General features: G+C 37.4%; 1 protein-coding gene, 1 long non-coding RNA gene and 1 pseudogene across 8 annotated transcripts; 1 reads left to right on the plus strand and 2 right to left on the minus strand.

Annotated features, from left to right (window-relative positions):
- Positions 1 to 38,718: 38,718 nt before the first annotated feature.
- LOC136792851 (uncharacterized) lies at positions 38,719 to 166,135 on the minus strand. Its single transcript, XR_010837365.1, has 3 exons — positions 165,454 to 166,135; positions 164,067 to 164,254; positions 38,719 to 42,036 (listed from the first exon to the last, which is right to left on the minus strand). It is a non-coding gene; the product is annotated as an uncharacterized lncRNA (long non-coding RNA).
- LOC131744223 (calmodulin-1-like) lies at positions 84,444 to 84,893 on the minus strand (annotated as a pseudogene).
- RIPK2 (receptor interacting serine/threonine kinase 2) lies at positions 165,515 to 205,230 on the plus strand. Of its 7 annotated transcripts, none has more exons than XM_067017046.1 (12): positions 165,515 to 166,407; positions 170,900 to 171,053; positions 173,440 to 173,595; positions 181,680 to 181,837; positions 182,924 to 182,973; positions 183,812 to 183,973; positions 188,306 to 188,391; positions 199,128 to 199,211; positions 200,527 to 200,602; positions 202,198 to 202,353; positions 202,954 to 203,330; positions 203,795 to 205,230. In XM_067017046.1, the coding sequence occupies exons 1-11, from the start codon at positions 166,235 to 166,237 to the stop codon at positions 203,289 to 203,291; spliced, it is 1,593 nt and encodes a 530-aa protein (XP_066873147.1). In that variant the 5' UTR covers positions 165,515 to 166,234; the 3' UTR covers positions 203,292 to 203,330; positions 203,795 to 205,230. The 7 variants fall into 7 exon arrangements, with proteins under 7 accessions (XP_066873147.1, XP_066873146.1, XP_058899566.1 ...); XM_067017045.1 differs by having other exon boundaries at positions 200,527 to 200,620; positions 203,795 to 205,228; XM_059043583.2 differs by lacking the exon at positions 203,795 to 205,230 and having other exon boundaries at positions 200,527 to 200,620; positions 202,954 to 203,769.
- The last annotated feature ends 83,128 nt before the right edge of the window (positions 205,231 to 288,358 follow it).

Consider the following 288,358-nt stretch of genomic DNA (forward strand, 5'->3'; position numbering starts at 1 on the left):
GGAGGCTCTTTTCTTTAGTTCCTCCTACTCGTGATTCTAGGACAGCTAGGGTGTGAGCCCATGGCCTGAATTTGGCCATTTCTCCCAAAGCACTGAGTCTTGATCAAGGTGAGAGTGGATGGGAGTTCATTCTTATCAGCAAAGATTCCTGTGCAGCACTGTTCTGTAATCTCTTGCCACTGACAACTTCTGGGGTTGCTTCTCTTCCATTCCAAGCCTGGTTCTCCATTCTACCCTTCTATACAATGTACTCCCTGACAGCCTTCCAGTAAGTTGTTTTTGTCTTTAAATTCACCAGTTTCTATTCGCATAAACAGAACTCCAACAGATATGCTATGCAAAACAAAATAATATGAATTATAATAAATTCTCAAAAAACATTATAATGAATAAATAATAAATATGTTCATGAATAAATGTCCCTATTTATATGTAAGCATGTAAAATATTAAGTAATAGACTAGGGCTTCCCTCGTGGCGCAGTGGTTAAGACTCTGCCTGCCAATGCAGGGACATGGGTTCGAGCCCTGGTCTGGGAAGATCCCACATGCCGCGGAGCGTCTAGGCCCGGATATCACAACTACTGAGCATGCGTGTCTGGAGCCTGTGCTCCGCAACGGGAGAGGCCACAACAGTGGGAGGCCCGCACACCGCGATGAAGAGGGACCCCCACTCGCTGCAACTGGAGAAAGCCCACGCACAGAAACGAAGATCCAACACAGCCAAAAAATAATAAATAAATTTTTTTAAAAAGTAATAGACTAAACACGACATAAAAATATATCATAGGGCTTCCCTGGTGGTGCAGTGGTTGAGAATCCGCCTGCCGATGCAGGGGACACGGGTTCGTGCCCTGGTCCGGGAAGATCCCACATGCCGCGGAGCGGCTGAGCCCGTGAGCCGTGGCCGCTGAGCCTGCGCATCCGGAGCCTGTGCTCCGCAACGGGAGAGGCCACAACAGTGAGAGGCCCGCGTACCGAAAAAAATATATATATCATAAAAATGGAATGCTGGCTTCCCTGGTGGCGCAGTGGTTGGGAGTCCGCCTGCCGATGCAGGGGACGCGGGCTCGTGCCCCGGTTCCGGAGGATCCCACATGCCGCGGAGTGGCTGGGCCCGTGACCCATGGCCACTGAGCCTGCGCGTCCGGAGCCGGTGCTCCGCAACGGGAGAAGCCACAGCGGTGAGAGGCCCGCGTAATGCAAAAAAAAAAAAAAAAAAAAAAAAAAAAAAAAAAACCAACAAAAATGGAATGCCACAAGATAGTATATGATTAATTGCCAAACTAATAGCTTAGTCTATAAATGCTGTAGGAGCTTAGAGGGGAAAAAAGAACACAGTGAGCTTGCATGATCTGATGACCCTTCATAGTTCAATAAATACTCATTGAATGAAGTCTGAGTATCATTTTCTAAGGTGAACCTGAGGAAACCAATGAATGCAATTCTCCTCTCAGAGACACAAAGTGTGGAGCATTGGAATGACTCAGCACAAAGCCATTCGAACTACTCTTCTTCAGGACTATGCCATTCAACAGAGGCCTGTTACAGAAAGACAGGCTTAAGCCACAGTCGTCTTAACTGCTTTCAGTCAACAAAGCCTATATCAAGGAAAGAGGGTCCCAGCCATCAAGTGAGGTGCTAGAAACTCATAGAGGAGTCAAATTCAGACATCCAAAAGTATACTATCTAAGTGAAGAATAGAGACAAATAGAATGCTATGAAAACAATGCATAATTAATTTCATATAGAGAACTGCCTAGAGATTGAGAAAGCACTCAGATGGAGCACTTTACCCAACTGGGGCCCAGGAAAGACTTTTAGAGGAGAGCTGCCTAGTTAGGTGTTCAAGGCTAGATAGAATTGACAAAGGAAGAGGCAGAAGAGACATCTAAGAAAAGAGATCAATATATGCAAAAATTCAGAGACAAAAAACACCAAGGTGTATACAGGTGGAGTGTGAAGCAGGTGGTGATGAGATTAGATCCAAGTGGAAAGCAGGAGATAGATTATGGAGGGTCTAGTATGAGATAACACTGTAGACACAAGGATATAAAACTTTCATTGACCAGATCTGAGTCTCACGCTTGCCTTTGGAGGCTGGAGAGGAATCAATGTCATTCAAACTACATGAGCTGAAAGTGAAAGGGAATGATATCCTCGAGAATTATCAGGAAGCTATTACCAGAAAAGTAAAGAGATGCGAGGTAGGAAATAGCTGATAATGCCTACTATTATTTCTCCTAAAGAGAAGATTAAAATAGCTTCATCACAATCTGTTAAGCCTAAGAACTCAATATTTACACTTCTTAGTGGTGAATAATCATTTAAATTTCACAATGTGTAGAAATCTGTATAAATCTGCTAGACTGCAAACACCAACAGGGAAGACATTGTCTGTCTTGTAACTATCATGCTTAGTGCATAGTAGGTGCTCAACTAAACGTGCTTAATAAACAAATGAATGAATGCATATATTACCTTATTTCATGTTCACCATCAATTTTACAAGGTGGATATTTTTATTTTCATTTTATAAATAGATAAATTATTTAAGTAAATGGTAAACTTTTTTGTGAGAAAATATGTAATCAGATGATTTATTTTTTTAGACATTGAATATTAACAAGATGGAACTTATACAATTTCTCTAAGAATGTTGTAATGTTTCCTAGAGGAAAAAAAAAAAATTGTCATTCTAAATGTCTGGTTTCTTTTGCTATAGCGACACCTACTGTTATTGCAAATACTTTGTTTTTAGAAAGAAATATTGGGAAAATAATATGTTTGTTATAATTTAAAAGTCTCTTACTATGATTTTTATTTTAATGGTTTATGAATTATAGTATTTAGGAAAGTTAAAAGAAAAGGTATATAATTTATACACCTTTGAAATATGTATGAATGAAATATCAAATACTATTAAGTAATTGACAATAAAATTACCATTACCAGATCTCTCTACATGCATACACATATATATATTCACATTACATATACACATATAAGGCATTTTAAAGAATAATTCCAGTACTTTTAATAGTAAGCTTTAAAAACTTTAGACATTTTTTCAGCTTGATTTCGGACGCACACAGCAGTAAGCGGCAGCTTGCAGCAAGCAGCAGCAAGCAGTAGTTGGAAGCAAGATCTTAGTTCCCAGGCAGGGAGTCCTAACTGCTAGACCACGGAGACAAGCTGTTAGGGCCTGGGTCCCTAGTTCTTGCCTTGTCAGGAATGAATTCAGGCGAGGAGGCAGAGGGTAAAGAGAAAAGTAAAACGTTCATTGGAAAAGCAAAGTACATGCGGAAAGACGTACCGTAGAACTCAGAGAGAGTCGCGCCGTTGGGAAGTTTAAATCCTTTATAAGGGCGGCAGTTTTCCGGGTCTTTGTTTCCCTTCTGGCCAATCATCTTGTTTTGTCCCTCCTGGCTAATTAGTCTCAGGACCCTCCTTATAGGTGCGCACACACCTCTCAGTCAATATGGATAGGGAGGGTGGGAGGGAGGGAGGGACACAGAAGAGGGAAGAGATATGGGAATATATGTATATGTATAACTGATTCACTTTGTTATAAAGCAGAAACTAACACACCATTGTAAAGCAATTATATTCCAATAAAGATGTTAAAAGAAAAAAGATGGATCCCACTAGGAAGGCATCTGGGAGAAGCAAGACTTATTATGATCTGGCGTTGTCCCCTGACTTTTGACACCCAAGGAGCCTTTTTGCACATGTGTATGTGTCTCCGGTGCCCCCAGATGGGGGTGGGGGGGCGGAGATGCCTTGATCCTTTATTCAAACAAAGTTTTGCCCCTCTTTGTTCTTGCCATGACTGTTATCTTAAGACATCCACAAGAGACAAAGCTTGGCTATTTACCCCATCTCTGTCTGCTTCCATTTCAGAGCGCAAACAGGAGGCTGATTTAAATACCTAACCTGAAGCCCACCTCTCTCCTGTCTCAGGAAATGCGAACAGGGGGCTAGTGTCCAGCCTGAAGCCCACTTTTTCCTGCCCCATGAAATATAAACAGAAGGCCCGTTGTAAATGTCTAACCTGGAACCCATCTATCTCCTGCCTCAAGCTTGGTAAGCCTTGTACATTTGAAATGTAGTATTAAAATAGTAGAATGTTTACTCTAAGGTGTTAAAAAAATTATATTAAAATGTATACTTTGAATAGTATTAAAGGTAGCTTATGTAATCATTTATGCTCACTTTAATAAAGTTTTAATTCTAATTTTTTTCTCTTTTTTAAGGACTAGAAAGAACCCTAAAAGAACGCTAGGGCCGTTTCACAGAGTCTAAGAAACTTGTACTTAAATTAGCTTCAGGAATGTAAGTAACTCCTCTATTTCCATAGTGCTCTGGAATGGAAATCTGACATCTTCCTCATATTGTAAATATCAGTATTTTTAAGACTTCTTTGGTTTTCATTTTGGTGAAACAAATACAATAATTTACCTAAAGTTGTCTAGGTTAGGAGTAAGTTAACATTATTAGCTAAAGTTTATTGAATTTTTTCTGTGACCAGGCCATGCTAATTGCTTTACAAAAATTATCTTGCTTAATGCTCACAATTAAAATCCTGAAGTCCTAAACCTCCATGTTGCAAACAAGGAAACATAGGCACAGAGGTATCAAGCTACTTTCCCAAGGTGGAACAGCTAGTAACTGGCAGTTGGAAATATTAATCCCATGACATTCAGACTCCAAAGTCTAGAGCTCAACCTAGGAACATGTACCTATATTTTGACACATGAAAAATAGCATGCAATTTTAAAAGGGAAAAGGTGAAATTTGAGGAAAAGGAAGGTCATGTGTAAGGGAAAAGATCTCTGCACACCTAAGCTCTCCCTCTGCAATCCTTGCCCCAATACTCCCAGTAATATATAAGCAAGTGGGAAAAACTGAGCATAAAATAAATTAACATGATATACCTAACTCCACAGTACAATTTTTACTTAAATGAAAACACGCTTTTTAGAAAACATACATGGTACAATAATCAAATAGTACAGAAGTAAAATATTATATAGAAATCATGAAGCAAAAAACCAATTAATCATGGTGATCATCAGAGCATACCACCAACTATAAATATCTTAATATAGTTTAAAGTAGGCTGTAAATATCAACAAATCCAAGCATATTAGAACTAAAATGGAAAAGAATCACAGGGTTAGAGATCTTTTCTAGCATCTCAAAATGTAGTGTTATCAGTAAAGAGTCAAAGAAAGTTCCTGAAAAGACAGATTTCATAGCTATCAGAATTCTTATTCATTTGAAGTAATTTCTTTTTTAGATATCTATAGAGATATGAATGAATGTATATGATGACATCTGCATAGATATGGATATCTATAACTAAGCTTAGGCCTCCTGCCTGGTCTTCCACATTATCACAAAGATATAATAAAAAGAAAAAAGTCAATATTCATATTTTGAGGATAACACTAGGCAGGCAATAAGAAGGACAGAAAGAAATGCAAGAATGGTGAAAGATGAAGCAAGTTGGCAGAGATATTCTTCAGATACGAAAAACTAATATCAGATAGAAGAGTTTCATATATTAATGAATGGAAGTTGGGAAGAAATGATAACTTCCAACTTGGATTGTTGCAGAGGACTCCAAAATAGATAGGGATTATGAAGTGGATTTTTTAAAAAATTGATTGTCTTACAGATGCAAAGAAAAACAGGGAAACTTTTGGGAGAAAGGGGGAGGAGTAAAGTTTACAAACAAAAGTGTGACGTCAAGACTGTTCAAGATGCATTCAGAGACAGTGCTGGATTAGTTTGCCTAGAGAGCAGAGATCCTAGAGAAGATGCAGGATTAGTGTCCGAAAAGGTAGATTCATAGCCTACTATGAACTATGCTGAATGTGAGGCTAACGAGTTGGTAGTTCACCTATTCAGCAATTCGATTTTGAAAGATTTTGATCACAAGGATGATACTACAAAAGTAGTATTTTAGGAATAATATTGGTAGAAATGTAAATGATAGACAAGGGAGGATAAAGATAGAGGTGATCAGGTGAAAGTTGCTACATTAGTTCAGGTATGAGATTGTAAGAGTCTGAATTAGGTCTATCAGGCTGAAAGTAGTAAGAAAAAAACATGGATGATGCCAAGAGTAAATTTAAAGGATTTGGAAAATAGAAAGGATCCTGGTTGTTAAGCTTTAGTGTGGATGCAGGCTACAAACAGCAAGAAGAAAACAAAATAGAATGATGACTCGGATAGATCGGCTATCCTGCAGCCTCAAGCTTTCAGTATGTCACCCCATCATGTAGGGGGTAAGTACTTCTAGAAGAAGGAAAGAGAGTAACAACAAAATTGTTAAGAACAGAAGACCTGAAAAGTACGCAGAATGTGCAAGGATTGGTAGATGTGTTACATAGAATGAAAGGATGTTATCTAAATAGTAATGACTACACCAACCAAGCCAATTTGTGCAAAATCTAAGCTGTCTGGACCAAGCAACAGAAAAAGAGAGAGAAGAAATAAGAAAATTAAGCAAATGGCAAGCAGCCAAGGAGACAAGCAAAACAAGTGACAGGGGAGAATAGAAGCACTGTGGAAGTAACAAACAGCTGTCACGCTGACAAAAAAGAATTGAGTTAACAAGGGAGATAGAGGTGGTAGTACAGCTCTGAAGTCTAGTATGACTACAAAATTCAATGTTGTTCATTTAATCACCATTACAGTGACTATTTCCAGGAAAAAAAATTAAGAATCCATGTAGTAACCAGTTCAGATTTACTTATAAAGGCAATGGATAGAATGCTAGATATGACACCTAAGAAGGAAGGAAGAAGAGAAATTAAGTGAAAAGAGAATTCAAGCCATATAAATCATCTCCCTAGGCCCCTGCTATCTTATATGAATGTTATTCCTTGGGATCTTCCTAGATCACCCAACTTCCCTTCATTCAGTCCCTGCACAAATGTCACCTCCCCAACCTCACTAGCTAAGTGAACCACTCACTCAGTCAGCTCAGTCACTCTTTAACTCCCTAATATGTTTCTGTTTTCTTTGTAGAACTTACCGCTATCTGAAATTATATTACGCCTTTTTGAGTATTTTATTTTCTGCCTTAGTCTAGAGCAAGCACATCATCTTTCTTGCTCATCACTGCATTATACAGCTTTGAAAAGTGCCTAAATGTTTGTTGACTGAATGGATAACAATATTTTCGCATTGATGGTCTAATTCACACAAACCTAGGTTGAAATTCTGACTCATCTGTCTATAGTTTTGTAGTAGACATGTGCTTTCTTTCTTCCCAGCATATTCTGGAGAAGCTCCCATCCCTAATCACAGTCTAAGTGGCTCAGGAGAATCGCTTCACCTTCCAGCTCCAAGGGTGGCAACAAACACAGGATGGGTCACTCAGAGAACCCAATCACCCTGGCCACAATGATTTGTGCATGGATTGACATGGAGTACAAATTAAGTCAATTCAGACTAATTCCCAAGGCTTTTTCTAGAGCTATCCAGTACATGTACTCTCTGGGATCTCTTACAAGTAAAATCTAAGCTTGGAGCCACCAGCAACCCCTTTTGTTACTGCATGGAAGTGGATGCTGGAAAATAAATCCGACATGGAGGGAAACCTAAAAGATGTGGAAAAACAAAGACAAGTTTCTGATGACAAGATTTGAATCCCTGGATCTAATGATGCTCACAACTTTCCAAGAATGTGAAACAATCAAAACTATTGTTTAAGCTAATTTGAGTTGGATTTCTCTCACTGGCAATAGAAAGAGTCCTGACTAGTGAAAATTGTGAGAATTTGGGAGAGTCTCAATTCAGTTATTTGCAAAGCAGTGATAATAACACCTGTGGGTTGTAGAGAAAAATCAATAATAGTTTAAATTATAAAAAATAAAATGATAACAAAATATCAAACACATAGTAGATACTCAGTAAATGGTAAAAGTGGTTCATGAATTGTTTATAAAAGATATACTAGCAAGAGCAGCAGCAGCAGAGTTAACAGTTTGTGGGACATAATTGCTAGTGTTCAAAATAAGCAATAGAAAAATATTTTAATGTCAGATCTGTCCATAAAGAGAGGGCTGATGTGAGCTAAATTTGGCAATCCAACATGTAGGGAAATCTAACAGATGTGAAAAAAAAGACAAATTTCTGATGACAGGGTTTGAATCCCTGGATCTAATGATACATGAAATCTAAACCAATGGAAGAGAGAAGATAGATCATAGACAGATATGGATGGGAGGAGAAAACAAAAGCGTCAGCAAAAGTCAGCAAATTAGGGACAGGAGTTGATAAGAAGTTATAGAGAAATGAGCTTTGAAATAATAGAGACAAAAAAATACATATGCAGGTGAGTAAGGGACAATTGAGATAATATCACAATCATATGCACTCATCCTGGCACGGAGACCCTGACTTGATTCACTGGACCAATGACATATTTTTGAAATGTCAGAAACTTTACCTAATGTAGTGTATCTTGAATTAATTTACCCAAATAAATAATCAAAGCTAGGTACAGACATCCTCTTGAAATGTGAACTCTTTTCTTTGTCAAGATAAAAGCAAAGCTTTAGACAGTTATCCTCACTCTGCAAGAGAAAATGACTACCTGTACATGACTTGAAAAGAGCTAGCCATGGAACTAGCTAAAGGATCAGCACAGTGTGCAGTCCTCTACATCAAAAGGACAGCTGGTCACAGTATTGTAATTTTTTTAATCAACTAAATACTGTTGAGCATTATTGTATCAAGCAACTATGTGAGCAGTTCTCAGGGAGAAGATGAATGTATTTCCCTATTCTGTTCAAAGTTAATTGAAAATAAATAAAAATGTATATATGAGAGAGACTTTCAAGATGGCAGAGAAGTAGACATGGAGATCACCTTCCCACAAATACATCAGAAATACATCTATATGCGGAACAACTCCTACAGAACACCTACTGAACACTGGCAGAAGACCTCAGACTTCCCAAAAGGCAAGAAACTCCCCACGTACATGGGTAGGGCATAAGAAAAAAGAAAAAACAGTGACAGAAGAACAGCAACAGGACCTGCACCTCTGGGAGAGAGCTTTGAAGGAGGAAAAGTTTCCTCACACTAGGAAGCCCCTTCACTGGCAGAGAAAAGGGTGGCAAGGGGGAAGCCATAGAGCCACAGAGGACAGCTCAGCAACAGGGGTGGGGAGGGCAAAGTAGAGAGATTCCCACACAGAGGATCTGTGCCAACCAACACTCACCAGCCTGAGAGGCTTGTCTACTCACTTGCTGGGGTGGGAGGGGCTGGGAGCTGAGGCTCGGGCTTCGGAGGTCAGATCCCAGGGAGAGGACTGGTGTTGCTTGTGTGAACACAGCCTGAAGGGGACTAGTGTGCCGCAGCTAGCTGAGAGGGAGTCGGGGAAAAAGTCTGGAAGTGCCTAAGAGGCAAGAGACCATTGTTTCAGGGTACACGAGGAGATGGGATTCAGAGCACCAGCTAAATGAGCTCCAGAGATGGGTGCGAGCCATGGCTATCAGTGCAGACATCAGAGATGGGCATGAAATGCTAAGGCTGCTGCTGCAGCCACCAAGAAGCCAGTGTACAAGCACAGGTCGCTCTCCATACCAGCTTCCTAGGAGCCTGTGCAGCCCGCCACTGCCAGGGTTCCATGATCCAGGGACAACTTCCCTGGGAGAGCACACAACATGTCTCAGGCTGTTGCACCGTCACACCAACCTCTGCCACCACAGGCTCGCCCTGCATTCTGTGCACCTCCCTCCCCGCGGCCTGATTGAGCCATATAAATCAACTTAATCAACTGCTACTTTAACCCAGTACTGTCTGAGCGAAGAACAGAAGCCCTCTGGCAACCTACACACAGAGGTGGGGCCACACCAAAGCTGAACCCCAGGAGCTTTGTGAACAAAGAAGAGAAGGGAAATTTCTTCCAGCAGCCTCAGGAGCAATGGATTGAATCTCCACAATGACCTTGATGTACCCTGCATCTGTGGAATATCTGAATAGACAATGAATAATCCCAAAATTGAGGCAGTGGACTATGGGAGCAACTGTAGACTTTGGGTTTTCTGTATGCAACTGATTGGTTTCTGGTTTTACGTTTATCTTAGGTTAGTATTTACAATTAATTATCATTGGTAGGTTTATTTATAGACTTGGTGGCTCTCTTCCTTTTTAAAAAAAAATATATATATATAGTTTTTTTTTCCTTTTTCTCTTTTTGTGACTGTGTATGGGTATGCTCCTTTGTGTGATTTTGTCTGTATAGCTTTGCTTTTACCATTTCTCCTAGGTTTCTGTCTGTCCATCTTTTTCTTTTTTCTTTTCTTTTCTTTTCTTTGTTTTTAGTATAGGTTTTAGCATTTGTTATCATTGGTGGACTTCTTTTTTGGATTGGTTGCTCAATTCTTTCTTTCCTTTCTCTTTTATTTTATTACTTTTTTATTTTTTTATTTTAAATAATTTTTAAATTTTTATTTCAATAACTTTCTTTTAATCTTATTTTTTGTTTCATTCTTTTTTTTCCCTTTTTCTTCTCAGCTGTGTGGCTGAAAGGGTCTTGGTACTTTGGCCGGGTGTCAAGCCAGTGCCTTTGAGTTGGGAGAGCCAAGTTCAGGACATTCGTCCACCAGAGACCTCCCAGCTCCACCAAATATCAAATGGCAAAACCTCTCCCAGAGATCTCCATCTCAATGCTAAGACCCAGCTCCACTCAACAACCAGCAGGCTACAGTGCTGGACACCCTATGCCAAACAATGAACAAGACAGGAACACAACCCCACCCATTAGAAGAGAGGTTACCTAAAATCATAATAAGGTCACACACACCCCAAAACACACCACCGGACACAGTACTGCCCATGAGAAAGACAAGATCCAGCCTCATCCAGAACACAGTCACCAGTCGCCTTTACCAGGAAGCCTACACAACCCAATGAACCAACCGTACCCACTGGGGGCAGACACCAAAAACAACTGGAATTACAAACCTGCAGCCTGCAAAAAGGAGACCCCAAACACAGTAAGTTAAGCAAAATGAGAAGACAAAGAAACACAACAGACGAAGAAGCAAGGTAAAAAGCCACCAGGCCAAATGAAGGAAGAGGAAATATGCAGTCTACCTGAAAAAGAATTCAGAGTAATGATAGTAAAGATGATCCAAAATCTTGGAAACAGAATGGAGAAAATACAAGAAATATTTAATAAGGACTTAGAAGAACTAAACAGCAACCAAACAATGATGAACAACAAAGAAAATGAAATTAAAAATTATGTAGAAGGAATCAATAGCAGAATAACTGAGGCAGAAGAATGGATATATGACCTGGAAGATAAAATAGTGGAAATAACTACTGCAGAGCAGAATAAACAAAAAAAGAATGAAAAGAATTGAGGACATTCGTAGAGACATCTGGGACAACATTAAATGCACCAACATTCAAATTATAGGGGTCCCAGAAAAGAAGAGAAAAAGAAAGCAACTGAGAAAATATTTCAAGAGATTATAGTTGAAAATGTCACTAATATGGGAAAGGAAATTGTCAATCAAGTCCAGGAAGCACAGAGAGTCCCATACAGGATAAATCCAAGGAGAAACACACCAAGAAACATTAATCAAATGATCAAAAATTAAATACAAAGAAACAATATTAAAAGCAGCAAGGGAAAAACAAAAAATAATATAAACAGAATCCTCATAAAGTTAACAGCTGAACTTTAAGCAGAAACTCTGTAAGCCAGAAGGGAGTGGCAAGACATATTTAAAGTGATGAAAGGGAAAAACCTACAACCAAGATGACTCTACCTACCAAGGATCTCATTCAGATTTAACAGAGAAATTAAAACTTTTACAGAAAAGCAAAAGTTAAGAGAATTCAACACCCCCAAACCAGCTTTACAGCATAAGCTAAAGGTACTTCTCTTGGCAGGAAATACAAGAGAAAGAAAAGACCTACAAAAACAAACCCAAAACAATTAAGAAAATGGTAATAGGAACATACATACTGATAATTACCTTAAATGTAAATGGATTAAATGCTCCCACCAAAAGACATAGACTGGCTGTATGGATACAAAAACAAGACCCAGGGCTTCCCTGGTGGCGCAGTGGTTGAGAGTCCGCCTGCCGATGCAGAGGACATGGGTTCGTGCCCCGGTCCGGGAAGATCCCACATGCCGTGGAGCAGCTGAGCCTGTGAGCCATGGCCGCTGAGCCTGCGCGTCCGGAGCCTGTGCTCCACAAAGGGAGAGGCCACAGCAGTGAGAGGCCCACGTACCACAAAAAAAAAAAAAAAAAAAAAAAAAAACAAGACCCATATATATGCCATCTACAAGGGACCCACTTCAGACCTAGGGACACATACAAACTGAAAGTGAGGGGATGGAAAAAGATATTTCATGCATATGGAAATCAAAAGAAAGCTGGAGCAGCAATTCTCACATCAGACAAAATTGACTTTAAAATAAAGAGTATTACAAGAGAAAAAGAAGGGCACTACATAATGATCAAGGGATATATACAAGAAGAAGATATAACAATTGTAAATATTTATGCATCCAGCATAAGCATACCTCAATACATAAGGCAAATGCTAACAGCCATATAAGGGGAAATCGACAGTTACACAATATAGTAGGGAAATTTAACACCACACTTTCACCAATGGACAGACCATCCAAACTGAAAATAAATAAGGAAACACAAGTTTTAAATGATACATTAAACAAGATGGACTTAAATGATATTTATAGGACATTGCATCCAAAAACAACAGAATACACTTTCTTCTCACGTGCTCATGGAACATTCCCCAGGATAGATCATATCTTGGGTTACAAATCAAGTCTTAGTAAATTTAAGAAAATTAAAATCGTATCAAGTATTGTTTCTAACCACAATGCTATGAGACTAGATATCCATCACAGAAAAAATTCTGTAAAAGATAAAAACACATAGAGGCTAAATAATATATTACTTAATAACCAAGAGATCACTGAAGAATTCAAAGAGGAAATCAAAAAATACCTAGAAACAAATGACAATGAAAACATGATGACCAAAACCTATGGGATGCAGCAAAAACAGTACTAAGAGGGAAGTTTATCTCAATACAATCCTACCTCAAGAAATGTGAAACATCTCAAATAAACAACCTAAGCTTACATCTGAAGCAATTAGAGAAAGAAGAACAAAAAAACCCCAAAGTTAACAGAAGGAAAGAAATCATAAGGATCAGATCAGAAATAATTGAAAAAGAAATGAAGAAAATGATAGCAAAGATCAATAAAACTAAAAGCAGTTTCTTTGAGATGATAAACAAAATTGATAAACCATTAGTCAGACACATCAAGAAAAAAAAGGAGAAGACTCAAAGGAATAGAATTAAAAATGGAAAAGGAGAAGTAACAACTGACACCGCAGAAATACAAAGGATCATGAGAGATTAGTACAAGCAACTATATGCCAATAAACCGGAAAACCTGGAAGAAATGGACAAATTCTTAGAAAAGCATAACCTTCCGAGACTGAACAAGGAATAAATCGAAAATATAAACAGACCAATCGCAAGCACTGATATTGAGTCTGTGATTAAAAATCTTCCAACAAACAAAAGCCCAGGACCAGATGGGTCACAGGAGAATTCTACCAAGTATTTAAAGAAGAGCTAACATCTATCCTTCTCAAACTCTTCCGAAATATAGCAGAGAGAGAAACACTCCAAAACTCATTCTACAAGGCCACCATCACCCAGATACCAAAACCAGACAAAGATGTCACAAAATAAGAAAACTACAGGCCAATATCACTGATGAACACAGATGCAAAAATCCTCAACAAAATGCTAGCAATCAGATTCCACCAGCACATTAAAAGGATCATACACCATGATCAAGTGGGGCTTATCCCAGGAATGCAAGAAATCTTCAATATACACACACCAATCAATGTAATAAACCATATTAGAAAATTGAAGGAGAAAAACCATATGATCATCTCAATCAGAAAAACCTTTTGACAAAATTCAACACCCATTTGTGATAAAAAACCCTCCAGAAAGTACGCATAGAGGGAACTTACCTCAACATAATAAAGGGCATATATGACAAACCTACAGCCAACATCATTCTCAATGGTGAAAAACTGAAACCATTTCCACTAAGATCAGGAACAAGACAAGGTTGTCCACTCTCACCACTGTTATTCAACATAGTTTTGGAAATTTTAGCCACCACAATCAGAGAAGAAAAAGAAATCCAAATTGGAAAAGAAGAAATAAAGCTGTCACTCTTTGCAGATGACATGATGCTAGAATAGAATAGTGTAATAGAATATCCTAAAGATGCTATCAGAAAACTCGTAGAGCTAATCAATGAATTGGGTAAAGTAGCAGGATACAAAATTAATGCACAGAAATCTCTTGCATTCCTATAACACTAATGTTGAAAAATCTGAAAGAGAAATTAAGGAAACACTCCCATTTACCATTGCAACAAAATGATTAAAATAACTAGGAATAAACCTACCTAAGAAGACAAAAGACCTGTATGCAGAAAATTATAAGACACTGATGAAAGAAATTAAAGATGATACAAACAGATGGAGAGATATACCATGTTCTTGGATTGGAAAAATCAACATTGTGAAAACGAGTACACTACCCAAAGCAATCTACAAATTAAATGCAATCCCTATCAAACTACCAATGGCATTTTTCACAGAACTACAACAAAAACTTTCACAATTTGTATGGAAACAAAAAGACCCCAAAGCAATAGCCAAAGCAATCTTGAGAAAAAAAGTGGAGCTGGAGGAATCTGGCTCCCTGACTTCAGATACTACTACAAACATACAGTAATCAACACAGTATGGTACTGGCACAGAAACAGAAACATAGATCAATGGAACAGTATAGGAATCCCAGAGATAAATCCATACACATATGGTCACATTATCTTTGATAAAGGAGGCAAGAATGTACAATGGAGAAAAGACAACATCTTCAATAAGTGGTTTTGGGAAAACCGGACAGCTACATGTAAGGGAATGTAATTAGAACACTCCTTAACACCATACACAAAAATAAACTCAAAATGGATTAAACACCTAAATTTAAGGCCAGACTTTATAAAACTTTTAGAGGAAAACATAGGCAGAACACTCTATGACATAAATCACAGCAAGATCCTTTTTGACTCACCTCTTAGAGAAATGGAAATAAAAACAAAAATAAAGAAATGGGACTTAATGAAACTTAAGAGCTTTTGCACAGCAAAGGAAACCATAAACAAGATGAAAAGACAACCCTCAGAATGGGAGAAAATATTTGCAAATGAAGCAAGTGGCAAAGGAATAATCTCCAAAATTTACAAGAAGCTCATGCAGCTCAATATTAAAAAAACAAACAACCCAATCCGAAAATGGGCAGAAGACCTAAATAGACATTTCTCCAAAGAAGATAGACAGATTGCCAACAAACACATGAAAGGATGCTCAACTTCACTAATCATTAGAGAAATGCAAATCAAAACTACAATGAGGTATCACCTCACACCAGTCAGAATGGCCATCATCCAAAAATCTACAAACAGTAAATGCTGGAGAGGTTGTGGAGAAAAGGGAACGCTCTTGCACTGTTAGTGGGAATGTAAATTGATACAGCCACTATGGAGAACAGTGTGGAGGTTCCTTAAAAAACTATACATAGAACTACCGTACAACCCAGCAATCCCACTACCAGGCATATACCCTGAGAAAACCATAATTCAAATTGAGTCATGTACCACAATGTTCATTGCAGTTCTGTTTACAATAGTCAGGACATGGAAGCAACCTAAGTGTCCATCAACAGATGAATGGATAAAGATTATATGGCACAAATATGCAATGGCATATTACTCAGTCATAAAAAGAAATGAAATTGAGTTATTTGTATTGAGGTGGATGGAACTAGAGCTTGTCGTACTGAGTGAAGTAAGTCAGAAAGAGAAAAACAGTACCATATGCTAACACATATATATGGAAACTAAAAAATATATATATATATATTGTTCTGGAGAACCTAGCAGCAGGACAGGAATAAATACACAGACATAGAAAATGGGCTTGAGGACTCGTGGAGAGGGAAAGATAAACTGGGATGAAGTGAGATAGTAGCATGGACATATATATATACTAACAAATGTAAAATATATAGCTAGTGCGAAGCAACTGCATAGCCCAGGGAGATCAGCTCAGTGCTTTGTGACCACCTACAGAGGTGGGATAGCGAGTGTGGGAGGGATACGCAAGAAGGAGAGGATATGGTGATATATGTATATGTATAGCTGATTCACTTTGTTAAAAAGCAGAAACTAACACACCATTGTAAAGCAATTATACTCTAATAAAGATGTTAAAAATAAATAGATTCTTTGCTCATTTAAAAAAAAGTATATAACAGCAAATGCAATTAATTTATTGACAAGTATTTTCTGATGAGTATTTTGAAGTAAGAAACATCAGAGAAGAGTAACACAGCAACTTATGAGATAATTCAGAAAACTTTGAAGCCAAAGAAGTAGAGCCTTTTCTAATGAATCCAGATTGAAGTCAAAACCCCACTAATCCTCTAAAATCTACTCCCAATGCCTGTTAGAGCATTCTTCACTATAAAGTAACTCTTTGTTTACTTTTGTTTCCCCATCCACCTCCATTAACCAAGTCCCCAAATTGTGACCTCCTTAAAAGCACATCCTTGTAAACCTAGAACTTAATAAAAACCCTGGCAGGTGAGCAATAAGTGAATGACAACTAAATGAATGAGTACAGCCAATTTGAGGTGTTTTACATTGCTATTCAAATGAATCTATTTTAGCAAACCTTACTATTATCCTGACAGCTTCCAGTGAATCAAGTCTGATTTTTAAGAGAATAAGAGTGAATTCATTGTTTTAGCATTTCCTAATCTTGAAATTTCTCATAGCTTAGAAAATGCCATCATCTAGGAGCTTACAAAATATTTTCTCCTTATTACTTACACAGTACAAGCTAATTCATGGATGAATGAAAAACATTTTTTGTCTTTATCATCTTTTCATATTTAGTGAAAATTAATTTCAGAACTGTATGCTTAGCTGAAGAAAGCAAAGCTATTCTACTGCTATAACATTGAAGGACTCACCCCAAGGAAGCAGGGTTACTGTCTGTTAATATTTTTATCATTTTCCTTCTCTCCATTGTTACCTCATTAATTCAACTAATGGACCAGAATGTTTTTCAAAATATGAAATGCTATTAAGCAGAGTTCTAAGGAAAGCTGATTCATCTGAAGGAATAACATAAGAGTTCTAACTTCAATACAATATTATAAAGGCAATTTCTGTAATATTGCATATACTTAGAATTCAGAATCAAATGTTATGGAAAACTTAAGGGGAAATTTTGACATGAAGTCAATATGCAGAATTGTTAATATAGAATAATGAGTGGTTAAGAGCACAGACTTGAAGCTGGTGTGTGAGCTTGAATCCACCACTTGTAGGTATAAAATCTGAACAAGTTACTTTATCTCTCTAAACAACTTTGTTATCTGTAAAATGAGAATAACAATAATAATGCCCACCTACAGATTAAATTAGATAGTCCATGTGAAATAGTGTTCAGTACCTTTCTAGTTAATACTATTATTATTATTATTGCCTTATGATTTTGAAGATATTTTAGGCCTCAGGCTTAGTCAAGTCTTTCTAAATCTTCCTAATATACACATTGAAATAAGGGTTATCCCTCCTTCACACTCAACAAACTCCAGGCTAATGAAGTAGATGTATGTTTCCTGAGTCAATAAAGAATGAATTATTTAGAATTGGATAATATTAACAGATGAAAGGACAGCATATATACAGAGGAGGAAAAAAAGAAGTTTTTCGGGCTTCCCTGGTGGCGCAGTGGTTGAGAATCCGCCTGCCGATGCAGAGGTCACGGGTTCGTGCCCTGGTCCGGGAAGATCCCACATGCCGCGGAGCAACTAAGCCCGTGAGCCATGGCCGCTGGGCCTGCGCGTCCGGAGCCTGTGCGCTGCAACGGGAGAGGCCACAGCAGTGAGAGGCCCGCATACCGCAAAAAAAAAAAAAAAAAAAAGAAGTTTTTCTAGAAGGTAAGAGAACCACTTGGTAAAATGTTCTTCAACCGAGAAATGCAGAACACAATGCTGAGTGAGTACTAACTCAAAACGTTGCCCTGAAACTTACTTTCTTGAAAATTAACTAATGGAAGTGTGTGTGTGTGCACGCACTCATGTACATTTAGTAATTTCATGTTTTTCATAATGGAAATACAAAATGCACAGATACAGGACCCCCAGGTAAGGTTGTCAGATTTAGTAAATAATAATACAGCACACCAAGGTGAATTTGAATTTCAGATAAACACTCGATAATTTTAGTAAAAGTGTGTCCCAATCATACCCCTAGGTTGGTATCCTGGAAGGTGGAGGTACTCAGTATCAGATTAATATGGTTAGCCCTGCCCCAGAACCAGTGGAAGAAGAGAGGATGAACTTTGTGAAAACACCCAATTAAATGAGATTTCCCGGAAGAGATCAGAAAAAGTTAGGGACATAATTACCATAACAACCTCAGTAGAAAAGAGGTTGCATAGATATTCTCAAACATTATTTCGAGCTTTGTGAGACCTTCAGACACCACAAAACTTTGATTTAAGTTCTTAGCACATAGTAGGCCTCAATAAATAGATTTTATTCAGTAATTAGAAGCAAAAGTGTCACCAGATTTTATGATTAATTATTTTCTCAAGGTAAACAGCAGCATGCTCTTCTGTTCAATTGGTACTGAAAAATTGGCAGATGTTAAAGAAAAGACCTGTAAATTCACTGCCTGCTTTCATATCTTTGTGTTAAGCTTTTAAAAATAATTCTCCTATCTATATTTAAGCTTAGAACCATTTTCTCCAGTCCTTTAATATTCTAAGTGTTTGTGCAGAAGTCAAACTTATGCATTTGGAATTGAGATTAAATTTCCTGAATGCTTGCGGCATTGCTGAGTGCTGTCATTCTCATCACTCTTCAGCACCAATGCCATTGGATAAAGTAGAAAAAAAGTTAAAATGTTGCAGCAACTGAATGATACGTGGGACACAGAGCTGTAATAGTGACAGAGCTTGAAGCACAGTCTTACTGGATATGACAGAGCATGTCATGCACCTGAAATTGGGACCCATGTAGTGACTAACAGTTTCAATTTTCTGAGTTTTATAGAATTCTGTTTTATGTTTGACAGCTCTGTTTCACACCAATGGCTGGTTCCATAACACTAACAAAGTAAAGTTGAGAAAATGTCACTAAAAAAAAGAGAATGCAAATGGTGTATGCAAGCTTTAAGTCCATAAAATATCATTTCCTATGGGAAATTCCTGGTTTCATATTGTTATGACATTTTTGGAGTATGCAACTGCAAAACTTGGCTCTTCCCCATGCATATATTGAAAAGTTTATTCAAGGGTACAAATTGGGGGTGAGAAGGAGGGAGGCAGGGTGCTGCTGGACCTGTCTGTGATCTTCCCCAGTGCATTTTTCTACTCCTTAGCTTCCTCAACACCCTCCACATCTGCTCTTAAGACTCGGCATTGTAACATTCACTGAAGAGATTTCCCCCGCCCCCCAATGAGGTTAAAACATAAGATTAGGTTCTAACAAGACTGGGACAGGTAACCAATCCCATTGGTCATCCCCTCCATTTCCCCTGGCAACTTCCAAGTGTGGTGAGGAATTGAGTTGTGCTAGAATGTATATAAAAATGAGAATCTCCTGCCCCAGTTAAATTATTCCAGGGATGCTCTCCTGCCATACACAGCTGTGCAGAGAGGTCCAGCCCTCTTATGTCGTTCCAGCAAGAATGTTCCCAAGGACATGTGAAAGGGTAACCGGGAGCAAAATCTTATAGCCTAGTCACACTGTCTCTGCCTTCTCTTCCTTTTCCAACTTTCTTCCTGCTTCAGCCAAATCTACATTGGCATTGTGAGTTCCCCTGTTTTTCTAGCCTCCCAATTCACAGCTGGTTTCCTTTTGTGTATGCAGCCATTTGTCAGAGTGATAATTATCTGGTAGCTGCTCCTCTGACCTGGCCTCAGGGCCCTGTCTGGTGAGCAGCTCCCAAGGGCAGCCCTGGGGAGAGTTTTCTGTCATTTCCTGGGTCTTGTCTTCCTAATTCTGATCCCAGAGGGGTGGAGGTGGACACCTGTTCTCAATTGCATAACAATAATGACTTGTAATTAAAAAACACATCATAATCAGGCAGTGTATCATGATGGACAGAGTTCAGACTTTGACATCAGAAAATCAAGGATTTGAAGTCCTGACTCAGACCCGAATTAGCTATGTGATCTTGGCAAGTTTACTTAACCTTCCCAATCCTCAGTTTCTACATTGAAAAATGGAGGTGCAGTACTGATGCTGTGCCTATAAGGAGAAGAGTGAAATGAAGATTTGTATAGTATATATTGTAACTCTGCCCCCAAAATGAGGTTTTCTGATTACAAAATATATTTCATTTTATACCTTGCTATCTTTCACCTTCTTTCCTGAAAAAATTAGCAGTTAGAAAATTTCTATTATCTATCCACTCATCCTCTATGCTGCTATTTTGTACTCAAATGAACATTTTTTGCAAGATTGTTGAAGTACTCAGTGCAACTCCTTTGGGGAAATCAATTATGTATTATACGACATTGCCCCAATGGGAATATTTGTGCTTATGAAATGCACTGGTCTCCTGGGTTTCCTGTTTTTATTTTATTATTAAATGCAATTGAAATCTACCTACAACAAATGTTATTCATTATTAAAAGACAAAGATATTTTATTTAAAAGAAGCACACTGTTTGCTACCTATGTGTTTGTTTATGGGATCTTCTGAAGTCACTAAATTCAGATGTATTACAGCAGTCTGCTCTCTCATACTGCTGTATGCATCCTCATCTAAAGGGGCACAGAGATAAAGTCATTTGGTAAGCCATGTTTCTACAGAAATCCAGACCAAAAAGTATATCAACCATAGCATACAATAATGATACAGTGATTGCTTATACTGTTAAGCTGTCCTTTAGTCCTTTCAAATGCTTAAGGGAATCCCATGTGTCTGGGTCCTGGGCATTTGTCATCAATAACAAACGATACCCTCAAGAATCAAGACACATACCTACTAGAGCATGGACTTGAGGATATGGGGAGGGGTAGAGGTAGGCTGTGACGAGGTGAGAGAGTGGCATGGACATATATACACTACCAAGCATAAAGTGGATAGCTAGTGGGAAGCAGCCACGTAGCACAGAGAGATCAGCTAGGTGGTTTGTAACCACCTAGAGGGGTGGGATAGGGAGGGTGGGAGGGAGGGAGATGCAGGAGGGAAGAGATATGGGAACATGTGTATATGTATAACTGATTCACGTACCACAAAAAACAAAACAAACAAACAAACAAAAAAACCCAACAAGCCAAAACCTATGGGCCGCAGCAAAAGAAGATTTAAGAGGTAAGTTTTTAGAAATTCAAGCTAACCCCAGGAAAGAAGAAAAATCTCAAATAAACAATCCAACCTCACACTTAAAGCAACTAGAGAAAGAAGAACAAAGAAAACACAAAGTTAGTAAAGGAAAGAAATCATAAAGATCAGAGCCAAAATAAATGAAATAGAAACTAAGAAAAAAATAGCAAAGATCAGTAGCAATAAAAAGTTGGTTCTTTGAGAAGATAAACAAAATTAATAAACCTTTACCCAGACTCATTAAGAAAAAAAGGGAGAGGACTCAAATCAATAAAATTAGAAATGAAAAAGGAGAGATTACAACTGACACCACAGAAATACAAAGGATCATAAGAGACTACTATAAGCAACTGTATGCCAATAAAATTACAACCTGGAAGAAATTGACAAACTGGAAGAAATGGACAAACTCTTGGAAAGGTACAACTTTCCAAGACTGAACCAGGAATAATTAGAAAATATAAACAGACCAATCACAGGTAATGAAATTGAAACTGTAATTAAAACTACTCCAACAAATAAAAGTCCAGGACCAGATGGCTTCACAGGCGAATTCTATCAAACATTTAGAGAAGAGTTAACACCTATCCTTCTCAAACTCTTCCAAAAAATTGCAGAGGGAGAAACATTCCCAAACTCATTCTATGAGACAACCATCACCCTGATACCAAAACCAGACAAAGATATCACAAAAAAGAAAATTACAGACTAATATCACTGATGAACATAGAGGCAAAAATCCTCAACAGAATACTAGCAAATAGGATCTAACATATTAAAAAGATCATACACCATGATCAGTGGGATTTGCACAAGGAATGCAAGGATTCTTCAATATATGCAAAACAATCAATGTGATACACTTTATTAAAAAATTAAAATAAAAATCATATGATCATCTCACTAGATGCAGAAAAATCTTTTGACAAAATTCAACACTGATTTATGATAAAAACTCTCCAGAAAGTGGGCATAGAGGGAACATACCTCAACATAGTAAAGGCCATATGGGAAAAACCCACAGCAAGCATCATTATCAATGGTGAAAAACTGAAATCTTTCCCTCTAAGATCAGGAACAAGACAAGGATGCCCACTCTCACCACTTTTATTCAACATAATATTGGAAGTCCTAGCCATGGCAATCAGAAAAGAAAATGAAATAAAAGGAATACAAGTTGGAAAAGAAGAAGTCAAACTGTCACTGTTTGCAGATGACATGATACTATACATAAAAAATCCTAAATAAGCCACCAGAAAACTACTAGAACTAACCAATGAATTTGGTAAGGTTGCAGGATACAAAATTAATGCACAGAAATCTCTTACATTCCTATACTCTAACAATGAAATATCAGAAGGAGAAATTAAGGAAACACTCAAATTTACCATTGCAACAAAAATAATAAAATACCTAGGAATAAACCTACCTAAAGAGGATAAAGATCTGCACTCAGAAAGCTATAAAACACTGATGAAAGAAATCAAAGAAGACAGAAACAGATGGAGAGATATACCATGCTCCTGGATTAGAAGAATCAATATTTTGAAAATGACTATATTGCCCAAAGCAATCTACAGGTTCAATGCAATCCCTATCAAATTACCAATGGCTATATTCACAGAATTAGAACAAAAATTATACAATTTATATGGAAACACAAAAGACACTGAGTAGTCAAAGCAATCTTGAGAAAGAAAAATGGAGCTGGAGGAATCAGGCGCCCTGATCTCAAACTACACTGCAAAGCTACAGTAAGCAAGACAGTATGGTACTGGTACAAAAACAGAAATACAGATCAGTGGTATAGGATAGAAAGCCCAGAGATAAACCCACACACCTACTGTCACCTAATCTATGGCAAAAGAGGCAAAACTATGCAATGGAGAAAGGACAGCCTCTTCAATAAGTGGTGCTGGCAAAACTAGACAGCTACATGTAAAGGAATGAAATTAGAACACTACCTAACACCATACACAAAAATATACTCCAAATGGATTAAAGACCTAAATGTAAGAATAAACACAACAAAACTCTTAGAGGAAAACATAGGAGAAAAACACTCTTTGACATAAATCACAGCAAGATCTTTTATGGCCCCCCTCCTAGAGTAATGAAAATACAAACAAAAATAAGCAATTGGGACCTAATGAAACTTAAAAGCTTTTCCACAGCAAAGGAAACCGTAAACAAGACAAAAAGACAACCCACAGAATGGGAGAAAATATTTGCAAATGATGCAATAGACAAAGGATTAATCTCCAAAATATACAAACAGCTCATGCAGCTCAATATCAAAAAAACAAACAACTTCATCCAAAAATGGACAGAAGACTTAAATAGACATTTCTCCAAAGAAGATATATGGTAGCCAAGAGGCACATGAAAAAAATACTCAATGTCACTAATTATCAGAGATATGCAAATCAAAACTACAATGAGACATCACTTCACACCGGTCTGGAATGGCCATCATCAGAAAATCTACAAACAATAAATGCTGGAGAGGGTGGGGAGAAAAGGGAATCCTCTTGCACTGTTGGTGGGAATGTAAATTGATACAGCCACTATGGAGAACAGTATAGAGGTTCCTTACAAAACTAAAAATAGAACTACCATATGACCCAGCAATCCCACCACTGGGCATATACCTCAAGAAAACCATAATTCCAAAGAACACATGTATCCCCATGTTCACTGCAGCACTATTTACAAAAGCCAGGACATGGAAACAATCTAAATGACCCTCTATAGGTGAATGGATAAAGAAGATGTGGTACCTATATATAATGGAATATTACTCAGCTATATAAAGAAATGAAATTGGGTCATTTTTAGAGATGTCTATGGATATTGAGTCTGTCATGCAGTGTGAAGTAAGTCAGAAAGAGAAAAATGCCATATGCTAACACATATATATGGAATTAAAAAAAAATTTTTAATGGTCTGAATAACCTAGGGGCAGGACAGGAATAAAGATGCAGATGTAGAGCATGGACATGAGGACACAGGGAGTGGGAAGGGTAAGCTGGGTCGAAGTGAGAGAGTGGCATTGACATATATACACTACCAAATGTAAAATAGAAAGCTACTGAGAAACAGCTGCAAAGCACAGGGAGATCAGCTTGGTGCTTTGTGATCACCTAGAGGGGTGGGATAGGGAGGGTGGGAGGGAGAGAGATGAAAGAGGGAAGGGATTGGGGATATATGTATACGTATAGCTGATTCACTTTGTTATACAGCAGAAACTAACACAACATTGTAAAGCAATTATACTCCAATAAAAATGTTTTTAAAAAAGACACACAAAAAAGAAAGAGTATAACAAATATTATATATTAACACATATATGTGGAATCTAGAAAAATGGTACAGATGAACCTATCTGCAGGACAGAAATAGAAAGGCAGACATAGAGAACAGACGTGTGTACACAGGGAAGGAAAGGGAGGGTGGGATGAATTGGGAGATTAGATTTAACAAAAATATACTACCATGTGTAAAATAGATAGCTAGTGGGAACCTGCTGTATAGCACAGGGAGCTCATCTCAGTGCTGTATGATGGTCTATTTGGGTGGGATGGGGGTTGGGGAGGGATGTCCAAGGGAGAGGGGATGTGTGTATGCATATGGTTGATTCTCTTTGCTGTGCAGCAGAAACACACAACATTACAAAGCAATTATACTACAATTTTTAAAAAGTATAAAGTAGAATGTTATTATGGGAAAATAGATATATGAGAAATAATCTTCAAGGAGAAACTGTCTTTTAAAATTACTAATTTTTTCTAGCCCCCCAAAAAAGAAAGAACAAGAGAGATTTTATAACAAACCCTAATGCAATGAACTAGATTTTTAAAAATTGTTTCTGTCACTGTTTTTTAGAATGGCATATTTGAAAACAATTCTATAAACTTGACTGGCAGTTTAATTAACAACTTGAGGCTAGATGCCAATGGCCAAGATGTAGGTTTTTAAAAGCAAGCATCCCTGCAGAAAGCAGAGCCCTTTCTTCTTTTTTCTGAACAGAAATAATGTTTTATTTTGAATTAAACAAATCAAAGCAAATGAAACAATCTTAGTCTTGAATCCCAGCTCTACCATTTGCAAACTATATGACTGTAGACTGAAACCTTCTGCTCCCCAGGTTCCCTTTTAATAAAATGGAAATGGTGACAATTATACAGTCACATGGACTAATGGAAAAAGCAGAACTCTACAACACAAAGCCTCAAAGTAATCAACCTATAAATTCATATGTGCATTAATTAATGTAATAAATGTTTCTTGAGACCCACTACAGGGCAGACCATATTCTTGGTGCTGAGAATACAACAATGAAAAATTCAGAAAAGGTCCCGTCCTCATGGAATTTGCATTCTAGTGGAGGAGACAGACAATAAATAAGCAAATACATAATATAATTATAGGCAACGATAAAGATTTGAAAAACTAAATCAATGTAAGGGGTAAATAACAGAATGAGAGTAGGGGAAGAAAGCCAGATTCTTTTAGATTGAGTCATGAAGGGAGACTTCTCTGAGGAGGTAACATTTGAGCAGGGGACATGAATTATGTAAAGGAGAGAGCCCCGCAATATCTGAGGGAGAGCATTCCAGACAGAGGGGAGAGCAAATGTAAAGTCTTTGGATTCTGGAATGAAGTTAACAAAAACTAAAAGAAAACCTGTATGGCAGAAGCACAGTAAATGGGGGGGAGAACAAAAGGAAATGAGACTGTTGTAATAGCTACTGGCAAGGCTACCAAAGATCTATGCTAAAGGATCATATTCTAAGAATGATGGGTGTAAGGAGAGGCATGACAAAGTTTGGGTGTCAATGTTCCCTTAATCACAGTTTTATGAATCATTAACCCTAACTACCTTGTGCATGTTTCTGAAACCTGGGAAGGGTGGCCAAAGTTTGGAAGTGGCATTATTTATTGACAACATTGTTCATTAAATCAGTCATTCATAAGTGTGTTATACTTACATATAGTGTCTATGCTAGATGATTCATTAAATCAGATATTTAATTTTTTACTTCAGGCAATATATATAGGCAATACATATTAGCATATAAATTGTACATATACTAATATAATTAGTATAATATAATATAATTAGTATATATATATGATTTTTATATACTAATATATATTGCATATACTGTATGTAAACCATATCTTCCATAAAGTGGAAACAATAGAAACAAAACACAAAAACCTAAAGGAAAACCTTTTAATTTGATACTAAGTAAACATGGTCTTTCTTCCCCTCTTTCAAACTACTACCATTACTCTTCTACCTGCTGAGAATCCATTAAATGACTGATGTGAAAGTATTCAAAAGAAATCTGTAAGACACTAACAAAATACATAAACAATAGATTTCTTTAAAAGCTTTAAAAAATGTATTTGTCCCTCCAAGAATATATCTTTACTACCTGAAGAGAAGCAAAATGAAAGGCAAATAAAATAAAGGAGTCATGTTGCATAATTCTGAATTCTTAAATGTTTAGAGTAATTTACTAATCTTGATATACTTTATTTATTTAACTAAAGAAAGAAAACCATAGGACGTAAATAACATGCATCAATGATTAGGAAACCAACTGCCAATTACTTAATTTGGTGAATTTGAAAGTATGGAAATAAGGGAAGGTTTTAAACAAAAGCTTTCACATTAACAACACAACATCATGCAAGAAAAATATTTTTTAAAGTTGATCCCATTCCCACTCCAGAATGTACCAGAAACAGTTGTCCAAAGTAATACACAGTTTTAAGTGTTGCTAGAATATGCTTCCATCGTTGCTCATCAGAAGGTAGCCCTTCAGTGTCTGAATGGAAATTACAAGCCCTGTTGAAGGCCAGGTGGATAATAGGCAAGGGTCAGAAGGGCTAAAAAATGTGATAGAACTAGATCTGTGGCTGCACACTCATAAGAAGAGACAGTCACTTGGGACAAACTCTTGTGGCAGTATTACATACAAATCCTAGTGGAAGATTCTTGCCCACACAGATCTGGGTAAACTCTTCATGGCTTTATGTGACCCCATTCTCCAACTTTACAGAACAGGGCTATGAATTGAACTAGTCTTGGAATTTACCTAGCTGCAGATATAAATTTTTGCAAACTGATGACAAAGTATGCAAATAACTGTCTTTCAATCATTTGGGGAAATTAAGGATGAAGTTTCTTTCAGACCAGGAACTAAAGATCCTGTTAGCATTCTCAGGTTTATAAGGAGATCAACTCTCTCCATGGCTATTAGGTGGCAACTTTAAGGTTTTGCAATACTATTACAATAATGATAACAGTAATAATAATAACAATGACAAACATTTATTGAATATTCAATTGGTCCCATGCATTGTCCTAAATCCTTTACATGTACTATCTCATTTAATTATCACAATGTCTCTCTGGAAAAGCATTGCACAAAAAAGAACATAGTGGGTTGGATACGTATTAGTGAAAATTTATTATCCTGACATTGTGTTGAATTCCCAGGAAAATCTTAAAACTTATTTGCACACATCTCAACATTCCTTGGAATTAACTTCAGTGCTGACTTAATACCACCTAAAAGCTATACTTTATTGTTTATTCATTCCTAGTAAGAGCTTAGTTTTTAAAAAGTCATGTGTGTGTCATTAGGAATGAAAGACTTTATGCATGGTTCATTAATACACAGTTACACACATGGTGATTAGTCCATTAATCTCAATGAGCTCAGAGCAGAAAAGGGCAAAGATGCTGACCCCAATTATGTTCTTAAGTTACTTCCTTCTTTCATTCAATCAGCAAGTATTATCACAATTGTACTGTTAAAACAAGAGGAGCATATCTGGCATTGCTGTTATTATAAGCTTAGTGGGGAAACATTATTACCCACTGATCAAGCATAACACTTTGAATTGCCTTGAAAGTGCTTAGGGAAAAAGTAATTCTTCTATTAGATAATCAGACAGTATCATAAATTGTAAAACGTAACAGTTATTGGTTAGTAGGCACTTGGTAAAATAACATTTTTCTTGGCTAGTTCTGAGTGTGTAGTATACAAAAGACAAATTAAATTGGTCCTTTTGAATTATATATTTAAACATGTATGATATATGCTGCGGCATTTGAGAACACTTTTCCAAGGGTGCCTTTCAACTCATTTATATATAGCAACTCTATATGAGACCTAACTAAAAATATTTATTCAGTACCACCTCCTGACACCAGCAGTAGGAATAAGGGATGTTTTATTGATCAACAAAGTTGCCCCACATGATATCAGCCTCAAAAGCCACATTTATTCTCTCAGCCTGAATGATTCCTATAACTATTGTGAAAAGTAGCACTTGGTATTATTTGTCCTACAGTGACCTATTTCAAGTTTTAAGATTTGCAAACATCAATATTCTAAAATTTGGTGTGCTTGTTTATATGCAAATCATATGTATTTGGTGTGCCAGTTTGTAACCAATTTGGAGTACAGCCAGTGAGTGTATAAGCAACAATCATTTTTCCCCCAAGTCATCACATTTCATCAGTCCACATGTGGAAATAACCAGCGTTGGTTGATTTGGCTCTTCTCTGAGCATTTCTTGTACCAATACATCTTTTTAAAGTGACAGCTACTCTACCCAAGACCTTCCCAATGCACATAGTTCTAGTTTTTGTTTAAACTAGAGTAATATTCAGAGAACCTTAGGAAGGTTACAGACGGGGGCCTAAATAAATAATGAAGATTATTTACTACTACAGTAGTAAGTGTTACCATCCTGTTATTCTAAAATATTCAAACCACAACAGATCTTTGTAAGAAGCTAACTCCCCACTATATTGTAAAGCCCTGAAAAAAGAACCTATGCATTTTTTAAAATTTTATTTATTTTTGGCTGTGTTGGGTCTTCAGTGCTGCGCATGGGCTTTCTCTAGTTGTGGCAAGTGCAGGTTACTCTTCGTTGAGGTGCATGGGTTTCTCATTGCAGTGGCTTCTCTTGGTGTAGAGCACAGGCTCAAGGCACGCAGGCTTCACTAGTTGCAGCATGTGGGCTCAGTAGTTGTGGCACGTGGGCTCAGTAATTGTGGCTCATGGGCTCTAGAACACAGACTCAGTACTTGTGGCACACAGCCTTAGTTGCTCTGCAGCATGTGAGATCTTCCCAGACCAGGAATCGAACCCATGTCCCCTGCATTGGCATGCAGATTCTTAACCGCTGCACCACCAGGGAAGTCCAGAACCCATGCATTTTTTACCTCAATATATAAAACAGATTCTCAATACATTGTATCAAATTAAACTTGTATTAATTATGTTATTTTGAAACAAGCATAGCATACATTCCACGAAGAATCTAAAATGTTTATTTTAACCTAAAATGTCAACTCCTTGACATTTCACTTGATCTTCAAGACCCCATCCTTTTTCGGATAAAAAATGAAAGATGAATAAAATGTCCAATAGTTAAGGAATGAGAAAGAAAGGAAGTCAACAGGCTGGATAATATATATATTGAATAATCACTGTCTCTCTCTTCCCATCCTTAGCTGGTTATGAAATCATCTACTGATGGCCCATAAAAAAAGTAATATAGATTCCATATATTATGGAATCTATATAATTACCATATATATGTGTTAGCATACGGTATTTGTTTTTCTCTTTCTGACTTACTTCACTCTGTATGACAGTCTCTAGGTCCATCCATCTTGATACAAATAATTTCATTTCTTTTTATGGCTGAGTAATATTCTATTGTATATATGTGCCACATCTTCTTTATCCATTCATCTGTCAATCAGCAGAAACTAACACACTATTGTAAAGCAATTATACTCCAATAAAGATGTTTAAAAAAAGTAATGTAAATGAAGCTATGTCATTGGGGCTGAGCTTATAAAAAAGGAAAGACTCCTTACAAAATGGAAAACACAACTCATTTGATGAAATAATTAAGGAAAACGAATGGAAATTCGGATACAAATGAAAGCCAAGAGATTCTAAAAGTAACATTGGATTAATGAAATCTACTGTGACCTTCTCTCAAAATAAGTCCACACTTCAGACAAGCAATTAAAAGAGCTCACAAAATATAGACTGGAGAGCTAATGCCACAGAATGCAAGTCTGAGGAATTTATAGGGTAATAATAAAAATCTTTAATAAGTTGCTTTACTTAAAACAGCAAAAAGACAATTAATGGGGTTAATCACTAGACAGCAAAGTAAAAAAAAAAAATTGCTAAAATGAAAGCTAATTAAACACATAAAGCTATGGTAAAGACAATCTTGAAAGTACAGGACCTCATATAGAATCTAAATTCATCTGTCTCGCTTCTCCTTTGGAAACTAGGATACAGACCACAAAAAATGCCAGGGTAGTAAGGAGAGCAAGGATGTTCTCAAAAAAGATTTGGTAACTCTGCTGTCAGTGACCCTCCCTTTATCAGCCTGACACTCATGGGCCCTGTTCACCTTTCAATAGTGTAATATGGGGAGTAGAAAATCAAATATTGGTTTATTCACTAGGTGATGAGAGAAGTGATCCTCCAACCCACAAACTTTATTAACAAACCGTTACGAGAATTCATCTTTGCTTTCTACTCAAAAATCTATTCCTTATGTAAATGAGAGAATTTGGCACAGAACTTAAGGTTTGGACTGAATATTTTTGCCTTGATAAATTTTCAAAATATAGCTTTCTACAAAGTTTTACTGTGGGTAAAAATTGATGTTTGTCCTCCGTTGTGGATTCAAATGAAGAATGTCTTCATGTGAATCCTGGCAATCCCCATCTCCTTTGGGGGTTATGATCTCAATGCAATAAAGTTAGGACAAAAAATGTCAGGCTTGGAGGCTCTAATTCCTAGGAGGAATCCTCCTTAGAGTGTAGCAAAGGCCCTAATATATTGATATAATCCCTAATACTCTGTTAAAAACAGGGAGAAGTAGTAAAATCTGATAGAGTTCATGCCTGAAGGCATCAAAGAAAAGTGTGGGCTGAGAAGGCTATTTCTTTTTTCCAAGAATTCAAATTTGTCAGCGTTGAGCAAAATTTGGAGGAAAGATAATAATTTAGCTTAAACCTAAAAGTGAAATGAAAACAAAACTATTGCAACTAAATAAAGCATCCTTTTGAAAAATATAATATCATTTCATTACATTCAGATAACATGCATTCACTTTAGAAACTTAGAAAATATAGCTTAGCAAAAGAAAAAAATGCAAATAATGAATACTAGACTCATCATTCAAAGACAAGCAATAGTAACATGTTGATATATTCCAAGCTTTTTTTTATACATCTGAAAATTTTTTCTTTCTTCCTTTTTTTTTCTGTAAAATGAGATCAGAACATACATACTATTTTATAACCTTTTTTCTCAACTTTGAACACCTTCTCATACCAAGAAATATATAGGTTACATGTCTTTTTAAGGCTACATAGCATGTGGTTTTAAAGGCTACAATTTATGTGTATATATTAATTTGCTTATGTCAACACTTCCCAAATTATCTTATGTGAAACACTAGTTCCACAAGATACACTAGTTTTAGTTTTTTAAGAGGACTATAACATGCTACATCTCTTAAACATGCCATTATGAAACACTTTTTAATAGGTATCTCTTAGGATTAACGTTCCTCAGAACACGTTTTGGGAAACACACTCTAGGGTGTAGTCAAGTACTGATCTGAGTCAATACTAAGAATGTTGTGCCTTTGTGGTTAGGGAAGGAAGTTATCAGTAGAAGTAACAATGAAGTTTGAAAGTCCTTGCCTCAGTATGAATTAGTAGAGGCCATGACCTACTTCTAACCTGGAAAAAGAGCCCCTTCAGGAGTGATAAAAGATAAGAATTTGAGGACAAAGATCTTGACAGTAAGAAAAGGTAATTTTTCCTAATATTTCTTCTAGTCAAATGATCTTCAGAAAATCAAAGGGCTTGTCAGGAGAGGAAAACCCTAACCCTACCTGTCTCTGGAAAAGCAGTTTAAACTAACATCTTCAGGTTTCAGTGCTGCAGAACTGGAAGGACAGGATATGTGACTCAGAGATTCAGGATCCAAATTCTTCTCTCCCTCTTTGGAGATGACTAACATCTGGTATCGATCAATAGAACATAGTGAGAATACGTGCCAGGGAAATGGCATGCTCACAGTGGGATCCTCAAACTGAAACTGCCCTTTTTGAGAGCGAAAATCCCACAAGGACGGCAAAGTCTCCGAATTGGAGAAGATTTTGATCTCTGCCTGTAGTAATCATTTAGAATTAAAAGGAAAACAAATCCATTCTGAAAGCCAGAGATTCAGAACGCTGAAACTAAGAGTGAAGCTTCAGATCTTGTTGGAAACATTTCATGTGGAGCAAGCAGAAATTGGTCTGGGTAATAATCCAGTTCTGGGGTCAGGGCAGGCTGTACTTAGTGTAGGAAGAGTTTGAGTGTAAAGACTTTTGGTGGGCTTTTGGTTTGGTTTATTTCAGGCACTTTTCAGATGTAGAAGTTTCTTACCCTAGCCTTTTTTTTTTTTTTTTTTTTCAGTTTGTTCTCTGCTACAGACAAAGTTGTCAGATAAGCATATGAATTTTAGAGAAAATGGAATCTTAGACAAAGGTGCTAGAAAAAGATACTGATGTCAAAGTAGCATAGATTACCCAAGACCCATGGAAAGCAGAAGGTTTGAAAAGGCAAGGTTCAGAGAAGAGTCCATCACAGAAAGGATTTCTGTGGCCCTTGACCAACAGCCACAGCAAAGAAACAAGAAAGCTTGAGAACCTAAAAGAGTTTTTAAGATACAGATAAAATTCACGATGAGTCATAACCATGAAGTGCTATGCTCATCCAAATAAAAGTTCTAAACTTTAATGAGTCTTCATTGAGTTAAGAATCAAGGTACCAGGAACTTGGGATCAAAGGATGAATGGAAAGCCACATCAAGTAGCTCTACACATCTGATTTAAGCAGAAAAAATAATTACTGATAGTTAACGTGTATTGAGTACTTTTACTATATGCCAGGCACTATTCTAATTGCTTTAAAGTAGGAGCTATTATTATTCCCATTTGCAGGTGAAGAAACTGATGTGCAGAGAGGTTTAGCAATTTGTCCTCCATTTTATCACCAAGTAGCAAGTCAAAGATTCCAGCCCAGGCTGTCTGGCTCCATACCTGAAGAAGAGGGCCTCAGAAAAGACCTGGGAACTGGGGGCACCACCTTTGCATATTTCTTCTTTGCCAGAAGATGTGTTTTGACAGCCTCTTTGAGACAGGAGATAGGCTGCATAGGAAGTATGACATTTCCCACTACCCTCCTCCCATTCTGCAGGTACAGCAATATCTGTAAAGGCCAACTTGTGGTGCCAGCAGGTAACCTTCTCTGAGAGCACAGTGACAATGGCAGAAGCTCTCCCTTCTGCATGAAATGTGCTAATAGAAGATCTGCCCCTCTTCTTGGATCATTTTCTTGTGCTGATTACTCTCAGGGTTACCAATTTGTCCTGGTGTATCTAGGACTGTCCCAGTTTTAGCACTGAAATCCCTGGGCAAACCAAGATGGCAAGTCACCCTAAATCTTATAAAGTCATGATGGCAAGTAACACCTATATTTACCATCTTCCCAAATCAAGATGGGACTCAAGGAGAAGTAAAAATGTCTGGGACAGGATAGGATACCAAACTTATCTCAAATGGTGTCACACCATTTGAGATCCAGTAGCAGTGTATGCTAGCTGGGGCTATAGATTTTGCATACTAGAACCAAGCAGGATAAGTTGAAGATCTTACAGCAGTCCAGTAGATGTGTTGTTAAATGAATATTTTCTTTTTTTCTAAAATTATAATATAGTTAATTTACAATGTTGTGTTAGTTTCTAGTGTACAGCAGTGATTCAGTTACATATGTATATACATATGTATGTATGTATTCTTTTTCATATTCTTTTTTTACAATATTTTATTTATTTATTTATTTACTTACTTACTTATTTTTGGCTGCATCAGGTCTTAGTTGCACCATGTGGGCTTCTCTCTAGTTGTGTTGTGTGGGTTCCAGAGCACTTGGGCCCAGTAGTTGCAGTGTGTGGGCTTAGTTGCCCCATGACATGTGGGATCTTAGTTCCCCGACCAGGGGTTGAACCCACATCCCCTGTATTGGAAGGCAGATTCTTAACCACTGGACAACCAGGGAAGTCATATTCTTTTATTCATATTATAGTTTATTAGATGATATTGAATATACTTCCCTGTGCTATACAGTAGGAACTTGTTTATCGATTTTATATATAATTGTTTGTATCTCATAATCCCAAACTCCTAATTTATCCCTCCCCCACTGCCTGTCCCCTTTGATAACCATAAGTTTGTTTTCTATGTCTATGAGTCTGTTTCTGTTTCATAAATAAGTTCATTTGTGTCATATTTACGATTACACATATAAGTGATACCATATGGTATTTATTTTTCTCTTTTTGACTTACTTCACTTAGTATGATAATCTCTAGGTCCATCCACGTTGCTGCAAGTGACATTATTTCATTCATTTTTATGGCTGAGTAGTATTCCATTGTGTATATATACCACACCTTTATCCGTTCATCTGTTGATGGACACTTAGGTTGATTCCATGTCTTGGCTATTGTAAATAGTGCTGCTATGAACAATGGGATGTATGTATCTTTTTGAATTATATTTTTGTCTGGATATATGCCCAGGAATGGGATTGATGGATCATATGAAAATTCTATTTTTAGTTTTTTGAGGAACATCCATACTGTTTTCCATAGTGGTCACACCAATCTACATTCCCACCAACAGTGTGGGAGGGTTCCCATTTCTCCACACCCTCTCCAGCATTTGTTACTTGTAGACTTTTCAATGATGATCATTCTAACTGGTGTGATGTGGTACCTCATTGTAGTTTTGATTTGCACTGTAATAATTAGAGATGTTTAGCATATTTTCATGTGTCTGTTGGCCACCTGTACATCTTCTTTGGAGAAATGTCTATTTAGGTCTTCTGCCCATTTTTTAAATTGGGTTTTTATTGTTGTTGTTGTTATTGAGTTGTATGAGCTGTTTGTATATTTTGGAAATTAAGCCTTTGTCAGTTACATCATTTGCAAATATCATCTCCCTGTCTGTAGGTTGTCTTTTCATTTTGTTTATGGTTTCCGTTGCTATGCAAAAACTTATAAGTTTGATTAGGTTCCATTTGTTTATTTTTGCTTTTATTTCTATTGCCTAAAAAAAAATGGTATGATTTATGTCATAGAATGTTTTGCCTATGGTCTCTTCTAAGAGTTTTATGGTGCTATGTATTATATTTAAGGCTTTAATCTATTTTGAGCTTATTTTTGTGTATGGTGTGAAGGTGTGTTCTAAATTTATTGATTTACATGTGGCTGTCCAGCTTTCCCAACATCACTTGCTGAAGAGACTCTCTTTTCTTCATTGTGTATTCTTGCCTCCTTTGTGAAAGATTAATTGACTGTAGGTATGGGGGGTTATTTCTGGTCTCTCTATTGTTTCATTGATCCATATGTCTGTTTTTGTGTCAATACCATGCAATTGTGGTTACTGTAACTTTGCAGTATCATCTTAAATCTTGGATGGTTATGCCTCCAGCTATATTATTTTTTCTTAGGATTGCTTTAACAATTCTCAGTCTTTTATGGTTCCATATAAATTTTAGGATTATTTGTTCTAGTTCTGTGAAAAATGTCATGTGTAATTTGATAGGAATTGCATTAAATCTGTAGAATGCTTTGGGTAACATGGCTATTTTAATAATACTTCCAATCCAGGAACATGGGATACCTTTCCATTTCTTTGAATCATCTTCAATTTCCTTTATCAATGTTTTATAGTTCTCAACATATAAGTCTTTCACCTCCTTGGTCAGGTTTACACCTAGGTATCTTTTTATGTGATTTTTTTTTTTTTTTTTTTTTTTTGTGGTACACGGGCCTCTCACTGTTGTGGCCTCTCCCGTTGCGGGGCACAGGCTCCGGACGCGCAGGCTCAGTGGCCATGGCTCACGGGCCCAGCCGCTCCTCGGCATGTGGGATCTTCCCGGACCGGGGCACGAACCCGTATCCCCTGCATCGGCAGGCGGATTCTCAACCACTGCGCCACCAGGGAAGCCCTTTTTATGTGATTTTTAAGGAGATTTTTTTTTTACTTTCCCTTTCTGATATTTCATTGTTATTGTAAAGAAATGCAACAGATTTCTGTATGCTAATCTTGTATCCTATCTTGCTGAATTTCTTTATCAGTTCTAGTAGTTTTTGTGTAGAGTCTTTCGAGTTTTCTACATATAATATTATGTCACCTGCATAGAATGACAATTTTACCTCTTCTCTTCCAATTTGGATACCTTTTATCTCAACATAGATGAATATTTTCTAAACAATGAGACAGTGTTGACAGCTTAGCATGTAAACCTGCCATTCTAATATTTGTCTGAAAAATGTATTTGGCTAGTACACAAACGAATAGAGGGTCCAAGAGCAAGGATAATTCAGGCACCCTGTTTATTGGAACACTGTATTTGTTGGTTTCCAACCTCAGGAGTCCTCTGGTTAAAATCTGAAGCTGACACCTGTATACAGAGAGCAAGGAGAAACTAAAGAAAGAGATAGACCACTCCAGATTGATAGGTGACAGGTCTAATAAACAAGAAAATGCATATATGAGACTTCTTGGGCAGCCACAACAGTGGGGGAGGGTGCAGGGAATGAGGAGAGTCAGATTGCCTTGTCCAGCTTGCAGGTCCTCTCAGTGACCTCCCTCAACATTATCTAAATAAATCCATCACCATTTTAAGAATGAGTAATCAGAAACCAGAGCAAAAATACTTTGGTAAAAATGTTGCAAAACATGGGAAAAGTAACGTTACACTGAGGATTCAGTGTAGGATGCAACCACTCTGTGAACTTATAAAAAGTAATTGAATTGTATATCTTAAATTGGTAAATTATAGGGTATAAATTATATCTCAATAAAACTGTTTTTAAAAATTATCAGGATGAATATAGACTTGGCTTCTAAAAATCAAAGATAACTTTAAAGAGTAAAAAGAGTGAAGTGCAATAAAAATAGGACAAGAAAAAGATGTCAAAAGATATAACAAGAGGGCTTCCCTGGTGGCACAGTGGTTGAGATTCTGCCTGCCGATGCAGGGGACACGAGTTTGTGCCCCGGTCTGGGAGGATCCCACGTGTCGTGGAGCGGCTGGGCCCATGGGCCATGGCCGCTGAGCCTGCGGGTCCGGAGCCTGTGCTCCGCAACGGGAGAGGCCACAGCAGTGAGAGGCCTGCGTACCGCAAAAAAAAAAAAAAAAAAAAAAAAAAAAAGATATAACAAGAGAAAGAAAATTCATAAATGAGGTGTTCATCTCACAAAGTTAGAAAATGAACCATTATAGAATCCTAAGGAAAAGTAGAGAGTGGAAATAATAAAGATCAATGCTGTAATCAATTAACTAGAAAACAGAAGAGTCTATAAATAGGCTTAAGATTCTGATTATTTTTTCATCTCTTATCATATCACACAGAAATGCTAAATCCATGTTCACCAAATTTGGATAGTGGTACATTTAGTATAGTTAGATTTAAAACACAGGTTATGTCACATAGCATAATTTCATTGGGTGTGTGTAGGGTTAGGGAATTACTAAAAAAACACAGGCAGACATTTTCTTTTTAATTTTTGTTTTATATTGTAGTATAGTTGATTTAAAATGTTGTATTAGTTTCAGGTGTACAGCAAAGTGATTCATTTAATCATATACATGTATCAATTATTTTTCAAGTTCTTTTCCAATTTAGGTTATTACAGAATATCATTATTACAGAAGAGAGTTCCCTGTGTTATACAGTGGATCCTTGTTGGTTATCTATTTTAAATACAGCAGTGTGCATGTGTCATCCACAAACTCCCAATCTATCCCTCCCCCCAACCCTTCCCCCTGGTAAACATAACTTCATTCTCTAAGTCTGTGAGTCTGCTTCTGTATTTTTCTTTTAATTTATTTACTTGTTTTTTAAAATTATTAAATTTTAATTTATTTTTTATATAGCAGCTCCTTATTAGTCATCAATTTTATACACATCAGTGTATACATGTCAATCCCAATTGTCCAATTCATCACACCACCCCCCACCCCCCAGCCACTTTCCCCCTTGGTATCCATATGTTTGTTCTCTACATCTGTGTCTCAATTTCTGCCCTGCAAACCAGTTCATCTGTACCATTTTTCTCAGTTCCACATATATGCGTTAATATAGGATATTAGTTTTACTCTTTCTGACTTAATTCACTATGTATGACAGTCTAGATCCATTCACGTCTCAACAAATGACCCAATTTCATTCCTTTTTATAACTGATTAATATTCCATTGTACACATGCATGACAACTTCTTTATCCATTCATCTGTTCATGTTCATTTAGGTTGCTTCCATGACCTGGATATTATAAATGGTGTCGCAATGAACATTGGGGTGCATGCGTCCTTTTGAATTATGGTTTTCTCTGGGTATATGCCCAGTAATGGGATTGCTGGATCATATGGTAATTCTATTTTTAGTTTTTTAAGGAACCTTCATACTGTTCTCGATAGTGGCTGTATCAACTTATATTCCCACCAACAGTGCAAGAGGGTTCCCTTTTCTCTACACCCTCTCCAACATTTATTGTTTGTAGATTTTCTGACGATGCCAATTCTAACTGGTATGAGGCGATAACTCATTGTAGTTTTGATTTGAATTTCTCTAATAATTAATGACGTTGAGCAGGTTTTCATGTGTTTGTTGGCAATCTGTATGTCTTCTTTGGAGAAATGTCTATTTAGGTCTTCTGCCCATTTTTGGATTGGGTTGTTTGTTTCTTTAATATTGAGCTGCATGAGCTGTTTATATATTTTGGAGATTAATCATTTGTCCTTTGATTCACTTGCAAATATTTTCTCCCATTCTGAGGGTTGTCTTTTCCTCTTGTTTATGGTTTCCTTTGCTGTGCAGAAGCTCTTAAGTTTCATTAAGTCCGATTTGTTTATTTTTGTTTTTATTTCCATTACTCTAGGAGGTGGATCAAAAAAGATCTTGCTGTGATTTATGTCAAAGAGTTCCTATGTTTTCCTTTAAGAGTTTTATAGTGTCCGGTCTTGCATTTAGGTCTCGAATCCATTTTGAGTTTATTTTCGTGTATGGTGTTAGGGAGTGTTCTAATTTCATTCTTTCACATGTAGCTGTCCAGTTTTCCCAGCACCACTTATTGAAGAGACTGTCTTTTCTCCATTGTATATCCTTGCCTCCTTTGTTATACATTAGTTGACCATAGGTGCATGGGTTTATCTCTGGGCTTTCTATCTTGTTCCATTGATCTATTTTTCTGTTTTTGTGGCAGTACCATATTGTCTTGATTACTGTAGCTTTGTAGTATAGTCTGAAGTCAGGGGGTCTGATTCCTCCAGCTCCATTTTTTTCCCCTCAAGACTGCTTTTACTATTTGGGATCTTTTGTGTCTAGATACAAATTTTAAGATTTTTTGTTCTAGTTTCATAAAAAATGCCATTGGTAATTTGATAGAGATTGCATTGAATCTGTAGATTGCTTTGGGTAGTATAGTCATTTTCACAATATTGATTTCTCCAATCCAAGAACATGGTATATCTCTCCATCTGTTGGTATCATCTTTAATTTCTTTCATCAGTGTCATAGTTTTCTGCGTACAGGTCTTTTGTTTCCCTAGGTAGGTTTATTCCTAGGTATTTTATTCTTTTTGTTGCAATGGTAAATGGAAGTGTTTCCTTAATTTCTCTTTCAGATTGTTCATCATTAGTGTATAGGAATGTGAGAGATTTCTGTGCATTAATCTTGTATCCTGCAACTTTACCTAATTCATTGATTAGCTCTAGTAGTTTTCTGGTGGCATCTTTAGGATTCTCTATGTATAGTATCATGTCATCTGCAACCAGTGACAGTTTTAATTCTTCTTTTCCGATTTGTATTCCTTTTATTTCTTTTTCTTTTCTGATTGCTGTGGCTAGGACTTCCAAAACTTTGTTGAATAATAGTGGTGAGAGTGGACATCCTTCTCTTGCTCCTGATCTTAGAGGAAATGTTTTCAGTTTTTCACCTTTAAGAATGATGTTTGCTGTGGGTTTATCATACATGGCCTTTATTATGTTGAGGTAGGTTCCCTCTATGCCTACTTTCTGGAGAGTTTTTATCATAAACTGGAGTTGAATTTTGTCAAAAGCTTTTATTGCATCTATTGAGATGATCATACGGTTTTTATTCTTCAATTTGTTAATATGGTGTATCACATTGATTGATTTATGTATATTGAAGAATCCTTGCATCCCTGGGATAAATCCCTCTTGCTCATAGTGCTGTACTGTAATAGGTTTATAATACTTTTCACACAAATAATACATAAAAAAACAAAGAAACACACAAAATAAAGAAAACATTTTTAATCTTACAGTACAGCACCTTGAAAAGTACAAAAATACAGTACAACAGCTGGCATACAGGAGCTGGCATCAAGTGAACAGGCAAGAAGAGTTACTGACTGGAGGAGGGAGAAGTGGGAGATGGTAGAGCTGAAGGATCATCAGCAATAGGAGATGGAAGGCAAGCTGCAATTTCACTCATGCCTTATGTTAATGGTTCACACATTTGCATCTTTGAAAGTCTGCAACTTGAAGGTTCGTACATAAGGGACTTACTGTGATTTTTGTCAATTTGATGACTGTTTGTCTCAGCATGTTCCTCCTTGGGTTTATCCTGCCTGGGACTCTCTGCACTTCCTGGACTTGGGTAACTGCTTCCTTTCCCATGTCAGGGAAGTTTTCAGTTATTATCTCTTCAAATATTTTCTCAGGTCCTTTCTCTCTCTCTTCTCCTTCTGGGACCCCTATAATGTGAATGTTGTTGCATTTAATGTTGTCCCCGATGTCTCTTAGATTGTCCTCATTTCTTTCCATTCCTTCTTCTTTGTTCTCTTGAGCAGCAGTGATTTCCACCATTCTGTCTTCCAGGTCACTTACCCGTTCTTTTGCTTCAGTTATTCTGCTGTTGATTCCTTCTAATGTATTTTTCATTTCAGTTATTGTATTGTTCATCTCTGTTTTTTTGTCCTTTATTTCTTGTAGGTCTTTGTTAAAAATGTCTTGTATCTTCTCGCTCTGTGCCTCCATTCTTTTTCCAAGATCTTGAATCATATTTACTATCATTACTCTGAATTCTTTTTCAGGTTGATGGCTTATCTCCACTTCACTTAGTTGTGCTTGGGTTTTGTCTAGTTTCTTCATCTGGGACTATGGCTTCTTCTTTGTCTTTGGATGTAGGGTATCTTTTTTGGTAGGTTCCAGCATTCTTTTGTCAATGGTTGTTCAGCAATCAGTTGTGATTTTGATGTGATGCTTTTGTAAGAAGAGGTAAGCTCATGTCGTTCTACTCCACCATCTTCTCTTGGAAATCTGCAGCATTGACACTGTTTTCAGGAAAAGTCACAAGAAGACTCAGAAAAGAGAGCAAGGTCCAAAGGTGCCACCCTCTCCCTGGTCTGGTGGATGGAAGATTCTAGACACCACCAACACAACAGTCAGGAGGCTTGGGGTTAAGTCAGCCCCTGGGTAGCCAGAGATGCAGGTCAAACCCTTAAATGGACCCCAGATGAAAGAATAAGAGCTGTTTCTAAATAGCTCACCTGCAAACTAGTGACTGCTCTGATTTACCTCAATCAAAAGCCTCTAGCACACCCCCACCCCCACAGGTAGACATTCTTAACAGCAACAGAAATCAGAAACTATGCTAAGCTAGTGTGACTGTCATTTGAGTTACAACACAATAGACACTAAAAGACAACAATGGTTCCAAAATATATAAATCCAAATTTAAAACAATAAGAGCAGACTCTCCAAAGAGTAAGCAGTGTGTAATTCCTTGTAGCATACTCCAGGATTCATTCACCTGTGCCACAGACATTAGAAATTAAAATGTGACATATAAGAATCTTTTATTAAAAGGTAGAAAATTTACAGATCTGAATTATTACTATATAGACAAATATTTTCACTTCATATTTTAATTAGACTTTACTTAATATTGGTTTTAATAATCTTCACATGTAGCATCAGGTAATAAAATCATCTGATAAATAAATCCAAGGGCTGGTTATTTGAAAAACAAGTAGATTAAACTTTTACAAGCTAATCACAAAAAAATAATAAGAATTAGAAAGAGAATATAACTCAAAGTATGTAAGAAATCATTTTTAAAGCTTAAGGTATGAGTATAAAATTTAATCTAATAATTTTAATTATCTTGAACTTTAAAGGTATCAGAATCACCTACAGAACTTGTTAAAACAAGAGTTTATGACTCAGTATGTCTGGGGTGGTACAAAGAAAAATCTCATTTCTAACAAGTTCCCAGGTGATGAAGATGCTGATCATTTGGAAACTACACTTTGAAAACCACTGATTTACCTATAGTGGAGCTATTTCTGGGAAAATATTAATAACTGAATGATTCAAGAAGAGGTTTAAAAAACAGAAAACTCAAAAAGTTATTGAGGAATTACATTTTTAAATGGTTCCTAAGCTAGAGAATTTGCCTGTTGCGTTTTTAAAACTATTAAGAATCATAATCCCCATGTCAGAGCAACTATTTCTGAGCATAAACAATAGTTAACTATCCAATTCATTGGAAGCTTGCAAAACTCTGAAAGAAAAACCTGAAAAAGCACAAAAAAGAAAAAAAAATATATAAACCTCCAGTTGTTTGACCATTTATACAGCCATGCAACATTGTTCACATGAAATCTTACTTGGGAGGCCAATTCATAAGGCCAATTAAAGCAGAGATGTTCTCTGCAGAGTAACTTCTCAGCCTTAACATAGTGGCTGCATAGTGGTCACTGCTCTAGTCCAAACCCATGTAGGAATATGAATTTCAAAATCCTAAGTAAAATATTGATAAGCTGATAAATAAGAAGAATCAACCAGGTAAGTATTTAATATCCCATAAATTCACGCATGCTTTAATAATAGAAAAATTTATCAATATAAATCAAATCAATTGGTTTAATAAGAAAAAAATTGTTAAAACAACTCTTTCCATTGAAAACTTTTGTAAACCAGAAGTAGAAGGAAACCTATTAAGCATGATTAAGAGTATCAAACTCAAACCAAATCCAACATCCATTATAGGGAAGCCCTGGAATTTTAAGTAGTTTGTCAGGAACTTAAGATTTTCTTAAGACTTCCAAACTTTCTAAGAGGGTTCTAAGGGTCAGTTCCACTAAAGGTATAACGATAAAAATGAATACTGAATGCAGTAGTATCTCTCAAAGACTGTTCCAGACTAGAAGCACTAAGTTTATGTGTGGGGGATCTTGCACTGCAGTTTAGGAAGTTTGGGAGGCCTCCTGTTATGTGAAGTCAAACTTGTTTCTCAGTCTTTAATATGCACTGTGAGGTGCCATGCAGCACATTCCAAACCAGAAGGACCACATAAAATATTCATTTTAAGAAACAAGTTATGGAACGCTTTGGAGAAATTGTATGATAAAGAATCTGATTACTTTTTCTAAAGTAGACATGTGGCAGATGCAATTTCCTCCATTTTATCCCAAGATATATTGTCTAAGAGCTCACTGTTGCAACATTATATTCCAGGAGCCTCTGGCAAAGCTGTTATTAGCAAGAGAGAGCAGTAAAATGTCATGAAGGTTGTGTTTTCATATTATGTCTTGGGATGCTGTAGATGTTGTCATATTTGATATATTTTGGCAGTTTCTTTACATTCCAGATGCTGACTAAAAGCTTTGCAGACTTCTAAGTTCTGTCTCTCTCATTGAAAAGATTTCCAAGTAACACATTGGGACTTGTTTTATAATTTGTGCAGCAGCTGACATTATTTTTAAGTAAATCTGATGTGCATATCATTTCATTCTGGCAGGTCTGAGATTTTGTAAGGTGTACTATGGAAGGACTGAAAATAATTGTACATCTACTAAGAATTCTTTTTCAAGTACTGATTAAGATTAAGCTCTAGTATGCCTCGATCTATATTCAATTTTCACCTTTGTTATGGAAATAATGTTCCTAAATTTCTCCCTAATGCACAGAAACATAAGATGAAAATTGCTTCCCATACACTTTGCCCATCCTCATGACACTTGGCAGGAAATGCTGATGATTCAGGAAATGTGTGTCTACCCAGGGTATTCAGTACACTTTGTGTACTCTTTTCTTAATTTATACATATTGCCTACTCCAATCACTCTTCCTGATAGTCTATTCCCTCTTCTAATTATTCTTGTGGAAAAGAAATGTCTTAATATTAATTTTAAATTTCTTTCTTAGTAAAGTCAGAATACAGCAAATAATTTCTAATTCCCTTTTGGAATCTAAACAGACTTTTCCTACTATGTTTGTTGACCCTTTCAAACACTTTCACACTGTAGTCTAAGCACTTTATCCTTTTGAGGGGGGCGGGGTGTCAGGGTTATATTCAGGCAGATAGTCCAATGTACAAACCATTATTTGAAGGGAAGTTGAAGATTTAAGGAGTAAGTAACATTTAACAATGCAAAATATCATACCCTATTAGTCTAAAATGTTTAGTTTACCTTTTAAGCATGACTTGCTCCCAAGAAGTGTGTTAATCTGTGGAGAAGTCTATTTGATTTATGTGCAAAATCTTTCTCTGTGTGTCTACGGGGGCTTAATATATAAAGGGTCTTCAATGAAAGGGATTGGTGATTTGTTTTTGTTTCAGAACATTTATTCAGGCAAAATTAATTATATCAATTATCTCAATAATCCTAGAATAAAGCAGTTATTCTTTCTTAGTATCTTAGAATAAAGCGCTAATAAACTCAGAAGAAACTTACGAACTAAGCATGTAACACTGTGCTCAGTAATGTGGAAGATACCAATGAAGTAGAAAATATATCACCTGTCCCTAAAAAGCTTGCCATTTTTCTGTAAAGGGACTAATTAGAAGACTTAGAAAGCAGAGACAATATGAGGGGAAAGTTCTGAGACCATAATCCATGTGGTTTTGTCACAGAACAGAATCACATTTTAAGATAAAGCAAAATTAAATAGAAACTTTAATATTTACATTCACTACTCAAAAAATATACTAAGAAATTAGTAGTTTCTACTTTGTAACCATCTTAGAAAGTCAAATTTAGCCCCTAACTGGACTTTCAAGATCTTCCCTTTCTCCAAAACGTAGCATACAACAACTCAGGTGCATTGCACAGCTCCAGAGTGTAGCATTTACACAGAATGTGATGCAAATGGTGCCATCAAGGATCATGCAATGGGACATTGTTGACTCCAGTGTTATACCAGAATTCATGCTCCCCACATCACATGCTTCTCACCTCTAGTTATCTTGAGCAAAATCACAAATTTTTTAAAATTTTGTTTTAAATTTTCTTTGTCTCTTTCTCTTTCTGTCGCCTGTTTTCTATCTTTGCCCTCTGTAACCACTGCACACATATACACACACATACTCACAAATGCTCTTTATTTTATACTGTCAGGTAGCATGCCTCTTCATCACATCTGTCCTTGAATTTCATTATTGTATCACCTTCTTACATTTTAAAATAAATCTTAGTCAGTAGATTATCTCTCTAAGCCAGACTGCACTTTTGTTTATTCATTCATTCATTCAACTAAAATTTATTTCTTGAGTATCTGCTATATATATATATATGTGTGTGTGTGAATGTATGTATAGTTTCATAAATATATGTGTATATATACATACTTCTGTGGCAAACAGTTTGTTGCTTCCCCAAAAGGCACCTTCTCCCCCTCCCCCCTTGCTATCAGAATCAAGATTCTGTTTAAGTGTCAAGGTATAACTTCATCACAGAGAAGGTGGGCCTGACCCTTAGTCTAAAACAGGTAGATAGATAACGGATTCTGGGCAATGAGATATAAGAGAACTTCTGATGGGGGAAAGAAAACCCTCTATGAAATATTTTCCTCCCTCATAAGAGGCAGGCATAGGAGGAGAATTTTGCCTTTGACATGATGCCTGGAGCTGCTCTAGCTATCTTGCCATCATGAAGGGAAAACAAAGTAAATCACAGAGACACAGCTTCAGAGCCAGACATTGTTAAGCCACCAGACCAATGCCAGAAATGGCCCTACTTTCTGATATGTAAGAAAAATAAACTCCTGTTATTTAACACATGATTAGTAAATCAGTTTCTTAAAGTTTAAAGCACTTCAAACTGCTCTAGCTCTTCATGTGAAATTTAATCTCTGTTTGTTAAATAATATCAAATCTCAATGAGAATGAGGAAGAGTATTTTGGAGGGCTGGGAATTTCCCTGGGACTCTGATGTCCTAGTACATAGCAGTTGTCTTTTATGACTTCTCTAAGATCATTTATCTTACTACTGCATCTGCCTGTTCTCAGTATATGTTTAGTGAACCTAGGTTTTAAACAGACCAGCATGGAGCAGAACCCTCAGAATAAGTTTCAAATCTTTGCAAACAAAAATGTGAAAAAGTCAAAATAACAAAACAAATTTCTACAGTGAGTACTGGCTTTGTACTCAAGACCACCAGAGCTGTGCACACAATGTGAAGAGAACCACCAGTTGTACTTAACTCTATTCAGCCTCATCTGAACAGAAACAGCAAATAACAACAAATAGCATCATTCCTAAGCAAAAGAACTCAATGCTCATTCTAATGTCTGTTTAAAAAACATGATGAATGTATATTGGAGAACTCACTAAACATTGGCTTTTAAGCCAAATTATCCACAGTTACTACTAAAGCTGCATTCTAGCTTGCTATTATTTTAAACAAAAATTTAAATGTGGATAAAATATGTCACAGCAAAAGCTGTAATAAATCATTCAGAAAGCACAATTCATAAAAATTTGCCAACATAAGCATTATATCAGTAATTTAGCCATAGATCTTCTTCTTAATAGGTAGACACTATTGAGTGCATAATTCTGAAAAGAAAAATAAAGACCTACTCTGATACTAACCAAGTCTGCTCTGGACTTAACAGAACAACAAGATACTCTAGCAACACAGTTATCACTGTGTGGGACCCAACTACAATGATGCTTTTGTATAGAAATTGACTGAATCATGAGCCATGAAAACAATGGTTCCCATTGAACAGGTTATATTATATCTTAGGACAAAGAGGCAAAAAAAGCTGCATATAAACGGTACAATTTAAATAAGCAAAAATCTAAGATCATGAAGTAAAATTTTTAAAAAGATAAACTCAATACATGGTTCTTCCTCCTACAGTGTTTGTGGGAATATAACTTGGTGCAGCCACTATGGGAAGCAGTATGGAGGTTCTTCAAAAAATAAAAGTAAAGTTGCCATATGATCCTGTAATCCCCCTCCTGGGCACATACCCAGAGAAAACTATGATTTGAGAAGATACACGCACCCCAATGTTCATAGCAGCACAATTTACAATAGCCAAGACATGGAAGCAACCTAAATGTCCATCGACGGATGAATGGATAAAGATGTGAGATATATTTTTATCAACATATATGCACAATGGAATACGACTCAGTCATAAAAATGAATGAAATAATGTCATTTGCAGAAACACGGATGAACCTAGACATTATCATACTAAGTAAGTCAGAGTAAGTCAGAAAGAGAAAGACAAATACTATAACAAATACTATAAGATACCGTTTATATGTGGAATCTAAAATATGACACAGATGAACTTATTTGCCATAGAGAAACAGACTCACAGACATAGAAAATAAACTTATGGTTACTAAAGGGGAAAGGGGGTGGAAGAGGGATAAATTAGGAGCTTGGGATTATCAGATATATAAATTATCAGATATATAAAATTTTATATATAAAATTGATAAACAATAAGGTCCTACTGTATAGCACAGGGAATTATATTCAATAACTTGTAATAAACCATGATGGAAGAGAATATGAAAATATGATTCACTTTGCTATACACCAGAAACTAACACAACATTGTAAATCAATTATACTTCCATTTTTTAAAAAAAGAGCTGGTTCTTCTATGTATTGTTGTATGACATTATGAGAATTGCTTCACTACCTTGAGCTTCCATTTCCTCATCTGTTATCCTCCAACATTTAATCACAATTTGTAATTTGTGCTTTTGTCCACCTCCCTCAGTAGAATATAAACTGCACAAAGATAAGGATCATTCCTGTCTTAGCTCTCTATTGTATCCGCATCACCCATCACTGGGCTTAGCCTATTATAGAGATTCAAAAATATTGAAAAACTAACTTAAACCCTATAAATACAATCTAATCATAAGACTGTTTTAAGAACTAAATGAGACAGTGTACATCCAGCTGTTTCATAAACTGTAACGTATTGTAAAAAGTAATATAGCTATTAACCAGATAAATGTTTCAATCAAGTCTTCCTGAATTTATAAAAACTAAAGCAAAGTCTTACTAGCTCTGAACTATAATTAGCATTGTTGTGTTACTTAATCTTTTTAAGCCACAGCTGGACATCCTAAAATGGAGACAGCCGACTTCATCCTAATATGAGAATAAAATTTAAAAGTGTATGTGTGGTAAACTGAATAATTTCCCCCAATGTCCTAATTTCTACAATCTATGAATTTTACCTTCTATGACAAAAGGGACTTTGCAAATGTGATCAAATTAAGGATCTTGAAATAGGGAAATTATCCTAATTTCCCAGGTGAGCTCACTGTAATCCCCAAAGTCCTTCTAAGAGGGAAGCAGGAGGTCTCACAGTCAGAGGAGAAGGTGATATGATGAAAGCAAAGGTTGGAGTGATATGCTTTAAAGATCAATGAAGGGGTCACAACCTAAGGAATACAGGCAGCCAGTAGAAGGTGAAAAAGGCAAAGAAGGGGATTCTCCTCTCAGAGCCTCCAGAAGGAACCAGTCTTAAAACTTCTTGACTTTAGCCCAGTGAATCTGATTTCAGACTTCTGACTTCTAGAGCTATAAAATAATAAATTTGTGTTAAGTTACCAAGTTTGTGGTAGTTATTTTTATAAACACAGTAAGAAATTAATATAGTATGTCAAGTTGGATTTAGTTGTGATGCAGTACACAAGAATAATATATTAGGTTTTTATGTTTGAGAAAATAGTGTGAATGGATCCTTATGTTCAAAGAAACTGTGCAGCAGACACTGAATGCTATAATTTTTAAAGGATTGACTGCTTAGGCCCTTGATGTTGTTAGAAGATTACTACACTGACAGGACCTCTCTAACAAAGACATTTTGGAATTAAAATTTAGGCCCCTATGTGTTATAGTATATGTTTTTTGTACATTGGCTCATTGTGGTTGATACCATTATCTCCATTTTATGTATAAGAAAACTAGTTCAAAGGGATCAAGTAACTCACCCAAGGTGAAACACATGTGTAAGTGGTAGAGCCATGGCTGGAGACCAGATTTTTTTGGTGGCAATTTGGCTTTGGAATCATGAAAGCCTCTGCAGAGCAAGCTGAGAGTAATAAGCAAAACTCACTTTGTCCTGCTTCCTGCTCTATCATTAGATGCCTGAGTATTTCTCATGAACTCTATCTCTATAGTACCTATACAGAACAAAATGAAATTGGGCTTCTTCCTAGAGCCAAGAGTGTCAAAGATTGCAGATTTCTCTATGGACATTAACTTATAAGATATTGAATTAGAGGGCTCTTTATTCTGTTCCATAGTTAAACTTTAAAAGAAAAATAAAAATTCATAAATCGATTCATCATTCTTTTTGGACTTTGCTAGGGACTTGCTGGGTTGGAAAAATCTCAACATATCAATAAATTTTATCTTTTTCTTAGTCTTTCTCCCTTCATTTTTTTTTTTTATTTTTATTTTTTCTCCTTTATTTTGTATGTGTGTAAAGAGAGTTAATTTGCAGCTGATCTGTGACAGCTCTGTGGTTATCCCCAGGCACTCCTGGAACCATGGATCTGATAAGGGTGGCCAAAATAGTGGTGAAATACACTAGTTGATGATTTGTAACATGCTTTTTAAAGTATCAAAGTCCTTTGGAAGCACACTGTACCAGCTTGTCTGTATTGTTTACAGAAAGTTTACAGACTAAAGTCATGCACTTGTTTCACCTTATTACATAGACTCATTTTGCGCTATATTACCAGTGAGATATAAAAGATCCCTCAGGGACTTCTCTGGTGGTTCAGTGGTTAAAATTTCATGCTTCCAATGCAGGGGGTGTAAGTTTGATCCTTAGTCTGTGAACTAGGATCCCACATGCTGTGCAGCCAAGAAATTTTTTAAATATAATTAAAATTAAAAAATAAATAAAAGATCCCTCAGTAAACTTATGCCTTGGCTTCACACACCTTGGTAGATTGTGGTCCAAGGAGTGTGTGTCCTGTGAAACTGAAAGAGGACCCTGAAAGCTGCACCTGGACATCTCAAATCTTCACGATGTTGCCTGCACTTTCTTCTCTTGCTGTTTTGTGTCCTTTGCCTTTATTAGAGGCTTATGAAAATATACTTTGTGGAATCTTATAAGTCCTTTCAGTTATATGACTATATAATTGCTGCAGTATATATTTTGGTACACTATAACAAAGCCCAGAAAAAACAATGGAGTTTGTTACTTTTAAGAAAGTATGTGTTAATAATGTGTTTCACGTATGCCCACGGCTTGAAACCTGCCACCCAGTTCAAGGATGTCAAAGCCGTTTTCCTTTAATTTATTGGTTCTTTCTCAAGCATTTAGTGAGCATCTACTATGTGTAAATACAATCCAAAGGTACTTTACCTACACCCTTTCTCTACAAATCTCTTTTACACCTTAAACAAAACACAGTATTTGAGCTCCCATATCATTTGACTAACATTAATACTAACATTTGACTCATACTCCAGAGACAAATAGCAGATTATACTTAATCTAGTGAAATTTGTTCTGCACAAGGAAGTAGATTTATTAAATTTAGGGATTTTGAGCCCTCTCTTTTTTGTTCTATGGCTAAAACTTTTTAAAAAAAGATGTATATAATTCAGAAATGAGAGCCAAACCTCCATGATTTCCTAAGAATTATATTTTCTGAAAATTAGTTTTCCTTCCAACTTAATCAAATTTGGCTCAATGAGAGCCAAATTTTTCTCACATCTATGTCTTATCATTCTTTAAAATGTGAATACTACCAATATTGGGTGCACCAAGTAACGGCACATCCTGTCACCAAAGAATGACTTCATTGATTTGGTGGCCTGGTGAAACAAAATATCAGGGTGGTGGATCATAAGTTGCTCTCTGGATACAAGACATTCTATTTGCCAGGGTCTCATAATATGTTAGATCTCTTCTCTCCTTCATGTTAAGAAGCTTCATGACATAATTCATTTTGTGGCTCCAGGTTAGTGAGAGCAAACTGTATTTCCAGTCCTTCACAACATACTTTCTTTTGTTGTCAGGTTATTGTATGTGTTTTTTCTTCTGCCTAAATACTAGTCCTTCCCCATTATTCTTCTTGTCTTCCTTCCAAATTACTCAGCCAACATCTACTTATACTTCAGATCTCAGCTTAAATACATTTCCTTCAGAATGTCTTCCTGACTCCTTAAAGACCTCTGTCTCATATGTTTCAACAGTTCCCTCTACTTCCCCTTTCATAGTATTGTCACTCTTTCTTGCAATTAGCTGTTTAATCTTCTCACTTCACCCTTTAAATCATAGACCCCATCAACTTCACATTGTTGAAGATTAGCACCTAGGATAATGCTGGACATGTGGCCTTAAACGTGTTGACTAAAAATTTATCTAAGCTTTCTTTCTCTTCTGTTCAGTGAAAATAATATACCCTTCTCAGTGTGAGATTATTTTAGTAACAGTGCTATGAAAAATAAGAAACTGTATAAATTTGCATACACATGCATTTATATGCATAGGTGCTACTAGAAAGGCAAACTAAATAACTCTTTTCTTTGACAAGTGATAATGGGTGAGCTGTGCTAAAACTGAAAAGTTTAAACACCTCATTACCACTCTGTAAAGCCTCCTTTTATCAAGCAATATCCCCAAACCATATTCTCATCTTACTCTTCAACTAAGCATTTCCCCTTTATTCAGTGTCCATCACCCCAAACACTGAGAAAGTTTAGCACCACTGTTTCCAACCTTTAAAAAATAAATTATTTATTCATTAGCAGCTCAATTGGTCACTCCTATTTAAACCAATTTGATGATCTTTGTAGATTTTTTTCAAGGGAGCTCACAAAACTACATAGGGTCAAAATCTGATCCATGATGGTAATATTTTGTGGTGACAACTACTTTAAGCCATATAAGTAATAGTTAACTTTAAGTGCTTACTGTATACCAGGTTCAGTGTTAAATATTCTACGTGAATTTTCTCATTGAATTTCCACAACAAATCTATGAGGTAGTTACTATTGTTCTTCTCAATTTAAAGATTAGAAAATTGAGTCTCAAGAAGAATTAAAGGGAGGTGGTATCAAGATGGCAGAGAAGGATCCTGAAATCACCTCAACCATGAGTACACCAAAACTACAACTACATATAGAACAACTCTCATAATGACCTGAAGGTTAGCAGAATGGACAATCTATAATCAAGGATATAAAGAAAGAACCACATGGATTCTGGTAGGAGTGGAGGAGAAGCAGTCTAGTTGGGACCCACACTGGTTGTGGATGATTCAGAAGAGAGAGATATCTCAGGCTTGGGGATCCTCCCTAGGGACCCCCACGTTGGGCACCCCAGCCCTGGGGTCCAGCACTGGGAAGATAAGCCCCACTGGCAGGTTTGAAAACCAGTGGGACTTACTGGAGGTCTATAGGAAACTGAGACTGCTCTTGAAGAGCACATGCCCAGACTAGCTTGCTCCCAGTTCCAGCACAGAAGCAGCAGATTAAAAACTGCCTGGTGCTCTGGCCAGGCTGCCAGGACCACCTTGGCAAGCCACCCAACCCACACCAGGTTCTGCCTCCAGCCAGTCTTGCTCCAGCTCCACTCCACACCAAGGTAGGCAAAGACCATCGCACCAGGGAGAAGCCAAAGTTTACTCTGGGCACCTGCTCCAGCACCTCAGGCCTGGCTTTGCCCCCAGCTATGGCAGTCATTGCCTATTAGCAAAGAAGGAGCTGCTCATTGTTCCAGGCTTCAGCTCCAGCCCCTTGGGCTCCAGCCTAGCCCACTGCCAAGGCAATGACCTCTATTGCACCAGGAATGAAGCCCTGATTCATGTCAGGCTCAAATGCTAGCCACTCCAGTTTCAGCCCTAGGCCCCCACCAAAACAATGACTACCAACACACCCCAGAAGACACAGCCCATGCTCACCCTCCCACAAGAACCACTGGGCACAAACAGACTGCATAGGAATGCTTCCACTAAGGACATACCTTCAGGATCAGGATAGGAAACTGTTTTTCCTAATATCATAGAGACAAACAATGAAAGTCAAAAAAATGAGAAGATAGAAGAATATGTTCCAAAAGAAAGAACAAGATAAAACCCCAGAAAAAAAATCCTAATGAAAGAAAAATAAGTCATAAAAATGTTCACTGAATTTGGGAAAAGAATAGAGGAACACAGTGAGAATTTCAACAAAGAACTAGAAATATTTTTTAAAGCATCAATCAGAGCTGAATAATAACAATAACTGAAATTTAAAAATACACTAGAAAGAATTCACAGAAGATTAGGAGATAAAGAAGAATACATAAGTAATCTGGAAAACAAAACGTGGAAATCACCCAATCAGAACATCAAATAGAAAAAAATTTTTAAATGAGGATAGTTTAAGGGGCCTCTGGGACAACATCAAGCATACTAACATTTGAATTATAGGGCTCCCAGAAGGAGAAGAGAGTGAGAAAGGATCAGAAAACATATTTGATAAACAATGACTAAAATTTTCCTAGTCAGAAGAAGGAAACCAATGTCCATGTCCAGGACACAAAGAGAGTCCCAAACAAGATGAACTGAAGGAGAACCATACCAAGACATATCATAATTGAAATGTCAATGTTAAAGATAGAGAATTTCAAAGGCAGCAAGAGAAAAACAAAGAGTCATACACAAGGGAAGCCCCATAAGGCTATCAGCTGATTTTTCAGAAGAAACATTGGAAGCCATAAGGGAGTGGTGTGATATATTTAAAGTACTGAAATGAAAAATCTACTAACAAGGATACTCTATCAAGCAAGGTTGTCATTCAGGATTGAAGGGAAAATAAAGAGTTTCCCACAGAAGCAAAAACTAAAAAGTTCATCACCACTAAATTGGCCCTACAATAAATATTAAAGTGGCTTCTTTAAGCAAAAAAAGAAAAGGTGATAACAAGAAATAAGATGAAGAAAAAATCTCACTGACAAAGATAAATATACCATAAAAGCAGCGGATTGACCACTTAAATAAGCTAGTACTAAGGTTAAAAGACAAAAATCAAGTATAATGACAATAAACAGTTAAGGGATACACATAAAAATGTATATGTGAAACCAAATCATGAAATGTGGACAGGGAGTATTAGTAAAAAAATGTAGAGCTTTTGGAATGTGTTTGAACATAAATGACTATCAGTTTAAAACAAATAGATATAAATACAGGTCATTATACAGTAAGTCCCCTACATACAAATGAGTTCCTTTCTGAGAGCACGTTCATAAGTCCAATTTGTTTGTAAGTCCAACAAAGTTAGCCTAGGTACCCAACTAACACAATCGGCTATATAATACTGTACTGTAATAGGTTTATAATATTTTTCACACAAATAACAAACACAAAAAAATAAAACATTTTTAATTTGACAGCACAGTATCCTGAAAAGTACAGTAGTACAGTACAACAGCTGGCATACAGGGGCTGACATTGAGTGAACGGGCAAAAAGAGTTACTGACTGGAGGAAGGAGAGGAGATGGGAGATGGTAGAGCTGAAGGATCATCAGCCATAGGAGACAGAGGGCAAGCTGCAATTTCACTCATGCCTGATGTTGATGGCACAGGTTCTGGCTCCTTGCTGGATTCATTTTTATCTACCCTTTTGAAAAAATGACCCAGTGATGTCTGCATAGTATCTTTTTTTTTTTTCTCATCATAGATGACACCATAGCACTGGATTGCATTCTGGCTACTGTGACCTTTATGTACCATACTGTGTTCCAGTCTGGTGCTTCTAAAACTAACAGTGTCTTCTCAGATAAAGAAAATCCCCCTGCCATTTCCTGAGTCGTGAATTTCTTTGGTGTGTCAATTACTTCTTCTTCTTTTTTCTCTCTTTGTCCTTTCTCTGGGCCTCCAATTCCATCAGGTCTTCATTAGTAAGCTCCTCATCTTGCACATCAAGAAGTTCAATAAATTCATCCTGTTGCAGATCTAGCTCCAGCTTCTCACTGAGAGTCACTAAGTTCCTGAAGGCCTCTTTGGACTCTTCATCTACCTTCTCAAATCCACAAAAATTGTGAACAAACTGAGGACAAAGTTCTTCCGAACCCCATTCATGGTGACAGCCATAACCTCATGTCAAGAAAAGTCAATGTTTTTCATGGCCTTGTAGATGTTATAGTCCTTCCAAAATTGTCACAATGTTGTTCCTGATTTGTCACTTGCCTTTAATGCCTGATGAAAAATGTGACATAAATAATATTCCTTGAAAGTCACTATAACTCCCTGGTCCATAGGTTGGATGAGCAATGTAGTATTCAGTGGCAGATGCACTACTTTGAAATTGGGATGAAAGTCTTCCATGAGTGGAGGGTGGCCCAGAGCATTACCAAGAAGCAAAAGAATGTTGAATGGGATTTCCTTCCCCAAGCAATATTTCTCTACCTCTGGGATAAACTGGTGGAAAAACTAGTCCTGGAAAATCGCCAGTGTAACCCAGGCTTTGGGGTTACTCTTCCACACAACAGGAAGAGAGTCCTTGGCTACGTTTTTAAGGCTCTTGGGTTCTCTGAATGATAAACTAGGAGAAGCTTCAGCTTCATATCATCAGAAGCATTGCCACCAAACAACAGAATTAGCCTATCCTTTTCTGCTTTAGAGCCTGGCATCAACTTTCCCTCCTTACTGATGTAACTTCAGTCTGGCATCCTCTTTCAGTACCATCCTGTCTCAACCACATTAAAAACCTGCTTGGGTAAATACATGCCTTCATCAATAATTTCTCAGAGTGTTTCAGGAAATTCCTGGGCAGCTACTGTATCTGTACTCACTGCCTTGCCACTTACTTTTTATGTTGTGAAGGTTGTCTCTAGCCTTGAAACAATGAAAACAACCATGGCTGGCATTAAAAGATGCGACCTCTGATTCTTCACCGTGCATCTTCTTCAAGTCTTCATAAAGGCTTTTAGCTTTCTCTTGAATCAGCATTAAGCTGAGCAGGACTCAATGCTGATGCTGATCCTGCATCCACACACTGACAAGTTTCTCCATGTCCTCCATCACTTTTCCATGCTTCTTTGCTCTTATTGTCAACATCATCTGCAGAGCAGACTTCACATGTTCCATGATCTTGTCCTTGTTTTTTAGAATTGTGCTGATGGTTGAACCATTCATGTTATAAGAATGAGCAACATCTACCATATTTTTGCCTCACTCCAATCTCTCAATTATTTTCACTTTTGTTTCTATCATTATTGCTTGGTGCTTCTTAGCAGTACCAGCTACATCACTGCTGCTTTTACATTTGCTTCTGGACATCCTGGGCTTGAAATAAAGATACCATACTACTGTACTCTATACAGTACTGTACAGTAAAGTACACAAAAGCACAGCCACTTGTAGAGGATACATGCACGTGACAATTTACACCAGACACGTGAACTACTTATGTGATTGGATATGCAAACACACTTTCACATCTTTGAAAGTTTGAAACCTGAAGGTTTGTATGTAGGGGACTTACTGTATATGAACCTCATGTTAACCACAAATCAAAAATCTACAATAGATACACACACCAGAAAAAAAAGGGGGAGAGAGAGAGAGAGGGAGAATGGAACCCAAATATAATACTAAAGAAAATTATCAAAACACAAAGGAAGATACTGAAAAAAGAAAAGAACAGAGAAGAACTACAAAAACAACCAGAAAACTAGTAACAAAATGACAATAAATACATATCTATTAATAATCACTTTAAATGTAAATGGACTGAATGCTCCAATCAAAAGACATATGGTGGGGACTTCCCTGTTGGTGCAGTATTTATCTGCCTGCCAATGCAGGTGACATGGGTTCAATCCCTGGTCCAGGAAGATCCCACATGTCATGGAGCAACAAAGCCTGTGCATCACAACTACTGAGCCTGTGCTCTAGAGTCCATGAGTCACAACTACTGAGACTGCATGCCACAACTACTGAAGCCCACATGCCTAGAGCCCGTGCTCCACAACAAGAGAGGCCACCGCGATGAGAAGCCCATGCAGTGCAGTGAAGAGTACCCCCCACTTGCTGCAACTAGAGAAAGCCTGCATGCAACAACAAAGACCCAATGCAGCCAAAAATAAATAAATAAATTTTTATAAAGACATATGGTGGCTGAATGGATTAAAAAAAAACAAGATCCATCTATATGGTGCCTATAAGAGACCCACTTCAAAGCTAAAGACACAAACAGACTGAAAGTAAGGGGATGGAGAAATATATTCCATTAAACGAACTGAAAAGAAAGCTGATATAGCAATATCAAAAAATGGACTTTAAAACAAAGTCTATAACAAAAGACAAAGAAGGGCATTATATGTTGATAAAGAGGTCAATCCAAGAAGAAGATATGATAGTCTTAAATATATATGCACCTAATATAGGAGCACCTAAATATATAAAGCAAATATTAACAGACATAAAGGGAGAAATTGAGAGCAATGCAATAATAATAATAGACTTTAATACCCATTTACATCCATGGATAGACCATCAAGACAGAAAATCACTAAGAAATCAATGGCTTTAAATGACACATTAGATCAGTTGGGCATAATAATGACAAAACATTCCACCCCAAACAACAGAATAAACATTCTTTTCAGGTACACATAGAACTTTCTCTAGGATATATCACTGCTAGGCCACAAAACAAGTCGTAAAATTTTTAAGAAGATTGAAATTATATATCAAGCATCTTTTCTAATCATAAGAATGTGAAACTAGAAATCAATTACAGGAAGAAAACTGGAAAAAACACCACCATGTGAAGAGTAAACAGCATTCTACTGAAACACCAGTAGGTCAATGAAGAAATAACAAAAAAATCAAAAAAATACCAAATGACAATAGAAGCACAAATGAAAATAGAAGTATAACTTCCAAAATCTATAGGACCACAAAAGCAGTTCTAAAGGGAAATTTATAGCAATACAGGTCTACCTCAAGAAACAAGAAAAATCTCAATTTATCATCTAAATGAATTAGAAAAAGAACAAACAAAGCCCAAAGTCAGTAGAAGCAAGGAAGCAATAAAGATCAGAGCCAAAATAAATAGAGACACCCCCCAAAAAATATATATGTATATAGAAAATATCAATGAAACTAAGAGATGGTTTTTTTTGAAAAGATAAACAAAATTGATAAACCTATAGCCAGACTCATCAGAAAAAAAGAGATGACCCAAATACATAAAATTAGAAATGAAAGAGAAAAAGTTACAACTGATATCACAGAAATACAAACAATCATAAGAGAATACTATGGAAAGTTATACACCAACAAATCGGACAACCTAAAAGAAATGAATAAATTCCTATAAATATACAATCTTCAAGAATGAATCAGGAAGAAATTGAAAATCTGAACAGACAAGTTATTAGTAATAAAATTGAATCAGTAATCAATAAACTCCAAACAAATGAAAGTCCAGGACCAGATGCTTCACAGGTGAATTCTACCAAATATTTAAAGAAGGGTTAATACCAATCTTTCTCAAACTTCCAAAAATTTGTAGAAGGGATACACTTCGAAACATATTCTTCAAGACTGGCATTAGCCAGATACCAAATCCAGACAAAGACACTACAAAAAAAGAAGACTACAGGGCCAATATTCTTGATGAATATAGGTGCAAAATTCTCAACAAAATACTAGCAAGCCAAATTCAACAATATGTAACAAGGGTTATACATCATGATCAAATGGGGTTTATTCCAAGGATGCCAGGATGGCTCAATATTGGCAAATGATTCAACCTGATACACCACATTAACAAAACAAAGATAAAAATCACATGATCATCTCAATAGAGGCCAAAAAGCATTTGGCAAAATTCAATATCCATTCATGATAAAATTTCTCAACAAAGTTGGTATAGAGGGAACATATGTCAATATAATAAAAGCTATTTATGACAAACTCACAGCTAACTTTATACTAACTGATGAAAATCTGAAAACTTTTCCTCTAAGATCAGGAACAAGGGAAGGATTCCCACTATTGCCATTGGTATTTAATATAGTATTTGAAATTCTAGCCATAGCAATCAGACAAGGAAAAGAAATAAAAGGCATCCAAATTGAAAGAGAAAATAATATGTCATTATTTGCAGATGGCATGATACTATATATAGAATACCAATAAATTATTAGAACTAATAAATGAATTTAGTTAAGTTGCAGGTTACAAGATTAAAAACAGAAATCTGTTGCATTTCTAGATACTAATAATGAACTATCCAAAAGAGAAATCAAGAAAACAATTCCATTTAAATTCCCCCCAAAAAGAATAAAATACCTAAGACTAGATCTAACCAAGGAGGTGAAAGACCTGCACTCTTTAAACTATTAGACATTGATGAACGAAGCTGAAGGTGATACCAGTAAATGGAAAGACATCCTGTGTTCATGGATTGGAAAAATTAACATTGTTAAAATGTCCATATTACCCAAAGCAATATACAGATTCAAGGCAATCCTTATCAAAATACCAAAGACAGTTTTCACAGATCTAGAACTAATAATCCTAAAATTTATATGGAACCACAAAAGACCCTGAATTGCCAAAGAAATCTTGAGAAAAAAGAACAAATCTGGAGGTATCACACTTTCTGACTTAAGACTATACTACAAAGCTACACTAATCAAAGCAATATGGTTTTGGCACAAAAACTGACACATGGATCAATGGAACAGAATAAAGAGCCCAGAAATATACCCACAGTTATATGGTAAATTAATCTAAGACAAAGGATGCAAGAATATACAATTGGAAAAAGGTGGTCTCTTCAATAGTGGAAAGCTACATGCAAAAGAATAAAACTAGAACATTTCCTCATACCATATAAAAAATGAACACAAAATGGATTAAAGACTTAAATGTAAGACCTGAAATCATAAAACTCCTAGAGTACAACATAGGCTGTACACCTTTTGACATTGGTCTTAGCAATATTTGGGGGGGATTTGTCTCCTCAGGCAAGGGCAATAAAAGCAAAAATAAATAAATGGGATCTAATCAAACTTAAAAGCTTTGCACAGCAAAAGAAACCATGAACAAAACAAAAAGGGAACCTGTGAATGGGAGAAGATATTGCAAATTATATGTCTAATAAGGGGTTAGTATCCAAAATATGTAAATATATCAAAAAACAAACAAACAAACAACCTGGTTTAAAAATGTGCTGAACACCTGAATAGGCATTTTTCCAAAGAAGACATACAGATGGCCAATAGTCACATGAAAATATGCTCAACATCCATTGTTAATCATCAGAGAAATGGAAATTAAAACTACAATGAAATATCACCTCACCCCTGTCAGAATGTCTATCATCAAAAAAACCCAAAAAACAAAAAACAAATGTTGACAAAGATGTGGAGAAAAGGAAACCCTAATACACTGTTGGTGGGAATATATATTGGTGCAGCCACTATGGAAAACAGTATAGAAATTCCCAAAAAACTCAAAATAGAACCACCATATGATCCAGCAATTCCACTACTGTGTATCTACATGAAAAAAACAAAAACACTAATTCAAAAAGATACATGCATCCCAATGTTCATAGCAGCATTATTTACAATAGCCAAGACATGGAAACAGCCTAAGTATCCATCAACAAACAAATGGATAAAGAAGATGTGATATATATATATATACACACACAATAGAATACTACTCATGCAAAAAAAGAATGACATTTTGCCATTTGCAGCAACATGGTTGGACTTGGAGAGTATTATGCTAAGTGAAATAAGTCAGACCAAGAAAGACAAATACTGTATGATATCACCTATGTGTGGAATCTAAAAAATACAACAAACCAGTTACTATACAAAAAAGAAACAGACTCACAAATATTAAAAACAAACTAGTGGTTACCAGTGGGGAGAGGAATGAAGGAGGGGTGGGATAGGGGTAGAGGACTTAGAGGTACAAACTACTATGTATAAACTAAATAAGCTACAAGGACATATTGTACAACACAGGGAATATAACAATAGCTTATAATAAATATTAATATAAATGAGTATAACTTTTAAAAATTATGAATCACTATGTTGTACACCTGAAACTTATATATTATTGAATATCAACTATGCCTCAATTTTTTTTAAAAAGTTTTTTAAAAAATGAACAAATATAACAAAAGAGAAACAAATTCACAGATACAGAGAACAAACTAGTGATCACCAGAGGGGAGTGGGGTGGGGGAATGGCAAAATAAGTGAAGGGGGTAAAGAGGTACAAATGTATAAAATAAGATACAAGGATGTAATCTACAGCAAAGGCAATATAATCAGTGTTTGTATGGAGTGTAATCTATAAAAATATTGAATTACTATGTTGTACACCTAAAACTAATATAATATTGTAAGTCAACTATACTTCAATTAAAAAATAAAAGAAGAAGAATTATTAAGGGACTTGAATAAGATCACCCAATTAGTAGAGTACGGATCTGGGGCTGAAACCAAGGCAATCTGTCCCCACGACCCATCTGATTACCATTAGTATTTCCCAATAATAAGAAAAGTCAAATGTTAGAACTTTCAACTAACCAAATGAGTTTTATCAGTTTTGCAATGTGTTTTACCTCTGGTGGTTGAATATCTCATGAAAATATAAATTTTTATGATTTTCACAGCATATTTTTCTATAAGAAAATGTTTCACCCACAAACATTTTATGGCACGAGTTGGCAGCACTTTGTTTAGAGCTGCAGCTTTTGCTTCTACATAAATTTATTAATATTAACATGATGCCAGAAGTACTAAAACTGAACAATCACTTGGTTCCTTATTTGTTTTTTTCAAAACTTTTATAGATTTCTTTTTTTAATTAAGAGAGTTCATGCTTCTACTGCAGCAACATTTGCTGGCTGGCCTATAAATATCTGAAAGTGTCTGGTGGGTAATTTTAATAACTCAAGATTTTCCACCCCTTTAACAGATGTAGTCAATAGTAAGTTAAACCTCTACATTGTGGTAAATATTTTTAACATTATGAAATATTAATAGAATTAGCAGCTTCCTGTAATAAAGGTATAATATGAAGAGTCACATAAAGAATGTATGAATCTTATTTGTTCAGGCACAAAATTCACTTCTGATGATCTTTTTGCTTGCCTTACTCGCTGCCATGAATGCCCTCAGCAGTCAGGTGAGGAGATCCCGAGGAAGAGGGTTTCTCTGTAGTGAAGACGTCTAATGGGACTCTTCAAAATCACAAACCATACACCCCATGAGAGAGTCAGCATTTAGGCACCTACCATAAGGAAGCTCTCAGTGGCCAATAGGTGTTAGTTATGGAAGCAAAGGCTCAAACGGGGAGGGACAAAAACCCTAGGCAATACAGAAAGGTACATTTATCCTTTTACTCTTTATTCCCAACACAGAAGAGTTAGGCTTTGAAGAAGGAAGAGGAGAAAATGTTTCACAATCAGACTTTGTACCATACACACACACACACACAAACACACTTCACCCGGATATCACTTAATTATCCTTCAGGACTCAGCTCAGCTCTCTTATCACTCTCTAGGAACTACCTGTTCTGACCCCCATCCCAATCCCTACCTATCTCTGATCCCCTCACAGCGACCTCCTTAACTCTATGTTAGGTGTCCTTTTCTGGTTCTCCCTTAGCCCACCTCTATCACAGCACTCAGCAGTGCCTACCACACTAAATTCTGTTCATTTTTCTTACCTCTATTCCTCACTAGACTCTAAACTTTTTGAGAGCAGAGGTCATATCTCTTTCATATTTGTATCTCTAATGCCTAATAGAGTGTCTGGGAGTTTAGTAGGTGCTTAAATAATTTTTGAATGACTATTAAGGCAGATATGGTTTAGGACAATTTTTACCCTAAGGTTTGTCCTTTATTTAAACATGATGATGGCCACACAGCATTTCATCCCAGGGTCTCTTCTCTTTTTATTCTTTCCATAAGTAATCTTACCTATCACTCCCTAGGCTTCAATTGTCACATTTATGACTCAGAATGTGTTTGACTTCCAAATCTATATTACTATTTTTCATCTGGACTCAAAATGGGTACTTTCATTGGGACATTGCCAGGTGGATTCTTATTCTAAAACCATTTATTGCTTTCCCCTCAAATTCTTCTCCCTCTCCTACTCTAGTTGACCACATCACCATTCATTTATGCCTTCATGTTGGAGAGCTTGGACTCCTCTTTAATCCCTCCCTCTCTGCCACCATCCTTATCTAATCAGGCACCAAATTCTGTCAATTCTACCTTCTAAATCTTTCAAATTTTCTTCATCTCAACCATTAATCTTTCAGTTCAGACCCTCAATCTCTCACATTGGGCTGTTCTAAAAGCTTCTAAAATGATTCTCCTTAACTCTAATCAAACAGCTTTGCAGTCCCTTCTCATAATAATGACACATCCACATCCCTGTTTGGGTACATCAAGTATCATTCTAGAACTGTGGATATAATGGTTTGAAAAAGACACCAAAGTCCCTGCATCTGTGTAGCTTAAGTAAAGAATAAGCTCTTTAGAATCATATACTGGGCCCTTAATGATCTAATGCTAATCTACCTTCCAGCCTTATCTCCTTCCATTATTCACATCCTATGCTGCTCACAAACTCACTTAAGCATTTTATTCTTTCTCAAAACATTTTGCCTTTTAGACATGCTGTTCCCTCTGCCCTGCATTCTCATTTATATCCAACCCTGTTTCCTACCTGATAATGTCTACTCATTCTTCAAAATACAGTTCAAATGTCATCTCCTCAATGAAGCTTTCTTGGTAGTTAAGATTTCCTCTTCCATGTGTTCATAAGACTTCATTATGAACCGATAGTTCATAAGACTATTGGTCATGCTATACTGTAATTGTGGACATACACATGTCTGTCTTAGCCCATTTGACAGTGAATATTTCCAGAGAAGACTTAATTATCCTTGTATCTGAGCAGAATCTGACACATTGTTTGTTACATACTAGACCACCAATACTTCTAAATTATGTTGAATAAATAAATAGAAAAGTAGAAGAAATTATACACTCTCTCTTACTCTTAACTCAGAAGAAAAAAAGAAACATTGGGTCTTTTGATTCTTTAGCTTGAAATTTCAGTCAATTATTACCTAAAATTAATGGCACAACTGAATTTTAACAATACAATGTTTTTTAAAGGCTTATTTTATCAAGTAAGTTATAAACAAATGTCCATTACTTTGTATAATGCACTATAAAGCAATAAATTGCAGACAGAAGACTGAAAGTGTCTTTCAAAATAATAAAGGACAGAAATATAGTGAAATATGTGCTGGCCTTACTTAAGCCTTCCTCTGCCATAGCAAACTGAAAGCATTCGGACATGACATATTTCCTCCCTGAGAATCAGATTCATCATCCAGAAACTAAGTAGAATGACCATGGCCCCTTCCACTCTGATAATCAATAGCACTATAATACTCCATAGATTTGCCAGAAATATCACCAGTGCATAAAAATAAATATAAGAGATACAGACAAGAGGAATTCAAGAAGGGACAACCTTGGCTAGAGTAAACATGAATACACAGAAGCAAGCCTTGAATTATGCCAAGGCATCCTGGCTGAAATGCCAACAAGTAAATGCAACTGTTCTAAGTGTGCACAGGAGAAAATAGACAAAATCAGATGGTTGCAGCTTTAAAACATCTTAAGGAATGTGAATCTCACAGGACAAAATCAAATGACACAAAAAGGCAAAGCATTTAATAACTTAGAAGTATAGGTTTAGGGCTTCCCTAGTGGCGCAGTTGTTGAGAATCCGCCTGCCGATGCAGGGGACACAGGTTCGTGCCCCGGTTCGGGAAGATTTCACATGCCGCGGAGCAGCTAAGCCCATAAGCCATGGCCACTGGGCCTGTGCGTTCGGAGCCTGTGCTCTGCAACGGGAGAGGCCACAACAGTGAGAGGCCCGCATACCACACACACACACACACACACAAAAAAAAAAAAAAAGTATAGGTTTAAAAGAGCCTACTTATGGCCCCTCCCGCCTCCTATCATTTGATAAAATGGATCATTACAAAATGTTTAAAATGTTTTGATTATGTTTAGTCTCCAAGACTTGCTTCAAGTGATAAAAAATTTGTTAAGCCAAAGCTTGGGATCTTTTTCTTCACTAATGTTTATGAAGGTGAGGGGGGAGATAATACCAGAGGTCGAGTATAACCTAACAATGTAGCTGTATTTGCCAATCTCAAGAATTAGTTGCACATCTAAATATTTCTAGGTCAAATTTTCTAATCTCCAGAAGTACATCATTTTGTTTGTTTGAGTTTCCCCTCTTTGTCTCTCAAATGTCATGCTCTGGTACCCTGACAACTGCTCTGTTTTGCCACTGCGTTGGTTTCCAAGCTTCTCTGCATGTGATCAGCTGTAATCTGAGAAGAGGGAGAACAAATGAAAGATGAAAAACTTACTAGAGCAGAGCAAAATAGCTGCCAGAGGAAAGATGTGTTACTGCAAAGTGCATAAAAGCAGACAATAGAGACAGAAAACTTTTGAAAAAGACGTCTGTTTTAATGAAGATTGGGAACATGTGAAAGATGGACCAGTGGGAATAAGACACTAATCTGCCAGTTTATTTTTATAAATTCTGTGTTCTGATCGTCCTTTTAAAAAGGTAATTCCATTCCAATTTAGTCAGAAGGTAATGAATACCTAAAAGCATCAGAGTGTTGACCATGTTTTTTTTCAAGGAATAGTTTTCTGTATTTAAAAGATATTTTCCCCCAGCTTTAGAGTGGTAAAATTGACAAATAAATTGTAATGTATTTAAAGTATACAATGTAATGACTTGATATGCTTATATATAGTGAAAGCATTCCCACTGTTGAGTTGACTAACACATCCATCACTTAACATATTTACCTTTTGTGGGAGGGGGGCAGGGGGGAAAACACATTTCTACTCTTAGCAAATTTCTGTTTTACAATAACAATGTTATAGACTATAGTTTATAGTCACCATAAAATATATAAGATTCTCAGACTGAGTTCATCTTAAAACATAGTTTGTACCCTTCTAAAAATCTCTCCCTATCTCCCTCACTTCCAGCCCCAGGCAACCACCATTCTGCTCTGTTTCTTTGAGTTTTATGGGGGTCTTTTAGATTCCACTTAGAAGTGATATCATACAGTATTTGTCTTCGTCTGATTAGCTTATTTCACTTAGCATAATGCCCTCAAGTTCCATCCATGTTGTCACAAATGGCAAGATTTTCCTTTTTTTTTTAAAACATCTTTATTGGAGAATAATTGTTTTACAATGGTGTGTTAATTTCTGCTTTATAACAAAGTGAATCAGCTATACATATACATATATCCTCATATCTCCTCCCTCTTGTTTCTCCCTCCCAACGTCCCTATCCCACCCCTCTAGGGGTACACAAAGCACCAAGCTGATCTCCCTGTGCTATGCAGCTGCTTTCCACTAGCTAGCTATTTTACATTTGGTAGTGTATATATGTCCATGCTGCTCTCTCACTTCATCCCAGCTCACCCTTCCCCCTCCCCGGGGACTGTAAATTGATACAGCCACTATGGAGAACAGTATGGAGGTTCCTTAAAAAACTAAAAATAGAACTACCATACAACCCAACAAACCCACCACTGAGCATATATCCTGAGAAAACCATAATTCAAAAAGAGTCATGTACCAAAATGTTCATTACAGCTCTATTTACAATAGCCAGGACATGGAAGCAACCTAAGTGTCAATTGACAGATGAATAGATATTCACATATCTATATACAATATATACAATATACAATATCTATATCTATATACAATATCTATATACAATATATACACATATATACAATGCAATATTATGCAGCCATAAAAAAGAAATGAAATTGAGTTATTTGTAGTAAGGTGGATGGACATAGAGTCTGTCATACAGAGTAAAGTAAGTCAGAAAGAAAAAAACAAATACCGTATGTTAACACATATATATGGAGTCTAAAAAAAATAAAATAAATGGTTCTGAAGAACCTAGGGGCAGGATAGGAATTGAGATTTTTCTTTTTTAAGGCTGAATTTTATTTCTATATATCACAACTTTTTTCCATTCATCTGTCAATCAACACTTAGGCTGTTTCCATGTCTTGGTTTTTATAAATTATGCTGCTATGAAAATGTAGGTGCATATGTCTTTTCAATTTACTGTTTTGTTCCTTTTGGATATAGTCCCAGAAGTGGGATTGTTGGATCATGTAGTAGTTCTATTTTCATTTTTTTGAGGATCCTCAATACTATTTTCCATAGTGCCTATACCAGTTTATAAACCACATCCTCACCACCATTTGTTATCTCTTGTCTTTTTATGATGGCCATTCTACCAGGCATGAGGTGATATTGTGGTTTTGATTTGCAATTCTCAATGACTAGTGATGTCAAAGATCTTTTCATGTACCCATTTGTTATTGTATACCTTGTTTGGAAAAATGCCTATTAAAGTTTTTTGACCATTTTTTTAATTGGATTACTTGTTTTGTTTTGCTATTGAGTTATATGATTTCCTTATATATTTTAGATATTAAGCCCTTATCAGATACATGGTTTGCAAATATTTTTTTCCCATTCTGTAGGTTGTCTTAACTTTGTTGATTGTTTCTTTTGCTGTGCAGAGGCTTTTTACTTTGACATAGCCATACTCGCTTACTTTTGGCTTTGTTGATTATGCTTTAGGTATCACATCCAAAAAATTATTTCCTAGACACATGTCAAGAAATGTTTATTCCTATTTTTTTCTTCCAGAACTTGTATGGGTTTAGGTCTTACATTTAAATCTTTAATCTATTTTAGGTTAATCTTTGTGAGCTGTATAACACGGGTATCTAGTTTCATTCTTTAAGATTTAAATAGCTAATTCCCCCAGCACCATTTATTAAAGAGACTGTTTTTTCTCCATTTAGTATTCTTGGCTTCCTTATCAAATATTAGTTGACCATATTTGCTTGGGTTTCCTTCTGGGCTCTTGATTCTGTTTCATTGACTATTTGCTTTTATGCCAGTACCATACTGTTTTGATTACCATAACTTTACAGTGTAGTTTGAAATCAGGAAGTGTGTTGCCTCCTGTTTTTTTCTTTCCCAGGATTGCTTTGGCTATTCAGGGTCTTTTGTGATTTCGTATAAATTTTAGGATTGTTTTTTCTACATCTGTAAAAAAATGTCATTGGAATCTTGATAGGAATTTCATTGAATCTGTAGGTGACTTTTGTAGTATTGATATATTAACAATATTAATTCTTCCAATCCATGAACACAGAATAACTTTCTATTTATTTGCATCTTATATCTTTCATCCATGTCTTATAGTTTGTTATTAAGTTTGAGCTATTGTAAATGGGATTGTTTTCTTAATTTCTCATGAGAGTTTGTTGTTAGAGTATAGAAATGCCACTCATTTTTGTATAATGGCTTTGTATCTCATAACTTTACTGAATTCATTTATCAGTTCTAATAGTTTTTTGGTGGAGTCTTTAGGGTTTTCTATACTTAATACCATGTCATCTGCAAATAGTGTCAATTTTACTGCTTCTTTTCTAATTTGGATGCCTTTTATTATTTATTGCCTAATTTCTCTGTTCAGGACCCCTAACTTATACATATCTTCTAGGTTGTCCAATATGTTGGCAAATAATTGTTCATAGTATTCTCTTATGATCATTTGTATTTTGTGGTGTCAGTTGTAACTTTTCCTCTGTCATTTCTGGTTTTATATATTTGAGCCACCTCTTTTTTTCTTGGTAATCCTAATTAAAGTTTGTCAATTTTATTTATCTTTTCAAAGAATCATCTCTTTGATCTTCTCTGTTATCTTTTTAGTCTCCAGTTAATTTATTTCCACTCTGATTGTTTTTATCTCCTTCCTCCTACTAGCTTTGGGCTTCATTTTTTCCTCTTTTTCTTGTTCCTTGAGGTGTAAAATTAGGTTGTTTACTTGAGAGTTTCGTTGTTTCTTGAAATAGGCATTTATCACTATGAGCTTCCCTCTTAGAACTGCTTTTGCTGCATCCCATAAATTTTGTCCCAGAACTGTATCTCAATTTTTTCCCAATTGAATATACTTCAATCAGCTTTTCTCAAACTAGATTTCTGAGAGAGAATTAAGCCTAACACCCTGAGGCATCTATATGGTAAATGATGAATTGTATTCCCATTTTCATTTGTCTCAAGGTATTTTTTCATTTCTTCTTTGATTTGTTTGTTGATCCATTAGTATAATCAGTGGCATGTTGTTTAATCTCCACACATTTGTGAATTCACAGTTTTCTTCTTGTTATTCATTTCTAGTTTCATACCACTGTGGTCAGAAAAGATGCTTGGCATGATTTCAACCTTCTTAAATTTACTAAGACTTGCTTTGTGGCCTAACATATGGCCTATCCTGGAGAATGTTCCATGTGCACTTGAGGGGAATGTTTATTCTGCTTCTTTGGTATAAAACAGTACATATATATATATATATATATCCATCTGGTCTAATGTGTCATTTATATTGATGTTTTCTTATTGATTTTTCTGTCTGGATTATCTATCCACTTATGTAAGTGAGGTATTAAAGTCCCCTACTATTATTATACTGATGTCTATTTATCCCTTTAGGTCTGTTAATATTTGCTTTATCTATTTAGGTTCTTCATGGCATCTTTATGCAAGCAAAATTCTTACCCTTGAAATATACAATAGTAAAATGAAAATGGCTAACTAAGGCTATGATGAAGTTATTCATAGCAAATATTCCAGAGCAGATAAGAAAAATAATCTTTTGATATTATAAACAAAAATTTAAAAGAGGGAGAATACTTCCAAAAAACAAATCTCATATAGCACAGAGTCCAGACAGATATACATGTGTTTCTGAAATATGCGAATTCCAATTTTTTAAAGATCTTCAGAGTCCATCTTACCCAAAACAAAAGTTAGAGAGAATGTTTCAAGCAACAGAAGATAATACACATATTTTCAATCACTATATCCCTCTGATTTTTTCTAACCTGCTTGTTTAGAATACCTCATTTACTAAACACACGTAGAGTTCAGTATGCCTGAATGAACTAGAGTATCCATGGGGTCTCTGGCATAATATCTTATTCTCTCTCTTATCGATCATAAGCCTGATATTTGACTCAATGCATGGGAACCCTCATTCTATTTTTTCTCTGCTAGCATGCCCTAGTCTTCAACCAGAGACTGGAATTTTACCTGTAGTTCATTCCCACTTGCTTAGGAGGCTGAGGGCTTAGGAGGCTGAGAGCAGGATCCTGCTCCTGTGTCCATGGAGAGTGCTGTGAATAAATCAGTGTGGTCTTGCCAGACTTCACACCAGCACCCAGAACTTCACCATGCCAAACCTCACTGAGCAGGCGCTCCCACCCAGTGAGCTCCCTGGATGCACTGGCAGTTTGAGCCACAATGGCATCTACCTAGTTGTCTGGTACTATTGTAACCAAGTCAGTTTCTGAGATTTATCCAGTCTTAACTCTGTCCCCCACTTAGCCTTTGAATACTTCCTCTTATCCAAGAATATCCTCAATATGGGAGACATGTACTTTAATTAAAATTAAATTTATGATCTCAGTAGCTCCTATGTCCTCTGCTACTTGTCTTTCTTATGAATCCATTATAACAACTCTCTTCTCTGAAGAAGAGGGGATCAGTTCATAAAAGTTTGCACAAATGCATCCTTAGGTGATAAATATATAGAAGAGAAGTAGAGGGGATACTGAACCAAATTTTCTTGAGACAATTTGGGCAGTGACTTAACTGGGGCAATCTCAAGACCACAGGAGCCTCCAGCCTCCCCCAACATAAGTGGTCCACAGGTATATTAATTTGTCCAGCTTAGCCCACTGATGCAAGTTATTCATTGAGCTGACCCAAGACTGCACAATCAATCTCTCTTAAAACTGTTTGTTACCCCCAACTACCTCCTGGTATTAGCCCAAAGGCCAGTTCAACCTGTGTGCATGCCTTGCCTAACCTGACCCACAGAAACTCTGGCTTTTCCCACCACTCTTAGCTTCAGATGAAGTAGTCATCATGGAGCCTGGGATCTGGTTTCTCCAATGGTTGCTCACACGGTTTAGATAACAATATAAAAGAAGAGTAGCTAAGTGACCTGGAGAAAATATATTAAGCAATGAGAACCAAGAGATGATAAATGAATGTCAGATAAATTTCTTTTCTCCCTTTCAATTCCAATGGATTTTTCTGAGACAAGTGATTGTAGACAACCTCTCTGGAAATGTCTTATGACTAAGCAACTGACTACCTAATCAGCTCAGAAACACATTACTTTGTATTTGTTCTCCTTCCTCCCCTGCCTCACTTTCTTTCACTCTTGCTGCCCTGGGATTGCAAGCCCAAATAAAGCAAAAGCATGTAAATTTTGCCTCATATTATTTTTTTCTAGGACATATATCAATGAATAATACTGACTCCTGCCTCTCCTCCAGGGAAGAGCAGAATCATATGCACAGACTGGAGCGATCTTACTGCTTTTTCACTTGTGATTAGAAATCTCTCCAGCAGGGATTGCAGTTCATTATTACCACTGACCACTATGCCCCTCTCCACCATCTACCTGTCTCTCTCTCTCTTTCTCTCTCTCTCCTTCCCCTCTTTCTTTCTCTTTTCCTCCCTCCTTGGTTCCATATCTTTCCTCTCACTTCTCCTTCTCTTCTTCCTTCTCCTCCCCCCTTCTTTCCTCTCTCTCTCTCCCTCTTTCCCTCCCTCTCATGCTCTTTCTCTCTTTCTCTGCCAACCAAGAAAAGATCTTAATACAGTCAAGTAAGATATGACAAGAGGAAACTTTTTTTTTTAAATTTAGCCAATACATGCTAATGATTTGGGTGAAGAGCTAAATAAATAAGATGAAATTAAAAATATTTTTGCAGATATCTAATAAGGAAAATTGAAAATTTAAATTCCAAGTGACTTCCAATGCAATTCATATCAATATGTCCAATGGTCTGAAAAGTGTTAAGACCACAACTTTGAGAAAAACTTTCCCCAATTGTTCTAAACATGCATGACATCTACCATAAATTTTGAAACAATTTTAAAACACAAAGTGTTCTTGTGAAGATACGAAAATAGGTCACGGCCTTCTAAATAAATAAACTATTTTTCTAATTCTATATTATTCTTTTTCCAGAGCTTCAAACTCTCCCTTATATCCCAATTCTGTAATCATTATGAGCTTAGAAATGTCATTGATTAATATAAAGAGTTTACTGCTTGGTAACTTTATCCCCTTAGATTTAAATAACCACTGTGGGGCGCGGCAAAGCGTTGCCGCAAAGCAGGATAGAAAAAGCTGAGTCATCCATCCTGTAGCCAGTGCGCATGCGTTGAGATATGCTAACAAGGTTTTAGAGCAGTAACCAGTCCGAAGGCGACGTGTAGCTATGCTTTCGATATGAACCAGTCAGAGACTTGCACAGTACCCCGAATCTTATATAGGCAGCTGCCGTTAAGGCTGCGGGGTCTTCCTTCCATCTTTCTCTAACCAAGCTGTACTCCAATAAAGTGTGATACGAGAAGAATCTAGCGTGTGGCGACTGTTATTCTGCTGGTCAGACGCAGCTCGCCATAAGTGGTGCCGAAACCCGGGAATCGTTGCACCTCGCATGGAGGACCGATTCAGAACTCGACACACGGAGTGAACCGTCGGAGTGAACCGTCGGTGAGTAGTCCAGTCAGGTAAATTTTCGCTTTCACTTTTGTTCCTTTTGTTGTCCTCGCGTTCTTCCTTTGTGTGTTGTCGGCGTGGCCGAATGCGCACCCCTGGTCGGTAAACAGTTCGAGTGTTCTCCAGCTGCTTTCAGTAGGAAACGGCGGTATGGGGAATAGCTCATCTGCCGAAACTGCCATTGAGTTTCATGAACCCATTCAAGCCTTATTGAGAGATAGGGGACTTAAGCTGTCACAGAAAGCCATAAACAAGTTATTACAAGATATTAATGGCGCTGCACCCTGGTTTGCAGTGTCTGGCAGCTTGACTGTTTCATCATGGGAAAAACTCGGAAGAGATCTAACTGAGCACAGTAAGCTGGGAGAGCTTTCTCGGGGCACCCTCCCGTTGTGGAGGTTGATACACTCGTGTCTCAAGGGGGGAGGATGTGAGGATATAATTCAAAGGGGACGCAAGGCTCTTAGTATGTGTCAAGATAGTGCGTCAGAAGGCGAAAATGTAGGGACTACTGTAAATAGGCCTAAAAATCCAAGAAGAAGAGAAGAAAAACAAGCAGAAAAACAAGGGCCGGCGCCAAGATTGTATCCGCTCTTAGATGAGTTTAAAGCTTTACATTTATCTCAGGAAGAATTGAATCCCAAAGAAGAGGCAGCTTTAGAAGAGGCAGCTGCAGAGTATGAACGGGGACAGTATGGGAGTTCCCCGTGTGCTCGTCCACCATTATATGCCCCCGCTGCAGCACGAGCTTCTGCGCTTGTACAGACCCCTGCTTCAGCCGCTAATGCCCCCTGTGTACCTCAAGGACCATTAAAATGTACTTTTATCCCTCGGGAGGCATGGTCTCAAGTGCCCATGGCCTTTCCCGCATTTGAGGATCCAGCCACTTGTCAGAGATATTATGAGATGATAGATCATAAAATAATCAAGGATCTTGCAGAGGCTGCCAGAGGATATGGAGTCACTGCTAATTATACTCTGATGTTATTGCAACGCCTTACCCGAAATGCCTTGACGCCCACAGATTGGCAGGACATTGCGCGTGCTTGCTTATCAATGGGGCAGTATCTGGATTGGAAATCCATTTTAACTGACTTGGCATATGGTCAGGCGCGGGAGAATGCCGCTCATGGGCAGCCTGCCTGGAATGTTGATATGTTATTAGGGCAAGGTCAATGGTTGAATAACCAAACAGTGTTTCCTGTGGAGGTCTATGGCCAAATAAACCAAATTGGTATGCAGGCCTGGCGTGCCCTCCCAAATAAAGGAGAAGTTTCAGGAAACCTGACTAAGATCATACAGGGCAGTACAGAAGCATTTTCTGATTTTGTAGCCAGAATGATGGAAGCTGCTGGTAGGATTTTTGGTAGTGTAGAAGATGCTATGCCATTAGTGAAGCAATTGATTTATGAGCAATGCACGAAGGAATGTCGTAGAGCAATCACACCAGTAAAAGGAAAGCCTTTAGATGTCTGGATGAAAATGTGCAGAGAAATAGGCGGGCCATTGTCTAACACTGGTCTTGCTGCAGCAGTTCTGGCCGCTGCCCGAAATACAACTAGTACCGTGAAATCAGGGGTTTGTTTCCAATGTGGACAGTCTGGGCACATTAAAAGGCAATGTAGAAATTTAGGCGCGAGGCCTAAAATGTCTTCGCCCCAGAAAATACCAGGGACTTGTCCCCGATGCAAAAAAGGGAAGCATTGGGCCAACGAATGTAGATCTATTAAAGATATAACTGGACAAGTTATTCAGCCTGTTGCATCTGCAGTTAACCCTAGATCCACCTATGCTTCCGAGTCAAAAAACGGGAGAACGGGCCCATGGTCCCAGGGCCCGAAAGTTTTTGGGGCCCACGAGAATGTGACTTTCCAGCCACCCCGGCCCCAAGGCGAGCCACGACAGGATCCGCAGGGCTGGACCTCCGTGCCGCCTCCAGAATGGTATTAACAGCATCTATGGGTATACAACCTGTAAGTACAGACATGAATGGACCACTGCCAAAGGGAGCAGTTGGGTTGGTGATTGGCCGTTCCTCTTCTACTTTGAAAGGACTTATAGTCCAACCTGGAGTAATTGACCCCGATTATACTGGGCTCATTAAAGTGATGTGTCAATCCCCTAGGGGGGTAAGTATCATAAATCCTGGAGATCGGATTGCTCAGTTGTTAGTTTTATCATCTCTCCATGAGAATTATCCTGCATGCCCTAAGGAGCGGGGAGCTAACGGTTTGGGATCTACAGGAGTTGATTTTGCCCTTTTGTCATTGTCTCTTGACGATCGTCCAATGTTGGATTTGAAGATTGAAGGGAAGATATTTCCCGGATTAGTGGATACTGGGGCAGACCGTAGCATCATCACCCTCAAGTTTTGGCCAAGGTCCTGGCCTTTGCAACGATCTTCCCAGACGTTGCAGGGGCTAGGGTATGCACAGGCCCCTCACATTAGTTCCAAAGAATTGACCTGGATCTCAGGAGATCAGAGAGGGAAGTTTCGTCCCTTCGTGGTTGAGGGTTTACCACTTAACTTATGGGGAAGAGATGTACAGAGTCAATTGAAACTTAGGCTTACTAATGATTATTCTGAGGTTTCTCAACAAATTATGTTGAAGTCAGGGTTCATACCAGATAGAGGGTTAGGAAAAAGGTTACAGGGGATTACTGCCCCTATAGAAGCCCATGGGAATCCTCATCATCAAGGGTTGGGTTTTTCCCAGGGGTCACTGAGTTAATGATTCCGATTACTTGGATGACCACGACACCAGTGTGGGTACCTCAGTGGCCTCTATCAAGGGAAAAACTGGAGGCAGCATCACAGCTAGTGGAAGAACAGTTACAGTTGGGGCATTTAGAACCCTCTCATTCACCCTGGAATACTCCCATTTTTGTTATTAAGAAAAAGTCAGGGAAATGGCGTTTGCTTCATGATCTGCGAGCAATAAATCAACAAATGCAGGTCATGGGTCCCATACAACGCGGGTTGCCAATGTTGACAGCCATCCCGCGAGGCTGGCCAGTTATAGCAGTAGATATAAAGGACTGTTTTTTCTCTATTCCATTGAATAGGCAGGATAAAGAGAGATTTGCTTTTACCCTGCCCTCTGTTAATCATGAAAAGCCTGATCGGAGATATCAATGGGTTGTGCTTCCTCAAGGCATGGCTAACAGTCCCACTATGTGCCAGCTGTATGTTGACACAGCTTTGCAACCTGTACGAGACAAATTTCCCGGGGTAAGAATCATCCATTATATGGATGATGTGTTATTAGCGGCCCGTAGTATGGATTTACTTGATAACGTTTTAGGTGAATTAGCTGAACATTTGAGAACGAAAGGTTTGTTTCTTGCCCCAGAAAAGATTCAAAAAGGAGATGCCATAAAATTTTTAGGGACCACTATTGATGAGACTACAATTACTCCCCAAAAAATTGAAATCCGGACCAGTAGCTTAACCACTTTGAATGATTTCCAGCGGCTTTTAGGAGACATAAATTGGGTTCGACCATATTTAAGTTTGACTCGATTGGAATTGAAGCCTTTGTTTGAAATATTAGAAGGCAATCCTGATCTTAACTCTCCGCGTCGCATGACTCTTGCAGCTCGGAAGGCACTCCATAAGGTGGAACAGGCCCTTATGAAGGCACAATTGCTGCGCTGTGAGCCTACCCTGCCTATTTGGATGTGTGTTCTCCCCACCTTGGGGTTTCCTACTGGTGTTCTATGGCAAAATGGACCCTTGCTTTGGATCCACACTAAATCTGTGGGGATGAGAACCCTGTCGCACTATCCATCCATGGTTGCTGAGGTAGCTCTATTAGGTATTAAACAATGTGTTTCCTCTTTTGCAAACTCACCAGACAGACTTGTAGTCCCCTATACGAAAAATCAAATAGAGGTTTTAACTGCAACTACCTCTGAATGGGCTATTCTTATTTATACCTTTTCCGGGGTAATTGATAATCATTTGCCTAAAAGCGAGCTTTTGGAGTTCATGATTCAACAACCTGTTATTTTTCCAAAAGTTACTGTGCAACAGCCCTTGGATGATGCCTTAACCATTTACACAGATGGATCTAAATCAGGAAGAGGTGCTTATATGGTCCAAGGACAACAGCCGGTGGTTATGAACTATCGACCCGGCACTCCTCAGGTTGTAGAATGTCAGGTGGTGTTGGAAGTTTTTAGACGCTTTCAGGAGCCCTTTAATTTAATTTCTGACTCATTATATGTAGTGAATGCAGTAAAAATCTTGGAAATTACACCCTATGTGCAATCATCTAGTAGAGTAGCGACCCTATTGACAGGGATAAGGTCACAGATATTGTCGCGTGAGCAGCCCTTTTATATTACTCATATTCGAGCACATTCCTTGTTGCCTGGCCCTATGGCAAAAGCAAATGAGCAGGTTGACCTGGCTACACGTGTTCTGGTAGCACTGGATCCCGTAGTGCAAGCTCAAGAATTTCATGACCTATATCACGTGTCATCTACTGTCTTAAGAAAAAAATTTCATATTACCAGGGAATCAGCTAGACACATTGTGAAAAGTTGCTCTGCCTGCGCTCAGTTCTTGCCTGCCCAACATGTTGGTGTTAATCCCAGAGGTGTTGCTCCAAATGAGTTATGGCAAATGGATGTCACTCATGTCTCTTCGTTTGGAAAACTACAATATGTACATGTGTCCGTAGATACTTGCTCGGGAGTATTTCATGCAACTCCCCTCTCTGGGGAACGGGTTCACCATGTTATTACCCATTGCCTTGAGGCCTGGGCAGCCTGGGGTAAGCCCACCAAGATAAAGACGGATAATGGCCCAGCCTATAGTTCTAAAAGTTTTGCTCTTTTTTGTCAACGGATGCAGGTGCTGCATGTTACTGGCTTGCCCTATAACCCACAAGGTCAAGGGATTATAGAGCGTGCCAATCGGACACTCAAAGAACTATTATTTAAACAAAAAGGGGGAATAGCAGAGAACTGCACCCCCAAACAGAGATTATCACTTGCCTTATTTACTATAAATTTTTTGAATGTGCATGATGATGATAAAACTGCTGCAGAGCATCATGTGGCATTGACTCATAAAGAATATAGTACAGTGATGTGGAAAGATGTATTATCCAACCAATGGAAAGGCCCGGATCGCGTTATTGCTCGATCCAGGGGATCTCTTTGTGTCTCTCCACAGGATCAGGACCCGATTTGGGTGCCGTCAAGATTGACACGGAGCGTGGAAGAGAAACTCGAAAGGGATGCCGAGTGTCGCACGGATGATGCAACAATGGATGATTGTAATGTTTCTTCCCTTGCTCAAGGCAGAGAACCTGACCTTTTGGGGGATCAGCCAGACCTGGCCAGTTCCCATGCCGGTGCATTCCCAGAGTAGAGTGCTCCCTATGCTGTATTCCACTAGCTGTGATATGAATGCGGCATGCACCACGCCATTGAAGCTTGATTGGGTGCCTTATAATGCTAGTAATATAGTTTTGAACAGAAGTCTTTGTTTCAGTTTCGATACTGACAAGGATTGTATTATTTTGAAAAAAGGAATATTACAGGCGTGGGAAAGCCCACTAAGGCATAGTATAGTTCCATTAAAGGTTTTGACGGAAGTGTTACAGCAGATTGCCTCTGGAGCCCAACAAGGTCAGGGTACGGGAATCAATGGCACTGATGAGGCAAATGTCACTACCTTTGCCTTGGAGCATACAGGCATAGTTCCAGTAAGGAAAAACTCTTCTTGTGTACTGGCTAATAGGACCATTGTTGCTCCCTACTGTGAGCCAGATACGGCGTCACCCCCGATTTTCACCCAATGTCAAGATAGAACCCTAGCGAAATATGAAATTAGCTCAGGTTTTCGATTTTCCCCTGATTTGAAGTCTTATATGGGTAGAACGAATAAAATCACTAATGAGCGTTGGGTTTTTGAAGGGTGGCCATTTTACTCCTGGCTGTTGATTAATGAAGTGGGGGCCAGCATGGATATCTCTGCTTTGGCCATGTTGCAGCAAAGTAATGGTACCTATTACAATGTTTCTGGGACGGTGCGACATTCCAATGGGACCAGATATAAACTTAAGATCATGAAAACATATGAATCAGTGTATAATTACACCAGATCAGCAGCAGCGGTTTGTGTGAAGTCGCCCTTTGTGCTGCTGCTTACTAATGACAGTGCAAATTGCACGAGATTTGGCCACTGCTGGCTGTCTGAGTGTTGGAATGGGACTCAGGTTACCACTGCCATCGTGGTGCGGGTGCCTACTTTCGTACCTATTCCGATTCGGGCAGATCCAAATAATTTCCCCATTTTAAATTTGCTTCGTATTAAAAGAGATTTTGGCATTACTGCCGCCATTGTCACAGCAATAGCCATTTCTGCCACCGCAGCGGTTACCACAGGTGTAGCAATGGCGAGCCAAGTTAAGGCCGCAGGAGAAATCAATGAAATTGTGACAAAAACTTCACAGATTTTGGAAGAACAGACTCGATTTGATGCTCATATTGTGAGTGGCATTTTAGCTACCAATGAAAGAATCAATCTATTGGAAGAGGCCATGGATGATTTATATGGCCTCATACAAGTGGGCTGCATGCAGCATGTAGGCCATGTGTGTGTCACACCTTTTCTCGTTCCAGATGCACTCAATAAAAGCAGAGTGATCGGAAGATTCCTAGCGGGAAATTGGTCCCGAGAGGCGGAACGGATGATACTGAAACGGAAGATTCAAATATTGCGGCTTAATGCTACCAAACTGGAGCCAGTTACTTTCGGGGACTTTACCTCTTGGCTCTCCTCTGCTTTCTCCTTTTTCAAAGAGTGGGTGGGAGTAGCTACGTTTGCAGCCTGCTGCCTGTTTGGGATTGTGCTATGTCTCTGGTTGGTCTGTCGAATTCGTGTCCGAGCGCGTCGAGATAAGGTTCTGCTCACTCAGGCGCTTTTGGCTATCGGTGAAGGTGATTCCCCTGCAGCCTGGCTCTCTGCCCTGAATAATCCCAGATGACTGCCCTTGCACGGAGAGGCCTTGCTGCCATTGCACCTCCATAGGGAGCTCTGTTTTAGGTCTCGACAGCCCTAGCACCCTGCAGCCCTATGCTGGCATTGCACGCAGGAGGGTGTCGTAGATGTGCCAGTGAAAAACTGCCGTTGAACCGTGAACACACCATGGTGTGAGCATGTGTACCGGCAAAACTTCACTGTGCTATAGTAAATAAATAAGGGGGAGATGTGGGGCGCGGCAAAGCGTTGCCGCAAAGCAGGATAGAAAAAGCTGAGTCATCCATCCTGTAGCCAGTGCGCATGCGTTGAGATATGCTAACAAGGTTTTAGAGCAGTAACCAGTCCGAAGGCGACGTGTAGCTATGCTTTCGATATGAACCAGTCAGAGACTTGCACAGTACCCCGAATCTTATATAGGCAGCTGCCGTTAAGGCTGCGGGGTCTTCCTTCCATCTTTCTCTAACCAAGCTGTACTCCAATAAAGTGTGATACGAGAAGAATCTAGCGTGTGGCGACTGTTATTCTGCTGGTCAGACGCAGCTCGCCATAAACCACAAAGTAGAAAATTGTACCAGTACTATCAGTGCAACATAAGTAGACTGATAAATTAGAGATGGAAGAGAAAAATTAATTGGTATTGAACATGAAAGGGCAATATTTTAGCTCCTAAACGTTTGTGCTGTAATTGCCTCTAAAACTCTCTCAAGGTTTATAATCTTAAAATACATATATTTTAAATTTAGCAACTTGCCAGAAAGATTTACTCAAGCTGTCAGTTTTCTACCATAAAGCATTTCATTTTGAAGTGACTGATTCCAATCATCATCCTTCTGATGAAATAAAGTCTTTTAAAGTTGACTCTTGGGAAACTTCTGTTATAAAAATAGTTCCCCCTCACTGTAGATGTGAGTGTAAATTAGTCTTACCATTTGTATAAAAGGTAAGTATTTTTCGGGAAAGTTGAATATGCACATATCCTATAATCTATTAGTTCTATTCCTAAGTGATACAGAAAAACTCTTTGAGCTGTTATGAGTTTTTCTTTGAGACTATGACAAGAAAGGTCACAGTATCATTGCTCGTGATAACAAGAAAAATGGGAAAACTCAACAATAGAATAGATGCATAAATTTAAATATATTCAAATAGTGAATACTACGTATACCAATGAAAATAACTGCAGCAAGATATCAATATCTAAAAATATTTATTGTAATATTGAGTGAAAGAAGAGAATCGCATCATTTATAAAATTCAGAAAGAGACAAAATAAACAATATTTAGTTTAAAGATATAAATTTACTAGGTAAAAGAGAAAGAGCCATAAAGTAATGACTAACAGGAAATTCAAGAGAGAGATAAACTCTGAGAGGAGGGAAAGGAAAATTATCAGAGGGGGACTTTGAGAGCTCTAAGTAAGTACTGTTTCTAAACCTGTTATGGATATTTATTTAACTTATGTGGATATTTATTTTTATTTTCATTATCAATCTGTGTGTGCTCATATATCTTCACATGTATATTGCAGAATAAAATTTTTAGTTAAAATAAAAAGCATTGTCAGCAAAGTGATATAGAAATGTCTAGCTCCCAGCCCCTCCTAGAAACATCAATTTGAACAACTACCCCATGCCAGAAAATATCTTCACAAGAGCTAAGGACTCCAGTTAGGGATTACAGAACCTGAGTGAAGCATAGAAATAAAAGACACATTGAGAAGATTAGAAAAGATATGTTAATATTACTCAGTTACCCCTCCCCCAACCCCAGGCAACCCAGCATGAAAAGAAACACCCTCCCCATGGTAGAAGGAAAGTAAAGTGAGAAATTGACTTCAATCCCAGCACTAGGCTAACTGTTGTGGTCCTAGATGGCCCATAACAGGCTGCTGTGAACACAAACCACCAGCCCAACCCAGCACCTGCTAGATTCCAAACCCCAAGTAAATCTCACAACCTCAGGCTCTCAAAAGTCCCCATGAATCCAGGCTCTTGGCTCACCCTAGCACTGGCAGGCTCCTACAACCCCACATGGCTCCCTTGGCACCAGGCTGTTGGGAGGCTCCCACAAACCCAAGCTCCTGGCATATCCCAGCACTGGCTAGCTTCCATGGACTGAAATGACTCTTGTGGCTTCAAGTTCCCAATCGGCCCTCAAAAACCCAGACTCTATGCAGGCACCTGCAATCCTAACCACCCATCTGGGCCCAGCACTAGGCCAATTATTGCCACCACAGGCTTTCAACCCACCCCAACACCAGGCCAGCCCCTGCAGACCTAAACTCCAGACTGTCTCCTGTGGACCCAAGCTCCCAGCCTGCCCTAGCACCTGTCCAGCCACCACAGCCCTGGCCTTGAGGCGAACTCCCACTGGCCCAGTCTCCCTGTCTGTCCAAGCACCAGACCAGACCACACACACCCGACCTCCATGTCAGCCCCCAAGAATCCAACAACAGGTCCATCACAAATGAACCAAGGTTCCAGCCCACCCCCACAGACTCAAGAATCAGACTGATGCTGATGAACCCAAGCACAAGGCCTGCCCATCTCCTGATGCAGTTACCAAATCTGCTTGCCCAAAAACTCCAGCAGCATGTCCACCCATGGACACCACAAGGTGGCCCACCCAGAATCTCTGAACAGGCTGATTGGTGAAGGGCTTTGCCTAGTAAAGTCAGTCTCTAAAGACTGGAAGAAGTGCCTGTTTCCTCAAATGCACAGACACAGTTCAAGGCCACAGGATTATGAATAGCCAGGGAAACATGACACCATCAAAAGAAACTAATAAAAACATATATAGAAAACTAATTTAAATTAGGAAAAAAACATATGAACAACATGAGAATTTTTTAAGTTAATGGACTTTTTATTGGAAAAACAATGACTAGCATTTGCATTTAAATCTTGGGATGGATGCAAATTGTAATTTTTGACAAGCAATGTTGATTTTGTGCTGAAGTTCACAGACACAGTTTACACTGCTGGTTCCAAGTCATGGTTCAGAAGGTTTTAAAAACAGAGTCCAAAGATGCTCCCTTGATAAAGATTTCTTTTTAAAAATTTGTATGAATAGTGATAGCCTGACACCAATTTTGCTCTAGCACAATGCAGACAATGCTAAACCAATACATGTGGGCATGCCACCAGGGTGTGTGATTGTCACCATGGGTTGGGGCATGGGGAAGTTATGAGAGGGCCATCTTGCTAGTGGGACTATGTCTGGACAGTTTATCCTCCATAGCATCTTGAGGTAAACCAATTTTAAATGTCTGTTTTCTGTAAACCAGCTATGACAATTTATACTAACAAATTGAACTAGAACCCCTTTGAGTAGGTTTTGAATTTGTTTTTTCATTTTTTTGTTTTTAATACAACACCTGACTGTGCTCAATTGCCAAGCTGTATGCATGAAAAACTGGTCAGCCCAAACAGTATATTAATCATGAGCAGATGGACCTGTGAGGAGTCCACTAGGTGATTCCTTATCATTAAGATAGGACAAGTATTTATATTGGAAAACTGATGTGTAGCTTGATCTTTAGGGGACAGGACCACCAACCAATACATGCAGATTTTTTGTGTGTGTGGACAGAAGGTACTTTTGACGTTCAGTTTTTGTTTTGTTTTGTTTTTTGCAAGAGGTAAGTAAAAGATTCAATTTGATTCTTTCCAGGAGGTGGAGGGGAGGGAAAGGAGTTGAAAGTAGATCTTCATTTTTCAGTCATCATCTGTATGAATTCTTCATAGTTGACTTGTGTATCTCCATCAATATCTGCTTCTCTGGTCATTTCATCTACTTCTTCATCTGTTAGTTTTTCTCCTAAATTTGTCATGACATGACATTGTTCTGTGGCTCTGATGTAACCATTGCCATCCTTCTCAAAGACCCAAGATGTCTCATGGATTTCTTTCTTGCTGTCTGTGTCTTTCATTTTTCTAGCCATCATAGTCAAAAATTCTGGGAAGTCAATGGTGCCATTACCATCAGCGTCCACATTGTTGATCATATCCTGCAATTTGGCTTCTGTTGAGTTCTGACCTAATGACCTAATGACAGTTCCAAGTTCCTTTGTTGTGATGGTGCCATAGCCATCTTTATCAAAGAGGGAGAAAGCTTCCTTGAATTCAGTACTCTGTTCTTAGGTCAGCTGATCAGCCATATGTGAGGGAAGGGAGGAAGAGCAGAGAGAATGAAGGTGGCTGCACCAGCACAGGGGCTGTGAACGCAGGGGTGCCTCCACTACTGTTGCTGTTAAAGAGTGGTGTGCACCAATCACAATGCTGCTGCCATAGCTGCCCACACTGCCAACCAACTGTGAGTAATGGCACAACATCCTGGAGGCTCCCAGCACCACTGCCAAAGTGCAAGCCTCCAATCTGTGGTACATATACAGCACTAGGTATCCCTCTGCCAGAGCCACAGCTGCCTCATCCAAAATAAGAATTTTAACAAAGAAATAGAAGCCATTATAAAAGACAAACAAAAAACCTAGAGTTGAAAAATACAGTGACTGAACTGAAGAATTTAATATAGAGCTTCAGTAATAGACACAACCAAGCAGAAGAAAAAAAAAAAAAGTGAGCTAAAAGACAGATCATTTGAAATAATCCAGTCAGAGAAGCAAAAAGAAAAGATAAATACAAAAGAATTAATAAAGCCTAAGTGAATTATAGAATATTGTTAAGAGAAACAACCTATGCATCATTGGAGTCAAAGAAGGAGAAGAAAGGGAGAAAGGGGAAAAAAGATTCTTTAAAAAATAATGACTGACAAATCAATCTTAAGAAAGAAAAATGGAATTGAAGGAATCAGGTTCCCTAACTTCAGACTATATTACAAATCTACAGTAATCAAAATAGTATGGTACTAGCACAAAAACAGACATATGGATCAACAAAACAGGATAGAAAGCTCAGAAATAAACCTACACACCTATGGTCAATTAATCTATGACAAAGGGGGCAAGAATATACAATGGAAAAAACACAGTGTCTTCAATAAGTGGTGCTGGGAAAACTGGACAGCTACATGTAGAAGAATGAAATTAGAACATTCTTTAACATCATATACAAAAACAAACTCAAAATGGATTAAAGAACTAATTGTAAGATGAGATACTACAAAACTCCTAGAGGAAAACATAGGTAGAATTCTCTTTGAAATAAATCACAGCAATATCTTTTTAGATCTGTTCTCCTAGGGTAATGGAAATAAAACCAAAAATAAACAAATTGGACCTAATTAAACTTAAAAGCTTTTGCATAGGGCTTCCCTGGTGGCGCAGTGGTTGAGAATCCGCCTGCCGATGCAGGAGACACGGGTTCGTGCCCTGGTCCGGGAAGATCCCACATGCCGCGGAGCGGCTGGGCCCGGGAGCCATGGCCGCTGAGCCTGCGCGTCCGGAGCCTGTGCTCCGCAACGGGAGAGGCCACAACAGTGAGAGGCCCGCATACCGCAAAAAAAAAAAAAAAAAAAAAAAAAAAAAAAAAGCTTTTGCATAGCAAAGGAAACCAAAAACGAAATGAAAAGACAACCTACAGAATGGAAGAAAATATTTGCAAATGATATGACTGACAAGGGATTAACTTGCAAAATATAAAAACAGCTCATACAGCTCAATATCAAGAAAAGAAAAAAACAAACAAAAAAAACAACCCAATTGAAAAATGGGCAGAAGACCTAAATAGACAATTCACCAAAGAAGACATATTGATGACCAACAGGCACATGAAAAAATGCTCAATGTCACTAATTATTAGAGAAATGTAAATCAAAACTACAGTGAGGTATCACCTCACTCCAGTCAGAATGGGCAGCATCAAAAATCTACAAATAATAAATGCTGGGGAGTGTGTGGAGAAAAAGGACCCCTCTTACACAGCTGGTGGGAATGTAAATTGGTACAGTCACTAGGAAGAACAGTATGGAGGTTCCTTAAAAAACTAAAAACAGAGCTACCATATGATCCAGCAATTTCACTCCTGGGCATATATCTGGAGAAAACTATAACTTGAAAAGATATGTGCACCCCATTGTTCATTGCAGCACTATTTATGATAGCCAGGACATGGAAGCAACCTAAATGTCTATATCTTTAAGATATGGTATGTGTGTGTGTGTGTGTATATATATATATATATATATATATATATATATATACACACACACACACACACACACACACACACACACACATACACACACACACACACACACACACACACACACTGGAATGGAATACTACTCAGCCATAAAAACTGAATGAAATAATGCCATTTGTAGCAAACAAAGATGGGCTTAGAGATTATGTTAAGTGATGCAAGTCAGAAAGAGGAAGACAATATCATATAGTATAACTTTTATGTAGACTCTAATAGAATAAAGATACAAATGAACTTATTTACAAAACATAAAGACACTCAAAGACATAGAAAACAAACTTACTATTACCAAAGTGGAAATGGGAGAGAAAGATACATTAGGAGGTTAAGATTAACATATACATACTACTATATATAAAATAGATAACCAAAAAGGACCTACTGTATGACACACGGAACTATACTCAATATTGTGTAATATCCAAAAGGGAAAATAATCTGAAAAAGAATATATATATTCTGAATCATTGTACTGTATACCTGAAACTAACATGATGTTGTAAATCAACTATACTTAATTTAAAAAAAATTTTAATAATAATGGCTGAGAGCTTCCTAAATCTGGGAAAAGTTTTGGACATCCAAGTTCATGAACCTACCCCAAAATATCAACCCAAAACAATCCTCTTCAAACCACATTATAATAAACTTGTCTAAAATTCAAGACAAAGAGAAAATTTTAAAAGCAGCAAGAGAAAAAATATTCCTCACATGAAAGGAAATATTCCCCCTCCCCCCAATAAGGCTATAAGCAGATTTCTCAGCAAAATCTTGCAGATCAGGAGAGTGAGATGATATATTCAAAGTGCTAAAAGAAAAATACTGCCAACCAAGAATGTTTTATGCAGCCAAGCTGTCTTTCAGAAATGAAGGGGATATCAAGTCTCCCTTCCCCCCCTAATAAAAACAAAGCTGAAGGAGTTCATCATCACTAGACCTGCCTTACCTGAAATGTTGAGAGGAGTTTCTTAAGCTGAAATGAAAGCACCTTAATTAGTAACATGAAAACATATGGAAATGTAAAACATTCTGGTACAGGTTAGCATATAGTCAAATCATAATACCTTAATATGGTGGTGTGTTAATCACTTTCCTATAAATTTTAAAAGACTTAAGCATTGGAGGAGCTTCAAGATGGAGGAAGAGCAAGATACAGAGATCACCTTCCTCCCCACAAATACATCAGAAATACATCTACATGTGGAGCAACTCCTACAGAACACCTAATGAATGCTGGCAGAAGACTTCAGACCTCCCAAAAAGCAAGACACTCATGTACATGGGTAGGGGAAAAGAAAAAGAAAAAACAGAGACAAAAGAATTGGGACAGGACCTGCACCTCTGGGAGGGAGCTGTGAAGGAGGAAAGGTTTCCACATATTAGGAAGCCCCTTTACTGGTGGAGACTGTGGGTGGTGGAGGGGGGAAGCTCCAGAGCCATGGAGGAGAGTGCAGCAACAAGGGCGCGAAGGGCAAAACAGAGATTCCCACACAGAAGATCAGTGCCGACCAGTGCTCACCAGTCCAAGAGGCTTGTCTGCTCACCCACCGGGGCAGGAGGAGCTGGGAGCTGACACTTGGGCTTCGGAGGTCACATCCCAGGAAGAGGACTGGGGTTGGCTGCATGAACACAGCCTGAAGGGGCTAGTGTGCCACAGCTAGCTGGGAGGGAGTCCAGGAAAAAGTCTGGAGCTGCCGAAGAAGCAAGAGACTTTTTCTTGCCTATTTGTTTCCTGGTGCGCAAAGAGAGGGGATTAAGAGTGCTGCTTAAAGGAGCTCCAGAGACAGGAATGAGCCTGGGCTATCAGCGCGAACCCCAGAGAAGGGCATGAAACATTAAAGCTGCTGCTGCAGCCACCAAGAAGCCTGCCTGAAAGCACAGGGCACTATCCACACCTCCCCTCCCAGGAACCTGTGCAACCCCCCACTGCCAGGGTCCCATGATCCAGGGACAACTTCCTCAGTAGAATGCATGGCGTGCCTCAGTCTGGGGAAATGTCACAAGGGTCTCTGCCACCGCAGGCTCAATCCGCATCCGTACCCTTCCCTTGCACTGGCCTGAGTGAACCAGAGGCCCTGAATCAGGTGCTTCCTTAACCCCGTCTTGTCTGAGCGAAGAATAGATGCCTTCAGGCAACCTACATGCAGAGGTGGGTCCAAATCCAAAGCTGAACACTGGGAACTGTGTGAACAAAGAAGAGACAGGGAAATCTCTCCCAGCAGCTTCAGCAAGAGCAGATTAAATCTTCACAATCAACTTGATGTACCCTGCATCTGTGGAATACCTGAATAGACAATGAATCATTCCAAATTGAGGAGGTGGACTTTGGGAGCAATGATATATCTATTTTTTTGCCTTTTTTTCATTTTGTGAGTGTGTATGTGTATGCTTGTGTGTGTGATTTTCTCTGTATAACTTTCCTTTTACCATTTGTCCTAGGGTTCTATCTGTCCGTTTTTTTGTTTGTTTGTTTCTTTTTCCTTTTATTCTGAGCTGTGTGGAGGACAGGCTTTTGGTGTTCCACCCAGGTATCAGGGCTGTGCTACTGAGGTGGGAGAGCCAAGTTCAGGACACTGGTCCACAAGAGACCTCCCAGATCCACGTAATATCAAACGGTGAAAATCTCCCAGAGATCCCCATCTCAACACTAAGACTCAACTCCACTCAATGACCAGCAAGCTAGAGTAATGGATATCCTATGCCAAACAACTAACAAGACAGGAATACAACCCCATCCATTAGCACAGAGCCTGCCTAAAATCATAATAAGGCCACAGACACCCCAAAACACCACCAGACGTGGACCTGCCCACCGGAAAGACAAGATCCACCAGAAAACAGGCACTAGTCCCCTCCACCAGGAAGCCTACACCTAGTCCCCTCCACCAAGAAGCCTACACAACCCACTGAACCAACCTTAGCCACTGAGGAGAGACACCAAAAACAACGGAAACAACGGACATGCAGCCTGCCAAAAGGAGACTCCAAACACAGTAAGTTAAGCAAAATGAGAACACAGAGAAACACACAGCAGTTGAAGGAGCTAGGCAAAAGGCCACCAGACCTAACAAATGAGGAGGAAATAGGCAGTCTACCTGAAAAAGAATTCAGAATAATGACAGTAGAGATTATCCAAAATCTTGGAAATGGAATGGAGAAAATACAAGAAACATTTAACAAGGACCTAGAAGAACTAAAGAGCAAACAGAGTGATGAACACCACAATAAATAAAATTAAAAATTCTCGGAAGGACGTGAGAAGATGGAGGAAGAGTAAGACGTGGGGATCACCTTCCTCCTCACAGATACATCAGAAATACATCTACACATGGAACTGCTCCTATAGAACACCCACCAAACACTGGCAGAAGACCTCAGACCTCCCAAAAGGCAAGAAACTCCCCACGTACCTGGGTAGGGCAAAAGAAAAAAGAATAAACAGAGACAAAGAATAGGGACGGGACCTGCACCACTGGGAGGGAGCCGTGAAGGAGGAAAGGTTCCCACACACTAGAAGCCCCTTCGCGGGCGGAGACTGCAGGTGGTGGAGGGGGAAGCTCCGGAGCTGTGGAGGAGAGCGCAGCAAGAGGGTATGGAGGGCAAAGCGGAGAGATTCCACAGAGGATCGGTGCCAACCAGCACTCATGAGCCGAGAGGCTTGTCTGCTCACCCGCTGGGGTGGGAGGGGCTGGGAGCTGAGCCTCAGGCTTCAGTCGGATCCCAGGGAAAGGTCTGGAGTTGGCAGAGTGAAAACAGCCTGAAGGGGTTAGTGCACCACGGCTGGCTGGGAGGGAGTCCAGGAGAAGTCTGGAGCTGCCGAAGAGGCAAGAGACTTTTTCTTCCCTCTTTGCTTCCTGGTGTGCCAGGAGAGGGGTTTAAGCACGCCGCTTAAAGGAGCTCCAGAAATGGGTGTGAGCCGCGGCTGTCCGCACGGACAACAGAGACGGATCTGGGACACTAGGGTTGCTGCTGCCGCCACCAAGAGGCCTGTGTGCGAGCACAGGTTACTCTCCACACCGCCCCTGCCGGGAGCCTGTGCAGCCCGCCACTGCCAGACCCCCGCGATCCAGGGACAGCTTCCCCGGAAAAAAGCTTGGGACACCTCGGTCTGGTGAAGCGTCATGCCGGCCTCTGCCATCACAGGCTCGCCCCACATCCATGCCTATCTCTCCCCCCGGCCTGTGTCAGAGCACCTGAAGCAGCTGCTCCTTTAACCTAGTCCTGTCTGAGCGAAGGGCAGACGCCCTCGGAAGACCTACATGCACAGGCGGGGCCAAGTCCAAAGTTGAAGCCCAGGAGCTGTGAGAACAAAGAAGAGAGGGGGAGGTCTCTCCCAGCAGCCTCAAAAGCAGTGGATTAAAGCTCCACAGTCAACTTGAAGTGCCCTGCATCTGTGGAAAACCTGAATAGACAACGAAATATCCCAAGTTGAGGAGGTGGATTTGGGGAGCAAGATATACTATTATTTTCCCCTTTTTTCTTTTTGTGAGTGTGTATGTGTGTGCTGCTGTGTGAGATTTTGTCTGTATAGCTTTGCTTTCACCATTTGTCCTAGGGTTAGACCCACCCGGTTTTTTTTTAATAGAAATTTTTCTTCTTAATAATTATTTTTTATTTTAATAACTATATTTTATCCTACTTTATTTTGTCTTCTCCCTTTCTTTCTTCCTTTCTTCCCTGCTTTCTTCCTACTTCCCTCCTTCCTTCCTTCCTCCCTTCCTTCCTCCCTTCCTTCCTCTCTCCCTTCCTCCCTTTCTTCTTTCCCTCCATCCCTCCTTCCTTCTTTCCTTTCTTTCCGTTCTATTTTTTCTCCCTTTTATTTTGAGCAGTGTGGATTAAATGTTCTTGGCACTCCAGCCAGGTGTCAAGGCTGTGTCTCAGAGGTAGGAGAAACAACCTCAGGACACTGGTCCACAAGAGACCTCCCAGCTCATGCAATATCAAATGGCGAAAATCTCCCAGAGATCTCCATCTCAACACCAAGTCCCAGCTTCACTCAAGGACCAGCAATGAACAGTGCTGGACACCCTATGCCCAACAAAGAGCAAGACAGGTCTACAGCCCCATCCATTAGCAGAGACACTGCCTAAAATCATAATAAGGCTACCAACATCCCCAAACACACCACCAGACATGGACCTGCCCACCAGAAAGACAAGATCCAGCCTCATCCACCAGAACAGAGACAATAGTCTCACCAACCAGGAAACCTACTCAACCCACTGAACCAACCTCAGCCACTGGGGACAGCCACCAAAAATAGACAAAACTACGAACCTGCAGCCTGCAAAAAGGAGACCCCAAACACAGCAAGATAAGCAAAATGAGAAGACAGAGAAAACACACAGCAGATGAAGGAGCAAGAGAAAAACACACTAGACCTAACAAATGAAGAGGTAATAGGCAGTCTACCTGAAAAAGAATTCAGAATAATGATAGGAAAGATGATTCAAAATCTTGGAAATAGAATAGACAAATTGCAAGAAACAGTTAACAAGGACCTAGAAGAACTAAAGCGGAAGCAAGCAACAATGAGCAACAAAATAAATGAAATGAAAAATACTCTAGATGGGATCAATAGCAGAATAACTGAGGCAGAAGCACGGATAAGTCACCTGGAAGATAAAATAGTGGAAATAACTACTGCAGAGCAGAAGAAAGAAAAAAGAATGAAAAGAACTGAGGACAGTCTCAGAGACCTCTGGGACAACATTAAACGCACCAACATTCGAATTATAGGGTTCCCAGAAGAAAAAGAGAAAAAGAAAGGTCCTGAGAAAATATTTGAAGAGATTATAGTTGAAAACTTCCCTAATATAGGAAAGGAAATAATCAGTCAAGTCGAGGAAGCACAGAGAGTCCGATACAGGATAAACCCAAGGATAAACACGCCAAGACACATAATAATCAAAAGGTCAAAAATTAAATACAAAGGAAACATATTAAAAGCAGCAAGGGAAAAACAACAAATAACACACAAGGGAATCCCCATAAGGTTAACATCTGATCTTTCAGCAGAAACTCTACAAGCCAGAAGGGAGTGGCAGGACATATTTAAAGTGATGAAGGAAGAAAACCTACAACCAAGATTACTCTACCCAACAAGGATCTCATTCAGATTTTTTTTTTTTTTTTTTTTTTTTTTTTCTGTATGCGGGCCTCTCACTGCTGTGGCCTCTCCTGTTGCGGAGCACAGGCTCCGGACGCGCAGGCTCAGCGGCCATGGCTCACGGGCTTAGTTGCTCCGCGGCATGTGGGATCTTCCCGGACCAGGGCACGAACCCGTGACCCCTGCATCGGCAGGCGGATTCTCAACCACTGCGCCACCAGGGAAGCCCTCTCATTCAGATTTGATGGAGAAATTAAAACCTTTACAGACAAGCAAAAACTGAGACATGTCAGCACCACTAAACCAGCTTTACAACAAATGCTAAAGGAACTTCTCTGGGCAAGAAACACAAGAGAAGGAAAAGACCTACAAGAACAAACTGAAAACAATTAAGTAAATGGTAATAGGAACATACATATTGATAATTACCTTAAATGTAAATGGATTAAACACTCCCACCAAAAGACACAGACTGGCTGAATGGATACAAAAACAAGAGCCATATATATGCAGTCTACAAGAGACCCACTTGAGACCTAGGGACACATACAGACTGAAAGTGAGGGGATGGAAAAAGATATTCCATGCAAATGGAAATCAGAAGAAAGCTGGAGTGGCAATTCTCATATCAGACAAAATAGACTTTAAAATAAAAACTATTTCAAGAGACAAAGAAGGACACTACATAATGATCAAGGGATCGATCCATGAAGAAGATATAATAATTGTAAATATTTATGCACCCAACATGGGAGCACCTCAATACGTAAGGCAATACTAATAGCCCTAAAAGGGGAAATCGAGAGTAACACAATCATAGTAAGGGACTTTAACATCCCACTTTCACCAAAGGACAGATCATCCAAAATGAAAATAAATAAGGAAACACAAGCTTTAAATGATATATTACACAAGATGGACTTAATTGATATTTATAGGACATTCCATCCAAAAACAACAGAATACACATTTTTCTCAAGTGCTCATGGAATATTTTCCAGGATAGATCATATATTGGGTCACAAATCTAGCCCTGGCAAATTTAAGAAAATTGAAATCATAGCAAGTATCTTTTCCGACCACAACACTATGAGACTAGATATCAATTACTGGAAAAGATCTGTAAAAAATACAAACAAATGGAGGCTAAACAATACACTACTTAATAATGAAGTGATCACTGAAGAAATCAAAGAGGAAATCAAAAAATACTTAGAAACAAATGACAATGGAGACATGACGACCCAAAACCTATGGGATACAGCAAAAGCAGTTCTAAGAGGGAAGTTTTTAGCAATACAGTCCTACCTTAAGAAACAGGAAACATCTCGAATAAACAACCTAACTTTGCACCTAAAGCAATTAGAGAAAGAAGAACAAATATATCCCAAATTAAGCAGAAGGAAAGAAATCATAAAGATCAGATCAGAAATAAATGAAAAAGAAATGAAGGAAACAATAGCAAAGATCAATAAAAGTAAAAGCTGGTTCTTTGAGAAGATAAATAAAATTGATAAACCATTAGCCAGACTCATCAAGAAAAAAAGGGAGAAGACTCAAATCAATAGAATTAGAAATGGAAAAGGAGAGGTAACAACTGACACTGCAGAAATACAAAAGATTATTAGAGATTACTACAAGCAACTTTATGCCAATAAAATGGACAACCTGGAAGAAATGGACAAATTCTTAGAAATGCACAACCTGCTGAGACTGAACCAGGAAAAAATATAAAATATAAACAGACCAATCACAAGCACTGAAATTGAAACTGTGATTCAAAATCTTCCAACAAACAAAAGCCCAGGACCAGATGGCTTCACAGGCAAATTCTATCAAACATTTAGAGAAGAGCTGACACCTGTCCTTCTCAAACTCTTCCAAAAGATAGCAGAGGGAGGAACACTCCCAAACTCATTCTATGAGGCCACCATATCCCTGATTCCAAAACCAGACAAAGACATCACAAAGAAAGAAAACTACAGGCCAATATCACTGATGAACATAGATGTAAAAATCCTCAACAAAATACTAGGAAACAGAATCCAACAACACATTAAAAGGATCATACACCATGATCAAGTGGGGTTTATTCCAGGAATGCAAGGATTCTTCAATATAGGCAAATCAATCAACGTGATACACCATATCAACAAACTGAAGGAGAAAAACCATATGATCATCTCAATAGATGAAGAGAAAGCTTCTGAAAAAATTCAACACCATTTATGATAAAAACCCTGCAAAAAGTTGGCATAGAGGGAACTTTCCTCAACATAACAAAGGCCATATATGACAAACCCACAGCCAGCATTGTTCTCAATGGTGAAAAACTGAAACCATTTCCATTAAGATCAGGAACAAGACAAGGTTGCCCACTCTCACCACTCTTATTCAACATAGTTTTGGAAGTTCTAGCCACAGCAGTCAGAGAAAAAAAAGAAATAAAAGGAATCCAAATTGGAAAAGAAGAAGTAAAGCTGTCACTGTTTGCAGATGACATGATACTATACATAGAGAATACTAAGGATGCTACCAGAAAACTACTAGAACTAATCAATGAATTTGGTAAAGTAGCAGGATACAAAATTAAAGCACAGAAATCTCTGGCATTCTTTTTTTTTTTTTTTTTTTTTTTTTTGCTGTACGTGGGGCTCTCACTGTTGTGGCCTCTCCCATTGCGGAGCACAGGCTCCAGACACGCAGGCTCAGCTGCCATGGCTCACGGGCCCAGCCGCTCCGTGGCATGTGGGATCTTCCCGGACTGGGGCACGAACCTGTGTTCCCTGCATTGGCAGGCGGACTCTCAGCTACTGCGCCACCAGGGAAGCCCAAAGATAAGATTATGAGTTTTTGTTTGTTTGTTTGTTTTCGGTACACCGGTCTCTCACTGTTGTGGCCTCTCCCGTTGCAGAGCACAAGCTCCGGACGTGCAGGCTCAGCGGCCATGGCTCACGGGCCCAGCCGCTCCGCGGCATGTGGGATCTTCCCAGACCGGGGCACGAACCCGTGTCCCCTGCAGCGGCAGGCGGAGTCTCAACCACTGCACCACCAGGGAAGCCCTTCTGGCATTCTTATACACTAATGATGAAAAATCTGAGACTGAAATTAAGAAAACTATCCCATTTACCATTGCAACAAAAAGAATAAAATATCTAGGAATAAACCTACCTAAGGAGACAAAAGACTTGTATGCAGAAAACTATAAGACACTGATGAAAGAAATTAAAGATGATTCAAATAGGTGGAGAAATATGCCATGTTCTTGGATTGGAAGAATCGACACTGTGAAAATGACTCTACTACCCAAAGCAATCTACAGATTCAATGCAATCCCTATCAAATTACCACTGGCATTTTTTACCAAACTAGAACAAAGAATTTCACAATTTGTATGGAAACACAGAAGACCCCGAATAGCCAAAGCAACCTTGAGAATGAAAAATGGAGCTGGAGGAATCAGGCCCCCTGACTTCAGACTATACTACATGGCTACAGTAATCAAGACAGTATGGTACTGGCACAAAAACAGAAATATAGATCAATGGAACAGGATAGAAAGCCCAGAGTTAACCCATGCACATATGGTCACTGTATCTTTGATAAAGGAGGCAAGAATATACAGTGGAGAAAAGATAGCTTCTTCAATAAATGGTCCTTGGAGAACTGGACAGCTACATGTAAAAGAATGAAATTAGATCACTCCCTAACACCATACATAAAAATAAAGTCAAAATGGATTAAAGACCTAAATGTAAGGCCAGACTTTATAAAAATTTTAGAGGAAAACATAGGCAGAACACTCTATGACATTAATCACAGCAAGATCCTTTTTGAGCCACCTCTTAGAGAAATGGAAATAACAATAAACAAATGGGACCTAATGAAATGTAAAAGCTTTTGCACAGCAAACAAAAGCATAAACAGGATGAAAAGACAACCCTCAGAATGGAGAAAATATGTGCAAATGAAGCAAGAGACAAAGGATAAATCTCCAAAATTTACAAGCAGCTCATGCAGCTGAATATAAAAAAAAAAAAATCAAGCAACACAATACATAAATGGGCAGAAGACCTAAATAGACATTTCTGCAGAGAAGATATACAGATTGCCAACAGACACATGGAAGAATGCTCAACATCATTAATCATTAGAGAAATGCAAATCAATACTACAATGAGATATCATCTCACACTGGTCAGAATGGCCATCATCAAAAAATCTAGAAACAATAAATGCCGGAGAGGGTGGGGAGGAAAGGAAATCTTCTTGCACTGTTGGTGGGAATGTAAATTGATACAGATACTATGGAGACCAGTATGGATGTTCCTTAACAAACTAAACATAGAACTACCATATGAGCCAGCAATCTCACTACTGGGCATATACTCTGAGAAAATCATAATTCAGAAAGACTCATGTACCACAATGTTCATTGCAGCTCTATTTACAATAGCCAGGACATGGAAGCAACCGAAGTGCCCATCAAAAGATGAATGGATAAAGACGTGGCACATATATACAATGGGATATTACTCAGCCATAAAAAAATGAAACTGAGTTATCTGTAGTGAGGTGGATGGACCTAGAGACTGTCATTCTGCGTGAAGTAAGTCAGAAAGTGAAAGATAAATACCTCATGCTAACACATATATATGGAACCTAAAAAAAAAAAAAAATGTCATGAAGAACCTAGGGGCAAGACGGGAATAAAGATGCAGACCTACTAGAGAATGGACTTGAGCATATGGGGAGTGGGAAGGGTTAGCTGGGACAAAGTGAGAAAATGGCATGAACATATATACACTACAAAATGTAAAATAGCTAGTGGGAAGCAGCTGCATAGCACAGGGAGATCACCTCAGTGTTGTGTGACCACCTAGAGGGGTGGATAGGGAGGGTGGGTGGGAGAGAGATGCAAGAGGGAAGAGGTATGGGGACATACATATATGTATAGCTGATTCGTTTTGTTATAAAGCAGAAACTAACATACCATTATAAAGCAATTATATTCCAATAAAGATGTTTAAAAAAAGACAAAAGCATTAAAATAACTCTAGGTAAAATAACTTGTTAATGGATACAAAATATAAAAAGAGGAAAATTTTTACATCAAAAACATTAAATATGGGGGAAGTATAAAGGTAGAATTTTTGTATATAATCACTGTTAAGTTGATATCAGCTTAAATAGACTGTTAAATCTATGAGATATTTTATGTAAGCTTCATGGTGACCACAAAGCAAAAACCTGCAGTAGGCACAAAAATAATAATAAGGGAATAAAATCATAACACCAAAATAAATCATCAATTCACAAAGAAAGACAATAAAAGAGGAAGAAGAGAACAAGAAAACTACAAAAAACAGAGCACAGAAGATGGCATTAGTAAGTTCTATCCTATCAATAATTACTTTACATGTACATAGATTAAGTTTTCCAGTCAAAAGGTACATAGTGGCTGAATGAATTTCAAAACAAGGCTCAACTCTATGCTGCCTACAAAAGATAGATTTTACCTTTAAGGATACACATAGGCTCAGTGTTAAGGGATATAAAAAGATATTCCATGCAATAGGAACCAAAAAATAACAGAGGTAGCTATACTTAGCTAGATAAATTAGATATAAACTGTAACAAGAGACAAAGAAAGTAAGTATACAATGATAAAGGAGTCAAATCATCAAGATATAATAATTATAAACATGTATGCAACCCATATCATGGCACCTATATTAAGCACCTATAATAAGCACACATATATAACACCTATATTAAGCAAATTCTAGCAGATCAAAAGAAATAAATATACTACAATACAATAATAGTAGGGTATTTCAATATGCCACTTTCAACAATGTCAGAAAATTATTAAGGAGACATTGGGCTTGAACTACATTGTAGACAAAATGGACTGAATAGACATATACAACATTCCACAATATTGCAGCAGAATGCACATTCTTTGCAAATGTACATTGAACATTCTCCAGGATACAACATATGTTAGGTCACAAAACAAACCTTTGCAATGTAAAAAGATCGAAATCATACCAGGTACATTTTCTAGTCACAGTGGTAGGAAACTGGAAATCAACAGTAGAAGAAAAACTGGAAAATTCACAGATGTGTGAAAATTAAACAACAGGCTCCTGAACACCCATGGATCAAAGAAGAACTCTAATGGGAAATCAAAAATTAAGACACGGACTTCCCTGATGGCACAGTGGTTAAGAATCTGCCTGCCAACCCAGGAGACACAGGTTTGATCCCTGGTCCAGGAAGATCCCACATGCCATGGAGCAATTAAGCCTGTGTGCCACACCTACTGATCCTGTGTGTCACAACTACTGAAGCCCGCATGCCTATAGCCCATGCTCTGCAACAAGAAAAGCCACCACAGTGAGAAGTCCGTGCACTGCCACAAAGAGTAGCCCCCACTTGCTGCAACTAGAGAAATCCCATGCACAGCAACAAAAACTTAACACAGCCAAAATTAAATTAATTAATTAATTAAAAACAAACAAAAAATATCTTAAGACATATAAAAATGGCAACAAATCATACCAATACTTAAGGAACAGAGAAAAAGCAGTTCTAAGAGGAAAGTCTACAGTGTTAAATGCCTACATTAATTTGAAAAAAGGAAGATTACAAGCAAACAACTTAACTTTACAACTCAAGGAACTACAAGAAGAACAAACTAAGCCCAAAGTTAGCAGAAGGGATGAAATAACAGAGATCAGAGCATGAATAAACAAAATAGAGACCAGAAAAAAACAATAGAAAAGACCAACAAAACTGAGAGCTTGTTTTTTGAAAAGATAAACAAATTGACAAACCTATAATTAAACTAACTAAGAAAAAGATAGGGGAGACTCAGGTAAATAAAATCAGAAGTGAAAGAGAAGACATCACAACTGATATGATAGAAATATAAAAAATCAAAGAGACTACAGTAAACAATTATATGGAAATAAATTGAATAGCCTAGAAGAAATGATGAATCCTAGAGACATAGAACCTACTTAAACTGAAGCATGAATGCAAACGGATCAATAACCAGTAAGGAGATTGAATCTGTAATTTAAAAATTCCAACAAAAGAAAATCTCAGGACCACATGGTTTCACCACCAAACATTTAAAGAAGAATTAATACCAATCATTCTCAAATTCCAATTTTTCAATTCCAGTAAATTGAAAAGGAGCAAATACTCCCAAACTCATGTTATGAAGCCAGCATTATTCTTATACAAAAGCCAGAAAAGGACACGTCAAGAAAAGAAAACTTCCACCCAATATTCCTAATGAATATAGATGCAAAAATTCTCAACAAAATTCCAGCAAATCAATTTTAACAGCAAATTAAAAGGATCATACACCTTCATCAAGTGGAATTTATCCCTGGGATGTAAGGACAGTTCAACATACACAAATTAATAAATATGATACACTACACTAATAAAGTGAAAGATAAAAACCTTATGATTATCTCAATAGATGTAGAAAAAACATTTTACAAAATTCAACATTTCATGATAAAAAAAAATCTCAACAAATCAGATATAGAAGAAATGTACCCCAACATAATAAAAGTTATCTATGACAGCTAAAATCACACTCAACAATGAAAACAAACTTTTCCCCTATGACCAAGAATAAGACAAGGATACTCATTCTCATCACTTTTATTCAACATACTGGAAGTCCTAGCTAGAGCAGTTAGGCAATAAAAAGATTAAAAAAGCATCCAAATCAGAAAGGAACATGAAAAATTCTCTGTTTGCAGGTAATACGATCTTATATATGGAAAATTCTAAACACTCCTCCAAAAAGTTGTTAGAACTAATCAATGAATTCAGTAAAATTACAGGACACAAAATCAACATTCAACAATCAGTTGCATTTCTATATGCTAACAATGAATTAACTGAAATATAAATAAGGAATCCCATTTACAGTAGTATTAAAAAGAATTAAACACCTAGGAATAAATTTAACCAAGGAGGTGAAAGTTCTGTACACTGAAAGCTATAAGACATTGATAAAAAAATTGAAAAACATACACAAATAAATGGAGAGATATCCCATGTTCATGGATCACAAGAATATTGTTAAAATGTCCATATTACCCAAGCCATTTATCTATAGATTCAATGTAATTCCTATAAAAATTCCAGTGGCATGTTTTACAGAAATAGAATAAACAATCCTAAAGTTTGTATGCAACCACAAAAGATCTCAAATAGCCAAAGTAATTCTGATAAATAACAAAATAGGAGGTATAACAATTCCTGATTTCAAACTGTATTACAAAGCTACAGTAATTAAAACAGTATGGTACACATAGACCAAAGGAACAGAATAAAAAGGCTAGAAATAAATCCATGCATATACAGTCAACTAATGCTTTACAAGGGAGCCAATAATACTCAAAGGGCAAAGGATAATCTCCAACAATAACTGGGAAAACTGGATAGCCACATGCAAAATAATAAAACTGGACTTCTTTCTTATACACTCACAAAAATTAAACTCAAAATGGATTAAAGGCTTAAATGTGAGACTCAAAACTGTGAAACTCTGGAAGAAAAATCTCCCTGAATATGATTGGTCTTGGCAATGATGTTTTGGCTATGACATCAAAAGCACAGTGACAAAATCAAAAATAAATAATTGGGAGTAGATCTAACTAAGAAGCTTCTACACAACAAATAAACAATCAGAAAAATGAAAAGGTAACCTACTGAATGGGAGAAAATATTTGCAAACCATCTATCAGATAAGGGGTTAATATCCAAACTATGTAAGGAACTTATACAACTCAACAGCAAAAAAATACATTTGGATTTTAAAACATGCAGAGGAACTGAATACACATTTTTCCAAAGATGACATCCAAGCAATCAACAAATACCTGACGAGATGCTCAACATCACCAATCATCAGGGAGATGAAATCAGAACCACAATGAGATATCATTTCACACCTATTAAAATGGCTAATAACAAAAAGACAACAGATAACAAGTGTTGGTGAGGATGTGGAAAAAAAGGAACAATTGCATGTCATTGGTTGCAATGTAAGTTGGTACAACCACGATGGAAAACAGAGGTTCCTCGAGAAATTCAAAATAGAAGTGCCATATGATCCAGCAATCCTACTTTTGGGTGTATATCCTAAGGAAATGAAAACAGTATATCAAAGAAATATTTGCACTCCCATTTTCACTGCAGCATTATTCACAAGAGTCAAGATATGGAAACAACCCCAAGTGTTCATCAATAGATGAATGTATAAAGAAAATGTTACACACACACATGAACACTATGGAATATCATTCAACCACAAAAGAAGGAAAGTCTGCCTTTTACAACCACATAAATGGACCTTGAGGGCATTATGCTAAGTGAAATACATCAGACATATATATGCAAATAATGTATACTCTCTTTTATATGAGGAATTTAAAAATTCTGAACTCATAGAAATAGATAATAGAATGGTGGTTGTCATGGTTTGTGGTGGGTAGGGAAAATGAGGACATGTTGGTCAATGGGTATAAACTTCCATCAATTAAATGAATAAGTTCTGGAAATCTAATGTACAGCATGGTGACTATAATTAGCAATACTGTATTATATAGTGAAAGTGGTTGAGTGGATCTTAAATATTATTAATACCAAAAAGTAATGGTAATTATGTGAAGGGATGGAGGTGTTAACATACCTTATTGTGGTAATCATTTTGCAACATATATGTATTAAATTATCATGTTGTACACCTTAAATTACATATGTTATATATCAATAATATCTCAATAAAACTGGAAAAAAGAAAACAAAATGAATAAACAAATAGAAAAATATTTTAAAAATTGACAAAATCCAAAAGAGAACAATATTTCATTTAAAAAATTAATTTGGTAGTATTATGATTGATCCAGGATATTTGTAACCCAAATAGACTATAAACTTGAGAGTACTGTCCCTTTAGTTTGATGATAAGGCACTGAATAGTGTTATTACATGTTAATGTGGGTGCCAATGACAAAGACAGATGCACAACAGGTACATGAAAAACAGATCATAAATCGGTCCTTATAATCCCTACCACCTCATGTTCACACCTTTGTGTAGTACCCTCCTCTTGAATGTGGGCAGAACCTGTGACTTTCTCCTCACCAATAGAATAAGCAAAGGTGACTAGATGTACAAGATTACTTTACATAAGATCATCTCTCGGCAAGGATACTCTCTCTTGTGAAGAGAGAATAATAGTCAGGAAAGAAGACAACCAATCGAAAAAAATATGATTCTATACATTCATGAGGCCTACTAGCACTGAACTGTGGATCTGATTTAACCTTTAGTTGTGGTTTCAATCTTTGTCAGCAGTAATTTCCAAAAGCAGGTTACCATGAATTCAAATTAGAATTATAATAAACATTTCCTTAAATGTTTCTTTTCTCCGTAGGCTCAGTTTTAGGGAACATTTTCTTGTTCAGTATTTGAATAACTATGGCAAAATCAAAGAAGGCTATAACAACAGAAATCATTTGACATGTGTCATATAGGTAATTGGAAGATTTCAAAATACCAGTTTATACATTTATAATATGAAAAAATTGACATCTTGACAATCATATATTAATATGTGCTAAATAGAACATGAAACAATTGACCAAACTGATCCTAAGTGTCAACTGCAAGAAAAACAAATATGTGTACCCTCACATAGGAATTTTTAATGTAATTATTTACTTAATGCTACTAGAAAGTGAATATTCACTGTAATCTTCATTTGTAAAACTAAGAAACTGAGAACAAGCTAACTGTTCATCTATAAAGAAATGACTAAACCATGAAATCTGCATAATATTGAATATGAAAAGAATGAGATAAATTTTTACTAGTATTTCAGAAATTAATCTGATCCAGTGATCACCTACATCAGAATTACTGGGATTTTTGTTAAGTAGATTCCTGAGTCTCATCCCAGACCTACCGAATTCATGGGACTTAAATTTTTAATTAGAACTTCAGCTGATTCTTAATCACAAAAGTTTGAAAATAGCTATTATATGTTCTAACAGGGAAAACTCTCCTAAATAAAATTGTTAAAAGAGAAAGCAAAATACAGAATAATATATATAACACAAGCCTGTTTATGAAAGTAAAACTGTATAATTGGGTGTGTATTTGTTTATATGTGTGTGTATATTAATGTGTGTATATTAATATGAGTATATTTGTAAGTATACTTATGAATATAAATAAATGATAGAAAAGTTTGGAAAGCAATTCAGCAAATGTTAATAGTGGTTACTACTTAAGAAATTAAGTGACATTGTTGGTTTTGGAAAAGGGAACAAAGAGTGACTTTACGTTTTATTTAATATACTTCTTTATTGTTTAGATGATTCATAATGAGCATGTATTCATGTACTAACTTAATAATATTAACTTAAAAGAAGGAAGAAATTTACAAGAGTAGAAGCTAAAATACAATTGTGGGCCAATAAGAAATATAGATTAGGGTCTTGCCATAATAAAGTAAATAGGACAAGCTCTAAAAAAAATACTACTGCTAATACCAGTTTTTAAACAAACAAATATTGAGCTCTCCTAGCCATCAAAGATGCACCTCTCAATCTCCTATTATTGTTCATTTTTGACCCATTACACCAACATCTGTGCTCTGAATTCAACACCACATTTGCATCAGCACCACACCTCCCATGGACTGCTTCCAGCTAAAGACTCAGTGCAGCTGGGATACTAAAGCAGGTCTATTTCTGTGAGATGTGACATTGCATGGCCCACTTTGACCTGCATGGTCGGCATTGTGATCTGAGAACTCTCCCACTTCCACTGGCTCTTTCCCCAGTTTCCATCGTTGATGTTTTCCCCAATAAATTTCTTGCATTTCTAATCTCTTCTTGGCACATGCTTCTTAGAGGACCCAAATTAACACACCAAGTCAAAAGCCAGAACCCATAGTAAATACACTGGACTACTTGCCAAGTAAAATCTGTAATTCTGTACAACACTTCCCTACTTTTTAGCACATATAGTATTCCAAGAAAACAAGTATTTTCTGTGACTGTCTTCCCTAAAATTAGCCCATTACCACCTCTTCGAAAATTTGTCCGATACCAATATTGGCCTTCCAACCCAGAGTGAAAATTTGCCCAGAACCTCAAGAATACCAGCCCAGTTGACCGTCCCTTCATCCTTTCATTCATTCAGTCAAAATTTATTGAGTACCCACTATGTGGAAATTACTGTCATAGGCCTTGAGTATGCAGTGCAGACAAGGTTTCTGCTCAAATGTAGTTTATAAGCTGAAGGAGAAAAGCAAACATTAAGCAAATAAACTCAAACATATCACTAAAAATTGCAAAGAGCCCCAGTAAGGAAAAAACAGAGTGTCATGAAAGAGTGTAAAAAGAAGAAGCAATTTTAAGATCAGATGGTGAAAGTTCAGCTGAGGAGGTGATGCCTAAGCTGAGATTGAAGGAAGAAAATGAGCCTGTCAGGTGAAGGTTTGGGAAAGAACAGTTCTTGCAGAGGGATAGCAGAGGAAGGCGTGGAGTGAAGAAGAACTTTGGGATGGAGACATCATAAGTGAGAGGCTTGAATAGGTAACTGTGATTGGAGAAGCAGGCAAGGGTCAGATCATTCAGGGCTTTGGTGGCCATGTTAAGGAGTTAAGATTTTATAAACCATTGAAAATTGTTAAGCAGGAGCTGAGGAGGAAGAATAAAAATAAGAGAGGCTAGAAAGAATATGATCCAATTTATGGTCTTAAATTACCACTCTGGTGACCTCGTGGAACCTGCTTAAGAAGAACACACAGCAACAAGAGAATGGGCCACCAAAGGTGGGAACAAAGACAAAGATGCAAGTAAACAAACCAGATCAAATTTAATATGTCAGGAAATTTTTAGTGGGGAGACACACTTCTCAGGGCCTCTCAAAGAACCCATCTTCATGCAGGATACCCCAAGAGAGCCAGCATTTGGATGCTTGCCAGTTGGAAGCATATCAACAACCAGTAGCAGAAATAGAGAGCAGAAACCATCCAAAGTAGGCTGCAGCCACAGGCCACTAAATAAGGAGGACTTTACCCTTTTGCTCTCCTTCCTCTCCATTCAAAAATATCGAGTGCTAGAGCACTAGAGTCTAGAAAATGCAGGACAGAAGGTATACAGCAGTGGTTCTCAAATCGTAGTCCCCAGAGTGCAGCATAAGCATCACCTGGGAACTTCTTAGTAACACACATTCTCAACTCTTTCCACATACCTAATGAATCAGAAACTCTGAGGGTAGGGTCCAGCAATTTATGTTTTTAACAAGACCCCCTGGTGATTCTGATATGCTAAAGTTTGAGAACCAGCAGTGCAACTTGGCTTGATATAGAAAATTTAAACTACTGGAATGAGCTCAAATAAATAAATATATATATATATATATATATATATATATATATATATATATATATATATATATGAAAGTTATGGGATCTGCTGTACATGTTACTGAAGGATTGGAAAGGAAGATTGGAAAGAACACAGTTGAAAGTGGTGGTTCAATAAAAATAAAAACCATTTCATATTTTGCAAGTGATTGATAAACAAGTTACATATTTCTTCCTTCAGGTACACTGACAATAATTGCATTTAGGATTTTATATTTGAAAATACCCATTATTTGAACAAGAGCAGGATATTTTCATTTTATATTCAATATGAAATATGATCAACATTGGTATTTTGTTGATAAACTATCCAAATATCTGCCCATCAAAATCATGTACTCAAAATAGCATGGATGGGCTTCCCAGGTGGCACAGTGGTTGAGGGTCTGCCTGCCGATGCAGGGGACACGGGTTCATGCCCCTGTCTGGGAAGATCTCACATGCCGCAGAGCAGCTGCCCCCATGAGCCATGGCCATTGAACCTGTGAGTCCAGAGTCTGTGCTCCACAACGGGAGAGGCCATGGCAGGGAGAGGCCCACGTACCACAAAAAACAAACAAACAAACAAACAAACAAACAAAAATAGCATGGTCTTCCAGTATGAGAAAACAGAGGTTACCTATACTACCCAATTCTATACCTAGTCACAATTCTCCATGAAACATCACAACAGATACCATTGAAATAATGTAAGCAGTTTAACCTGAAGAGATATGGATTGATAGCTGCCAAGGTCATACCAAATGGTATATCCAAGATTAGAACTCAGGATTGTCTTATTCTGGAGACCAAGTTGTTAAGGATTATATGATACTACCTGAGACATCCCTTCAAATGTGTGGTTTAGAAAAAGAGTCGCTGGCTACCGTCATGCTTCAAGAGGGTACACGATACCTCTAACACAAGGCAGGAGGGTGTCAGTGCCATTTAAAGCACTACTGAGGTTGAGCAGAGAGGTGGTGACTAGGAGACAGTGAAAGTGCCAAGTTTCCTCCCTTGATCACATAAACCTGTAAAGGTTTATGATTGCCCAGCCTCTAGCCTGTGATGGACAAAAAAGATAAATGGTTGTTATCTTGCCCCCAGGGGACTCTACCACTCTTTTGGTTAGATCATCCTATTGTGAAGGTAATTTTCGAAAAATAAAAGACTCACAAAAGGCACCAACAGCAGGAAAAAAATCAATTCCTGGGTAACCTTAAGCAGATTTAACAAAGCCATAGAAGCACAGAGACAGGAGAGTATGGGGGAAAATATACTGAGAAGATTTTTTAAAATAAATATAATAAAAACCAAAAAGATAGTATTTACATTTTGTGACCTAAATTCTTAGGAAGATGGATTAGTAATGATATACTAAAAATAACTCAAATAAGAATCCCCCAAACACATCTGCATGATTCCAAGTTCCTTGAGCTATATGAAAAGAAATTTAATTGGATTGCATTAAGAAGTCTCTTTTATATGAATTTGCCTTTTGAACAGATGCGTTGCTACAGACCTGAAGCTATCATATTCAAACTTGACTCAGCTCCATCTCCTAATAGCCATCCAATGTATTCGTTTCCATCTGTGTATGGCAGCAGTAATATCCAGTGGTCCTTGAAGTGCATTTATAGAGGGAAATATTGTACAATATCCTTTACAAAAGTAATGAAAGCTTCTGCACTTAATATTTCCAAAAGTCATCCATAGTATGTACCTTCATAACAGTATGAAAATGGTGAAATGAAGAATTGTGCTCTTCAAACAATTCAAATTACATTCTATATGTTTATGATGAATAATTATATGAAGCTAGAGAAATTCAGCAGGTAAACTCAGCCTAGAAATAAACTATATATGGTAAGTGATTACTAAAGTCATAATTTAAGTTGAAACACTTAGACTTCCTAATAAATCAACTTCATGCTGCTGTTTAAGTTTATTGAGGCAGAGGGAAATGTTTGAAAAATCATTCCTTTGTTTTCTTCAACAAAAAGTTTCTACTACACATATATGTAGTTCATGTAGTTTCTTCATAAACTTTAGATCCTGCACAGCAGCATAATGTCTCTCTTTAAGATGAAGAAACAGAGACCTTCAAGATAGCGGAGGAGTAAGATGTGGAGATCACCTTCCTCCCCACAAATACATCAGAAATACTTCTACATGTGGAACAACTCCTACAGAACAACTACTGAATGCTGGCAGAAGACCTCAGACTTCCCAAAAGGCAAAAAACTCTCCACGTACCTGGGTAGGGCAAAAGAAAAAAGAAAAAAAATACACAAAAGAATAGGGACAGGACCTGCACCTCTGGGAGGGAGCTGTGAAGGAGGAAAAGTTTCCACACACTACAAAGCCCATTCACTGACAGAGATGGGGGGAGGCAGGGGAAAGCTTTGGAGCCACAGAGGAGAGCAAAGCAATAGGGGTGCAGAGAGCAAAGCGGAGAGATTCCCACACAGAGGATTGGTGCTGACCAGGACTCACCAGTCTAAGAGGCTGTCTGCTCACTCACCAGGGCTGGTGGGGGCAGGGAGCTGAGGCTCGGGCTTCAGAGGTCAGATCCCAAGGACAGGACTGGGGCTGGCTTTGTGAACACAGCCTGAAGGGGGCTAGAGCACCACAGCTAGCTGGGAGGGAGTCCAGGAAAAAGTCTGGAACTGCTTAAGAGGCACGAGACCATTGTTTCAGGGTGTGCAAGGAGACGGGATTCATAGCACCACCTAAATGAGCTCCAGAGATGGGTGCAAGCTGTGGCTATCAGAGAGGACACCAGAGATGGGCATGAAATGCTAAGGCTGCTGCTGCAGCCACCAAGAGGACTGTGTGCAAGCACAAGTCACTATCCACACCTTGCCTCCTGAGAGTCTGTGCAGCCCACCACTGCCAGGGTCCTGTAATCCAGGGACAACTTCCCTGAGACAATACACAGTGCACCTCAGGCTGTTGCAGTGTCATGCTGGCCTCTGCCACTGCAGGTTTTCCCCACACTTTGTACACCTCCCTCTCCCTGGCTTGAGTGAGTCAGAGCCCCCTAATCAACTGCTACCTGAACCCTGTCCTGTCTGAGTGAGGAACAGACGCCCTCAGGTGACATATACACAGAGGTGGGGCCAAATCCAAAGCTGAACCCCAGGAGCTTTATGAAGAAAAATGAGAAAGCCATGTGGCTGTCAGGGTCTTGGTGCTCCAGCTGGGTGTCAGGCCTGTTCATCTGAGGTGGGAGAGCTGAGTTCAGGGCATTGGTCCACCAGACACCTCCCAGCTCTACATAATATCAAATGACAAAAGCTCTCCAAGAGATCTCCTTCTCAATGCTAAGACCCAGCTCCACTCAACGACCAGCAACCTACAGTGCTGCAAACCCTATGCCAAACAACTAGCAAGACAGGAACAACACCACACTGATTAGCAGAGAGGCTGTCTAAAATCATAACAAGGTCACAGACAACCCAAAACACCACCAGAACTCGGTATTGCCCACCAGAAAGATAAGATCCAGCCTCACTCATCAGAACACTGGCACCAGTCCCTACCACAAGGAAGCCTACACAACCAGCTGAACCAACCTCAGCCACTGGGAGCAGACACCAAAAACAACGGGAGCTACGAACCTGCAGCCAGTGAAAAGGAAAAACACAGTAGGTTAAGCAAAATGAGAAGACAGAAACACACAGCAGATGAAAGAGCAAGGCAAAAACCCACCAGGTCAAACAAATGAAGAGGAAATAGGCAGTCTACCTGAAAAAGAATTCAGAATGATGGTAGTAAAGATGATACAAAATCTTGGAAATAGAATGGAGAAAATACAAGAAATATTTAATAAGGACTTAGAAGAACTAAACAGCAACCAAACAATGATGAACAACAAAGAAAATGAAATTAAAAATTCTGTAGAAGGAATCAATAGCAGAATAACTGAGGCTGAAGCACAGATAAGTGACCTGGAAGATAAAATAGTGGAAATAACTATCATAGATCAGGATAAAGAAAAAAGAATGAAAAGAATTGAGGGCAGTCTCAGAGACATCAGGGACAACATTAAAAGCACCAACATTTGAATGAAAGGGGTCCCAGAGGAGAAGAGAAAAAGAAAGGGACAGAAAATATTTGAAGAGATTATAGTTGAAAATTTCCCTAATATGGGAAAGGAAATAGCAATCAAGTCCAGGAAGTGCAGAGAGTCTCATAAAGGATAAATCCAAGGAGAAACACTCCAAGACATATATTAATCAAACAATCAAAAATTAAATACAAAGGAAAAATATTAAAAGCAGCGAGAGAAAACAACAAGTAATATACAATGGAATTGCCATAAGGTTAACAGCTGATCTTTCAGCAGAAACTTTGCAAGCTAGAAGGGAGTGGCAGGACATATTTAAAGTGATAAAGGGAAAAAGCTACGACCAACATTACTCCAGTAAGCAAGGATCTTATTCAGATTCAACAGAGAAATTGAAACCTTTACAGAAAAGCAAAAGCTAAGAGAATTCAACTCAACCAAACCAGCATTAAAACAAATGCTAAAAGAACTTCTCTAGGCAGGAAACACAAAAGAAGAAAAAGACCTACGATAACAAACCCAAAATAATTAAGAAAATGGTAATGAGAACATACATATTGATAACTACCATAAAAGTAAATGGATTAAATGCTCCAACCAAAAGACGTAGACTGGCTGAATGGATACAAAAACAAGGCCCATATATATGGTGTCTACAAAAGAGCCACTTCAGACCTAGGGACATGTACAGACTGAAAGTAAGGGGATGGAAAAAGATATTCCATGCAAACGGAAATCAAAAGAAAGCTGGAATAGCAATTCTCATATCAGACAAAATAGACTTTAAAATAAAGACTATTACAAGAGACAAAGAAGGACACTACATAATGATCAAGGGATCAATCCAAGAGGAAGATATAACAATTGTAAATATTAATACACCCAACATAGGTGCACCTCAATACATAAGGCAAATGACACCAGCCATAAAAGGGGAAATCAACAGTAACACAATCAAATTCAGGGACTTTAACACCCCACGTTAACCAATGGGCAGATTATCTTAATTGAAAATAAATAAGGAAACAGAAGCTTTAAATGATACATTAAACAAGATGGACTTAATTGATATTTATAGGACATTCCATCCAAAACAACAGAATACACTTTCTTCTCAACTGCTCATGGAATGATCCCCAGGATAGATCATATCTTGGGTCACAAATCAAGCCTTGGTAAATTTACAAAAACTGAAATCATGTCAAGTATCTTTTCTGACCACCACACTATGAGACTAGATATCAATTACAGGAAAAATATCTGTAAAAAATACAAACACATGGAGGCTAAACAATACAGTACTAAAAAACCAAGAGATCACTGAAGAAATCAAAGAGGAAAAAGAAAAGTACCTAGAAACACATGACAATGAAAACACAATGACCGAAAACCTATTTGATGCAACAAAAGAAGTTCTAAGAGGGAAGATTTTAGCAATACAATCCTACCTCAAGAAACAGGAAGGATCTCAAATAAACAACCTAACCTTACACCTAAAGCAAGTACAGAAAGAAGAAGAAGAAAGCTCCAAAGCTTAGCAGAAGGAAAGACATCATAAAGATCAGATCAGAAATAAATGAAAAAGAAATTAAAGAAACAATAGCAACGATCAATAAAACTAAAAGCTGGTTCTTTGAGAAGATAAACAAAATTGATAAACCATTAGCTAGACCCATCAGGGAAAAAAGGGCGAAGACTCAAATCAATAGAATTAGAAATGAAAAAGGAGAAGTAACAACTGACACTGAAGAAATGCAAAGGATCATGAGAGATTACTACAAGCAACTCTATGCCAATAAAATGGACAACCTGGAAGAAATTGACAAATTCTTAAAAAAGCACAACCTGCCGAGACTGAACCAGGAAGAAATAGAAAATATGAACAGACCAATCACAAGCACTGAAATTGAAACTGTGATTCAAAATCTTCCTACAAACAAAATCCCAGGACCAGGTAGCTTCACAGGCTACTTCTATCAAACACTTAGAGAAGAGCTAACACCTATCCTTCTCAAACCCTTCCAAAATATAGCAGAGGGAGGAACACTCTCAAACTCATTCCACAAGGCCACCATCACCCTGATACCAAAACCAGACAAAAGATGTCACAAGGAAAGTAAACTACAGGCCAATATCACTGATGAACATAGATGCAAAAATCCTTAACAAAATACTAGCAAACAGAATCCAACAGCACATTAAAAGGATCATACACCATGATCAAGTGGGGTTTATCTCAGGAATGCAAGGATTCTTCAATATATGCAAATCAATCAATGTGATAAACCATATTAACATATTGAAGCAGAAATACCATATGATCATCTCAATAGATGCAGAAAATCGTTTGACAGAATTCAACACCCATTTATGATAAAAACCCTCCAGAAAATTGGCATAGAGGGAACTTACCTCAACATAATAAAGGCCATATAAGACAAGCCCAGAGCCAAAATTGTTCTCAATGGAGAAAAACTGAAACCATTCCTTCCAAGTACAGGAACAAGACAAGGTTGTCCACTCTCACCACTCTTATTCAACATAGTTTTGGAAGTTTTAGCCACAGCATTCAGAGAAGAAAAAGAAATAAAAGGAATCCAAATTGGAAAAGGAGATGTAAAGCTGTCACTATTTGCAGATGACATGATACTATATATAAAGAATCCTAAAGATGCTACCAGAAAACTACTAGAGCTAATCAATGAATTTGGTAAAGTTGCAGGATACAATATTAATCTACAGAAATCTCCTGCATTCCTATACACTAACACTGAAAAATCTCAAAGAGAAATTAAAGAAGCACTCCCATTTACCATTACAATATAAAAAATAAAATACCTAGGAATAAACCTACCTAGGGTGACATAAACCTGTATGCAGAAAACTATAAGACACTGATGAAAGAAATTAAAGATGATACAAACAGATGGAGAAATACACCATGTTCTTGGATTTGAAGAATCAACATCGTGAAAATGGTTATACTACCTAAAGCAATCTACAGCTTCAGTGCAATCCCTATCAAACTACCAATGGTATTTTTCACAGAACTAGAACAAAAATGTCACAAATTGTATGGAAACACAAAAGACACTGAATAGCCAAAGCTATCTTGAGAAAGAAAAATGGAGCTGGAGGAATCAGGTCCCCAGACTTCAGACTATACTACAAAGCTATGGTGATCAAGACAGTATGGTCCTGGTACAAAAAACAGAAATATAGATCAATGGAACAGGATAGAAAGCCAAGAGATAAACCAATGCACATATCATCACCTTATTTTTCATAAAGGAGGAAAGAATATGCAATGGAGAAAAGACAGCCTCTTCAATAAGTGGTGCTGGAAAAACTGGACAGCTACATGTAAAAGAATGAAATTAGAACACTCCCTAACACCATATACAAAAAATAAACTCAAAATGGATTAAAAGCATAAATGTAAGGCCAGACACCTCTTAGAGGAAAACATAGGCAGAACAATCTATGACATAAATCACAGCAAGATCCTTTTTACCCACCTCCTAGGGAAATGGAAATAAAAACAAAAATAAACAAATGGAACCTAATGAAACTTAAAAGCTTATGCACAGCAAAGGAAACCATAAACAAGACAAAAAGACAACTCTCAGAATGGGAGAAAATATTTTCAAATGAAGCAACCGACAAAGGATTAATCTCCAAAATTTACAAGCAGCTCATGCAGCAATATCAAAAATACAAACAACCACATCCAAAAATTGGCAGAAGACCTAAATAGATATTTCTCCAAAGAAGATATACAGATTGCTAACAAACACATGAAAGGATGCTCAACATCACTAATCATTAGAGAAATGTAAATCAAAACTACAATGAGGTATCACTTCACACCAGTTAGAATGGCCATCATCAAAATATCTACAAACAATAAATGCTGGAAAGGGTGTAGAGAAAAGAGAACTCTCTTGCACTGTTGGTGGGAATGTAAACTGATACAGCCACTATGGAGAACAGCATGGAAGTTCCTTCAAAAACTAAAAATAGAACTACTATACAACCCAGCAATCCCACTACTGGGCATATACCATGAGAAAACCATAATTCAAAAAGAGTCCTGTACCACAATGTTCATTGCAACTCTATTTACGATAGCCAGGACATGGAAGCAACCTAAGTGTCCATGACAGATGAATGGATAAGGAAGATGTGGCACATATATACAATGGAATATTACTCAGTCATAAAATGAAATGAAATTGAGTTATTTCTAGCGAGGTGGATGGACCTAGAGTCTGTCATACAGAGTGAAGTAAGTCAGAAAGAAAAAAACAAATACCATATACTAACACATATATATATGGAAACTAAAGAAAAAAAAAAGATTCTGCAGAACCTAAGGCCCGGACAGGAATAAAGACACAGACATAGGGAATGGACTTGAGGACATGGGGAGGGAGACGGGTAATCTGGGACAAAGTGAGAGAGTGACATGGACATATATACATTACCAAATGTAAAATAGATAGCTATTGGGAAGCAGCCGCACAGCACAGGGAGATCAGCTTTGTGCTTTGTGACCAGCCAGAAGGGTAGGATAGGGAGAATGGGAGGGAGACACAAGAGGGAGGATGTATGGGGATATATGTATATGTATAGCTGATTCACTTTGTTATAAAGAAGAAATTAACATATCATTATACAGCAATTATACTCCAATAAAGGTGTTAAAATAAATAAAGTGCAAAATAAAATAAGATGAAGAAACAGAAACATTTAGTGGAGTGCTTTAGTGGTAAAGAATTAACACAGTCTGCTGGTAGATAACTATATATAATCCCAGGATACCATGGTGCTCTGGAAGAATCTACTCCATTCTCTCTTGCATTGTGCAGATTTTTAGTTGACAGGTGTACACATACACTTCAGGAAGGGATTTCACTCTACAATGTTTTTTAAATAGTTTTAAAGTTTAACCTGCAAGAACCAAGCTTCTACACTGGTCCAAGTGCAAAATGTGTGTGTGTATGATGTAGAAGGCTGTATCACTGTCCTAGACCATTTCTGAAGCATTAGTATAAACATGACACTAAATTAGATAAATGTGGTCCCAGAAAAGGGTGACTCATTTCAGTCATATACACATGTAACATATTCATCACTAATGGCATCTCTCCAACATTAATTAAATGAAGGTCAGACAGAATATCTGATACTGTGCCATTTGGTGATGGGGAGGGGTTGAGGACAGACTACAGAAAAATAATAACTGACTTGGTTTAATGATATAACTCAGTGTCATCTGTCTCCATGTTCTCAGGCCTTCTGAGATCACACTTTTTGATTTAAAAGTTGGCCCAATTCCCCATGCCACATAGGTGAAGAAATATCTCTTCCCCCTATCCATACTTCCAAATGTCCTTGTAGTGATTAAATTTATATTATTCACCTCCTGCTATCATATCCTGTTTCTGCTGAATTCTAATTCTCTGCTCCTGCAGCTCTTCTTCATTCTCATTCTATCTATACTAAACAACAAAATATTGTGAACTGATCTATCAGAAATTAAATTCTACCACTTCAACAGAAGAAGCTGAAACATGTTCTGTATAGTAAGAAAAAGAAAGTCACCCTGAAGCAGAATTGAAACATTCATTTTAGAAAACAGGGTTCTCCATCACTGTGTGATAACCAGTGATCTCAGCATAGGTCAGAGCTGAAGGCATGAGGGCTGAGGGCACTTGGGAGGGAAGCAGTAGTATGCTGGTGAAGTTTAACAACCAGCTCCCTGGGTCTGATATAAAGGTGGGTTGATCGTTTCATTCCTATTACTGAGTAAGACAAAAACAAAACAATAGTGATGAATGGTGGAACTTCACTCATTTGTCAAAGACATAAGCAACTCTTTTCCTAAATAAGATAATAGTTTTCAAACACTTTAAATGTTTAAGAAATATTTAAGAATATTTTCTCAATTTTGTGTAATAGTCTCAATACCAAGTCTATAGAAAACACATTAAGTTTTGATCTGCATTATTAGCACTTTCTCCATTGCCTTTTTAATTGAAATATATTTGATGTATAATATGTTAGTTTCAGTTGCACTACATAGTGATTTGACGTTTGCATACAATGTGGATGATCACTACTATAAGTCTAGTAACAATCTGACCCCATACAAAGTTATTACAATATTATTGACCATATTTCTTATGCAGTATATTACATCCCTGTGGCTTATTTATTTACTGGAAGTTAGTAACTCTTAATCGCCTTCACCTATTTCACCTCCCCACCCTTCCTCCCCTCTAGCAAACACCCATTTGTTCTCTGTATCTATGAGTCTGTTGTTGTTTTGTTTGTTTTGTTTTGTAGATTCCACATATAAGTGAGATCATATGGCATTTGTCTTTCTCTGCCTCAGTTATTTCACTTAGCATAATACCCTTGATTCTTTTCATAGAAGTATAGTTGATTTACAATATTATATTAGTTTCAGGTGTATAACATAGTGATTCAAAATTGTTGCAGATTATGCTCCATTTAATGTTATTATTTTCAAAAAAGCTATATTTCCCTGTACTGTACAATATATCCTTGTAGCTTATTTATCTTATACATAGTAGTTTGTACCTTCTAATCCCATACCCTTATCTTGCCTCTCCTCCCTTCTCTCTCCCCACTGGTAACCACTAGTTTGTTCTCTATATCATGAGTCGGTTTCTGTTTTGTTATATTCACTTTTTAAAATTTTTTTAGATTCTAAATATAAGTGATTACAGTATTTGTCTTTCTCTGACTTATTTCACTAAGCATAATATCCTCTAGGTCTATCCAAGTTGTTGCAAATGGCAGAATTTCATTCCTTTCTGTGGTTAATATTCCATTATATATATGTATACCACATCTTCTTTATTCATTCACCTGTTGATGGACAACTTAGGTTGCTTTCATATCTTGGCTATTGTAAATAATGCTGCTATGAACATTGGGGTGCATGTATCTTTTCAAATTAGTGTTTTTGTATTCTTCAGATATACACCCAGGAGTAGAATTGCTGGATCATATGGTAGTTCTATTTTTAGTTTTTTGAGGAATTTCTATACTGTTTTCCATAGTGGCTGGACCAATATATATTCCTACCAACAGTGTATTAGGGTTCCCTTTTCTCCATATTATTGCCAACATTTGGTAATTGTAGAATTTTTAATGTTAGCTATTCTAACACGTATGAGGTGATATCTCATTTGTAGTTTTGATTTGCATTTCTCTGATGATTAATGATGTTAAGCATCTTTTCATATGCCTGTTGGCCATCTGTATATCTTCTTGGGAAAAATATCTATTCAGTAGCATACATTATGCCCCAAAAGATAGGTGCAAGAATGTTCACCATAGCAATTTTGTCAGCAGCCACAAATTTTAAAAGTGAGATGTCCATCAGCAGTAGAATAGACAAACAACTAATAGTATGTATATATGTACGTTTATATGATGGTATATTATACAGCAATGCAAAGAAACAAACTAGAACTGCAAGAAACAAGATGGAAGATCTCACAAGCTTAACGCTGAGGAAAAAAAACAAACACAGAAGAACACATATTGGATGATGTTGTTATAGAAAGTTCAAAAACAGGCAAAACTACTCTATGGTGGTAGAAATCAGGGTGGTGGTTATATTAGGAAAAGTAGAAATTTGGAGGAGGCAAGGGGGCTTTGGGGGATGTTAGAAATATTCCACTTTTTGATCTGTATTCTATTTACACTGGTGCATTCATTTTGTGAAAATCCATGCACTTTTCTGTCTTTATGTTACATTTCAATAAAACATTCACATTATAACAAATTTCTATTCATATCTTCTGGCCATTAAAAAATTTTTTTATGATATTGAGTTGTATGAGCTGTTTATATATTTTGGATATTAACCCCTTATCAGTCATATCATTTGCAAATATTTTCTTCCATTCAGTAGATTCCCTTTTCATTTTGTCAATGGTTTCCTTTGCTGCACAAAAGCTTTTAAGCTTTATTAGGTCCCATTTATTTATTTTCAGTCTCTTCAATAAGTGGTACTAGGAAAACTGGACAGCTACATGTAAAAGAATGAAATTAGAACATTTTATCATATCAGCTACAAAAATAAACTCCAAATGGATTAAAGATTTAAATGTAAGACTGGAAACCATAAAACTCCTAGAAGAAAACCTAGGCAGAAGACTCTTTGACATAAATCGTAGCAATATATTTTTGTATCTGTCTTCTAAGGCAAAGGAAACATACAACAGCATAGTACCTTTTAAATCCTTCTATAATGTCACAAATGGCAAGATTTCATTTTTTATGGCTGAGTAATTCTCCATTATATATATATACCACTTCTTCTTTATTCATTCATCTATCAATGGACACTTGCTTCCATATCTTGCCTATTGTAAATAATTCTTCAACAAACAGTGTGTGTATATCTTTTCAGATGAGTGGGTTTTGTCATTTGGATAAATACCCAGAAGTGAAATTGCTGGATATATGGCAGTTCTATTTTTAATGTTTTTGAGGAAACTCCATGCTGTTTTCCATAGTGGCTGCACCAATTTACAATTCCACCTACAGAGCACAAGGGTGCCCTTTTCTCCACATACTTGCCAGCACTTGTTATTTGCTGTCTTTTTGATGATAGCCATTCTGATAGGTGTGAGGTGGTATCTCATGGTTTTGATTTGCACTTGTCTGATGATTAGTGATGTTGGACAATTTTCATATGTCTGTTGGCCATCTATATGTCTTCTAACAATAAATGGCCACTGAAGAAATCAAACAGAAAATCAAGAAATACCTGGAGACAAGTGAAAATGGAAACCTGACAATCCAAAATCTATGGGAACAGCAGAAGTACTTCTAAGGAGGAAGTTTATAGCAATATAAGCCTACCTCAGGAAAAGAAAAGAAAAATCTCAAGCAAGCAATTTAACCTTACACTCAAAGGAACTAGAAATAAAAGAACAAACAAAACCCATATTTAGTGGAAAGAAAGAAATTATACAGATCAGATCAGAAATAAATTAAATACAGACAAAAGAGTAATAGAAAAGAATGAAATACTTTTTTTTTCATACTTCTTAGTATGAAACTAAGAAGTCGTTTCTTTGAAAAGATAAACAAAATTGATAAACCTTAGGCAGATTCATCAAGAAAGAAAGAGAGGGACCAAATAAATAAAATAAGAAATATAAGAATAGAAATTACAACCAGGGGTGGAGTCAAGATGGTGGTGTGGGAGGACATGGAGTTCCCATCTCCCCACAACTAGGGCACCTGCAGGATGCTGATGGAAGACCTTGATGCCCAAGGAGATGGGAGGAACCTCCAAGCAACAGGGTAGGACATGTGGGGGAGTGAGGGGGAGGAGAAATGGAGGCCAGACAGAACCAGTGTCCCTGAGGGGTTTTTGGGAGAGGGGAAGTGTTCCCATGCCTGGAGGGACCCTAAGAGGCTCGGATGAGCAGGGGGGAACACGCCTAGCATTTCCCCTACCCAATTCAGCCCCGAGAAGCCTGCTGGGCTCTCAGGCCAAGTCCTCTGCCCTCTGGAGCCCCTCCAGCCTCGTGGGTCCTAGGAACATGGGAGGGAGGGAGGGAGGAGGGGGAAAGAGGAAGAGAGGCAGACCGTGGGGGGGGGGACCCTCCAGGACCAGAGGATCCGGGGAGGTGCAGTGAGTGTTTCCCCTGGCAACTCGGGCCTGGGAAGTCTGTTGGGACCCTGGGCCAGATCCTCTTCCCTCCAAGGCCCCCTGTGGGCTGCATTGGTCCTTGGGGGGGAAAAGAGGAGAGGTGGACAGGGAGGGGTCCTCTGGGTCAGAGGATCAGGGGAGGCACAGAGGGCATTTTGCCAATCCACATAGGCCCCAGGAAGCCTGCTGGGCTCCTGGGCCTGGTCCTCTGCCCTCTGGGGCCCTCTCCAGCCTAGTAGGTCCTAGGGGCATAGGAAGGAGTTAAGAGGGGAGAAGAGGAGGAGAGGTGGATGGGGGGGACCCTCTGGGATCATGGGATCAGGGAAAGTTCTGCAGGTATTTCCCCTGCCCTCTCAGCCCCAGGAAACCTGTTGGGCTTCCAGGTCTGGTCCCCTGCCTTCTGGGGCCCTCTCCGGCCACGTAGGTTCTAGGGGCATAGGAGGGAAGGTGGGGAAGAAGAAGAGAGGCCAACAGGGAGAGGCCCTCAAGGATTGGAGGATTGGGGGGAATGTGCCTAGCATTTCCACCACCTACTAGGGCCCAGGGATCCTGTTGGTGTCCCGGACCTGGTCCTCTGCCCTCCAAAGCCAGAGGAACTCCTGGGCCCCTCCTGCTGAACCTAAGCTCCATTCCCCCAGGGATTTTTCCAGCTCTGTGGGTCCTAACCATATGCCCTCCCCACCACCTAAACCCCGCCCCTGCTTAAGCCACACTCCCACAGCCAAGGGTTTTTCCAGCTTTTATTTTCTTCTCTTTTTTGCTATTATGGTTCTGTTTTACCTTCTGATAGTTGTTTTATCTATATTTTAATTTTTAAAATTTTTTCTAGCATATATGTCAGTTTTCTAATCATATTTTATATTTTACTCTTTGTTATTGTTCTGCTCCTTTTTTTCTTCTTTTTTTTTTCTACCACCACATGCAGCTTGTGGGATTGTGGTTCATGAGCTGGGGATCAGGTCTGAGCTCCTGCAGTGGGAGCTCTGAGTCCAAACCACTAGACTAACAGAAAACCTCAGACCCCAGGGAATATTTATCAGAGTAAGGTCTCCTGGAGGTCCTCATCTTGGCATCAAGACCCAGCTCTACCCAACAGGCTACAAACTCCAGTGCTAGAAGCCTCAGGCCAAACAACCAGTAAGACAGCAACACAATTTTAACCATGAAAAAAAAAAAAATGAGATGACAAAAAATATGTCACAGATGATGGAGCAAGTTAAAAACCTACAAGACTAAATAAATGAAAAGGAAATAGGGAAACTACCTGAAAAAGAATTCAGAGTAATGATAATAAAGATGACCCAGAATCTTGGAAATAGAATGAAGGATTGAGAAAATACAAGAAAATATTTGCAAATGAATCAACGGACAAAGAATTAATCTCCAAAATATACAAACAGCTCACGGAACTCAATATAAAAAAACAACCCAATTTTAAAAAGGGCAGAAGACCTACATAGATATTTCACTAAAGAAAACATACAGATGGCCAAGAGGCACATGAAAGATGCTCAACATCACTAATTAATAGAGAAATGCAAATGAAAACTACTGTGAGGTATCACCTCACACCAGTCAGAATGGCCATCACCAAAAAATCTACAAACAATAAATGCTGGAGAGGGGATGGAGAAAAGGAAATCCTTTTGCACTGTTGGTGGGAATGTAAATTGATACAGCCACTATGGAGAATAGCATGGAGCTTCCTTAAATACTAAATATAGAGCTACCAGATGACCCAGCAATCCCACTACTGGACATATACCCTGAGAAAACCATAATTCAAAAAGAATCATGGGCTTCCCTGGTGGTGCAGTGGTTGAGAATCCGCCTGCCGATGCAGGGGACGCGGGCTCATGCCCCGGTTCGGGAGGATCCCACATGCCGCGGAGCGGCTGGGCCTGTGACCCATGGCCACTGAGCCTGCGCGTCCGGAGCCGGTGCTCCGCAATGGGAGAAGCCACAGTGGTGAGAGGCCCGCTTATTGCAAAAAAAAAAAAAGAATCATGTACCCCAATGTTCATTGCAGCACTATTTACAATAGCCAGGACATGGGAACAACCTAAGTGTCCAATGACAGATGAATGGATAAAGAAGATGTGGTACGTATATACAATGGAGTATTACTCAGCCATAAAAAGGAACAGAATTGGGTAATTTGTAGATATGTGGATAGACCTAGAGTCTGTCATACAGAGTGAAGTAAGTCAGAAAGAGAAAAACAAATATCATATATTAACACATATTTGTGGAATCTAGAAAAATGGTACAGATGAACCTACCCACAAGGCAAGAATAGAGACATAAACATAGAGAATGGACATGTTGACACATGGGGGAAAGGGGAGGGTGGGACAAATTAGATTAGGTTTGACATAAATACACTACCATGTGTAAAATAGATAGCTAGTGGGAACCTGCTCTATAGCACAGGGAGCTCAGCTCAGTGTTCTGTGATGACTTAGATGGGTGGAATGGGGATGGTGGGAGGGAGGTCCAAGAGGTAGGCAATATAGTTTTACATATAGATGATTAACTTTGCTGTGTGATGGAAACTAACACAACATTATGAAGCAGTTATACTGCAATAAAAATTAATTAATTAATAAAATTACAACCCAAACCACAGAGTTTACTATGAACAATTACATGCCAATAAACTGACAATTTGAAAGAAATGGATAAATTCCTACAAACGTACAATCTCCCAGAAGTGAATCAGGAAGAAATAGAAACTCTGAATAGACTGATTCGGTAATCTAAAAACTCCCAACCAACAAAAGCCCAGGACCAGACAGCATAACAGGTAAATTCTACTAAACATTTAAAGAAGAGTTAACACCTTTTCTTCCCAAACTACCCGAAAACATTGAAGAGGAAGGAACACTTTCAAACTCATTCTAGGAGGTCAGCATCACCCTAATAACAAAACCAGACAAAGACACCACAAAAAAAGAAATACCCAGGCCAATATCACTGATGAACATAGATGCAAACGTTCTTAACAAAATATTAGCAAACCGGGCTTCTCTGGTGGCGCAGTGGTTGAGAATCCGCCTGCCGATGCAGGGGACACGGGTTTGTGCCCCAGTCCGGGAAGATCCCACATGCCGCGGAGCAGCTGGGCCCGTGAGCCATGGCCACTGAGCCTGCCCTTCTGGAGCCTGTGCTCTGCAGTGGAAGAGGCCGCAGCGGTGAGAGGCCCACGTACCATAAAATATATATATATCTTAGCAAACCAAATTCTACAATACATTAAAAGGATCATACACCATGATCAAGTGGGATTTATCCCAGGGATGCAGAGATGTTTCAGTATAGACAAATCAATCAGTGTGAAACACCACATTAACAAATTGAAGAATTAAAAAAATCTGATCATCTCAATAGATGCAGAAAAGCTTTTGACAAAATTCAACATTGACTTATGATAAAAGTTTGTATAAAGGGAACATGCCTCAACATAATAAAGCCCTCTTACGGAGAACCCACAGCCAACATCATACTCAATGGTGAAAAGCTAAAAGAATTTCCTCTAAGATCAAGAATCAGGATGCTTTATTCAACATAGAACTGGAAGTCCTAGCCACAGCAATCAGACAAGCAAAAGAAATAAAACGAATCCAAAGTAGAAAGAAGTAAAATTGTCATTGTTTGAAGATGTCATGATGCTATGTATAGAAAATCCTACAGATGCTACCAAAAACTTTTAGAATTAACAAATGAATTCAGTAAACTTGCAGGTTAAACATTTAATATACAGAAATCTGTTGCATTTTTATACAAAAAACTAACTATCTAAAAGAGAAATCAAGGAAACAATCCCATTTACAATTTCATTACAAAGGATAAAAAAATCTAGGAATAAATTGAACCAAAGAGGTAAATGACTGTACTGTGAAAACTATAAGATACTGATGAAAGAAACTAAAGATGACATGAACTAGTAGAAAAATATGCCATACTCATGGATTGAAAAAATTAATATTGTAAAAATGACCATATTACCTAAGACAATCTACAGATTCAGTGCCATCCCTATCAAATACTAAAGGCATTTTTCACAGAACTAGAACAAATAATTCTAAAATGTGTATGGAAACACAAAATATTCTGAATATCCAAAGCAACTGAAAAAGAAGAACATATCTGAAGGTATCAAGTTCCCTGATTTTAAACTATACTACAAAGCTAAAGTAATCAAAGCAATATTCTACTGGCAAAAAGACAGACACTTAGATCAATGCAACAGAAGAGAAAGCCCAGAAATAAACCCACACTTATATGGGAAATTAATCTAAAACAAAAGAGGTAAGAATATACAATGGGAAAGAAAACCTCTTCATTAAATGGTGTTGCAAAAACTGGATAGCTACATGCAAAAAAACGAAACTGTAAAACTTTCTCACAGCATATTCAAAAATAAACTCAAAATGGATTAAAGACTTAAACATAGGACCTGAAACCATAAAAATCCTAAAAGAAAACACAGACAGTATGCTCTTTGACCTCGGTCTTAGCAGTATTTTCTCTGGATCTGTCTCCTCAGTCAAGAGAAACAAAAGCAAAAATAAACAATTGGAACTACATCAAATTAAAAAGCTTTTGCATGGCAAAGGAAACTATCAACAAAATGAAAAAGCAGCCTACTGTATGAGAGTAGATGTTTGCCAATGATATATCTGATAAGAGGTCATTATACAAAATATACAAAGAACTTATAGAACTCAACATCAAGAAAACAAAACAACTTGATTAAAAACTGGGCAGAGGACTTGAACAGACATTTCTCCATCACTTTCTAGACCAGGGGTCAGCAAATTACAGCTTGCAGGTGAAATCTAGCCTGCCACATATTTTTTTGTAAGCAATGTTTAATTGAAACGCAGCCACACTCATTATTCAAGCATTGTCCATAGCTGTTCTGGAGCTACAATGGCAGAGTCAGGCATTGGGACAGAGACCACACAGTCTGCAAAACCTAAACTATTTATCATTTGGCCCTTAACAGAAAAAACTCTCCACCTCATCTGTACTCTCTCTCAATTTGGGGCACCTGCTCTTTTTCACATTAGGTATCAACATATCCCTTTGGTTAACCAAAGTTCCTGATGCTCCCAGTGACAACAACAAATCCCCTCCATTGTTTCTCTGACCTCATCCTCACCCATGAAACATTTATTTTCATCTACTTTTTTTTTTAACATCTTTATTTGAGTATAACTGTTTTACAATAGTGTGTTAGTTTCTCCTTTACAACAAAGTGAATCAGTTATACATATGTTCCCATAACTCTTCCCTCTTTTGTCACCCTCCCTCCCACCCTCCCTATCCCACCCCTCTAGGTGGTCACAAAGCACAGAGGTGAACTCCCTGTGCTATGCTGCAGCTTCCCACTAGCTATCTAATTTACATTTGGTAGTGTGTATATGTCCCTGCCATTCTCTCACAACATCACAGCTTACCCTTCCCCCTCCCCATATCCTCAAGTCCATGCTCTAGTAGGTCTGTGTTTTATTCCCATCCTACCACTAATCTCTTCATGACTTTTTTTTTTTTTTTTAGATTCCATATATATGTGTTAGCATACGGTATTTGTTTTTATCCTTCTGACTTACTTCACTCTGTATGACAGATTCCAGGTCTATCCACCTCATTACAAATAACTCAGTTTCATTTCTTTTTATGGCTGAGTAATATTCCATTGTATATATGTGCCACATCTTCCTTATCCATTCATCTGTTGATAGACACTTAGGTTGCTTCCATGTCCTGGCTATCGTAAATAGAGCTGCAATAAATATTTTGATACATGACTATTTTTGAATTATGGTTTTCTCAGGGTATATGCCCAGTAGTGGGATTGCTGGGTCATATGGTAGTTCTATTTGTAGTTTTTTAAGGAACCTCCATACTGTTCTCCATAGTGGCTGTATCATTTTACATTCCCACCAACAGTGCAAGAGTGTTCCCTTTTCTCCACACCCTCTCCAGCATTTATTGTTTCTAGAGTTTTTGATGATGACCAATCTGGCCGGTGTGAGATGATATCTCATTGTAGTTTTGATTTGCATTTCTCTAATGATTAATGATGTTGAGCATTCTTTCATGTGTTTGTTGGTTATCTGTATATCTTCTTTGGAGAAATGTCTATTTAGTTCTTCTGCCCATTTTTGGATTGTGTTGTTTGCTTTTTGTTATTGAGCTGCATGAGTTGCTTATAAATTTTGGATATTAATCCTTTGTCAGTTGCTTCATTTGCAAATATTTTCCCCCTTTCTGAGGGTTGTCTTTTGGTCTTGTTTATGGTATCCATTGCTGTGCAAAAGCTTTTAAGTTTCATTAGATCCCATTTGTTTATTTTTGTTTTTATTTCCATTTCTCTAGGAGATGGGTCAAAAAGGATCTTGCTGTGATTGATGTCATAGAGTGTTCTGACTATGTTTTCCTCTAAGAGTTTGATAGTGTCTGGCTTTACATTTAGGTCTTTAACCCATTTTGAGTTTATTTTTGTGTATGGTGTTAGGGAGTGTTATAATTTCATACTTCTACAGGGAGCTGTCCAGTTTTCCCAGCACCACTTATTGAAGAGGCTGTCTTTTCTCTGTGTTTCCTTCCCTCCTTTATCAAAGATAAGGTGACCATATGTGTGTGGGTTTATCTCTGGGCTTTCTATCCTGTTCCATTGATATGTATTTCTGTTTTTGTGCCAGTACCATACTGTCTTGATTACTGTGGCCTTGTAGTATAGTCTGAAGTCAGGGAGCCTGATTCCTCCAGCTCCATTTTTCGTTCTCAAGATTGCTTTGGCTATTCGGGGTCTTTTGTGTTTCCATACAAATTGTGAAATTCTTTGTTCTAGTTCTGTAAAAAATGCCAGTGGTAATTTGATAGGGATTGCATTGAATCTGTAGACTGCTTTGGGTAGTAGAGTCATTTTCATGATGTTGATTCTTCCAATCCAAGAACATGGTATATTTCTCCACCTATTTGTATCATCTTTAATTTCTTTCATCAGTGTCTTATAGTTTTCTGCATACAAGTCTTTTGTCTCCTTAGGTAGGTTTATTCCTAGATATTTTATTCTTTTTGTTGCAATGGTAAATGGGAGTGTTTCCTTAATTTCATTCTCAGATTTTTCATCATTAGTGTATAAGAATGCCAGAGATTTCTGTGCATTCTGTATCCTGCTACTTTACAAAATTCATTGATTAGCTCTAGTAGTTTTCTGGTAGCATCCTTAGGATTCTCTATGTATAGTATCATGTCATCTGCAAACAGTGACAGCTTTACTTCTTCTTTACCTATTTGGATTCCTTTTATTTCTTTATTTTCTCTAATTGCTGTGGCTAGAACTTCCAAAACTAGGTTGAATAAGAGTGGTGAGAGTGGGCAACCTTGTCTTGTTCCTGATATTAGTGGAAATGGTTTCAGTTTTTCACCATTGAGAACAATGCTGGCTGTGGGTTTGTCATATATGGCCTTTATTATATTGAGGAAAGTTCCCTCTATGCCTACTTTCTGCAGGGCTTTTATCATAAATGGGTGTTGAATTTTTTCAGAAGCTTTCTCTTCATCTATTGAGATGATCATATGGTTTTTCTCCTTCAGTTTGTTGATATGGTGTATCACGTTGATTGATTTGCGTATATAAAAGAAACCTTGCATTCCTGGAATAAACCCCACTTGATCATGGTGTATGATCCTTTTAATGTGCTGTTGGATTCTGTTTGCTAGTATTTTGATAAGGATTTTTGCATCTATGTTCATCAGTGATATTGGCCTATAGTTTTCTTTCTTTGTGACGTCTTTGTGTGGTTTTGGTATCAGGGTGATGGTGGCCTCATAGAATGAGTTTGGGAGTGTTCCTCCCTCTGCTATCTTTTGGAAGAGCTTGAGAAGGATAGGCGTTAGCTCTTCTCTAAATGTTTGATAGAATTTGCCTGTGAAGCCATCTGGTCCTGGGCTTTTGTTTGTTGGAAGATTTTTAATCACAGTTTCAATTTCAGTGCTTGTGATTGGTCTGTTCATATTTTCTCTTTCTTCCTGGTTCAGTCTTGGCAGCTTGTGCATTTCTAAGAATTTGTCCATTTCTTCCAGGTTGTCCATTTTATTGGCATAGAGTTGCTTGTAGTATTCTTTAATAATCTTTTGTATTTCTGCAGAGTCAGTTGTTACATCTCTTTTTTCATTTCTAATTCTATTGATTTGAGTCTTCTCCCTTTTTTTCTTGATGAGTCTGGCTAATGGTTTATCAATTTTATTTATCTTCTCAAAGAACCAGCTTTTACTTTTATTGATCTTTGCTATTGTTTCCTTCATTTCATTTTCATTTATTTCTGATCTGATCTTTATGATTTCTTTCCTTCTGCTAAATTTGGGGTTTTTTTGTTCTTCCTTCTCTAATTGCTTTAGGTGCAAAGTTAAGTTGTTTATTCGAGATGCTTCCTGTTTCTTAAGGTATGATTGTATTGCTATAAACTTCCCTTTTAGAACTGCTTTTGCTGTATCCCATAGGTTTTGGGTCGTCGTGTCTCCATTGTCATTTGTTTCTAAGTACTTTTTGATTTCCTCTTTGATTTCTTCAGTGATCACTTCGTTATTAAGTAGTGTATTGTTTAGCTTCCATGTGTTTGTATTTTTTACAGATCTTTTCCTGTAACTGATATCTAGTCTCATAGCGTTGTGGTCAGAAAAGATACTTGATACGATTTCAATTTTCTTAAATTTGCCAAGGCTAGATTTGTGACCCAAGATATGATCTATCCTGGAGAATGTTCCATGGGCACTTGAGAAAAATGTGTATTCTGTTGTTTTTAGATGGAATGTCCTATAAATATCAAGTAAATCCATCTTGTATAATGTATCATTTAAAGCTTGTGTTTCCTTATTTATTTTCATTTTGGATGATCTGTCCATTGGTGAAAGTGGGGTGTTAAAGTCCCCTACTATGATTGTGTTACTGTCGATTTTCCCTTTTATGGCTGTTAGCATTTGCCTTACGTATTGAGGTGCGCCTATGTTGGGTGCATAAATATTTACAATTGTTATATCTTCTTCATGGATCGATCCCTTGATCATTATGTAGTGTCCTTCTTTGTCTCTTGTAATAGTTTTTATTTTAAGGTTTATTTTGTCTGATATGAGAATTGCTACTCCAGCTTTCTTCTGATTTCCATTTGCATGGAATATCTTTTTCCATCTCCTCACTTTCAGCCTGTAAGTGTCCCTAGGTCTGAAGTGGATCTCTTGTAGACAGCATATATATGGGTCTTGTTTTTGTATCCATTCAGCCAGTCTGTGTCTTTTGGTGGGAGCATTTAATCCATTTACATTTAAGGTAATTATTGATATGTGCGTTCCTATTACCATTTACTTAATTGTTTCGGGTTGTTCTTGTAGGTCTTTTCCTTCTCTTATGTTTCTTGCTTAGAGAAGTTCCTTTAGCATTTGTTGTAAAGCTGGCTTGGTGGTGCTGAACTCTCTCAGCTTTTGCTTGTCTGTAAAGGTTTTAATTTCTCCATCAAATCTGAATGAGATCCTTGCTGGGTAGAGTAATCTTGGTTGTAGGTTTTTTCCCTTCATCACTTTAAATATTTCCTGCCACTCCCTTCTGGCTTGTAGAGTTTCTGCTGACAGATCAGATGTTAGCCTCATGGGGATTCCCTTGTGTGTTATTTGTTGTTTTTCCCTTGCTGCTTTTAATATATTTTCTTTGTATTTAATTTTTGACAGTTTGATTATTATGTGTCTTGGCGTGTTTATCCTTGGGTTTCTCCTGTATGGGACTCTCTGTGCTTCCTGGACTTGGTTGACTATTTCCTTTCCTATATTAGGGAAGTTTTCAACTATAATCTCTTCAAATATTTTCTCAGTTCCTTTCTTTTTCTCTTCTTCTGGGACCCCTATGATTCGAATGTTGGTGCGTTTAATGTTGTCCCAGAGATCTCTGAGACTGTCCTCAGTTCTTTTCATTCTTTTTTCTTTCTTCTGCTCTGCAGTAGTTATTTCCACTATTTTATCTTCCAGGTCACTTATCCGTGCTTCTGCCTCAGTTATTCTGCTACTGATCCCGTCTAGAGTATTTTTCATTTCATTTATTGTGTTGCTCATTGTTGCTTGCTTCCGCTTTAGTTCTTCTAGGTCCTTGTTAACTGTTTCTTGCAATTTGTCTACTCTATTTCCAAGATTTTGCATCATCTTCACCCTCATTATTCTAAATTCTCTTTCAGGTAGATTGGCTATTACCTCTTCATTTGTTAGGTCTGGTGTGTTTTTATCTTGTTCCTTCATCTGCTGTGTGTTTTTCTGTCTTCTCATTTTGCTTATCTTACTGTGTTTGGGGTCTCCCTTTTGCAGGCTGCAGGTTCGTATTCTATCTATTTTTGGTGGCTGTCCCCAGTGGCTGAGGTTGGTTCAGTGGGTTGAGCAGGTTTCCTGGTTGGGGGGACCAGTGCCCCTGTTCTGGTGGATGAGGCTGGATCCCGTCTCCCTGGTGGGCAGGTCCACGTCTGGGGGCGTGTATGGGGATGTCGGTAGCCTTACTGTGATTCTAGGCAGCCTCTCTGCTAATGGATGGGGCTGTAGACCTGTCTCGCTCTTTGTTGGGTATAGGGTGTCCAGCACTGTTCGTTGCTGGTCCTTGAGTGAATCTGGGTCTTGGTGTTGAGATGGAGATCTCTGGGAGATTTTTGCCGTTTGATATTACATGGAGCTGAGAGGTCTCTTGTGGACCAGTGTCCTGAGGTTAGTTCTCCCACCTCAGAGACACAGCCTTGACACCTGGCTGGAGTGTCAAGAGCCTTTAATCCACACGGCCAGGTACGTGGGGAGTTTCTTGCCTTTTGGGAGGTCTGAGGTCTTCTGCCGGTGTTCGGTGGGTGTTCTGTAGGGGAAGTTCCACATGTAGATGTATTTCTGATGTATCTGTGAGGAGGAAGGGGATCCCCGCGTCTTACTCTTCCGCCATCTTCTCGCTCCTATTTTCATCTACTTTAACTAAAAATTGAGAGAATATATTATATAATTATTTTACAGTAAGTTTTGACTATCAGAGTCATTCCTCGTACTTTTCAAGGAGAACCTAGTGGGATTTCCGTGGTGGCACAGTGGTTAAGAATCTGCCTGCCAATGCAGAGTACACGGGTTTGAGCCCTGGTCGGGGAAGATCCCACATGGCTCAGAGCAACTAAGCCCGTGTGCCACAATTACTGAGCCTGTGAGCCACAATTACTGAAGTCCATGTGCCTAAAGCCCATGCTCCGCAACAAGAAAAGCAACTGCAATGAGAAGCCTGTGCACCACAACAAAGAGTAGCCCCCGCTTGCCACAACTAGAGAAAGACCACATGCAGCAACAAAGACCAAACACAGACAAAAATTAATTAATTAAAAAAAAGAGGACCCTGTAACTTGTTAAAAAACTCTAGTTGGAGTAACATCTGAAGATATCAATATGTTTGCAGTGCCACCAACAATGTTCCTGTTTTCTCAACTTCTGTTATAGACTCTCCAGAGAATAAAGGAGTGAACAGTGAGCCAGAGCCACCTACACTTTTAGGACGCATTTCTGAAAAGGAGTTACTATGAATTCCCTGTGAAAAAGAAAACAGACAAAGTCTGGACTTAAGTATTATTTTAAATTAAATTTGGTTCATTCATCTCCATACCTCTTTTTCTGAGGCGTCTCCTACTTTCAGGCATGTTCCTCTAGTTTCTGGGCAAAGATTTTACAGGAATGTGCAGATATTGTGACTTATGTATTTACATATTTTATAAAATAAAGTTATCAAATCTTTGATAAAAGTACCTTCTCTCAAATTTCCATAAATTGATATTCCTTTTATTTTTATTAATTTTATTAACATCTTTACTGGAGTATAATTAGTTTACAAAAGTGTGTTACTTTCTGCTTTATAACAAAGTGAATCAGCATACATATACATATATCCCCATAGCTCCTCCCTCTTGTGTCTCCCTCCCACCCTCCCTATCCCACCACTCTAGGTGGTCACAAAGCACCAAGCTGATCTCCCCATGCTATGCGGCTGCTTCCCACTAGCTATCTATTTCACATTTGTTAGTATAAGTCCACAACACTCTCTCACTTCGTCCCAGCTTACCCTTCCCCCTTCCTGTGTGCTCAAGTCCATTCTCTATGTCTGTGTCTTTATTCTTGTCCTGCCCCTAGGTTCTTCAGAACTACCAAAAGACAAAGACTGGCTGAATGATTACAACAAGACCCGTATATATGCTGTCTACAAGAGACCCACTTCAGATCTAGGGACAAATACAGACTGAGAGTGAGCGGATGGAAAAAGATATTCTATGCACATGGAAATCAAAAGAAAGCTGGAGTAGCAATTCTCATATCAGACAAAATAGACTTTAAAATAAAGACTATTACAAGAGACAAAGAAGGACACTACATAATGATCAAGGGATCAATATAAGAAGAAGATATAACAGTTGTAAATATTTATGAACCCAACACAGGAGCACCTCAATACATAAGGCAAATGCTAACAGTCATAAAGGGGAAATAAACAGTAACACAATCATAGAAGGGAACTTTAACACCCCACTTCCACCAATGGACAGATCATCCAAAATGAAAATAAACAAGGAAACACAAGCTGTAAATGACACATTAGACCAGATGGGCTAAATTGATATTTATTGACATTCCATCCATAAACAGCAGAATACACATTCTTCTCAAGTGCTCATGGAACATTCTCCAGGATAGATCATACCTTGGGTCACAAATCAAGCTTCAGTAAATTTAAGAAAACTGAAATCATGTCAAGCATATTTTCGGACCACAACACTTAGAGACTGATCAATTATAGGAAAAAAAAACTGTAAAAAATACAAACACATGGAGGCTAAACAATACACTACTAAATAATCAAGAGAACACTGAAGCAATCCAAGTGGAAATAAAACAATACCTAGAAACAAATGACAATGAAAATATGACAACCCAAAACCTACGGGATGCAGTAAAAGCAGTTCTAAGAGGGAAGTTTACAACAATAAAACCCTACCTCAAGCAACAAGAAAAATCTCAAATAAACAACCTAACCTTACACCTAAAGCAAGTACAGAAAGAACAACCAAAAAAAACCCAGAGCTAGCAGAGCTAGCAGAGGAAACAAAATCACAAAAATCAGATCAGAAAATAATGAAAAAGTAATGAAGGAAACTATAGCAAAGATAAATAAAACTAAAAGCTGGTTCTTTGAGAAGGTAAACAAAATTGATGAGCTATTAGCCAGACTCATCAAGAATAAAAGAGAGAAGACTGACATCAACAGAATTAGAAATGAAAAAGGAGAAATAACAACTGACACTGCAGAAATACAAAGGATCATGAGAGATTACTACAAGCAACTATATGCCAATAAAATGGACAACCTGGAAGAAATGGACAAATTCGTAGAAAAGAACACCCTTTCAAGAGTGAACCAGGAAGAAATAGAAAATATGAACAGACCAATCACAAGCACTGAGATTGAAACTGTGATTAAAATCTTCCAACATGGACTTCCCTGGCAGCACAGTAGTTAAGAATCTGTGTGCCAATGCAGGTGACATGGGTTCAAGCCCTGGTCTGGGAGAATCCCACATGCCACGGAGCAACTAAGTGCATGTGCCACAACTACTGGGCCTTCACTGTAGAGACCAAAAGCCACAACTACTGAGCCCACACACCACAACTACTGAAGCCCACATGCCTACAGCTTGTGCTCTGCAACAAGAGAAGCTACTGCAGTGAGAAGCCCACACACCATTACAAAGAGTAGCCATCACTCACTGCAATTAGAGAAAGCCATGCACAGCAATGAAGGTGGAACACAGCCGAAAATAAATAAATAAATTTATTTAAAACAAATCTTCCAACAAACAAAAGTCCATGACCAGATGGCTTCACGGGTGAATTCTATCAGACATTTAGAGAACAGCTAACACCTATCTTTCTCAAACTCTTCCAAAATATAGCAGAGGGAGAAACACTCCCAAACTAATTCTACAAGACCACCATCACCCTGATACCAAAACCAGACAAAGATGTCACAAAATAAGAAAACTACAGGCCAATATCACTAATGAACATAGACACAAAAATCCTCAACAAAATACTAGTAAACAGAATTCAACATCCCATTAAAAGGATAATATACCATGATCAAGTGGGATTTATCTCAGGGATGCAAAGATTCTTCAGTATATGCAAATCAATCAGTGTGATATACCATATTAACATATTGAAGGAAAAAAACATATGATAATCTCAATAAATGCAGAAAAAGCTTTAGAAAATATTCAACACCCAGTTATGAAAAAACTTTCCAGGAAGTAGGCATAGAGAGAACCTACATCAACATAATAAAAGCCATATATGACAAACCCACAGCCAACATCATTCTCAATGGTGAAAAACTGAAACCATTTCCACTAAGATCAGGAAAAAGGCAAGGTTACCCACTCTAAGCACTATTATTACACATACTTTCGGAAATTTTAGCCACAGCAATCAGAGAAGAAAAAGAAATAAAAGGGATCCAAATCAGAAAAGAAGATGTAAAAATGTCACTGTTTGCAGATGACATGATACTATACATAGAGAATCCTAAAGATGCCACCGGAAAACTACTAGAGCTAATCAATGAATTTGGTAAAGTAGCAGGATACAGTATTAATCCACAGAAATCTCTTGCATTCCTATATACTAATGACAAAAAATGTCAAAGAGAAATGAAGGAAACATTCCCATTTACCATTGCAACAAAAAGAATAAAACACCTAGGAATAAATTACCTAAAGAGACAAAAGACCTGTATGCAGAAAACTATAAGACACTGATGAAAGAAATTAAAGATGATACAAACAGATGGAGAAATACACCATGTTCTTGGATTCGAAGGATCAACATTGTGAAAATGACTATACTACCCCAAACAATCTACAGATTCAATGCAATCCCTATCAAACTACAAATGACATTTTTCATAGAACTAGAACAAAAAAATTCACAATTTGTATGGAAATGCAAAAGACCCTGAATAACCAAAGCTATCTTGAGAAAGAAAAATGGAGTTGGAGGAATCAGGCTCCCTGACTTCAGACTATACTACAAAGCTACAGTAATCAAAGAGTATGGTACTGGCACAAAAACAGAAATCTAGATCCGTGGGACAGGATAGAAGCCCAAAGAAAAACACACATATGGTCACCTTATCTTTGATAAAGGAGGCAAGAATATACAATGGAGAAAAGACAGCCTCTTCAATAAGTGGTGCCAGGAAAACTGGACAGCCTCATGTAAAAGAATGAAATTAGAACATTGCCTAACACCATACACAAAAATAAACTCCAAATGGATTAAAGACCTAAATTTAAGGCCAGACACTATAAAATTCTTAGGGGAAAACATAGGCAGAACCCTCTATGGCATAAGTCACAGCGAGATCCTTTTTGACCCAGCTCCTAGAGAAATAGATATAAAAACAAAAATAAACAAATGAGACCTAAGGAAACTTAAAAGTTTTTTCACAGAAAAGGAAATCATAAACAAGACCAAAAGACAACATTCAGAATGGGAGAAAATATTTGCATATGAAGCAACAGATAAAGGATTAATCTCCAAAATATACCAGCAGCTCATGCAGCTCAATATCACAAAAACAAAGAACCAAATCCAAAAACGGGAAGAAGACCTAAATAGACATTTCTCCAAAGAAGATATACAGATTGCCTACAAACTCATGAAAGGATGCTCAACATCACTAATCATTAGAGAAATGCAAGTCAAATCCACAATGAGTTATCACCTCACACTGGTCAGAATGGCCATCATCAAAATATCTAGCAAAATAAATGCTGGAGGCCTCTCCCCTCGTCCTTGGCAGTGTGAACGTGTGTGAGGGAGAGTGGAGGCACCAAAAGCTGATGTCTCTGTGCAGAAGCCTCGGCCCCAGCAGTGGCACATGTAGCAGCAACCCCTGCAGCAGTGACAACCCCAGAACCAGGAGGCCAAGGCCAAGGCCTGTGCAGCTATCTGAGTAATAGCTGCAGCTCCAGCAGCCACGGGGGCACACCTTCCTCCAGTAGGGGCCTTCAAGACAGTGGCAATGGCCACAGGGCCTCTCCTGTGTGCCCAGGGTCACTGTCCTCAAAGCCCAGCAGCATAGTCTTTGTCCCCCTCCCAGCCCCCCATCAGTCTCCTTCTTGGTCCCCTCAGCCACCCTCTTTGCTGCCGGCTTTGTTGTACCTCAGGCGGCCTGGCCCGGCCCACCCACACCAAGTCCCCTCCAGCTGTTTCCTCTTCCCCCAGCAGGCTGCCTGCGTGTCTTTGCTGCCCTCAGCCCCACCGCCGCCGCCGCTGCCTCCTCTGCTGATGCAGCACCAGCACCAGCAGAAGCTGCTCCACTGATGCTGCCGTTGTCCCCTGGATCCCGGCGTGCTGAATGCAGAATGGTGACAGATTGGGAGATATCATGAAAACTTTGAATGGATTCTTTCTGAACGTTTGCATTCTCATCATTTATGGACTTGAGTTGAATATGTCATTGAAGACAAATGCCATCCAGAGGCCCTTGGTGTAGAAGAGGAGTGGAAATATGGATGAAATTGTTATTGATCTCAGGGTGTCTTCTAAGCTCTTGTGACTGTCATCAATCTTTATTTTTATCAGTATGATTCTACTATATGTAGGGTGATTTCCTAGGTGCTGTTTTTTAATATCAGCTCTTGAGCTCATTTAGAGAAGGTATAAATTTTGTATGACAGCTGCTGAACAATCATCCACAGGAAGACACTGGAACTCACCAACAAAGATACCCCACATCCAAAGACAAAGGAGAAGCCACAGTGAGGTGGTAGGAGGGGTGCAATCACAATAAAATCAAATCCCATAACTGCTGGGTGGGTGACTCACAAACTGGAGAACACATACCACAGAAGTCCACCCACTGAAGTGAATGTTCTGAGCCCCATGTCAGGCTTCCCAACCTGGGGGTCCGGCAAAGGAAGGAAGAATTCTTAGAGAATCACACTTTGAAGGCTAGAGGGATTTGATTACAGGAATTTGACAGGACTGAGGAAAACAGAGACTCCACTCTTGGAGGGCACACACAAAGTAGTGTGTGCATCAGGACCCAGGGGAAGGAGCAGTGACCCCATAGAAGACTGAATCAGACCTATCTGCTAATGTTGGTGGGGGGTGTCTGTGGCTCACCGTGAGGACAAGGACACTGGCAGCAGAAGTTCTGGGTAGTAGTCCTTTGAGTGAGCCCTCCCAGAGTCTGCCATTAGCCCCACCAAAGAGCCCAGGAAGGCTCCAGTGTTGGGTCGCCTCAGGCCAAACAACCAACAGGAGGGAACCCAGCCCACCCATCAGCAGACAAGCAGATTAAAGTTTTACTGAGCTTTGCCCACCAGAGCAACACCCAGCTATACCCATCACCACTCCCTCACATCAGGAAATTGACACAAGCCTCTTAGATAGCCTAATGCACCAGAGGGCAGACAGCAGAAGCAAGAAGAACTACAGTCCTGCACCCTGTGGAACAAAAACCACATTCACAGAAAGATAGACACCATGAAAAGGCAGAGGGCTATATACCAGATGAAGGAACAAGATAAAACCCCAGAAAAGCAACCAAATGAAGGGGAGATAGGCAACCTTCCAGAAAAACAATTCAGAATAATGAGAGTGAAGATGATCCAAGACCTTGGGAAGAGAATGGAGGCAAAGATTCAGAAGTTGCAAGAAATGTTTTACAAAGACATAGAAAAATTAAAGAACAAACAAATAGAGATGAACAATACAATAACTGAAATGAAAACTCCACTAGAAGGAATCAATAGCAGAATAACTAAGGCAGAAGAATGGATAAGTGACCCAGAAGACAGGATGATGGAATTCACTGCTGCAGAACAGAATAAAGAAAAAAGAATGAAAAGAAATGAAGAAAGCCTAAGAGACCTCTGGGACAACATTAAATGCAACAACATTCACATTATAGGGGTCCCAGAAGAAGAAGAGAGAGAGAAAGGACCCAAGAAAATATTTGAAAAGATTATAGTTAAAAACTTCCCTAACATGGTAAAGGAAATAGCCACCAAAGTCCAGGAAGTGCAGTGAGTCCCATACAGGAAAAACCCAAGGAGAAACATGCAGAAATACATAGCAATCAAATTGGTAAAAATTAAAGACAAAGAAAATTCTTAAAAGCAGCAAGGGAAAAATGATAAATAACATAAAAGGGAACTCCCATAAGGTTAACAGCTGATTTCTCAGCAGAAACTCTACAAGCCAGAATGGAGTGGAATGACATATTTAAAGTGATGAAAGGGAAGAACCACCAACCGAGATTACTCTACCCAACAAGGATCACATTCAGATTCGATGGAGAAATCAAAAGCTTTACAGACAAGCAAAAGCTAAGAGAATTCAGCACCACCAAACCAGCTCTACAACAAATGCTAAAGGAACTTCTCTAAGTGGGAAACACAAGAGAAGAAAAGGACCTACAAAAACAAACCCAAAACAGTTAAGAAAATGGTCATAGTAACATACATATCAATAATTATCTTAAACGTGAATGGATTAAATGTTCCAACCAAAAGACACAGGCTTGCTGAACGGATACAAAAACAAGACCCATATATATGCTGTGTACAATAGACCCACTTCAGACCTAGGGACCATACAGACTGAAAGTAAGGGGATGGAAAAAGATATTCCATGCAAATGGAAATCACAAGAAAGCTGGAGTAGTAATTCTCATATCAGATAAAATAGACTTTAAAATAATGTTACAAGAGACAAGAAAGGACACTACATAATGATCAAGGGATCAATCCAAGAAGAAGATATAACAATTATACATATATATGCACCCAACATAGGAGCACTTGAATACATAAGGCAAATACTAACAGCTATGAAAGAGGAAACTGACAGTAACACAATAATAGTGGGGGACTTTAACACCTCACTAAAACCAATGGACAGATCATTCAAACAGAAAATTAATAAGGAAACACAAGCTTAAATGACAGATTGGTCCAGATAGATTTCATTGATATTTATAAGACACTCCATCCAAAAACAGCAGATTACACTTTCTTCTCAAGTGTACATGGAACATTCTCCAGGACAGAGCACATCTTGGGTCGCAAATCAAGCCTCATATAACTTACAAAAATTGAAATTATATCAAGCATCTTTTCTGACCACAATGCTATGAGATGAGAAATCAATAGCAGGGAAAAAATGTAAAAAACGCAAACACATGGAGGCTAAACAATATGTTACTAAATAACCAAGAGATCACTGAAGAAATCAAAGAGGAAATAAAAAAAAAAAAAACCTAGAGACAAACGACAAGGAAAACATGATGATCCAAAACCTATAGGATGCAGCAAAATCAGTTCTAAGAGGGATGTTTATAGCAATACAATCCTACATCAAGAAACAACAAACATCTCAAATAAACAATCTAACTTTACACCTAAAAGAACTAGAGAAAGAAGAACAAACAAAACCCAAAGTTAGCAGAAGGAAAGAAATCATAAAAATCAAAGCAGAATTAAATGAAATAGAAACAAAGAAAACAAAAGCAAAGATCAATAAAACTAAAAGCTGGTTCATTGAGAAGATAAACAAAATTGATAAACCATTAGCCAGAGTCGTCAAGAAAAATATAGAGAGGACTCAAATCAATAAAATTAGAAATGAAAAAGAAGTTATAACAGACACCACAGAAATACAAAGCATCCTAGGAGACTACTACAAGCAACTCTATGCCAATAAAATGGACAGCCTAGAAGACATGGACAAATTCTTAGAAAGGTATAACCTTCCAATACTGAACAAGGAAGAAATAGAAAATATGAACACACCAATTGCAAGCAATGAATTGAAACTCTGATTAAATATCTTCCAACAAACAAAAGTTCAAAACCAGATGGCTTCACAGGTGAATTCTATGAAACATTTAGAGAAGAGCTGAAATGCATCCTTCTAGAACTCTTCCAAAAAATTGTGCAGGAAGGAACACTCCCAAACTCATTCTATGAGGCTACCATCACCCTGATACCAAAACCAAACAAAGATACTACAAAAAAAGAAAATTAGAGACCAATAGCACTGGTGAATATAGATGCAAAAAACCTCAACAAAATACTAGCAAACAGAATCCAACAACACATTAAAAGGATCATATGCCATGATCAAGTGGGATTTATCCCATGGATGCAAGGTTTCTTCAATATATGTAAATCAATCAATATGATAAACCATATTAACAAATTGAAGAATAAAAACCATATGATCATTTCAATAGAGGCAGAAAAAGGTTTTGACAGAATTCAACATCCAGTTATGATAAAAACTCTCCAGAAAGTGGGCATAGAGGGAACCTACCTCAACATAATAAAGGCCATGTACAACAAACCCACAGCAAACATCATTCTCAATGGGGAAAAACTGAAACCATTTCCTCTAAGATCAGGAACAAGACAAGGATGTCCACTCCCACCAGTATTATTCCACATAGGTTTGGAAGTCTTAGCCACAGCAATCAAAGAAAAAGAAATAAAAGCAATACAAATTGAAAAAGAAGAAGTAAAATTCTCACTGTTTGCACATGACATGATACTATACATAGAGAATTCTAAAGATGCCACCAGAAAACTACTACAGTGAATCAGTTAATTCAGTAGAGATGCAGGATACAAAATTAATGCACAGAAATCTCTTGCATTCCTATACTCTAATGATGAAAAATTTGAAAGAGAAATTAAGGAAACACTCCTATTTACCATTGCAACAAAAGAATAAAACACCTAGGAATAAAACTACCTAGGGAGACAAAAGACCTGTAAGCAGAAAACTATAAGACACTGATGAGAGAAATTAAAGAAGAAACAAACAGATGGAGAGATATACCATGTTCTTGGATTGGAAGAATCAATATTGTGAAAATGACTATACTACCCAAAGCAATCTACAGATTCAATGCAATCCCTATCAAATTACCAAAGGCATTCTTTACAGAACTAGAACAAAAAATCTTAAAATTTGTATGGAGACATAAAAGACCTCGAATAGCCAAAGTGGTCTTGAGGGAAAAAAATGGAGCTGGAGGAATCAGGCTCCTGGACTTCAGACTATACTACAAAGCTACAGTTTTCAAGACAATATGGTACTGGCACAAAAACAGAAATATAGATCAATGGAACAGGATAGAAAGCCCAGAGATAAACCCACACACCTATGGTCAACTAATCTATGACAAAGGAGGCAAGGATATACAATGGAGAAAAGACAGTCTCTTCAATAAGTGGTGCTGGGAGAACTGGACAGCTACATGTAAAAGAATGAGATTAGAACACTCCCTAACACCATACACAAAAATAAACTCAAAATGGATTAGAGACCTAAGTGTAAGACTGGACACTATAAAACTCTTAGAGGAAAACATAGGCAGAATTCTCTTTGACATAAATCACAGCAAGATCTTTTTTGATCCACCTCCTAAAGTAATGGAAATAAAAACAAAAATAAACAAATAGGACCTAATGAAACTTAAAAGCTTTTGCACAGCAAAGGATACCATAAATAAGACCAAAAGACAACACTCAGAATGGGAGAAAATATTTGCAAATGAATCAAGAGACAAAGGATTAATCTCCAAAATATATAAACAGCTCATGCATCTCAATATTAAAAAAACAAACAACCCAATCCAAAAATGGGCAGAAGACCTAAATAGACATTTCTCCAAAGAAGCCATACAGATTACCAAGAAGCACATGAAAAGTTGCTCAACATCACTAATTATTAGAGAAATGCAAATGAAAACTACAATGAGGCATCACCTCACACAAGTTAGAATAATGCTGGAGGGGTTGTGGAGGAAAGGGAACCCTTTTGCACCATTGATGGTAATATAAATTGATACTGCCACTATGGAGAACAGTATGGAGGTTCCTTAAAAAACTAAAAATAGAATTACCATATGACCCAGCAATCCCACTAGTGGGCATATACCCATAGAAATCCATAATTCAAAAAAACACATGCACCCCAGTGTTCACTGAAGCACTATTTACAATAGCCAGGACATGGAAGCTACCTAAATGCCCATCAACACACGAACGGATAAAGAAGATGTGATACATATATACAATGGAATATTACTCAGCCATAAAAAGGAAGGAAACTGGGTCATTTGTAGAGATGTGGATGAATCTAGAGACCGTCATACAGAGTGAAGTAAGTCAGAAAAAGAAAAATAAATACCATATGCTAACACATATATATGGAATCTTAAAAAAAAATTCGTTCTCAAGTACCTAGGGGCAAGACATGAATAAAGACACAGACGTAGAGTACGGACTTGAGGACATGGGGAAGGGTAAGCTGCGACGAAGTAAGAGAGTAGCATTGACATATACACACTACCAAATGTAAAATAGATAGCTAGTGGGAAGCAGTCGCATAGCACAGGGTGATCAGCTCGGTGCTTTGTGACCACCTACAGTGGTGGGATAGGGAGGTCTGGAGGGAGGCACCAGAGGGAGGGGATAAAGGGATATATGTATACATATAGCTGATTCACTTTGTTATACAGTAGAAACTAACACCACATTGTAAAGCAAATATACTCCAATAAAGATGTTAAAAAAATATATCAAACTACTTGCTGGACAGCTCTACTTGCAAATATAATAGGTGTATCTAATCTAACATGCACAGTGTTTAACTCTGCTCTCCTCTGTATGCCCTGCATTTAACTTGTCCCTCTTTTAGTCTTCCCTATCTTTTCAATAATATATCCAAAATTGAATCCTACCATAACTATTCTATTTCACTCTAGTTCCCCATCAGCCTTTGCCTGGGTATTTCAATGGCACCTATATTATTCAGATTTTAGTGCAATAATCCTGCTTTTAAAAATATCTTCCCAAATCTCAGTGTCTTTCAACACAATTTATTTCTTCAGCATAGATCTACAAGTCTGCTATGGACTTGCTCTGCTTGGCTGAGCTTTGCTGCGTAATCTTGAATTGGCTGTAGATTGCCAGTTGAGTTCAGGTGTGCACCATGTCTCTCATTCTGGGACCCAGGCTAAAGCAGCAATGGCTACATGGGATATTCTTTTCACAAAAGCATAGAGAACTGAAAATAAACTAGCTGTGTCTTTTAAAGTCTTACCTCTTGCCTGGCACACAGTCACTTTTCGCTCACATTCCATTGGCTAAACAAGTTTAAAAGGCTGAATCCAGTGTTAGTGGGTGGGGGAAATTATACTCTGCCTATTGGAGAGGAGGACAGGGTGATGAATATTTGCTGTATAGTAATCTACCCTAGCCTCCTAATTTGTCTTCCTGTTCTTTCCCTTGCCCTTTTCAGTCTGTTCTCTACATAGCATTCAGAATGATCCTTTTAAAACATGCCAGAACCCTCCACTACTAAAAACCCATCAACAGCTACACATTTTGCCCAGAGTTCATATAATGGCCTATCATGCCTTAATCAGTCTAGCACCTGGTCACCTCTCTGATTTCATTTTCTACTATTGTCTCCTCACTCTCTCAGTTCCAGTAATGTAGGTCTCCTTGCTAACCTGGAACAGGACATGAAAATTCCTTCCTCAGGACCTTTGCACTTTCAGTGCCCTATATCTGAAACATTATTCCCCCCATAAATGACTCTCGCTTCTTTCAGATATTTGCTCAAATATAACCTACTTAGTGAGGTTTCCCAGAGTGTTCTATTTATCATTTCAAACATTTCAGTACTCCCTAGCCATCTTCTCTACATTAATTTTCTCCATAGCATTTAATATATTTTATTTTGTTTATTGTCTATCTCCTTCCATTAAAATGTGAACTCTAGGAGGGTAGGTAATTTTCGAAGGTTTTATTCACTTCTGTATCCCCTTGTGCCTGTATATACTTATAGAATGAATTATCAGTAAGCTAGCACAAACAAGGTTGCTCCATTATTAAAAATAAATTCTCTCAAGAGGGAGTGCCAGTCATCCTACCAGGACTAATCTGATTTTCAGTCTGCCTCTATCTTTTGACTCCCAGAGACAACTTCTAGATTGATGAAGAATTTCAGGAATCCCAGGGGAGCACTCAAAAAAGAAAAAAACCCTTAAGAATTTTTAATTAGTAAGAAAGAATATCTTTGAGGAACTTACTGCAAATTTAAAAATTATACAAACAGAAATTATATAATCTAGGAACCTCTAGAAAGAGTATATGTTAGGACATTTGATCATTTAGAAGAGGCCAATCTGTATTATACATATTCCATATATATAAATGAATTTTCTTCAATTTTCATATGCTTGTTTCGTATATATAAGGAAGTCTATAGAAAGTAAACCGTGTAGGCCAATGAAATAATGTATGTGAAAGTGCTTTGTGAAGTTTAAAGGAAATTAAGTTAAAACATGTAAAATACACTTTTTTACATTTTTATTATGATACTAAAAGTAAGCCAGGGAGCTCGGTTAACTGTGGGGCCTGTGCTCTTAGGACAATAAGAGCTTTAGTGCTACTGAGAGGACACACAGACTACTTTAGCCTCCCCTTCAGTCAAAGTACTGGTAGCAACAGAGACATGGAGTACAGAAGGGAAGAGAAAGCAGCTGTTACATAATTAATTAGGGATAGGAAAATTCTGGTGTCAAAATCTATATAACATCTCTAAGCCAAATTTAGTGGACAAATGAATCACTTGGTTCTTGCTCCAAACACATATTCCCTCTCCACCTCAAGAGACTCTGTGTAAGTGTGGGCTGGGGTCCAGGAAACTGCATTTAACCAGCACCAAAGGCAGTTCTAACGGTGTGGTTGGAAAGCACTGCTCCAAGCTAAAGTTGCTCTTTCTGACAGTCCTGTTTTCCAACTTCATTTTAGGTGCTTTCTTAATAATGGCAGAAAGTGGCATGCACACCTAATTCCAAAAATATGTAACCAAATATACTCATATGAATTAAAGAGTTATATCATCCAGCATATATGCCTTTAGTTCCCAATAGAGATGGCACAAAAAGACACGTGAATGTTTAAGAGAATAAAAAGGAGAAAGGGCACATATGCCACAACTACTATCACTACCCTGACCACTAGTACTACATGAGATGACACATATTCTGAGAAATTTTTTCATTATGACATTTTAGCATGTGAAAGCATTGGTTTACAGATTATTCTGGAATTCTCTTTTTGAGATGTTTGCCCTTTGTTTGTTGTTTACTTGCTTTTCAAAATATCTGTAGCCTACTAAGTTTTCCTTTTGAAAATGGCAGTGATGGAAAACTCTTTAGATTCTCAAGGCATTTTATTTCAACACATTCTGTTCAGCATGCTTCTACTGAAATAACTCTTTCAACAGTTCACATGATGTAATCTTTATTTAGGCTCCTCTCCCCATGTGAGATAAGCCTCCAGTTTAAGGCTTTGAGGAAGTGATTGCTCAGTCCAGAACCTCCTCCTTCTCCAAGCCAAAGACAACAGAAGGGGCAGCGGCCTGGGAAAACTAAAATGAAGAGACTTTCTAAATTGCTCTCTTCTTTCCAGTACTCCTGTGAAGTGAGGTTGGGGTCCATATGCAACCCCATATGCTTGGGGTCCAAGCAACGTCTAGTGAGAGGTTATTTGTTACTCATTATATTGTAATTCTCTGTTGTTATCCCTGAACATCTGGTAAACACCATTATGGTCTCAGCTGCACCGTGGTAAATTCTTAGCTGGGCCTTGGTGCCAAAGATGGCAATGTCAACATCTTCCCTGGGGGCCAGGGTGGTGGTGGCAACAGTGATTAGCAATATACTCAATGGGCCAAGGACAGAAACCCTGTGTGCTGGGTCCAGTTCTCCCTTCCCCCCAACAGATCCTCATTCCATTGCTGACCATGGAGAATCAAAGTATAAGGAAATATATCCATGGAGGATCAATTATAAGGAAGCTCATAGGTTTCTTTGTAAGGGCCATCATTGTTCTGGTTCTTTACAAAATTTCTGAAAGTTTGATGCAAACTCTCCACATTCTTAACATTCTCGGTGTTTTCCATGGGATCGTATTTTTTTTTTTTTTTTTTTTTTTGCGGTACGCGGGCCTCTCACTGTTGTGGCCTCTCCCGTTGCGGAGCACAGGCTCCGGACGCTCAGGCTCAGCGGCCATGACTCACGGGCCTAGCCGCTCCGCGGCATGTGGGATCTTCCAGGATCGGGGCACGAACCCATGTCCCCTGCATCGGCAGGCGGACTCTCAACCACTACGCCACCAGGGTAGCCCTGGGATTGTATTTTTGAACAAGTCTTTCAAAAAGAGCAGAGCATTTCCCTGATCATTCAAAACCATAATCTTTCAGTCAAATTACTTGAAAATGAAGCCTGGATCACCTGAATCGTGGCCTGAACTCTATTCTTTACTCACTAGTAGGGAAGTGGCTGGAGAATAATAATAAGCAAGCAACATAGCTAAAGAACTTCATTTGATTTTTCATGAACAGAGGGCTCAAAATCTAAGCCAAGAATAATATAAAAAAAAATAATGAGGGACTTCCCTAGTGGTCCAGTGGGTAAGACTCTGTGCTGCCAGTGCAGGAGGCCCAGTTTCGATCCCTGGTCAGGGAACTAGATCCCATGTGCATGCCACAACTAAGAAGTCCACATGCCACAACTAATACCTGGTGCAGCTAAAATAAATAAATATTTTTTAAAAAACACTGATGAAAATATGTTGTACCATGAAAGTAAACCCTTATAAAAGATGGCAACCTACAATTTAATGGGCTCAGTTACTCTAATCTTTTCATCTCTAGATATCCCTCATTATTAAAAGCCATTATATGAAGGTACATATATGAATCAGGCAAAGTGATTCACAAAGGTACCCAGAGAATTTTGGACTCATAACAACTTCTAGAAGTCTGTAGCATTACCCAGATCACAGGAGGCAACTAGGTAACTAGGCAGGTAACCGGCAACTAGGCAGAAGTCTACATATTATTTTCTGAACTTGATTGTTAAGACTAAACTGGTTATACATGTCTAACTTCTCCAGCTAGTCAGACATTTAAATACAGATTAAGGAAATATATTATTTGTTTATGTAGACTTGTACACGGCTATAACAACAGGTACCCCTTATTGAAAACAATATCAAAATATTTATGACCCCCCACTAAACCAGTCCCAAACATTTAACATGTTCTACTCTCCTTTGTCCCTAAGTCACCATCTTAGATTATAATTTATACTATATGACATTAACCCTTTGAAGACACCAAGATAGACTTTAGTTCTGTGCTCTGATATACTAAATTAGTGGCATTTAATTATGAAATTCTGGACATTTGACAGTCCTCTAGCAGAAAAGTTGCAGGTTTCTATATGTCTTCTAATTTATTGCTTCTCAAACTTTATTGCATATATGAATCACTTGAGAATTTCTGATTCAATAAAAATGGGTGGGACTTGAGATCCTGTAGATGTAGCAAGCTCCCAGGTGATGCCAATGCTGCTAGCTCATGTCACAGTTACAGAGACACAGAAAAACGATTTGAAGAGTTTCAGTAGATACTGTGTTCTAAGTAAAATTGCTCTCCCTGGTATTCTCAATGAGTACCTACTGCATATAGCACTGGACACATTTAATCAAAACAGGAGTAATTAAAGATCTTTAAAGTAATTAGAAATCTTGTCCTTGTATATATATATATATATATATATATATATATATATATATATACACACACACACACACACACACACACATAATTTCCACTAAATAACAAAAATAAATAAGACAATTTTATTTCACTGTTTTTTACTGTTTTAGATATCTTTAGATTAATCTTTTTTGAAGTAGGGAAAAATTTATTGAAGAGGAGGTACCAAAATGAAGGAAAAGCATGAAAAACATACGAGAAATGAGTTGGAATAGGAAATTAAAGACAAAAATGTAAGTTTTAAAGATGTGAGGTGGCACAACTGGACAGGAGCAGGAGTAGCAAATATGTAACAAAATGAAGGCAGAATTGGCAGGAGAGTTTTAGGAAAGGGAAGAAAAAGTATTCTTAGTCTATATTCCAAAGGGCTCCAAGTAAGCAAACCAGTCACACTAAGAAGTTTCATTTGGCCTGTATTGTTTCTCTGCTTCTTCCTCTGCTCAGTTCTGAGGAGCTAAAGAATGCATATTTAGTCTTTAATGTATGACTGCAACTATTACACTGGCTAAATTATAATCCAACCTCCAGTTTGTAAAAAACATCCATTCTACTCATCATCCCTACTATAAGGAAATCCTTCCAGGTATGTCATTCCCAATTCCTTAAAGTAATTCCTTAATTTTCCTCAAGGAAAATTGAGTTTTCCTGTCAAAATAAAGTCTATACTTGGTATAAAGAAAAGGACAAAATTTTAATGCATCTTATTTTAATCATTTATTATGAAAAAAGTCATTATGCCAATACTTTACAAAGCAGCTTATGTCAAAAGTTGGAATATTTGGAAACCTAATTAGTTTAAGTAATTTTTATTTGTTCTATACAAAATAAAAAACTTTTTACCCAAACTTAAACAATTCAGCTTTAGGAGGTAAACCAGCACCATAATTCCAATATATAACTCCTTCCTAATCCAGAAAGAGAAAGAAATAAAGTGGCATCTTTTCACCATCTTTCTGTCTCCAAGAGTAAGGAAAGAGATCACAGCCTATGAGGTATAGGAGACATGACCTAGGCCTTGTCAGAGAGCTTTAAGACCCCTACTTCAAGAGAAGCAGCAGTTAATTGGTGGGCTGTCAGGACATCACATCCAGAAAGGACTCTCAATCAGTGCACATCACAGGAGAGGGCACTGAAGGGTTCCTAACAGCCCCCAGAAAGCAGTTTTCCTTGGAGCAGACATTACAGACATGAACTTTAAAGGATGTTAGCATTTATTAATCTTTCCATTTCTGGTATCTTACATAGTATCTGGTGAATATAGGTACTTAATAAATGAATAAGGAAAAGACTCAAGACTTTTTAAGATTTATGATCACAGTAGATATAAAAAATAAAAATGTTAGAGTTTTTCTCCTTCTGAGATCGGAACAAAAAATGACAGTTAATGAAAATAGTACTCAAAAGCAGTTGTAGTCAGTAAGGATACCTAAAGGGTCTGCATATTCATTTGTTTTCTTTTTTTTTCTACTTTATTTTCCATGTTTATACCTAGCAAATATTTTATTTATTTTTTATCTGTATATATTTTTTATTGAAGTATAGTTTATTTACAGTGTTGTGTTAATTTCTGCTGTACAGCAAAGTGACTCAGTTATACACATATATACATTATTTTCTATATTCTCTTCCATTATGGTTTACCCCAGGATATTGAATATAGTTCCCTGTGCTATACAGTAGGACTTTGTTGTTTATCCATTCTATATGTAATAGTTTGCATCTACTAACCCCAAACTCCCAGTCCATCCCTCCCCCATACCCCACCTCTTGGTAACCACAAGTCTGTTCTCTATGCCTATGAGTCTGTTTCTGTTTCATAGATAGTTCATCTGTGGCATAGTTTAGATTCCACATATAAGTGATATCATATGGTATTTGTCTTTCTCTTTCTGACTTACTTCACTTCATATGACAATCTCTAGTTGCATCCATGTTGCTGCAGATGGCATTATTTTGTTCTTTTTATGGCTGAGTAGTGTTCCACTGTATATATGTCCACATCTTCTTTATCCATTCATCTGTCAATGGACATTTAGGTTGTTTCCATGTCTTGGCTATTGTGAATAGTGCTGCTATAAACATAGGGGTGCATGTATCATTTTGAATTATAGTTTTGTCCAGATACATGCTCAGGAGTGGGATTGCTGGATCATGTGTAACTCTATTTTTAGTTTTTTTAAGGAACCTCCATAGTGAGTGCAGCAACTTACATTCCCACCAACCGTATAGGAGGATTCCTTTTACTCTATACCCTCTTCAGCATTTGTTATTTTTGGACATTTTAATGGTGGCCACTCTGATCAATGTGAGGTGGTATCTCATTGTAGTTTTGATTTGCATATCTCTAATAATTCACGATGCTGAACATCTTTTCAAGTATGTCTTCTTTGGAGAAATGTCTGTTTAGGTCTTCTGCCTATTTTTCGATTGGGATGTTAGTTTACCTAGCAAATATTTTAAATGGTTAAATATGCATACTATGTATATTTTAGTTCACTAAAAAATATATTGATATTGATTGGTAATTACTGATATTAATATAAAATGTTAACAATGGTTATTTTGTAAGGGGTAGAGGAGTGATACTTAGAAAATTGGGTAAACTTTCACTTACTCCATTTACCCACACCTGTTGAATGTTTATGTACAAACATGATTTTTTATTGGAAGAGAATCTCCATTCCCTTGCCTCATGTTTACTTAAAGGGACCATACTAGTATTTCTTGCCCTTCCCCCTTCCCTATAGGCTCAGGAATTATCTGATAACTGAATTAGGACAAGAAATCAAGACATTTCACAGGAACTTTCTCAGTCTTTTCAGAGCCAGTACATCAGTCAGAAGCATACATTTCTTTATTCTCTCTATTGCCCCCTTTTACCTCCCCAACCCTGACCTCCATAAATGAGTAAATAAAACCATGCAGGAGAGCAAAGACTTTGTCTCTTTTCTTCACTGCTCTGTCTCAAGCACCTAGAAAGATGCTAGAATTCATAGAATGCTCAATAAATAAATACTTTTTGAATAAGTTAATAAATTCCCTCCACTCTCTACCATGTGGTGAGGGGCCTGCCCCCTCCAGAGTGGCTGGCAGTTGTCCAGCTGTGCTGGGAACTGAGTTGGTTGATGTGATTCAGAGACAAAGTTAACAAGTCCACTGAGGCTGCACGGAGGATGTGTGTGTGTGTGTGCTTAGTCCAGTGCTGTTCAGCACTGTCTGCTGACTACTGAATTCATCTCTCATTTGGCTCCAAGTTCAAAAGAATAAGAAAGATATTATTTGGGGGTATCCTCGAATCCCAACATTTTTATCATTAAAACTTTTCATTTTAAGTGGACTTATTTTATTAGAGAGCTATATTGCTTTTTAAAAGCAATGTTAACTAGATGATGTGCTTCTATTACTCTCTAACACACATGGGTAAAGAGTATCTGTCCAATAAGCAAATATATTCATTTCTAAATGCACCATGCAAATGCGGGACAGTAAAAAATGATAACACTGCAGCCTTCTCACTTACCTCTCCAGGCTCTTAACAGAAAGAGTGTCCCCAAAGCCCAACCAGCATGGGCTCTAACTTTTAACTCCTTTCCTCTCAGAGCATCTGTGGGCCAATAAAATGTCTCTGCCATGAGAAGGCAGGTGTGAGAAGGTACAGTGCTTGTCAGAAAGGAACAGTAAGCTCCCCTAAAAGACCAACATATTTCTGGTTTTCTTTGTTCTCACAAAGCCAATAACCATCCACCATGCACCCTTGTGAGGCCACTTCCTCAATCCTTGCTGCAATTCCCAGGTACCTGCACACTGGAGACCAGTGAGATGCACAGTTCAGTCCCTTTAGACCTTTCACAAATATGTCTTAGATGGGATTGCAGAAGCTTGGGTTCAGTTGCTGGAATCTCATGCTTAGAGGTTAATAACCACCTCCACAGAGTGCCTTACAAAACTAAACCCACCAAGTGACCACACATGCACATGCTTATTGATTTATGCCACTGTTGACCTCAAAGATTGTTCATAGACTTAAAAATAGAGAGTGGTACAGCCACTTAGGAAGAAAGTTTGACTGTTTCTTACAAAACTAAACATATTCTTACCATAAGATCCAGCCATTTCTTTTCTTGATGTTTACCCAAAGGAGCTGAAAACATAGGTCCACACAAAAACCTGCACATGGATGTTTACAGCAGCTTTATTCATAATTTCTAAAACTTGGAAGCAACCAAGATGTTCTTCAGTAGATAAATGGATAAATAAACTGTGGTACATCCAGACAATGGAATATTATTCCCTACTAAAAAGAAATGAGCTATCAAGCCATTAAAAGACATGAAGGAAACTTCAATGTATATTACCAAGTGAAAGAATTCAATCCCAAAACACTACATACTGTATGATTCCAACTACATGACATTCTGGAGAAAGCAAAACTATAGAGACAGTAAAAGATCAGTGGTTGCTGAGGGTTGGGGAAGTGGGAGGGATGACTAGGTGGAGTACAGAGGGTTTTTAGTGCAGTGAAACTATTCTATATGATACAATAATGATAGATATATTCCATTATATATTTGTCCAAACCCACAGGATGCACAATACCAAGAATGAACTGAAATGTAAACTATGGACTCTGAGTGATTATGACGTGTCAATGTAGGTTAAACAGTTGTAACAAATGAACCATTCTGGTCGGGGGATGCTGATGATAGGGGAGGCTATGCATGTGCAGGGGCAGTGAATATAAGGGAAATTCCTGTACCTTCCCCACAATTTTGCTGTGAACCTCAAACTGCTCTTTTAAAAAGTATAAATAAATAATAAAAGAGAAATCATAACCTTCAAGAACAAAGAAGTGGGAGAAGAAGGGGTACGTCTCCGTCAGGGAATTATTAGCACTACTTTCCCTTCTACTTAGAGCTGTAAGGCATTAGGGCCATATGCTACAAACAGCATTCAAACCAAAATAACAAATGAAAGATTATCACTACTAAGATGAGAAAATGAATGTGTTGGGATGGGGCAGGGTGCTGAATATATCTACTTCCTTTCCCTGATGGTTCAAAACACTGCTAACTCCCCGCCAGATCCTGGTAGAGAGGTTGGATTCACACACTTCCCAAATCGTAAAATCTAGAAATACATATTCCAACAAAACCTTAACTAGATATAAAATTACTCTACAATCAAGCAAATTGGAGGTAGTATGGAATTCATTTTTAAATTGGCTGTTGGCTGAATATAAAAATCAGCAGTTTAAAGGCCCAGAATAATTTTCAGCAACTAAGGCTTACGCATAACTTAAGAGACTCATTAGCTTCTTAAATTCTTAAATTTTCAGAGCCTATGAAAGCAGTATAGCCTGGCTATATATTTCAACCAACACTCAAAGCATGTAACACCAAGTAGCATCAGAAATTTTTTAAAGAAATTGATAAAATGCCTCAGCTGCCTGCTGGAGCAGAGGGAGGAAACCGAGCAGAAAAAAAGCAAAAGACAAATACAACCAATAACAAAACCAGTCATCTCAAAGACTTTTAGACTGAAGGCCTCCCTCCAGATTCTTGCAGGATTTCCTCCTTTACCTGATTCCTTTTAGATGTAATAATTGATATGGTGATCCTATGGTAAAGTTTTATGTGAGTCACCAGTTTGTTCTATATGTCAAACAACCTAGTGCTTTCCACATATTCTTCTCCTGTAACTCAGAGCAGAACAAGACAGAAAACCTGTACTCTCTCAGAGACAAGACTGATTCTTCTTCCCTGAATCTTCTGCCTTCACCTTCCATCTATAAAGGATCCTTGTGATTATACTGGGTCTACCTGATAATCCAGAATAAGTTCCCTATTTTAATATTTTTGATTTAATCACATCTGCAAAGTCCCTTTTGCCATGTAAGGTAACATTCAGAGGCTCTGGTGATTAGGATGGGACATTTGGAGGGGGAATGGGGTCAACTATTCTGCCCAACACAGGAGACAAACCTTACAAAATAGCAAATAAGATTTAACAACAACAACACATAACATTTATTGAACATTTACTATACAGTAGGCATTGTGCTGAGTGCTTTACTTGCTAACTCATTTCTTGTTGAAAAACCAAGGCTCCAAAAGATCAGACAGTGTCAAACCTAGGTGTGCCTGACTTCAAAGATCATGCTCTCAACCACTTGACTACATAGTTAAGTACTAGATGTGAGTACATTTAGTGGTTTGCAACTTCTCCCCAGCAAGTACTCCTTTTTCTCATTCCCCCCAAGAACGATATTTTGAAAAATTCTGTATGTTAATTTTTTTCATTAATCAAAGATAATTGTAACAGCTGATAGCTTTGAGCTAACCTCTTTGCCTCTTTGGATTTATATAGTTCCAGCCAAATAATGCAACTTAATATTTTATTTAACATATTTTGGCATCATTTTGGAATACTGAAGTATAACCCACTTTGTAGATGCCTAGGACTTCAGAGAAGGAAATCAGTGGGGGTGGGTGGAGCAGTCAGAAGAAATAGGGTCTGACTTCAGTCTCAAAGAAGCAGAAATTTCAGATAGACTAGAGATGAGAGAAGATCATGAATGAGAAGTGAGAACAAGTACATGTAGGAATGAGACATAAGGAGCTTGTTAGGAGAACTGAAAAATAGAAATTAAAGAAGAATAAATAAAGCATTGAGGCTTTGAAAGATAGGTAAATAAAGTTAAATTTAACCAGACAGGAAAATGCAGAAGCTGGAAAATTTCTGAGCAGGAGCCCTTGGGCTTGGGGAGATTAAACGGCTAGAACAAAGAGCATGAAAGGAGGAAGTGAGACTGGCAATTGTAATTCACCTTCCAGGAGGGAAATTGGTGGCTGGGAGGCATAGAAAGGGGTAGAGACTAACTTTTCACTATACCCCTTTTGATTCTTCTAAATTTTATACAATGTACATGTATGAGCTAATGTAATATATAGATACATATATGTAATATATATATAATGTATAAGTAACATATAGAAGCAGACATGTATGTAAGACTATCATTACTGACCCCAAATACCATATAATAAAACTGCACTTCTACTTTTAGCACACTTAAGAATTAAGGATAAACCACTCCTCAGTTGTACTATGCATCCCACAACGCCTGCCCTGAGTAAAGCAACTTCAGCAATTTTCTCATTGGTTTAAAAAATTGATCCTTTAGTCTCTGTTTACCTACCTCATCCTAAGCATCAACTCCAGGTTGGGCTGGTGCCCAAGCAATTATATATTGCTCTTACGTGTTTGCCCAACTTGAATGAGAACCTACTTCAGAACTGACTCAGAAATCTCACAGGATGCTGTCATTCACCCCCAGGATCAATAATCAACAATAGAGTTTTAAGGTCTATACCTCCTGACCCAGCTCATGATTCTGACTCAGACAATGCCTGCTAGCTGGCCTCATCCCCACACCCTAGGCTCCACTTCATCACCAGTATATGGCATCAATATTTATCTTTTCAAAGGAAATTTTTAATCTCATAAATCAATAGGTATCCTGTTATCGGTTGTTTTGTGTTTAAAAGCTAATTAATGAAATATCTTCATCAACCTTTTTGTGGGAAGATGTTGAACCTTTGTATTTTCTGAATAATCTATGTTTTATTTGTAGTGTTAGAAAGCTCAACAGTGAAAGCAAGTACCCCATAATGCCTAGGCACACAACCTGCTGCATTAGTGCTCTGAGCAGTAACTGAGACAAATGGAGGACTATAGAATTATTCAAACGTTTTGAGGTTTAGGGAGAGTTGCATTAGAAAACAATTCCTTAATCATACTGGGACTTCATTACATTCAAAGCCATGGTGTCTAGCTCTTGCAGTTTAGAAGTTACATATGAAGATTACATAAATAAATACAAGTCACAGCCTGCAGAGGAGAGAGATAATAAACCCAAACTGACTGACACAGCTAGATCCTAAAAGCCAGTTTGGTTACTCTTTGAACATTTTGCCAATTTTCATGTGTAAGATAACATGCTATATTGTATGAATGAAAGCATTACATCTAATTATTTGATCTGCCTGTCTTATGTTAGTCAGTGGAGAAATATTTATTGAGCTCCACACAGATGAGTAATTTTAGAAACAATGTTAGTAAGGAAACTTCCAAGGGTGGAATAAGTGCTAAGCCTCTAAAAACTGTTCTCTGGGCTTCCCTGGTGGCGCAGTGGTTGAGAATCCGCCTGCCGATGCAGGAGACACGGGTTCGTGCCCTGGTCCGGGAAGATCCCACATGCCGCGGAGCAACTAAGCCCGTGAGCCATGGCCGCTGGGCCTGCGCGTCCGGAGCCTGTGCTCCGCAATGGGAGAGGCCACAACAGTGAGAGGCCCGCATACCGCAAAAAAAAAAAAAAAAAAAAAAAAAAAAAAAAAAAAAAACTGTTCTCTTTTCTTAAAACTCCTGGAAAGCAGGAAATACCTTGTGTTTTTCTATATGTGCCTTGTCCAGTGTTCACCCTCAAATGACACTAAACTAGAACAAAGAAAACCTTAAAGAAGAGCCATGATTCAAAACTAAAATTAATTATTATGTCACAGTTCATAAAGTACTTCCCTTACGGATGAGGAAAGTAAGTTTCAGTACGGATAAGCAATGCCGGTACTAAAATAGAAACTGGGGTTAAAACCAGACATGATCCTGTTAATGTGTTTTTATATGTGTGAATAAGGCCAAGCCTTAAATTTTTAAACATGAACTTGTAACTTTGAAAAAACAAAAACTTGAAATGAACACACCAGATAATTCTGCGCATGCTTTTCACCCAAGAATTGCAGTCTTCTACTGGCCGTAACATCCTTCCACAGCCTAAGGTGATAGTAGGTGGCTTATTATCACTTTCATTGTCCTAGGCACTGTTGAACAAAACAGATATGGCCCATGTCTTCATAGAGATCACATTTGAAACAAGAGCATGGCTACACAGTTTTTAAGTCATTTTTCACTAATTCATAAGCCAGTCTTGACAATCATAAAGTTGATAATTCTCACTTAGACTAAAATTGGCAAGGCCCAAATATTTTACTTTGAGAAAGAAAACTAATACTTATTCGGTATAATCTTATGCACATTGTCTTATTTAATTCTCCTAACACCCTTAAGAAAAGTATTATTTTCACTATTTAATAGATGAAGGAAGTGAGACTCACTGAGATTACAAAATACTGAAGAGGTCATGCACATAGATTAATGAAGAAGGAGACTTTTAACTCCATTGTGTGCCAAAGCCCCATATTTTTCTGCTAGAATCAGATCAGTTAATGCCAATTATATTCCAATTCCAAGTTGTTATTATAATAAGGAAGATTTCTAGACGATAAAAATGATGTATATAAAGACTTTAGTCATCACTTTTGTAGATAGCAGTGTAGAGCTTACTTATTCTATAGATAGCAATGTAGAGCTTGTGTCCCATACTACATACCAAAGAGCCATTCACATCATACAGTCAATAAATGCCAAATTAAAATGTTAATATGTAAAAGAAAAAGCAAATTATAGCCAATAGAATTAGTTCCATAAAGTTTAAATTATTCCTAAAAGACACTATTATTAAAGAGACACATCAACACTTTAAGATTGCTAGACTGAACTTCTTTAAAAGATATCCTTGGGCTTCCCTGGTGGCGCAGTGGTTGAGAGTCTGCCTGCCGATGCAGGGGACACGGGTTTGTGCCCCGGTCCGGGAGGATCCCACATGCCGCGGAGCGGCTGGGCCCGTGAGCCATGGACGCTGAGTCTACGCGTCCGGAGCCTGTGCTCCGCAACGGGAGAGTCCACAACAGTGAGAGGCCCGCATACCGCAAAAAAACCAACAAAAAAAGATATCCTTGCTCACATATAAAATAACTCTTCATATAAAAGTGTGTTGAGTGGTGCCAAATCATTCACACCCCATCTCTCAGTACTCTATTACTTCATGAGAACAGTTGAACTGATTCAGAATACAGCAATATAATTCCCTTTGTTCAATTGCTGGCTATGCCTCTTAATAGCTGTGAGACCTTACATAAGTAATTAACATCTCTGTGCCTCAGTCTCTACATCTGTAAAGTTAGAGTGATAATAGCATCTATTGCATAGTGTTGGTGTACTAATTGAGTTACTCTATGGAAATTGCTTACAAGAGTCCCTGACACGTAGCAAGCATTACATAAGTGTTAGATTTTTTAAAAAATTTTATTTATTTATTTATTTATTGGCTGCATTTTGTCTTCGTTGCTGTGTGCAGTGTTTCTCTAGTTGCAGCGAGTGGGGGCTACTCTTTGTTGCGGTGTGTGGGCTTCTCATTGTGGTGGCTTCTTTTTGCTGTGAAGCACAAGCTCTAGGCATGTGGGCTGCAGTAGTTGTGGCTTGCAGGCTCTAGAAAGCAGGCTCAGTAGTTGTAGTGCACGAGCTTAGGTGCTCCGCAGCATATGGGATCTTCCCGGACCAGGGCTTGAATCCATGCCCCCTGTATTCACAGGCGGATTCTTAACCTATAAGTGTTAGTTATTATTGCTGTTGTTGATATTGTTGTTGTTGTTGCTGTTTTAGAAATTCAGTACCTCATGTCCATATCACCATAATCCACAAAGGACTTGAAGGGTGATATTATGCCCAATCAGAATCTCTTCCTCAGGAGTTCTGGGCTATGAAAAAGAACGAACACCATAGACAAGTCCCTAGAGAAGTTAGAGTTCTTTAACTGAAATGCAGATAGTGAGGGCTCCAGGCTGGGTAATAACTTCTCTATGAATCTGCCAATGTCCTCTATCCAAAGACCACCAGGAACACATTTGCAATTCTATAAATCTGGGTTTACTGACTTATTGCAAGCAGGAGTTATGGTACCATGAGGAATCAGGACATCTCAGTAAGAGGATGTTAGAAATAATTTATTATAGGATTTGGACTTCTTGTAGGTGATTCTGAGGAGCATTCAAGGAAACAGGTATCTTCCCTGCATCGGATGCTGTCTGGAAGCAGGAGTGATTCTCTGATCAGGTATCTTAATAATTTATATCTAGACAGTGAGAATAATGAAACTGAGATAAAGCTACAATTGGTAAAGAAGCAGGCACTCATTATTAGCCAGGAAAGAGCAATGTCTGCTCATTTTTGTGGTTTGAACAATGTTTTTACCTCTGTCTGTTCAAACATGATAATGAAGTGGTCTTATTTTTTCTTGCTCCACTACAGTGACAAAATATTCCTGTCTGAGGTTGGTGTGCTATGAAAGTGTTTATATTGAACAGGAGAATGCCACAGATTCATTGGGAGTGCCAGGCCAGCTCCCAGCTAATAAGGGCTGCTTTTCTCTTTCTTAAACTAGGTAAGAATGTTTTGCTTGAAGGGCAGAGCTGGCCAGGAAAATAACTATTATTATTATTTATATAGATTGACAGGTTTATAACTTATAAAGTTCTTTTATATTCATTGTATAACTTGAGTCTCTCAGAACAATCCTGGGAGATATGTAGGCTATAGGGCTTCCACATCACACAACTCTAGGGGGCCCATTCATAACGTATTCCACATGAATGGCACCTCCCCAGTGTGAATAGTGTCCTTGGCAGGAGTTGTGCAACAAGGTTTCCCTGGCAGGGCAGACATTTCTATTCCTTTTTACAAGTATAAAAATTAAGTCAAAGAAGCTTCCTGAGCGTTCCTTAGTTCCCAATAAACCTTAGAGTTCTCTCTGGCAACCTGTTCAGCTACTGACGTTGGATCCCTGCTTCAGTCATGTTTCTGATTCCAAATTGCACCAGCTGGTGATGTTATGACCTAGACTAGTGGTCCCCAACCTTTTTGGCACCAGGGACAGGTTTTGTGAAAGACAATTTTTCCACAGACTGGGTGGGGGGGATGCAAGCGATGGGGAGCGATGGGGAGCAGCAGATGAAGCTCCACTCGCTTGCCCGCTGCTCACCTCCTGGTGTGCGGCCCAGTTCCTAACAGGCGGCAGACCGGTACCAGTCTGCAGCCCAGGGGTTGGGGACCCCAGCCCTAGACTATATTGGCTACTACAATAAGAAAAGCTCTGCCTTCTTCCACAACTTTGTCTATGCTTGCCCAAAAAAGGATGCTAAAAAAGGGTACTGAACTTATAATCTCTTTCATATAGCCACTGCCTAAAGCAGAAAAAAAAAAAGTGTGTCTGTCTCTGTGTGTGTGTGTATTGCCTAAAAAATATCTTAGTATATTTTGCTTACAAGCTAGGAGTGACAACTGGAGAAAATGATTTTGAGTTCTGAAGACATTTGAAAAAGCAAAATATCCTGCTTAATTCAGGAGCTAAAATTTTTAAATGCAGACTGAGCTACTGGTAACATATCTTTCCACACTCTTGGAAACCTGCCAAGTAAAATAGCAAAAGAAAATGGAATTTCCCATGAAATGTCCATTAATAATAAATTTTTGTCCATCACTGTCTTTTGTAGCTGGGAAATTCCCTGTTGCTACTAAATTCCTCTCCTGAGACATCATATAAAGTGAAAGTGAAAATGAAAACGTAATACCCTAGTGATACAGCACGCAGTTCCCGGAAAGAATATGAGCTTTAATTCAAATAGATTTGTGCAGGAATCATGTCTCTGTAATTTAAAAACTCTATGACTTTGGGCAGTTTGCCTTACCTCTCTTCATTAAATTACCATGCATGCTTCTTTCCCCTAATTTCTGAGTGTGCCCTGGACTTCCCTATCAGAACATTTATCACACTCTACTGTAATTGTATGCTTAGGTTCTATCTCCCTTAGAACACTAAAAGCATTTTAAGGACAGAGACCATGTGTCTTTTGTTATTCCTGTATTTCCAGCACCTAGCATTATGGCACATAATATTTGTTAAATTTATTTGTTGTCTTAGGGGAGGTGAACTGGAGATCTGAAGAATCAGGAAGGTTTACTTCTCATTTACATACCTTTTTGTAATTCTCGTGGTTCTTTGCTATGGCAGTCCCTGGAAACTAATACACGCAGGTACAACTTTTAAAAACTTTTTATTTGGAGATAATAATAGACTCACAGGAAGTTCTAAAAATAATACAAAGCGGTCCCACATACCCGTAACCCATTTTCCCCCAATGGTTACCAGATGCTTTTAGACCAAAAAATAGAAAAAATTAGAATATGAGATGTTTTTAATTATTGCATTTGTACTTTTTAAAGAGGTTTATTTTTCAACTTTTCTGTCTTGTTTCTAATTTAAAAGACTATGAGATATGTCCCCTCTCTTTTTGGATTTCCTTCCCATTTAGGTCACCACAGAGCATTGAGTAGAGTTCCTTGAGCTATATACAGTAGGTTCTCATTAGTTATCTATTTTATACATAGTATCAATAGTGTATATATGTCAATCCCAATCTCCCAATTCATCCCACCCCCCAACTTCCTCCCTTGGTGTCCATACGTTTCTTTTCTACGTCTGTGTCTCTATTTCTGCTTTGCAAATAAGATCATCTATACCATTTTTCTAGATTCCACATATAAACGTTAATATATGATATTTGTTTTTCTCTTTCTGACTTACTTCACTCTTTATGACAGTCTCTAGCTCCATCCATGTCTCTACAAATGACCCAATTTCATTCCTTTTTATGGCTGAATAATATTCCATTGTATATATATATATACCACATCTTCTTTATCCATTCCTCTGTCGATGGACATTATATGTATACATATAGCTGATTCACTTTGCTGTTCAGTAGAAATTAACACAACATTGTAAAGCAACTATACTCCAATAAAAATTAATTTAAAAAATAAAATTAGAAAAATAAATAAATAAAAAGCACTTACAGGAATAAAAGGCATTGAAGCTTAAAAAAACAAACAAACAAAACAAAAAAACAGACTATGAGAGATTTCAGGCATGCCATTTCAAGCTACCATGTCCCTAAAATAGCACATGCAGATATAAATAACCTTTATTCTCAGTAAATTGAAAATATGACTTAATATGATTCTACAGAAATTTGAATAGATGAATTCAACATATAGGTGTGAGGCTTGTTTTTTAGCCTAATTTGCATAATTATTCTCATTTTTTTTGTTTCTCATTTAGTTGATGTAGTTTAGCATCAGTATTCTTTAGGTTTTCTGTCATTAGCCATTCATTATGAGCATTAATTAAACAATGTACATATCACTAAGAATACATATTTTTTAAGCTGTATAATGGTGAAACTATCATGAAAACTTAAGGTTTGAGGTTGTGATAAACAAATTGAAGCCAGATATTTAGATAGTCTGCAATAAAAAGAATCTTAGCATTTAAATGAGTTTAGAAGCACTGAAATCCAGGAATCAGCAGATCATCATTATACTATCTATCTCGAAAAGAAATGAAAGAAGGTGTGTGGAGAAACAGCACTCTCATTTGTTTGCAGAAAAACAAATTTGGAACAACCTCAGTGAAGATCAATTCAACAATACAAACCAAAATTACAAATGAACATAACTCTTTTGTCCAGCAGTTCAGCTTCTAGGACATATATATGGATACACTTGCACATGTATGAAATGACACATGTAACGATTACTTATTGCAGCATAATTTGTAATAGTAAATATGTGGAAACCAGCTAAGTGTCCACCAATGAGGGGTAAATTATGGTATATCCATCATTTTTTTAAAAAAAGATGAGAAAGCTTTTTATGCATTTGTAAGGAAAGATATCCGAAATAGATTAATAAGTGAAAGACAAGCAAGGTGAACAGGTATATACTGTAATACTAATTAAATAAAAGTAAGAGACATAATATACACCCACATATATTATTTATTTTGTATCTAAACCTATTAACCTTTTATTGAAGTATAACATATATATATATATATATATATATATATATATATATAAAGAAAAGTACATATTATGTAACCTCAAAGAATTTTCATAACTGAACATACCCTTGTAACTGGCACCAAGAGTCTAGGTCCTAGATCAAGCAACAGAACATTTTTATCACCCCAGAGGCCTCAACATGTCCCTTCTACTCACTATGACCACTCTACAAGAGTAGACATTATCCTAATTTCTAAAAGCATAAGCTAGTTTTGCTTATTTTTGTACTTAATAGGAATTGACTCATAAAATGTATACTCTTCTGTGTCTAGCTTTTTCATCCAGTATTATATTTGTGCGATTCATCAATATTGTATACTGCTCAATATCATTGCTGTTTAGTATTCCACTGTGTAAATAGGCCACAAATTATTTACCCATTCTACTATTTATGGATATTTGGGTAATTTCCAGTTTGAAGCTATTATAAATAGCACTACTATGAACTTTCTAGTATATGCATATGCATGTCCATATACCTAGGCAAGGAATTGCTGAGGATCTGCATATATGCAATTTTAATAGTAGTGCCATACAGTTTGCAAAATTGATTGTACCAATTGACACTCCCACCAGCAATGTACAAGAGTTCCAATTGTTACAAAACCTCACCCACACTTGCTATATTCTGTCTTTTTAATTTTAGTTATTCTTGTATTTATGTAGTGATATTGCACTGCGGTTTTAACTTATAGTTCTCTAATGACTGATGATGTCGAGCACCTTTTCACATTCATTTGCTATTTGCTATTTAGATATACCCTTGCTTGAAGTATCTAGGTCTTTTGCCTAATTTTCTATTGAATTATCTGTCTGTTACACTTTTAAATTTTGAACCATGTGAATACTAATTTTTAAAAATTTTAAAGTAATGTAATTAAAAATATAAATAAATTTTGTAGCGTTCTATGCGGCATGTTCTCTCCTTCGAGATTTATAATATACTAGTATTTCAGAAGCTCTAAAAGGTCTTAAACTTTTCACCATCACAGAACAGTTGGAGAAACACTGTTTCCATTCTTGTCTAATTTTTAGTTTTCATGGAATTAATAATTGCTTCCTTTTTTCACTTGCTTATATTTTTTAAGTTCTCTCTCAAATTTTATCACGTATTTCATTAGATCTATCAAACATCTATCAATATAACTACCCAAATACTCAAAATTAGTAATCTAAATAAATTCAATTACACTAACCAGTCTTTCTTCTTGGAGTCTGCCATCTTCCTTCTCCAGTGAAAACGACTGTTCTCTAATTCTGCCACGTATCTTTCACTCTGGCATTTCCCTTCACATTCTCCTGGTCCTTTTTTCTGGATCCCATGTCTTTCTCTTTCTTGTCTTGCTCTCATGTTTTGTTGGAGCACATCCTCTAGTAACTTTCCCTAAAATAAATAAATAAATAAATAAAGGTGGATGGATGGATGGAAAATAAATGTTTTCATCCTTGTATATGTGAAAATGTTTTTATTCTACTCTTATACTTGATGGATAGTTTGACTACAGGATTCTAGGTTGGAAGTTATTGTCTTACAAAACTTGAAATTTCACTGTAGTGTTTTAGCATAAAAGTGTTATTGTTGAGAAACCCAATGCCATTCTAATTCCCATCCGTTTATTCCTGCTTCTTCCCTCTGAAAACTTTTAGAATCTTCTCTTTATTCTTAGTGTTCTGATCTTTTTAATGGTGTGCTTTAATATAGGTCCTTTTTCATTCACTGTGGGTAGCTGGTGGACCCTTTCAATATGAAGATCTTTGTCTTTTGGTCCTGGCAAAAATTCTTGAATTATTATTTTGATCATTTCCTCCCTTCTTAATTTTTGTTCTCTTTCTCTAGAATTCTTAGTTTGTAAACTGACTGGATGAAAGAATGAATGGGAAAACTTTTCTGAGCACTTTTTGTAGCAAAAAGCTTATTAAGGAATGAACCACAGATTATCAGACCATATCTTTAAAGCTAACTATTTTATTTTAAATTATCAAATTTTAAAACACACTTTCATTACAGCTTCCATTTATTGTAAAATGTAACACTGCTACTCTCATTTCAGGCAATACAAAAATACAGGAAGCACTGATTTTCTGTAGTTAGAAATCCCTGATTGAAGTCAGGCATTCCCTATTACTTTTGCTTTAGAATTCATTAAATGCCTAGCATGGACTTGGTATTGTGTATAATATTTGCACCACACTTTGCAAAATAGTCATTTCAGGTGTAGAAAAGTGTTTGTTTAAGGTAAAAAGATCTTTGCAGTCTTTTTTGGTTGGCACTAAACACCGCATTCTTCCCAGATCTATAAGAAAGAAATGTTTGCAGTCTTACCTGGAATCAAGGGAGGGACTCTCTCAAGGTTACTTTTCAAACTCTGTCTATAATTATGGACGTCAGGAGAGACGTCCATAAAAAAAAAGTCAGAAAAATACGTCCCTGGTAGAGAAGCACTCAACAGGAACTAAACATCCGAACTTTTAGACAGGATTAAACTTTGACGACAGGGTTTATCAGCCACTCCCACACGACTGAAGTAGTTGGAAGTGAGGTTAGATTGTAATCCAGATAAGCAAGTGAATCTACACCCCTACCTGATTCACCGGGCTGAGAAGTGCGGAGCCCTAGTAAGTCACCACCGCACTCCCTCAAAGGGCTTTCTGCGCAGGCGCGGAGTCAGGAAACCGCAGCTGCCACAGCCATCCCGCTACCTCTGGTGTTTGGCGACTCCCGGAAGACGACCTGATGGAACCAGAGGAGATTCCTCCTGGGTGGGAGGGTCCGCTGACTGGGTGTGAGGCTGCGGAGAGGAAATTTCCCCAAAAGAAAACCTTTCCAACCTAGTGGGTTGGGGGGAGAGAAGACAAATTGAGCGCCCCTGGCTCACTTCCCCCACTTCCAAGCCCCGCCCGAGCCCCGCCGGTGTGGCACACGTGGTCTGGGCGCCACAAGGCGGAGATCTCGGGCCTCAGGCCGAGGCCGGAGCCTTGCTGGGAGGATCGCGGGCCAGGGGCCCTCATCCCCGCCTCGGCATCCGCCGCTGAAGTCTTCTGAGGAGTCTGGGGAGGGAGGAGCTCCGACAGGCGGGCTCGGGTGGCTGCCAGCGCCTGGGAGGACCAGGTCGGAGAGAGGAAGCTCCTCCCTTGTGCGCCCCGCCGCCGCAGAGTTGACACGTCTCTAGAAGAGAAGAGTCTGCTCCGGCTCCGGATAAGCAGCGGCTTGGCGTGGGCTGCGCGGAGAATGGATGGCCCCGTGACATAGTGTCCGGCAGCCTGTAGGGCCTGCCGACCCTGCTCGCGCAGGGGGTGGAGCCGCGGAAGCGGCGGGCACTTCCGGAATCGACCGGCTGCCTGAGTGCCCGCGCAACCCGCTACCATGAACGAGGAGGCCATCTGCAGCGCCCTGCCCACCATCCCGTACCACAAGCTCGCCGACTTGCGCTACCTGAGCCGCGGCGCGTCCGGCACCGTGTCTTCTGCCCGCCACGCAGACTGGCGCGTTCAGGTGGCCGTGAAACACCTCCACATTCACACCCCGCTGCTCGACAGGTAGGGCGCCCCGGCGGCTCCACCGCGGAGCCCCGAAATCTGCGTCCTCCACCCCACTGGCTCTAACCCCGGGCAAGCGGGCTCTGAAGCCCAAGCGACGGTGACCACTTGGGATCGGCCGTAACACCTCGTCACCTTTGGGCAGCCGTTCAACGCTTGGACTAACATGGTGGAGAGAGCAGGCTTCTTTGGAGATGCAGCAATCACGCTTCTTTTCACTGCCCTCTCCCTTTTTTCTTACTCCTGGGCCTCCTTTCTCCAGGCACCAAAAATCAGCAGTCACAGCCCAACTCTAAACGTTCTGTTTATTGAAATTGGGTTTTGTTTGCTTTGTTCTGTTTTTTTTTGAAGTCGAATTCTAGGGCTGCACTGCCCAATACGTAGCTCTTAGCCACAGGTGGCTATTACTTTTTTTTAAGTTGCTATTAGAAAATTTCAAATTGTATATGTGGTTCACATTATATTTTTTATTGAAAAGCACTGCTCTAGAGTCTAGGACGTTTGGGTTTGGGCTTTTTGTTGTTTTTGGTTTACACATGTAGGCATAAAAGTTTAGATTTAAAACTCAGTTTAGTTTCTCCTCTTACCGTCACAGGGAAGGAAACTTGTATTATTTTTGCTAACAAACTGAAATCAGAAAGCTGTTAAATGACCAAAAATTTTGAATGTCTCTCCCATCCGGGAACAATTTTAGCGCAATGTCCAGATTTCAAGGGAAGGCTAAATTAGTTCCTGTTTCCAGAAAAACCTTTCAACCGTATATATTAATCAGTGAGTCTAGTCACTAGTCTTGTGTATTTTCCTTCCATTAGGAATTTAACTAGGCCCTGCATTCAATTCTTAGTGAGTTAACAACCATGATTGCAACATTCTCCTCTCCTCCCCCTATATCTAAAATGAAAATACATCATGCTAGATGCCTGATTAGCCAGAGGCTGTCAGTATCCAACAGCAGATAAATTCCTCAGCTTCAGCCCTGCTAATGTTATTGACTTTCATCTGCCTGTGGCTTTTATTTGCTCTCTTGCTATCAGGCTTGGATGGCCTAGATCTCACAGTAAGTTTGAGACACCTCTAGAAATTGTTGCCGCTTTTTGTGTACAATAATCCTGATTTAGCGATATACAGGGTATATTTACCCTGGGTCTTGAATTCTGTGGAGCAATTACTGGGAAATTATGTGTATGTGTATGTAGTCAACTTTGAAGGGTGGTGGTGGATTAGAGAGGGTATTTTAGAATCAACTATTAAAATATACGGAAATCTAACACTGATGGACTCATTAGGTATTTTAAAGGAGATTGAGCCTCCCGTTTTGGATTCTGATTCTCAAGATTTTAATTTATCTAAGTTTTGTGCCATTTGGGGCCAAGAAATGAAGAGAGTTCCCTTTCATGCTCATTAATTTCATAGTCTAAAATTCTTCACTAAATTGCGTGGGAAATTAATTCTGCCTTCAAAGAAGCCATAAGGACCAGTGCAACACTCTGGCATTACTGCATCACATTTTTTCTTCCACTTGTTACCTAGAATGTTAACATTAGCAGTATTTATGTAGTCTGAGCATAGGACTGGGCTATGCAATTGACTCACAGGGTGTCTTATGTCCTCACTTATAAAGTGGGAATAACAGATACATGTACTTCTTGGGCTCTGGTGTGGATAATGTTTGCATTGTTCTTTGAGATCACAAAAGAAAAATAAGTTTATGTGCTGTAACATGTTCTTATTTTAGTGATTGGTGAATTATTCTCTGTAATCTTATTTCTGCCCAATGAGTGGACCTTCCCCAACAATTTCTCAACTCCTTATTAGTAGATGAGTCTGATAGGTTGTTCAAATACCTTGTGTAAACAGTGTAACTGTTTTGTAACAAATTTGCTATGGGTAATTTTGGTAATATGTCTATAAAAGCTGTTTTACATTTTTATTTTTTTAAATATAAAAACCTATTTTTAAACTGTTTTGACTTTTTCTGTTTTCCCACTCATTCTTCCTGAAATCTGACTTCAAGAATTTTCCTTCTCTGATTAAGCAGTGAGTGGAAAAAACAAAGGCTTTAGGGCTTCCCTGGTGGCGCAGTGGTTGAGAGTCTGCCTGCCGATGTAGGGGACGCGGGTTCGTGCCCTGGTCCGGGAAGATCCCACGTGCCGCGGAGCGGCTGGGCCCGTGAGCCATGGCCACTGAGCCTGCGCGTCCGGAGCCTGTGCTCCGCACCGGGAGAGGCCACAACAGTGAGAGGCCCGTGGACCGCAAAGGCTTTAGAGTCCCACAATTGCAATTCAAATGACTCCAAATCTGCCACTTATTGTTGGCATGACCATTAGAAATTATTAATTTATGTGAGCCTTAGTGCTCTCATATATAAAGTAGGGATAATGAAACCAACTGTAGTAAAGTGGCCAACACGTAATAGGATCACAAGAGAAGGCAGAATGTATCATACTCTTAATGGGAGGAGGAATTAGTATATTAAGTATCACTAAGTATATTAGTATATAAGTATCACTAGTATATTAAGTATCACCCAGGCCACCAGAGCCTGGGTATTCTATTCAGCTAGTGTTTTTCTTTCTATTTGCACTGCAACCTTTATAGTTTCAGACTCTCATTGCTTCACATCTTAACTAGTATTATAATCTTCTAACACCTGGCTTTCAAACTCTACCTCCTTCTGCTGATCCTATGTCTTGCTGCCAAGTTAATCATCCTGAAAGTTTGTTCCACTCATATCATTCCTGTGCTCAGTAACCTGTAGTCACAACTCAGTGACTACCAAATAATGTGTAAACACTCTCACCTGGCTTTAAGGCTCTGAGATGAGGCCCTACCCTACCCTATTCACCTTCATTCTCTTTACACACACTGTTACACATCCTGATTCATATTAAACAGTTTGTCATTTTCCAGATATAGCCTGTACTTTAACTTCCTTGAGTTCATTTGGTACACATCTATTAGACAAATTCTGTGTGCCAGGTACTGTTCCAGATCCTGCGGATACACAGATGAAAAAGAAAGGCAAAATCTCTCCCATCTTGGAGAGGGACCACATATCTTGGATGCTCTTTTTTTTTTTTTTTTTTTTTTTTTTTGTGGTACGCGGGCCTCTCACTGTTGTGGCCTCTCCCGTTGCGGAGCACAGGCTCTGGACGCACAGGCTCAGCAGCCATGGCTCACGGGCCCAGGCGCTCCGCGGCATGTGGGATCTTCCCGGACCGGGGCACGAACCCGTATCCCCTGCATCGGCAGGCGGATTCTCAACCACTGCGCCACCAGGGAAGCCCCGGATGCTCTTTTTCCAATGGTTGAAATTCTATCCATCCTTAAAGTACTGTTGACATCTCTCTCTAAAGGCTATAGCCACTCCCTTAGCCCAAATTTACTAGTTCTCTGAGCTCCCTATATTTATTTATTTATTTATTTGCTTGCTTATTTACTTGTTTTTGATGGCACTTATCACGTTCTGCCTTATATTTTAAGTATTTGGTTTTCTTTTTTTAATTTGCTTTTCTTATTTTTTAACTTGATTGAGGAATAATTGACAAATATAATCATATGTATTTAAAGTGCAAAACATGATTATTTGCTATACATATACATCATCATGGAATAATTACCAATATCAATATAATTAACACATCCAAAGACATACAAATGACCAATAGGTATATGAAAAGGTGCTCAACATCACTAGTCATTGGAGAAGTGTAAATCAAGACCACAGTGAGTACTTACTTTTCTTAAAAAGATTTCTGGATAGTTTGAGGTCACAGACTATGTGTTTTGTTTTTTGTTTTTTTTTTAACTTAATAGTCTCCATAATGCTGAGCACAGTTCTTTATTCATAATAAATGTTCAATATTTATTTGTTTTATGAATGAAAAATCAAATGAACCTGGGATACAGAGTTAGCCCAGGGATCCATTATAAGCATTTACCTGTTCTCAGTGTCCTTTTCCTGTCTTCCAGTATATAATTTCTAAGCATTATTGACCCTTATGCAACTATTATCATCTAGTCATTAAAATCTACAACACTTAAGTGTTTTAATATTCAGGATATTTAGAAAATTTTTACATGGTATGCAACCATAAAATTTAATATAACAGTCTAATCAAATTTTATCATTTTAATACAACATAAACTTAATGTAATTAGTTCAAGCACCTATCATTCTAATATAGATAGACTTTATAAACTTAAACATTGTATTCTTTCCCTTTCCTGAGAAGAGTACAGTAATAATCTGTATGTAGCACTTTTTTCTGTCAGTGACTTATACAGGTATTTTGGTCTCTAAACAGACCTATGGAATATATAGGGTAGATATTATCCTTACTTTAAACACGAAGAAACTAAGAGAAGCTGCATAATTTACATGAGGTCAAAAGCTAATGAATGAAAAAATCCAGTATTAATTAATATTTATGGGCATGATAATTGTGTATTTTTCATTACTTTGAAATAACTATACATTTTCTTTCTTTAGTGAAAGAAATGATGTCTTAAGAGAAGCTGAAATTTTACACAAAGCTAGATTTAGTTACATTCTTCCAATTTTGGGAATTTGCAATGAGCCTGAATTTTTGGGAATAGTTACTGAATACATGCCAAATGGGTCATTAAATGAACTCCTACATAGGGTAAGTATTATACATTTTCAGTGGTTATAATTCTGTTATTCAACCTGTATAGTGCTTTGGTTTTACAAATGATCAAACTATTGGGGAATATATAGATGAATCAAAATAAGAATAATGAAAAACTTCACCATTTATGGCTTCTTTTGTGTTGTTAAAAATACTGTGGAGTCAGACCCTGCATTCTAAGTGACCTAGATTATTTTGCTTAGGTTACTGTTCCTGAATTCTAATATCCACACGTGTATGTATGTAGGAGAGGAGCAGGAGAGAGAAAAGATAAACTCTGCACACCATACAATTTATTGTTAGTTTAAGCCAGATTTCATTTTATGTTAAAGACAATTTAGGGTTCAAATTAAATTTTAATAATACCAGTTCATAAAGTTCTGAATTAATAGGCCAAATAAATCTGAGTATCAAATACATGAGCTTTTCCAATAATAGACAACAGCATAAGCCATGTACCTTTTTCTCAAGTTATCAGTTATCTGGCTTTAATTGTGAATCCCATCAGTAAACAAATATGGCCCAGGTGGGGGGGTGTCCTCATTCTCAAAATATGTGTATTCATCTATTGTTGTTTGCTTGATCTCATATTACTAAGATTATCTCTAGCCTGCAGTTTCTATCAAGAAATATTTTTAAAGAACTCGGTCTATTTTGTGAGGGGTGCTTTAGTTAAAACTGAGTAGTAACATAATCTGTAAAATCTAGTCACTGAACACTCCTAAATTCTGATACATCAGTGTTCTATAAGCAAACGAGGGAGAATGGGTGCCACTGTCACCACTCACGGAGTGACTTCCTCTTTATTTCAGGATACAACACATTCTGTTTGTGACAGAACCATCTGAAACAAGGGCAGAGTAAAGTAACTAGTGTCAGTGTATAAGATTTGTGTAACCAACACAGCAAGTAAGATACAAATACTAATTAAACACAGTTTCCTTTTGTTAAATGAGTATAAGCATAAATTCTAATGTTGTCTTCCCATACCCCAGCACCCCAGTAGATGCTCTGGTACCCAAATCTGGAGCCCATTAGAAATTCTAGAGCCTCCTACAGGGGGATTGCTAACTCCTGGAAGGAATCATAAAATACATAGTGAGCACTCATCTACCTTCCTCTCCATAATCAAAAGCTTCCATATAGCACTATACTGCAGAGAGGGCTTGTTACTTCTTTAAATTATATAATTTTCAGAAAAAGTTACCTTTTTAAAGATTAAAAGATTCAGTTACTCAAGGGGATGGGAATCTGTGTATACAAGAGGAAGTAATGTTGAACATTTGTGTTTTGTGTTTCTTTTGGTGTCCTGTATTATTAGGTCAGGATTTATCTTGAAGCACCTTTCCCCAACCTCACAAAAGATTGTTGAAAAAAATCAAAATACTATGTAAAGACAAGTATTTTGAGCCATTCCCCTGCCAAGTTAGATAATCAGTGAACTATAAGCTGACCCATTTGCAGAAAAAAAATTCTTAAGAACAGATTTGAGCTCAGTGGAAGCATACTTTTTCATATTATTTAGTAAAATGTACCCAGTGGCATGGTCCCTGATGATTCATTGTTGGATTTTCCCAAATTATCTAATTTTTCTGAGTATGTTCGTTCTCCTGGGAAGCTGTATTAACTTTTATGTTCAGAAAACATTTAAGAAAGTTCAGATGACTATCACTTGTAAGTACCAGGAAATAGAAAACATTACATTTTAATGTTTCTATGTTATATATACTTAGAAATGAAGATGATTTTTGTCTCCTTCACAAAAGCAAAACTCCCATATGCTAATTTTTCAAGCTGAAATGCAAGTAAATATATGATTAAAAATATGAAGTATTAATTAATGCTTAGTAAGTAAATATATTATGGTCATAATTTTAATTGATGCAGTGGTTATCATCATAATCAAGTATGGTTTTCTATTAATAGGAAATTTAAAATATAAATTTTGAATAGAAACAAATTGTGTGTGTGTGTGTGTGTGTACATTCATGGGCACAAGTTATTTGATAGAAGCCATAGAATGGGAAGATGGGTATGAGTATAAATATATGTCTGGGTATTATACAGATAAAAAATAATTTAAAACTATCTCAACTGAAGAAAGACCCCATACCATGTAGTTGCATTACCAGTATAAACTAAAAGGAAATATCAGTACTGTAAAGTCATTATTTTCTCTAAAAATTGAGGAAAGTAAGATACAAGGATGTTAAATAACGTCAAATTGATACTATGTAACAAAATGAGTATTTTTTGCCCTGAATTTAGTTATACCAGATATTTAGTTTAATACTGTATTTCCTCATGGAATATTTCATTTTCTAAGTGGAAATAAATTTGGCCACTAATTTTAGTTTTGTTTCTTTCCATATATATGAAGAAAAATGAATATCCTGATGTTCCTTGGCCATTAAGATTTCGTATTCTGCATGAAATTGCACTAGGTGTAAATTACCTGCACAATATGAATCCTCCTCTACTTCATCATGACCTGAAGACTCAGAATATCTTATTGGATAATGAATTTCATGTTAAGGTAGTTACTTTTTAAAAAAAAAAACTTATCTGCATCCTTGTGTTTATAGTTTTAAAGACTTTTTAGTTATTTCTTCTATCTTGCCAATTTAATATCTCTGCCTTTTCCATAGCCCATAATTCAGTGCCACTTCTTCCTCCTGCAGTGAGTTAGTTATTCCTAGACTACAGACATTGGTAAAATTATGGTTCAAAATACAGTCATTATGTTTTTAATTTAAATTGTCAAGTATACCTTTGTTAACTTTTTATTTTGAAATTATTATAGATTCATAGATGGTTGCAAAGATAATACAAAGAAGTCCCATGTACCCTTCACCCAGTTTCTACCAGTGGTTACATCACATATAATTATAGTACTATTTCAAGACCAGGAATTTGGCATTGGTACAATGCATGTATATAGTTCTGTATCACTTTATTATGTGTAAATTTGTGTAACCACCACAGCAATCAAGATATAACACTACTCTATCGCCAGAAAGATATCACTTATGCTACCCCTTTAGAGTCATACCTTCTCCCCTCTGTCATACCTAACTGCTATCAACCACTAACCTGTCTTCCATATCTATAATTTTGTCATTTTGAGAATACTATATGAATGGAATCATACAGTGTGTGACATTGTGAGATTGCTTTGTTCACTTAGCATAATGCCTTTGAGATCCATTTAACTTGTTGCTTGTGTCAATAGTTGGTTTCTTTTTCATTGGTGAATAGTATTCCATGGTATGGGTGTACAAAAGTTGTGAGATATTTTGGTTATTTTTAGTCTTTGGCAATTACAATAAAGCTCCTATGAACAGTCCTGTGCAACTTTTTGAACAAACATAAATTTTCATTCCTCCTAGATGAATGCCCAAGAGTGTAACTGCTTGGTCATATGGTAAGCATATGTTTAGCTTTTTAAGAAACTACCTAGCTACTTTCCACAGTGGCTGTACCATTGTATATTCCACCAGCAATGTATGAAAGACCCAGCTTTTCTGCACCCTCACCAGCATTTGGTATTATCATAGTTTTTTATTCTAGCATTCTAATAGATGTATAGTGATATATATCACCATGGTCTTAATTTTCATTTTCCTTTAATGTTGAATATTGTTATTTATTTATTTGCCATCTCTATATCCTTTTCAGTGAAACATCTCTTCATATCTTAAGACCATTTTCTACTTGGATTCTTTGCTTTTATACTATTGGGTTTTAAGAGTTCTATATATTTTTTAGATATAAGTCCTTCATCAGATATGTAGTTTGCAAAAATTTTCTGCCAAGCCAAAGTTTGTTCTTTTCATCCTTTTAACAGGGTCTTTCACAAAGCAAAAGTTGTAATTTTTTTCTTTTATGATCATGCTTTTGCTGTCATGTCTAAGTACTCTTCACGAAGCCACAGGTATTGCAGATTTACTTCTATGTTATCTTCTAAAAGTTCCATACATTTATGTTTTACATTTAACTCTGTGATCTGTGATCTATTTTGAATTAATTTTTTGCATAAAGCATAAGATTTAGATACCTAAAGGCACCAGAGAAGTAGTGATTTCAGTTACCCTATATGTAACTGATGACAGCAAATAAAAAGTAGTTGCTGAGAAATTAATACTAAATGTAACTCACTTTATTTTTGCATAATATTTTGCTATACTTCTTCAAATAATATACATAATTGAAGATTATTATAAGTATCCAAAAATGTTTAAATAAGTAATAAGGAAGTTGTAACAATAGAAAAATAAATATAAAAAGTGTGAGAAAAGTTAAGTGAAAAAATAAACCTTTAATGAAGGCACTTCCTCCCCCTAGAATAAAATGGAAGAAAAAGAAAGAGAGAAGCAAGCTGCTGCCTCAATACTGCTAAAAAGAAATAGACAAATCTATTACATCAGTTATAGAACCATACAGGTAGAAGTGACTTATTCTAGTCCCCTAATCAGCTGGTCCCCTGAATCCTCACTACAACAATCCCTCATCTCCCAAGGCAGTTACCCTGTGACAGGAGAGTCTTTAAGATCCATAACTGAATGTCTGTGACTTTTTTTTTATATGATCAGTCAAAACTCCTTCTCTGTTGCTTCCACTCATCGGTCCTAGTGATAAAGTGAGTTCAAAGTCCAATTTTATTTCCACCTGACAGGCCTTCTGAGATTTGAAGTTAGCTATAATCCCCCTACTTCTCACATACACTTCTCCCTTATACACATCTTTAGTTTATTCAACCAATTTCCTTATTACATAGGTTTTAATCCCAGGTGCTTTCTAGATGCATCTGTGTTTAAATCTCTCTTAAATTTTGATCCTCAGAAGTAAACAAAATACCCATATTATCTAACACAAGTTTGTGTGGCCAACACTTAGTGAGGTCAAACAAACCAAAATGTCAGTGTTTGGAGCAGAGAAAGGTTTATTGCAGGGCCAACCAAGGAGAAGAGGTAGCTCATGCTGAAAAAACCCTAACTACCCAAAGGGTTTCAGCAAAGCATTTTTAAAGGCAAGGTGAGGAAGGGGCACACCTTGGGTATGTGGTCAGCTCTTGCACAAATTCTCTGATTGGTTGATGGTCGTCAATCCTTAGGTGCTAGAAGGTCTGGGGTTTACATGCCCATGATCATCAAGTAGTTAATTTCTTCCATTTGGTGGTGGTTTTAGCATCTGAAAAACTCAGGAAATATGCATCAGATACTATTATCTAGGTACATTAGAGAGGAGCTAAAGCAGGAGATATGGGGGGGTGGGTCTATCCCAGGAAGGCCTCATAGGGTCCTGCTCAGTTGCACCCTTGATGTGGTGTGATAAATGTAGAATGGTCCTTAAATACTTTACTTCGTATTCATAGTTCCTTACTAATTCGTCTTTTGGGGGGCAGTCCTATAACAACATTCAAATTGGGCTCAGTGTCAACAAAAAGCACTGAGAGGTTTACTTTCTTTTTTTTTTTTAATGTATTGTTACTTAAGTCATGTCTCCTTGTCATGTACTTTACAGAATATTTTCTGGACACCATCAAAGTTTATCTTGTTAGATTTGGGTGATAACTTCAGCTCTTAAGACCTTTTTGAATGTTTTTTCTGTAGTCTAAGGATTTTTAACTTTGTCCTCCAGCTTTGTGTCATCTTCAAATTTAATTAGCTGCTTTTTTGTATCTTCAAGTCATGATTAACTATTAAGCACTACAGAGCTCAAATGGTCTGGAAACCTCCCTTCAGGTCAATATCAATCCTTTTATTAATTAGGACTTTTGGAGAATAAGCATTCATTTTGTTTGGAATACTCCTAAAAGAGCTGTTATATAGCCCGTATTTCTCCATTTTTTTCCATTAGAATATTACAGAAGTCCTTGCTTGACTACTTTCTCAGGTGTCCTTGTTACTGAGTCCAAGTTCATACTGCTCACTGCAGGACAGGGCCAGTAAATCAACAGATGAGGTGTTGGGGCAAGGAATAGCAACTTTATTCAGAAAGCTGGTAGACCAAGAAGATGGTGGACTAGTGTCCCAAAGGACCACCTTACCCAAGCTAGAATTCAGACTAAAAGGGGAGAGGGTGTGGTTGGTTGTTGCAAATTTCTTGGAATCCTTTGTTCTTGCAGCAGTCCATGTAGGTCAGGTCTTGATGTTCCTGTAAACCTCCAACAAGACATGTAATTGTCTGTTCTGTAACTTTTTATCTCTGTATGAATAGAAAAGTGTTATACCCTTAAAGGTCAGAGCCTTGAGAATGGGCTGTCTTGTATATTTCAGGCTATAGGCAACGTTCTTAACTTGTAGCAAAAGCAATAGAATACAAAGGTTAAAGTAAAAGAAACAGATGCAATATGGAGTCAGATTTATTCTTCCTTGTTACATACTCATGACTTACTCCCTTTCCGTTTCTTCCTCTTCAGTGGCTTTCCCTCCCTTTCCGTTTCTTCCTCATTATCAGAGTGGCTTTCCCTGACAACCCACCTAGTTCCTCTGTATCCTCATACCTTGATTAATGCTTCTCCATAGTATTTTTCACCATCTTACAAAACATTTTTTATTAATGTGTTTATTGACCATCTCCCCCAATTATAATATAATAAGCTTCACAAAGACTAAAATTTAGTCTGTTTTATCCACTGCCACCTGCTTAGCATATGCCGTATAGAAGCATTCAATAAGTAGTTGTTGAATGAACAAATGAATGAATTCCAGATCTTCTGTATATACCCAATAGGCCTGATAATTTAATAGTCAAGGATATTATTAAAGTACCTCAGAATGTTTTATAATATACCAACTGTTTTAACATTTACTCTTTGACAGTAGTACTACTGACAAAAAATGAAATGAAGTCTGTCATTCCTTTATTAAGTATTTGTGGGGCAACAGTGTTGTGCTAGACATCCCAAGTACTTGGGATATGTCACATGTGGTCTGAAATTGATCACTGGGCTGATATAATTTTTCATTAGTTCTTTCTGGCTCTTTTATCAATTATTCATGAAGTAACCCTTTCATTAAATTTTCTAAATTTTTGAACCTGGGATTAAGGAAAATCTCTGCCAATATATAGATTTGCAAAATCAATATTATTTTCCCTTTTTAAAAATCAGAATGACATTTGCTTTTCTCGTATCCTGTAATACCTCTCCATCACCATGGAGGTATTTGCGAGTATTCTAACTAAACCTGAAATATATATAAAATGACCTGAGATTTGTACTTTATAAACTTTTCAACCTCCTTGGACTTTATTTTTTTCAATCTCAGTCCAGAAACTATTCTTGATAGAGAAAACAGAAGCAAAGTAATAGGTGATGATGATCCCTACTTTCTCTTTTTCATTGATCAGTAGGGTACCCATGGTCTTTCTTTGAAATTAATAGAATTTAAAATAGTTTGGCTTTGTGTGTTTTTTTAACTTTTATTAGCTTTAGCACATACAAAACTGTGACCTTTCTAATACTATTCTTATAAATTATGACACTCTTTTATATGCATCCTGTGTGTCTCTACTTTTTATTTTATAAATGTCCCTTAAAAGTCAAAGTTTATCAGTGACTCATGAAAAAGTAACAGTTACCTGATCTACCTGTCTTCTTGGAAGGATCTTTAAATGAAGTGCAAAAAATCTTTCAAAATACTTAATGAAATTAAATGGAAACACACCTTGCTACAGTTTTTTGAAGTAAAATTTTATACTGGAATGCTAACCAGAAACATAGTATCTAAAAGAAAATCATTTACTACCAATTGAGATCAACCAGGACTTTTCTACTTTAAAAAGAATACATTCAATTTGTTTATCTGCTGGTCAGTATCAATTAGGGCACCTTAAATACAAATGAACCTGTGGTAGGCTTATTTGAAATAAATATTTATATGTACCATGTTTGATTTCTCAACTATTCTGTCCATCATGTGTGGAAACCAGAATACTTAGAAGTTATTCCTCATAGCTTCTTACTGATAACTTTATAATTTTACAGACATAGATAGTATTATGTAAATGAAAATAGCTATTCTGGTAGGGTAATAAGATTATGGATGATTTTATGAATAGTGTGTTTTCATTTCCTCTAGTTTTTTAATCTTTTTTTAAATTGAAGTATAGTTGATTTACAATATTGTGTTAGTTTCAGGTGTACAGCAAAGTGATTCAGTTTTATATATTTTTCAGATTATTTTCCTTTATAGGTTATTTTGAGATACTAAATGTAGTTTCCTGTGCTAATACAGTAAATTCTTGTTGCTTTTATCATCTTTTTTAACTAAAAAGAACCTTTACCTTTGAAATGCATGTTAAGATCTTGTATAGAATAGAAAAGTTCCTATTCTCTGTCTTCATTGCTGAATGATATCAGGACCCTCAAGAAATCATGGAACTTGTATTCCTCTCATCATATTCTTCACTTTTTTTTCTTCTCTGGAAGATCCAGATTTAATGAATCGTGTCTTTGGTATATGGTGTTTGTAATAGAGAAGCGGGAGAAATATGGTTCCATGTGAAAGCCAAACTAAATTAGCTGATAAAGGGAATTCTGATTAAGTTTTCTAGGTGAGATTTGAAAACATAGATGAAGACCTTAGGTGAAGTAAAAGAAGCACATAAGGAAGCAAGCTCAGAATATATTTTCTCCAGCACTGTATTCAAACCAGTATTTAGCCCAGTAGTTTGCAATTTGTGGGTCAGGTATAAGATGGACCACATCCCAATTTTTTTTTTTAACATTTCTCACTGTGGCACAGAAATAAACTTTGCTTCTCATAGTAATGCTTATTATCCTAGCAGATGTGCAGCTGGAGTACTGTTTTTGCTTTTAGAGAATGAGTGGGAGGAATAAGAGTTTGTAGTAGCAAGTAGAAGTAAGTAGGATATACGGTTCCCCAGAGTCTTAATACCACCACAAAGTGTATTAAAGGCCCTGAAACTATGTACTGTGCTAATTGGTATTGTATGAATAAGAGCAATCTTTAGAGATTTATTCCCATGTATAAAACATTAATAATACTAACACACAGGAGTCATTTACTATGTGTCAGATACTGTTCTGAGTGCTTCACTTAGAATAACTAGTTTAATTTTCTCAGTGCAACCCTGTGTTATGTTATTATCCCCAGTTTAAAGATGGGTAATCTGAGGCACAGAGAAATTAGAAAACTTGTCCAAGGTTGCACAGCTAATTAAGGGGTAGAAATGGAATGTAAATCTAAGTAATCAAGGCTCTAGAACCCATGTTCCAGAACACAGATTATATTGCCTTTAGAAATCAATCCAACTTATCTTCATGTAGTGGCACCATGTTTCCTCTTGGTCTTTTCTAATTTTTTTTCTTAGACTTACCCTTTTATTATGATAATGTATGAAAGATTCATATAGGCTACCCCCTCCCTTTTTGGAGTGGGCCATAATTTTTTTTAAATCTCAAATTCATCTAAACACTAAATAAATTATTTCTTCTCTTAAAACTAGTAAACATTTTAAGAGTTAAATGATTGAACCACAAATGGTGTGCTGGATGAAGCTCATTCCACTCTTGACTCCTAAATTGTGCAGTGTAAAGTTCTAAGTGATTTAAATTAAATGTCTTCAAAGTTTTCCTGTACTCTTTTATTTACTAAATATTGTTTCTGTTCTTACATTTTTGTCTCCCTTTTAAAAACAAACATTGGAACGTTTTAGATACTTAGTTATAAGATATTGTGTATTGGTAGTATCTGCACAAAATTTACAAGTAAAGTAAAACTGTAAATGACATATCAAAGTACAGAATGTTTGTCACTGATAATGCTTTAGGCACTCCTTGTCATGGACATAAATATGTTTTATATGCTAACTATACTATTGTCAACAGATATTCTTTTAGTGGTAGACATAAATGATATAATAATGAATTATACTATATTGGAATTTTACTTATTTCGAAATTTTTTTGGGGGGTATACATAGGCCCCTCACTGTTCTGGCCTCTCCCGTTGCGGAGCACAGGCTCCAGATGCACAGGCTCAGTGGCCATGGCCCATGGGCCCAGCTGCTCCGCGGCATGTGGGATCTTCCCGGACCAGGGCACGAACCCGTGTCCCCTGCATCGGCAGGTGGACCCTCAACCACTGCACCACCAGGGAAGCCCACTTATTTCAAAAATTAAGGATACTATTTTTAGCACATTACAAATAAGAACATATAAACCTGAGTTGTAAACAATACCCAGTGACAATCATATTAGATATGAGTAGTTTAGCAGTTCTGTGAGGTATAGGTAAATTTTGAAAGCACATGATATAAAGCTACTTGTCACAAAAAGTGAAGTGTATATAATCATTCAGAATAAAAGGCAAAAATACTCCTGTTTAATTTTTCAAAACTTAGTCTCTTTTAAAATTTGTAATATTATGCTGAACTTCAAGTCAGTTTATATTGCTTTTAGAGTTTTGGGTTCAGCACTATGGAATCCAATTTGTTAAGAAACTAATAGACTATTATAGAAATAAAATATTAATATATATAGCATTTACTCTGGTCTCATGTCTAAATATAATAAATATAAGCAAAAACAATCAATTCTTGAATTTTTTTAAAGAGAAAATTTTAAAACTCAATTACTCTTTTCCCTTCCAGATTGCAGATTTTGGTTTATCAAAATGGCGCATCATGTCCCTCTCACAATCACGAAGTAGTAAATCTGCACCAGAAGGAGGGACAATTATCTATATGCCACCTGAAAACTATGAACCTGGACAAAAATCAAGGGCTACTATCAAGCATGATATATATAGGTACAGCATGTTACTTTTGCTCAGAGTTAACCTTGTCTAAAAAACTAGATTAATCAATCAGAATTTTGAGGCTACATTTTAAAAGTATGATCTTTATGCTTCTCTCATAAGTGTGGTGAAAATAAATTAGAGACAGTGGTTAATGTTTTTCAGATTAAAGATGACTTGCTTTGGGAGTTCCCTGGTGGCCTAGTGGTTAGGATTCCAGTTTTCACTGTCATGGCCCAGGTTCAGTCCCTGGTCAGGGAACTGAGATCCCACAAGCTGTGTGGTGCAGCCAAAAAAAAAATACTAAAATTAAAAATATGAAAATAAAGATGCCTTGCTTTTTGGTTTTTTAAAATATTTATTTACTTATTTATTTGGTTGCGGCGGTGGGCTCCTTAGTTGCGGCACATGGGCTCCTTGGTTGCAGCATGTGGGCTCCTTAGTTGCAGAATGCCTGTGGGATCTGGTTCTCTGACCAGGGATCAAACTCGGACCCCCTGCATTGGGAGCATGGAGTCTTAACCACTGCGCCACAAAGAAGTCCCGATGCCTTGCCTTAAGCTACTTTTACATCCTTAAAAATTATTAAAGCATATCTTATTGTCCTATCAATTTATAATATTCAAGTGTTTTTATCATATATGACCTTGATAGGGGGAGGGAAACAGAGCAATTAACATTTAACACTACCAAAAGAGACAGTACTTACACCAGAAAAAGAGTCAATAGAATAGGGCTACAGGAGACAGCCTTTTTTATTGCTCTTTATTTTATGTGAATAATAGAATCATGTAATTAAAGGGCATAGCTTATCTAGGTGTTAAAGAATCATCCACAATTTATCCTTGCCTATAACTTCAAGTTTTTATTACAGTAATTTCCTAATTTTTCAAATTGAATTAATTCCCTTTCAAAACAAAACTGTATATGAATATTCATCATCTTGGTTCTATATAGTGATTCTTTAAGCAGCATTTCACTACATTATTACTTTAAAATATGGTATCTCCACAGTCAGCTTTCAAAATCAGTACCATTTTAGTTTATTATGAATAGTTAGTTTATAAAGTACTATATGTATATTTTTATCTTAAACAGCTATGCAGTTATCGCATGGGAAGTCTTATCTAGAAAACAGCCTTTTGAAGGTAAGTGTACTTTGACTTCCTTATTCTAGGTGACATCATATTGGTAAGTCATACTCAGAACTATCTGAATAAACATCACTTATTTTAAATCTGCCTAACAGTCATTTTGTGGAAAACACACTAGAAAAACAACAGTTTATCAATGTGAATCCACTGTATGTTGGAAAGTACTGGATTAAGGATCAGAAAAATATAGATTCTTCTTGTTCTGATAGTAATTAACTCTATTATAAGTCACTAAATCTCTTAAGTACTCATTTTTTTTATCTGCAAAATAAGAATTTTGAATTCTTCTTTCTAAGATTCATTCCAGCTATAAAATCGTTTGTATGAAAATTTAACTAGTGCTTCTTCTAAAGACCAGCAAACACTGAAGAATACTTTTCAGATTTTCTGATAATATTGTCTCTTTCTTTATTTTGAGGTTCGTTTAGGTCAGTTTGCTGTGTAACAACCTCAAAATCTCAGTAGTTTACAAACTAAACATTTATTTTTCATTCACATTGGGTTATTAGTTGCTGTGGCCCTTCTTGGCTCTGCTAGGTTCTGCTCAGCTCTGTTGAGCTCTGTTTTACTCTGCTCTTTTCATACTCCATTGACCAAATCAAATCGCATGGCCAAGCCCAGAATTAAAGAGGTGAAGATATAAACTCCTCCCACAAGAGGCAGCAAGTCTGGCAATAGCTGGGATATAAATATTCCTTTGACAGAAAGGGAAGTAATGAATTATTCCTACAATTTTAAGATTACCTCATGTTCATTTGGTTGGCTTTAGAATGTATTTAATATATTAAATCATAATATATTTCTAATGAATGAAATATATTTGTTTTGACAGAAGTCACCAATCCTTTGCAGATTATGTATAGTGTGTCACAAGGACATCGACCTGACACTAATGAAGAAAGTTTGCCATTTGATATACCTCATCGAACACTTATGATCTCTCTAATAGAAAGTGGATGGGCGCAAAATCCAGATGAAAGACCATCTTTCTTAAGTTAGTGTACAGTTTTAATCTGGACCTTTTGAATTACAAAAATAACAAATACGTTGTAAATAAAATATTCCTTGAACAGCTACACAAGTTAGATAACAAGCTCAAAGTTTTTTTTTAAATTTAAAGTTGTTTTTATTTTATGAGATGAGATTGAAGTGGTAAGGAGAGGCTGTTGACTATCATCATAAAAAGGTTAGAAATTTATTCCAAGTACAATGGAAAGCCATTAAAGTGAGTTTTTCAGGGAAATAACATGATTAAATTTAAGTTCAGGAGATATCACTCGCTGCTATGTATAAAATTCGAGAAGGGCAAGAGTAGAATTTCCAGACCAATCCTGGAGATCGAAAAATAAGATAGAATTAAGATTTATTTCAGAGGTAGAATGAATCATCACCTAAATGTAAACATAGAAGAAAAACTTCATGATCTTGGGTTGAGCAAAGAGCTCTTATATATGACATCAGAAACAAGATCTATTAAAAAAATTCTTTGATAATTGAACTTCAAAAAAATTGAAAACTTTTACACTTCAAAAGATGCTGTAGAAAATGAAAAGGCAAGCTGTAGACTGGGAATCTTCTTTCCAACTAAAAAAAAACAAATATATTTTCCATGTCTAGTGCTCATCAGCATTGTATTTTAAAAAAATCAAAAATTGCTATAATAATGGAGTAACATTTTATCTCTTATCTCTCAGAGCCATGTAATAGGATGTGTGTGTGTGTGTGTGTGTGTGTGTGTGTGTGTGTGTGTGTGTATGTATATATATGTATGTATGTATTGGCTTGGTCAAAAAGTTTGTTTGGGTTCTTCTATAAGATCTTACAAAAACCTGAATGAACTTTTTGGCCAACCCAATATATATCTCCTTTGTCCCCAGTGCCACTTCCAAACTGTAATTTCTTCTCTATTCCCTAAAGACTCTAGCTCTTCTGAAGATCATGCCATTAGGCGTTACTTCTCTACAAACTTCCTGGTTTTTCCCTATTGTTCATTGCAGAACAATGGCTTTTGGCTTACTGACTTCTACATCCTGCATTGATCAGTGCTGCTGAATATTTGAGAGGAACGCTCTGCAGATCTCTGGAGTTCTCTCTCTGTGTACCTCTCATCTTTGGTGCTCTGTCCTATAAACTCTATCTGCCTCCGTCTACCCTAACTCCCAGCCCTGTCTCTCCAACTCTGAGCTTCCACTGGGCCCCGGCTTACTTCCTATAATACCCTGTAGTATAGCTGGAAACTCTCCCAAGGCAGTAAGCTTGGGTAGTCAGTCTGTCATAAGGCTGACCTCAGTTGTTTCCTATCACTTAGAGATCACTGTCCTTTGTTGCCTGATATCTAGTGTCTTGAAAACCACTGTTTCATGCATTTTATCTGGCTAATGGTTGTTTAAGGCAGGAGGGTGAATTGGTCCTTGTTGCTTCATCTTGGCCAGAAATGGAATTCATTGGTTTCTCTTTAAATTAATGACTAAAACTAGGCACTAAACACCACTTAGCAATTCTGTTATGTTTCTCAAATACATCTACTATTCCATTCTCATAGATCACCTGTTCTTAAGTTGTGGTGCAGGGACCTCTGGAGGTGGGGTTGGTTCCTGAGACTTTTATAAGGGGTTCACAAAATCAGAAGTTTTCAAAATAATAAATATTAAGGTATTATTTCCCCTTTTTACTCTCATCCTCTGGAAAAATCTTTCCAGAGACTAAATTAAGTATGATGATATCATTGCTCCAACGGATAATGGAATGTGTCTTCATATACTCTGATGTGTTAAAATTTTGTTTTAATCTAATGTAGTAAATACCAGTAGATATGATCAACATATACAAAAGCTCTTAATAATTTTGAAGAGTTCTGAGACCCAAAACTTTGAGAATTACAGAGTTAGATGATCATCTTGTACTACTGTAGGAGATGCGTAAGTCCCATACTTCATGTTTCCAAAGTGGAGATAAAATTCCATCTTAATCCCCAAGAAGGAAAGCATGGGAGGAACATTTCTACGTCCTATCTGCCCCTCAGCACTCCTCCTCCTCATTTGTTAGTTTTAGAGAAAAAGCAAGTTACTTATCTAGTCCCTTCTCAGTTTTCTCCTCCTTTTAGAAGTAAGCTTATCTAAAGGATGCACACATTTTGTGATTACCCATATGGAAGCAGGTGAGGCCTGTAGCTGAGTGAGTAAAACTGTCAACTGAAGGGACAAAGTATTACTAAGCCCATATGCTACAGATCTAAAAAGGGACATATTCCAATTAGCTTTATCAGTAATAAAGGTGATGTTTTGATCATCATCTATCATTATTGTGTGGCTTTTCTTAATAGATTCTGAATTTAGGAAGAGAAGACAGGGGTAATGCATATTGTACCTTATCTTCCCTTCTTAAACCTCCTACACTCTATGTTCTGTATTTCTTTTGAGCATTGAGAAAGTAGAAACCATGAGAGAAAACTCCCTCATAGTTCCACTACCAGATCTATAAACTTAGTTGTACTTGACCTGTCTTTCCTGCTTTATCTCTTTTACAGTGGGAAAAAAGTGTTCTTATACAATTGTAAACAGTATTACTTGTGCTCTGGATGCCATTCCCTTACTCTCTCCAGCATTCTGTTCCTTATATTCTCTCTCTACTCTTGCATTGCCAATCTCTGCCTGTCTACTGGATCGTGCATCTGTCATACTATGCTATTATTATATCCTATCTTTATATAGGAAAAAAATTCTTGACCCCATGTCATCCTTCAGCTACCACCTCATTTTTCTACTCCCATTTAGATTTAAACACCTTGTAGGAATTGTCCATACATATTGTCTTTACTTCTTCATCTCTAATTCAATTTTTAACAAACTTACATCAGTCTTCTGTTTTCATTTCTCCACTAAAACTGCATTTGTTCAAGTTACCAAGGATGGCAATTTTGTAAAATACTGCTTATCTTACTTGGCTTCTCAGCAGATTAGATATGGCTGACTCTTCCCTCCTTGAAACCTTCCCTCTGATAGCTTCCAAGACACAAGAGACCATAATCCCTATTATCCACTCTTCCTCTATCTCTTTTTTCCTTCCTCTGCTCAATTTCTAACTGTTGCAATGCCTCAGAGCTCTAATATGGGTCCTTTACTGTTTGCCCTGTGTACTTTCGCCCTAGATGATCCAGACCAGACCATGGCTTTTATACCATCTATATGTTAGTGATGCTCAGTTTTATATCTAGAGCCCTGGCCTCTCCCTTAAGCAACAGGTCCATATATTATTGTAGTAATAATGGTAATTATGATTGTTTCCACTCATTGGCTATTATGAATCATGATGGTATGACTGTTCATGTGCAAGTCTGTGTGAACATATATGTTTTCATTTCTCTCAGGTAACTACCTGAGTGGAATTGCTTGGTTATATGGTAAATTTATCTTTCATTTTTAAGAAACTGTGCAGCTGTTTTCCAGAGTGGTTGCATACATTCCCACCAGCAATGTGTGAGGTTTTCTGTTTCTCTACATCATTGTCAATACTTGTTATTTTCTGTCTTTTTAATTATACCGATTTTAGTGGGTATGGAGTGATGCCTCATTGTAGTGTTAATTTGCATTTCCTAGTTACTAATTGTGTTTAAGCATATTTTCATGTGCTTTTTAGCTATTTGTGTGTCTCCTTTGGTGAAATTCAATCTTTTACCCATTTTTAAATTGGGTTGTTTGTCTTAAGTTGTTAGAGTTCTTTTTATATTCTAGATATAAGTTCTTTAGCAGATACATGATAGGTAAAAGTGTTCTTCTAGTCTGGGGCTTGTCTTTTTGTTTTTCATAATAGCATCTTTTTAAATGCCAAAGGTTTCCATTTTCTTGAAGTCCCATTATCAAAAATGTTTTATGGATCCTGTTTCTGATGCCATATCTAGGAATTATTTGCCCAACTCAAGGTCATGAAGATTTTCACCTATATTTACATTTAGGTGCATAGTCCATTTCAAGTTAATTCTATGTATGTTGTGAGGTAAGAATGTAAATTTTTCTGTTTTTGTGTGGATATCCAACTGTCCTAGTACCATTTGTCAAAAAGACTATCCTTTCCTCATTGAATTGCCTTAGCAACTTTGTCAAAAAACAATTGCCCATACTTGTAAGGGCTTTAGACTTTCAATCACGTTCCATTGATCTATCTTTAGATATGTCTGTCTTTATGCCTGTACTAAATGCTCTTAAGACACTTGAATGTCATCAGTTTGGGGTAAGACTTACTTAGGGCCTTATCAGTTAAATATTAGCGTTTATGTTTTTCATTTTAATGGTTATAAGCAACCTGAACTCATTTTATTTTTGTTATTTAGAATGTTTAATAGAACTTGAACCAGTTTTGCGAACATTTGAAGAGATAACTTTTCTTGAAGCTGTTATTCAACTAAAGAAAACAAAGGTAAATTGTTAAATGTAATACTGGAAATTAGAATGTTAAATCATGGAGAGTTTTAGTTTAGTTTAATTTAGTTTATTTCTACATACCTTCCACAGATATAAGCTACAATACTGCGGCAGTAGTTATCAGAGAGTATGAATGCTGTCTTCAATCTGTCACCAAAGAACTTTTCCATTTCATTCAAACAACCGCATCCAGATTTCAAAGGGATTTTCAGACCTCTCATATAGCAAATGTAAATTTAAAATGTGTAATGCATGCCAGTTGCATACAGTTAATGCCTTAAATTACTACAGTTGTTGTTTTAAATCTACGTTTATTTCTCTAAAGTTTTGATATATAGAGAGTAAAAGATGTCTGGGTTATTGCACTTTTTTTTTTTTAAACATCTTTATTGGAGCATAATTGCTTTACAATGGTGTGTGTGTTAGTTTCTGCTTTACAACAAAGTGAATCAGTTATACATATACATATGTTCCCATGTCTCTTCCCTCTTGCATCTCCCTCCCTCACACCCTCCCTACCCACCCCTCTAGGGGGTTACAAACCACCTAGCTGATCTCCCTGTGCCACACGGCTGCTTCCCACTAGCTATCCACCCTATGTTTGGTACTGTATATATGTCCATGCCACTCTCTCAGTTTGTCACAGCTTACCCTTCACCCTCCCCATATCCTCAAGGCCATGCTGTAGTAGGTCTGTGTTTTATTCCCATCCTGCCCCTAGGCTCTTCATGACATTTTTTTGTTCTTAGATTCCATATACATGTGTTAGTAGACGGTATTTCTTTTTCTCCTTCTGACTTACTTCACTCTGTATGACAAACTCCAGGTCCATCCACCTCACTACAAATAACTCAGTTTCATTTCTTTTTATGGCTGAGTAATATTCCATTGTATATATGTGCCACATCTTCTTTATCCATTCATCTGTTGATGGACACTTAGGTTGCTTCCATGTCCTGGCTATTGTAAATAGAGCTGCAATGAACATTTTGATACATGACTCTTTTTGAATTATGGTTTTCTCAGGGTATATGCCCAGTAGTGGGATTGCTGGGTTGTATGGTAGTTCTATTTTTAGTTTTTGAAGGAACCTCCATACTGTTCTCCATAATGGCTGCATCAATGTACATTCCCACCAGCAGTGCAAGATTGTTCCCTTTTCTCCACACCCTCTCCAGCATTTATTGTTTCTAGATTTTTTTGGTGGTAGCCATTCTGACCAGTGTGACATTATATCTCATTGTAGTTTTGATTTGCATTTCTGTAATGATTAATGAGGTTGAGCATTCTTTCATGTGTTTGTTGGCAATCTGTATATATGCTTTGGAGAAATGTCTATTTATTTCTTCTGCCCATTTTTGTATATGTGCTGCCGAAGCGAGCACTCTTCTGCCCATTTTTGGATTGGGTTGTTTCTTTTTTTGTTGTTGAGCTGCATGAGTTGCTTATAAATTTTGGAGATTAATCCTTTGTCAGTTGCTTCATTTGCAAATATTTTCTCCCATTCTGAGGGTTGTCTTTTGGTCTTGTTTATGGTATCCTTTGCTGTGCAAAAGCTTTTAAGTTTCATTAGGTCCTATTTGTTTATTTTTGTTTTTATTTCCATTTCTCTAGGAGGGTGGTCAAAAGGATCTTGCTGTTATTTCTGTCATAGAGTGTTCTGCTTATGTTTTCCTCTAAGAGTTTGATAGTGTCTGACCTTACATTTAGATCTTTAATCTATTTTGAGTTTATTTTTGTGTATGGTGTTAGGGAGTGTTCTAATTTCATACTTTTACATGTACCAGTCCAGTTTTCCCAGCACCACTTATTGAAGAGGCTGTCTTTTCTCCACTGTATATCCTTCCCTCCTTTATCAAAGATAAGGTGACCATATGTGCATTGGTTTATCTCTGGGCTTTCTATCCTGTTCCATTGATCTATATTTCTATTCTTGTGCCAGTACCATACTGTCTTGATTACTGTGTCTTTGTAGTATAGTCTGAAGTCAGGGAGCCTGATTCCTCCAGCTCCATTTCTCGTTCTCAAGATTGCTTTGGCTATTCGGGATCTTTTGTGTTTCCATACAAATTGTGAAATTTTTTGTTGTAGTTTGGTTAAAAAATGCCAGTGGTAGTTTGATAGGGATTGCATTAAATCTGTAGATTGCTTTGGGTAGTAGAGTCATTTTCACAACGTTGATTCTTCCAATCCAAGAACATGGTATATCTCTCCATCTATTTGTATCATCTTTAATTTCTTTCATCAGTGTCTTATCATTTTCTGCATGCAGGTCTTTTGTCTCCTTAGGTAGGTTTATTCCTAGATTTTTTATTCTTCTTGTTGCAATGGAAAATGGGAGTGTTTTCTTAATTTCACTCTCAGATTTTTCATCATTAATGTATAAGAATGCCAGAGATTTCTGTGCATTAATTTTGTATCCTGCTACTTTACAAAATTCATTGATTAGCTCTAGTAGTTTTCTGGGAGCATCCTTAGTATTCTCTATGTATAGTATCATGTCATCTGCAAACAGTGGCAGCTTTACTTCTTCTTTTCCTATTTAGATTCCTTTTATTTCTTCCTCTTCTCTGATTGCTGTGGCTAGAACTTCCAAAACTAGGTTGAATAAGAGTGGTGAGAGTGGGCAACCTTGTCTTGTTCCTGATCTTAGTGGAAATGGTTTCAGTTTTTCACCATTGAGAACGATGCTGGCTGTGGGTTTGTCATATATGGCCTTTATTATGTTGAGGAAAGTTCCCTCTATGCCTACTTTATGCAGGGCTTTTATCATAAATGGGTGTTGAATTTTGTCAAAAGCTTTCTCTGCATCTATTGAGATGATCATATGTTTTTCTCCATCATTTTGTTGATATGGTGTATCACATTGATTAATTTGCATATATTGAAGAATCCTTGCATTCCTGGAATAAACCCCATTTGATCATGGTGTATGATCCTTATAATGTGCTGTTGGTTTCTGTTTCCTAGTATTTTGTTGAGGATTTTTGCATCTATATTCATCAGTGATATTGGCCTGTAGTTTTCTTTCTTTGTGACGTCTTTGTGTGGTTTTGGTATCAGGGTGATGGTGGCCTCATAGAATGAGTTTGGGAGTGTTGCTCCCTCTGCTATCTTTTGGAAGAGTTTGAGAAGGATAGGTGTTATCTCTTCTCTAAATGTTTCATAGAATTCGCCTGTGAAGCCATCTGGTCCTGGGCTTTTGTTTGTTGGAATATTTTGAATCACAGTTTCAATTTCAGTGCTTGTGATTGGTCTGTTCATATTTTCTATTTCTACCTGGTTCAGTCCTGGCAGCTGGTGCATTTCTAAGAACTTGTCCATTTCTTCCAGGTTGTCCATTTTATTGGCATACAGTTGCTTGTAGTAATCTCTAATAATCTTTTGTATTTCTGCAGTGTCCGTTGTTATCTCTCCTTTTTCATTTCTAATTCTATCGATTTGAGTCTTCTCCCTTTTATTCTTGATGAGTCTGGCTAATGGTTTATCAATTTTGTTTATCTTCTCAAAGAACCAGCTTTTAGTTTTATTGATCTTTGCTATTGTTTCCTTCATTTCTTTTTCATTTATTTCTGATCTGGTCTTTATGATTTCTTTCCTTCTGCTAAATTTGGGGGTTTTTTGGTTCTTCTTTCTCTAGTTGCTTTACGTGCAAAGTTGTTTATTCGAGATGTTTCCTGTTTCTTAAGGTAGGATTGTATTGCTATAAACTACACTCTTAGAACTGCTTTTGCTGCATCACGTAGGTTTTGGGTCATCATGTTTCCATTGTCATTTGTTTCTAAGTATTTTTTGATTTCTTCTTTGACTTCTTCAGTGATCACTTCGTTATTAAGTAGTATATTGTTTAACCCCCATGTGTTTCTATTTTTTACAGATCTTTTCCTGTAATTAATATCTAGTCTCATAGCATTGTGGTCGGAAAAGATACTTGATATGATTTCAATTTTCTCAAATTTACCAAGGCTAGATTTGTGACCCAAGATATGATCTATCCTGGAGAATGTTCCATGAGCACTTGAGAAAAATGTATATTCTGTTGTTTTGGGATGGAATGTCCTATAAATATCAATCAACTCCATCTTGTTTAAGGTATCATTTAAAACTTGTGTTTCCTTATTTATTTTCATTTTGGATGATCTGTCCATTGGTGAAAGTGGGGTGTTAAAGTCCCCTTCTATGATTCTGTTACTGTTGATTTCCCCTTTTATGGCTGTTAGTATTTGCCCTCTGTATTGAGGTGCTCCTATGTTGGGTGCATAAATATTTTCAACTGTTATATCTTCTTCATGGATCGATCCCTTGATCATTATGTAGTGTCCTTCTTTGTCTCTTATAATAGTCTTTATTTGAAAGTCTATTTTGTCTGATATGAGAATTGCTACTCCAGCTTTCTTCTGATTTCCATTTGCATGGAATATCTTTTTCCATCCCCTCACTTTCAGTCTGTATGTGTCCCTAGGTCTGAAGTGGGTCTCTTGTAGGCAGCATATATATGGGTCTTGTTTTTGTATACATTCAGCCAGTCTGTGTCTTTTGGTGGGAGCATTTAATCCATTTACATTTAAGGTAATTATCGATATGTATGTACCTATTACCATTTACTTACTTGTTTCAAGTTTGTTCTTGTAGGGCTTTTCCTTCTCTTGTGTTTCTTGCCTAGAGAAGTTCCTTTAGCATTTGTTGTAGAGCTGGTTTGGTGGTGCTGAACTCTCTCAGCTTTTGCTTGTCTGTTAAGGTTTTAATTTCTCCATCAAATCTGAATGAGATCCTTGCTGGGTAGAGTAATCTTGATTGTAGGTTTTTGTCCTTCATCACTTTAAATATGTCCTGCCACTCCCTTCTGGCTTGCAGAGTTTCTGCTGAAACATCAGCTGTTAACGTTATGGGGATTCCCTTGTGTGTTATTTGTTGTTTTTCCCTTGCTGCTTTTAATATGTTTTCTTTGTATTTAATTTTTGACAGTTTGATTAATATGTGTCTTGGCGTGTTTATCCTTGGATTTATCCTGTATGGGACTCTCTGTGCTTCCTGGACTTGATTAACTATTTCCTTTCCCATATTAGGGAAGTTTTCAACTATAATCTCTTCAAATATTTTCTCAGGCCCTTTCTTTTTCTCTTCTTCTTCTGGGACCCCTATAATTCGAATGTTGGTGCATTTAATGTTGTCCCAGAGGTCTCTGAGACTGTCCTCAGTTCTTTTCATTCTTTTTTCTTTATTCTTCTCTGCAGTAATTTCCACTATTTTATCTTCCAGGTCACTTATCCGTTCTTCTGCCTCAGTTATTCTGCTATTGATCCCATCTGGAGTATTTTTAATTTCATTTATTGTGTTGCTCATCATTGCTTGCTTGCTCTTTATTTCTTCTAGGTCCTTGTTACATATTTCTTGCATTTTGTCTATTCTATTTCCAAGATTTTGGATCAACTTTACTATCATTATTCTGAATTCTTTTTCAGGTAGACTGCCTATTTCCTCTTCATTTGTTAGGTGTGGTGGGTTTTTACCTTGCTCCTTCATCTGCTGTGTGTTTTTCTGTCTTTTCATTTTGCTTACTGTGTTTTGGGTCCCCTTTTTGCAGGCTGCAAGTTCATAGTTCCTGTTGTTTTTGATGTCCGTCCCCAGTGACTAAGGTTGGTTCAGTGGGTTGAGTAGGTTTCCTGGTTGAGGGGACTAGTGCCTGTGTTCTGGTGGATGAGTCTGCATCTTGTCTTTCTGGTGGGCAGGTCCACGCCTGGTGATGTGTTTTGGGGTGTCTGTAGCCTTATTATGATTTTTGGCAGCCTCTCTGCTAATGGATGGATCTGTAGTCCTGTCGTGCTAGTTTTTGGTCATAGGGTGTCCAGCACTGTAGGTTGCTGGTCGTTGAGTGAAGCTGGGTCTTGGTGTTGAGATGGAGATCTCTGGGAGATTTTTGCCATTTGATATTACGTGGGGCTGGGAGGTCTGTTGTGGACCAGTGTCCTGAAGTTGGTTCTCCCACCTCAGAGACACAGCCCTGACGCCTGGCAGGAGCACCAAGAGCCTTTAATCCACACGGCTCAGAATAAAAGGGGGGAAAAATAGAAAGGAAAAAAAGAAAGGAAGGAAGGAAGAGAGGGAGGAAGGGAGGAATGGAGGGAGGAAAGGAGGGAGAAAGGAAGAAAGAAAGAAGATAAAATAAAGTAGTATAAAATATAGTTATTAAAATAAAAAGTAATTATTTAGAAGAAAAATTATAAAAAGAAAAAAAAAAAAGAAAGGGTCGGTCAGAACCCTAGAACAAATGGTGAAAGCAAAGCTATACAGACAAAATCTCACACAGCAGCACTCACACACTCACAAAAAGAGAAAAAGAGGAAAATAATAATATATCTTGCTCCCAAAGTCCACCTCCTCAACTTGGGATGATTCACTGTCTATTCAGGTATTCCACAGGTGCAGGTCACTTCAAGTTGATTGTGGAGATTTAATCCACTGCTTCTGAGGCTGCTGGAAGCGACCTCCCCCTCTCCTCTTTGTTCGCACAGCTCCTGGGGTTCAGCTTTGGACTTGCCCCTGCCTCTGCTCATAGGTTGCCCGAGGGTGTCTGTTCTTCGCTCAGACAGGACGGGGTTAAAGGAGCAGCTGATTCGGGGGCTCTGGCACACTCGGGCCGGGGGGAGGGTGGGGCACCGATGTGGGGTGAACCTGCGGTGGCAGAGGCTGGCGTGACATTGCACGAGCCTGAGGCGCGCCGTGCATTCTCCCGGGGAAGTTGTCCCTGGACCCCGCGACCCTGGCAGTGGCGGGCTGCACAGGCTCCTGGGAGGGGAGGTGTGGAGAGTGACCTGTGCTCGCACACAGGCTTCTCGGTGGCGGCAGCAGCAGCCTTAACGTCTCTTGCCTGTCTCTGGGTTCCGCGCCGACAGCCGCGGCTTGCACCCATCTCTGGAGCTCCTTTATGTGGCACGCTTAATCCCCTCTCCTCACGCACCAGGAAACAAAGAGGCAAGAAAAATTCTCTTGTCTCATCGGCAGCTCTGTGCCCGTCTTTGGAGCTCCTTTAAGCGGTGTGCTTAATCCCCTCTCCTCACGCCCCAGGAAGCAAAGAGGGAAGAAAAAGTCTCTTGCCTCTTTCGCAGTTCCAAGCTTCTCCCGGCCTCCCTCCCGGCTAGCTGTGGTGCACTAACCCCTTCAGTCTGTGTTCACACAGCCAACCCCAGTCCTCTCCCTGGGATCCGACTGAAGCCCGAGCCTCAGCTCCCCGCCCCTGCCCGCCCTGGCGGGTGAGCAGACAAGCCTCTTGGGCTGGTGAGTGCTGGTCAGCACCGATCCTCTGTGCAGGAATCTCTCCGCTTTGCCCTCCGCACCCCTGTTACTATGCTCTCCTCCGCGGCTCTGAAGCTTCCCCACTCCACCACCCACATTCTCCGCCCGTGAAGGGGCTTCTAGTGTGTGGAAACCTTTCCTCCTTCACAGCTCCCTCCCACTGGTGCAAGTCCCATCCCTATTCTTTTGTCTCTGTTTATTCTTCTTTCTTTTGCCCTACCCAGGTACGTGGGGAGTTTCTTGCCTTTTGGAAGGTCTGAGGTCTTCTGCCAGTGTTCAGTGGGTGTTCTGTAGGAGCAGTTCCACGTGTAGATGTATTTCTGATGTATCTGTGGGGAAGAAGGTGATCTCTGTGTCTTGGTCTTCCGCCATCTTTTCTCCGAGTCTGGGTTATTGCACTTTATTGCCAAGTTAAGCTGTAGAATTTTTGTTAATAACTGAGGCCCAAATGTGTATTTTCCATGGCTTATATATATATATATCTTTCTGTTTTCCCACTCAAACACTCCATGTTGCATAGACCAAAGTAGCCATTGATATGAATTAACTAGAACAATTGTCTTACTTACTCATTCTGCTCTTGTAGATCAGAAAAACAATTGAAGGGACCCATTACTGCAAGGTTTTCTTGCTGCTATCAAAAATTGTTTAGAAAGCAACTATAGTCCTTTAGGGACAAAGTTAGCCTAGTTTAACACTTTCTGTGTTTCATTAAGTTGCAGTTGACATATGATAAAACCATCAGTTATTAGCCAATCTCTTAGGTTGTGAACAGGCATAATCTACAATTGATTTATCACTAAATGACATTGCTTGCCTCTTGCAGTTTGCTTGATCTGTTAACATAATCTTTGGTTTAGAAGGGAAGTGCATAAAGGAAACAACTGCCCTTAACCAAACTAAAAATTGATGGTGGCAGTATTAGTGCCTGAGTTTTTTAAGAAACTAAGGAGGAACTGTGCTTTAATCTTTTGATAAGTTTTCATTGACTTCTCTGCTTCTGAGTAGGCAGTCTTTTCCAGAACATTCCAATCTCTCCACTTCTTAGTAGATACAAACTTCTGTTAACATTTATTTTTGCTTTGTCTTTTTAGTTCCCTTTTCTCTCTTCACAACTTTCTCCTCTTCTCCCAAGCAAAGGTGGATAGAAGGGTCTGTTTTCTAGGTTCTAGAAACTGAACTGGAAAAGAACCAATTCAGTTCCTTTTTTGTCCCCAGCCAACTTAAATACTAGGATCTATATTTAAAACCATTAATTGGGGGAGAAATTTTTGCTTCTTAAATAAAGTAATTTAGTGTATATTTTTAAATACATGAGTATCATTTAATAGCATTACTTTCTTTGGTCACTGTTTTTAAGTTGCTGTGTTGTTTTCACTCAGAGTTGTCATTATTTTTTTCTTTTTTTTTAAATCCTTGTGTTAATTCTGTAAAACTGTTAGGGGAAGAATATCATCTCCAGTTTTTTTTTTTTTTTTTTTTTTTTTTGCGGGCCTCTCACTGTTGCGGCCTCTCCCGTTGTGGAGCACAGGCTCCAGACACGCAGGCTCAACGGCCATGGCTCACGGGCCCAGCCGCTCCACGGCATATGGGATCTTCCCGGACCGGGGCACGAACCCGTGTCCCCTGCATCAGCAGGCGGATTCTCAACCACTGTGCCACCAGGGAAGCCCTCATCTCCATTTTATAGATGAGATAACTGAGGTATAGGGAAGTAAGTCACATAACACTCTACACAGCTACGTAATGGCAGGGCCAAGGGTAGAATACAAATTTATTAAAATAATAAGATTTTTCATAAAGAAATTTCTGAAAACAAAGATCACAATTTAGAGTGACTTCTTTTGTTTGAGTTTCCTACATTTTTTTCAGTTCTTTGAACTGGCTCCTATAATTTATGTTTTCACAGATAGTATCTCTTATGTCTTGAGCAGTAAAAACTGAATCAAAAAAAGTTTTTCTTTGATGTCATTTTATTTCTTTCTAGGGACTGACTCACCAGTTCATAAATAATTTGAATTATCGTTAACTGATTAGTTATGAAAAGTGATGTTAGTAATTAATGATACTGTATAACAAGAAATATTTTAATAAATTTAAAAGAACAGAAGAAATTGACATAACAGAAATGGATCCAAAGATGAATTTTAAAGGTTCATATAAAAATGTATTTAACAAATGTTCACTGGACTGCTGTGTGTAAAGTACTATGCCCCATAGATTTTTTTTTTTTTTTTTTTTTTTTTTTTTTGCGGTATGCGGGCCTCTCACTGTTGTGGCCTCTCCCATTGCGGGGCACAGGCTCCGGACGCACAGGCCTAGCGGCCATGGCTCACGGGCTTAGTTGCTCCGCGGCATGTGGGATCTTCCCGGACCAGGGCACGAACCCGTGTCTCCTGCATCGGCAGGCGGATTCTCAACCACTGCGCCACCAGGGAAGCCCCCCCATAGATTATATACATAGATGAATAGTAGTTTTTTTCTCCTAAAACTTCTTAGACAGGTTATGGAGCAGACAGTTGTTAAGTATGAATAATGAAAGACTGGGTGTGGATCCCACCAATTTCTGAAGTTCTGTAGAGCATTTGACGTTATGTTGGTTTGGGGAAGAAAAGCAGATTAATGGTTTTGTTTTTAAATCACTCAATAGTGATGGCAGCTAATCCAAGTCTGGCTTAAAGAGAGAGGAGTGAATCACTAAACAATTTTAGTACAAAGGCATAGTGTTTAAATAAGTCATGTTTAATATCTACCATTTATTGAATGCTTACAAAGTAATCTTAAGGCCTCTGCATATATTACTTCTAATCCTTCTTACAGTAATCCTGAAAAATAGGTATTCTCATCTCCAATTTACAGATAAGTAAACTAAGTTTAAGTCACATGCCCAAAGTCAAACAGGTATCCTGGGATCTAACCCAGATCTCATTGGCCCCCCATCGTTCCATTAGGGCACTCTTCCTCCTTTACTTAGTCCAACCCTCAATTTCTTATCTATAAAATGAAAATAATAATAGTACTTAGAATCATGGTACCTAAATTATAGTAAATGCTTAATAATTATGGATAGTTACACACGAATTGAAATATGTTAAGTACTAGTTTGAACCAGATACTTCATATTCATTATCTCAATCTCTAGAAGGATCCTGCATGTAGATATTATTCCATTTTAAAGGATGAATTTGCTCAAGGTAACCAGTTAATATGAGGCAGGATTCAAAGCCTGTGTCTCTAAAGTTATTTCCCCTATTCTACACTATCTCTGCCTTTAAGTTAGATATTATATTCTCAACTGATTGAGATTTTCTTTCTATTGATTTTGTATAAACATATAAAATATATAAAACATATAAAATATGTTAAGTAGATTGTATTTTACTCATATAATTTTCTAATTATCTCTAATTCAAGTACATATATTTATTCTTATTACAGAGTGCTTCAAGTACCGTTCACTTATGTGACACGAAGAAAATGGAGTTATTTCCGAACATACCGGTAAATTATGGTCCACAGGAGGTAAAAATAATTACGTTGATTAAACTCATAATGTGAGAAGATTATGAGAAATCATTTCTTCTATCTCACTCTTTTATAGATGGGAAGCTAAAGTCCAGGGAGGCTTTAGGATTTTAGAATGGGAATCTCCAATTTGAAATCCAGCTCTTCTGATTCTTAGTTCATTTTTCATCTCATCAAATCACAGTCCTTTCTTTCTTGGGCATTGACTTCTGTCCCTGTCCTTGTTTTATGTAATGGATGGTGTTCTAGGGTAGTACACAGACAAATCATTGGCACAGTTCTGCCACTATATTTATACCTTCTTACTCAAATGTAAAAAAGCTATAATACCTGCCTTGTTCTTAAACCTCTTACAATGATTAATAAAAAGAAAATGCCATTTGTGTGGCTATCCAAAAAGAAGGATTTCTTTAGTAGCATTCATTCAGAATTATTTCATATTAATGATTTCTTTTAAGAATATATAAGATATGTTTTCTTTGCAGATTCAGAAAAGTAATAGTACCTTCAAAATGAATCTTAAAACACAGTATGTAGTCTTTGAATCACCTTTATATTCACTATCTCATCACTGGATCTTTGAGCCCATACATGCTCATTTTTAGATAAATACACAGAAAAAGAACCTGAGAGCCAAATTATTTAAATGCCTTGTCGAAGCTTAGGTAGTAATTCCATGACAGAGCTAGGATTGGATCCAACTTCTATATTACTTTTTCTGTGGATTCCCACTCCTCCATGTTGAAGGAACCTGAGGCATTGAGAATAGGCATGTGCTCTAAATCAGGAGGTAATCAGAGCTGCAGATCTCAAATTTCTCATGAGCTGGACAGAGTCTCTGAGATTATGTACAAAATATTGAAAAAACAATGGTTTCTAATATATTTAACTATTGCCCCACCCATCCAATTGACCTGATAAAGAAATCAAGTTCACTTTTTTGTTATGTCACATACGTGTTTAATTTTGTAAAATGTAATTTGTTGGTTTTTTTGTTTGTTTGTTTTTTTGCGGTACATGGGCCTCTCACTGTTGTGGCCTCTCCCGTTGCGGAGCACAGGCTCCAGCGGCCATGGCTCACAGGCCCAACCGCTCCACAGCATGTGGGATCTTCCCAGACCAGAGCGTGAACCCATGTCCCCTGCATCGGCAGGCAGACTCTCAACCACTGCACCACCAGGGAAGCCCTTGTATTAGTTTTGATTCTTTGTTTATGATAAGCCAAAAGCAGGAACTATTTAGAAATTAAAGCTGTATAACTTTTAAAATGATTTTTCATTAACCTAAATCATTTATCTTCTATTTATTTTAGGAATCGTGTGGATGCTCTCAGCTCCATAAAACTAGTGTTTCTCCTGGAACATCAAGGTCCCTGTCAGCTCCTCAAGGCAATGATTTTCTATCTAGTATGTAAATTTTTCAGTCAGTATTACTTGCAAGTTTTCAATTTTCTTTCAAGATCATATTCTTGCAAGCAGCCATGGTTTGTATGGAACATGTCTTTCATTTGTATTTTTAACTCATTTTTTAAAAATGACAGTCTAAAGATGTGAAAATAGTAGTGGGACGTTAAACAAATATATTTAAGTATTAAAAGCATTATGTTAGACACTACAGAAAGATATTTTTTTAAATCTCTTATAAGAAAGAGGAGAAATGTTTCTAAGTCACCATAATATTAGACAAAGAGCAATGTATTGTAAAAGATATAAGGATGTAGAACTATGGTAGTAAAGTGGAAGAGTAACATTTTTTACAAAGCACTGTCACAACAGCCTTGTGAGGGAGATATTCCTCATTTTACAGATTCTTAATATCAAGACTTCTGGATCACATAGTTAGTAGCTGGCAAATCCAAGATTCGAAGCCAGGTCTTTTTGATAAATATTTTCATGTCACTACTACACCATGTTATCATCATGAAGAAATCATTTCTGGCTGAAGGTTGGACCTATAGTTATAAAGGATGGGCATTCCAGGCAAAAGGAACAGCATAGAGGCAAAGAAGCAAGAAAACAGAACAGTGAGTAGTTGGGTTTAGCTGGTGAGGAGGGTGAATGAAAGGTGATAAAAGATCAGGAGGGTAAAGTCATATCATGATGAATTCTAATACTAGGCTAAGCCATTCAGGCTCTTTTGCTTGGGTAGAGAGCAATTACTGCAAATTTTTGAGCAAGGATGTGACATGATAAAATTTTTTGCTTTAGGAATATTTATCCTGGCTGGAATATGTAGGATATTTTGAAAGGGAAAAGGAGATTCAAGGTGGGGAGACCAGTTAGGAGACTGTTGGTCTATTATTGTACTACAGGTGAGAGATTATGAGACCTGCTCTAGAGTGTGAAGGAGAGAATAGTGTGAGAGATGTTACAGAGGACACACTTTTCACTTGCAGGAAGGAAGAGAGAAAAAAAAGATAACGCTGAACAAGTTTAGCTGGAAGAACATTGGTGCTATTAACAGAAATAGGAGTTGAATCAGGTTTTAAAGTTAATATGAATAATTAAGTTTTTAATCTTTTTTTTTTTTTAATTTGAACTGTTGAAAATGTAAGGTTCACTGAAGACTGAAAATTTAATTACGTGGATTTGGGAAGGGAGGTGACAGTTGAGGCCCTGAGGTCGAATAAGTTTACCAAAGGAGAGTGTAGAAAGACACATCATATGTAAATTTAGAGGACACATTTGAAGTGCAGAAGGAGGAAGATGGACACAGAAGAAAAAATATGGTACCACATGAAGAAGTAAAATTCTATGATTTATGATTTACATAGGACAGACAGAAATATGGTAAAAATATTAAGCATAAATCTTTTTTTTCTAAAAAATATTTACTTGTGGAATTAGGTTTATGAACCAGCTTATGCAGTGAAAAATTAAGAGACACTGAATACTACCCTCTCTATCACCCGGATGTTCATATTTTAGCTAATAGGAGTAGCTAAGGAATATTCTACCCCTAATGAAGATGTTGTGTTTTATAGGAAAAACACAAGACTTTTCTGTGATGCATCAATGTCCAGTAAATCACAGTTGTGACAGTAACATTTCTGTGGCTCAAAGAGCAACATTCTGTGATCACAGGGCTGCTCCATGCTCTTTAGCAATAATAAATCCACTCTCAGCAGAGGGAAATTCAGGTAAATATGTACTATGAGACACTTTGTAAATGATGCCATTTATCTCACAACCATATGTTCAGTAGATTTGCTATACGATGTTTTATTTGTCTTTATTTCTTCAGTATGATATATACATACCATAAGTAGGAAAGCACTTCCAATCCCCGAAGACATGAGTGTTGATATATAATAATAGGCCAAAATGGTATTCCATGAACATCTATCTAGGGAGGGAGTGCTAAGAGGAGTGCTATGTTAATACTAACATATTCGTAACTTAATATTTTACTAAAGGTAAATATATTTTTGTTTATTTATCAAATATGCAGGTATTCTTTATATTTAAAAAAAAACCTGAGAAAAAGTGACATTTGCCCCCATGATTTATAGTGTATAAATATGCAGTGCTTTTTCTTGGAGGGAAAGGGAAGAGATAAGCCAAATATCTGAATGTTTCCTGAAGATAAATAGCATCCCTCAATATACTGGTGTTCCATATGAGCACAATCATAGTAAAATTAGGTTTTATGCCTTATTATTTTGTTTTTCATCTAATTTTACTCATAGCTATATATCTGTCCCCCACCTTCTTACTTGTCATCCCTTGCTTTTCTACAGAGCGATTTCAGCCTGGTATAATCCAACAGTGGATCCAGAGTAAAAGGGAAGATATTGTGAACCAAATGACTGAAGCCTGCCTTAACCAATCTCTAGATGCCCTCCTGTCCAGGGATTTGATCATGAAGGAGGACTATGAACTCATTAGTACCAAACCTACGAGGACCTCAAAAGTCAGACAATTATTGGATACTAGTGACATCCAAGGAGAAGAATTTGCCAAAGTTATAGTACAAAAATTGAAAGATAACAAGCAGATGGGTCTTCAGCCTTACCCAGAAATACTTGTGGTTTCTCAATCTCCATCTTTAAATTTATTTCACAGTAAAAACCTATAAGGAACTCTTTTTCAAGAATAAAAATCAGTGCATAAAAGGGTATTTTATATTTCTTTTGCCTTGATAATGTTTTTATGAGATTCATATGAATATTAGAAACTTTAATGAAGTTTCTTCTTCAGATAAATATTAGTCTTCTTCCATGACATTATAGTATTTTTTAAATTAATACAGTAGAAAGTGTGATTTTTGCTGCATAGTTCAATTCTTTTTGTCTCTTTGGTTAATTGAAACTATTTTTTCAATGTAATAATTATATTTTTATTGTACAAAACAATGTCTTCAGGTTTCATGTGTTTCTCATGGATACCATTTTCACATATACTTTCTTTGTGGATTATTTATTACTTGTTTAAGATGCTTGACTTTCTGAAGACTTAAATCAAAGAAACTTTTAAATGTTAGTTATTCAGTTCTTTAGAAAATTGTTTCAAAGATAAGCAATACAAAGTGTATAAAGAAAAAGTTAATCCTTCAACATGTGTTTCTACTTCTATTTCTAGCCTCAAGTAACAACCAAAGTTAACAGCATGATGTGTATCATTCTATCTGTTTCTTCCTACTCATATTTAAAGTATATGCCTGGGGGAACCTTCAAGATGGCAGAGGATTAAGACGTGGAGATCACCTTCCTCCCCACAAATACATCAGAAATACATCTACATGTGGAACAACTCCTGCAGAACACCTACTGAACACTGGCGGAAGACCTCAGACTTCCCAAAAGGCAAGAAACTCCCCACGTACCTGGGTAGGGAAAAAGGAAAAACAGAGACAAAAGAATAGGGACAGTACCTACCCCTCTGGGAGGGAGCTGTGAAGGAGGAAAAGTTTCCACACACTAGGAAGCCCCTTCACTGGTGGAGATGGCGGGTGGGCAGTGGGGAAGCTTCATGGCCATGGAAGAGAGCACAGCAGCAGAAGTGTAGAGGGCAAAGTGGAGATACTCCCACACAGAGGATCGGTGCCTACCAGCACTCACGAGCCAGAGAGGCTTGTCTACTCACCCTCCAGGGTGGGTGGGGGCTGGGAGCTGAGGCTCAGGCTTCGGAGGTCAGATCCCAGAGATAGGACTAGGGTTGCTTGTGTGAACACAGCCTGAAGGAGGCTAGTGATCCACAGCTATCTGGAAGGGAGTCCAGGGAAAAGTCTGGACCTGCCTAAGAGGCAAGAGACCATTGTTTCAGGGTGTGCAAGGGGAGGGGATTCAGAGCACCGTCTAAACGAGCTCCAGAGACAGACGCGAGCCACAGCTACCAGTACGGACACCAAAGGCGGGCATGAGACACTAAGGTTGCTGCTGTAGCCACCAAGAAGCATGTGTGCAAGCACAGGTCACTATCCACACCTCCCCTCCTGGAGCCTGTGCAGCCCACAACTTACAGGGTCCCACGATCCAGGGACAACTTCCCTGGGAGAACACACGGCGTGCCTCAGGCTGTTGAAACGTCACACAAGCCTCTGCCATTCAGGCTCACACCGCATTCTGTACCCATCCCTCCCACCCGGCCTGAGTGAGCCAGAGCCCCCTAATCAGCTGAGCCTTTAACCTCTCCCTGTCTGGGTGGGGAACAGATGCCTTCAGATGACCTACACGCAGAGGCAGGGCCAAATCCAAAGGTGAACCTCAGGAGCTGTGCAGTCAAAGAAGAGAAAGGGAAATCTGTCCCAGCAGCCTCAGGAGCAGTGGATTTAATCTCCACAATCAACTTGATGTACCCTGCATCTGTGGAATACCTCAACAAATCATCCCAAAATTGAGGCGGTGGACTTTGGGAGCAACTGTAGACGTACTGTTTGCTTTCTGCATCTAATTTGTTTCTGGTTTTATGTTTATTTTAGTTTAGTAGTTAGAGCTTATTATCATTGGTAGATTTGTTTATTGATTTGGTTGTTCTCTTCCTTTTATATATATATATTTTTTTCCTTTTTCTCTTTTTGTGAGTGTGTATGTGTATGCTTCTTTGTGTGATTTTGTCTGTATACCTTTACTTTTACCATTTGTCCAAGGGTTGTGTCTGTCAATTTTTTTGCTTTTTTTGTTTTGTTTTTCTTTTTGAATAGTTTTTAGAGCTATTGTCATTGGTGGATTTGTTTTTTAGTTTGTTTGTCCCTTTTTTTATTACTTTTTAATTTTTTTATTAAAATTTTTTTTAATTTTTTCTAATTATTTTTTTACTTTATTTTATTTTTTTCTTTATTTATTTCTTTTTTATTCTCCCTTTTCTTCTGAGTGGAGTGGCTGACAGGGTCTTGGTCCTCTGGCCGGGTGTCAGGCCTGAGCCTCTGAGGTGGGAGAGCCGAGTTCAGGACATTGGTCCACCAGAGGCCTCCCAGCTCCATGTCATATCAAACAGCAAAAGCTCTCACAGAGATCTCCATCACAATGCTAAGACGCAGCTCCACTCAACAAGCAGCAAGCTACAGTGCTGCACACCCTATGCCAAACAACTAGCAAGACAAGAACACAAGCCCACCCATTAGCAGAGAGGCTGCCTAAAATCATAGTTCACAGATGCCCCAAAACACACCACCGGACCCGGTCCTGCCCACCAAAGACAAGATCCAGTCTCATCCACCAGAACACAGGCACTAGTCTTCCACCAGGAAGCCTACACAACCCACTGAACAAACCTTAGTCACTGGGAGAAGAAACAAAAGCAACGGGAACTACGAACCTGCAGCCTGCGAAAAGGAGACCCCCAAACACAGTAAGTTAAGCAAAATGAGAAGACAGAGAAATACACAGCAGATGAAGGAGCAAGGTAAAGACACACCAGACCAAACAACTGAAGAGGAAACAGGCAGCCTACTCAAAAAAGAATCCAGAGTAATGATAGTAAAGATGATCCAAAATCTTGGAAATAGAATGGAAAAAATACAAGAAACGTTTAACAAGGACCTAGAAGAACTAAAGAGCAAACAAACACTGATAAACAAAAATAAATGAAATTAACAATTCTCTAGAAGGAATCAATAGAATAACTGAGTCAGAAGAACAGATTAGTGACCTGGAAGATAAAATACTGGAAATAACTACCGCAGAGCAGAAAAAAGAATATAAAGAATTGAGGACAGTCTCAGAGACCTCTGGGACAACATTAGACGCACTAACATTCGAATTATAGGGATCCCAGAAGAAGAAAAAGAGATTAAAAAAAGGGATTTAGAAAATATTTGAAGAGATTATAGTTGAAAACTTCCCTAATGTGGGAAAGGAAATAGTATATCAAGTGCAGGACCTACAGTGAGTCCCATAGAGGATAAATCCAAGGAGAAACTCTCCAAGACACATAATAATCAAACTATCAAAAATTAAATACAATGAACAAATATTAAAAGCAAGGGAAAAGCAACAAATAACATACAAGAGAATCCTCATAAGGTTAACAGCTTATCTTTCAGCAGAATCTCTGCAAGCCAGAAGGGAAGGCAGGACATAATTAAAGTGATGAAAGGGAGAAACCTACAGCTAAGATTACTCTACCCAGCAAGGACCTCATTCAGATTCAACAGAGAAATTAACAGCTTTACAGAGAAGCAAAAGCTAAGAGAATTCAGCACCACCGAACCAGCTTTACAACAAATGCTAAAGAAACTTCTCTAGGCAGGAAGCACAAGAAAAGGAAAAGACCTACAATAACAAACCCAAACCAATTAAGAAAATGGTTATAGGAACATACATATCAATAACTACCTTAAATGTAAATGAATTAAATGCTCCAACCAAAAGACATAGACTGGCTGAGTGGATACAAAAAGAAGACCCGTATATAGGCTATCTACAGGAGACCCACTTCAGACCTTGGGACACATACAGAGTGAAAGTGAGGGGATGGAAAAAGGTATTCCATGCAAATGGAAAACAGAAGAAAGTTGGAGTAACAATTCTCACATCAGACAAAATAGACTTTAAAATAAAGCCTATCACAAGAAACAAGGACGCTATATAATGACCAAGGGATCAATCCAAAAAGAAGATATAACAATTGTGAATATTTATGCACCCAACATAGAAGCACCTCAATACATAAGGCAGATGCTAATCATAAAAGGGGAAATCGACAGTGACACAGTCATAGTAGTGGACTTTAACACCCCACTTTCACCAATAGATCATCCAAAATGAAAATAAATAAGGAAACACAAGCTTTAAATGATACATTAAACAAGATGGACTTAATTGATTTTTATAGAACATTCTATCCATAAACAACAGATTACACTTTCTTTTCAAGTGCTCATGGAACATTCTCCAGGATAGATCATATCCTGGATCAAAAATCAAGCCTTGGCAAATTTCAGAAAATTGAAATCATAACAAGTATCTTTTCTGACCACAATGCTATGAGACTAGATTATCAACTACAGGATAAAATCTGTAAAAAATAAAAACACATGGAGGCTAAACAATACACTACTAAATAACCAAGAGATCACTGAAGAAATCAAAGAGGAAATCAAAAAATACCTAGAAACAAATGATAATGAAAACACAGCGACCCAAAACCTATGGGATGCAGCCAAAGCAGTTCTAAGAGGGGAGTTTATAGTAATTCAGTCCTACCTCAAGAAACAAGAAAAATCTAAAATAAACAACCTAACCTTACACCTAAAGCAAGTAGAGAAAGAAGAACCAAAAAAAAAAAAAGAATAGGAAATGAAGGAAGCGATAGCAAAGACCATTAAAACTTAAAGCTGGTTCTTTGAGAAGAAAAACAAAATTGATAAACCATTAGTCAGACTCATCAAGAAAAAAAGGGAGAAGACTCAAATCAATAGAATTAGAAATGAAAATGGAGAAGTAACTGGCACTGCAGAAATCCAAAGAATCATGAGAGATTACTACAAAAACTACCTGCCAATCAAATGGGCAGCCTGGAAGAAATGGACAAATTCTTAGAAAAGCACAACCTTCCAAGACTAAGCCAGGAAGAAATAGAAAATATAAACAGACCAGTCACCAGCACTGAAATTGAGACTGTGATTTAAAATCTTCCAACATACAAAAGCCCAGGACCAGATGGATTCACAGGCAAATTCTATCAAAGAGTTAGAGAAGAGCTAGCACATATCCTTCTGAAATTCTTCCAAAATATAGCAAAGGGAGGAACAGTCCCAAACTCATTCTACAAGGCCAACATCAGCCTGATACGAAAACCAGACAAACATGTCACATCAGAAGAAAACTAGAGGCCAATATCACTGATGAATATAGATGCAAAAATCCTCAACCTAATACTAGCAAACAGAATCCAACAGCATATTACAGGGATCATACACCATGATCAAGTGGGGTTTATCCCAGGAATGCAAGGAATCTTCAATATATGCAAATCAATCAATGTCATACAGCATGTTAACAAACTGACGTTTAAAAACCATATGATATCAATCGATGTAGAAAAAGCTTTCAAAAAAACTTGACACACATTTAAGATAAAAACCCTCCAGAATGTAGACATAGAAGGAATCCACCTTAATATAATAAAGACCATATATGACAAACCCACAGCCAGCATTGTTCTCAATGGTGAAGAACTGAAACCGTTTCCTCTAAGATCAGGAGCAAGACAAGGTGGCCCACTCTCAACACTATTATTCCACATAGTTTTGGAAGTTTTAGCCACAGCAGTCAGAGAGAGAGAACAGATAAAAGGAATCCAAATCAGAAGAGAAGTACAACTGTCACTGTTTGCAGATGACATGATTCTATACATAGAGAATCCTAAAGATGCTACCAGAAAACTACTATAGCCAATCAATGAATTTGATAAAGTTGCAGGGTACAAAATTAATGCACAGAAATCTCTTGCATTCCTATTCACTAATGATGAAAAATCTCAAAGAGGAATTAGGTAAACACTCCCTTTTACCATTGCAACAAAAAAAATTAAAATACCTAGGAATAAAGCTACCTAGAGAGACAAAAGACCTGCATGCAGAAAACTATAATACACTGATGAAAGAAATTAAAGAGGATACAAATGGAGAGATATACCATGTTCTTGGATTGGAAGAACCAACATTGTGAAAATGACTATACTACCCAAAGCAATCTACAGATTCAGTGCAATTCCTATCAAACTACCAATGGCATTTTTCACAGAAATAGAACCCAAAAATTCACAATTTGTATGGACACACTAAAGACCCTGAACAGCCAAAGCAATCTTGAGAAAGAAAGACAGAGCTGGAGTAATCAGGCTCCCTGACTTCAGACTATATTACAAAGCTACAGTAATCAAGACAATATGGTACTGGCACAAAAACAGAAAGATAGATCAATGGAACAGGATAGAGGGTCCAGGGATAAACCCACACACATATGGTCACCTTATCTTTGATTAAGGAAGCAAGAATATACAATGGAGAAAAGACAGCCCCTTCAGTAAGTGGTGCTGGGAAAACTGAACAGCTAAATGTAAAAGAATGAAATTAGAACACTTCCTAACACCATACATAAATATAAACTCAAAATGGATTAAAGACGTAAATGTAAGGCCAGACACTAAAAAACTCTTAGAGGAAAACATAGGCAGAACACTCTATGACATAAATCACAGCAAGATCCTTTTTGACCCACCTCCTAGAGAAAGGAAAATAAAAACAAAAATAAACGGAACCTAATGAAACTTGAAAGGTTTAGCATAGCAAATAAAACCATAAACAAGACCAAAAGATAACCCTCAGAATGGGAAAAGGTATTTGCAAACGAAGCAACTGAGCTTTGTTTAATCTCCAAAATATACATGCAGCAAATGTAGCTCAATATCAAAAAAAAGCCCAATCCAAAAATAGAAGACCTAAATAGACATTTCTCCAAAGAAGATATACAGATTGCCAACAAACACATGAAAGGATGCTCAACATCACTAATAATTAGAGACATGCAAATCAAAACAACAATGAGGTATCACCTCACAGTGGACAGGATGGCCATCATCAAAAAATCTACAAACAATAAATGCTGGAAAGAGTGTGGAGAAATGGGAACCCTCTTGCACTGTTGGTGGGAATGTAAATTCATACAGCCATGATGAAGAGCAGTATGGAGTTTCCTTTAAAAACTAAAACTAGAACTACCATATGACCCAGCAATCCCACTCCTGGGTATAAACCCTGGGAAAACCATAATTCAAAAAGAGTCATGTACCACAATGTTCAGTGCATCCCTATATACAATAGCCAGGATATGGAAGCAACCTAAGTGTCCATCAACAGATGAACGGATAAAGAAGATGTGGCACATATATACAATGGGATATTACTCAGCCATGAAAAGAAACGAAATTGAGTTATTTGCAGTGTGGTGGGTGGACCTAGAGACTGTCATACAGAGTGAAGTAAGACAGAAAGTGAAAAACAAATACCATATGCTAACACATATATGAAATCTAAAAGAAAAAAAAAGTGGGAGGAGGTTCTGAAAAACCTAGGGGAAGACAGGAATAAAGAGACAGATGTAGAGAATGGACTTGAGGACACAGGCAGGTGAAGGGTAAGCTGGGACAAAGAGTAGCATGGACATATATACTCACAAATGTAAAATAAATAGGTCGTGGGAAGCAGCCACATGGCACAGGGAGATCAGCTCGGTGCTTTGTGTCCACCTAGAGGGGTGAGATAGGGAGAGTGGGAAGGAGATGCAAGTGGGAGGAGAAATCCAGATAACTGTATATATATATATTATTCACTTTGTTATACAGCAGAAACTAACACACCATTGTAAAACAATTATAAAGATGTAAAATTGTAAAGATGTAAAACAATTATAACTTAAAGATGTTAAAAAGAAAAAAAATATCCTATGATAAACCATAATGGAAAAGAATATTTACAAAAGAGAATGTATATATATGTATGACTGAGTCACTTTGCTGTGCAGCAGAAATGAACACAACATTGTAAATCAACTATACTTCAATTTTTAAAAATTAAGGCTAAAAAACAAATATATGCCCATTTGGGGATGGATCTTTTCTTAATATTATCATCCTTATAACACATCATAATGCAACCTGATTTTTGCACTAAATAGTACATCATGTCCAGCCTTCCAGATCACATATAAGCTTAACTCATTCGTTTTAATTGCCACATAACATTATCAGGGATGCTTTTTTCATTTTCTTAACTCTTTCACACCAGTAATATACAGTGTGAGTTCTTTTTTTGTTTAGTGTGTTATGTCACTAATGTGAAAACTTACAAGTAATAATAGCCCATTTCTGAAAATGTTTATTAGCAGTGTTAGCAAAAAGTGTGATACAAGATAAATTTGAAAGTACAAGTTTTCAAGTTGGGATATACAGTATGACCCACAGTTTGAAAAAAAAAAATGAGTAGAATGACTAGATGGCATTGAGGCAATTAAATATTTTATTAAAATAAGTATTTTAATCTCCATTTTGGAACTGGACCTGTGGTGCCTCATTACTGTGTCTCTGAGAAATACGGAAATTACTAGGGAAAGTTGGAAACTAAGCATATAGTTATCTTTTATTATATCTTATTTTTTAAAGTGTTTGGATAAAGATTTAATTTGGGAAATGGGAGAAAAAATCTTTTGGAGGCTTTACCCGTTTCTCTATACAATTTTTTAAGTATTTTGAATCTTGATGGTTTCAAATTGACTTTTATCATCTGATGATGTGGTATCTGGATTGATAAAGTGAACTTTGCCCTTTTTTTTTTTTCATTTTCTGCGTTGATCTAAAAACTCAAGATTTCCAATCAGTCTGTATGCTTATGGCTCCATGCATACCAGCCACTTTCTTCTGTAACTTAGGGAGGCACAGATGCAGTCATCCGTCATTGCAGCTCTGCAAATTTTTCTGCACAAATAACAACAATGTACAATGAAGAAGATGATGACAAGGATCAAGATGAATCTACAATGAGCTCTCAGCCATTAGTAGAATTGTTACAGTCTCAGCAACCAATGTTCATACCAGTAATTGATAAAACAGTGATGTTTAGGGGAAGGTGCAACAAGGTATTCTGAGTATGACTTGTCAGTATAGAACAGGGCCTGGCATAGACAGTTTCTAAATATGTCTTTAATGAATGGTTCAGTGGAATGAAGCTGGAGAAGGGAGGAGGAAGATGTTTCCTTGAAATTACATTTCCCAGGATGTAATGTGAATACAGCTGGTAGTAGACGGGATTGTTTTAGGTAGTATCCAGACAAACAGCACTAAATTAACATTTGAGTCACAAAGGAAGTTCTTTGTAATTCTTTATCGCGTCATCTAGTTAAGTAAAGCAGAATGTTACAGTTGTGCTATCATCCTTTATTGTTAAGAAAAAGAGACTAGGCTTCAGGAAAAATAGTAGGAATTTTTATAATTTTTTAAATCATATTTCATTTGAAAATTACATATAACAAGTGGTACTGGTTTTCTACTTATAATATGTAAAATTTTCATTTTATAATATTCAAATAAAAGACAATATGAAGTACTAAATTATAGGTGGTATACATGAATGTGAATAATAGAACTAATAAGAAAATGACTAAGATTCAATCACTCTAAGAAGGGGCTTAAAATTTTATAATAATCTACTTTTTAACTAGATAGTAATAAGTAATACTAATGCATTCTTTGCACTGTATGTTAAGGCAGTGCTACCCAGAGGAGTAGTCCACAGAGCAGCTGCATTAGCATCACCTGGAGCTTGTTAGAAATGCAAACTCATGGCCTCTAACAGACCTTTTGAATCAGTCTCTGGTAGTGAGTCCAGGAATCTGTTTTAACAAACTCTCCAGGCCATTATGCATGCTATAGTTTGAGACCCTCTGTTTTAAGAAACACATAGATGAGGGGATCAAGATGGCCGAGTAGAGTGATATGGAACTTGCCTCCTCCCACAAATACATCAAAAATACATCTACATGTGGAACAATTCTTGCAGAATACCTACTGAAAGCTTACAGAAAATCTCATACAACCTAAGCTACAAGTAAGACTGCCACATGACCATGCAGGATGAATGGAAAAGGGAGAAGAAGAGGAATCAGGATGAGACCTGCACCCCTGGGAGGGAACTGTGAAAGAAGAAGGATTCCCTCACCCTGGGAACCTCCTTCACTGGCTGGGAAGTCTGGTAGGACAGATAGGGAGCTTTAGAAGCTCAGGAGGAGAGTGCAGAAGCTGGCTTACAGCCCTGCAAGATAAAGAGAGACCAGCACAGACCGTCCGTGACACATTGCCACACTTCCCTGCCCCAGAGGCACACCTGCTGGCATGCACAGCTACTCAGTGCTGATATTCAGGCTTCAGCAGACAGACCCAGGGAGGGGACTCAGTTTGGCTGCACAGAAACAGCCTAAGGGCCTGGAGTGTGGCCCAGCTACAACTTGGGTTGTGCACAGGACAGAGCATAGGTCTGCTATAGGAGTCCCATGTCAACACAGGAAGGGAGGGGTGGAGCGTGGGTTTACCATAGCCGCATCATTATCAGCTTGCTCACAGTGAAGCGGGGTGCCAGTCACAGCAGGTTTTGCCAACTTTGTGGGTGTGAACACATGGAGGCAGGCTGAAATCTGAGCTGATTCCTGGCACTCCCACAGTGGGCACAGGGATCAGCTTCTGCAGGTTTTCATGCCAGTGGCTCTGTGAGTGCACATGCCTGCCTAAAGAACCTCCAAGCCATTTACTGTCACTCCCCCAGTGGAGGTGGCCACAGACGACAGTGCCAGCAATGGTGATCTTTGTTGGCATGCACACCAGGCGACATCACAGAGTCACACTTACTAGAAAACAGCTCCTGGAGAGAACACACAGCAGCTCCTTTCCCAGAGGGAGCCCTCCAATCCTGTCTACATCACCAACAACTGGGGGGCAGACACTGCCCCCAACAGGTTTGTGACAACCACAAAGCAAAGAGGAGGCCCTGTGCAACATCCACTGCAGGCACTGGTCACCATGACACCAGTCACACCCTCTATCAAGGGGACAAGGGCCAGCATACCCTGAGGAAAGATGTGGCAAGCATCCACACTAAAAACAGCCCTCACACCAAAATATTGGACTCATACAGTCTAGAGGTTGTTCCCACATAAAAACAACCCTTCAAGACCATAGTAGATAACTGTTTCTCTTAAATTCATAGAGTCAGAGCAATATAAGTAAAATGAAAAAGCAGAGGAACTACTCCCAATTAAAAGAACAAGAGAAATCCTCTGAAAGAACAGTGAAACAGAACTCTCCAGTCTACCAGACCCCAAGCTCAAATAGGAGGTAATAAAAATGCTGAAGGAGTTAAGAAAAACTATCAATAGAAATGCAGATCACTGTAACAAGGAATTAGAAACTTTAAAGAGGAGCTAATCAAAATTAAACAAGTCAATTGCTGAGATGAAAGCTGAGCTGAAGGCAATAAATAGCAAACTAAATAATGCAGAAGAATGAGTAAGTGATCTGGAAGATAGGATAAGGGAAATCACCCAATCAGAAGAGCAGACAGAAAGACATTTTAAAAATGAAAGCAACATATGAGATCTATGGGATAAGTAAAGCATGTCAATCTACACATAATAGGAATCCCAGAAGGAGAACAGAGAGAAAAAGGGATCAAAACTGTATTTGAAGAAATTATAGCTGAAAATTTCTCAAACCTAAAAAAGGAAACAGATATTCAGGTACAGAAAGCACAGAGGGTCCCAAACAAGATGAACCCAAACAGACCTATCTAAGACATATCACAACTAAAATGGCAAAAGTTAAAGATGAAAAAGAGGATTCTGAAGGCAGCAAGGGAAAAACAAAGAGTCAGTTACAAGGGAGCCTCCATAAGGCTATCAGCTGATTTCTCTACAGAAACTTGGTGGGACAGAAGGGAGTGGCAAAACATATTCAAAGTCTTGAAAGGGAAAAATCTGCAACCTAGAATACTGTACTCTATCCAGCAAGATTATTATTTAGGATAGGAGACATAAAATATTTCTCAGAGAGGCAAAAACTAAAAGAATAAAGCAATACTAAACCTATCCTAAAGGAAATATTGAATGGTCTTCTCTAAACAGAAAAAAGCAAGAATCTATAGGAAAGGGGAAAATCTCAACAATTCATCAAAAAATAAAATACCTAAGAATAAACCTAACCAAGGAGGTGAAAGGCTTATACACTGAGAACTATAAAACATTGATAAAGGAAATTAAAGATGATTCAAGCAAATGGAAAGATATACCATGTTCTTGGATTGGAAGAATTAATATAGTTTAAATGGTCATACTACCCAAAGCAATATACAGATTTAATGTGATCCCTATCAAATTACCCATGATATTTTTCACAGAACTAGAACAAATTATACTAGAACTTATTTGGAACCACAAAAGACCCAGAATTGCAAAAGTAATTTTGAGGAAAAAGAATGAAGCTGAAAGCATAACCTTTCCAGACTTCAAACAATACTACAAAACTACAGTAATCAAAACAGCATGGTATTGGCACAAAAACAGACATATGGGTTGATAGAACAGAATAGAGGGCCCAGAAATAAACACACACACCTACAATCAGTTAATATTTGACAAAGGAGGCAAGAATACACAGTGAAGAAAAGACAGTCTCTGCAGCAAGTGGTGTTGGGAAAGCTGGACAGCCACATGTAAATCAATGAATTAAGAGCACTCCCTCAAGCCATATACAAAAATAAACTCAAAATGGCTTAAAGACTTAAATATAAGACATGAGACTGTAAAACTCCTAGAAGAGAACATAGGCAAAACATTCTCTGACATAAATTGTAGCAATATTTTCTTAGGTCAGTCTCCCAAAGCAAAAGAAATAAAAGCAAAAATAAACAAATGGGACCTAATCAAACTTACAAGCTTTTGCACAGTAAAGGAAACCATAAACAAAAAGAGGAGAAAGCCTATGGATTGGGAGAAAATATGTGCAAATTGTGTGACCAACAAGGACTTAATTTCCAATATATGCAAACAGCTCATATGACTTAATAAGAAAAACAAACAACCCAATCAAAAAATGGGCAGAAGACCTAAATAAACATTTCTCCAAAGAAGATGTACAGATGTCCATCAGGCACATGAAAAGAAGCACAACATCACTAATTACTAAAGAAATGCAAATCAAGACTACAATGAGGTACCACCTCACACAGGTCAGAATGGCCATCATCAAAAAGTCTACAAATAATAAATGCTGGAAAGGGTGTGGGAAAAAAAAGAACCCTCCTACACTGTTGGTGGGAATGTAAATTGGTGTAGCCACTATGGAAAACAGTATGGAGGTTCCTTAAAAAACTAAAAATAGAGTTACATATGATCCAGCAATCCCACTCCTGGGCATATATCTGGAAAAGACAAGAACTCTAAATCAAAAAGATACATGCACCCCAATGTTCATAGCAGCACTATTTACAATAGCCAAGACATGGAAACAACTTAAGTGTCCATCAACAGATGAGTGGACAAAGAAGATGTGGCATATATATGGTGAAATATTAGTCATAAAAAAGAATGAAATAATGTCATTTGCAGCAAAATGGATGGACCTAGGGATTATCATACTAAGTGAAGTAAATCAGACAGAAAAAGATAAATAATAGTATATGATATCACTTATAAGTGGAATCTAAAAAATAGTGCAAATGAACTTATTTACAAAGCACAAACAGACTCACAGTCATAGAAAACAAATTTATGGTTACCAAAGGGTAAGTGGAGGAGAGATAAATTAGTATGGGATTAACAGACACACAATACCATATATAATAAACAACAAGGATTTACTGTATAGCACAGGGAACTATATTCAATACCTTGTAATAACCTATAATGGAAAATAATCAAAAACATATATATATAAATATATATTTTTATATATATATACATATGTATATATATAACTGAATCACTTTGCTGTACACCTGAAAGTAACACAATATTGTAGATCAACTATACTTCAATAAAAATATTTTTAAAAAGAAACAGGTTAGAATTGTGCATAAAATAATTTCTCTTTGGATCACAGATCTGTTTTCCTTATGTCTGATTGCCACACTTGTCTTCAGAATGTAATCTCAGAACTGAGGTTTAATTTAAAAATTTTACTTTCTTTTTCATCCAACTTGAATTCCTAAAACAATTTTAGTTATATTTTGCATTTTGGAAAGATCTCTTCACGTTAAACATGATAATCAGATCAGTGGATTAGAATCTACAACTCAGCTCTTTAAGGAAGAACTTCAGAAGGGACAAACAAATTATGACAGCAGAAAAGCAGAGTTGATGTGGGACAAGACAAAATGCAAAACTAAATTACGCTGAAAGTTATACTAATGAAATTCACATAATTATGAAAGACTAGGGTGTTGAATCAGCAGTACCAAGCAGTAGGTGGTGGTTTATATTTCCCTGCTTTGTCATTAATCCTCTGCCCATCCTCAGCCCTCTCAGTCAAATACTTAATTTCCTAATTTATGAAGAAAAATTAGGACCAATTGGGAGAACAGGAGAATCAGAAAACTTCCATGTTTATCCATTCTCACAAGCAACTGTTTAGTTTCAGAAATGAGTTTCTTCTCTAAAATTGCACTTCCCATCTTTCATAGAGCCTACTTCCCAAACTACCTCCTGCCATTTCTCTCACTCTCCACTGGACCTTTTTTTTTTTTCCCCCAAACCCAGATTTTCCTTAAAAATAAAATTCCTTTACTTGATCTGTTCTTCCCTTCTAATCCTTTTCCTGAAAAATTATTCTACAGTGCCTCTACTCTTGTTACCAATTTTGTCCTTAATCATTTTAAATTTGGTGTCAGAATCAACAATTTTCTAAGGTTGAAAAGAAAAATTATGCCTCAGATATGCCTCAAATTCCTCTACAGCAAAGATGTTAAGTACACATGTATCATGATTAAAAACTTTCATTGATGATGGGGGACCTTATTACCTATAGAGGCAATGTATTTCCTCTCCAGACCATTCTATCAGATAGTTCTTTCCTATATGAAATAAAATTGTTGTTAAGGCAGGACAAGAAAATTTTAACATAAAATTCACTCTCTGCCTTTTTTAAGCCACTACTCCCTCCTCTGCAGTGTGCATTGTACATCTGCATTATACATTAACTAGATCTCCTTAGAAGACATAGGAATGCCTGCCTGCCAAAAACAAGCAATATCTTCCTGGGGCCAGCAAGGTAACTCCTTAGAAGATAACATTCCTTTCTCAATCCTGTAAGGGGTCATAATGATCCACTATTTGCCTTGTTGGACTCTGTAAACTGTCAATCAATATGTTACTTTGTTGTCTCAAAAGCTTATATAACTGTGCTTTCTCCTCTAATGGACAGAACAATCCTCAGAGCTTTCTGAAAGACTGTGTCCCAGGTTATAATCTTCAGCTTGATTAGAATAGTTATCCATTTCTTTCTTAGATTGAGTGTTGATTAATTTTTTTTCGATGCCACAAACACCTACATTGATTTTAAAAATCTGTTTGCCTGTTGTATGTATCTATTTGTCCAAACCCTGGAACAGTATTGTTAAAAAGAAAACCACAGGCCCAAAATGGAGTCACTTGACCCAGGCTCACATCAACAAACTGGGGCTTAATACCTAAACTAATTGCAGTTTCAGCCTTCTCTAGGAATGTAATCTTAACTGGTCAGTATGGAATTATCTGGTCAGCACCAGTGAGGTAATCTGCCACATAGACCCTTTTTGTTCCCAAAAGGAAAATGACCTCACCCAAAACAATCCTTTTGTTTGTTTGTTTATGACTTCCTTGTCCGATCTTTAAAAACCGTTCCCTTTCTGTAGTCCTTTGGAGCCCCTCTCTAGTCACTAGATGAGATGCTGCCTGACTTATGAATCATTTAATAAAACCAATTAGATCTTTAAAATTTCTCAGTTGAATTTTGTTATTTAAGATTATGGAATAAATCTAATCTCTCTTCCATATGGCAGCCCTTTATATGTTTCCAAGCAACTTCTGTTCCTGATGACTGTTTTTTTTTTTCCTGCTTCAACATAATCCCTTTTTCCTTCAATGGCTATTTAAGAAGAGGCATGATCTCTGTTCCTCTTACAGTATGGTACTCATAACTGCACACAGTGTTCCTAATCTAGTTAGGTCTTACCGGCACGGTTGGGATATCTCTTTCCTTATAGTTAATATACTAAAAACCTATTTTTAGCAGTCACATTTCATTGCTGAATTGATATTTAAACATTACCTAAAAATCCTTTGTCTTTTTATATCTATGCTATTTTGCCTTATTTCTACTTGGGTTTTTAGGTCCATATACAACAATTTGCCTTTATCTCTCTTAAATTAATTTTTCTGACTTCATCCCTAGTTCCAGTCATTCAATATAGTTTTGACTCCTAAATCTGGAATCTCCCAGCTTTTCATCCATAAACTGCACAAAGTTGCTCTTGGGAATTTTATCCATCAACTTTTCATATTACTAACTAAAATGTTGAGTGATTCTGGGCCAAAGTCTGGAAAATGCCACAGGCTTCCTCCCATTAACTTGACAAAGCTCAATTAATCATCACTATTTCAGTACATCCATTCATCTAGTCACTAATGAGCATAATTGAAATATTTTTAGTGCTTACATATTATTTATCATAAAGAATATGATATCTACAATTTTAATCAAAATAATTTCTATGTCCAGGTCAGTTTTTAAAGTATTGGCTTGTTTTTTCAATCTAAAATGTGTATTTAGGGACTTCCCATTTGGTGCAGTGGTTAAGGATCCACCTGCCAATGGAGGGGACACAGGTTCAAGCCTTGGTCCAGGAAGATCCCACCTGCCATGGAGCAACTAAGCCCATGCACCACAACTACTGAGCCTGTGCTCTATAGCCCTCAAGCCACAACTACTGAGCCCACGTGTCACTGAGGCAAGAGATAGATGGGCTACCGGGTAGGCATTTACAACTGGCCTCCTGTTCACATCTCCTGGGGTGAGAAGAAGATGAGCCCCAGGCTGGACATTCATTACCAGCTCCCTGTTTACATTTCCTGAAGAAAGAGACAAACTGGCTCCAGACTACATATTTATGACCGGACTCCTGTCTATATTTCGAGATCTGCACTTTGATATAAGAAACAACAACAGGAATAGGGTAGATAACCGGACATTGGACACTTATGGCAGGGACAGAGAGGGGGTAAACGCTGTTAAAAGATCAAGAGGTCATACATTTCCCATCCTTGGGGCAAGGGAAACATTGCACATATGCAGAAAAGTTCCTTGGGGGCCAAAAAGGAGGGGGCACCACCCCATAATATGTGATGCTAAGGCCGTCCCATATGCCTCTGGGTTGTAGTCCACTTTGGAAAAAAGTTGCGCACACATGTTGGGGAGGGTCCTAAAGTAGGTCAGGTGTGGAAAAAGAAACCAGATAATTGGCCAAAGGTAAACAAAGACCGGGAAGAATTGCCCTATATAAATGACTTAACCACCTGTTTACTGCATGCCTCCTCATTAAGGAGGATGCCCACACCCTTTTTCTCCAGGTGTGCATCTCTGCCTTGCTTCTATCTTAACTAAACAGTTTCTTTGTGTGCTCTCTCACTTGTTGTTGTGCTATCTCTAATAATAAACTTTGTACCTGTTTCTACAGTTTTGCCTCCGTGAGTAATGCGTTTTTCACTGGGGGCAAAAGCCAGGGGGTGTGGTGACTAGGACTCCTGGTTTTCATCCAGGCTATGCAGGTTCAGTTCCTGGGCAGGGAATTAAGATGTCGCTTCATGCCACCACTTATTGTTGCCTCTCCAAGATCACCACAACTACTGAAGCTCACACGCCTAGAGCCCGTGCTCCACAACAAGAGAAGCGACCGCAATGAGAAGCCCGCGCACTGCAACGAAGAGTAGCCCCTGCTCGCCGCAACTAGAGAAAGCCCGTGTACAGCAATGAAGACCCAAAGCAGCCAAAACTAAATAAATAAATGTGTATTTCAATGTAAGCATACTTTTTTTTTTTTTGGCAAGGAGTACATTAAAATATTAAAAGAGACATGTCTCCTCTCCTTTCATAGAAAAAATATGGTATTGCTCAGGCCCTGCTTATAAAATCTAGGTGCGAGACATTATGGCCACCAAAATCTCACAATTTAAGGATACCAATTGTATAAAGAATCCCCAAGTTTAATTTATCTAAAAAAATTAAGAAAATTAAAGACTAAACAGAAGACAATTTTAAAATAAGTATAAATAATACTCTTAGAGAGATTTGAGTGGATATATCTTTAAAACTAGAAGTTACTGTGAAATAGAAACAACTAGAAAATTTTTAAGCTAGATTCCTCAAAATAATAATCCAGAAACTGTTTATTCTTGAAAACTGTACCGCTTCTTATTCAACTACTGACCTAGGTAGTTTGTTATGGTAGATAACCAGTCCAAAGTTCCAACTTCCATCACCTTTGGTTGATTCCTTTTTGCAGATATTCAGAAACCCTGAGGGAACTTATCAACAGAATAGCTGCAAGTACTTTTCATTTCCTGTTTAAAGTCTCTTCCCCTCACTAAGATCACTGAGCTCTCTCACCTTACCCTCCCTCCCTCATATTTGTTTCTGAGGCATTCTCCAAGTAGTTTACAACACTCAAAGTGTTGAAAAAAAGGATGCACTCACTAAGAAAGGCTCTAACTGGCAGGATGACCACCACCCTTGTTTCCCCCTCTGCCCCTTAGTAGAATGGCACAAAGTATAAAGGGGTAAAGGGACTAAAAGGTTGAAAAATTGTCTCTATTATTGAGGAGATAGCCTTATCACAAAGAAAGGAGAGATATTTCACCCAGGCCCACTCCAAAGTTAAATGACTCAAAATTCTAAATTTCTTCTATTCCCAGAAGTGAGTTAACAGTTTAGAATTTTAGGCTCTTTATGAGAAATGGAGATTAATCTACCCTAAGGGAGGAAGGTGGAAACTAGTCCTGGGAGCCTGGCCCACTTATCTGTTAAGCGCAAAAGACTCAGAGACTAAGGTTCATGAAAATGTTTTAAATTTAATTTCTTTTAAAATTAGGAGGAAAAAATGAATATAACAACAACTAATACAAGCAGTTGTAAAATATACATTTTTAAATAGTTTTTGTGTATGGAGAAGCCTCTGAAAGTCCTAAAACAGCTCTAATTGGGCAGCAGCTTTCCTGATGATCTGAGGGTAGATGGTGGTTTGGGAAGTTTTCCTGGGTTGAAAAGACTGGACCCTTGCAAGCACAGCACTCCAGAGGAACCAGGATGGGGGTTTGGGACAGGAGAGTGGATAGCAATGGATAGTTGGGCTTGTCCAGGTCAGGCAGGATCAGTACCCAATAGCACCAGCATATAGGAGAAAGAGCAAGTGGAAGGACAGTGAGTGCCATAGGTTAAAGGTATGGTCTTTGGAGCATGAACATTCTCCCTATTTTGCCTGCCAGGTTAGGCATAAATTTTAGGATCCTGAAGAAAGAGTAAGATTCAGAATTCACAACACTATCAGGTAAGGGCCTGAGTCGGTTTAATTAATTTAGAAACATAAATAGATGTATCTTGTTCCTAAGCATAATAGACAAAGTCACTCCTGATACACAGGCTTATTGGGGAAAAGGCTTTTTGAAGAAAGAAATGTTTCATCTTTCATATTAGTAACAGTTTTAGGAGTAAATAGAATTGCCGGGGAAGAAATGTCCTCTATTACAGGTTCTTCTCAGTCTTTGACAGCATAATTCCAGGGAGTATTTTCCCCTCCTGCAGTATTGTACTTGGAGGAAAAAACCAGTTTTGTGATTCTGAACCTGCAGGAGATGCAGACTTCAAAGCCTTCTGTATTTAGGCTGATTGGGTACAGGACACATTACTCTAAAATATAGCATCTTGGCATATAAAATATCTTATGCTGAAGAAGTTTGAGAAAACAGCAGAAGGTCACTCTGAAGGCCTCCTCACACTTCTTTGCTAAAACAGGTCATAAAACTCCCATGTGAAATGTACCCTCCCTGTATCAGGAGGAAGGAAGAGCTTCTCACCAGAGACAGGGAATTTGGGGTCAAGAAATCTATACAAACACATATTGTTAAACTAACCCTTATCTCTCTTCATCATTTACTACCCCTAGCCCAAACCCCTTTGTGTTGTCACTTCTTCACAAATTTATTTTTTGTCTAAAATGTATGAAACTTCCCTGTTTTGCTCACTTCTTCATTCTCTTGTGAAGGTTTGCATGTATATGTAAAAAATTAGTAGAATTATATACTTTTCTCCTGTTAAACTGTCTTGTCAGTTTAATGTTCAGACCCAGCCAGAGACCCTAAGAAGATCGAGGAAAAGTTTTTCCTCCCCTACAAGGTATTTCAAAGTACTATGAGATAACCCAGTTACTTTATTCCTAAAGTAATGTCTATCTGAAGTATGCTTTTTGCTGAGCATTGATCAACATAAAACTTCTTTTAGATTACTTCCCTTTTCTCCATTAGAAGTCATATTATCATTCTTGCCACAGTCATTGTGTAAAGAGAATTACACTGGGTTAAATGAAGAAAACCAACTGTGTAACATATTTCTGTGATGAAAGCAAATGTGGAAAATGTCAGTTATATCTGTATTAATCTATTTGCTAGTAAATATGCTCTTTAAAGAGAACTACCTTAGAAGGCTTATTTTGTCACTAATTCAAAAGCAACTTTTGCTAATGATATTATGAATCATTTTTGTTTATTTTAATGATTCTCAAATGAAATCAAGGAGCTAGACCTGCACAGGCATTTTCCATCAAAGAATGCAAAAAGAAAAGAAAATTGGTTGGAACACTGAAAATTTCCCTGAGTGTATTGTATGACCACTAAAGACAATTAGAATTTTTAAAAATCAGTTAACTAGAAATTTTATTTGCCAATAGTGATATTATTTTTTTAAGCACTTAACAATCAAATTTTTCTTTAAACTTGAAGTAGATTTACTACTGATGTTTGGGAAATATAATTAAAAACAAAATATTTTCCCAGCCCAGAAGTTCTCTTCCACAAAGGAAATAGAGAAGTAAAAGTTTAGTTATTGAATAAGCATTAAATTACAATGTGATAGGTGTCACAGTCAGCTCGCTAAAAGATGAAAATAAATGTTACCCTTCTATGTAGCCAAGCAGATACAACCTATTCATGCCCCTCCTCAAGATAAACAATAACTAGGTCTCAAGTAAGAGGACTTGACAACACTGTTTTTCATACATATTTAATCCTAGACTCACCTCGTCAAATTGGGGTGAGCTTCTGTGTTAAGCTAGTTCTCTGTTAGCTGTGTTAGCTAATTTCCAAAGGATCAATAAACTTTTCTTATCTTATGATACAAGATAGTTTTGCAGCTTGGAGCCATGTGTCCCCCCTCCCCCAAGTTAGGCCCTGACCCTTTCACAGAAACTAAGAAATGGGGCACAGTCTTCTTTGGTGATTACATTTCTAAGAGATGGCCCCCCAGTCTTCAGAAAAACATTTCTGGGTTATATAGTTACCAAAGGCCTATTTAGTCTCCAAAAGGATTTATGTACATTCGAAAGAGATGAGAAAATGTTTACAATAGTGTTTTCTAAAGTAAATGTTCTGAGTCAAAAAAAAAAAAATGAAGGGAGGAAAATATCTTCAACAGGGAGAATTTAAGCCTTTTTAAAATATCTGTATTTAAAAAAAAATTTAAAAAAAATAAAAAAATAAAAATAAAATATCTGTATTTGTCCTGACACTAATTAAACAAAATTAGGCTTTTTAGGCTTTGCAAAATCCTTGATGACACATTTGAGCAGCTGCTATAAAGAAACCCAACACTGTATTATTTTACACTAAAATAAATGTCATCCCAACCAAAAGAGGGAATACCAACTATGAGCAAGACTCACAGATAAATCAGTCATTGGTGGTATCAGAATTAATCCATCTTTATTGGGCCCCTTTTGTAGAATTTATGTGTTGGGACTATGCAGCCTAGAAAGAATTACAATGTGGACCTGTGTTCTCAAGTTACCTATATTCTAGTTGTAGAGGAAAATACACACATACAGGACAGTAAAAAATGATGACGATGGATAGATAGATAGATAGATAGATAGATAGATAGATAGATAGATAAATGTAGGGATATATATGCCAAAGGGTGGCAGACACATCATTGAGTCATTAAACAAAATTTACTGAAATCCTCTGTGTGTCAGTCACTGTTCAAGGACTTAGCATATAGGTACATCAGGCAACAAGACAGACACACGCACAAGTCTCTTTGGTCTTTTTAATCCCTGACAGCCCACTCACCCTTCCCAGATCTTTTATATGCATATCAACACGCTGCGTGATCTCAATTTCAGAGTGGTCTTCAGAGGCAAAGAACCCAGCTGGCAAAGTACATTCAGAAAGAAGGAACCAGACTGTACCTTTTAAAACCAAAATTATTATTTTTGCATTATTCCCCAGCTTTTGACTAGAATGCTCTTTTGTATTATTATTATTGCTTCATGAATTTTGCCAAATGGTGGACTTAAAAAAAAGATATGTTGAAGACCTAACCTCTGAAATCTGTGCAAGTGACCTTTTTTGGAAAAAAGATCTTTGAAGATGTCATTAAATTAAGAAAGTTGAAATGAGGCCATCCTAGATTGACTCGATGGGCCCTAAATCCAATGACAAGGTGTCCTTATAAAAGATAAGAGAAGACACAGATGGAAGAGGAGAAAGCTCTGTGAAGACAGAAGCAGAAACTGGAGTGATGTACCCATAAGCCAAGGACGCCAGGAGCCACTGAAACCTGGGAGAAGCAAAGAAGGATTCTCCCCGATAGCCTTTTGGAGGAAATGCGGTCTTGTGGACAACATAATTTTGGATTCTGGGGTCCAGACCTATGAAAGAATAAATTTCTGTTTTGTTCCTAAACCACCAAGTTTTTGGCAATGTGTTAGTGGCAGCCCTAGGGCCCTAATACACTCCATTAAAAAAAAAATAGACTTTATTTTTTATTATAGTTTATGATTTCTAGAAAATATGAGAAAATAGTACATAGAATCCCAAATACCCTGTACTCAGTTTTCCCTATTATTAACATCTGATATTAGTATGATACATTTGTTACAATTAATGAACCAACATTGATATATTATTAACTAAAGTCAACAGTTGATTCAGATTCCTTTAGTTTTTACCTAATGTCCTTTTTCTGCTCCGTGATCTCATCCAGAATAACACATTACACTTAGTCCTGTCTCCTTAGGCTTTTGCACATTTTTTGTTCCAGTAATTCAACATCCAAGAATCACTCTAAGATAATAATCATAGGTGTGTGTGAAGATTAAGCCACAATGATGTTCACTGAGGCATTGTCTAAAAATTATTGAGAAGTCAAAGACCTTTTGCTTATATGGTGTTATATCTATCCATAATATTTGTTATAGTGGAAATTAAAACTGAGGGAAAAAATCCTTTTAAAATAACAATAATATGTCCATTACTTCTTGATAAAAAATAATTATATTTTCCCAAATGAAAAATAATTGATGAGAAGAGTGACATTGTTTTACATTTTTGAAAATGTTTTAATATTTAAAGAAGATAAATAGAAGAGTGTTGAGTTCCTGTATATGTATTCAATCAGTTGCAAAAATCACATATCATGTAGCTTCTGGAAATCTCCTCTGTGAGAGTAAGAAATGCAATAACATCTTAGAATTATAATGAAAATATGTCTGACCCCCTGAAAGGGTCACAAGGAGTCTCATTGTCATACTTTGAGAAATGCTGTCCTAAAACAACAAAAAGTGTGAAACATAAAAATATCAAATAATAGAGATTATCATTAAATGATCCTCCATGTTACTAGGTAAGAACTCACACAATTCTTTACTGAATGGAAACCACAATATTTTTTCTTTTTTTCTTTTTTTTTTTTTTTTTTTTTTTTGTTTCTCCATTTCTCCTCCAGCTTGTTGGAGTGCTTTTTTCCCTCTCACTCCACTCCAACCACTCACCTCTTCAAGCTCCTTCCAGTAGTAATTAAACTGGCTCAGGACTTTCTCATATTTTTTTAATCTACCTCTTTCCATCTACCTCTCTCTTTCTCCTTCCTCTTTCCATTACAGCCAGATTTCTTTTTTTCCCTCTGTTTTCTAAAGTAATAACATAAAAATTACATTTATGTAAAGTATACGAAGTGAAAGTACACGTGATCACTAACCCCACCAAAATAACCACAATTCACAGTCTAGTATTAGGTTTCCAGATTTTGTTTTTCCATAAACTGCTTATGTATCCTGTTCTGAAACTTACTTCTGAAACATTTTTATATCAGTACTTATAAATTTACATCATTATTTTAAACCACTATATGATATTCCATTATGCAATGTACCAATATTTATTCTATTCCCTATTGAAGGACATTTTCATTTTTCCAACTTTCTGCTCTTGGAAACAATGTGAAAAGGTATATTTACATTCATACTTTTATAAGTAAATATTATTTCCAGAAATTGAACTACTTGGATCAAAGAATGTGAACATTTTAAGTGTTAGTAAATATTGGCAAATTCCCTCCTAAGAGTTTGTGTCAATTAACACTCCCACCAATAGCTTAAGTTAATTATGGCCAGACTTCTTAAAAGAACTGTCTATAGCACTTCTCATTTTTGCACCTCCCTAGCAATCCTCTATTTACTCCTCAGCCCAGTTAATCTGGTTTCTGTCTGAACCACTCCCATGAAATTTCTCTTGTCAAAAACCACTAACACATCCTCTGAGTTTCTAAGTCCAGGGGAAGTTTTTCAGTCCTTCTCCTATTTGCTGTGGCTGACCATTCTCTCCTTTATGAATGGTTCTCTTCCCTTTTGTGACATCACACGACCCTAGTTTTTCTGCTACATTTGGTCCTCTCCTTGTCAAGTTCTTACTCAATTCAGTCTTGGCCTTGTTATCTTCTTATTCTATACTCTTTCTCTGTTCTACCTCATCCCCTTCTATGGTCTTAATTGTCATCTAGACATCAATGACTCCCAAAGTCGGCCCTTTCTCCTAAACTCCAGATACTTCATACTAGGCCCGTCCACTTGAATGTTCCTCAGAAAACTCCACATTCCAAAACTGACCTTTTCATTCCTCACTGAAATACATACCCCAAGCTTGCTTTCCTTCTTATGTTTCATATCTCAGCAAATAATACCACCATCTATCAAGTTAAGCTTTATTCTTCTCTCCCTTGCCTTTTCCTCCCTCTACTCTTGAACTCTCCATCATTCATATCCAACTAATCATGTCTTGTAAACTCTATTTCCAAAGATATATTTTCAATCTGACAACTTTGTCCATCCCCGTTTCATTATCATACTTCAGATCAACTGCATCTCTTTATATACTCATCTGATATTTAAAAAGTAAACCCATCCAAGTCACCCTCTGACTTAAAACACACAATAACTTTTCATTATGCTTAGAAAAAATATCTACAAGGTCTGAGTCTGCTGATCTCTCTGCTCTCATGTAACACAACCTTCTTGCTGGCTCTACTGGGGTTCACTGGCATCCTTTCTCTTTCTTTCACAAATAGCACCTTTCTTGACAGGAATCTTCTGGCACCTTCTCACTCTTTAAATCTTAGCTCATCTCTCATCTCCTCAGAAAGGCCTTCCCTAAGCACCATATATAAAGTAGGGTTCCCAGTTAGGCACTCTTACATCACCGCATGTATTCCTTTTGAACCATTTCTCAAACTGTAAACATTTGGTTTAACTATTTATTATCTTTTGCTTTGCCTCCACTAAATAGATTTCATACGCTTAGGTTGCAACCATGTCTGACTTATAAGTATTTTAGGGTCTACCATCTCCTAGTAGTTTGAAAAAATATTTGTTGAGTATTGAATACATGAATGAGTGCTTCTTCCCCAATATATTTTCCAAACTGAAACCAGAGATATCTTTCTAGAGCACAAGCTAGGTCTGTCCTTCCACCTTTGAAAACACTTTGTTGGCTTTCCATTACCCCAGGATACAATCTCTTCAAATTCTGGCTTCTGCTTTCCTTTCCTTCCTCTCATCCCTCCAAATTCTTCTTGTTCACCTTGATCCACCCGAATTATCAACAGTTCCATAAATGCCAGCTGTCCTCTGGTCCTCAGCTTTCTCTTATTTTTTTACTTTAATAAGACCATTCTGGGGGTTCCTTCAAGATGGTGGAGGAGTAAGACATATATACACTACCAAATGTGAAATAGATAGCTAGTGGGAAGCAGTTGCATGGCACAGGGAGATCAGGCTCGGTGGTTCGTGACCACCTAGAGGGGTGGGATAGGGAGGGTGGGAGAGAGACTAGGAGATATGGGGATATATGTATATGTATAGCTGATTCACTTTGTTATACAGCAGAAACTAACACACCATTTTAAAGCAATTATACTCCAATAAACGTGTTTAAAAAAACAAAGACCATTTTTCTCTTCCCCTTTACTGGCTAATCTAGACTTTTTTGAAAAGTCTCACCTTTGGCATCTACCACTGCACCCAGCTTTCCCTGACTCTAGGTGTAAGTCTCTTCCCATGTGCTCCCCTAGCTCTCTTTACCCACTGTTGAATAATAGCTGCCAAAGATACCCAGATCGTAATCCCTGGAACCTGTGAATGTTACCTCAAATGACAAAAGAGACTTTGCAAACATGATTACATTGAGGATCTTGAGGTAGGGAGATTATCTTGTATTTTGGAGATGGCCTTAAATTTAATCACAAGTGTCCTTAAATAGGGAAGAAGAGGGAGATTTTACTACAGAAGAAAGAGAATATGTGACCAAGGAAGCAGAGAGAGATTTGAAGATGCTATGCTGCTAGCTCTAAAATGGAGGAAGGAGAATGAAGGAAATTCAAAGAATGCCAGGAAATGCAAAGAATACAGCTCTAGAATTGGAAAAGGAAAGGAAACTGATTCTCATCTCAGCACCTCCAGAAGGAACCAGTTCTGCTGATAACTTGACTAGCCCAGTGAAACTGATTTTGGACTTCTGGCCTCCAGAACTGAAAAAGAATAAATTTTTATTGTTATAACATCAATAGGGAACAAATAAACCCACCTCTTTCACAGTTTTATCTCCTTGTCTAGCATTACCTAGCTCTTGGTCTGTGTTCTCCACTAGACTTTTAACTTTTTGAGGACAAGAATTACATCTTATTCACAGTGGCTTTCAATGAGCCTATCAGAATGCTTGCCACAAACCTGCTCAAACTGCTATTTCTTGAATACTGTTAAATAAATTACCATAATTTATAGAATAGAATAGAATATGTATATATCATTAACATGGAATTATAGAAAAATATTTAACATCATTACAATGTGATAATACAGTTAGTGAAAATTGTGTTTCCTAAAATTTATACACTGCAATTCAAAATTTATAAATTACATATGTACTTAGAACATTCATAAAGATTAATAACAATAATCTCTATGTGTTGAGATTATGGTTATTTTGTTTAAGCTTCTACACTATCTGTATTTAAATTTGCTTCTATAATGAACAGATATTTTCTTGGTAATAGAAAACTATGGTGTTTAAGAAAGATTTCTAACACTATTTAAGCTGACCATGAGTAAATAGCATAGTATTATTAGTAAAAAGGTAAACTTACACAGGACATGAAATTAAAAGCATATTGTATGTTCAAACCGAAAATAATATTACTCATCAGACAATAGTACTGATCTCGGGTGCCTTGGTATGCAGTGGTTTAAACGAGGGTTTTGGCTCCCAGCCAGAGACTGAGGTCGGACCCTGGCAATGAGAGCTCCAAATCCTAGCCACTAGACCAGTGGTCAGTGACAAGGCCCTGGCCCTTTGGCTTTGCAGAAAAGAATTCCCACAAAGATAAAAGTAGTGAAACAAGTAAAGTGTTTATTAGGAGTAAAAAGAGTACAGTATGTGTGGATAGACACATGGGCAGACTCAGAAAGAGAGTAGCACCCTCGTGGTAGTTTAAATCACTTATATGGAGCATTTCTTCCAGGTTTCCTTTGGCCAATCATTTTGATTTGCCTGGTTCTGAGTATGTATTTGGTACATCTCATGACCCTCGTGTTACAGGGAAGAGCCAAATCTGACTATATATTGGATCTGTTTCTTTTACTTTAACCTTTGCTTTCTGCTGCTTTTGTTCACTAAAAGGATACTGTCTATACATAATGGCCTGCCTTGGGGAACCCTGCCCCTCTGCCTGAATGTTAAACCAAAGTGGCTTTCTTCAGGGAAACATCAGGACTCTGTCCACCTGTAGATGGCTGCAAGAAAGAAGAAATTAACACATCCCATCCCCGAGGTTGGCCATTCCAGGTGATATTTGCAAAACTTATTGGCTTTTTTAGTTTACTTCCTCATCTCCTCCCCTTCTCTGTGCTATAAAAGAAACTGGCATCCAAACCCCAATAAGATGGTTACTTTGAGACATTAGTCTGCCATCTTCTCGGTCCTTCCGAATAAAGTCGTATTCCTTGCCTCAACACCTCATCTCTGATTTACTGGCCTGTCGTGTGGTGAGCAGAGTGAGCTTGGACTCGGTAACACTCCAGTAAGTGCCCACAGCTCTTAGCCAAGATGGATTCCAGAGAAGGGGCCTATGGGTAGCTTGACATCACTCCCCTTTTGACCTCCAAGGAGCTTTTAGTTGGGAAGGTCTCCTTGCCTTCGAGAGTGAGGAATATGTGGTCTCTCATCTCTTATCTGGGCAGGTCTCAGCCTCTCCTATCTTCATCTTGGAGTATCAGTCCATAAGGAACAGACTCCAGCTGCTCACCCAGGGGCCCATCTATCTTCTGCCTCAGTACAAATTAAAATGTTCATGTATTCAGGTGTCATCAGTTTTCTGGATAATTTTACAAATTCTTTAGTCCATTATCAAAAGAGATGAATATGCATTGTCTATATAAGCACAGCATGGTGAAAATGTGATGTTGAAAAATTCAGATTAAATTTACTGTGCTGAAAAATCAAGCCAAATAACACAAGATTTGATGTGAAGTGAGGGTATTAGTATTATTTTTCAAGAGATATTTATTCAATTATTTATTACTAGGTCCTGTAGTATCAATGGTAATAAGGAGAGGTGTAATATCTGTCCTTAGGGTTCTTACTTTACAGTGGGGCAAAAAGACAACAAACAAAATAAATATATTAAATAAGTACAGATTGTTATAAGAGCTTTAATGACCAAGAGGAAGTAGTAATAGTGAGTTAGCAGGGGAGACTTACCTTAAATAAAGTAATTAATAAAGAGGTGTCATCAAAATTGAATCCTAAATGAGAAGCAGGAACTAGACTTGCTAGGATATGACCATTTAGTCTAAGAGAACAAGAAATGCAAAATCTCTGAGATGGAAAGAGCATGGCTTTTTCTGAGCAATGGGAAGAAAGTCTGTGTGACTGAAACAGTAATACAAGGTGGGGTAGTGGGGAACAAGATCATACAGGGCTTTACAAGTGTCAAGGAGATGGAAATTTCCCCCTCTGCCCCTCCTGAATTCTTGTGGCAGGACTAATAATAAAATTGACACAAGAAACAATAAGAAAAGAAACAAATTTTAATCAAGTGCACAGAGGTCTCATAGAAATGGGACAAAAGAAGTGGCCAAAGCAGGCAGCATTTATATGTTTTAGAAAAAGAAACAATGAATTTATGAGGACAAAGAAACTTAGGCTTTAAGTGCTTAATTAGTAAGGAATTTAAGCAAAGTTTCTGCTTGGGTAGCAAATTAGTAAAGAAGTAAAATGATTTGTTTATACAAGCTTCTCTGCCCTGAATTCCTTGATCTCTGGTGATAAGGGATTCCAGCTTCAGATGCAGGGAGAAAACCTTTCACATGAGAGATTTATTTCCTGCTTTCAGAGAGACAGAAAAGAGGGTCAGAGTGCTCCTCCTGCATCAGCCATTTTCTAAATAACTTTAATTCAAAATAACCAACAGGCCATTGAGACATATTTTGGGGTGGCCTACTCTGGGTCCCAGTATAGGCCATGGGAAGGAGTGTGTGCATATAATCTCAAAAGCAAAGGGAACTTTATGGAGAGTTTTTAGAAGAGTAGTCATGTAATGATTTGAATTTTTTAAAATCACACAGGCTACTACATGCAGATACAGATTTTTAAGGAATTAAGAATGAAGGAAGGGAGACAAGTTAGAAGGCTATTACAGCACAATAGTTCAGGTGGGGGGCTGTGTGACTTGGACAAAGGTCTTGGCAGTGAACGTGGAGAGAAGTGGCAGAGTCAAGATATATTTTGGAGATAGAACAGTTGCCAAGAACTGTTTTTGCCATCTTCTTGTACCATCTTATGAATAGCATATTTTTCCCCCCCCTCATCAGCCCACAGGTGTGATTCCAGCACAAAATGGCAGGTCATTTTTCTATATGCTGTGGTAAACATGTCTCACCAAGAAGAAAAAGTCCAAATGAAACAGAACTTTACTGTACTGAGTGGCATCTGTCTCATAGTGGAGCATATGGTTGGCTCAGGCATATTTGTATTCCCACAAGAGGGTTCTTATGTATAGCGCTTCCGCTGGGCTTTCTCTGATTATTTGGGTCATTGTTGGACTTCCTTTTCTTTCTTTTTTTTTTTTTTTTTACTGTTTGGGGCTTTATGTTATGCATAGTTGGGATCATCCATCCAGAAGTCAGGGCAAGCTATGCATATATCTTGGAAACATTTCACGGATTTACTGTCTCATCTGACTTTGGTAATCTTTCTTTTGGCAATCTTTCATTGTGGTTCGTGGGCTCTTCATTGTGGCACAGGGGCTTCTCTCTAGTTGTGGCACGTGGGTTTATTTGCCCAGCGGCACGTGGAATCTTAATTCCCTGACCAGGGATCAAACCCATGTCACCTGCATTGGAAGGCAGATTCTTAACCATTGGACCACCAGGGAAGTCCCTAAGTTTCAAATTTAGCCGAGAGCCAATCTATTTGTGGAAAGTGGTCATTTGTTTTTCTGATAATATTAAATTTTTTAACTTAAGGTTTTTATCTCCCTGAAAGTTGCATTCATTTATTTCATATCAATTTTACATATAAATTCTATCAAAAATAACTGGTAACTTCAGGTTCATCACCTACTGACAGTTTATAGTTAAACTATAACTATATAATTATAGTTGATTCTGTTCTGTTCCATTCAGTTATGAATCTTCTGTATGTTAAAAACTGTGGGGACATAAAGTCTTGCTCAATTAGCTTATATTCTACTGAGAGTATAAAATACATATAAAAGCATAATCAAAACTGATATTCCATCAGAAAAGTATAAACAAGTGCTATAATATTTGGAAGATGAGAGAGCTCACATTTGAATTAGGGTTCAGAAAAAGTTTTTTAGAGAAAGTGACTATCAAGACATACTTTGCAAGTTTGGATTTTGACAAACAGAAATATAAGGGCATATACAATAGAGCATTTCACGTGCAGAAAACATCATAAGCAAAAGTACGAGGGTGGGAAAATGAGAGATGTATCCCATGTGAATGGTGTGCCTGGAGTTGTGCAACAGGGTGGACTTCATTTTTCTACATCAGTAGAAGAGAAGACTGGTAGATCCAGTTCAGACATTGGTACCTAACTCTATACATACTTTAGGATCATTTTCAGAACTCAACAAGTCTCTTGAATCATAAGGTAAGGAAGGGTAGAAAAAATAAAAATAGTGTATAAACTACTATGTAACATCTATTTCTTTATCAGTAGAAAGTAGCTTCATTTTCTTAAGTACAGGATTTTTGTTGTTTAAGCAATGGACTTTTATCTTATTGAGAGTTCTTCCTGAACACCGATTCTTGCAAGAACTTCTTCCTGTGAGGCAATTAGGATAATGCTGTATTTCAGTCACTATATTAATTTTCTCTACAGACACCTTAATATTTGTTACTGCATGACTGTGAAGTGGAGCCCCAGGGTGCAGGATATCTCCACGTATGCAAAGGGCTTGAGCCTCATCTTAATTATATTTGTTGGTGGCTATTTCATTTTTAAAGGTAAAATCAGAAGCTAGGCATATGTAAGTAAATAAACAACCACTAAATACCCACGGAGTAGTTAAATGAATATTAACTACTACATTACATGAATATTAACCAGCTATATAATTCTTAGAGACTAAGTTAGAATGTTCTGTAGGCTTTAAGTTAACTAATATCACAGTTCAAAGAAAATATTATGGAGTCTCAGATGTAGTCACTATGAAATGTACTGACCACAAAAAAAGTAAATTCATCTAACTGTTCAGTGTTCAGTAGCTTTTTCAGCATAATTTTCTCATTTAATCATCAAAACCTGCATGTGTTACCTAATGGCCATTTTAGGAAATCTAAATATAGATTATTCATAAAATACATCATTAACAGTTTTTTTTTTATTATTCTGACTGTAAGGACTGAATTTGGGATAGGTAAAATCAAGAAAATTTACTTAAGTAGACAAGTTATGTCATAAATATTTTAAAGATAAATATTTACAGACAACATTGTCAAAATACACAATTAACAAAGATTATTAGAAACAAATTTTCTTTCTAAAGTAAAAGGAATCTGTTAAAACATGATTTGAGAGAATGTCAAAAAGCACCAACAGTTGTCTGTGACCAAAAAGAATTTCTACAATTTGGGGCATAAAATAGCTTAGTCATTTTACAGAAAAATAAAACAAAGCAAAACAGAACAAAAAAACCCCAAGATCTAAAAATACTCCTTTACTCCTTATATACCTGTATGTAATGATTTGCAGTAAAAGATTTAACAATATACTTTTATACATATATATTTAGACATATACAGGTATATAAATAATTTATACATATAAAGCCTTAAAATAGTAAATGAAAAATATATTAAATAAAACAATGCATATATATGTTTTCAATGTATATAAATATATTTTCCTAAATGGTAATTATGATATATATGTATATATATCATAATAAAGTTACCATTTTGAAACACGATAATAATTTTCTTAATAAACAAACATAAATATCTGCTAAAAAATAAACAACCTGTGAAATAAGTAAGGCAAGTATTGTTAACACATTACAGATCAGGAAATGAGAACTAGGAAGATGAAGTGATTTTCTCAAGGTTACCCAGGAAAGACACTCATTAAACCTTTCATTTGACAAATGCTGGCTCCAGCTTTGGCACAACACTAAGCATTAGCTATACAAAGACCAAGAGGACATGCGCCTGTCCTTGAGAAGCTGCCTCACCATCTTGAATGCAAGTCTTCGAAATCTTAGATATGTATGAAAAAAATCACCATAGTAACAGACTATGGAAAAGGCACTATAATATCAAGTTAGGAGCCCTAGGTTCTAATTTGACTCTAGTAGTTGGGAGCCACTTGAGAAAATTACTGAAACTATGCCAAGTTTCAGTTTTCTCAGCCATTAAATGAGAGTGATCCTGAGGTGGAATTTTCAAGGATCTACCAATATCAAAAATTCAATGAAAGCATTTCAGAATTGGGATTTATAGGTCTAAAGTCAATATTAATACCATTGTGTAATGAATATACCTTTTCTTATGAGCTTATTACTTTTGTAAGGTAACCACTTTTTAAAAACATTCCGATTGTAGTAGCTGTTTTATTTATTATTAATGTACTTTTAAGTCATGAAAATGAGTGTCACCCAAAACCCGAATACCCCCAAATTAAACCAAAACCTTCACAAAATTATTTTTTCAACAAACATGTATTTAACTCTTAGAGGAGAAAAAAAAAAAACATTTAAAAGAAGCATTCTTGCCCTTAAGGAGAGATCAGATTAGAGATAAAAGGAAAAAAAACAAAACATAAACAAGTGTCCATAATGTACAGGTCTACTATAAACAGTCAGGCCTTAGGTGGGGTGAAAAATCTTCACTAAACACGATATGGAAATTAGAAAAAAACTGACACAAGTTGAACTGAGAGTATGGCCAGGAGAAGGCCAGTTGGCTATTTCCCAAATGGCCTGACACGGTGTTCTTATATTACCATATTGAATTTCAGGTTCTAACGTTCAGTTTTATAAAATCATACATGGATCTTGGCATTAAGCTGAGAGTGGATCCATCCATCAGATGGGTACACACAGATTCTAAGACTGTTAAATAAAATGAGAATGCATTACCAATTTATTCATTAATGATGAGAAATAGAAATGTCACTGGGCTTCCATGATGTTTGAGTAATATATTCTTTTCCAATAGTCAGATCTGTGCTGAAACATGAATTAGAAACAAAAGAACATAGAATAAAGGGTTTCTGATCCAACAGAGAAAACATAATCAAGGCTTTAGACTTGATTACTATCTCATCCAAGAAATACCGGAGTGGAGACTGCAACGGTTGCTTTTCTGACCCTCTGTAACCATTCTAATTGGTTTATTCTTTAGATATGTTAATACCCCCCAGCAAACTAGCTCTTTTTCAAATTATGATATATCTAAAATGTACAGAATATAATAAAGACTCCATGTACCACACATACTAGGCACCATATTTGTTTCAGACATTTTTAAAGAAATAAAATACTATAAATAGAACTAAATCCCCATCTCTTTATCTCCCTCCCATCACCTCCACCTATTTCTTCCCAGAGTAAAAAACTACCCTGAGGCAAATATTAATTGTCCCATGAATTTTTATCTTATTTCATATGAGTATATCCATAGAAGTATCATTTCATAATATATACATTTGCAATTTGAGGCTTTCTCTCAACATACTTTTTTGGGATATAACCATGCAGATTTTGTAGAAAAGCAAAATTTCCTACCCCAAAATGGATTATTTTAGGCAGATTTTTTTTTTTTAAAGAAACAGAAGACTTGGGGAGTGTTTTTTGTTTGTTTTTTTTTGTTTTGTTTTTTTGTTTTTTTTTACCTCCCTCATTAGCTGCCTGAAGTTCTAGGTAGAGGTTCTGTTCCCAGAACAGAACTAGATTTGGTGGGAGAGAGTAGGTAAGGCCTAGAGATCAGCATGTATTCTGTGTCCCATTTTTTCTGCGTGGCCCAGCAAATATTTATTTACCAAGTATTTACTTTTCCACCTCCATGTCAATTGCCTTTTTCTCCTTTGAAGTTCCAAACCACTACCCCCAAAATCCTCTTTTGTCTTTAGCTGAAGATAGTATTTAAGGTGAGGGCTTTGGCAATATGGGTGATTCACTCAGTTTTCCTGGGTCTCTCCCACATAAACATGTTATTAAAATTTTGTTCAATTTTTCCTGCTAATCTGTCTCAGGTCAGTTTAATTCTTAGACCAGCCAGAAGAACCTACAAGGGTAGAGGAAAATTTCTTCCTCCTCAACAATTTCTATGGAACTACTTGGGCATAGCATACCATAGAAAAGCAAACTTCATTTGTTATTTATTTTATTTAATATATATATATATTTTTTATTTGTTTGCTTGCTTATTTATTATATGTTTGTAGGTCAGAAACCTGACACAGATCTCATGAAGTTAAAATCTAGCCAATGTATTCTTTTCTAGAGGCTCTAGGGAAGAATTCACTTACTTGCCCATTTAGCTTATTACCAGAATGCAGTTCCTAGAAGCTGTAGGACTGAAGTCCCCATTTTGTGCTGCTGTCAGCTAAGGGTTGTTCCCAGCTTCTAAGGTCTGCTTACCTCCTCAGTTCATGGTCCCCTTCTTCCATGTTCAAAGCCAGCAAGGACAAGTAGAATCCCTCTCACACATTCATTCTCTCCTGACTCTCCTCCAAATAATCCAAGGTAATATCTTTTTCTGAAATTCACCTGATTAGCAATCTTAATTCTTTTTTGCCACCAATGAGACATGTTCACAGGCATAACATTGGGTTCAGATTATGAGGGCAAAAATCTTGCCTGGTGCACTGTTAATGCCTCAGAATTTATTCTTTCTTCATCTAGCAAGGATATGGAATGTATTTTCTATGATGGGAAGCTTAAGGACTTTTCTGTAGCTGTAAATATGCTATAGGAAAAGTGAATATACTTGACTTTTTCGAAAGAAGGACCACATCAGTTTATTTCAGGATGACAGTTTTTTAATGGATTATATATATAGAGAAAAGATATCTTGGAGAAACTGTTCTAAACTCTGAGGAGAATCACCATCTCTACCTACAAGAAAATCTACTATTTGGGTGCAATTCTTTAATCCTGGGTTCTTTTTTGAATGTTCAAACAGTAAAATGTCTTTTACATATTTTTTTAGGAATCTACCATTGGCCATTTCTATGTCTGTGCCTATTGTGACCATCATTTATTTGCTGACAAATATGGCTTATTATGTCATTCTAGGTATGCCTTCTTTCCTAGCTCGTGATGCTGTTGCTGTGGTAAATTTGAAATGGTCTACTGCTCTTTGCCTTCATTGAGATATTTTTCATAAGGATAACTATTTGCACCTCTCTGTGACAGATTCATTGCTAGAAAAGAATGAGGAAAATAATATGGGAGCATTGTGAGAATTAAGTAAATTAATACATGAAAGTTTACAACAAAGTTTGTCATAGTAATCAAAGTTCATTCTCCACTATTGTTGTTGCACTCACTACAGATCAGAAGGAAATACTAATTACTGTCATACTTATCAGTTAAAGATCACACAATGCAGACCAGGCAACATCAATAGGAGTGGTTCTCATTCCCTATAGCAAGTTAAGATGGAGCCACAAAAATAGGTATAGGATTTTCTGGTCTAAATTGCTCATGGTCAAGGTTAGGGACCAGATGGAAAATTTTCATTTATGTTTATGTTACTATATCTGTAACATGAATGATTTTCAAGGGGCCTGAGTTGACTGCTCCAATATGTGCCCCACGAGCTAAGATTGTGTCTACAACAAATTCATCTGAGAAGTTTGTCTAGTAAGACTTGTGTTGGGATTGACTGTGTCCACAATATCCTAATATATAATCTGATTTTACTCTTTTATTCTTTTTTAACCTTTTATTTCCACCTTTGGTAACACTCCAGATTAGATATCCCTAGGTCTGATTCCCAAACTGCCACACATTTATAGATACTCTAACTCCCTGTAAAAACAAGAAAAAAAGAAGGAAGAAAAATATTTTGAGGCCTAATATTAGGCCTCAGTACAGTTGGCCTAATCAACCTTTACAAATTTAGCATTAGGTATTTGAGGGGAAGTGAATCTAGAGAAGTGTTTGTAAACATGTATGATGAATATATTAATTATTTTTCTTTCAAATATTTATTAGCTAACTTAAGAGTTCATGGGCAATTCTCTACACAAACCATAGGGATCTTATTAATCACAGGACAAAGTTTGATATAATCTGTACAAATTGTCAGTTTCTTAGGTAACACTGAGTCCATTCCATTTTATTCCAAATCTCTGTACCTCAAGTTTAGTGCTAAAAGTCTTTTTTTTTTTTTTATTTTTCTCCCTAATCTCCACTTCCCTACCCCAGATATTTGGTAATAAGGTCCTTGGCCATGTTCAGAGCTAATCTTTATTATAGTGTCCTTGTCTTGTTTCAGTGAACTGAACTCAACAGTCATTATGGCATCCACGTTAGAAATCAAATCGCTGTGGTCTGTTGATGTTTTCAAAGCTAAGGGAAGTTAATAGCTTCTTATATTCCATGGCACTAATGAACAAAAGCCAAGCCTTTTTGATTATCTCTTGGTCTTGTTTTTATCATAAACCTAGTTCAGGGATTTCAAATGATAAAATAGGGACTCTGTTTGGCCAAGTTTGTCTTTCACTAGTTATGCATGAATGTGGCCCTTTTGAAATGGACTCTAATAAGAGTCAATCTTTTCCAGGTTGTGGGAAAGCAGCTCAGTAATGTCACATACTGCACATAGCTTTTGGTCAGGGTAACTGCAAAGGAAAGTACAAATGTGGAAAAGTGCTATACAAATGAATCCAAAGGGAAAGAAGCTAACTAATGAACACAGCAAAACAGGCTGTGAAAAATTTATAGTAATACACACCCACTTCCCCAAAGTACTTGAAATTCCCATCTGTCTGTCTACTTTAGATCCCTGATTGGCCATCTTAGCTGGCCTACAGCTGACTAGAATAATGGTGGGCAATCAGAAAGATGTTCTTCAAACTAACTGCAAAGAGAGAAGAGGAGATTAGAGTGTGAGTGTGCTTGGAAGAAGATTTTTGGTAAATGTTTCTAATTTGAGATGGTGAGTTGTAAGGATGGAGCAGTTCCCATGATCACTTGAGTTTAGTCTATTTTTACTGAAATGCTAATAACAAATTAGTTTTGCTAATCTTATCTCATTTACTATAGCACATGCTGTATAACTGTTGCTGCTGATAACATCATTATTTTCTTTGAGTTGAGTAAACCAGCTCAAAGTGACCTACCAGATTTATCCAAGATCATAGTAAGTAGCAGAGCTCAGGACTCAAAGTCATGTCTTCTGACTCCAGCCTCCATGGCCTTTCCACCTCATCATGCTTCCTTTTGCTAGTGGTGAATGAGATCCACTTCTGTCCAGTAAAAGATAACCGGGCTCCAATTTTTCATTTTCTCTTGGTTTTCTTGTTTAGTGGTTGCATTAAATCTCAGCTGGCAACACTTGCTCCTGTCTGCCACACTTCTCCTTAATCCTATTAATAAGTGACTAAACAAAATTGCAGGTACAGGAGATTTCCTGTCCTACTATCTTGTTCCTGTGTGGTCTTTGGTTTTTCTGGAGTAATAAGGAAAAAAAAAAAGAAGAAGAAGAAGAAGTACCTCATTATATATTCCATCTAAAAATTTATCTTTCTTTCTTGCCATGCATATTTACATTAGAAATACCAGTTTTTGTGTTTGCAGAGCATCTAGCCAATGACAGCTAGAGCCTGTCATCCTTCACACCCATTTTTCAAGCTCTTTTATGTGGTCTTACAATAAGGGCATCTCCCCTGCACTTTAAACATGGTCACGGAATGATTCACACTGGTCCCTGTTCTTCTCTTCATCGTAATTAAGTCTTATGTGTATCTTACAGAAACTGTCCCTGGTAAGAATTCCTCTCGTTGAATTCATTTATTTGAGAATATTCACACATCTCCACCCAGTTTTAATATAAGCAGTGCAGGGGCCTATGTCCTGCTGAGTTCCAGAGGAGAACAGCATCTTAAAACTCCTTAATCTATGAAGGATCTAAGACTCTGGACCAGAGACTTACCAGAGACAAACAGGATGTGGATTCTGAACCAACACATGCTTTCCTCAAGTCCTCTGCACTCCCCTTCGATGGAACAGTCAGGTCGGCAGCAAAATCACTTCTGATCTTCTTGTGTTCTTTTCAGAGTTTCAAGAGTTTTGAGTTTGTAACCTTAATTATAGTATGGTCAAGCCAGCATTGTTTTTTCTCCAATAAGTAACTATGATTGAAAATCTCATCCTCCTCTGTCTGCACACTGATTACAGTAGCATTATCCTTTCTGGTTATACTTGTTTTGCTGTTGTTGTTGCTGCTTTAAGAATGCAAGAGTGAGGGAAAGGGAAGTGGGTATAGGGATGCTGATCTCTTGCCCAGAGGAACATTCAGCTAGTTCTCTTCTAACCAAAAAAGGGGACAGTTCAGACATTCATTTGGCTGAATTCCTACTTTCCTATTATGGCTGTCCATGTGTTCAAAAATAAAAATAAAAAACACAAAGACCTATCTTTGTGTGAGCATTCTAATTTTCATTTCAGTCTCTTTGGCCCTTTTTGCCCTTCCAAGTCTTAGGGATGCACCCTCTATCACAGTTAGGAAAAGTCATCTCTTTGCATTTACATTTGAACATCATTACAAAAATCATTACCAATTAGATAAAAGTTAGATATATTGCTCTTAGCAACCATTAAAAAGAGGTTATTTGTTTTTTTCCAATATATAAAACTAAAGTTTCTATCCTATCCATTTTTTCACATATGAAGATTTATTTCTATGAATCATTGCAAAGATAAAAAAATATATTTTCTGATTGAAAAATATTTGTTTCTTGGAAACACTATGAATGGAGGATTTTAATACCTTTTATGCTGATGTAGTTTGTCTTTATGGAAAACATCAGTGATCACTGCTTTAAGAATCTCAGATTCATAACAGTTACCACTTATTGGGTACTTACTATGTGACAGACATAGCAGTAGAGGCCAGGATTTCAGACATAGGTAAGATGCAATTCTTTCCTCAAAGAACTCATGTCTAATAATAAAAACAATTTTAATTTGGAGATATTTAGAAGCCAACTATCAGTACAAAATAAGAATTGTCTAGAGTGTAGCTATAATATTGTGAAAGGGGTACAGAGTTGGCTTGGGATGATCTAGGAAGATTCTTTAGAGAGACCATCTTCCCTAGATTCAGCTTCAAAGTTTGGTAAATGATGAAATACACTGACAGTTAAAGGCAGTTTAGATAGAACAGAGTATGCACAGATCATCTGAAAAAGTCCCTGAAGATTAAGTGAGAAAAAGAAACAAGCATTGCTAAGCACTGTATAGAAGGAGAGACATCCAACAACTAACAGTTATAAAAAGGTATGATCGTATTATAACAAAGTGAGCACAAAATCCAAAAGCTACATAGAGGAGGGCACTTCACTCAGCTCTGCAGATTAGGAAGGCTTCCCAGAACAGTAATGCTCTAGATGAGTTTTAATGAATAGTAATCTTCCCTGTGGTCAGTGGAGTGGGGGAAAGAGACAGTTAACAAGGAGAAATTATATATGAGAAGATATTAGACTTAGCTTGAGTAATTTGAACTTAGTTGTTCAGCATTTAGTATGTGCTAGACACTGGATGTCATCACAAGATGGGGTGAAGATTGACTTTGGACTAGACATACAGCAGCCAGACGATCTTTTGAAAAAATAAAGCACATCATTTCACTCTCTTATTTAACAACCTCCAAAGTAAGGTTGATTTTGCAAACAAAATAAAATCCAAATTTCTTAGCACAACCCACAATGCCCAACCTGATCAGGCCTTGATGATTTCTACAAGCCGTTCTCCTGCCACATTTACTATACTCCGGTCCCTCTGGCCATTTTTCTATTTTACAGGACAAATATTTTGCTTATGCAGGAATTTGCATCTATTGCTCCCTAGACTGCTTATTCCTCAGCTTTTAGGTCTTAGCTCAAAATCTTGGACAGATATTTTACCTTTAGATAGCAGCCCTCTTTCCCCAACATACTGCCCAAGACCATCTCTGTCTTCCTGTTTTACTATCTCATAGCATTTATTACAACCTAACAATGTCTATTTATCTGCTTTGTCCTATCTGTCTCCTTCAACAATAATGTAAGCCCTTTGGAAACAGAGACATTATCTGTCTCTTAGATACTGCTCCATTCTCAGCATCTAGAAGACTTGGCATTATCTGTTGGGTAAATGAATGAATAACCATCATGAGAGTGAGTAAGCTGAGGAGTGTTCATGATCAGGAGAAATGAAATTTAAAGGGTTTTCCAATAGGGTTTTCCAGAGTAGAAAACTTAAAGGCTGAGGTGATGAAGATATCCCTGAGGAACTACATTATGAAATGTCCTTAAGAAAGGATCTTAACATGGTAAGCATGACTGCATTCATTGCGAATGTATTCATTGTGAAATCCTAGAAAATTATACCAATTAATTTAAAATTTCATCTGTGTAACATTATAATGTATAATGTATAATATATTCTTTGTTTTGGTGGGGCAAGGTAGCTATGATGTATCTTCTGGTAGAAGGCATCTTTCAACTCATTAACTATTATTCCTTCAGGTTCAGTCAGAACCTGACTGGTTCCATGTCAGTTTCTCCATTATAGGATTAATGTACTTACTTAAGGAAAAAACAGCCTGAAAAACCACAGCCAACCAGAATAAATAAAATATACACTATTAGAAAATGTCTCACTATGTTGTTCAAGGATTTTTCAACTAGTATATATTTATGCATTACTTATATGGTTTCTTTTGAAAATCATTTAAATAAAAGAAATAAAGTATCAGAAGCAAAGACAACTTTAAAAAATCATTCTTTACTTAACACATATCTAGGAATTTATCCTAAGGATAAAATTTAACAGAAAGGTAAAGATGCATGTGACAATATCACTATATCTTTATTGTAAGAGCAAAATCAAACAAAAGAAAATATTCATCAATTTGATGGAGAATTATATAGCTAATAAAAATGATATACAAATGTCATGAAGAGACTAGGGGTAGGACGGGAATAAAACACAGGCCTACTAGAGCATGGACTTGAGGATATGGGGAGGAGGAAGAGTAAGCTGTGATGAAGTGAGAGAGTGGCATGGACATATATACACTACCAAACGTAGGGTGGATAGCTAGTGGAAAGCAGCTGCATGGTTGATCAGGGAGATCAGCTAGGTGGTTTGTTACCACCTAGAGGGGTGGGATAGGGAGGGTGGGAGGGAGGGATATGCAAGAGGGAAGAGATATGAGAACATATGTATATGTATAACTGATTCACTTTGTTGTAAAGCAGAAACTAACACACCATTGTAAAGCAATTATACTCCAATAAAGATGTTTAAAAAAATGATATACATATAAAAATGATAGCCACATAAGAGAAATAATTTATGACAAAATATTTAAATGAAAATAACATAATACAATATAGCATTAATTACACAGTATGTTGGCTCAAAAATAGACTTTGGAATATGAAAATACTATTTCAAATCACATTTAGTTGCTAATGAACCATATGACTTTGGGTGTGTTCTTTAACCTAACTAAGGTTTTCTCACTTGTGAACTAGAAATACCAGTAGTGCCAATTCTATCTCATAGGAACAGTTTTTTGCTTACTGAAATTCATTTGTTATAAAAAGTCTATTACAATTTCTGACTCATGTGAAAGTCAGTAACTCTCAAAAAATTGTCACCTTCTTTGCAACACAATGTATATTTTAAATTTAACTTTTACATCTCATCTTTGAAATAACCAACAGAACCTGCTACTGTGTTGTTAAGTGCTTTGCAGGACTTGATAACTATACACTCTTCCTGGTAAATGATACATAAAAATTAACTAAAAGACTAAGTAATAGCAATCAAGTGCTTAGAGAAGCCACGGCTCTCATTTTGTTTTCTTGCACTGCATTCTTATTTGCTATCATAAGTCATTTTTCTTTTAAAAAAAAAGTATATTGAAGTTTCATTCAGAAACTTAATTAAGAGAGGTAAAGTATGAAAGAAGGAAATAATAAATCATACAGAAGAGGAAAAGAAAGAAAATGAGTGAAAAAATATTTGTAGAGAGAACAGATGAAATCAATCGATGGAATAATAAATCTATGTATAATTTTCACAGATGGCTATGATTCTGGATGATGTGATATGATATCTATGAGCAGCATTTAAAATACTCAGTAGTTTCATTTCAGTTCAGTCATTCTAAATGTATAAAATTTAGAAATGTTAAGATAACATGGCTTGCTGTTTCTGGCTTTCAAATTTACACTGAAGGCTGCAATACAAAATATATTACCAAGCTTACTACACTGCCCCTTGCTTTAGTGATAGAAGGTTGTGGATGATACCATGTTTGGCTACAAGCAGTAACTAGTTTATTTGTTCCTGCATCATTGGCAGCACTCAATGAATATTATAAATACCAACAGTCATTTGTATTTCCTCTTTTATAAGTTTATTGGGAGATTGTCTTAAAGATGTTTTTGTTTATAATTGGTGTTACAAATTTGTAACATTGCAGTAATATATCTTAATCTATTTCAATCCAGATAATTGAGGGTGGGAGGTAAAGTGTTCCTTAAATTTTAGGCACAGATAAAATAATTTTAGTTTCCCATTCTCTTGATGCTATTCATGACCAAATGAAGATTGGGCTAAAGATTTCAGTATTGAGGGGTTCTTACAAAGAATTGAGTCAAATCTTTATATGGCCCAATTTTCCTTGGTTTAGGGTCATCTTTAATGTCACAGTCAGCTCTGAATTTGTCACTACACAAGCAAAACTAAATCTATAATTCTTGACCCATTGTTTTTATCACTAATATGACATGCACCCTTGCAGTGGAGTACAACAGGGAGACTATATGGGAACAGTTGTAAGCATTTTACACTGGGAAAATAGAGGTAGTGGAACAAAGAGTAAGTGTCAGAGAAAACAGGGCAACTGGTAGCCCCTATATTTACATAATCTTTTTCTTCTCCTTTTATCTCTAGCTAAGTTTTCTTTCCTTCAGTTTATTATTTATGTACCCTCTTCCTGGTGATATTCCCTCTCTATACTTACATTGGGTCATTTGTAGAGATGTGGATGGACCTAGAGTCTGTCATACAGAGTGAAGTAAGTCAGAAAGAGAAAAACAAACATTGTATATTAACGCATATATGTGGAATCTAGAAAAATGGTACAGATGAACCTATTTGCAGGGCAGGAATAGAGACACAGACGTAGAGAATAAACATGTGGACACGGGGGCATGGGGAACAGGATGTACTGGGAGATTGGGATTGACATATATACACTAACATGTTTAAAACAAATAGCTTGTGGGAATCCGGTGTATAGTGCAGGGAGCTCAGTTCAGCACTCTGAGGTGACTTAGATGGTTGGGATGCGGGAGTGGGAGGGAAGCCCAAGAGGGAGGAGACATAGATATACATATAGATGATACACTTCATTGTACAGCAGAAACTAACACAACATTGTAAAGCAACTATATCCCTATAAAACAAGCAAACAATGCAACAAAAACCTCCTTAATCGGGATTGGAAATTCCCTTTCTGGAACTTCTTGGAGTATATTTACCAGTGAGTATATTTTACCAGGAAAAAAAAAAGACCTTCAAGTTTACAAAGACTATGGTAATAAATCCAACTCAATTTTCTTCCCTTTGCACTATTTGACTTACAATCCTAACCACATAATGAGTAAATGCTTCTATGTGTTAAATGCAAGGATTTCACTTCCCTCTGAAACACATGCACACATACACATCTGAAAGCATAAATGCAATGTTTCCAGCACAAAATGGGCACTTAATGAATGTTACCTTCCCTTTCTTTTGTGTAGGACTGTGTGCTAGTTACCAAACATTACCTTAGGGAATTAATGGGTAAAGCAAAAGGCAGAGAGAGAGAGAACAGCTCAGTGGTTAGAATTATGACATTTGGTGTCAGACCTGGTTTCGAATTCTGGCTTCATCATTTAGCAGCTCTCTGTCTTTTGGAAAATTACTTAAACTCTAATTCTCAGTTTCCTCACATCTATCAATTAAAGATAATACCACTTAGGCCATAGGATGGCTTTTAAAAACAGTGAGCTATTGTATACAAAGCACTTAACACAGTGCCTAACACATAATACTTAACTCAATTTAAAAAAAATGTTTTAAATTTGAAAAAAATAGGGCTTCCTCACTAATCATTAGAGAAATGCAAAACAAAATCACAATGAGCCAGTAGGATGGCCACTATCATAAAAAACAGAAAATAAGTATTGGCAAGGATGTAGAAAAATTGAACCCTTGTGCACTGCTGGTAGGAATGTAAAATTGTTCAACCACTATGGAAAACAGTATGGAGTTTCCTCAAAAAGCTAAAAATAGAATTGCCTTATGATCCAGCAATTCCACTTCTGGGTATATATCCAAAAGAATTTATTTATTTATTTATTTTTAATTTTTTTTAATTTTAATTTTTGGCCGGGCAGCACGGCATGTAGGATCTTCACTCCCTGACCAGAGACTTAACCCATGCCCCAACAGTGGAAGTGTGGTGTCTTAACCACTGGACCGCCTGGGAAGTCCCTCCCAAAAACATTTGAAGCAGGATCTCAAAAAGATATTTTCACACCCATATTCATTGCAGCTTTATTCACAATAGCCAAGAGGTGGAAGCAGCCAAATGTCCATTGATAGATGAATAATGAAATGTTATATACATATGATGGAAAACTATTCTGCCTTAAGAAATAAGGAAATTCTATCACATGCTGTAACATGGATAAACCCTAAGGACATAATGCTGAGTAGTCAAAGTGATGGAACAGTTGCCAGGGGCTGGAGGGGGAGGGTAAAATGGGGAATTGTTCAATGGGAATAGGTTTCAGTTTTGGAAGAAAAAAGCTCTAGACTCTTTTACACAACAATGTGAATATAGTTAACACTACTGTACACTTAAAAATGGCTGAGGGTACATTTTATATTACATGTTTTTTACCAAATTAAAATAAAAGATCATACTAAAAGAAGAGTGTCTGTAAGGATGTGCTCCCCAGTTCTTTTCCAAAACCAGAACAGAGAAAGGGGAGGAGAAAGGATAGATGAGGGGAAAAAAAGACTTTCATCTCTTAAAGTCTGTTTGTGGGGTTCCTTGAGGTTAGGGGGAAAGGAAAGGTTGTGTAACGTAGAAAAAGCTGGTCAGAAACATCTTTTCCCCCTGGGCTTTGAGGATACTCAAAAGAGGAAACTAGAAATAACCATCATGGAATGTATTTGTATAATTTATTTGCCTCAAAATTGGAAATGACAAGGGTTGAGAGGATGGAAACAAAACTTTGGGAAGGAGGGAAGGAAGAAAAATTGTAGAAAAAGCCTATAGTTTGGAGCCCAGATGATGAGCTGAAATTCTCTTTCCACTACTTGCTTACCTTCCCTGGGAATGACTTTGTTCATCAGTAAAAATGGGAATGATCATACTTTTCTAACAGGGTGTTGGGAGAGTTAACCCAAGATACTGTTTTTGAAACATTCTTTTTATCCCATGAAATACAATACACATTTTACCTGTGATATTTACAGCTAAGCAAACTCTAGCTGATGACCACAACAGGGAAAACAATAAATAAGTTCTACATGCCTATTCATAGAGTTAATCATTTGTTGTTTTGATATCTACTGTTAATCTTATTTATGAATGTCAATATTAATTCAATACAGGGAACTATAGGATGATTCTTATAATCAAAGTGAAAATGTGACAACTTACTCTTGTGCATTTCAAGTGATATGTCATATGTTCTTACTTAAAACAAGGAAATAGTTTAATAACTTTTTTAGGGCAAATGATTGTCTTGAACTATGGCTCAGGAATGTGATTCTATTAATTTTTCTGCCTTTATCTAAAGATAACCTTAAATATTCACAGACGGTGATAACCAGATTCTTTCTGCTTCTAAAGAGAAAGGAGGAAATTTTACCATGTAAGATGGGAGATGGAATAACTTTTGTACAATAAGGTTACTATGATAATGGATTTTTTCCCCCAAAGGAAAATAATGGAATTTTTTCCTTGGAATTTTTAATAAAAGGTCTTCCATATCCTAAAGTATGATGGGGAAAACCTCCATTGGAATGCCTCTTGGAGTCATAGTTAACAATATTTAGAGTAAATATTTCCCCAATTGTGTTTCATTAATGTGATTTCCCATGTTTTGTTTTTCTGTGTATGTTGTAGCTCCAACAAAAAAATACATTCAGTTCCTGTGCTACTGCTTCCTAAGGGATTTGGATGGTGCACAAGAAAGAAGAGAAGAAAAATCTAAGTAGAACTCAATGGATATTTACAATCATGTGCCATTTTCTAAAATGGCTTGAACTTGCCTAGTTTGTTTATCAGTTTCTTTTTTTATATACTGTGATTACCCTTTTTCTGCTGGGATTGGTTTATTTTACTGGTGGAATTTTTAAAATATTTGACTAGATATTTTGGATCTATACTTTTTTCCTTATTTTTACATGAAAATTCACTCAATATCTATAATTTGGGCAGGGAGATGTCCTATATCAAGGGCATATATTTTTGATCTTAAAGAATTCATTAACAAAAAGTTAATAAGTTGTATTACAACCATAAAAGTAAACAAGTAAATGAAACTACAGGTCTACCTTCAAGTAGTTATTGCTTTATTAGCTCACAGTAAACAAACATCAGTTTCTTTTGCTAATGTTTTCTTAATACTAACAATAATGACATTGCCCACTGGTTTCTACTTCTCTGATCTAGTCTTGATTTATAGCAACTGTGACACTTTCCACTTAGGTTCTCTTTCAAGATATCCTGTTTCTGTGCAGAGATTAGGAAGAGAAGAATTTGCATGTATATACAGGCAGAAAGAGAAAAATGAGGAAATAAAAGGCTTTCGGGAAAGTAGAAATTTCTATGAAAACCCCTAGGGCATTTTTTAAAAACACCGCTGTTTACCAATCTTTGTGAGTCATCCAACTTGGAGCGTTAGCTGTCATTCAGGAAATCTTTTAAGACGAGGATCTTGAACATTTAGATAGAACTAAATGGCACATGCTTTATCATTTTTCCTTACTTCTCTGAGTAAACCAAGAGTATGTCATGGCTATTGTTCTTCAATTAGGCTTTACATCCATGACATTATGATTTAGAGGAATGAGCACTATAACTGGAGTCTTGATTCTATTCCTGACTTTGTCCAGTAATGTGACCTTAGACACTTCCTTAATTAATAGGCTTTACTTAATTCTCTGAAGTTGACTAAAATTTCTGCTCTTAGAGACTAGGGAATATTACATTTAACAATAATTCATAAGTCCAAACTTATCATCTAGAAGGAAAAGGAAAAAAACTGCCTGCTCTGGACTCTCATGTATCAGTTTGGGTTGCCTTTTTGAATCAGAAAGACACAGAAAGCTCCACGGTGAAGTGTGAAAACAAAGACAACACAGCTGATTGAGGTTGAGTGTATCAATGAAAGGAGAAATCCCAGTGTTCTCATGCTTGCCTCTTTTCCCCAAGGCCAGAGTTGACTGAGAGAACTGGAAGTGACATGAGGACAGGTAGTTGAGAGATGGGAGAAGAACAGTTGCTCAAAAGTGTCACCAAGAAACTATGAGAAAGACAATGCCCTGATATTTTCAATAAAGTTCTGGAGTGAGTATTATATCCGAGGTTGCCTAGGAAAAAGGAAGGTTAAATATGAAAGTATGGAAAACATAAAAATTATATCTTTATTTAAGTAACACATTCATATTGTGGGAAAGGTACAGATAACTACAAAATAAGCTCACTACAGATAAGCACTAAAATAAGTACTGTTATTTTGCTGCACATCATTTCAGGTTTTATATATATATATATATGTGTGTGTGTGTGTGTGTGTGTGTGTATATATATATATATATATATATATATATATATATATATATATACCTCTTAAAAATCAGGCTTATTCAAAAGTGCCATTAATATTGAAGCTTAGTAGAAATTGCATTATATTGATGAAAGGTTCGTGTGTTTTTCAAGATGTACCCCAATGGCCTTTAAATTTGGTAACTTCTGTGTCATTCACATGTGTACTTCTGCAGTTGTGAAAAGTATTAGTTTTACTATCTGTGGGTTGTGCTTGCTAGACAAGTCTTAAATTGCATATTTTTAAAATCCATGTTATATAATTTCTTATAGATCATTGTGAAAGGGTCAAGAAATCAGGATAGTTGTTTCTCTAATTTCCATTTAAAATCTATTAACTTTAAGTTAATGGAACTATTAGGTTGTTACCAAGCAAAAATGCCTTTAAACAAAATTTTAAAGTATTTGTATGTGTATGTACATGTATATATTTACACATGTATTTAATGATTTAATACTGGTTATAGATAAAGTTTCTATGTATTTAATCCTGGTTAGAGATAAAGCTTCATAATGCTGTTTTATTCATCACATTAACCAGCAGTAAAACACAGATAGCAGGCAAAGCATTTCAGGATTTATACACAGATAGCCTACAAAGTTATGTAGTTTGAAAAGTAGTGTTTCATTATGAAGAACTCTCAATTTCTTGCAAACCTAATCTAATTAAAAAGATGGTAAATGTTCTTGAAAAAAATGCGTTCCAAGTCTCAGCATAAATATCCTCCTCTCTGTTAGACCTGACAGAAAAAGAAAAGGACTCACCACTAGATGCAGATTTTGTAAGACCTGAAGCTTATAAAATTGGGGAAGACTCTCTTTATAAAAAAGAATTTAAAATATCTTATTTCTGCAAATTTTACAAAAAACTTACTACGACCATGTGAATACATTCATAGTCTATTCAAGGGTATGTGAATGGCCTTGAAGGTTATTTTATCAGTCACAAGGTAATGAAAGCTAGAATTTTGAGGATTACTAATTTTTATGTTTTAGATAAATATTTACTGATATCAAAGGATATTAACAATACCACTAAGTGAAAGAAACAAGTTACAAATAAGATATATAATATGATAAATTTTGGTACAGAATAGATGGAAGGATATACAAAGGATATTTGTGGGTGATGGGATTACAGGTGTTATTTCTTCGATTTGCTTGTCTATATTTTCTAAATTAAATAAGTGATTATGGATAACTTTCATCATGAGAAAAAAAATGTTATTTTTAATTATAAAAAAACACTCAATTACAATTAGAAAGATGTGTTCTAATTCTTTTTGAAGTATTGATTAGGGTTCCCTAAGTTACTTATATTATTTTCCCTCTTCCTGATAAACATAACATTCTTATTTTAAAGAACTGGTCAAGATTTGGAAAGAGGCTGAAACAACAACCACTGCCTGCCCAGACTTTCCCCCTATACACATACACACACATCTGCTCCTATCTCCCATCCCTACACTCACTATAAAACGTTAAACAGAGTAGCTAAATGACCCATGGAAAGTAAACAATAAAATTTATTTCAAATGAAATTTTAAAAGAGTTAACAAAGATACAAACATTAGACCTTCCAGATCTGACCCCTTTATGTCAATAATAAGATGGACATACAAGACGTGGTAGGGAGATAATTGTCGACTGTTTACACATATCCAGGTAGTTCTTGGCATTTCCAATTAGACTCCCTAATTTTATTTACAAATGGCTATTATTATTCTGAATTGTATTCAGTAATTCAATGTAATAAAAATGTTTTAAGATATAATTAGAAATATGTTTAAACAGATTTTAAACTTTTTTTGTAGGAATCTGTTTATTCTTTATTCATAGTAAATGTTTCAAGACAACAAACTATTGCTTCAGTTTGGGAAGAGTCAAAAACATAATGGGATTAGCTAAATTTCCTTATTTTTAAAAATCGCTTCATCTTCTTCCACAAATTTGAGTTTTCCTTTGTACATCACATTATGATATAGAACATTCACTGAACAAATACCAATTTGAGTTAAAATGATATTAGATTTTGATAATTGACCTACTTTTAGCTAAGAGATTTTCTTAATTCAAATTTTCATCATTTTAATGAAATGAGGTACAGTAATATCATGAAATGGTATTTTCATAGATTGTATTAAGTTTTATATATTCTAGATTTTTCACATACACTGTCATATATTTTTCCCCAAATCAGATATACTAGAAACATGACAATATATTAATGTTTTAACTGCTAACAGCATACTGCAGTTTTAAAAAAACAAATTTTATTATGTCTCTTGGCCTTTTTATTTTTTTAGTTTAATTTTTATTTTATATTGGGGTATAGCTGATTTACAGTGTTGTGTTAGTTTCAGGTATACAACAAAGTAAATCATATATATATATATCCATACTTTTTCAGATTGTTTTCCCATATAGATTATTAAAGAAAATTGAATAGAGTTCCCTGTGCTATACAGTAAGGCCTTATTGGTTATCTATTTTATATATAGTAGAGTGTGTATGTTAATCCCAACCTCCTAGTTTATCACTTTGTCCCATGTTCCCCCTTTGGTAACCATATGTTTGTTTTTGAAATCTGTGGTTCTGTTTCTGTTTTGTAAATAAGTTCATTTATATCATTTTTAAAATCAGATTCCACATATGAGTGATATCATATGATATTTGTCTTTCTCTGTCTGACTTATTTCAATTAAGATAATAATCTCTAGGTCCATCTATGTGGCTGCAAATGACATTATTTTGTTCTTTTCTATAGTTGAGTAATATTCCATTGTATATATGTACCACATCTTCTTTATTCATTCCTCTGTCAATGGACATTTAGGTTGCTTCCATGTCTTGGGTATTGTAAATAGTGTTGTAATGAATATTGTGGTGCATGTATCTTTTTGAATTATGGTTTTCTCTGGATATATGCCCAGATGTGGGATTGATGCATCATATGATAGTTCTATTTTTAGTTTTTTAAGGAAGCTTCATACTGTTCTCCATATTTGTTGTAGCAGTTTACATTCCCACCAACAGTATAGGAGGTTTCTCTTTTCCACACACCCTCTCCAGGATTGTTTGTAGACTTTTTGATGATGGCCATTATGATCTGTTTGAGGTGATACCTCATTGTAATTTTGATTTGGATTTCTCTGATATTAGTGACATTGAGCTTTTTTTCATGTGCTTTTGGCCATTTGTATGTCTTTTTTAGAGAAATGTCTATTTAGATGTTCTGCCCATTTTTTGATTGGGTTATTTTGGTTTTTTTGGGGGGTTGTTGTTTTGGGGGGGATTTTGAGGTGGTTTTTTTTTTTATATTGAGCTGCATGAGCTGTTTGTATATTTTGGAGATTAATCCTTGTTGGTCACTTCATTTGCAAATATTTTCTCCCATTCTATTTTCATTTTCTTTATGGTTTCCTTTGCTGTGCAAAAGCTTTTAAGTATAATTAAGTCCCATTTGTTCTGTTGGAAGTTTATTCATCACAGTTCCAATTTCAGTACTTGTGATTAGTCTGTTTATATTTTATATTTCTTCCTGGTTCAGACTTGGAAGTTTGCACCTTTCTAAGAATTTGTCCATTTCTTCTAGATTCTACATTTTATTGGCATATAGTTGCTTGTAGTAGTCTCTTTTGATACTTTGTATTTGTGTGGTATCAGTTGCAACTTCTTTTCCATTTCTAATTTTATTGATTTGAGCCCTTTCCCTTTTTTTCTTGATGAGTCGGCCTAAGGGTTTATCAATTTTGTTTATCTTTTCAAAGAACCAGCTTTTAGTTTCATTGATCTTACCTATTGTTTTCTTTATCTCTATTTCATTTATTTTTGCTCTGATCTTTATGATTTCCTTCCTTCCACTAACTTTGGGTTTTGTTTGCTCTTCTTTCTCTAGTTGCTTTAGGTGTGAGGTTAGGTTGTTTATTTGAAATTTTTCTTGTTTCCTGAGGTAAGATTGTATTACTATGAACTTCCCTCTTAGAACTGCTTTTGTTGTGTCCCAAAGGTCTTGGATCATCATGTTTTCATTTTCTTTTGTCTCTGGGTATTTTTTTAGTTCTCTCTGATTTCTTCAATGATCTACTTGTTGTTTAGTAACATATTGTTTAGCCTCTAGAGTTTGTGTTTTTTACAGTTTTTTTCTTGTAATTTATTTCTAATCTCATAGCGCTGTGGTCAGAAAAGATGCTTGATACGATCTCAATTCTCTTAAATTTATCAAGGTTTGCTTTGTGGCCCAGCATTTATCCTGGAGAATGTTCCATGTGCACTTGAGAAAAATGTGTATTCTGCTGCTTTCAGATGGAATGTTCTATAAGTATAAATTAAGTCCATCTGGTCTAATGTGTCACTTACGGCCTGTGTTTCCTTATTGATTTTTTGTCTGGATGATCTGTCCATTGATGAAAGTGGGGTGTTAAAGTCCCCCACTATTATTGTGCTACTGTCAGTTTCTCCTTTTATGGCTGTTAGCATTTGCCTTATATATTGTGGTGCTCCTGTGTTTGGTGTATATATATTTATGATTGTTATATCTTCTTCTTGGATTGATCCTTTGATCATTATGTAGTGTCATTCTTTGTCTCTTGTAACAGTCTTTATTTTAAAGTCTATTTTGTCTGATATGAGTATTGATACTCCAGCTTTCATTTGATTTCCACTTGCATGGAATAACTTTTTTCATCCCCTCACTTTCAGTCTGTATGTGTCCCTAGCTCTGACATGGATTTCTTGTAGACAGCATGTATACAGGTCTTGTTTTTGTATCCATTCATCTAGTCTATATCTTTTGGTTGGAGCATTTAATCCATTTACATTTAAGGTAATTATCAATATGTATATTCTTATTGCCATTTTGTTGTTTTGGATTTGTTTTTACCGGTGTTTTTTCTTCCCTTCCTATTGGTTCCCTTCTCTTTTGATAACTATCTTTAGAGTTGTGTTTGGTTTGCTTTTTATTTTTTGTAGATTTTTGGTTTGCAGTTACCATGAGGTTTTGATATAGCAGTCTATATATAAACATGACTGTTTTAAATTGCTGGTCTCTTAATTTCAAATGCATTTCCAATATCCTGCATTTGTACTCTCCTTTTCTAACAATTGCTGGTTTGGATATCATATTTGTGTGGGCAATTTTCTACCTTTACTGCATCTTTGCCTTTACAATGAGCTTTTCCATTCGTAATTTCTTGTTTCCAGTTATGACCTTTTCTTTTCTACCTAGATAAGTTCCTTTAGCATTTGTTGTAAAGCTAGTTTGGTGGTGCTGAATTCTCTTACCTTTTGCTTGTCTGTAAAGCTTTTGATTTCTCCACTGAATCTGAACCAGACCCTTGCTGGGTAAAGTATTCTTGGTTGTAGGTTTTTCCCTTTAATCACTTTAAATATATTGTGCCACTCCCTTCTGGCCTGCAGAATTTCTGCTGAAAAATCAACTGATAACCTTATGGGGATTCCCTTGTTCGTTATTTGTTGCTTTTCTCTCATTGCTTTTATTTTTTTTTTTTAACATCTTTATTGGAGTATAATTGTTTTACAATAGTGTGTTAGTTTTTCCTTTACAACAAACTGAATCAGTTATACATATACATATGTTCCCATATCTCTTCCCTCTTGCATCACCCTCTCTCCCACCCTCCCTATCCCACCCCTCTAGGTGGTCACAAAGCACAGAGGTGATCTCCCTGTGCTATGCAGCAGCTTCCCACTAGCTATCTAATTTACATTTGATAGTGTATATATGTCCCTGCCACTCTCTCACTTCATCACAGCCCACCCTTCCCCCTCCCCATATCCTCAAGTCCATGCCCGAGTAAGTCTGTGTTTTATTCCCGTCCTACCACTAATCTCTTCATGACATTTTTTTCCCTTAGAGTCCATATAAATGTGTTAGCATACGGTATTTGTTTTTCTCCTTCTGACTTCACTCTGTATGACAGACTCCAGGTCCATCCACCTCATTATAAATAACTCAGTTTCATTTCTTTTTATGGCTGAGTAATATTCCATTGTATATATGTGCCACATCTTCTTTATCCATTCATCTGTTGATGGACACTTAGGTTGCTTCCATGTCCTGGCTATTGTAAATAGAGCTGCAATGAACATTTTGGTACATGAGTCTTTCTGAATTATGGTTTTCTCAGGGTATATGCCCAGTAGTGGGATTGCTGGGTCATATGGTAGTTCTATTTGTAGTTTTTTAAGGAACCTCCATACTGTTCTCCATAGCGGCTGTATCAATTTACATTCCCACCAGCAGTGCAAGAGGGTTCCCTTTTCTCCACACCCTCTCCAGCATTTATTGTTTCTAGAGTTTTTGATGATGGCCAATCTGACCGGTGTGAGATGATATCTCATTGTAGTTTTGATTTGCATTTCTCTAATGATTAATGAGGTTGAGCATTCTTTCATGTGTTTGTTAGCAATCTGTATATCTTCTTTGGAGAAATGTCTATTTAGTTCTTCTGCCCATTTTTGGATTGGGTTGTTTGTTTTTTTGTTATTGAGCTGCATGAGTTGCTTATAAATTTTGGAAATTAATCCTTTGTCAGTTGCTTCATTTGCAAATATTTTCTCCCATTCTGAGGGTTGTCTTTTGGTCTTGTTTATGGTATCCTTTGCTGTGCAAAAGATTTTAAGTTTCATTAGGTCCCATTTATTTATCTGTGTTTTTATTTCCATTTCTCTAGGAGATGGGTCAAAAAGGATTTTGCTGTGATTTATGTCGTATAGTGTTCTGCCTATATTTTTCTCTCATTGCTTTTAATATTTTCTCTTTGTCTTTAATTTTTGTCAGTTTGATTAAAATGTGTCTTGGCATGTTCCTCCTTGGGTTTATCTTGTATGGAATGCTCTGCGCTTCCTAGACTTGGGTGAATGCTTCCATTCCTATGTTAGAGAAGTTTTCAGCTCTTATCTCTTCATATTTTCTCAGGTCCTTTCTCTCTCTCTTCTCCTGGGACCTTTATAATCCAAATGTTGGTGCATTTAACATTGTCTCAGAGGTCTCTTAGAATGTCCTCATTTCTTTTTGTTCTTTTTTCTTTATTCTGTTCCACAGCAGTGATTTCTACCACTCTGTCTTCCAACCCACTTATTTGTTCTTCTGCCTCATTTATTCTGTTATTGATTCCTTCTAGTGTTTTTCTATTTCATTTATTGTATTATTCCTCTCTCTTTGTTTGTCTTTTAAATCTTCTAGCTCTTTGGTAAACATTTATTGCATCTTCTCCGTCTGTGTCTCCAATTTTTTTCTGAGATCTTGGATTATCTTTACTATCATTACTCTGAATTCTTTTTCAGGAAGATTGCTTATCTTCACCTCACTTAGTTTTTCTTCTGGGGTTTTATCTTGCTCCTTCATCTGGAACATATTTCTCTCCTGTCTAATTTGTCTAACTTTCTGTGTTTGTGGTCTTTGTTTCTCAGGCTGCAGGTTTGTAGTTCCTCTTGCTTCTGGTGTTTGCCCCCTGGTGAGTGAGGTTCGTCTAGGAACTTTTTCAGGCTTCCTGGTGGGAGGGACTGATGCCTGCCCACTGGTGGGTGGAACTGGGACTTGTCCCACTGGTGGGCATGGCCCTGTCAATAGGTGTGTTTAGAGGTAGCTGTGACTCAGGATGGCTTTAGGCAGCCTGTCTGCTGATGGGTGGGACTGTGTTCCCACCCTGTTGGTTGTTTGGCCTGTGCCATCCCAGCACTGGAGCCTGCGGTATGTCAGGTAGGGCCAGGTCTCGATGCCAAAATGGCAACCTCTGAGAGAACTCACACTGATGAGTATTCCCTGGAGCCTACACTAACAGTGTCCTTGCCCCCACAGTGAGCCATAGCTGACCCCTCCCTCCCCAGGAGAACCTCTAAGACCTGCAGATAGGTCTGGCTCAGGCTCCTATGGAGTCACTGCTTTGTCCTGGGTCCTAGTGCATGTGAAACATTGTGTGCACCCTCCAAGAGTGGGATCTCTGTTTCCCCTAGTCCTGTGCAGTTCTTGTACTCAAGCCCTGCTGGCCTTCAAAGCCAAATTCTCTGGGGCCTCCTCCTCCCAATGCCAGACCCCCACACTGGGGAGCCTGACATGGAGCTCAGTATTCTCACTCCTGTGGAAGAACCTCTGTGATATAACTATTGTCCAGTTTGTGGGTTGCCCACCCAACAAGTATGGGATTGATTATATCATGAAAACGTCCCTCTTACCATATCACTGTGGCTTCTTCTTTGTCTTTGGTTGTAGGATATCTTTTTTGGTAGGTTCCAGTCTTTTTTTGTCGATGGTTATTCAGCAGTTAGTTGTGGTTTTGGTGTTTCTGTGAGAGGAGGTGAGCTCAAGTCCTTCTACTGTGCTATCTTGTCTCCTCCCAGAAGATTTTAAATGAATTATTAAAAGCACCAAAGTATTTCTACCATTTGTTAAGAAACCACTTTTATTTTGAAATTGTCAAGGACTATCTCAGAACATTTTTAACCGTTCTAGACTTTTGGTTGCTTTTGTTTTCTTTCCAATTCCAGCTTTCATTTTGAATAATCTACAAGTAATTCTCACATGGCAAAAATAATGTTCTGAGTTAATTAAATTCCATTAAAAAATAACATTTTGGCTGTTTCAAGCTTTTGCCTTTTCAAAAGGAGTTCAAATTTTAATGAATGAAAAAAAAAGGATCAAGCAAAGGACACTGTGATGGGTCCAAAAGGTAAGAGGAACATCAAGAGAGTATAGTATTAATGAAACCAAGGACAGAGTTTCAAAGAGGGAAAAGAGTGGTTATAGACAACAGAAGAAGAGCCAGGAAAGAGGGCACTTGCTGCACATTCTTACCTGATGACTTCACCTCCCCTTCCCAGCTCTTTTTTCTGGGCCTGAAAATACATTCAGTTCTCCCCTGGCTACTAGCCCCTTCCTTCCTTTCAAAGAATTGTTATAAAAATAGAAAGAAATTTAAATGCAATAGCATACATGACAGAGCTCTGGAATCTGTAAAACACTGTGTACATGATGAAAGTCAGATGAAAAGACTCATCTAGATGACTCATTCACGTCTTGTCAGTGGAAAAGAGTTATTCCAAAATAGGTCAGAGGTGACAGATGGAATCCACCACCTCAACAAGGGAACTATTATATATGCGATATTTTACCAACAAATTCTTCAGAATTTTTTATTCATGCTGCCTGTATTTCATCACCAATAATTAACTCCTACTTCTTATTCTCCGACCTTTAGTTTCTCCTACTACTTTTATTGACCCTGAGCTGCTAACATGGTGCAGGGAATCATTTCAAACACTCAGACTTTAAAAGAATAGGCACAAAAAATTATAGCAGAGTTACAAAATCAAGAAAAAATTTAGAGTCATGACCAGACCTCTATTAATAATGCCAGAAATGCCAAAGCTTTAAATGAGTTTATCCTTGAGAAAAAATTAAAGGTCAGAGATAATAAAGACAAAGGGGATTCCTTATTCTTAGTGATGATGGTGTAATATTTAGCAGGCATGGAAAAAAAGAACTATACAACTGTTGTATGACTTTCTTCTTTCCAATCAAGAAAAAGATTTTCAATGAAAAGTTCCAACACTTAAAAAGGCAAAACAAGCACATCTAAGAGAGAGCTGAAGTCCATTTGAATAGGTGAGGAATGATAAGACTATTTAGCAATTTTCAATGTTCCTGTGAAATACTTTCCAGAGCACTAAAAGGAGCTGTCAGTGTCGGCAAAGGACTGCTGGTAGTAATCTTTGAAAACCTGCAGAGAATGAGAAAGATGCAAGATACATGGATATAAGCATGTGCTAATTTTAGAACAAAGAAAAAACTGTCTTCTAGAAACCACATGCTGGGAGAGGTTGCTGTGATTCCCAGTAGAACTCTCTACTGGTTACCATAGAAGGGAATCAGTGGCTTCCCACCAAAGCTGGCTGAATACATGCATTTACCTCTCTTCCAAAAACATGTAGAAATCTAAAAGAAGAGTAAAATTAAATTTTAAAAAAAGTTTTAGGAAATTCAGAAGGGGGTTACTGATAGTCAACCAGAAAAATAAGGAATTCGTGGTCCTGGGATATATTGATGCTAAAATACAACAGAGATAAGCAATCCACAAGTCCAGACCCATGAAAGAGAACTTAAAAAATGCAAGTTGTCCCAGCAGAATTCTGCAAAATCCTTACAATCATAATAAGCAGAAGCTGACAGGAAGAAGTAAGTCCTCAGCAGGGGCCAGGTAACTAGCAAAGGCAGAACTCTTATGCCCTAGGCAGTGAATTGTGAAAGTTTTTACATGAGAGACTCAAAATGGACAACAGATCCAGAGAATCAGGACCTTGTTGCCGGCAAAAGAGAACTTCATATCCTTGGAACAAACTATACTCACATCTTAAAGAAAGCCCACCCTCCCTCTGTCACACACAACTACTTAAGTCGAAGCTGATTTAATCCAAATTTGAGCTTCCAGCCAGGCAAACAGGAATTCTTATTTCCCAACCACCAAGATAGGATCTTGTCTACAGATATGACCAAACAACCAAGAATCATCAACAACCAAGAAGGCAGAAAGAAAAGCACCGAATTCAATAAACAGATCTAACCCCCGAGGAAACACAATATAGGAGCACAGAATCAAATGTTAAAATAAGCATATTAGTATCTTCAGGGAGATTCTAGGTAATTCTGAACCTATCAAAAAAATGAAATACAGATGACCACTAAACATTTAAGAAGGTATTTAAGATTATTCAAATTAGAATCAGATCTAAAAAAAGAGGGGGGAAAAGGGAAGCAGTGACCACTCCAAGTCAGCATGAACTCATGAAGCACAAGTCATGCTTCAGTCAGTTCATTTCCTTTTTTCAGAGGTCATCAGACTGGTAGATTGGGAGTGCCAGCAGTGTGTCTGTCTGGAGTCTAGCAATCTAGTAAATAAAATTTTTCCAGATACAGTGCCCTGAAAACAAATTATATCCTACCAGTGATTGATAGAACAAAAAGCTAATAGAAGTTTGTGTTCACATATTATAGAAATCTTTAATTATTTTTTCCTCTAGATTGTGAACTTCTTGAGAGAAGGAACCATTTTTCTGTACTGCATTCAGTCTGTCCCAATTGCCTAGAGGATATTTAGAAAATGACAGATTCTCAATAAATATTTATTGAATGGTAATTCAAATTAATGGTAATTAATACAAAGTCTATGTTTAAAATTATGAGATGAAAAGGGAATAACTAGCTTCTCTGTTCATTGGGGAACAATGTGGAGGTTTTAGGTTATTACCTGCTTAGTGTTGTTGACATTATGACATGGCTGACAGGAGAGCTATAGAGAAAAGGCTATAGTAATAGACAAATAGTGAGGAACACAGGAGAGTTGTGGCAGATTGTGTTTTCCAAAGATGACCATGACAATATCTCTTAACCCCCAAACTCTTTTTATAATGTCACTTTGACTTTTGACACTCCTCCCACTGAGGAGTAGGGTCTATGTTCCCTCTCCTTAAAACTGAGTTACTTTGTTACTATGGCAGAAATGCCACCTTGTGACTTCCTAGACTAGGTCATAAAAGGCAATGCAGTTTCTGTCTGGTTCTTTTGCGACACTCACTCTTGAAACCCAAGATGCTACTTGGACAGCTCCAGTGAGGTCTCAGTTAACAGCCAGAATGAACTGCCAAACAAATGAGTGAACAAGTTTTCAGATGCTCCCAGCCTTCAAATCTTCCAAGCTGAGGTTCCCTATGTTTTGGAGAATACACAAGCCTTCTTCTGTGACTTTTTCAAATCCCTGGCCTACAAAATCTGTGGGCATAACAAAGAAGTTTCCTGTGCCACTAAATTTGGGATGGGTTGTTATACAGCTATCAATAATTGGAAAAATAAGAAAATGGATATGCAAGGTATAATATATTTACTCAGTGGAACATTATGCTGCCACAATAAGAAGCTTCACAATTGAAATAGAAATAAATGTTTATTATTATTCATTTACTCATTCAAGAAACATTTTTGAGCATGCTGTGTGCTAGGGGCAGTTCTGAGAATATAACACTGAATGAAACAAAGTTTCTACTCAAAGTTCCCTGCAGGGTCTGTGTATTTTGATGTCACCTAGTGTTCAGTCCTCAGCTGTCTTGGTTTTAAACATTGATGATAGGCCCAGAATTCCATCTTCAGCTTTGAATTGTACCTTGAGCTTCAGTCCTGTATATTTAAATACTTATCTGTTCTCTTGAATTGAACATGCCACAGGCACTCCAAACTGCTAGTTACTGGTGCTAATACCTACACATTGTCCTGAGCCAGCAACCTGGGACTCACTGGAGATCTTTCTCTCTCTCTCTCTCTCTCTCTCTCTCTCTCTCTCTCTCTCTCAGCACCTCCCACCACTTCACAAGTCTATCCCCACAGTCAGAGACTGCTGAGCTCTACTCCTGTACCATCTGAATTCATCCCTTTATCTAGCCCACTGCCTGGTTCATATCATCATCATTTCTTGCCTGGGTTCTATGATATTCCTGCCACATTGCCTCAAATTCACACTATACAATACTGTTATGTTTTTTCTATTTACAAATATTATTATGCTATCTTCTTGTTGAAAATCGTTCACATATACACTTTAGAATAAAGTCCAAGTCTCATCATTGACATAAAATGGAGGGAAGTTACAGAACAATGTGCATAGTATAGTTCTACTTACGTAAAATTACATATACATATATGTATATATATATATATATATATATATATATATATATATATATATATAGTATAGAAAGATGCTGGGTGTTCAATAAAATGTCAATAGTTGTAATCTCAGATTGAGAAGATTTTCGGTGATTTTTTACTTACTTCTTTGTACTTTTATGTATTATTATAATAAGTACAATATTGAAATCCTTTTCAAAAAATAAATGTTTCACTTTTATAGAAACAGTAAAACATTAAATATTAAATAAAGAGATTCTTCATTATCTGGTCTTGGACTATTCAGCTTTGCCATCTCTCCTCTCTAGTCTCCTAGTCTGTACTTTAGACCCTGCCTCATATTATATTGATTACTTGCATTCTCTCAGCAAACTGTGTTCTTTCAAGCATTCAAACATCTAGCTTCCTCTGCCTGGAAGGCACTTTCCTCTGCTCTTCACTTGTCTGGTCCCTACTCACCTATCAGGGCTCAGGTCAGGTATCAACTCTTACAGAGGTTTTTCCTAACCAACCTCTCCACCAAGCTCCTATGTCAATGTCTACTTTCACTTATTACAACTGCTTCATAACTATCTTTTGGCCTCCATCTTCATAGTGAATCCTACACACCAGGTATCTACAAAACTCACTACAAAGTTGGTACACCAAAAGCATTCAGTATAATGTTTTCCTCCTTCATATCAGTGAAGCACTGTTTGGGGAGAAAAAAAGAGGCCAAAGGCAAAGTTTTTGATATTCCACTCCCTGGATTCAAATTTCCAGTTCTGTCACTTGCCAGCTGTGGAACTCTAGACAGGTTACTTAACCTTTCGTGCCTTAGTTGCCATATCTATAAAGTGAAAATAATACTAATCGCATCATAGAGTTGTTGTGAGGATTAAGTAATGTCAAGTGTAAACAAGTTCTACATAGCGTAAGAATTTTAAAAATGGTTATTATTATTTGTGTCCTTCACTGACCTATAAGCTCTTTCATTGACTTATAAATTCCTTGAGGGTTGTGTCCATTATAACTGTATACCCAGAATCAGGCATATAATAGGTATTTGATGAATATCTATATGATCTTGTATATTCTTGAATCTTCTGAAGAATATTTTCCCTTTATTTAATATCTAATACGTGATTATTTTCTCCCTGAAATCAACCCTCTATTAAGAGCAGCAGGAGAGGGAGTGGGCAGTGTTGGAGGCATCTCTTTCCTAGAGGTTAGACAACATCCAGATAACTACCCCTCGCCCCCCAGCACTGAGGACAGCCACTTGTGCACTTCCCTTTCTTTCCTTCAAAATGTCCTTAGATTCCACACTTTCTGATGTATATTGTATTTTCCTGAATCTAGAGCTGTCTCCCTTCCTTCCTATGTCTTTCCTCCTCTGCCCATACCCCACATCTTTGTTAAACAATAGCAAAAAGAATCAAGAAGGTGCAGAGATATCTTATCCAGCCCAGATTTTGAACCAAACCCTTCCTTAGACCATTCAAAGTGAATAATGATTCATATAGAGACCCAATGAAAGGACCTTTAGTCAGTGGCTCACTGGTACCTATAGAAGGGAGAAAGCTAAGTATGCTTCTCTAGTTCTCATTCCTGGTCACTTAAAGCCCATTTGAGAAATAATTCTTGTGAATTTGTAGGAAATATGAAATGAGATGACAGATGTGATGTGGAAGGGCTTTTAAAAGTTAAAAGGCATAAATCATTATATTACATTTTGAGGATAAATTCTCCTTTTAATGTCTTCAGTAATAAAAATTGGTGATTTTTACAATCTTAATTTTAAATGTTAAATTTCCCTAAATTAAACATGAGAAAAATTTAAAATGTTTCTTTATGTCATAGGAGTTTCAAGGCCTATTATTTTTGGCAAAATCAGAGACTTGGGGAATATTTTGACACTAACCAGGCAAAGTCTGGTGAGCAGTAAGCCAACATCCCTTTCCCACCACAGGAGTAATAGGGAGGGTGAGAGAGCTAGAATACATCTGCTCCAATTCAGTGGCAAGACCTTAAGTGTGTTCTGCTTAAGATGACCCAAACCTTGCACAACACAATATTTTTAAGTTATTTACTGAAGAATTCATATAGTATACTTTATGCTCTACAATAATTTGCTTGAGCTAAATGTCTGCTAAGGAAGTGAGTTTGAACTAATCCTTAAGGATAGTAAGAGGGATGGTTTGTATGCATGCGAGCCTGGGAAGGAAGAAAGGAAGGAGGGAAGAAATGAAGGGAGGAAAAGAGGAAGGAGGGGTGGAGGTAGGAAGGGAGGGAGGGAGGGAAGGAAGGAAGAAAAGCAGGAGAAAAGGAGGTAGAAGAGATAAGAGTATGTCTGAGGACAGTGAATAAACCAGTTTAGAAACAGTGGAGAATTTATATTCAAAGAAGTAGCATGTTAAGTTTATAAAAATGGGTCTCAGGAAGATTGTTGAGAAATTTTAGGCCCGTGCCAAGGAATTTAGACTCCATTAAGCCAGCAGGATAAGGTAGGAAAAAACATAGCTTTTGTTACTGAGGAATGGAAAGTAATTGAATTAATGAAATTTAAAATCTTTGAATTGAATTGCAAAATATGTAAAAGTATCACAGTTCTCAAATGTATCTATATTATTGTCACTAGAGGGAGCTCAGCACTTAACTTGAATTCTCAGGAGGAGAGTCTATACAGCGTGGTCAGCACAGTAACCTCAAGAACAGGATCTGGACTTCAGATGTTGCTCCACCTTTAAGTCTGTATTATTATTATGTGTGAACTGCTCATAAGTACACCTCTTGTGATGTATACATTTTTAAAAAACAAATGAGACCTTTATTTTTTCACCACCATTTATGGCCAAATGCCATTAAACTTTGGGCTCAAGCTGTTTAAAAGAAAAACATTAGATGAGACTTTTAGAAGACAGTAAACATTTACCAAGTCCTGCAGCTGAGGGATTTTGAATAAAAATAAAAGACAATTCTAGGCCTCATAGAAATAATTTAATTAAAAGATCTTTGTAAATAAGAATGAAAAGGATATTAACATCACAAATTTTTTTCAGAAGCCTGATTTTTTCAAAAGCCCAGAAAAAGTCTTTTTTCTTGTTCTCATGAAAGGAATTGAATCTGAACATGGACGTGACATCCTCCAAGGCTACTTCCTTCATCCCCAGCCCCAAGCACCTCCCACCAAGACTTTTTAATATCCAAAATATTATAAGCTTGTTCACAATACTTTTTGTCAAAATGCACTATTATCATTCTTCCCTTGGTATAAAGCTTTGTAGAAAAATTAGAAAATTCAGACATGCCAAATGAAGAAAATAACCTTACTGCTCAGAAATAATCTATTTTTCTATGTTAACATATATTCTTTATTAAATATTTTGACAAAAAACAAGATATCATTCATTTTGTTTAATAAACTTTCTCCTTCATATAACCAACCAATAAATCACCTACATCAACTTTTTGAAAGTTGAATAGTATTCCATTTTGTGTTTGTACTATATTTATTTAAATAATTCACTACTGTTGGATATTTAGATAGTTCTTGTATTTTGGCTATTAGAAAAATTGCTAAAAAATTCTTACAGATTCACTTTTTGCATGACAATTGTATTTTTTCTTACATTTTGATTTCTTATTTTTTAGAAATTAAGACCTTTTAATCTTTTCAAAAAATTACTATTTCAAAAATAAAATGTGTTTTTTTACATCCTCAATAACGTTTTATGAAACATTGTCCAAGTACATCAAATTCAAGAAATTTACTTCCCTCTGAACATGTTTTCTGAAAAGCTCCCCCCTCCCCCAGAGTCATTTTTTTCTAAGCAGTTTCCTGAAACCCTGGTCTAGATTAGGCCTCTATTATAACATCTCATCACACCTTTCACTTGTCCTTCATGGTATTTTTCATTATTGTAATCACATAGTTCATTGTATGAGCATATGTTTAACTCTGCTAGCCAGTTTGAATCACAAGGACAGGAACCCTGTCTGCTAATTCAGCATGGTGTCTACAGTAACAAACACAATGCCTAGCAAAAAACATGCACTCAAAACACTTCTTGAATAAATGAAAAGACTTCTAGATTTTAAGTGATTGTGGACTAACGAGTGCACCATCTCATGTGGGCAAGAAATATGGTTTAATTTTCTATATTCTGAGTCCCTATTCTACAGGGCTGGCAGAAAATTTAATTTCAGTCATATTGAGGGGTTTCTACAACTTGCCTACCTCACTACCTGCTAAGTAAGCCAAAGTTACTGGATCCTACAAAAGACCAAAGCACTGAGGGTGGAATCGGTCATGTGCCCAGATGTCATGTGTCCACTGTTCCTTACTGCATGGTCTCTTTAGGTCTGTGGCTGTTCGCAGCTTCTACAACATGTCTGGGACACTTGAAACTTCTCACAAGGCTGCCTGCACAAAGGTCTGCATCCATAAATCAAAACATTCAGCCATTGCTTTTTAGGCCTTGTCACTTTCACAGACAGTGCGAAGAACAGTGGATTCCTTCTGCACACCTGATCCACAGTCATCTCTTTCTCTCTCTTCCCCACCAGCCAATGGAGCCTATTCCATGAAACAGACAACCTTATTTCCTGACTAACTAAAAACTCATAGAAAAATGGGCAAAAATTATGAGAGCAGTTATGAGGACATGCACATAAAAGTAAATACAAATAGTTCTTAAACATATGAAACAATGTTAAACCTCACTCACAATAAGATAAAAAACAAATAAAAATTATGAGATACCATTTTTAACTTATCAAAATGGACACTGCCATTCTTGTCTTATGCAAGAGAATGTATTGTTGGGGGTGAGGAGGAGATATAGATCGGCCCTACATTAGGGTAGATAAAAGCTGTCTGAAAATTCTCTGTCCCCAGTTGCCAGGTCCTCCTAGACCAAGTGTCACACATGTAAGTTGAAAAAAGAAATTTTCACATATTGAGATATAGGGAAGTCTTTCTGGCTTAACTTGAATTTTATGTTAACTAAATTAGCCTGTTTGTGGCCTATCAAACATACTTTGTACATCTGCTTTAATTATTAGACAAAAGAATACATTGACCAAAAATAAAGAATGTCCATGTTAAAAATAAAGATTAAATGTCTCTCTTCCTGAGATGCCAATGCTGGCACTCCTTCGATAAGACTCCCTTCCCAGGCACCAAGGCCATACTGACTTTCTGTGTACATGCTGGTCCGTTTTTTGTTTGTTTGTTTGTTTTTGAAACCTTGAAGAAATGTAACCCTGACTTGTTTAATATTATTTGCTCTGACAAGATATAAAACTGTACTGGAAACCATGCTTCTCTGGGAGCAGTTTCTCAGAGTATCTGGGAAGCAGGCTTCTGGGCCAGTCTTCAGTTTGGCTCAAATAAAACTCTTTTCTATTCTTATTATTGATTATGTTAATCGACATTACTGGGTGTAGTCAGAAGGAGATCAGAAAAACCCACCTGAGGTCACCTGGAGTCTACTTTGAATTGGTACTTTGTACCAGGAACGGACCTCCTTTTTTTTTTTTTTCCTTTCTGCGTGTTGGGGAGCACACTGAGGGGGAAAGCATGGACCTCTTGAGGCCCCCCTGGCTTCACAGCACTCTTCAGGTAATTCAGTGAGTTTTCCCTGATATCTGGATCTCCTTATATTAAGTGATGGTCCATGACTTTTATTTGAGCTGTTACCTTAAGACTTGGAGTCTTAAGGGGGTACCACTACAAATCCTAGGCAGAGGACCTAGGAAGAATTTCTAGGCAAGGGACCTAGAGGGAATTCCCAGGCAGGAAGGACTGGAAGGAAGTTTGGAGTGAATTGTGTTGGCTGATTTTTTATGTAGCTTAAAATTGGAAATTTAAATTTAGATTTGTACTTTATAATCAAATAAAACTGAAAGAAAGTGGGAGATTGTGCTTCTAAAGCCTCCCAGCTCCAGACAGGCAGTCCCCACTGGAACTCTGGCTAGCTTCTACAATTGGTATGGAGCCAATTATTGCAAGTACTTATCTAACCTTAAATTGGCCAAGATGAAACTTTTTTCTTTGACATTCCAAAACTGATTTTTGCATGCACAATTAAATACAGCTGGCTTGATAAAACATCTTTTCAAAATTCTGACCCTGAGAGAGAAAAGTACTCCTAGGAGAAAGCTTGACATTAACTTTTATCATGTCCTTAAAGTAAAAACATAGCCCACGTTGCCTGAGGCTTTGGCCTTGGGTTAATTGGTAGAAATTCAAGCCAAGGAAAACAACTGGAAAGAGGCTTTTTGAACTTAAGTTAGTAAATTTAACTTATTCCAACCGTTATTTTTGGTTTTGCATTTGCCAGGTGAATTGCCATGACACTTGCAGACATGATTCCCTATCTTTCCATTTGCATGTTGTTTGTTTTTAAACAGAGAGATCCTTGTTTGGAAAAAATTGAAAAGAAAAATAGTTGGACTTTACCTTTTTTCTTTTAACATCTTTACTGGAGTATAATTGCTTTACAATGGTGTGTTAGTTTCTGCTTTATAACAAAGTGAATCAGTTATACATATACATATGTCCCCATATCTCTTCCCTCTTGCATCTCCCTCCCTCCCACCCTCCCTATCCCACCCCTCAAGGTGGTCACAAAGCACTGAGTTGATCTCCCTGTGCTATGCAGCTGCTTCCCACTAGCTATCTGTTACGTTTGGTAGTGTATATATGTCCATGCCACTCTCTCACTTTGTCCCAGCTTACCCTTCCCCCTCCCTGTATCCTCAAGTCCATTCTCTAGTAGGTCTGCATCTTTATTCCCATCTTGCCCCTAGGTTCTTCATGACCATTATTTTTTTTTAGATTCCATATATATGTGTTAGCATACGGTATTTGTTTTTCTCTTTCTGACTTACTTCACTCTGAATGACAGTCTCTAGGTCCATCCACCTCACTACAAATAACTCAGTTTCGTTCATTTTTATGGCTGAGTAATATTCCATTGTATATATGTGCCACATCTTCTTTATCCATTCATCTGTTGATGGATACTTAGGTTGCTTCCATGTCCTGGCTATTGTAACTTGAGCTGCAATGAACATTTTCATACATGATGCTTTGAATTATGGTTTTCTCAGGGTATATGCCCAGTAGTGGGATGGCTGGGTCATATGGTAGTTCTGTTTTTAGTTTTTTAAGGAACGTCCATACTGTTCTCCATAGTGGCTGTATCAATTTACATTCCCACCAATAGTACAAGAGGGTTCCATTTTCTCCACACCCTCTCCAGTATTTATTGTTCGTAGATTTTTTGTTGATAGCCATTCTAACTGGTGTGAGATGATACCTCACTGTAGTTTTGATTGGCATTTCTTTAATGATTAATGATGTTGAGCATTCTTTCATGTGTTTGTTGGTAATCTGTATATATGCTTTGGAGAAATGTCTATTTAGGTCTTCTACCCGTTTTTGGACTGGGTTGTTTGTTTTTTTGATATTGAGCTGCATAAGCTGCTTGTAAATTTTGGAGATTAATCCTTTGTCAGTTGCTTCATTGGCAAACATTTTCTCCCATTCTGAGGGTTGTCTTTTCATCTTGCTTATGGTTTCCTTTGCTGTACAAAATCTCTTAAGTTTCATTAGGTCCCATTTGTTTATTTTTGTTTTTATTTCCATTTCTCTAGGAGGTGGGTCAGAAAGGATGTTGCTGTGATTTATATCATAGAGTGTTCTGCCTATGTTTTCCTCTAAGAGTTTGATGGTGTCTGACCTTACATTTAGGTCTTTAATCCTACCCTTTTTTTGTCCCATAGGAATTTGATTTTGCTCTTTGTGTGTATGTTTGCATTTGTCTTCTGTGTAAGTGTGCCAGCTATGGGAAACTCAAATTCATTTCCTGAATGCAGCCCCCTGAGGTACATTCTCCAGAGTTGGACTGCTTTCAGTTACAAACCAATGAAATGTAAAAAGATTAGTTTTTCTTTGTAATATGGCCTGGCCATAATACTCCCTAAATTAAATTTTAAGATGAAACTATGAGATCTCTGTCTGTTTGGATACATGTATGTCTCAGTATGTGTCTTTGTCTTTGGAAAATACTGTTGAGGTTAATCTGTAAATGAGCTCTATTTAATTGGCTTAAAGTAAGTGCTTACAAAACAAACATTTCTAATTACAGGGAAACTAAGCTAAATAAATTTCAGGTTCATGTGATCTGGAGAATATTCAATATTAAATTAATACCTGGTATTGAAATTAGTTTAAGTTTGTTGTTTGTTTTTAAGTTTGTTAATTAATACAGACATATCTTTAGAATATCAACATTAAGTATAGTACTTTTATTGTACCTGGGTTTACTGAAAGTCAGTAAGTTCATACTATAACTGTTGAAAATTTGTCAGCAAGAAAATTAACTTGGTATGGGATAAAAGTTTTTGAGTAAACACTTTGGGAATAATTATGTTTTAGAAATGTCTACTTAAAAATAGTTTTTCCAGATTTTTGGTAACTTAAAACTTTAGAGTTTTGCTTAATTAAATGATGAGAATTCATTGAAGGTCTAGGTCATTTTAATTAGGATAAAATACTGGAACATTAATTGCTGAATCTAAGTTTACCTACTTTTGTCTTCTTACGAGAGGGAAACTATAGATATTTGGGTTTATTAAACATGCATCTTGTACCACATAAAAGAGAAATTATGCTATGAGAAAAATGTATTTAGAGGTTATGGAATATGTTCTTAAGTTTGCTAATCAGAAAATGCTGATATAACAAACAGTTCAAATACTTGTTTCTTGGTTTTGTTAAGGTTTTTTTAGGGTTAAAAATTATAATATGTAATTAAAGCTACTAAAATAAGAAGGGAAACATTTCAGTGTATAAAGAAAGTAGGATATATGTTGTTGGTGATAGAATATATGAAGAATGGAAATATACTTGTTGGGAAAAAAAGGAATTTTGTATGTGGTCAGGATTGATTAAGATTAGATTGAAGTTAATTAAGTACATGAAGTTTGTTATTAACAGTAAGCTATTGCAAGACTAGAATTTGGTTTTCTCTCTCTATTAAGAAAACACAGTTTTCTTGGAATGCTGCTTTTGATAACAGATCGTGTGAATTTCTTTGCCTTTAAGTGATTTGTACTTGATTTTAAAATATTTTCTTACTTTGGTTGAGTTAATAAGTATTATTTCACAATGACATGAATCTATTTGACCAAATTTTTTGAAATTTTTGACAAACTCCTGAATGTCAAATTCTAACTAAAGTTCTTCTGACCTCCAGCTAACTTTAGGATGCTTCACAGAGCCCGTGAGGCATCTCAGAAAAAGTATTAAACTAACTAGGATTATTTGGTAGATTAAATTATAGGGGAAACATTGTCAAATAAAAGGTAACATTAAGGGCTTCCCTGGTGGTGCAGTGGTTGAGAGTCCGCCTGCCGATGCAGAGCACACGGGTTCGTGCCTCGGTCTGGGAAGATCCCACATGCTGCGGAGCGGCTGGGCCCATGAGCCATGGCCGCTGAGCCTGCTCGTCCAGAGCCTGTGCTCCGCAATGGGAGAGGCCACAACAGTGAGAGGCCCGCGTACCACAAAAAAAAAAAGTAACATTAAGCCCTCTTTAAGTTATGTATATATAAATATATCTTATAGATGTTCCAGAAATCATATGGAATTTCTGAAATTCTTATATGTTCTGACATAAAATGTTATCTGTCATCAAAATTGAAGCTCACACTAAAGAGATTGAACCTACTTTCATTCAAAGGCAGCAAAAACAGAATCTGTAAGATATGGCACATGTAAAGTCTATTCTGCTTCTACAAAAAAAATTAACCCCTCATTGTCAGACTTTTGCCATCCTGATGTCCTTGTAGCATGGCAACAGTCTGCTCCTAAATCAGAGATATTAAGATGGATAAACAAATAGCTGTAAATTAAACAGTCAGGGCTATGGGAAATCTATGACGGCTTTCTGGCAAACTCCATTTTTTTATCTGATGGGTTAAAGGTTTCCCTTGCTGCAAGACTGATGCATTTACAATGAAAAAAGAAATGGTCAAAAATGTGTTTTCCCCTTGGGGTATACTTTCTACAATCTCCAGTGATCAAGGCACCCACTTCAATGGATAAATCATACAAGCCTTAACAAAAACCCTCACAGACTTCTTAAAATTATCAGTCACTATCATCTTCAATCATCAGGCAAGGTCAACAAAACTAATGGAAAAACTGGACTCAAACGAAACAAGAATTAAAAACATAGGATTGAATGAATTGATAAATGTGATTTTAATTCTTATGACTTTTGTCTGAAATATTACTGGCTTTTAATCTTTGTTTTTCAGAGATAAGGGAACCTTTCTCTTAAGCTCATTATGACTTACAGCAATTTGGTAAATTACACCTTTGTAAACAGAATTGAAGCATTTATCTTTGCTCTCTCTCTGCCTGATCCCTTCAGAATTTGGAAGCTCTTAGGTTCCTAACAGCCTTTCCAGGTAAGTAAATAAGGCTTCCTGGCAGATGCAGGAACCTCAAGATATTTTGGAACTCAAGAAGAGAGAAATCTCCCTAAATCTGCAAGTATTGCAGGTAGAATCTAATGGCATGGCTTTCCTGGCCTTGAGAGAGGCTTTTTAAAAGTTCAATCTGAGATCCCTTATGAAAAGTTCCAGGGCAGAGTGAGAACAGCCTGAAGGGGTTGGTGCGCCACAGCTGGCCGGGAGGGAGTCCGGTTGAGGTCTGGAGCTGCCGAAGAGGCAGGGGACCTTTTCTTCCCTCTTTGCTTCCTGGGCGCAAGGAGAGGGGATTAAGAGCACCGCGTAAAGGAGCTCCAGGGACGGCCGCGAGCCGCGGCTGTCGGCGTGGACAGTAGAGACGGGTGTGGGGCGCTAGGGTTGCTGCTGCTGCCACCAGGAGGCCTGTGTGTGAGCACAGGTCACTCTCCACACCGGCCCTCCCGGGATCCCATGCAGCCCTCCACTGCTGGGGTCCTGGGATCCAGGGACAGCTTCCCCGGGAGAACGCGTGGCGCGCCTAGGGCTGGTGCAGCGTCACATTGGCCTCTGCTGCCGCGGACTCGCCCCGCACCCGTGCCACTCCCTCCCCCCAGCCTGAGTGAGCCAGAGCCCCCAAATCAACTGCTCCTTTAACCCCGTCCTGGCTGAGTGAAGGGCAGACACCCTCAGAAGACCTACACACAGAGGCGGGGCCAAGTCCAAAGCTGAACCCCAGGAGCTGTGCGAACAAAGAGGAAAGGGGGAGGTCTCTCCCAGCAGTCTCAGAAGTGGCGGATTAAAGCTCCACAATCAACTTGAAGTGCCCTGCATCTGTGGAAAACCTGAATAGACAACGAATCATCCCGAGTTGAGGAGGTGGACTTTGGGAGCAAGATATACTATTATTTTCCCCTTTTTTCTTTTTGTGAGTGTGTATGTGTGTGCTGCTGTGTGAGATTTTGTCTGTATAGCATTGCTTTCACTATTTCTCCTAGGCTTAGACCGACCCATTTTTCTGTTTTTTTTTTAATAGAAATTTTTCTTCTTAATAATTATTTTTATTTTAATAACTATACTTTATCCTACTTTATTTTGTCTTCTCCCTTTCTTTTTTCCTTTCTTCCTTCCTTTCTTCCCTCCTTCACTCGTTTCTTCCTTCCTCCCTTCTTTCCTCTCTTCCTTCTTCCCTTTCTCCCTCTCCTCCTTCCTTCCTTTCTTGCTTTCTTCCTTCCTTCATTTCTTCCTTCCTTCCGTTCTTCCTTCCTTCCTCCCTTCCTTTCGTCCTTCCTTCCTTCCCTCCCTCCTTCCTTCCTTCCTTCTTTCCTTCCTTCCTTTTCTTTCCTTTCTATTTTTTCTCCCTTTTATTTTGAGCCATGTGGATTAAAGGCTCTTGGCGCCCCAGCCAGGCACCAGGGCTGTGTCTCTGAGGTGGGAAAAGCAACCTCAGGACACTGGTCCACAAGAGACCTCCCAGCTCCACGCAATATCAAATGGCGAAAATCTCCCAGAGATCTCCATCTCAACACCAAGACCCAGCTTCACTCAAGGACCAGCAACGAACACTGCTGGACACCCTATCCCCAACAAAGAGCAAGACAGGTCTACAGCCCCAGCCATTAGCAGAGAGGCTGCCTAAAATCATAATAAGGTAACCAACATCCCCAAACACACCACCAGACAAGGACCTGCCCACCAGAAAGACAAGATCCAGCCTCATCCACCAGAACAGAGGCACTAGTCCCCCCAACCAGGGAATCTACTCAACCCACTGAACCAACCTTAGCCACTGGGGACAGCCACCAAAAACAACGGGAACGACGAACCTGCAGCCTGCAAACAGGAGACCCCAAACACAGTAAGATAAGCGAAATGAGAAAACAGAAAAACACACAGCAGATGAAGGAGCAAGATAAAAACACACCAGACCTAACAAATGAAGAGGAAATAGGCAGTCTACCTGAAAAAGAATTCAGAATAATGATAGTAAAGATGATTCAAAAACTTGGAAATAGAATAGACAAATTGCAAGAAACAGTTAACAAGGACCTAGAAGAAATAAAGAGGAAGCAAGCAACAATGAGCAACACAATAAATGAAATGAAAAATACTCTAGATGGGATCAATAGCAGAATAACTGAGGCAGAAGGATGGATAAGTGACCTGGAAGATAAAAGAGTGGAAATAGCTACTGCAGAGCAGAAGAAAGAAAAAAGAATGAAGAGAACTGAGGACAGTCTCAGAGACCTCTTGGACAACATTAAATGCACCAACATTCGAATTATAGGGGGCCCAGAAGAAGAAGAGAAAAAGAAAGGGACTGAGAAAATATTTGAAGAGATTATAGTTGAAAACTTCCCTAATATGGGAAAGGAAATAGTTAATCACGTCCAGGAAGCACAGAGAGTCCCACACAGGATAAATCCAAGGATAAACATACCAAGACACATATTAATCAAACTGTCAAAAATTAAATACAAAGAAAACATATTAAAAGCAGCAAGGGAAAAATAACACACAAGGAAATCCCCATGACGTTAACAGCTGATGTTTCAGCAGAAACTCTGCAAGCCAGAAGGGAGTGGCAGGACATATTTAAAGTGATGAAGGACAAAAACCTACAATCAAGATTACTCTACCCAGCAAGAATCTCATTCAGATTTGATGGAGAAATTAAAAACTTTACAGACAAGCAAAAGCTGAGAGAGTTCAGCACCACCAAACCAGCTCTACAACAAATGCTAAAGGAACTTCTCTAGGCAAGAAACACAAGAGAAGGAAAAGACCTACAAGAACAACCTGAAACAATTAAGTAAATGGTAATAGGAACATACATATTGATAATTACCTTAAATGTAAATGGATTAAATGCTCCCACCAAAAGACACAGACTGGTTGAATGGATACAAAAACAAGACCCATATATATGCTGTCTACAAGAGACCCACTTCAAACCTAGGGACACATACAGACTGAAAGTAAGGGGATGGAAAAAGATATTCCATGCAAATGGAAATCAGAAGAAAGCTGGAGTAGCAATTCTCATATCAGACAAAATAGATTTTAAAATACAGACTATTACAAGAGACAAAGGAGGACACTACATAATGATCAAGGGATCGATCCATGAAGAAGATATAACAGTTGTAAATATTTATGCACCCAACATAGGAGCACCTCAATACATAAGGCAAATACTAACAGCCTTAAAAGGGGAAATCGGCCGTAACACAATCATAGTAGGGGATTTTAACACCCCACTTTCACCAATGGACAGATCATCCAAAATGTAAATAAATAAGGAAACACAAGCTCTAAATGATACATTACACAAGATGGACTTAATTGATATTTATAAGGCATTCCATCCAAAAACAACAGAATACACATTTTTCTCAAGTGCTCATGGAACGTTCTCCAGGATCGATCATATATTGGGTCACAGATCGAGCCTTGGCAAATTTAAGAAAATTGAAATCATATCAAGTATCTTTTCTGACCACAACGCTATGAGACTAGATATCAATTACAGTAAAAGATCTGTAAAAAATACAAACACATGGAGGCTAAACAATACACTACTTAATAACGAAGTGATCACTGAAGAAATCAAAGAGGAAATCAAAAAATACTTAGAAACAAATGACAATGGAGACACGACGACCCAAAACCTATGGGATACAGCAAAAGCAGTTCTAAGAGGGAAGTTTATAGAAATACAATCATACCTTAAGAAACAGGAAGCAACTCGAATAAACAACTTAACTTTGCACCTAAAGCAATTAGAGAAGGAAGAACAAAAAAACCCCAAATTTAGCAGAAGGAAAGAAATCATAAAGATCAGATCAGAAATTAATGAAAAAGAAATGAAGGAAACAATAGCAAAGATCAATAAAAGTAAAAGCTGGTTCTTTGAGAAGATAAATAAAATTGATAAACCATTAGCCAGACTCATCAAGAAAAAAAGGGAGAAGACTCAAATCAATAGAATTAGAAATGAAAAAGGAGATGTAACAACTGACTCTGCAGAAATACAAAAGATTATTAGAGATTACTACAAGCAACTCTATGGCAATAAAATGGACAACCTGGAAGAAATGGACAAATTCTTAGAAATGCACAACCTGCCAAGACTGAAGCAGGAAGAAATAGAAAACATGAACAGACCAATCACAAGCACTGAAATTGAAACTGTGATTAAAAATCTTCCAACAAACAAAAGCCCAGGACCAGATGGCTTCACAGGCGAATTCTATCAAACATTTAGAGAAGAGCTAACACCTATCCTTCTGAAACTCTTCCAAAAGATAGCAGAGGTAGGAACACTCCCAAACTCATTCTACGAGGCCACCATCACCCTGATACCAAAACCAGACAAAGACGTCACAAAGAAAGAAAACTATAGGCCAATATCACTGATGAACATAGATGCAAAAATCCTCAACAAAATACTAGCAAACAGAATCCAACAGCACATTAAAAGGATCATACACCATGATCAAGTGGGGTTTATTCCAGGAATGCAAGGATTCTTCAATATACGCAAATCAATCAACGTGATACACCATATCAACAAACTGAAGGAGAAAAACCATATGATCATCTCAATAGATGCAGAGAAAGCTTTGGACAAAATTCAACACCCATTTATGATAAAAACCCTGCAGAAAGTAGGCATAGAGGGAACTTTCCTCAATATAATAAAGGCAATATATGACAAACCCACAGCCAGCATTGTTCTCAATGGTGAAAAACTGAAACCATTTCCACTAAGATCAGGAACAAGACAAGGTTGCCCACTCTCACCACTCTTATTCAACCTAGTTTTGGAAGTTCTAGCCACAGCAATTAGAGAAAATAAAGAAATAAAAGGAATCCAAATAGGAAAAGAAGAAGTAAAGCTGTCACTGTTTGCAGATGACATGATACTATATATAGAGAATACTAAGGATGCTACCAGAAAACTACTAGAACTAATCAATGAATTTGGTAAAGTAGCAGGATACAAAGTTAATGCACAGAAATCTCTGGCATTCTTATACACTAATGATGAAAAATCTGAGAATGAAATTAAGAAAACACTCCCATTTACCATTGCAACAAAAAGAATAAAATATCTAGGAATAAACCTACCTAAGGAGACAAAAGACTTGTATGCAGAAAACTATAAGACACTGATGAAAGAAATTAAAGATGATACAAATAGGTGGAGAAATATACCATGTTCTTGGATTGGAAGAATCAACATAGTGAAAATGACTGTATTACCCAAAGCAATATACAGATTCAATGCAATCCCTATCAAATTGCCACTGGCATTTTTTACAGAATTAGAAAAAAGAATTTCACAATTTGTATGGAAACACAAAAGACCCCGAATAGCCAAAGCAATCTTGAGAACGAAAAATGGAGCTGGAGGAATCAGGCTCCCTGACTTCAGACTATACTACAAGGCCACAGTAATCAAGACAGTATGGTACTGGCACAAAAACAGAAATATCGATCAATGGAACAGGATAGAAAGCCCAGAGGTAAACCCACACACATATGGTCACCTTATCTTTGATAAAGGAGGCAAGAATATACATTGGAGAAAAGACAGCCTCTTCAATAAGTGGTGTTGGGAAAACTGGACAGCTACCTGTAGAAGTATGAAATTAGAACACTCCCTAACACCATACACAAAAATAAACTCAAAATGGGTTAAAGACCTAAATGTAAGGCCAGACACTATCAAACTCTTAGAGGAAAACATAGGCAGAACACTCTATGACATCAATCACAGCAAGATCCTTTTTGACCCATCTCCTAGAGAAATGGAAATAAAAACAAAAATAAACAAATGGGACCTAATGAAACTTAAAAGCTTTTGCACAGCAAAGGATACCATAAACAAGACCAAAAGACAACCCTCAGAATGGGAGAAAATATTTGCAAATGAAGCAACTGACAAAGGATTAATATCCAAAATTTATAAGCAACTCATGCAGCTCAATAACAAAAAAACAAACAGCCCAATCCAAAAATGGGCAGAAGAACTAAATAGACATTTCTCCAAAGAAGATATACAGATTGCCAACAAACACATGAAAGAATGCTCAACATCATTAATCATTAGAGAAATGCAAATCAAAACTACAATGAGATACCATCTCACACCGGCCAGATTGGCCATCATCAAAAACTCTAGAAACAATAAATGCTGGAGAGGGTGTGGAGAAAAGGGAACACTCTTGCACTGCTGGTGGGAATGTAAAATGATACAGCCACTATGGAGAACAGTATGGAGGTTCCTTAAAAAACTACAAATAGAACTACCATATGACCCAGCAATCCCACTACTGGGCATATACCCTGAGAAAACCATAATTCAAAAAGAGTCATGTACCAAAATGTTTATTGCAGCTCTATTTACGATAGCCAGGACATGGAAGCAACCTAAGTGTCCATCAACAGATGAATGGATAAGGAAGATGTGGCACATATATACAATGGAATATTACTCAGCCATAAAAAGAAATGAAACTGAGTTATTTGTAATGAGGTGGATAGACCTGGAATCTGTCATACAGAGTGAAGTAAGTCAGAAGGACAAAAACAAATACCGTATGCTAACACATATATATGGAATCTAAAAAAAAAAATGTCATGAAGAGATTAGTGGTAGGAGGGAATAAAACACAGACCTACTAGAGCATGGACTTGAGGATATGGGGAGGGGGAAGGGTAAGCTGTAACGATGTGAGAGAGTGGCAGGGACATATACACACTACCAAATGTAAATTAGATAGCTAGTGGGAAGCTACAGCATAGCACAGGGAGTTCACCTGTGTACTTAGTGACCACCTAGAGGGGTGGGATAGGGAGGGTGGGAGGGAGGGTGACAAAAGAGGGAAGAGTTATGGGAACATATGTATATGTATAACTGATTCACTTTGTTGTAAAGGAGAAACTAACCCACTATTGTAAAACAGTTATACTCAAATAAAGATGTTAAAAAAAAAAAAAAAAAAAAAAAAGAAATGAAAACAGAGAGGTAACAATGGACACTGCAAAAATACAAAATATTATTAGAGATTACTATAAGTAACTGTATGCCAATAAAATGGACAACCTGGAAGAAATGGACAAATTCTTAGAAATGCACAACCTGCCGAGACTGAATGAGGAAGAAATAGAAAATATGAACAGACCAATCACAAGCACTGAAATTGAAACTGTGATTAAAAATCTTCCACAAACAAAAGCCCAGGACCAGATGGCTTCACAGGTGAATTCTATCAAACATTGAGAGAAGAGCTAACACCTATCCTTCTCAAACTCTTCCAACAGATAGCAGAGGGAGGAACACTCCCAAACTCATTCTATGAGGCCACCATCACCCTGATACCAAAAGCAGACAAAGACGTCACAAAGAAAGAAAACTATAGGCCAATATCACTGATGAACATAGATGCAAAAATCCTCAGCAAAATACTAGGAAACAGAATCCAACAGCACATTAAAAGGATCATACACCATGATCAAGTGGGGTTTATTCCAGGAATGCAAGGATTCTTCAATATACGCAAATCAGTCAACGTGATACACCATATCAACAAACTGAAGGAGAAAAACCATATGATCATCTCAATAGATGCAGAGAAAGCTTTTGACAAAATTCAACACCCATTTATGATAAAAACCCTGCAGAAAGTAGGCATAGAGGGAACTTTCCTCAATATAATAAAGGCAATATATGACAAACCCACAGCCAGCATTGTTCTCAATGGTGAAAAACTGAAACCTTTTCCACTAAGATCAGGAACAAGACAAGGTTGCCCACTCTCACCACTCTTATTCAACCTAGTTTTGGAAGTTGTAGCCACAGCAATCAGAGAAGAAAAAGAAATAAAAGAATCCAAATTGGAAAAGAAGAAGTAAAGCTGTCACTGTTTGCAGATGACATGATACTATACATAGAGAATCCTAAGGATGCTCCCAGAAAACTACTGGAGCTAATCAATGAATTTTGTAAAGTAGCAGGATACAAAATTAATGCACAGAAATCTCTGGCATTCTTATACACTAATAATGAAGAATCTGAGAGTGAAATTAAGAAAACACTCCCATTTACCATTGCAAGAAAAAGAATAAAATATCTAGGCATAAACCTACCTAAGGAGACAAAAGACTTGTATGCAGAAAACTATAAGACACTGATGAAAGAAATTAAAGATGATACAAATAGGTGGAGAAATATACCATGTTCTTGGATTGGAAGAATCAACATCATGAAAATGACTCTACTACCCAAAGCAGTCTACAGATTCAATGCAATCCCTATCAAATTACCACTGGCAATTTTTACAGAACTAGAACAAAAAATTTCACAATTTGTATGGAAATACAAAAGACCCCGAATAGCCAAAGCAATCTTGAGAACGAAAAATGGAGCTGGAGGAATCAGGCTCCCTGACTTCAGACTATATTACAAGGCTACAGTAATCAAGACAGTATGGTACTGGCACAAAAACAGAAATATTGATCAATGGAACAGGATAGAAAGCCCAGAGATAAACCCACACACATATGGTCACCTTATCTTTGATAAAGGAGGCAAGAATATACAGTGCAGAAAAGACAGCCTCTTCAATAAGTGGTGCTGGGAAAACTGGACAGCTACATGTAAAAGAATGAAATTAGAACACTTCCTAACACCACACACAAAAATAAACTCAAAATGGGTTAAAGACCTAAATGTAAGGCCAGACACTATCAAACTCTTAGAGGAAAGCATAGGCAGAACACTCTATGACATAAATCACAGCAAGATCCTTTTTGACCCATCTCCTAGAGAAATGGAAATAAAAACAAAAATAAACAAATGGGACCTAATGAAACTTAAAAGCTTTTGCACAGCAAAGGATACCATAAACAAGACCAAAAGACAACCCTCAGAATGGGAGAAAATATTTGCAAATGAAGCAACTGACAATGGATTAATCTCCAATATTTATAAGCAACTCATGCAGCTCAATAACAAAAAAATAAACAACCCAATCCAAAAATGGGCAGAAGAACTAAATAGACATTTTTCCAAAGAAGATATACAGATTGCTAACAAACACATGAAAGAATACTCAACATCATTAATCATTAGAGAAATGCAAATCAAAACTACAATGAGATATCATTTCACACCGGTCAGATTGGCCATCATCAAAAACTCTAGAAACAATAAATGGTGGACAGGGTGTGGAGAAAGGGGAACCCTCTTGCACTGCTGGTGGGAATGTAAATTGATACAGCCACTATGGAGAACAGTATGGAGGTTCCTTAAAAAACTACAAATAGAACTACCATGCGACCCAGCAATCCCACTACTGGGCATATACCCTGAGAAAACCATAATTCAAAAAGAGTCATGTACCAAAATGTTCATTGCAGATCTATTTACGATAGCCAGGACATGGAAGCAACCTAAGTGTCCATCAACAGATGAATGGATAAAGAAGATGTGGCACATATATACAATGGAATATTACTCAGCCATAAAAAGAAATGAAACTGAGTTATTTGTAATGAGGTGGATAGACCTGGAGTCTGTCATACAGAGTGAAGTCAGAAGGAGAAAAACAAATACCGTATGCTAACACATATATATGGACTCTAAGGGAAAAAAAATGTCATGAAGAGATTAGTGGTAGGATGGGAATAAAACACAGACTTACTAGAGCATGGACTTGAGGATATGGGGAGGGGGAAGGGTAAGCTGTGACGAAGTGAGAGAGTGGCAGGGACATATATACACTACCAAATGTAAATTAGATAGCTAGTGGGAAGCTGCCGCATAGCACAGGGAGATCACCTCTGTGCTTTGTGACCACCTAGAGGGGTGGGATAGGGAGTGTGGGAGAGAGGGTGACGCAAGAGGAAAGAGATATGGGAACATATGTATATGTATAACTGGTTCACTTTGTTGTAAAGGAAAAACTAACACACCATTGTAAAACGGTTATACTCCAATAAAGATGTTTAAAAAAAAAAAAAAGAAAAGTTCCAGCAAAGCCAAATTCTAAAGAGCCCATATGATCAATTACACTTATGTACATAATCAAGCCAAGTATATTGAAACCAGATTAATTTTGCAAACAAATCAGCTTAATTTGACTCTATTTGTTAAAAATGACAATAATTTAGAGAGAGACATTATGGTTCAATAATATGCCTTTATGGATTTGATGTTTTATATATACTCAGGTTTTGTATTTACTACCTACATCCAAGATGCTTTTTTGTTGTATGTCACATTATTGTAAAGTTTAACTGAATTAATAAAAGGTTATTCTAAGTTTGTTTCTGAAGCTGATCACAGTAATCTATCTTTGGATGAAAATCAGATGCCCCATGACCTGCACCCAGGAGATTATGCACACTGGAAAAATATAATTTAAAGGACTCTCTCCAACTTAGATGGAAGGACCCTTACCAGAGGCCTCCACCTGAATGGACTTCATCCCTTACTTCTGACACCGGCTTCGACAAACTAAGATCAACACCACCAAGCCGGGATGGGAAGAAGATGACAGCAATACCAGACCGCTAACCCAAGAGTTGGAACCAGGCCTACTAATCTACCTTTACTATTTACCAAATGTCTGTCTCTCTATCAAAATTTAAAGTTATTGTTTAACTTCTGACTGTACTTTTGCCCCAGTGTTCAGGATGGAAAGAAAATTCCTTAGTAAAGCTATCACAGAGTATAGCTACTGGAGACAATCTAACCAATTGTTGGATCTGTCATCAAATTCCTCGGTCAATACAAGACCAAAAAAGTCCCTTATAATTCCTGTCACCAACTTTTCAGATGTAACCACTTACCTTGACCAAACTCCCTCTGACCTAACTTTCAGGTTCAAATTCTTCAACATATTAAAATGTCCATCCCGGGCTTCCCTGGTGGCACAGTGGTTGAGAGTCCGCCTGCCGATGCAGGGGACGCGGGTTCGTGCCCTGTTCCGGGAGGATCACACATGCAGCAGAGTGGCTAGGCCCGTGAGCCATGGCCGCTGAGCCTGCGCGTCCGGAGCCTGTGCTCCTCAATGGGAGAGGCCACAACAGTGAGAGGCCCATGTACCACAGAAAAAAAAAAAAAAAAGTCCATCCCTTGCCTGATACTATCCTCAGTCCTTGAGACTGAGCACAACTTACCCTAGGACCCCCTTGCTCTGTCCCTTACTTAATTAAAAAATGTCTTTCAAAACGCAAGTAAATTATGCCAGCAGCTCCCTTATATCAAATACCATATAGATGGCTTTTGGAAAGCCTTCAGAGTGACCCATAGTTTAAATAAATGTATTTATTTATTTATTTTTGCTGTGTTGGGTCTTCGTTTCTGTGTGAGGACTTTCTCTAGTTGTGGCAAGCGGGGGCCACTCTTCATCGCGGTGCGCAGGCCTCTCACTGTCACGGCCTCTCTTGTTGCGGAGCACAGGCTCCAGACGCGCAGGCTCAGTAGTTGTGGCGCACAGACTTAGTTGCTCCGCGGCATGTGGGATCTTCCCAGACCAGGGCTTGAACCTGTGTCCCCTGCATTGGCAGGCAGATTCTTAATCACTGCGCCACCAGGGAAGCCCCAACCCACAGTTTAATTAACCATGTTAATGAAACTTCCAATTAATGAAGCTATCGACGAGAGTACTCTGGGAAGGATCACTTGTGCTCTCCCAGGTTTTATCTTCATATGTGGTATTAAAATTGATCCACCTTCCCAAGGATGGGCACATAAATATTTTAACAGCTGGCAAATAGGAGGTTTATGGTTATTGGGACATTATGTTATCTCATTAGCTATATACAGGGAAACAGATGAACTTCCTGTTCTCCCCATTACAGAGTTAAAAGATCTATGTTATCAGGATACCAAGATACCTGGTGGCAAAGTCTTTTGGGAATCTTAATTCCTAGTGCAGGAGTATATGTAAGCAAGAATATGCTCAGAAATCTATCAGTCACCATTGGTTAAATAGCCAAAGAGACTGAAAAAAGCATGGCAGTACAGCAGACATCCCTAAATTCCTTAGCCCAAGTAGTATTAGATAACAGAATTGCCTTAAATTTTCTGCTGGCTAGCCAAGGAGGTGTTTGTGCTATTGCTCATACTACTGGCTGTACTTATATCAATACCTCTGGAGAAGTTGAGACACGCTTGGAAAGAATGTCTCAAAAGCAAAATGGTTACAAGATGAAAGAAAAACTGACCCTTTCAATGACTTGTTTAGTTGGCTCCCTTCAGGAACAGGCAAGTTTTTTTGCTCTGCTTTACAAATAATTATCATTTTCATAATATGTATTATTATTTTCCCAGCTATCAAGCTACTCATGATGTGTATCACTACTTGCTTCAAGTCTACTGCTAATAAAAGCTCATGTACAATGTTTGTGTGACAATTCAATGTGATTGATAAAATGTATAGCCGATGAAATTCTTCCCTGTCAATATACCTTTGTGCTTATCCATTACACTTAGTTAATTGCTGGGACTTCCCTGGCGGTGCAGTGGTTGAAAATCTGCCTGCCAATGCGAGGGACATGGGTTCCATCCCTGGGCCGTGAAGATCCCACATGCCGTGGAGCAACTAAGCCCGTGTGCCGCAACTACTGAGCCCGCATGCTGCAACTACTAAAGCCCGCAAGCCTAGAGCCTGTGCTCCACAACAAGAGAAGTCCCCACTCGCCACAACTAGAGAAAGCCCTCACGCAGCAATGAAGACCCAATGCAGCCAATTAAAAAAAAATT

Source organism: Kogia breviceps, chromosome 17 (assembly GCF_026419965.1).
Source record: "Kogia breviceps isolate mKogBre1 chromosome 17, mKogBre1 haplotype 1, whole genome shotgun sequence".
Classification (NCBI taxonomy): domain Eukaryota; kingdom Metazoa; phylum Chordata; class Mammalia; order Artiodactyla; family Physeteridae; genus Kogia; species Kogia breviceps.

What these genes read in the sequence shown, in the direction of transcription:
- RIPK2 (XM_067017045.1), top strand. Translation starts at nt 166,235, where the DNA reads ATGAACGAGGAGGCCATCTGCAGCGCCCTGCCCACCATCCCGTACCAC. An exon ending in TAAATGAACTCCTACATAGG is followed by an intron (nt 171,054 to 173,439) that starts GTAAGTATTATA and finishes ATATATATGAAG; the next exon opens with AAAAATGAATATCCTGATGT. An exon ending in TAAATTATGGTCCACAGGAG is followed by an intron (nt 199,212 to 200,526) that starts GTAAAAATAATT and finishes TATTTATTTTAG; the next exon opens with GAATCGTGTGGATGCTCTCA.